At 41.0% G+C, this 288,358-nt stretch overlaps 1 protein-coding gene and 1 pseudogene across 1 annotated transcript; one reads left to right on the plus strand and one right to left on the minus strand.

Moving 5' to 3' along the window:
* The first annotated feature begins 66,095 nt into the window (after nt 1–66,095).
* On the plus strand, nt 66,096–233,569 carry LOC148022854 (Tetratricopeptide repeat (TPR)-like superfamily protein). Its single transcript, XM_087695772.1, has 28 exons — nt 66,096–66,436; nt 66,546–66,640; nt 100,386–100,485; nt 100,968–101,072; nt 101,190–101,352; nt 101,629–101,785; nt 101,887–101,949; nt 120,269–120,349; nt 120,449–120,543; nt 120,837–120,987; nt 167,441–167,527; nt 168,427–168,546; nt 168,623–168,754; nt 176,376–176,473; nt 176,597–176,720; nt 176,800–176,910; nt 177,597–177,738; nt 186,498–186,608; nt 186,799–186,874; nt 225,738–225,822; nt 225,941–226,132; nt 226,237–226,347; nt 226,516–226,683; nt 226,792–226,947; nt 229,621–229,914; nt 230,101–230,256; nt 232,175–232,326; nt 232,456–233,569. Exons 1-28 carry the CDS (start codon nt 66,283–66,285, stop codon nt 233,141–233,143), a joined length of 4,167 nt encoding a protein of 1,388 aa, XP_087551898.1. The 5' UTR covers nt 66,096–66,282; the 3' UTR covers nt 233,144–233,569.
* LOC148022855 (uncharacterized) lies at nt 86,672–87,703 on the minus strand (annotated as a pseudogene).
* Nucleotides 233,570–288,358: the final 54,789 nt, after the last annotated feature.

A 288,358-nucleotide genomic window follows, 5' to 3' on the forward strand; every position in this document is an offset into this window, starting at 1 on the left:
TGGAGCTCGATATCTCAACATAAAGGACTAACAAGATAGATTGATCCATCAACCTAAAGATTGATATTTTTGTGCCCCATTTCTTTGTGATTTTGCATTACTTTTGGATCAACTATTGCTTGTGAATTCCTCCTAAAGAGTGAGATGTCTTCCACATCTAATTGCAAATGAATATTCTTCTTTGTAGGAGTAGACATGAAGACAATTGCATGAACAATGTCTCCCAAATAAAACATTAAAGCATAGTAATATTTCACTTTGCAAAATGATCAGACTTCAAGATAACTAGATTAAAAATTTGTGTACAATATGAATGTTGTCATACATCCTTATCTTCGCTTGAAATTTTCCCTCAATAAAAACTTGGAATAGACATCAAAATACTCATATTCATAGAACACAAGTAACAAAATTGGTAATGTATCTTATCTCAAATATAGCTAATGTAGTGTCCTTATTCACCAAAGTCTTCTTTTCCACCAAAGCATACAAAAATGATAATGAAAATTATAAGAAGCATATATGGAGCATTGGTTTACTATGGGGAAGGATGATTTTTTGATCCTAAATTGATGGCTTTAGACAATCAATATCCTCTTCATCATTAATCATTGTGTTCTTTCATAAACAATAAGGGAGAGGAGATGGAATAAAGGGAGTAGAAGAAAGAGACCAAGAGTTCAAAAATTTCCCCCTCCTCTCCAAGCTTTTAACATTCAAAGTTTCCCTCATCTTCAATACAAGGTAGAATGAGGCACTCACAAAACTATACACATAAAGTTGTTATGCCTTAAGAACACTTTTCCTAAAAGTGATTTCAAAAGCCCAATAGGTTTTGAAACATGGCTATTTTCTTCTTTGACCTTATAATGCTTGCAAGTTCATGATTACTTGGAATTTGTATTAAAAAAAGTGGTTATGAGGTTCTCGAGAGTTGGGGTGAATTTTTAAATCTCAAATGGAGTTATGGATTTAGAGATATTACAATATTGAAGGGATCTACCTAGGGCCACTTAAAAAAAGCATGAAGCTTCAATAAAAAGGAAAAACAAGATTCTAAAAGAGAAGAGTGTATGTGATTTACTATTATTTGTGTACTTATCCTTGATGTAAGGACGAGAGAGAAGGCCCTTATAGGGCCCTTTCATGAGTTCCAAATTTTTTCGAAGGGCCATTTTGAACCGTGGATCACATGTTAGATATGCTCAATGCTGCACCCTCAAAAGGTGCCACCAATGATCCATGGTGCTCAAAGTTACAAGGCGTCTGATTATGAGGAGAAGCCATGGATGGGCCTAGACATTGATCATTTCAACTAGCCTTAAACTCCTCACCTATCATCTGTCTAGATCACCATCTAAGCCTCATAGTGGAAGCATGTGCATAAACAAATAATTTTGCATGAACAATACTAGGATGTATAACTTGCTGGAAAAGGGAGGTTGAGTGCCGCCCACCTTGTCCATAACTTGGTATTAGGGCTCAAGTTGGTAAACTTGGGTCGGCACTAGAATCTCAACCAAGGTGTGGCTTGAGGGGGACTACGGGAAATGAAATCGATACTTGAGAAAGCTAACTGATTGTGCAGTGTTGACACTGGGTTTGTATCCTAGGCCAATAGAGGAATAATTTTGTAATTGGGTATCATCCATCACCTTAAGGTTTCGGGGGCTAGATGGCTAGTCCAATTTATGGGAATCTTCTAGTTAAGCATGCACTAGTGTCAAGAATCGTGTGGTGGGGGGGGGGGGGTGTGGGGGGGGGCGCTTGCTTGAGTTGCTGCATCAAACACACACCATAAACACAAGAGAAAGCTCACTCAAGAATACAAGAAGAGAGATGGAGGCCAAAAAATTTGCTTGCTGGTTTTTCTTCTTCTACATACAATACAATGTACACAAAGTGTAGATAAGATTACCACATAAAGGAAAGTGGCCTACTAAGTCGAACAATGCATAATTGACTATACTAATCGATTGGTGCTATAACAATGCCAGTTGTAGGTAGGTGCAACAAACTAAATATAATAAGTGATATATTAGTGGCCATGTGAGGATCATAATGACCACCGACATGCTAAGTGTAGATGTGCAAATCCATCTAGCCAGATAGTCCATCATCAATGTCTATACGTGTTGAGCTTGCCATCTCAAAAACTAGCATAAATAATAATGGGATGGGTAACCTCCCAGGCAAGGGAGGTGGAGTGTCCCCCACACGATTTCTAACTTCATGATCAAAGTGAGAACCATTGAAAAAAAAGAGAGAATAGTGGTCATGATCTATAACTTAGACTAATGCAAGCACTAAATTCTAACAAGATCGAATCTTATAGTACTAGTGCTAAAAGGTAATACTTGGGTTGAATTGATTTTAGATTTTGAATGAAAGAAAAAATTGCTTAAGTTACAAAATCGTAAGCATGTAGAAATATACAAGTTCACATATGTTCTCATAGTTAAAATTATACAAATGAGAGAGTAATACAAGATAGAGACTCATGGTAAGTCTAATGCAAGGATAATCATGGCCCTAAGTATGCTTATCTATCTAAAGTTCTTGCATCACCATCTCAATCATGGAAATCATGTTATTATGTTAATCATTCTTGAATCATAATGCAATGGTATTGGCACTATTGCTTGCTCTACCACTTCATGTACAAACACCTCTAGCTCAACTTGGCCACAAAGCTCCTACAAGACACCACAACAAACATCTAGACTAAATCAAAACTTAACATTGCCATTACTTGTCTGGGTGGTCAATTGACATAGACTATCAATGTATAAGCATGTGAAATTAAACATGTTTTATTTTCATGTTGTTTTATATTGAAGAAGAGTTACAATCAAACCATGAAAATTGGCCTAACTCACTATTAAGCCATCATGTGCGTCCTTATCCAACAAATCATGTATCCTTCATCTTACTCCAAGTTTTCTTCTTCTAGATCTCTCACCTAAAGAAATCTAGGAATCTTTTGACATGGAAAAAGGCTTGCATTGCTAGGCTTGCATGCCCATTGCCTACACATTTAGTCTATTATCAATACAAAATTTTATTGCATGCACAAGGATACTAGTACATATATAGAACTCAAAATATCAATACACCATTGATCTCATTATGTGTGACTAGCTTGGATACTCTAGTTTATTCATACTAATTTGACCCATGAGGGACATGATGGGGTATTATTCATCCTCTTTTATCCCCCACAGCTTGCCATATCAATTCCACACATTGTACTAGATTCCTAATGATCCTTTCTTCAAGCTATACATAATTCCAATGTTTCATAGCTAAATGATTCTTTGAAGTTATATTTTCTTTCATCCTCCCTCCCTCCCTCCCTCCCTCCTTCCTTCCTTCATTCCTTCCTTCCTTTCATCCTCTTGTTGTTGTTGTTGTTGTCTCTCACCCATATATGCTTTTAAATTATGTGTCATATAAACCCATGAAGAAAACTAGCCATGGATGTGTGTGTGCATGTGCATGGGCATGCAGACGCATGTGTGCATGTATACACATGTGTGTGCATAGGTGTGCACACAAACATGTGCATGCACATGTGCACATGTGTTTGTGCATAAGCTCGAAGTGAGAAAAAGGAAATAGCATTGCAAATTAGCAAAAAATTCAATGTTGTAGAAAGAAAATAGTATAAAAGGGTGTCTATGCAAATTTTATGCCTAAACTAAAAGCCTAGTGTAGAAGTACTAAAGGAAGATGTGATGACTTACCTAACATTACTTTAATGAGATGTGTGTTGATGAGAATTCTTGTTGAATTTGTTGTTTAATCTCTTTTATAGTCACTTCTTCTCTTGACATTGGGTTATAGTATGTATTTTCACGGATCATTGCTTGTATGTCATCTTTTTGGTACCCCGCTCAGGAGTGCCACTTGACTTTGACTAGATATTATGGGTTTATCTTAGACTAGATATCATGGCCTATCCATTTCCCGAGTTTATGGAATCAAGATTGAAGATCCATAAGGATTCATAGAGAAATTAGATCTAGGTTGTATCATGCACAAAGGATAATAGACCCTACTAGATCCTAAACTATCAATTGTTGCATGAAGGCCATAATGGGATATAGGACTATGAAAAGTGCTTGAACCAACAAAGACTCTTGAGAAAAATAGAGTATGAGGCCACAAAATAGGCATACCTAAATATAGTCAAAGGTGTAGAGACCTTGCAAGGCCTATGGAAGAAGATAAAGCTTTGCCAATGAGAGGAAGGATAATTTATAGACATGTTCACCTTTGAGTATGAGAGAGTTTGGGATCGGGTCATGAGAAAAAGCATCAAATATATTGAATGTTAAATATTTCATAGAATATCTCTAGGGAGAGGTGAGAATGAAATTAAAAATAAAAGAACTTGATACTTTTGAGGAGACCATGAGGATCTATATAGAGAAAGAGAGAAAAATCAAAGAATTAAAAGAGTGGGGATCTATTGAGAGACCAAAGGGACTGCAAGCTTAGATAGTAGTGACCAAAATTTACAAATGTTGTTAAGAAATGGAGCACACTTAGCCCCTAGCTGGGCAATTACAAATCACGAGGTTGAATGCTGTGCAAGGTAAGAACGAGGGAAGAGGACCTAAAGGATTAGTTAATCAAGGAGTGCAAGGAGAAACTAGTAGAGGAGTGGCAAGGAGAGTCCAAACATACTTCAATTTTGGGGAGAAGTTGGCCAAATTAATCCTAATTGTATGCATCCAACCAGAGTGGGAGGAGAGAGGTAACCACTCCCTAGAAACACATGAAGTGACAATCGAGGAGACAAAGGAGACCCTAAATTGCATTTTGGCTAAGGATAAAGTCATAGATGTTGTGCTAGCCATTACAAGAAGAACAAACACTGTGAGAGAGGAGATCAAGGTTAGAGATGAGTAAGGTAGGAGAGAAGAGGAAAGGAAAGGCTAAGAGCAATGAGAAGATGAGAGCTAGAGTACCTAGCAAGCACTACTATCATGCAATTGATATTGCTTTAAGATAGGGTAACAATGATTATAATCTTAAGAGGGATTTTATAGGGAGGAAATAAAATATCATAGATTCCTAATTGATAGAATTGTATCCTAGGATGAGAAGCCAATGGAAGAAATTATCAATCCAAAAGAGAAGGATAAGAAGAGACAACTTGTTAGAATGCTGAGTGTAGAGGAGATTTTTGACATTTTCCCTATGGTTAATGCATGCCATAAAAGCTAAAATACTGGTGAGGCATACATAGATAGTGGTGCTCGATTGTATGTCATAACTCAGGCTTGCATAGAACAATTTGGATGAGAGATGATTGAGGGATCAAGTGTTGAAGTTCACTTAGCCAACCATGCTAGAGTGAAACACTTGGGAATTTGTAGAGTTTTGAGGGATCAAGTGTCAATGTTCACTTAGCCAACCATGCTAGAGTGAAACACTTGGGAATTTGTAGAGTTTTGAAGCTTAAACATTTATGGAATTCCAATGAGTATAAAATGACATGTGATTATAGTAGGTCTTAGAGCATGCCCATCGATTTTAGGACGACCCTAGTTGAGAAAGATAGAAGCTATATAAGATTGGGGTAAGGGAATGATAACCATTTATGACAATTGAGGAGTTTCCAAAAAGGCTTAATATGCCTACTAGGAAATAGATAGAAGATGAGAGTAGCACTGATGATGATGAGTAGGATGAGATTGGGAGTTCAGAGGATGAGGACACTAATGTGAGGAGACAATTGAGATTGACACTAGCTTTGAGAACCTTGATGTTTCTTTCCTTAGTGTGACCAAGAGTGATAAATATTTGTTGAGAGAGTTGGATAAGGTTGTTAATTCTAGCATTTAGAGTTATAGGGGAGTGTTAAGGTGGGGGGGTTGCTAATTCTAGCATTAAGAGTTCTAGGGGAGGTGGGGAGTTTCGTGATAGTATGGATTGCTTGGACAATGGAAAATGTCAAGTTAGCCTTGTGTGTTTGAATGATGGGGATAGTTGTAACAACCTTGAGTGTCTTGAGAGTTGGATTAGGTGCCTTGATAGTAGGGACATCATTGGCAAATTGGAGAGTTAGAGTGAGGAGGGAGAGCATTGGAAATTTAGAGAGCTTGAGTGGAGGGGAGAGGATTGTGAAGGGAGAAGCTCAAGTGGAAGCATGAGTAACCAAAAGCAATAGATATGTGAGCTATGGAGGATGGAGCAAGAGAGAGAGAGAAAAAAGATGTGGGAACTCCAATAGTCACAAGGTGTGACTAGCCTTGCCTTATTCAATAGTCACTAAAAGAATAAAGAATAAAGTGCCCGTGATGGGTGCTCGCCACCTATAGTATATAGGTTTGCTGTCATATTGTATGTAGTAAATACATGGTGGCATAGGCACAAATGCACATGTAGTGTACCGATTTGTGTCACAATATGTGTAGTAAATACATGGTGGCATAGGCACAAATGCCTTTACCCCCAACAACCTTCCACTTAAAGGAAAATGTGCCTTGAGTGAGGAGAGAACAAGAAAAGTGACAGTACAAATGTAGATAAAGTACAATAGGATGATGAATAGATGTCCATCTCATTCTATGCACATCATCTTCCTAAGGAGGGTAAAGAACTTGATAAGGTCAACACACTTGTCTTCTACCACGTTCCTGATGAAGTGATAGCGCAACTCAATATGCTTTGTCTTTGCATGGAAGACCAAATTGTTGGTATACTAAATAGCATGCATAGAATCCGAATGCAATGTAGGAGTAATAGTAATACTAAGGTCTATCACTAGACAACCTAACCATAAGGCCTCCTTGCAGGTCTTAGTGGGTACAACATACTCTACCTTAGCGATAGTAGATAATGTCTTGCATTTCTACACCTTGGACATCCAAGAAATAACACCTCTAGCAAAGGTGAAGACATACCTAGAGGTGGACTTCCTACTATTTGCATGTCCTGCATAGTCGGTCTAGTATCCTAGCCACCATAACAGATGCACATATTTGCAGTGCCTTTTAGGCACCTCATGATATCCTTCACGATGTTGGAATGTCATTGGCTAGGTATAACCATATAATGTGCCACAATTCCCACTGCAAATGCTATGTCAAAGTGAGTGGCTATCATAGCATACATCAAATTACCCACTATAGAGACTGGGAACCATTGGCCTAACTAGCCTTCAATTGGGAAGGTAAAGGATAATGAATAGGCTCATCATGAATATGGAATTGTTCAAGCACCTTTTGTATGAATACTTGCTGTGATAGGTAAAGGAGCCCCTTAGAGCAATCGCATGTGACACACATACCAAGAATATGTGTGGTCTAACCCATACCCTTTATCTCAAAGCTCTTCTTGAGACGAGTCTTCAAAGCATCCATCTCATCATGAGCTATTTCAACAATCAATATATCATCAACATAAAGTACCAATATAATAAGACCACCATCATAAGCTTGCCTCACGTATAAACACAGATCCATATCATTGCAAGTATATCCTTGTGAATGCATGAAAGCATCAAACTTATAGTATTATTCTCTAGGTGCTTGCATAAGGCCATAAAGGCTCTTTCTCAACTTGCACCCTAGGTGTTTCTTTCCCTTTTCCATAAAGCCCTTGAGTTACTGCATATATATATTCTCATGCAAGTCCCCATGCAAAAAAGCTATTTTCACATCCATCTACTAAAGGTCCAAATCTAAATGCACAACCAAGGTCAAAACCAAGCGTAGGGTAGTCATCTTGACTATAGGAGAAAAGACTTCATCAAAGTTAACACCATGCTCTTGCTTAAAACCCTTAGCAAAAACTCTCATCAAGCCTGTACTCTTCAACTTATACACCCACTTGCATGGCAATATATGTTTCCCATTAGGCAAAGGTACCAAATCTCATGTATGATTTATTTGATGTGAATCAAACTCTGAGTGCATGACCCTCTTCCAAGAGTGACTATTACCTTTGCACCACATGGCCTCCTCACCATAAGTGAGAGACTCACTAGAATCTGTCAACGTAACATACTCCATGGAGGGTGCAAACCGATTAGGCTGATGTCTATATTTAGTAGACCATATCAAAACAAGCTATGGGGCCTATACATCCTATCCAATATCATGGTAATGGGCCACTAGAGCATCAATTTGCAAGCTGTCTAGCTGGCTGTGTGGCAATAGAAGGCTCCTTCTGAAAGATCACCTTGTGTAACTCAACTACCTACTTAGGCTGCTTATGCATCTTCTTCTCATGGAAGACAGTATCATGGTTGTGGATGACCTTTTGAGCCTGTGGATCCCACAAGCAATAGCCCATCTCACCTACATCCCCATAACCAAGAAAGATGCATTTCACTGACTTAGGATCCACCTTATTGCCCTTGGATGCATGGCAGAAAGCCTCACATCTAAAGACTCTAAGATGTGCCTTTGAGGGAGGCTTTTCAGAAAATACCCCCTCTGTAACTTGACAGTCAGCAAATAGCAGTGCATGGGGATTTGATTATCAAATGTATGGTAGTAGTAAGTGCCTCAGCCAAAAAATACTGAAGTGAGCCTACCTGACTTAGCATATTTTGGGCTCTTTCATGAATGGTTCTATTCATGCGCTCACAAAAATACCATTCTAGGGTGGGGTGTAGAGGGCAACCAACCGACACTTAATATCTGTCTCATTGCAAAATTGCTCAAAAGCCTTAGAGATATGTTCATTCTCATTATTAAACCTTAGACATTTCAACCTACACCTAGATTGGTTCTCAACAAGAGCAAGAAAATGTTGGCAAATAAGACTTCTAATTTTTGCTTAATAGGATATATCCAAACCTTATGTGAGTAATCATCAATGAACACAACAAAGTACCTTGTGCAACCTAATGATTGACAAGGCATGGGACCATGTACATCAGAATGCACAAGAAGTAGGCTCACCCATGTGCATATAATGCTAGACTTTTTATGAGAATTGTGTGTTTGTCTACCATAAAGACAATGGTCAAAAGAGTCAAAACATTTGTAATCAAGACATTGCAAACAAGTAAGTATTTTCATTCCCTTTAAAGACATGTGTCCAAGTCGATGATGTGATAAAGATACATGTGGTATGTTAGTCACAACCAAAACCTAGACAAGGGATCCATATACGAATAAAGGATAGAGGCTGCCAACCTTGGCACCTCAAGAAAAAATAAGATTCCCAGGGGTCATCTTCCATGTGGAATCACCAAAAGATACATAATAGCTTGTATCATCCAACTATCTAGTAGATAGAATACTTTTGGCCAAAGTCAGGATTCATGACGTACATTATGTAAAGTAAAAGAGTTGCTTGAAGGAAAGTGCAGCCGTACATCTCCAATGCCAATAATATCCAATGCCAAGTCATTTGCCAGTCTAACAAAACTCGTCATGTTATGATTGGACTAAAACTGATCCCTATGTAGGGTAACATGAAAAGAAGCCCCCTAGTCAAGCAGCCAACATTGAAAATATGCATGCAAAGTATATCTGCTAATTGAGAAGCATCAAGAGAGGAAGTTGTTAAGATGCACTCATCATCTATCTCATGCTACACTACATTTATCTCTTCAATCTTTATAGTGGACTTACTAGGGACAATGCTACAAACATTAAACTTTTCTTACACTTTGCCCTTGCATTTCTCTTTGCACTTATCATCGTGTATCTTATGGCATTGAGACCAAATATGACCCTACTTCGTGTAGTAATGACATGTAAGAGAGGCATTACTGCCACAAGATTGCGAGATTGCTCATTGGGAGACTGAGATCTCTATGAGTCTATACCATGGTGGTCATTACCACCCTTACCATCATATCTCCCCCTAACAGTCAATGCATGAGAAATACAAGCAGCATCCACATTCATTCTATTTTTCTTATTTGTGAGTAAAGCACCCTCAATACCCTTGAGTTTCAATCCATCCTTAGACAAGTGAGCACACATGGTAGTACAAAAAGTGTCCCATGACTCGGGAAGTGTCATAAGCAAGAACAAGGGAGGTATATTATCCTTAAACTCAATGCCCTACGAAGTCAACTGGCTGAAAATAGAATGAAATTCATTCAAATGTATGGACACATTAGTCCCTTCATGCGAAGGTCTTGAATTATTTCAATCAATACATCTGTGAAGTAGGACTATAAGATTGCATATCTTTTTCCATAACTATAAGCATTATCCTCAAGTTCTACAACATTGACATAAACCTTTTTAGACAATAATAGTATAAGAGTGGATTTATATACCTGATCCCAATGATCCTGAATCAATACCTTTGGGCTTTACACTCTTGGCTTTCAGACCCCTAACCTGCTTCTTTTGAACCAATACTTGCCATACCTGCATCTTCCAACAATAGGTGGAATTAGTGCCATCAAGCTTTTTGATATTGAAAATAGAATTATCATTCAAAGATCCAGCATAATGATAGTATACCAATGCAAAATCCAAGAGAATGGGTATTTGTAAAAATGACTACAAATTAGCCCCAAAACTTAGCCAAAACTTAGCCAAACCAATGGCAAAATAGGGGGGAATACCAAAGTAGAGAGATGTCCACCACACCTGCAAGAAATAGACTACCAAAGTATGATGTATGCTCTCCAAGACAATGCTAAAAAGTGTAATTATAGCAGTGCTATAATAAATGCAACAGTATTCCAAGACCACAATATGTAAATAATCACAAGATACCAAGCTCCCATTGCCAGGAATTTTCAGGTAACAACTAAGATATACAGAAGAAATTAGTAGTGAATAGGCATACAACCAGTACTAAAATCTATCATAAACTCAAGGGAGTCAGTAAACAATACATCTCATAGGTGCAGACATTGTGTATGCAAGAGATCTCAAGATTAAGTGTAGAGATTCATTAAATAACAATTGACTGAGTAGAGAGTAATGAAGCTCAATACATCGCTAAGAAACATGCATACATCAGTGAGTCCTAGACAATGATAAGTGCCAATGTCCAAAGCATGTAAGTCAAATTAGTCCAATAATAGGGATAACCGCATCCAAGAATATCCAAAACATCATGTACATAAGGCAAGAGTCCCACTATCTCAATAAGCCATGCTCAACAATATAGAGAAAACACAAAGCTCTAATGCAAAATATCCAACTAAATGAAAATGTCTCAAAAGCACATCCATTGAAGCATATCTAGAGTATGAAAGAGCAATGCAAGGCTCAATACATCAAGTACATGACATTTTGATGCCCATTGACATCACTCAATACATTTGGGAGCATAAAACCCAAGGAAATCTTCAATCCTATAATATAAATGAATGAAGCAACTTGAAGCATAAAGCCAAAGCTCCAAAGCATCCAATGTAGCTCAAATTGGAACATTTGAAATTGAAACCTCAAATGCCACTATAAACACATCTAAGTTGATACATCAATGCCAAGCATTCACATAAGCATATGATATACTTGGGAAGCACATAAGCCTTTTCTATTTAAATGCTTAGTATCAAAATAGTGTAAAATACTAAATACCCTATTAAAATTGAGCTAAGGCAAGCTCAAATGCATCCCAAAGACACTTCAAAACATCCACAAGTGATCCATTATCAATATATGTGCATACAGGCATCAATAGAAGCATGAATGAACTCTAGATTGTGGAATAGAATTATCCTGGGTCTCTATACAATAGGTCTACTATATATTACAGTAATGACAAAGATTGGGGAGCTCATAAATGTTGCTCGAGAGTAAATGCCAATGGCGGGGAGTTGTCAAAAGGTTGTCCAAGTGTCAGATAGTGTCCAAGAGCTAGATCAAGAGTGTAAAATGCCAAAGGAATAGGGTAGCACAACAAGTGTAATTCATGCTATTTGTGTTGACCCCTTCACTAGTCCTATTGCTCAATATGGAGGCTCAAGCATTGATGAAGAAGGTCTATTGTTCCCTTAGAACAAGCCTCAAGAGGTAGGAATAAGCCGTAAAGAAGATAGAGCTCAATACATATATTGGGGTGAAGAAGCTGTGGATGCCATAAAGGTTTGAATTGAGGCTTTGTCATAGACTGAAGTGAATGATAGAGAAGCTCCTTGAATGAATGGTTTAGTACTTGTTGAAAGGAAAGGCTCTAGTGGAAGCATGAGCAAGTAGAAGCAAGAGAGATGCGAGCTGTAGAGGATGAAGTAAGAGAGCAAGAGAGAGAGAGAGACACAAGATTTGGGAACTCCAATAGTCACAATGTGTGACTGGCCTTTCCTTATTCAATAGTCACCAAAAGAATAAAGAATAAAGTGATACTAATGGGTGCTCACCACTTGCAATGTATAGGTGTACTGCCACGGTGTGTTTAGTAAATATAGGGTGATGTAGGCACATGTGCTTTTACCCCCAAGATATTGAGGAGGATTTTAAAAGATTTTTAGGGGAGCATCTGGGGAAAAGCTTGAGAGTTGAGAGGTTAGAAGATAAGGTTCGAGACTAATTTTTTCCCACTGAGACTAATGTTGTTGAGTTTAGTTATAAGCTTCTAGATATATAAGCTAGTTGCAAGAGTGTCGAGGTTGAGGTTGACTAATTGTATGTGTTGATGTTGATGTTGCTAAAGTTGCCTTGTCCTTTCCCTTTTCATTTGATTACTTCAAACTTTTCCTTGTTTGTCTCACATTGAGCAGTATAGAGTGAGGTATCAAGTGCAATTCTCTAGATGTGGCCTTTGGGATGTCCTTTGTGACTTCTTCAACAACAACTACATAGCAAGAGCAAACATGTTGTTGCTCATCCCAAGTCAGGGGTTTGACTATGAGCTTTGTGTGCTCTAGTGTTGGCCTTCCAATGTCCACATGAACATACGCACGTGTAATGGCTGTCAACTTGTGATCAAGCTTCATCATGCACTTCATCTTTGGTTCATTGGTCAGTTGTGCCACCTCCTTGGCCAAATCGTCAAGAGATTTCTCCTCAATCCTAGGCTTTAGGTGCTTCGGAAGTGCTGGAGGTGTCAAGGATGTTGGTTGTGACATCTCTTCTGCAAGTGAATTGTTAAGGAAACGTTCCGTAAGGGGCATGTCACGGCCAAAGGTTGTGATTGCTGTGATTCCTGATTGGACGTAGTAGCAACTAGTTCAATGGACTGCCGGCTACTATTAGTTGACTGTGATGTCAAGTCCTTAGGCAGATTGGAAGTGGTCATGTCTTTTGTTGCCCTTCAAGCATTCACTTGTGTAGATTGAGTATTAGTTGAGCTAGCCACGGTGGATTGCACAAGCATATCCCTAGGTTGAGAATTAGGGGTGTTGTCATGTCCTGCATATTGGACATTTGGAAGCTCGGATGGAGATAGAGATTGTGATTAAGCAGTTGTACTTGACAACTGTTGTTGTGTTTCCTATGTCCGTTTAGAGAAAGAGGGTGTAGGAGACTTGGGACTCCTAGGTGTACTTGGCACTAGCTGAAAGATTTGCTCATGGCTATTAGACAACTCTACCATTTGCTTTATTGAGCAATTAGCCTTATCATGAGCAACATTGCACCTGTGGTGCTCATTATCCACTTGGGAAGTCAAAAGCTCCTTGGGCACTAGTGACTTTTGTGCACATTTGATGGTTACATCTGATATCCACTTGTTAAGCAAGCTAGGCTGAGGATCTACCCTTCGAATAGTCCCATTTGGTTTCTTGATTTCAATAGTGAGGGGCTCGTTCACTCCAATGTTTTTGACTCAAGACTTATTTTTTTGTTTAGATTTCCTCCTGCGCTTCTTCGCTCTTGATACGTCTTGGCCTTCAGTTGACAGAGGTGTTTAGCAAGGGATTTTGGTATCCAAATCCATCGGTTACTTGCGTAATACCCTTGATCACATAGCAACACTTTGGGTATCCATCGTGCCGTTGTTTTGGCTCTCCATCGATACCTTCATTTATAAGGCTTGGGCTTCTTTTGTGGTCTTTTATGATATTTCTAAGTCCAAAGCCTGCTATCCTTGGCATTGTCTCCTAACCTTCTTGTTTCAAGCATGGCCTCACTCACTAGTTTGCTCTATTCAACATGCGCTTGTATCAACTCTTTCAACAAGTCCTTGCTCTCATTACTAGGCTTGCCTTGTATGTCAGAATGTTCCTTGTCTTTCCCTCAGGGGTTGATGAGGTCACCCTTGCTAAAGGTTGTGATTATCTTCACACCCGCTAGTGTCAAGTGTATACTCTATGCTACATAAGCGGCCTCACACTTTGTCACCCTTTTGAAGGGTTGTCCTAGGAGGGTTTGCTTTCCACAATCAATACTATTTGGAGGAACATGAAATAGAATAGGCAAGCTTTCAGTTTCAATAGTTACAAGGATTTTGCACATCCCTATAAGTGCTTGTGGGTGTCCCCCATAAGGGTTAAGAGTTGCATCAGCTGGTGTGACATCCGGTCGGCCTAATAGGGTCCATGCTTCATAGGTCAAGATATTAAAATTAGCTCCTTCATTGATGAGAGCATCAACACAGTGCTCTCTTTTTGCGGTGAGTTTGACCCTAAGATACACATGCGGTACTATGTCTTCATTTTCTAGGTCTTGGCTTATAAATTCAAGCCTTCTGATACATGCCTTTGAGTCCCCAACTACACAGCTAGATTTGAATTCTCTATTGATATCTTGGGTCATCTATGCAGTATTGTTCAAGGTGCATCTATCGTCAGGACTGTCATGTCTAGTTATCCTCCCAGTAGCTTGGTGTTGTTACATTCTGTTTTGACTAGATGCAATCCGAACGCAACCTATACATATTTTTGTGGTATGGCCTTTTTGCCCTTGTTGGCTAGATTAGCCCATTGAGGTTCTAGGATCTCTGTTTGTCTTTGTTTGGGTATGGGCTTTTGGTTGTTGTTTTGCAAGTGAAAATCTATGCTTGTGTAGAGCCATTACTACACTAGGATCTAATTTGGAGGACCTGTCATGATGCACGTTTTCTCTCCAGTCTACTTGGGGGAGGTGCGGAGGGGAGCAAGCCCCCTTTGTGGGGGTCCTGGGGGGCAATCCCCCCCGACCTGTAGGGCCATTATGCTAAACACCATGCGTGATTTAAAGGACCATTTGTAGCCAAGTTTTGAACTACTTGCTCTAGATTTCAGCTCGGTGATAGATTTATGATATGCTTTCGGCTCTATACGGTCGTTGGGTCAGTTTTAGGGCTTAGATGTGTCAAATCTTTACTCTATTCACCTGTCCAATTTTGACAATTTTCTGTCCAATTCTCAAAGGTCCGATTCTCAAGAGTCTGATTATCAAAATCTAACGTCTGATTCTGGTTTGGTCCGATTGACCGATCAAACCCGGTCCGAGTCTGAGTGGTCCGATTATGGGTTTGGTCCAATTCTAGTTGGTGGTCCAAGTTCGATTCTGGGAGTCTGATTCTAGGAATCGAACGTTCAATTAAGGGGTCTCCGATTCTAGATGGTCCGATTTTCATGTGTCCGATTCTAGAATGTCTGATTTTCAAAATCGGATAGAGGATATGTCCGATCGGATAGGATGGGTATGTCCGAGTTTGAAAATCGAACCATTCGATTCTGGGAATCGGACCGCCATCCATATAGACCCCAATGAAAGATTGTGTATACCTGGGAATAGCAAATAAAGTCCAAAATACAAATCGGCAAGCAAATCAAACCCTCTTGCCTTGTTATGGTAACAGAAACCCCAATGCATGTTTTTCTTATTTTTCTTTGTTTTTTTCTACCCTAATGCATCCAAATCACAAAGAAAACACCTATACTAATCCAACCTACTTTTCCAAATACAAAAATTAAAAAATATACTTGCTTAGGAGATCGAATACCTCTTCAAACTCCCTCACTTTCTACCTATATATCTCAAGCACCGGTTCGGGGAAAACCCTACTTCAATGCTCGATTTGAAGCGCGTAGGTGCTCAAGGCTTGAATCTGTTGGTCCCGACAATGGAACCAAAATGTAGAGGTGAAGCTCAAGCTCAGCCAATGCGCTATCTATCTCTACGAGTGTAGTGAGCTTACCTCCATCCCCGATTGAGTTTCCTCCTCTCCCGAGTACTCCAGTGGCTCCACGAACCAAGTGCAATCTTCAAGCAAGCTCCATCCTCAAGCTCCACACTCCAAGCTCCATTGTCATGAGCAAGAGAAGAGAAGAGAAGAGAAGAGAAGAGAAGAAGAGAGGAGAAGATGGAGAGCTTCTCCACCACGGTCCCTCACCCTCACACTCTCACACTCCCTCTCTCAAGCACAAGCTCAAGCAGGCAAGAATAATAATAATAATAATAATAATAAGAGAGATACTTTTGGCCACACACAAGAATAAGCTTCCCATTCACTATTCAACTTTATATACAAAAATCTGAATCCCTTTTGGGCGGTCATCCCCTTATCCCCTTTTTTACATGACCACCAACCGTGGCTTAGGCCCTTTTTTCCATTGTCCTCCTATCTTCCTAGCTTCCTTCCTACTACCCATCTACCTTTACAAATTGCACATGTGAGAGCTCGACACTCTTAAAATAAATCATAGTGCCCCTTGGGCTCTTTTACAAAAGTATTGACTTGCACTTTTTCTCGTGTGCCTTTCTCCTTGATTTAGGACTTTTCTACACTTCTTGTGTTTTCAGATTCTTTTTAGCGTGCCTTCATCTTCCATTTCACTTTTGCTTTGGCCTTGTCTTCTACTTTAGATTTTATGGATTCTCCACCTTCTTCGTCTAAGGGTTAACATACATAAATAGATAAAATCAACAATTCATTGATTGGGAAGATTTTAAAGTGCACATGCTTCAAGTATGTGTGTCCCCCATGGAAAAGGAGCAATTGGTAAGACAATGGTACCAACTTGACTAATGAAACCTCATAGTAAGGGAAGACACAAATTAGTTCATGAACTTGACCATGTAGGTTAAGAGCATCGATGATGATGCCAATTTACACAAATACATCTGTGGCTTAGAGCCAAGCCTCTCTACTACTGATGTAACGGCTCAAAAATAATCTATTATGTTTGATATAATTGAATTGGCTAAAAGATGAAAATACTATAGAAATAAGGATTTTCAACAAGGTTTTAAGTAGTGAAGAACTCCCATGAGAGGTAGGGCCAATATGATGGTATTTATAGAGGAAATCCCATGCCTACTACCAGCACCAAAATCTACTTACCCATCCTTTAGTGGTGAAAGGAAACAAGTCAGTTTTGGGACAATACTTAGCCCATGTGGAGATGGTAATATGCTAAAAATAGGCCGTGAAATGCATCAGCCTCGAGTGCTCAAAGTGGTAAAAGGTTTATACCATTGGATGTAGTGAAGGATAGAAAAGAAAAGGGTTTATGTTTTTAAGTATGGGGATAAATACATGGTAGATCATGTCTCAAAATGCCCTACAAAACAACCAAGGTCAAGGTTCACAATATGTATGTCATGAAAGATTGGAAAAATGAGGATTCAAAAGCTATAAATGTTACAAATACCATGGAAAATGTAAAAAATGATAACTATGAAGAGGACCTAGAGCAAGAGCAGTTATATGACTCATTGGATGGGTTTCCCTTTCATCCGGGTGGTTGCTTGCCTTGTGACTCCATTTTTATTGTCTCTATTGCACCCCCTTATGCTGCCACTTATATTAACTCCATCTCTATGGATGCATGGAGAGGCTATAGGAGCTCTAGCACACTATGCATTCAAGGAAAAATCAATGAAAATAATGTATTCAAACTAATGGATAGTGGTAGTACACATAGTTTTGTCAATAAATCAACCATTGGTAAGTTGAAATGTTTTCCTATAGAATTATAGCACCCCCTCAAAGTTCAAGTGGAAAATGGTGGTGGTTAAATCAATATACATGTATGCTCTAAGATTCCCCTATGCTTAGTTGAAAATTACATGGCATTTATTGATCTAATTGCACTAGAATTGGGCCCATAGATGTTGTATTCTGGCTAAAACACTTGGGTAAAATTGCTATGGACTTTTCTCAATTGTATATGAAGTTTGTCATTGAGAGATAGCTCATCAGTTTAGAGGACTTTAAGATCATGCATATTTTCAATTTAAGATAGCAAAGCACCTCAAACAAGAGTTAGATATGCTCATCACATATATTTGTTTTGGAATTGAATAAGGAGATCGCATATTAGTCCTCGTCAAAAGTGGCCAGGAATTCAGCATTGAAAACATTATCAGAAAAGCATAAAGATTTGTTTCAAATGTCTAGAGCCCTCCCTCCTAACAGGTGGATCATACCATTGATCTAGAGCCCCATTCTAAGTCAGTGAACAAACCCCCTTATAGACTCTCAAAGTGTGAATGCTAAGACATTGCAAAGTAGATCAAAGATTTGCTTGAGATGGGTTTATTGAGTAGATTTCTTTCCTTTATGCATCCCCAGTCCTATTAGTCAAGAAGGAAGATGGCTCTTTTTGAATGTGCATTGACTGCAGAGACTTGAACAAAATTATGGTCAAGAATTGGTATCCTATCTCAAGGGGACTGATGACTTGCTTGATGAGCTGAAAGGGGCAAGGTACTTTACTAAGATTTGATCCGAGATCTAGATATCATCATATATGCATGAGAGAGGGTGATGAGGTAAAAACGACATTGAGGATTGGTCATGGCCTTTATCATTTCTTAGGGATGCCTTTTGGATTGATGAATACCTTGACCACATTCCAAATCCTCATAAACAAAATCTTGCACACTTTCCTTTTCAAGTTTGTGCTCGTATTTTTTTATGGCATTCTTATTTACAACAAATCACTAGAAGAGAAATTGACACATGTCAAAAGGGCATTTGACATCTTGAGAGAGCATAGGTTATCTGCTAAAGAAAGAAATCATCTGTTTATGTAGTATCAATGGAGTACTTGGAGCATAGTGTGAGCAAAAATGTCACATAGGCTGACCCCAAAAAGGTGCAATGTGTAAAGGACTGTCCCATATCCTCCAATGCCACTTTATTGCATGGTTTCCTTGTTCTATACTCATTCTATAGGAGATTCATCAAGAAATAAACCTCAATTGTAGCACCCTTGATAAATTGGTTGCATGCTATAGTTGATCATCACAGCTTTAATCAACCAAAGGAAATGCTTATCTTAGCTCCTATCCTCATATGCCATGGCTTCACAAAGGAGTTCACCATTCAGTGTGATACAAGTGGTAGGGGTATAGGTGTTATTTTGCTACAAGAACATGGTGTAATTGCTTTTGAGAGCCCTAAGCATGATGAAAAGGAAATATAGATGAATGTTTATGGCCAAGATATGTTAGCCATCATTCATGCTATTAAGAAATGGCACCATTACATCTATGATAGCCAATTTGGAGTGAAGAGTAACCATCCAGTTGTCAAGTACTTTCTAACTCAATCTAGTTTGACTCCTAAGCACAAGAGATGGGTAGAAACCTTGCAAAATTATGATTTTGACATCTCTCACACTAGAGGAAAAGTTAATGTAGTAACCAATTCACTCTCACAAATGTGGACATGCAGAGTGTTATCCATATCAAAGTTGCATAGTGATTAGATTGGGGAGCTCCACAAAGCCTACTTGCTAAATGAAGAATTCAGCCACATATATAAAAAATTATAATGTGGGGTGAAGGAAGAAAGCTCCCAATATCAACTTAAGAATGGTTTATGTGGTCCCATGGCAAGATTGGCACCCCCCACACTTCTCCCTTCACATGGAAGGTCACAAAGGAGATGCATTCTTGTCCCAGTACTGGTAACTTGGGTATCTTCAAGATATATAACAAGATTTCCAAAAGTTTCACTAGAAATGCCTATGGCAGGATGTCAAGGATTTTGTGTTTATCTGTGTTCCATGACAACAAAATAAGGGCAACACTCTTAAACTAGCTGGTTTATTGCAACCCTTGCATATCCCTAAAGGGAAATTCACGTATATCACTATGGACTTTATTACAAACCTACCGATAATCAAGAAAAGATGGAATAGTATATATGTGGTAGTAGACAGGCTCACCAAAGTTGCCCACTTTATCCCTACCAAGACTTAGTAAACATCATCTCAAGTGGCCACTTAGTTTATGAAGCATGTATTTAAATTTCATGGATTTCTACAAGTCATAGTGTATGACAAAGATACTAAGTTTATGAGCAACTTCTAGCAAGTGGTTTTTACATCTATGTACCATCCACACACAATAAACCATCCCCAAATTGATAGCCAATAGACCAAGAGGATTAATAAACAGCTTGACACCTATTTAAGCCAGTTTTGCCATGATGTACAACACAATTACGATTTGTGGATCCATTTGGCTAAGTTTGCATATGGGTATAAGGTTTTCCTCCCTATAGCCCTATTGAATGATCAAATAAACCCTCAAAGCAAAGAGGAGTTAGAGCACATGTATGCCCTAGTTTAGCATGTAAGATGAATCTTCAGAAAGTACAAGATCATGTGAAGCTCTGTACCAACAAGAGGGAGACAATACATGGAATTCCAAGAGAGAGATTTGATCTTTTTGAAAGTGTCAAAGTCTCAGTACTCCACTCTCAAGGATGGCAATAGTAGCAACAAGCTAGTCCACAAGTTTTATGGACCATATCAGATCATAAAGAGAGTTGATGACTTGGCTAATCACTTGGAACTCCCCTCCTCAATCAAGGTTCACAGTTGTTTCATGTCAGCCAACTAAAGCCCTTCATTGGCACCTCAATGGACTATGTGGAGGAGTTAACCCTCATAGACAAGGAAAGCATCATCTAATATACCTTTGAGGTAATCATTGGACAAAGAGATAAGCATTTGAGGTCTCAACCCATCAAAGAATACCTCATCAAATGGTAAGGCCTACCCTTGAAAGAAGCTCTTGGTGGCTAGTTACCATTTTAGAGGAGTTTCTCTACTTAAGAGAGGCTAAATGGGATGAAGACCAGCTGAACATGCCTTTTTTTGACCCCAAACTACATGCAAACAACACTCTATTTTAGAATAGATTTGGACTTGCATTAATTATAACCAAGAGCTTCATACATTGACTAAAAGTACTCACCATAAGCTCCGTTTTGACATTTGGTATGTCCTATCAAAAGTTAAGGTAGATTTATCCCAACACTCCTATGGTGGATAGCATACTATCCTTGGTCTTCAAGACCCCATTTTTGATGAATTGGTGGCCAAGTTTCCTATGTACCAATGTCTATTTCATGTATATCATTTATATATACTCATATACCCCAATTCCTCTTAAATATGAACTTCCTTATCCGCACAGTGGTGATATAGTATTAGATCCTAATGAGAATGTGGCTAACATCTTTATTGAAGATTTAGGCAAATAACCCTTATACAAACATAGGCAAGACTTGGCATAATGGAGCTTCCCTTAAGGGAAGGAATTTGAGGAGTAAGGGGAGGCTCATCATGGAAGGCTTATCATAAAAGGTAACAAAGTATTCCTACCATTACGTAACTCTTTAGATTTCTTTCATCATTTTACACTTTTAGATTGTTTTCAAATATGCTTTTGAACTTTAGGGAAGGTGTTAAAGTATACCATGTCTTCATTAAGATCTGAAGAATGATTTTGGTTTATCAAATGACAAGGATAATGTTACAATGGTAACATGATGTAAGAGTATGTGCTTAAATTCACACAAGATGCGGGTATGGTTAGGGCAAAAGTTTTCTTTAATTAAGGAGAAATTTCTACTTATCAACTTTACAAGAAGTAATTCTAATGAGTTGATATCTCTCAATCCAACCATCAACTTTCAAAGGAATAAAAAGATGCAAGGTTCATCAAAATCTTTTTGAGTACTGTAACTTTATCATATGGATTTTCCAAATCTAATCTCCAAATCATTTCATACAACCATAAACTAGCCTGGCCACCTCATTGTACAAATCTTGGACTATACATACCTACATATTAGAGGTAAAGAAGTTTTTCTCCACTTAATGGAGAATGCACCTACCAAAGGGTTGGTCAAGATTCACCCATAGGAGAAAGTTATATTGACTATTATAAGTAACTAGATTGCAATCCCAACATTGTTTAGCTCTCTCACAAATTGTGAGAGTGATAGTAGACAATAAGCACTATAAAAGTGTACTATTGAGAGAAAGAGTGGTGTTGAGAGTAGCCCACACTCCTAATATTGTGTCTATAATTATATTAGAGTTGATTGAGCTTCTTAAAATTAGTTTTGGGTTTGGGGATTAGCCCATCAATTGTACTTGGTAGCCATAGCTACCCTTCTATTTTGAATAAACAATTTAGCACTATTGGCAAGCTTGTGTTCTCTATCCACTCTAGATTTGATTAAGCTTTTTTACTAGTGTCTTGCTCTCATCTCAACACATTGTACTATTAGTCTTTACTAAATTATGCTCAAAGTTTTTTTTTAATACTACAAGAGTGCTTTTAAGCACTATAAAAGCATTGCCCAAGCATTGTAAAGGCAATATACAACCACTATTAAAGCACTATATAAGAAGTATGAAAAAGTATTGTAATAATTATCATTATTTAGGTTGAATTGAACCTCTTAGCCATCCACACTTTTTTCATAATATAGCCACAATATTGCACATAAACAAAAAACTTGGTATATTATTGTATATAAACATATCTAAATAGAAAGCCCCTTACACCCAAACAAGCCAACCCCTGTAACATCTTGAAGCACTACAATATTTTTGTGTTGAGAAGAGAATGAGCTACAAATGAGGATATTGGTAATAAGGGTACATGTAATGTAGTGAAATTTTAATATTAGCTGTATAGGAGGCATGGAAAGCTAAAAACTTTTATGGTCCATGGTGTTTTGAGAACTTTGTTCAGTCACGCTCTTGACGTAGGGCTTAGGATATCAACTGTGAGGTGCCCGCCCATCGGCTTTCCAGGCACTCTTTTAGAGGTCTATCGAGAAACGAATCTAAGCGTCGCTGCCCGGCACTCCCAGGGAATGTTCCAAGTTTTGTCACCTAGGGTTTCCCGAATCCGCCTTGCAACGGAACGTTCACGACCGAACCCACTAGGATCGACCTGAAATTTAGGTTCCTAGTTGTCAAGGTCTCCCGTTAGCATTCTAGCGTCGGGTTTTGGACATCCTACTTTACGCAGAGATACCCAATCCGAAGCAGACCCATGCTGCACTTGGTTCAAAGAGAATGGGAAATGAGAGGGATGCGCTGCTCAACCTCTCTGCCCATAGGGCATAGTCCCATTCCGGCCCCCTAAAATGGCATGAATCGGGTTCTAACCTAGCAATACCTAAGGGTTGAATGACGATAAAACTTGTGAGAAGCCTTCCAGTTCTCTGGGACCACCCTGCCGTAGGACGGACCCGTCGGGGGTTCCGCCCACCCACTTCCCTTAATAGCTTTAGTTTTCTAATTAGGTCCCACCACATTTATGTGTGACACTTAAAATCAGCTTCATTAATTAAGCCTTTTAGGGAACAGGGTTTGTTCGCATAACTTATAGCACAGACACAAAAACATAGCAAAGCAATCTATTGACAAACAAGATCAAACAAATTCCTTAACTTATCTTCAAGTTAATCTTTGTCTCCCACCCATACAGGAGAAATTACGTATTGCTTCTGTCCAACAGAAGTATCCCTTCTGCCCTGCAGAAGTAACTGGTCCAATTCACATGGCACCAAAAACTCAATCCTTTATCTAGAATAGGATCTCCCAACATGCCCAGATGTTGGGGGCCACGGAGGTCTTCAACTCCATTCTAGACCTAGCAAGGCATGTCCAAAGCTCTGACCCGCAAGCTGTCTAGGAGCGAAACATCATTCCCGTGGTTGGCCTTTTCACCACTCGACCTTCGGCCCATGAATCGAGTAGTGCCCTCTCGGGTTAATACGCGGTGCGACCATGGAGGTGATCCACCCATACAATATATCCTTCCTTAATTAAATCCTTTAAGAATCAAGCACAAACAAGGCATTCATCCTAATATCATTTTCCAAGAAAACATTCCTTTATTCCCATGGCGACTTGTCATCACAGACCCTTGCCATGCATTTGCCATAAATCACAAGCACTTGGAATAATCATCCAAACAATAACTAACAACCAATTGAATGTAAAAACATTTAGGATGTTGTTCGATCAACCAACAAAACCAATTGCATTCTTTCCAACCAATGCAAAAATAGACGATATAACATTTTCATCGTATATTTGCTCTTCCCCTTGGGATCTAAGAGCAATACTATGCAAACATGATCTTAACACTTCCTTCCTTTGGCTAGGGCATATGTTAAGGGTTCAAACACTATTCATGATGTAAGTTCTATAAGTCACTTACCTTGCTTGATAACCCAACCCTGGATTTGGATTGGCAAAGTCATCGTTATCCGACGGATCTCAAGATATCTTAGTTTTAACCCTTATGATTAATTTCTTGTACTAGCTCTTAGTCAAGTCATGAGGCAACTAGAAATTTATCCTCATATATCAAACATGTTATAGGCATAACGTGTGAATACTTAATAAGATAAGTGCGAGATTATCTCAAGTAATTAGACTCCAATAGGCCGTGCATTGAGCTAGAATCTAGTTTTTCTTAATATTTGGGCTCTTAGGCTAAGTACTTTTGAAGTATCTAAACTTTAAACTAGTACTTCTCTATTCATGATTCTTAATGTCATATTATTTTAGCAATTATGCTATTTATAACCCTTGACTATACTTTAATCTAGCACTTGTATGCCCAATCTTTTAATGTCGTTCTTTTGACGACTATGCCATTCATAACGCTTGACTAATTCTTCTTTGTAATTGCTATACTAGCAAATAAGTCATATGTAACTAGGTGCAATTATCTTCCCTTGATATATGCACTTCACAAACTCCATCTTCCGAGTAGGTGAGATGAAATTTATCCTTTCCCGTGACCTATACTCATGCATCGTAGTATGCGGCCTAACGTATCTCATACGAGAATCAAAGCAAGCATCTATCAATTTGAAAATACATTACTTACGACCGGAACCGCAGTTGGATTGACAGTGATGCCTTTGCCCGAAGCCTTGTTGCTGGTTGTGCAGGATTGTCATCTGCACGTGACATTCTTCGCTTGGAGGCCATCGTCCGCAAGTAAACTCAAGAGATTAAGAAGGTGGAATAGATTGAAGATGGGAGAGCGTAAGAGAAGATGGTTAAGTCGAGGATCGAGATAGAGGGAATTGAGCCAATTCTCTTCCTTGCAACCTCTCGAGGTGACTCTTCTCTCTCTCTCTCTCTCTCTCTCTCTCTCTCTCTCTCTCTCTCTCTCTCTCTCTCTCTCTCTCTCTCTCTCTCTCTCTCTCTCTCTCTCTCTCTCAAGCTCTTTCTCACAATCTCTTGGAGGAGTATCCTTCTCTCTACCTCTCTCTTGCAGCCTCTCGGGGTCTCCTCATGCTCTATATGCCTCTCCCATGCCTCATATTTATAGTGAATTAGAGAAGAGGGCCTGTGGTTGAGAAGTGGAGCTCTTTGTGGAGGGGGATCTTGGAAAGATCAGTGATCTGATGCTCAGATCATAAATCTAATGGTTCCATTGGCTCCAAAAGGGGGGTAAAACCCCAAGACACTTGATTAGAAAGCTCTCAGTTCACTCCTTCTTCTTTTCTCTGTTCGAAGTGTTGTCCACTGCCTGTGAGCTACGATCGCGGCACGCGCAATTTCGCAAATCCTCTCTTTATTTTTTTCTTTTTTATAAAATCTCCAAACTAACTAAAATATCACTTGTCTTTCCTTTTAAATGACATCCAGTTCTAAAAATCTCCATATCTTTTTTTAGGATAATATCTAAAGTATCTAAAATATACTAGTTTTGCCCAAAATCTAATATGTTTGTACCTTCCAAACTATACACATGAACTTAGTGATTAATATAACTCATAAGTCTCGTTCACGTTGTAATTTACGTGAAAGGTGACTATGGTCCTTTTCAATCCGAGATAAATATCAGATTTATGACTCTTGGTTTTTCTAAATAAAATATTTTAAATTAAATAAAAATTATTAATAATTAATGTTAGTTAGTTTTTACCTTAGTTAGTCTTTAGTTAGTAATCTTACTAACTTATTAATTGACTAACTAACTTTCGAACTAACCAACTAGCTTTTATTGTGTGGAGATATTACAATGTAGCAGATCAGGTGATGTGGCAGATAGGCATTGATGCAACTAGTTCGCGATCAATTCTACGATAAAACTAGTATTTTGTATTTATTACATAAGGTTCTCTTAAATTATTGTATTAAAAAAATAAACTTACAGAAAGGGATTTATAAATTATGGTAAAAAACACAGAAGGGTCAAACAAACATCACAAAAAAGGTCACATAGGGATATATAAAACATGCCATGAACGCACGTGATATATAGGATTTGTGTAGAGTGACCTCCCCTCCCCGAGAATGTGGCTAAGTGGCTCGTATCACAACATTCACCTATTTACAGACAAGGGTTGCAACAAGCCACACTTCTCAACAATGCTACTATTATCCAACACTTTTATATCATTCGGGATCCTTGCCTCCTTGACCAACTAATGTTCTAGTTACATACCAATGTCTCACGTGTATGATCTTCAAGGACCTATACTTGATGTAATCAAGGACCAAGTTGTGTACTTACACTTGTGGTAGAAACAACCCAAAAGATTGAGGCAATTCTTTATGGGATGCAAGAGGTTTAGAGTCTCTCAACCCTCTATGTCAATTTTATGCTAGGCACATATTATATGAGGCTATAATGTATCCAAGGTTGGCATTTCCAATTATATGTCCAAGATCAAGGTAATTATAGAATTTTCCTTAGCAACCTAACTGATCATGCTTGAGGCATGAGATAAAGAGGTCATGCAATAAAATAGTCGTGCTCTTATTATTAAAACGAATACTTGAGTGCTAAGAAGCTTAAGACTACCCTTACCAATGATATTTCCATACAAAAATGTGTTTAGATAAGCACCAAGAATGAGAGGGGTACCTATATTGTATACCATCAAACACATTTTTCCATTATCTCCTATGGCATACATTTCTTAGGATGGCACTCTTAATGTGCATGCATTTTTGTGGATGGCTTGAAAAAATGTTGAAGGAGAGCCAAGGCTAGGGTAAGAACATCAGTGAATAAAGTCCATCCCTATTGGCAAACTATATCACCGAGAGTAGGATGGAGTTATTCAATGGTGTAAGAATAAAGGTGTAGTTCTTTCTTTGAGAAGGTTGTAGAGGCATCATCAAATGGTCCTTTAACTTCTGTTTTCACAGTTAGTCCCAATTGTGCTGGCCTATACCCTTCAAATATGATGTTGTGTATGCAAAACGTGGCACAAGAAATACTAGCATTACTCAAAGATAGAGCTCCACTGGAAGCACACAAGCAAAAACAAGAGCTACGGCGGATGGAGCAAGAGATCAACAGAGAGAGAGACACACACCATATGTGGGAACTCCAACATTCACAATGTGTGACGGCACAACCTTCCCTTATTCAATAGTCATTGAAAGAATAAAAATAAAGTGATAGTGATGGGCGCCTACCACCTGTAGTATACAATTATGTAATTACAACGTGGGAAGTAAATACAAGGTAGTGTAGGGACATACATCTTTATCCCTAATATCCTCCCACTTAAAGGCAAATGTGTCTCTAGTGAGGAGAAAACAATAAACAAAGTGACAAAGTACAAATGTACATAATGTACAATAGGATGAGGAACAGATGTCATCTCATCCAGTGCCCATCATCTTCCTAAGAAAGAAAAAGCATTCCGCCAAGAGACTTTTACTGAATAGATCTACAAGATTCTTGTCAACCTCAATAGACTTTGCCTCTATCATCTCTTTGATAAAGTGATAGTGCACCTCAATGTGCTTTATCTTTGCATGAAAGACTAGATTCTTGGCCAGTTGAATAGCAATCATAGAATCCAAATGCAATGTAGAAGTAACAATATTACCAAGGTTTTCCACCAAACAACCTAACCATAGGGCCTCCTTGCAAGCCTCAATATCTATAACATACTCTGGCACCGCAGTAGTGGATAAGATTGTGCATTTCTATACCTTGGACATCCAAGAAATAGCATATCCAACAAAAGTGAAGACATACCCAAAGATAGACTTCCTACCATTAGCATGTCTTGCATAGTCAGAGTTAATGTAACCCATGACTATAGTATCCTAATCACCATAGTAAATGCTTATATCTGCAATGTTTTTCAAGTAACTCAGGATACCCTTCATGGCATTCCAATGTCACAAGCTAGATATTGTCATATAGCATGCCACAACTCCCATTGCAAATGCTATGTCAGGGCAAGTGGCTATCATAGCATACCCACTACAAATGCTTAAGGGATCTTGGCCATCTTGGCCTTCTACTCATTTGATTGGGGACAATCTGCTTGACTGAACTTCACATGGGAAGATAAAGAATAACCAATAGGCTTAACATCCTACATATGGAAGCACTCAAAGATCTTCTGTATGTACTCCAAGAATATGTGATGTGCATCCAAAGAATATGTGAGATCCACCCCATGTCCTTCATCTCAAAGCTTTTCTTGAGTTGAGTTTTCAAAGCATCCAGCTCATCATGAGCTCTCCTAGCAAAAACCGATCAATATATCATCCATGTAAAGTATCAAGATAATAAGGTTGCCATTATGAGCCATCTTCATATAGAGACACGGATCCACATCACTACAAGAGTAAAATTGCGAAGAGTAAAATTGCGATTGCATAAATGCATTAAACTTATGATACCATTCCCTATGTGCCTACTTAAGATCATAAAAGCTCTTTCTCAACTTGCACACTAGAAGTTCCCTACCCTTTTCTTAAAGGCCCTTAAGCTTCTACATATAAATCTAATCATGCAAGTCTCCATGTAAGAAAGCTATGATAACATCCTTTTGATAGAGATCTAGATTTAACTAAACAACCAAGGACAACATCAAGCATAGGATAGTCATTTTGACTATAAAAGAAAATACCTCATCAAAGTGAATACCATGCTCCTACTTAAAACCCTTAGCAACCAATCTAGCCTCATATGCTGGCTTGGGACATCCAAGGGTACTCTTCAACTTGTACACTCACTTGCATGGCAATGCATGTTTTCCATTTAGCAAAGGAGCCAAATCTTGTGTATGGTTCTTCTATAATGAGTCATACTCTGACTGTATGGCTCTCTCTTAAGAGTGACTATCATCTTTGTCCATGGCCTCCTCATAAGTAAGAGGCTCATCAAAATCTCTCACCATAATATAGTCTATGGAGGGTGCAAATCAATCAAGTTAACGATTATATCTAGTTGACTGCCTCAAAAGAGGTCATGGGGCTTGTACATCCTATCCAACATCATGATCCTAGGCCACTAGAACATTAGCTATAAGCTTTCTAGCTGGATGTACATTAACAAAAGGATCCTCTTGAAATATCATCATGTGTATCTCAACTACCTGTTTAGGTTGCTTATGCATCTTCTTCTCATGGAAAAAAATATCATTGGCCCATCATTGGCTACGTACAACCTTCTTAGTATGCAAATCCCACAAGTGATAGCCCATCTCACCTAAATCCCCATAACCAAGAAAGAGGCATTTCACTAATTTAAGATCCATCTTATTATGTTTGTCCTTGAGAACATGTCAAAAAGTCTCACATCCAAAGACATACAAATGAGCATATGACGAAGGTTTTTCATACCATACCTCCTCTACAACCTGACAACAAATAGCAATACATGGGGATTTGTTTATCAAGTGTACAACAATAGTAACTACCTCAATCCAAAAATATTGTACTAAGCCTACCTAGCTATAAGCATACTATGGACTCTTTCTTGAATCATCATGTTCATGCACTCTGCAAAACCATTCTAGGGTGGATATCAGGGGCGGTCAACTAACGCTTAATATCCTGCTCGTCGCAAAACTAGTCAAATGCTTTAAAAACATATCCATCCCTATTATCTGGCCTTAGGTATTTCAATCTATACCCAAATTGGTTCTCAATAAGAGCAAGTCAATACTAAAAGGTAGCCAATACATGTGATTTTTGCTTGACAATATATGCCACCTAGAGGGATATACCAATACCTTATGCAAATAAGTATCAATGAAAGTCACAAAATACTTTGCCTCGCCAAGTGATTGACAGGGCATGGGATCACATACATAAGAATGAACAAGAGCTAGAGGCTCATCCATGCGTACAATGCCAGACTTCTTATGAGAATTGTGTGTCTGCTTGCTGTAAAAGACAATTATCACATGAATCAAAATATTTGTAGTTAAGGGATGGAAGATATTACAAATAAGAAAGCATTTTTGTTCTTTTTTTAAGAGCATGTACCCAAGGCAACAATGCCATAAAGATATATGTAGTATGTCAACTATTGCCAAAACATGGTTAATAGACCTAAATAGCCTTGGTACCTCAAGCAAAGACAAGATTCCCACGGGTAATCTTCCATGTTAAATCACCTATAGATACATGATATCCTACATCATCCAACTATCTAGCAGAGAGTAGGCTTTTAGTCAAAGCCAGAACAGAGCACATATCATACAAAAGTGTTGCTTGAAGCAAACTACAATCTAATATCACCAATGCCAATAATATCCAATGCCAAGTCATTTCCTAGTCTCATAGAACATGTCATGCTATGATAGAAATGAAACCAATCCCTATGCAGGGTAACATGGAATGAAGCCCTCAAATCAAGCATCCAACACTGAGAAAAAGTGAACAAGTCATCATCTAACTAACTAACATCAAGAGGAAAAGCTTCCAAAGTGTAATCATCATCAGACTCAAGCTCCAAGGTATTTATCTCCTCAATTTTCACGATGTATTTACTAGGAATAATGTTGTGATGATCAAACTTATCCTACACTTTGCCCTTGCATGTCTCCTTGTGCTTATCATCATGTATCTTATGGTATTAGGGCCTAATATGACCCTACTTCCCATTGTAATGACATGTAAAAGAGGTGTTATGACCATAAAACTTTGTAGAGGCGAGCACAAGCTCAACCGCAAAGACCCACGGATTGCTTATTGTTCAAATGTTTCAAGCAAGCACTAACGGCTACCTCTCACATAGTCAATGCGCTATCCCTCTCTACGAGTGTAGTGAGCTTACCTTGATGCCTGATTGAGTTGCCTCCTCTCTCAAGCACTCCAATAGCTCCACAATTCGTGATGCAACCTCAAGCATCCCTCTTCCCCAAAGCTCCATCTCCATAGCCACAAGTGAGACAAGACCAGATAAGAGAAGAGAAGAGAGGAGAGGAGAAGGTGGAGAGCTTCACCTCCAAGATCCCTCACTCTCACAAGCTCACTCCCTCACACTCCCTCCCTCAAGCACTTACAAGCAAGTAAGATAAGAGAAGGAGAGAAGAAGAAGATTCCACTTTGCCACACACCAAGAATAAGCTCTCATTCACTTTTTGAGCTTTATATACAAAGTCCTAAATCCCTTTTGGGTGGTCATCCCCTTATCCCCTTTTTTACATGGCCGCCTAGGCCCTTTTTCCCATTGTCCTCCTATCTTCTTAACTTCCTTCCTACCACCCATCTAACTTTACAATTTGCACAGGTGAGAGCCCTCGAATGAGAAAGTGGCACTCTTAAAATAAATCATGGTGTGCCTTGTGCTCTTTTACAAAAGTATTGACTTGTGCTTTTTCTTGAGTGCCTCTCCTTGATTTAGGACTTTTTCACACTTCTTGTGTTTTTCAATTTTTCTTGGCGTGCCTTCGTTCTCCATTCCACTTTTGCCTTGGCTCTATCTTCTGCTTTATATTTTTCCAAATTTCCACCTTGTTCACTTGTTCATTTGAGGGTTAACATTACCCCCTCCTAGGTGAGTGCCAATCCCATGGCACTTGTTGGGGAATGAGTCAGACTCTATTGCTAGAGTAGCCAAGTAGCTCTTTGAGTTTGTGTACAAGTCGAGTTGAAAGGTGTGTTGGAGGGATTTATGGAACTGTGAGGCCCTTGAGTTGGAGATGATCCCTTGTCTTGGAGGGATTTATGAACCTGAAAGGCCCTTGAGGTTGGACTGAGCCCTGGTCGTGGAAAGAGGTTGGTGGGCGGATCTGGCAATGAAATTGAATATTGTATTGGATGGATCCATCGCCTGGCCCTCTATGGTGATCTTCTTATGCACTATTCAAAATGAGCTTCTTCATTCACTTTTCCATTGGAGTTGTCGCATCTGCCCCTTGGTTTGTTGGGTCGGCATGGTAGGATGTTTCATAAGATGGAAAGCACATTGCATAGATGATGGGGTCGTTGAAGCTGGTGGGGGGGGCCTTTTGTTGTACCTGGAAAGAAAAGAAAGGTGCATTACCTGTGGGTGTATGTCATTGTCAGGGGGTGCATTGTGCACCTGCTAGTGGGATGGAGCTTAGGGTGACAGGTCTTAACCACAGGCGAGTGTTACCTCCATGGGTTTGTCATGCCCTTGATGTGCCCTAAGCGAGAAGTGGGGGATCAAAATGAGGCTAGGGAATTAGGAATGGAGCTGGTTGACCAGGGCCATTGGGCGCCCCTAACTTGAGAACCCCTAGGTGCAATGACGGTGATGGATGTGCAGCTTGCTTTTTTTTTTTGAATAAATAGTTTCTTGAATTTAGAGTAGTACAAGATGACATATTCATTTTTTGGGTTCGTGGACGTGAGATGGGAAAGTTGGGGGCTTTAATGATTTGTTAACGAAGTGCGTGCTTAACATATACCCTTTTTGGCCTATTCTAACATGGAGAGATGTGGTGGGCAAGAATGGATGGCTATATTTGGTAAATTGGTTGTCATTCATGTCCTCAAGAAGGGCCCTGCAAAAGGATGGGAGTAAAGCAGCACGCAGCATTAGCCAAGTCATGGCGCACCCATCTATTCCCGCATTAATGTCAAAAAAGAGCGACAGAAGATGATACTCTGCTTGAGGAGAGTCCTAAGTAATCTAATATAGTTACATGTTGTTACAAAGGCGGGGTTTGGGCAAGAGGAGAATTCCATTAGGAAATGGGCCATAGAGTCCCATAGATCTTGTTCTGTGAAGGTGAGTGTCTCCTCTGGTTTTGTGGCATTGACATTGTAGATCCTCGGGAAGTCATATCGGCCATGGATGTCCGGGTCAAAATCTACTCCCACCCTTCGAGGATATGGTAGATAGGCTAGATCGTTCCGTTCGAAGGGTAGGGAGCCACAAAACAACATCCACACATCCACATTGCCATTCCAGACTCTTCTCCTCCACTTAGGTCGGGATTCATAGTCTTTCACCGTGTGGGGTACCTCCTCAACCTTGTTTTCCCAATACTATGAAGACTCTATCCCCCCAAACGGTTGGATTTTTCTCTCTTTTAGTGAGCCATCTTTCACCAAGTCTTTTTCCCATGGTGATTACCTCCGTTACTGCTTCAGTGGATAGTACTTTGCTCAAACCCCCTGGATAACGAAAGGTGAAGTTAAAGGGTTGCCAACGATTTTTCCATTACTCCGACACCAACAACTCTGTATTCCAGTTCATGGGTAAGCAATCCCTTTCTAGTGGGATGGGTGGCTATGGAACTGCAAGTGGTTGTGCTTGAGCTCTTTCGCATGCTTGATCTAACATTCTAGCCCTCTTCTTTTTTGCTGCTACCTTCCTTTCCGCTGTGGCATCTTGTTCTTGAGGAGGTTTTGGTTGTGGTAAGGGGGATGGTCGGATCCACTCCTCATCTTGTTGCTTTCCTTCACGACTTTTGACCCTACCCCTACCTCCTAGGGTGATCTTTATTGATCGGGTTGAGGCTTGCATCTTGGACCTGGGAGCACATCCCTTTTTTGATCGCCTTCCAGGATATTTCTAGTTTTCTTTTAAGCACATCAACTGCCTCCTCCTCCTTAGAGAGTGTGACGTCTAAGATTGTGCTGAGGAAGGCATGTTGTTGGATTTTGAGGCTAGCTTGAGCAGTGCCTACACTACCTTCTGCTAATATTCGGCCTCCCTTTGCAAGGGCCAAGTGGCTCGCTAGATCCTTCACTTGCTTCTCGCTCTTGGCTTCCCATTCCCTTGCCTTCTTTCTCATTTATTCCAAGCCCTCACTTTGCCTTTGTGACAGCGCCACTATCACCGCCTCATGCCTTTTCCATTTTTGTACAAGGTCCTCTTTTTCTTATGTTAGGTGCCCGATCTTCTCCTCTAGAGTTGCTCATTCTTCCCTTTGTCGTTGTGTTCCACATTCTACTTCTTCTCTCTCTTTTTTCCATTCTTCTACCCTTGTGCTCTCTCTACTTCTAGCACGACAAGCTCTGTCATGCCCTCTTGAAGTTTTCTCACATGTGCTTCGAGCTTCGCCTGCTATAGAATCAGGAGCTTGTATTCCCTTTGCATTGCAATCAGCTCCTAGCTCTCTTCCTCCAGTCTTTTTTGCCACTGTTCTTCATCGTCTTCCTTGGCCCTTAGCTCTGCTTTCAATACATCGATTTATTTGTGTTGCAAGGCCACTTGGCAAGTCTTTTGTAAGTCTTCTACCGCTTGGGCACTAGTTCCCTGGCTATCCTACCTAGGCGGGCTCATTGCTGGTAGTTTCTTCTACCTGCACTGCTACTCAATGGACATGTGTACAGCTTGTGCCAGGTCCTCCTCTTCTTTTCTTCTCAACTCCTCTTCTTGTTTTGCAACTCTTTTTGACTCAGTCTTGGCTTTAAGTAGGTTCGATTCCTCTTTTTTCTTTATCTCTTCCTCCTGCTTCTTCTTTGTTGCCTTCTTTTTAGGCATCTTTGCCTTCCATTTGCTAGATTGAGCTTCTTGCTCTCCCTCTTCTTCACTAATCATCCTCTCACTTGATGGTTCTTTGTCATGGACGAGGAGATGACTTCTTAGGCATTTCATATGATCCCTCTTCTACGTCTTGTGCCTCTTTTATAGCCTCTCGGATAAGGGCAGTCAAGACTCCTCCATATCCTATGAATGTGGCTTTGGTCAAGGGCTTCTTCCTGTCAGTTCCCTTTGATGCAGGGGGATTTTCCACCCACCAGTCTACTTCTAAGGTCGAGTGTCTTGGTTGGTTGGTCTATGGTTTTCCTAACATAGTCGTTCCAATCCACTTCATACAACAAATGAACCGCCATGCTCTACAGCACGGGCACGCTGATCCTTTGCATGAGCAAATTGTACCTTAGGCTAGAGAAAAGGGTGGGATCACCTTTGCTTGCAATCTAATTTCCGCGTCGGGAATGTCTTGGATACTTATGCCATCGTTTGTTAAGATGCTTTCCTTCTTCATCCCTAGCATAGCATAGATATCTCTTTTGTGCATTTTCTCCACCTTTGGTTCCAATCCCAGTGTCTTTTCCACCAAGGTCTTGTTAAGGGGGATGTGCACCTGCTTGGTTCCTTCCCTGCTTACCAAGGACACTGTCCCACTCTCCTTATCAGGGTCATATGTCCTCAGGAATTCCACACACTTAGTGTTGTCATGGGCTCTTGTTCGAACTTTTGGATATACGTGGTGAGGATGCATTGATCCACAATCTTTCTAATGGCTTCCTCTGGTCACCACCCCTTCGACGTTATGGATGCTCCTAAACTTGAGCTGGTTATATGCTCGATTTTCAAGGGTTAGGCCGTACTTCGCTCTTTCCTCTCGGTCTTGCTGCGACATCTTCAACTCGTGTCATAAGCCATTGTTTGCCATTAGTGCTTTCCACCTAGCTATTCACTGAAAGAAAAGACTTCATGCTTGACAGATAAACTCATTTTTAGTACATAATTAGACTATTTCCTCCAAACAGTCTAATTACATTGCTTCCAACTTTTATTGTCAATTCCTTAGTCACAAGTTGTTTTGTCCTACTATTGAGATTCCTCATGTTCCTCATGTGTTATTTAACTTTAAGGTTCTTGTTATGTGTTTGGTTTGTTTCACCATGCTTCCGCCTCTCCGAATTGGGAAGAATCCTTCCTAGGATTAAAGGGTTAGAGGATGATGGTCGTTTAACACATAATCTCAGAGCTTTACCTTCGCATGAGCCAGGCATAGAAATTTGGATTATACTCAAGATTGGTATAGCTATCCATGTTGAAAGGGCGAATGCCTACGTGCGTAATATAAGTGAATACATCAAGCAAGAAGTCACCGGAGTCTGTTCGACTAGCGACATGCAACTCCTCCTTTGTGACGATGCGATCTAAAAATGGATGTCCCTCAACGTGCTCTTCTAAGGGTCGGTTACAAATAATAGGTTGGGTCATATTCAGATGCATTGATTGCGCATCATTGTTTAGCATTTGTCATTATTTCGTATCCCACTTGCTCCCATTGCAATAGTAGAGCGTACCATTTTCGTAAGAAGGGGAAGTCATGGTCGAAAAGTTGTTCCAACTCCGTGATTTCTTGATTTGTGGTCAAGGTTGTAGTCTTGTTATATGACGTAATGAGACGTTGCTTGATGGCTTGTTCGTGGGATATCTCAGTTGAAATTAATTTTTGAGTTGCTTCGGAAGCCTTGACGAATACAAATTATGACTCTTCCCAAGAGCAAGGGAGTGTTTGTACTTCCGTTGCTATAGGTTTGTTCGTCCAAGCTGCCTAAGTCTAGTCGTTCGTAGCTTTTAGTCAAAGTCATGAAAGTAGTGTCAAAGCATCAAAGGCAAGCAAGCAAGTTGTCCCCTGTATTTTCAGCTAAGTCCACGGCCAAGGTTAAGATTAACCATCGCTCATAAGAGGGTCGAAGACCGGTGGGGGGTTGAGGCTTAACAGGACTAGAGAGTTCAACAGCCAATAGTTATAGATTGGGTTGTCCTTTAGGTTGGAGTTTGGCATCACACTCAATGAGTTTAGTGGGAGTTGCGGTTGTCATGCCACTAGATGCATTTGAGATGTGAGAGGTATCATTAGTACTAGAGCTAGGCATTTTTCTAGTAGCGGGCTGTGATTTTGGGTGATGGATTGGTTCAGGGCCTACTAAGCTAGACTTTGGAGGTTCTACGGACTTAGCAGCCTGATTCTCTTGTGTTGTGAGTGTCTCTGACATGATGTTTCATGTGGTCAAGTTTGAGGGTGGCATTTGAGTAGGGCCTTTGGTTGTTTTGGCTTTAGATAGCCAAATCCAAGTGTTACCCGCATAGTAGCCTTGCGCCGTGCATCGATGTTTATGGCAAAGCCTTGGCTTCCTAGGTTTTGGGTGCAGATGATGAGTCTTGCAAGGCCGTGATTTTCTATTCCTAGGTGGCCCTCCCTGTTTAGGTATCCATTTGAATCGGGGTTCATAGGCTTCAGTGTAGGTTCTAGTGGGTTGCTAGCCTTGAGGCTGGGTGTGTTGTGACGAGTCACGATCCCCCTCCTTAGTCTTGGCAGTGGGTTTCTCCACTGGTGGCTTTGTGGACTTGGAAGGAGTCATACTGCCCTTGTTGAAAGCTGTAACTATGCGAATGTTACCCACGGCTAGGTGGATGCACTGCAACTCGTAGTTGACATTGCAATGAGCTTGCTTCTTGAAAGTTCGTCCTAACAGAGATTCTTTGCATGCATCTTTAGTATTGGGCAACACATAGAAAATTATCAGCATGCTCTCATACTTAATAGAAACTGTAACCTTACACTTTTTGAGAAGTTTGTATGGTTAGCTACCTCCATAAGGGGTGAGACTAGCATTAGTAGGTTGCAACGGCAGTTTGCCAATTTGGGTCCAATGGTCATGGGTTAAGATATTAAAATCAGCTCCCGCGTCAATCAATGCGTTGATGGTGCATGTGTATTTGGCAGTGACTGTCATGTGTAGGTAAGCTGGTGGTACTGCTTCCTCATCCTTACTATCCATCTCAGTGATAGTGGCTACTTGTACGTTGACATGTAGTGTTGGCATTGGGGGCTCATGCAATGGGTGCATGGGGAAAAGTACTTCTTTATGTGACTACCATTGAAGAAGCCTATGCCCTCGCCCTCTAGGGTTTCAAGTTCTACATTGCCAATTCGGCTAATGGTTCGAACCTTGAAATGTCCTAGCCCCCAAAATTTCAATTTTTTCTTATGTCCTTTGACTAAATACAGTAGTACTAAGTCACCATGTTCAAAGTTGCACTACTTGACATGCTTGTCAAACTAGCTTTTGAGTCTTGCCTTCTTGCATATGAGCACGTGGGTGGTTAGAAGCTGGATTTCCGTTAAGCGTTTGAGTTCAATCAAGCATTCTGTCCATTCCACCTTCCCATCCCATCTTTCTTGGAGGGCGATCTTGAGGCTTAGTACGAAGAATTCCAAGGGGAGGATTGCCTCTGTGCCATATGTCAATCTAAAGGGGGTCTGCCCTACAACTATCTTGTAAGCTGTGTGGTAGGCCCATAAGGCCGCCATCAACCTGTACGAAGAATCGTGAGATCACCTGCTCCCATAGAAACTTAGCGGCGGTCTGAGCGTCATTCTTTCTTGTAGCTTGCGCTTCTGCCCATTTGGTTAGATAGTCTGTGGCCACAATGATGTATTTAGCCTGTGAATATTATGCTGCAGGACTAATGGGGCTGATGAAGTCAACCCCCCATTACTCGAAAGGTTGTCATGTGATAATTGGGGTTATCTCCATGCGAGCTTTACGAATAGGTATTTTAGTTCGTTGGCACTCATCACAATGCTTCATGAGTCGCATTGCATCTCGGAAGAGGGTAGGCCACCACAACTGGGACTGCAATACTTTGCAATCTATCGTGTCTCTGTTGAAATGTCCCCCTGCGACCCCGCCGTGTACCTCTGTCAGCACATCATGCATCTCATACTCACACATGCATCTGCGCAATTGTCCCAGCCTATAAAGTTGGCAAGCTATCAACTGATAGGGTTGGATTTTTAGGATAAGCTGCCTAAGTCGGCCCTTTTCTATCGATCGTTCTGCTAGTCTGTATTCAAGCACTTGAACTATGTCATATGCCCAATAAGGTGTCATGTCAGCTCTAAACAAATCTTTTTGCTAGACAAGCGGAATAGATGCACATCTAGCAGTTCGTCCACAATGCCTTGTCCAGTCGGTTCTCCCGTGGGGATGTGAGATATATGGTCAGTCATGTAATGTTGTTTCCCCTTATGCATCGTCATAAAGAAATCAAACTCCAAATGTAGAAGAAGCCATCTAGCAATGCGTCCTGTAGCGTATGGTTTATTAACCAAATACAGCAAGGCTTGATGGTTAACAAAGAAAGTAAAAGGTGTGGCCAAAAGATAGTGCCGAAATTTCTTTACACCAAACACCATGGCCAAGCCCTCTCTCTACGTTGTCGAGTAATTCATTTCAATCTCAATGAGTTGTCTGCTAGCAAAGCTCACTGGATAATCGAGATTGTGCTCACCAGGTTGGCACAACACAGCTCCTATGGTGAATTTCGAAGCACTGATGTGCACATGGAATGTGAGTGTCCAATCTGGGGCTCGTAGTATTGGAGTGGTGGTTAGAGACTTTTTTAGTTCTTTATACGTGCGTTGGCATTCTGTGGTCCATTCGAATACAATCAACAGCTTGTATAGAGGCCTAGCAATCAATGAGTAGTTTAAGACAAACCGTTGATAGTACCCAATATGTCCTAAGAAGCACTAAACACCCTTGTAATCAGTTGGGGATGGAAAATCAACAATGACCTTGATCTTTGAAAAATCTGTGGCAATTCCATTCTTTGACACCATGTATCCTAGGATACATTCATGTTTCACCCAAAACTCGCACTTCAAGGGGTTCAACGAGAGATGGTATAGTCGACACCTTTCAAAAACTACTCAAAGTCTATGCATGTGTTCTCGCCAAGTGGAGTGAACACACAAGTCATCCATGAAGACTTCTAACTCCTTCCTCAGCATGTCTTTGAATATTGTACACAACAATCGTTGGAAAGTGGTTGGTGCATTAATCAATCCAAAAGGCATGACTATGTAGGCAAAGACTCCCCATTTAGTGGCGAATGCAATCTTATGCCTATCATTAGGATGCACTTGTACCTGATTGTATCCAGAGAAACCGTCCAAAAAATTGTAGGCCTCCTTTCCAGCTACTCTCTCGAGCATATGCTCGATGTACGATAGTGGGTAGTTATCTCTCTTGGTAGCTGTGTTTACCTTCTTGTAGTTAACACACACTCTAGTCTTCCCATTCTTCTTTAGTACAATGACTATGGGCTAGACCTAGTTCGTGTGTTCAATTTTGTAGATGAATCCTGCTCTCATCAGTTTGTCAATTTCCTCCTTAACAGGGTGAGTATGCTTTGGATTCATGGGATACAGTCGCTGCTTTTGACAGGCATTGTGTTAGGCGTCATGGGTATGTTGTGAGCCACCACGCTCGAGTCTACTCCTTTGAGCTCTTCTAGGGACCAAGCAAAGACATCTATATACTCTCACAGGAGAGTAACGAGACACTTGCTTCATCTTTCTTAGTCAAGTCATTTGCTATAAAGATAGGTCGTGGGGTCTCCCCTTCCCAAGCTAAATTGACCTCCTTGACATTGGCGGGTTCCTCAATTGGTTCACTTACCTGCCCTTGTCATTTGGCTCCCAATAAGATCACCATCCTATCTCCCTTTTTGAACTTTGTGAATCGTTTCGATAGGTCTTGCGGTTTTCGCTGCTCTTTTGTCTACGTCTCTTTAGGCAGCTTCCATCATCATTCCTCCCTCAACCGTTGGCACCTTAGGTGGACGGATAGGTCCCCCTTAGTGCATCTAGTCTTGGGAGGTTGAGGTATTTCAGGATCACTATCTGAGCTGACTTCTGATTCGAAATCAAACTCTCTGTCTTCTCTAGAAGAGGGGCTCTCCCCTGGCGGCTGTAGCTCAGAAGGTGAGTTTGTGTGCAGTAGTGGGGCATCCTTTGGTGAAGCTAGGCCCACGTGCTCATAGTCAATTGCACCCATGTGCTCCAACTAATTTCTCGATCGCAAAACTTATGTCTGACTCCACCTTTAAGTACACCTTTCTTGCATGGTCTTGGATCTACTTGTATTTGTTCGATTATATACCCCCCAGTATCATACCCTAGGGTATCGATTCCCTTTTCACTCCCATCACTGAAGGAACAACAGTCCTCATATTTGTCGTTGGGGCTGTCTTTCTTCAGTTGCTCTTGATTCTCCTAGTTTTGACTATTCCCTTCTTGTTGGTCGAGAAGCAAGGCCCAATTGTACTTCAAGCTCAAATCATGCACCTTGGACCATTGCCATTCAGGCTCATCCAAGAGATCTTGGAGAGTGGCTTAAGGTTCGTTCACTGGATTACCAGCCAACTAAGTGGTTAAAGATCCTAGGATCTCTTGGAGCTCGCATCTATTGCTTGGGACTCGAAATGCAACATGAGCGGGTCTTCAACGTAGACTCATGGTCATCATGCAGACTAGCACTGAAGGTGTGTCCTTTAACTCACTAGTTGCCTTGACGGTTTGTTCATACTCCTCAGTATCTGAGAACGGTAGGTCGATGGTGGCAAGAACATGCATCCAGTCTTGCTCGTCCTTAGGGCACATAATATACTTGGTAAGAGCTCCATAGGATCTCCTAGTCTGTCCATCGCCCTTCAGCATGGTGGAGATGGTGTCTAGGTCGTCTAGCGTAGGATTCCATGTATCCATCTCTACTCTCACAGCTTCTGTTCTATTGCCTAAGAAGATAAGACAATTGCCCCAGTCTTCTATGATTCTCACGTTACGCATCTAGGGCCAGCCTAACAGGATGTTGTAGTCCACACTCTCTTCATGACTATGAAGTCTACAGAGAACTAGATCCCTAATGATCTTTACTAGCCAATTTTTCAACACTCTAAATGACTTCACCTTCATTCCATTTGCCAATGTGACGTTAAATCTAGCAGTCTCGACCAGTGGATTGCCCCAAGTTTGGAGTACTGCATGACTTAGCACACTCCCTCCTACCCTTGTGTCAAAGATATCCTTTCTGGCAGTGTCCCCTAGTGCTAAGACTGGTAGGACTACATGCATTTTCATACCTTCTTTAAAGGCATTGATGTGTAGGGATTTGGTCATGGAGTGCAACGTCAAACTCGGTATTTGATTTTCTACATCATGCTCAGGAAAATCTGTGGCAACTGACTCATTTGGTTTCTCAACCCACTTCTTAAGCTCCCGTCATAGTGTTGGGTGCTACCTAAGCAGGTCGCCTAAGCTCAGAGTTATCGGAGTAGTCACCAATGTATTGAGGAGGTTGCTAGTCACTCGCTGCTCTTCTAGGTCTGTAGTTCTTAGCCAATGGCCTTGATTAATTTATTGGCTTAGGGGAGTTAGACTTTGTCTAGGCGGCCTAGCTTGTGGTTCCCTCATCTCTCTTGGTTTGGTTGTGGGAGAGAGATTGGGGTGCCTATGCTTGAGAGATTATTGATCTCGTCTTCTAGTATGGGCTTAGCGTCCTTTAAGTGCTCCTGGGCCTCCCTCACCCATTCTTTCACCTTCTTGATGGCTTCAAGTTTGCGCTTCTTCAGGTTGAGGTACTCCCCAACCTTAGCACTTCCCTTTCCAGCCATCTGAGGCGTCGACGTCTCTTCTTCTACATCAATGACTTCCCCTCCAACTAAAAAATTCATGGCACCTTCGGTTTTGAGGGTGACCTTAGCATTTAGTCTCTTCTTCCTTCATCTCCGTCGACTCTTTTTTCCAACTAAGGTTTTGACAAGGTTGCTAGGCCCTGACAATGATATACCAGCCTACTTCATTTGCGCACAGGTCATGACATGCAAGGGGATAGGTGTGGCCTCCCCGTCGATTGAGTGTCTCGACACCAAACAACCCCAATGGAACCAATGGCTCGTTTGCTGAACCAAGGGCAGGCGACAAAGAGATGAGTGATTCCACACTCAGCGCATTTCAAGTTAGCCTTATCTCTGTTTGCTTGCTTCCTCTCGGGGTAGCGCAAAGAAATATGTCTTGGGTGACCGCAAGTCTAGCACATGATTGGCTCTTGGGCTTTCCCTCCTAGGCCCCTGCCTCTCCTTCTTTCTAACACCATCACCAGTAGTCCATGAGGATAGTGTTGCCTTCCTCATCGTATGACATGTATGAGTTTACATAAGGCTCATCGTTACTGGGCTCGTCCACATAGTGGACTGAGGTGTTGCAATAGATGGGTCACATAGGGTCCATGCAATCTACGGATGCCCGTAGGATTTGTTTCAATCCTAGGGATGGTTGGTTTAGCATTATTTAGTGCCAGAAGAGCCAATGGGGCACCCCTTCAAAAGAAGTTTGATGGCTTGCTCACAAGGTAGGGTTGACCATAAGGTTGTGGATATGGGAGTCTCCGAGGTAATCAATAATGCATGGTTTCATGGCCAAACCTACCACAATTAGCACAAGGTCATGACCTAGGGTTCTGACATTCAGCTAGCAAGTGGTTTTCGCCACAATGCACACATTGGACGTGTGGGTGCATTGGTCGTCTCATCATCTCCTGTAGTTTGTCTATGTCCATTCTAATCTCAGGTAGCTCTTGTCCTGAATCCGTGCCCTTCCCTTTATCTTGAGTGCTTGAGTCTTCCCTCTCACTCAATGTTGAGGCTCTCTCAGAGCTCCTAACACTGGACTCTTCTTGATTCAAGCCTCTGGAGCCTCTTTCCTTGAGCTGATCATCCACTCTAATAGCTTCTTCAAAGACCCTTGCCAGTGCACCTCGCTGCAAACTTGAGTTGCTGGCCAAGAATTTGTAGAGCTCTTCGCTTCGTATTCTATTGACGAATATCGTAGATACCGCCCTTTCGATTGGTCTCTCACCCATGGGGATTCTCTTGAAGAGGCTCCCCACATGGATCACATAATCTCAAATATCCTCTCTCTCTTTCTGCTACTTGACATTCATAAGTCGCACCAACAGGTTATCAGAGTATCCACGTTCGAACAATCTCTTAATAAAGAGATTTTTCAAGCCATTGAAATTGACATACTCTGCAACATCTAGACTTATGTACCAGGTTGTGACCCTTGTCACCTAAGCACAGTCCAAAGGCTTAGGAGTGTTGAGTAGGATCAATGAGGCTATTGGCCTCGCAGACTTGCTCAAACTGCTCCACGAAGCTATATAGGTCATCAGTAGCTTTGTGTTTGTCCAGCTGTTTTGCTACCACAGGGATTTTCGATTGGCTCTTAGATACCTAGTTGACTCCTAACCCTGTCAATAGCGATGTTGCAAAGGCTACAACGCTTTGTTCTGCAGCCATGTTACCTAGCAGCCGCTTTGTCAGGAGCTTGCTCAGTGTGAGATCACCTTCTAGCACTCTCTCGCTCTTTGACCAATTCCTACCTACTACGGCTAGCACCCTCTGGATCTCTCACATTTCTAAACTCTAGCATAAGTTCTTAGTTTACTAATCCTGGTTGTACGTAGCTAGGCCTTGCAAAGCTCTATGGGCCAGTTTTCTTTCCTCCTCCAAGTCAGCTAAGATGTCCTCGATTGGTCTACCGCGATGTTCTAGTCGGGTTTGAGCATCGTATTTATACACTAACTATTGGACAACCTCTGGAAAGTCTCCTAGGTTAAGCTCCTCGCCGCTTCTACGACCTGAGCTGCCCTCTTCCATGTCTAGGACTTCTTGTACCGCCAAGTCATTGATCAGGTCAATAAGACCGTGTAGATCCACCTCCACAATAGTACATGTTTGGTTTTCAACTGTATTCCTCGCTTGGTCCTCCCTTCGGGGATTCAATCACTTGCCTATGTCTTTGGGTCTTCTCCTACTACTGGTGGGTTCCTTCAAGTTCTTACGTCTGGTGAGTTTCTTATTAATTACAACCAGTCCTCAACTTACCCTCAATCTATGCATGTGTGCGTGTGTGTGCTCTTTTTTGTGCAATGTGCGAAATCAAGCTTTTAGCTTTTCTCCATCGTACTTTGAGGGTTGGAATTCATAGTGAGTAAGAAGACAAGTGCCTAAATGACTCTATCACTCTTGTGATGGGTTTAGCCTGATAGGCTCGTATGCTCGATTTTTGGCCCGTTTTTGGCTCGTCCCTGTTGATTTGTAGGGTTCTCTGCTACTCTCTCTGCCCTATCATGATTTGATAGTGCTCTAAGACTCCACTTGATGTTGTTGTTGGGGTTGAATCACTAGATGGTTCACTAGCATCGCCTCTATGCTTGCTTCTTGATCCCTTTGTTCCTTGTGCCAGAAAGGCTTCTCTAGCGTTTGTGTGGTCTTCAGATGTTTGGACAGCCGGTGTCTAGGTGGTCTGGTCTAATGTTCAAAAGATTCTAAAAATTCAGACTCTCGGCCCAGTAGGTCCGAATTGCAGGTGCTGAATGTCTGATTCGGCCCATCCGAATGGCCAAGGGCCGAATGCAATTGGTTCGAGTGTCGAATTCGAAAGGTCCGAATGCGATTGTCCGAGGGTCGAGTCAAGTGGGCCGAGGTCCAAATGGTGAATTCAAGCAGGCTTTTTTCGAGTGGGATTGGGTGAGAGCCGAATTTTTGAGTGTCTGAGTAAGATGGGCCGAATGCCTATTTGGTCCGAATGGTTGACTCGGACAGGTCGAGCGGTGGGTGTCCGAGTCAAGTGGGCCAATTATCCAAGTCAACGTGGGTCAAGGGTCGATTTTGGGACTCGGCCCCAAATCATCGTTACTCAGACAGCTCGGGCTGAATGCGACACGTTTTCGCCAAGCTAATACAACATTCACCACGCTAAGCGATCGAAGCCTTGGCACTGCTCGAGCACCTCTAGATCCTAACTACACCTACATGACAAGGTGTGGGAACACCTGTGGTGGGCAATGAACTCGTCACTGATGAGATTGAAGCAAGTCCACTCAATGAAGCTCTCTCTCTCTCTCTCTCTCTCTCTCTCTCTCTCTCTCTCTCTCTCTCTCTCTCTCTCTCTCTCTCTCTCTCTCTCTCTCTCTCTCTCTCTCTCTCTCTCTCTCAGGCAACCAGGGTTTCAAATGAGCTTCCCCTTGGTCTCCTGGCTGTTAAACCCCTCCTTCACAAAGTTCTTGCCACTCTTGCCCCCTTGCTTGTCGGTCTCAACCCCCTTCAGCTCTTCTTCCTCTCATTTTTCACAGATCTGTGACCTGTTTGGCATGTTTTACAACAGTAAACCCTACACTTTTCCAATCGATTTTCTAACCTTAACCTACTCTAAATGCAACAAGAATCGAAAGCAAGGTAATGAACTAATTTCTCCTACTAAACTAACCATCAAAGATCAAAAATACTTACTTGTAGCGCAGATTAAGGACCCAAAACCTCCTATCTACCTCAAGCTCAGGTTCGGGGATGAAACCCTTATTTTGATGCTCTATTTGAAACATACAAGTGCTCAAGCTTGAATCCGTTGGTTTCGGCAACAAAACCAAAATGTAGAGGTGAGCATAAGCTCAACCACCCAGACCCACGGACCGCTTATTGTTCAAGCGTTTCAAGCGAGCACTAATGGCTACCTCTCACATAGCCAATGCGCTATCCCTCTCTACTTTGATGTGCGATTGAGTTGCTTCCTCTCTCAAGCACTCCAATAGCTCCACGATTCGTGATGCAAGCTCAAGCATCCTTAAGCGTCTTCCCCCAAGTTCCATCCTCCATAGCCACGCGCAAGAGAAGAGAAGAGAAGAGAAGAGAGGAGAAGGTGGAGAGCTTCACCTCCAAGATCCCTCACTCTCACAAGCTCACTCCCTCCCTCAAGCATTCACAAGCAAGCAAGAGAAGAGAAGGAGAGAAGAAGAAAATTCTACTTTGCCACACACCAAGGATGAGCTCTCATTCACTTTTTGAACTTTATATACAAAGCCCTAAATCCCTTTTGGGCGGTCATCCCCTTATCCCCTATTTTACATGGACGACCATGGCCTAAAGGCCATTTTTCCCATTGCCTCCTATCTTCTGAACTTCCTTCCTACCACCCATCTACCTTTACAATTTGCACGGGTGAGAGCCTAGCGCTCGTAAAATAAATCATAGTGCACCTTGTGCTCTTTTACAAAAGTATTGACTTGTGCTTTTTCTTGAGTGCCTCTCCTTGATTTAGAATTTTTTCACACTTCTTGTGTTTCTCAATTTTTCTTTGCGTGTCTTCATTCTCCATTCCGCTTTTGCCTTGGCTCTGTCTTCTGCTTTAGATTTTCCTGATTTTCCACCTTGTTCGCTTGTTCAGTTGAGGGTTAACAGACTTATTGTGAGACTGCCCACGAGACTAAGATCTCTGTGATTCTCTAATATGGTGGTCATTTCCACTCTTACCATCATGTGCGTCCCCCTAATAGTCAATTCATGAGAAGTACAGGCTCCATCCATATTCTTCATGTTTATCTTCTTTGTGAGTAAGGCACCCTCAACATCTCGGAGTTTCAAACTATCTTTAGGTAGTAGCACTACCATTGAAGAACTGACCATAGTGGTAGTATATCAATGCAAAATCCAAGAGAATGGGTTACTGTAAATGACTACAAATCACTCCCCAAAACTCAGTCAAAACAAGGGCAAAACATGAGGGAATACCAAAGTATAGAGCTATTCACCGATTGCAAGTAACAAATTGTCAAATCCAAATATTTGCTCTCATAAAGAATACTAAAAATTCTAATTATAGCCATGTTGAAATAAAGATAATAGTATATATCAATCCAACTATGGGCAAATAGCTAAGAAGGAAGGCTACCGCTCTCATCACAGATATCTGAGTAACAATCGGGATACAAAGAATGCAAGTAGCGTAGCAATGACTAAGCATTGACCACTAGTACCAAAGATTGTCACAAACTTAAAGTGTCAATAAATGATACATCCCATAAGCATATACATCATTGACAAACTACTAGCAGATGTAAACACCAGTGTCCAAAGCATGTGAAGTCAAATCAGCCCACAAGCGAATGTAACTGCATCCAATAGCATACAAGAGAGCATATACATCAACCAAGAGTCCCACTATATCTGAAAGAACCCAGCTCTGCCAAGTAAGTACAAGTATCTCCCATTGGAAGTGAATCCAAAACGCAAAGTGAGTAAGCAAAACTCAAGACATATACATCAAAAAATCCAAGAAGCCTAAGCACATCACAAATACATTCGGAAGCATAAGTATCCAATAAAGCTTCAATACCCATAAGTGAGTTAGCATGGAGGCTCAAGGCAACTAACCAAAGCCTAAGTACATCAAATTCATCTCAAATCCAAGTTCTAAAGTATCTCATAACCATATCTAGGCTCATACATCAATACTAGACATCATCATAGACATTTACCATACCTAAAATACCATGTAGATACAATAGGCATCCAAGTGCGAAGCTTACTATTGTATGCTTGCTATCCAAACTATTATGATAGCAAAAATGATGTAAAACTAAGCTAATAAAGCTCTAAACAATCCAAGTAGCACCCAAAGCATAATCATAATATCCAGGGACCAAAATAGCATCACGAAGGCATTAAACATATACAATGAAGCTCATTGTTGTTGCTATCCAAACCGGAACTATTATGTTGTGTGTAAAATAGAGAACTAAAAATTGCACAAAAATCAACTCTGTGAGTACTCATATCTATATCTACCATCACACTCTTCATTTCTACTACAGAACACTTGAATTGGATACCGTAAAGAAAAGTTATGGCCAAAATACGAAAGTGCTATTAAACTATCATAGCTATCCATGACTTCTATGGCATGATTTGTATCCACTCAAAATGTATAGAATGGCTACTCCTTAGCTCAATAAGCCCTCAACAAGGCTCACCTGAGCCCTAGGAAGCTCCTCGATAAGCCAAGAGTAAGGTGAAACAAGTCGGCGAGAGAAGGCAAGACTCAATGCATACCTTGGGAGGAAGAAACAATGGTTGCCATGAAACCTTGAGGAAGCTTTTGAATCTAGGCTAAAGCAAAGAATGAAGAAGCTCCTCAAATGCCCATACTAATACCAATTGAAAGATAGAGGTGAAGAGGAAACACACAAGTAGAAACAAGAGCAAAGCAAGAGCTATGGTGGATAGAGCAAGATAGAGAGACACACAGTATATGGGAACTCCAACAATCACAATGTGTGGTTGGCCTTCCCTTATTCAATACTTATCGAAATAATAAAGAATAAAGTAATAGACAGGCTCTCGGCACTACTGCACTGTACAAGTGTGTGGTCACAGTGCGCGACAGTGTGTGAAGTAAATATGGGGTAGCATAGGCACACGCATCTTTACCCCCAATAATTATAAAAGCCCAACATTAAGGACAAGATGAAGGTGATCCTTGTCATAACATGCCAAAATTTTGGTAAGTGGAAATTTTTGTAGCATTAGTTAGTCCAATTACTTGCAACACTAGTACTATATTCTAGTAGCCTTAAATTATCTTGCTAAGTGGGCTAAGCCAAGAGTATCAAAAGGTTGTCTTAATGACTATTGCTAATTATTTCATCCAAAAAAAAAGTGAGATAATTCTCCCCTTGAGTTGGTAAGTTACCAACACTCACACTTCATTATGAGGTGATTGAGCATGTTTGCAATGTCTTTATCATATTATATAAACAATGTTCACAATACTATCCTCAAGCCGGTGGTGAACCTAAATCAAGGGATAAATTTCTAGTCTCAATCCTCACCAAAAAAATAGAAGCGTCTCACTCACATTGGGAGCATAAACTCATTGTCACCTTGTGTGCCTATTGAAAGCCATACAAGAGTGCTATCATGTGTCAAACAATCGTTGCACTTACCTATGGAATAAGCCATGTGATACCAAAAGAGTTTCTTTTTTCATCTTAATAAAAATAATACAAGAGAGGCAAGAAGGCACGACATGCTCTTGAAAGATGATTCAAGCTCTTAAATTCTCAAAGGTAAACAACCAATGCATCATTCTGACTTGGCTATGAACTTAGGTACAACACCAAAAGAGCCTAAAATAATGTTCAGTCAACTTAAGACATTATTTTAAGATTATAAGTTATACAAGTGGTATGAAAGCAAATTGAAAATCCATGGAAGTTTCAATAGCTCTCTAGGTTTGAGATAGTGAGCCAATACTACCTTGAGTGGGGCATCTGTATAGCAATGTCAAATGATTTGAGTGAGAAGAGTCTTTTACGATACATAATCGATGTAACAAAGTCCTTAGCTCAACATATAAGGCTATGACTAGGAAGTGTAAATCCCATGCATCAAGTAATGGAGACTTTGATGCTATGAGGGAGCTCTAAATCTTGGCTTAATGTAAATACTTTCATATAAGTAAGAATTTGAGTGATTGAGTAATGCACATTTAGATCTAAGGTAGAGGAGGCAGTCCACCTTAAATTTGGATGACAACTAAGGTGTGCAAACTAGAGAGTAGGAAGTTCATGCCACAAAGACTGATCAAGGATCCAAAATGAATCTATTGCAAGTTAAAACACTAAATTTTTGCCTTGAGGTAAAGACTTTAAAGCCAGATTTTAATTGTTGAAAGCCAATAAAGCTTTAGTTATGACAATTTTTTTATTTCTATGAAAATAATATGTTATCTATTTATTTATTTTATGTATTTTCATTTGTCCATTCATTGCACTATAATGAGTTGTTCCACATAACACACATGTGTAAGGTCTCTTTTTTGAATGGTAAATAAATGACAAGGAATAAATGTGTTTTGTACTTTTTGTGACTAAATTATTAGATGGAGTTATGCAAATGCAACTATCTTTATGTTTATCAATTGAACATATTTTGATGTGCAAGATTATTATCATTTTGGGTGCTAACATCACACTAATTTATTTATGCACTTATACAAGCTAATTATTTTTTAAATGTTAAATTTATGGGATAGGTTCTATAAATCATTGGACAAAAGAAAATCATTCATTTAAGGGGGGAAAAAAAGCCCAAAAGGATGTTTTTCATGATTTTTTAGCACAAAAAGCTAATAAATACAAATCCTATAAATCTATACACTAGGGAGGTCCTCACTCATGCATGGGGGAAGATTGTACCCATTCTCTTGCCATGCACTCTTGTCTCAATTTCTATCTAGAGAAATGCATGTTGTGTGGATTTGTATTTCTTAGCTTTTTGTGCTAAAAAATGATGAAAACACCTATTGGGATTTTTTCTTTATTTGTATAAATTACATACTTTTATCTAATAATTTTCTAGAACCTATCTCATAAGTTTGAGTTTACTCATGGAAATCAAACATTCAAAAAATTTAACTAAAATTCTTTAAATATAATTTAAAATTTAATGTATTATAATATTTACTTACTTTAATATTTTGTTATAATAAATTAATGAATAAACCTAATATGTTTTGATAATTTTATACACGTGTGTGTGTGTGTGTGTGTGTGTGTGTGTGTGTGTGTGTGTGTGTGTGTGTGTGTGTGTGTGTGTGTGTGTGTGTGTGTGTGTGTGTGTGTGTGTGTGTGTGTGTGTGTGTGTGTGTGTGTGTGTGTGTGTGTGTGTGTGTGTGTGTGTGTGTGTGTGTGTGTGTGTGTGTGTGTGTGTGTGTGTGTGTGTGTGTGTGTGTGTGTGTGTGTGTGTGTGTGTGTGTGTGTGTGTGTGTGTGTGTGTGTGTGTGTGTAGTTTAAATAGTACATTTAAAGTGTGAAAGAAAAGAAGTAACCAAGGAGATGAAGGACTTTTTAGGGATACAATTCCTATAACCTAGTTCTTAGGAGGAGGAGAAGATGAATGATGGAATGGATGTCCTTTAACTATTGGTTTCAAAAAGACATGCATAGTTTATTTCTTGTAACCAAAGTGAGTGGTATGGTCATCCTTGGAGGTAGCTAGCTTTATGACACATATGTGTCAGTAAGTATCTACCTTACCAAGGATGTGTTGGTAGTAAAATAATTATCTAGCCTTTGAACCATGATCTAAAGGTTACAACAACAATAAGTAAATTTGCACATAAGCACATGAATAAAGTTGCAAAATTGTAGCATCCAAAATATATCAATAATCTCACACATCAAATATAGTCCACTAATAAAAGTAATTGCCACATGACTCCATCTAATAATTTACTTAGCAATTATGTGAAACATGTTAATTCCTTGATGTCTATTAGCATGTGCACCATGCAATGAGTGACTACTATATGTAATGAATAGATGAATGAGGATCCACAAACTAAATATATAAATAAATAACATCTTATTTCCATGGTACTAAAATAAATTATCACTCATGCATGGGGAGAGATTGTAGCCATTCTCCTCCCATGTGATTTTGTCTCTATTTTTCTCCCTCGCTTCTGTGTATTCTATCAATTTTTAACTAATGATTTGGAAAAGTATAATAAAGGAAATAGCAACTCCAAGTCTCAAACTAATGTCTAACTATGTACTGGCTTCACAAATGCAATTTATGCAACAAAAGCCCCAAACTAATTAATGTAAGGGGAGTTTTTTATTTGGCCCAAGGTAAAGTACATTAGGTTTTACCTTGAGGAAACCTACTTCATGCCCTTTTGGCAAGTCAAATATAAGATTTATAGTTTCCTCGCCTTAACTTCCACTGAAAGCCATAAATTACGTAGGTACAACACATCATATTTTTAGAAAATATGTTAGACGTAATTTAAGAAAAGATATGATTGTCATATAAGATTCAAAAAGAAGATAATTAAAAATAGGTTTCAATAGTTGGGGAATCTTTACTTTGTGTTTTGTTGGTAGCATACTATATTGATGGTAATTTATTTGGGTAGAATATGCTTGAGACTTGATAAGCTATGCAAGAACAAAAATGTAATGCATTTGAAGCCAAGCTAACTAGTAGCATTTTGGTGGTAGTTAGTCAAATTATCAAAGCACCACCCAAAAATGATGGTATATATTAATCATTTGCCTTAACTACCAAAGAATGATGTTGCTTCTACATAGCTCACCTTAGTGATATCATTGTGTCTTCTTGTTCTATATGTCTTATCATATGGTTCGTATTTTAGATGTTTGTATTTAGTTTTCATTGCATTGTTGCCAAGCTTTTGTTAGCATATCTTGCTATTCTTAGACATTTGTTCAAGTAGTCTAAGGATATTATAGAGAATATGTTTCTTCACAAGGGAATTGGACATGTGAGGTGTCTTGTTTGAGAGCCCACTATAGTTTCAAGGTTATTGAGAAGAGTTATCAAAGAGGTTAATAAAAGTAGTTGAAATAAGACATATAATATTTGTAAGTGGGTGTTTCCTTAATACTCAATAATAAACTACATCAATCTATGCTAGGCTATAAATAATCCAAAACCAATAATGTTTCAAGAGCTTTGTGCTAAAAAAGCACAATTTTTATAGTTTGCTTTAGGGTTAAAGAAGCCTTGATAGTCTTCCATCACACAAATCTCATAGAGAAAGCTTACAAAAAGGTAAATCCTACTAAAAACATGACAAAATCTTGATGTTTCCTCTACTTGTGGGCGTTTATGTTGATATGAGTTGGTTGCCAACTAGTAGGTATAGTTAGCTCTACTAGGATAGCTTCTCTCACTAGGTCAAGTTGTTATTGGACTCTTCTAAGCTATACAAAGGTGTCTTATGGTTGCTTGAGGCTTATATCTATTTAAAAAAATATATAAAGTGTGCTCTAGTATAGCTATAACAACAATGAATGGTTGTTGGGAGATTTAGTGGGATCTTGCAACATCATGGAGTTGATTATAGTAGCAAGCTAATATCTATTTCTTAGAAGATACTTAGATATTTTAGTGCAAACTCTAAGATCTCAAAATCCCAGCTAGATGCAAGGGGAATGTCCAATGGGACAAAGATTAACCTTTATCATAAACAAGCTTAACCTTGTTCATTATGCCTCTCTCAACTAGCAAAGCACCCATTTTAAAGAAATCCTTAGAGAGTCGAGTAAAGATCGGTGTTTATTAGCTTGCCTGATGACATACTAACATGGCCCTCCAAGCCATGCTTTAGAAAAATAATTATATTTTTATATTAACTCAAAATTTTAGATGCACTAATGAAAACTAGCTAGACTTTTCCATATGAGTTAATTATTGTGGATCCAATGTTTAGCTCTTCATTTTTCCATGGGTTGGTCTCACTGATGCTACATAGTAGCATGTATTAGGTATGATTGTTTTGCACATGAAGGAAGCCTAGTATTCCATTTCAACTCCTTGCGGAATAAGTTGAGATGGCATTCCTTTTGCATACTTGATTTGTTGTCTAGGGGCATTTGTAAACGAGGTGACAAATGACCATACCCCTTACATGAGCCAATGCATTATCTATCCATCCTATATTTGTGGACCCAATATATCAAAACTTGAGGTGTGCCAATCATAACCCATAATAGCCTTCCTCAAAGTTGGCTCTATATCACCCATGTATGCAAGCTATGATGATGTGGTTAGATGATGCTAGAGCCCATATAGTGTTCACAAAAAAATCAAGGTTTGATGTAAAATGAATTATCTTCCAAAATACCTACAATATTTGTAGAAGGAGGTTTAAACCTTGAACTTCATAAAGGATTTAGTGATAAAAGGAGCAAATACATGTACTTTGATTTTAAAAATCCCTTCAAATTTTGTGTTAAAGGTTTCGGTATTTGCTACCAAAAATAAATTTCATGAATAATATTTATATTTATTCTATCTATTATTTAGAGGTTTGCCTTGGGAATCTTGAACCAACCAAAAGGCTCCCAAGCCTATGTGGTACAAGGAGGAGAAGTTTGGTATTCGAGAAATAAAGAGGGTTTTTTCTTAAAGGGTGACTGGGGATTATTTTTTATATATATATATATATATCAATTGAATACATGTACACAACCATACTCTCTCTTTCCTTTTTTTATTAAACATAGAATATGATCATGGAAAGGGGAAAGGTGAATTTCTAAAAATTTGTATGTGGCTCTCTCTTTCTCCCCTTTTCCTAGAGAGAGATTAATTTTTTTTAAAATTAGATCTATGACATGATATTGTTTTTTAATGATTAGGCACATGCATGCAATGTATATATACTTAAAAAACTTTCAAAAATACACATACGCACGTAAATATATTTGAGTGAGAGAAATTATTGAGAGAGAGAGAGAGAGAGAGAGAGAGAGAGAGAGAGAGAGAGAGAGAGTAGAGAATAGAGAATAGAGAATAGATACATACTTATAAAGTGTGAACTTACAAGCATGCACATATGCAAATACACACATTCACAAACAAACATATACACATACATATATGTGCAATGCGTACATATATATAAACATGCATACACATACACACATATGCGTACATACATATACACACATATATATATATAAACATGCGTACATATATATAAACATGCATACACATACACACATATGAGGTGAAGAAATATGAGAGACAAAGAAAAAGAAAGGAGAGAAAATAAAAATGATGAGAGAGAGAGAGAGCGAGAGAGAGAGAGAGAGAGAGAGAGGGAGGGAGGGAGAGGAGATACATGTTTACAAAACCATGCAAATAGACACACATGTATTAAACACACACACATATACATATACACATATACATATGTATACGGATATATATGCATGCATACATATACTCATGGAGCATAGAAAAAAACAAGAGGTAAAAAGGAAAAAATATATGTGTGTGTATCATTCATACCATTCATACATACATACATAAATACATATGAGAGAGAGAGAGAGGAGGAGGAGCAAGGAGGAGGAGAAGAAGAAGAAGAAAAGAGGGGAAAAGATATTGACATGTATGGCACACATGATGCGAGGCTATATCTGCTATCTTATACATGTAAAGGCAGAGTAATGTATATGATAAATAAGCGAGACATGTAGCACTATGCTATCCGCACTATGAGTTGTAGTATGTATATGTGGTGCCCATATAGAAGGCACACTTTCATTTAGAGAGTGAGAACACACCAAAATAATAGAAGAGAGTAGATCCCAAGAAGTTCCCGTCCACCATATCTTGTTTGTTGCATATGAGTGCATGATACCTACATTACATTCTTGACATTGTATCAGAGCTAGCCCATTACGAGTTCAATGGGTATCTGACTTTCTCACTTGTAGAAAATCTATGCTTAAAGTGATCGAGCAAATGTGAAGACAAAGAACCCAATCATTGGAGAGTGAGGAGCAAGCCATAGCCAATAAGAATCTTTAGAGGGCATAAAGTGGCACTTGCATTGATAAAGAAGGAGAAACAAGACATACAACATACTTGGAGCAAAGAAGGGAAGATATTGCAAAACATGCCGTACACCCATATATCCACCATTGGAGCTCAAGAGAGATTAGACAAGCCTTTGGAGTTCATTTTTGGGATTCTTGGATCTATTTTAAGGCTTTCAAAGCATCACACTAGAGTCGTGGTTAAGATTGGGGAAAACTGACAAAGTCGTGGGTATGTTGGATAGTTAGATAGGCTTCTAGTATTTCTACCATAACTTTTGATAGAATTTTTGAAATGAAGAAAGAGAATTTGATCTTGAAATTTGACTTAAAGTTCTACAATTTTCCAAAGAAAGTCATGGTTGAAATATGAGTGCAGGACAGAGAAATTTGTAGATTACAGAGACTATTTTGAAATGACAACATGCTAAAATAGGCAATGTCCAAGGTTTGGGAAAGCAAGAGCAACAAGCTCTTAGCCATACGAACTTTGTTAATGTTGAAAGTCACTTCCAACACAAATATTTATAGATTTAAAGACTTGAACTTGTTTTGTTTGGAAAAATTTTTATGGTGGCATTCATGGACAATGTATGTATCATATTATGCAACTTGTATTAGTTGCAGTTTGAGCATTGTTTGCTCATTGAATCTATACATTTGGATTCTATTGGACACCCACAATGGTTATTATCTATGATAAACTTACAAATATGCAACATTCTTATTTGGGAATGCATACTATGGATGCTTTTGATGCTTAGTAGCAAGTAGTCGTATTTATCATTTTGCAATGGATCCTTATGTTGTTGATGTATTGTTTGACATAAAAGCATACATATAGTGCTTTTACTTAGCTTGTTGGGGTTACTCTATTGAAATTCAGTCTAAAATCATGTATTTGAAAAACTTGAATGTAAGTGTGATTATAGGTGAGAATCTTGGCAATAATAATTAAGTTTTGCATGAGGTATTATGGCAAGGACTTGTGGGATGTAGTAGATGGCATAGAATCCAGGCCAATAGGAGACGATGCAACAATGAAAGCATGAGTGAAAAAGGCATGTCAAGACATTCACTACATGTCCATTACCATTGAGGATAGCATATTGGGCCACATAGCTGACAATGAAAGCATGAGTGAAAAAGGCATGTCAAGCCATTCACTACAGGTCCATTACCATTGAGGATAGCATATTGGGCCACATAGATGACAAAACTACTGTTGCAAAAGATGTATGGGATGTAACAGCCAAACCGTTTGAGATGAGTACTAATGCTCGAAAGCTACAAAGTTATATAGAAATTGCATGATGTTGAGAGAAAAACAAGCAAAATTCAGGATTATGTCTTCAAGATTCGAAGAATTATGGACCAGCTTGGTAGTATGTCTTCAAGATTCGAAGCATTATGGACCAACTTGGTAGTATTGGAGTCACTATTGATGATGATGATGTGGTAGCAGCATGCCTACATGGTCTAGGCAAGGAGTATCAATCATTCATTACCAACATCTTAGTGAAAGAGAATGTACCAAACTTTAATGTTCTCCTTCCCCTATTTATCTATGGGGAAACAAGAGTGATCAAGGAAGGTGTCATTGTAGGCACAAGTGGTACCTCTAATGGCAAGAGAGAAGAGCATTCATTGATTACAAGTGGTTGTGATAGAGGCCAAGGCCATGGTGGCTATCAAGGAGGACAACAAAATTAGTCCCAAAACTATTAGAATAGAGGTCGATATGCAAGAGGACAAGGTAGCAATAATATAGGTCATGGCGGAGGCCAAGCATAAGGAAACCTAGGACTTGCAATTGTTATGGTATTGTAAGGCACTACGCACATGAGTGTAGGAAGAAGCAGGCTAACATATGCTCAGTGAAGATTCCCCACAATACTTCCATTTTAGAAGGTCTATTACATGGTGTTGATCTATTGGCAATGCAACATGTTCTTGGTGCTATGCATAAGGTAGATGAGGAGTGGTATGTGGACTCCGGTGCATCCACATGACTTCACATGTTGAGTGGTTTGATACTATGAAGCTAGTAGCACATGTGTCTTATGTTTACATAGGGGATGGCACAAAGCATGATATGATACATATTGGAAACTTGCCTATTCAAAGCGATAGTGGTGCAAAATAGACTCTTAGTGAGGTTATGTATATACCTAGTATCACAAAGAATCTTGTGTCAATTAGTCATATGATAGAGAGAGATCTAGAAGTGTGATTTAAACAAGCATGGATGTCTAGTCTTGGATATGAAGAACAATATATGTATGGTTGCCCATGGTAAGAAGGTTGGCAAGCTCAGTGCAAGTATGCCCAAAGAGAATAGAAAACTTAGCCATGCCAGAGGAATTTTCAGCAATTGGCTAATCTTCCAAAGCTCATAGTTGCTACAGATGTGCCACTATTCAAGGCTATAAGCCCTTCATGCATTTATAGTGCTTGCCACCAATTTGCCAAGCAAGCACATAAGCCATTTCCCAAAGGAGGTAAAGAGAGCATGAAGAGCGTTAGAGTTGTTGGATGATGATGTATGGACAACATCGTAGGCGAGCGTGTGGGATGAAATATTATGTCTCCTTTGTGGATGACTTTTTTAGAAAGACTTGGGTGTATTTCTTGAGGGAAAAGTTTGAATTGTTTGAGAAGTTCAAGCTCTTTCATAGCATGGTTCAACGTGAGACTAGGAAGTACATTATTACCATTCATGTGGATGGAAGGGGAAAATACATATCCAAGGAGTTTCCACAATAGTTAAACTCTCATGGCATACAAAGACATGTTTCATGTGCCTATACACTATAGAAAAATGGTGTGGTAGAATGGACAAATATGAGTATTACTAAGATTGCTAGAGCATTACTAAATGAGAAACACATGCCTAGACAATTTTGGGCAAAAGAAACACAATGCACAATTTACATTATGAATAGGATACCTACAGCAGCAGTACATAACAAAACTCCAAAGGAAGTGTACATAAGGTATAAGCCATATGTGTCTCATTTTAAAGTTATTAGATGCATTTGCTATGTTCAATTCCTAATGAGAAAAGTAAAAAGCTAGATCCTAAGGCAGAGAGATGCATTTTTATTGGATATATAGGAGAAGCAAAAGGCTATGAGTGTTACAATCCAATCACTGGTGAACTTTGTATTAGTTGTGATGTAGTCTTTGATGAGTTTACTTGGTATACTCCAATCATGACTACTCATGATATATTCAGTGACATGGATGGAAATTAGATGCAAGGACATGCACAATCAGGGGATGCAAGTACTTCATGTATTGGAGTTACTACAATAGAGCAGAGACAATTTGTACATGGTCAAGGTGACTTAGAGCACATGGAAGTGGCTCTAGAATGGTAAGAAATGCACATAGTGCTACTGATATTACAATAGTAAATCAGCCCCATTCTTACGAGTTGATGATGTTAATGGTCAATTGGTGACATCTGGGATAGTAGATTTTGAGCAACAAACGGGTCTACAAAGAGGTGGAGCAGAAGCTAGTTTACCACATCGCTCTACATATATGAGATACCCAATACAAATGTTCACGTATCTATAGGATGCAATGGAGAATCCTCAATGGATACAAGTCATGGATGAGAAGATGGATGCTTTAGAGAAGTGAGGTACGTGGTCTCTTGTTGACTTGCTCGAAAAAAATGTTATTGGATGTAAATAGGAATAATGGTAGTGTGAGGCTAGACTTATGGCCAAAAGCTATGCTCAATAGTATGGCATTGATTATGGAGAGACTTTCAACCCAGTGTGGCTAAGATGGCTACCATTTGCACAATGATTGGGTGGACATCAAATGGATATGAAAAATGCATTTTTGAATGAAGAGTTAATTAAATAACTCTATATATAGCAGCCATAAGGATATGAGGATCAAAGGTGTCTGCATAGGGTATGCAAATTGCATAAGGCAATCTATGGGTTGAAACAACAACCAAGAGCATGGCACGGTCACATTACATGATATTTACAACAGTTGGATTTCATGCATGTCCATCAGACCCTTCCTTGTTTGCATTAGTCTCGAGGACTGAAAAGTTTTTAATCATTCTACATGTTGATGATCTCATTCTTAAAGGTGATAACAAACATCTCATTGCTCAAGTCAAGGGTCAATTATATTAATAATTTGAGTTGAAGGATCTTGGAGTTATTGGATACTTTATCGGTATTGAAGTGGTGAAAGAAGGAGATGATACATGGATGTTACAAAGACAATATGCATTAAATATGCTAGCAAAGTATGCATGACATCATGTAAACCCATGAGCACACTGCTTGATCCAAATACAAAGTTGTCAGCTCATGAGGGTGATGAGATAGAGGATCCAAATATATATAAGTGTATGGTGGGAAGTCTCGTTTACCTTATCATTACACGAAAACTACGCAGTTGGAGTTGTGAGTCAATTTATGTAGTCACCCAAGAAACTACATTTAGATGTAGTATGTAGGATCATGCACTATGTGAAGTATATAGTGGGTTATAAATTATACTATAGGACATTGGCCCACACTTGCCTACATAGATATGAAGCTTGTAGTGGGTTATGGATTATACTATAGGACAGACATTGGCCCACACTTACCTATATAGATGTAGATTGGGCAAGTAGCGTAGATGATCGAAGATCAACATTAGGATATATATTCAATCTATCAGGTGCAATGGCGGTTTCATGGATGTCAAAGAAGCAACCTATTGTTGCTCTGTCTTCCATAGACGATGAGTACAAAAAGGGGCAACAATTATAGCATGTGAGGCCATATGGTTGTGCAACTTGCTAAAGTAGATTGGCTATGACACAATGGACCAGGTACCTCTTTATTGTGATAACATTAGCATCATCATGCTTGCACAAAACACATCAAGGTCATTTATCACTTTATTCATGAGAAGATGCTCAATGGAGAAGTAGACCTATAGCATGTGTCTAGTAAGCAACAGGTCACATATATTTTAACTAAGTCATTGCATGAGAGAAACTAGAGTACTTTTGATAAGCTATGGGATGATACAACTTGAGTGATGCAAGCTCAAGCACTCATCCTCCTCATGACTTGAGCTTGAGGGGGCGTGTTGATATATATGGTGCACATGATACCAAGCTATATCGGTCGACTTGTACATGACAAGGCAGAGTAATGTGTATGACAAATAAGCGGGACATGTAGCACTATGCTACCCACATTATGAGTTGTAGTGTGTATGTATTGTGCCCATATATAAGGCACACTTAGTCATTTTCATTTAGAGAGTAAGAACACACCAAAACAATAGAAGAGAGCAGAGCCTAAGAAGCTCCCTTCCACCGTATCTTGTTTGCTGCATATGAGTGCATGATACTTGTGCTACATCACCAAAAAAATACAAGAGAGGAGAGCCCAAGAAGGTCCCTTCCACCACATCTTATTTGTTGTATATGAGTGCATTATACTTGTGTTACATTCTTGATAAAAGAAAGAGAGATGAGAGAGAGAGAAAAAAAGAGAGAAGACTATGCATACTTATATGAGACCACACAAATGGGCACACATGTATAAAACACGTATACACTCACATACATCTAAACATGTGTATGAGAGAGAAAAAAGAGCATAGGAGAGAGAATGGATATACGTTTATAAAAATACATGCTTACAAACATGCATAAACCCACATGTGCAGACACACACATCCACACACAATTATATACATGTGCATATGTATGCGATGCATACACGCATGTGTATACACATATACATACATGTGTACACAACATGCACATACACACACACATAGAGCATATAAAGAACAAGAAGATGGAGAAAGAAAAAATATGTATATGTGTGTGTATACCATTCATTTCATTTATCCATACACATATATATACACATACATAAATACATACATACGTACATATACACATATGTATACATATATATAGAGTTAGAATGTATTATTATAATATCTACAAAAGATATCATAATAATACATATAATTATAATTATATGTATTACTACATGTAATGTGTATAATATTCAATAGTAGTGATGATATGCATGATATAATTGTACATTAATTCAATAATACACGTATTATTTATTTAGACTATCTCTTATTGTAGGATGTGCAAGACCTATCCCCCAAACCTGACAAGATCCTTGGTGGCTCACTTCGCAAAAATACCATGGCAATAATGAAACCTGTCCCAAACTCGTTAGGATCCTAGGTGGCACGCTTCACAAAGATCCCCTATTGTCTCACTTTGGGTAGGGGAGTGTTAGAATAGTTAAAGATTCATCCTCCCACCTTGGACTTGAAGAGAGAGACGCTAAAAATAGGCAAGAGTTTTGTGAATTGAATCAACGGTGCTTGCAATTTGAGTGCTCTCTCTCTCTCTCTCTCTCTCTCTCTCTCTCTCTCTCTCTCTATAAAAGAGGAAAGCTTTGTGTCTTTGTCCATAGTGGTAGCGATGTAATCAACTCTCTCTCTCTCTCTCTCATCCCAACACAAGGTGGCTACCATTGGCTAGGATCACACACACACACATGCGCGCGCGTGTGTGTAGTAGCAAGTGGCAGTATGAGGCTAGCAGGATGAGTAACAATGATTGCTGGTAGCTATGGTCGTAGCAGGTAGAGTTATCCTCTTTCTAGCGAGCATGCATGTGGTTCTCTCTCTCTCTCTCTCTCTCTCTCCCTCCTCAGTTTGTCTGAGTGGTCCAAATACAAGTAGATAGTAGTGCAGATGGCTATGGGGGAAGATGTGTAGCTACAATGGGGGGATGGGGGACATGTTTTATGTGACCTTGAGAGAGCTTGAAGTCTAAGAGTCTATTTTTGTGTGTGTGTGTGTGTGCACAGAAAGAGAATGCACATAGAGCAATGCAGGTAAGGTATATTGTGGGCATGATGGATCAACGTTGCAGATTAGATCAAATGTAGCATGTGGTAGGAAAGTGGTTGTAAGAGTTCTCTCTCTTTTTTATGAGTGTGTATATATATATATATATATATCTCTCGTCCGTTATGGCTCTCCTACCTATTTGCACACATTCTCCTTATGTGTGCAGAGAGAGAGAGAGAGAGAGAGAGAGAGAGAGAGAGAGAGAGAGAGAGAGAGAGAGAGAGAGAGAGAGGTTAACACCATTACTTTATAAGAACCTTGATAACTTGCACTTGCATGAGTTCTAGCGCAGAACACTATTAGTTATTAATACATTAACATAATTGATTATATATTAATTATGAACTATTAATATGTTAATTAATTGTTAATAAAAGATGAATAATGTGTATGTATATATGTATCATGTATCAGGTATATATGCTAATATACAATTATAATCTATAATATTAAATATTATATTATTATTTAAAAATAAATATTATTATATTTAATACATTTTAATTCATTATTAATGATAAATGTGATATATATAATAATTATTAATACTTTAATGTACGTGATTGTGTATAATAATTAATACATATAATGATACAATAATGTAATTGATTAAGTACTAATCATTAATTACTAATGTATCAATTATATTTCAATTAATATATTATTATCCATATAATTGTGTATATTATGTTATTGATTATTAATTGAGAGAGAGAGAGAGAGAGAGAGAGAGAGAGAGAGAGAGAGAGAGAGAGAGAGAGAGAGAGAGAGAGAGAGAGAGAGAGAGAGAGAGAATAATAATAAGAAAAAGTAATAATTTTCAATATCACTTATGGGTTGTCAAAATTTTGTAATGTTGTAGGGTTAGTGTGCGAGGTTAACATGCATACTATGATAGGCCCAATGTGAATAGAAATCACCAAGAAATCGTCATAAAGGCTATCTGGAGATAGAGTTTTGGTTTGATCGTCTATATCTATACTACTATATTATTTTGGTTGTAGGTTTGGAAAACTTTGAACCTCCATAGGGCTTCATGTTACCTCCCTTTTTTAATTAAAGCCCCCTCTCTCTCATATGTAATCTCTCCCTCTCTCTCTCTCCCCCTCCCCTTTTTAATTAAACCCCCTTTTTTTCACACTGCATGTAGAGCATAGGCTCTCTCACTCACTCACTCTCTCTTCCCTCTCTTTTATTTAGATTAAACTTTTTAATTTAAACTTCTCTCTTTTTTTTTCCTATTTTTCCTCCTCTTTTAAGTAAATATGTTTAAAAGTTTTTAATTATTTTCTTTTAATTAAATATTTTTAATGATTTCTTAAATTAAATTTTTTTTTGACATAGTTTTTTGTATACTTGGAGAGAGAGAGAGAGAGAGAGAGAGAGAGAGAGAATAAAATTTCAAAGAGAGAGAGAAAAAGAGAGGAGAGAGGGGGAAGAAAAAGGCAGAGAGAGAGAAAAGAAGAAGAAAATATAGACATAAAGAGAGAGAATTATAGAGAGAGGCAATATAAAATTTAAGAGAGAGAGAGAGGGGGGAGAGGAGTAAAAAGAGAGAAGAAGAAGAAGAAAGAGGAAAAGAGGATGAGAGAGGGAAAAAAAGAGGAAAGAGAAATGTATATTTTAAATTAAATATTTTTTGACATAGTTTTTAACTTGAGAGAGAAAGAGGAGAGGAAAGAGAAAAATAGAGAGAAGAAAAATATAGAGAGAGAAGAGAGTGAGAAAAAAACGAGAGAGAGAGAGAGAGAGAGAGAGAGAGAGAGAGAGAGAGAGAGAGAGAGAGAGAGAGAGAGAGAGAGAACAAAAAGCTGAAAGAAAGATATAGAGAGAGAAAAATGAAAAAGGAGAGGAGGGAGAACAAAGAGAGTGAGAATTATAGAGAGAAAATATAAAATTTAAGAGAGAGTGAGAAGAAAAAAAGGAAAAAGAGGAGAGAGAGAGAGAGAGAGAGAGAAGGAAAAGAGAGGAGGGAGGGAGGGAAAAGAAAAGGAGAGAGAGAAGAATAAAAAAAGGAAGAGAGAATGTGAGCACACAGAGAGAAAAAAATTTAAAAAAATAATGAAGAGAGAGAAAAAAGAAAAAAGGATAAAAGAGGAGAGAGGAAAAGCGGGGAGAGAAGAAAAGGAGAAAGAGAGAGAAGAGAAAAAAGAGGAAGAGAGAGAGGGGAGAAAAAGAGGAAAGAGAAAAGTTATTTTTAAATTTAAACCTTTTTTTGTGAGAGAGAGAGAGAGAGAGAGAGAGAGAAGAATAGAGAGAAATGATAAAATTTAAAAGAGAAGAAAAATGGAAAAAAGAGGAGAGAGAGTGTGAGAAAAGAGAGGAGAGAGGGGAGAAAAGAAAAGGAGAGAGAGAAAAGAAAGAGAGAATATGAACAGAGAGAATTATAGAGGGGAAAGATAAAATTTACATACTTTGAGAGAGAGGGAGAGAGAGAGAGAGAGGAAAGGGAGAGATTAAAAAAAAGAGAAAGAAAGAAGTATAGAGAGAGAAAATATAAAATTTGAGAGAGAGAGAGAGAGAGAGAGAGAGAGAGAGAGAGAGAGAGAGATGAGAGAAAATAAATTACAATAAAAGTAGAGAGAGAAAGAGAGAAAAATTTGAGACAAGCTATTGAGGGGAGAGGAGAGATAGGCTGGGCACATGAGCAAGGTGCTCGTTGCTGTTGCTAATGTGGTTGCATGCATCTGTACCTTTTAAGTCAGAAGGAAAACATAACTCATAATCCCTGCCTAGCGGAGCATTTTGCTATGTACAGTCAGGGACTCACCGATAGGTAAGGCCGAATATCAAATCATTTTCTTCCAACTTAGTTGTTTCTAACCTAACTAAGATTTAACTTACATATGGCTGTATCTCAGATAGCTTCTTGGAAAGGTCTAGCTGAGTTATGTGTAGCCAAATCAAATTTGCTCAGACAAGTAGCTTTTTTATTGGATGAGAAACTGAGAAGCACATGTGACCAAGATGTGAGAGAGAGAAAAAATTAAAAATAGAGAGGGAAAAGAGGAAAGAGAAAGAGGAGAAATGGATTGTTGACGATGGGGCCATCCCGGGGCATCGACGTCATCAGGCCGCAGTGCCAAAGTAGAAAGTGGTGGCTTGGACGTGTGACGACAGCCGAGGCACCAAACAGAGAGAGAGAGAGAGCGCGAGCAGCTCTCTTTCCCCATCTCTCCATTATTGTATCGGTACCTTCGGATGTGCCTTGATGCTGCACAGATCTGCGATTGCACAAGTAGAAGCGTAACTTCGTGAGAGCATCCATGGAGCAGTCCCTGTTGGCTCAGAGCTTGCGAGAATGCATGACGCCCGTCGTGATGGTGCTAGCCACCCCCGCCGTCGAAGAATCATGCCAGAAGAACAACCTCAGCTTCCTCGACATGCTGCACCCTTTCACGACCGTAGACCAGATAGACGGTCGGTAGCTTTTCCTCTTGTAGATTCGTCTTTTTTTTTGGGGGGGGGGGGTCACATACACGGTTTGCTTCCCCTTCATCATTCACTTTCACGGTTTTTGCGCGTGCAGTGCCTGTACGAACTGCGAGCGATCAGCCATACAGGCTGCAGGAGTTTCGTCTCCGCTTATTCTACGCCACGGACATTCGCCAGCCGACTGTTGAGGTGAGTCATTTCTCCAGCTGCGATTTGCTGTAGACCAGCATTTGTGATAAGAACGATCATCATGGTCCAAAATTCTGCTTGTTCTATGCTGCCAAACATTTACTGTTGAGGTGAGTCAGTGATGCAGTTTCTTTAATATAAACCGGCATTCGTGATAAGAATGATCATCATGGCCAGCAGACATGTAGATTGTCGAATCACCAAGGATGGTGACTAGTCCTTTGTGATTGAAATGCCATTTGTAATAGGCATCTCACAAACCATTGCCAGCCCTAAGTAGAGGACTGAATCAGGGACCCACAGCTTGGTTAAGAGCTTTCGTGGCTGTATAGTGGCTGAGATGCAGGGCCTAGAGGTGCGACACCCAACAAAGAGTGGGCGATATTAACTTGGAATGAAGTAGATTGGCATGCAGCTAGACACTTGAAATTTGAACACTTCTTGATAGCAGAGATTCATCAAAATCTCCACCTCCAACGGTGGAATCTATTGGAATTGACTGAGGAAATCTGAGAAATGACTGGAGGATGAGAGAGAATTGTGAGTAGAGAGAAAATTCTGACTTCTATCATGAGAAATTGAAGGAATCTAGCTGCACTGTCATGTTAATCGTTGAGGTTGTTACTTGTTGCTAGGAAGGCCTAGAAATGGAGTTGCTCCTTGTTTGCTACTGTTGCCTACCTATATAGGGCTATCTTAGATTGCACTGATTTGTTGGAAACCTCCCTTGCTGGGCTAGTGATGGTTGGAAAAACCTCCTCCTGTGTTGGCTGCACTGGCAAGTTTTGCCAAGTGATAGCCTCTCTAATCCACTTTTTAGCATTATTCAAAATTATTAAATATTTTTAAAATGTTAATTCAAAAATTTCAATTAATAATTATTAATGGCTCAAAAAAAAAAGATTGACCAATTATTAAATTGGCTAGGCCAATTTATTAGTTACTCCCCATTTTTATCTCTTTGTACATAGTTTTGTCAAATTTGGGTCTCCTTTTCTTTCTATTGATGGGACAACAATAGACATGGTTCTACTCTAGTGTAGTCCCATTGCAAAGTTATTCTTAGCATTGTTTCATAGGCCACTTACTTATTTTAATGTTATCTTCACCTTACTCATGAGATGACATTAGACATGGATGTACTTTGGATTTTCTCTCATAGGCCACATTGGCCTCATGTAGATGATATATCTTTCTTTTCCTCTTTTGCCTCTCCTCCCCCTTCCCCTCCCCCTCCCTCTCCTCTTTGCCTGACAAAAAAAAAGCTAGTTTCTTCTCACTTGCACGGGCAAGTTTTGGCAAGTGGTAGCCTTCCTAATTCAATTTTTAAGATTATTAATGCAATTTTTGAAATTTTAATTATAATCATGTATGGCCTTAAATTTTTTTTTTTTGATTGTCAACAGTGAAATTGGCTAGGCCAATTTATCACCCAAGTAATCTTGAGCATAGATTAGCCTTGGAATTCCCTAGTATCACCACCATTGACACTTATGGCCAAGTAGGCTAAATTTTGACACTAGGTATCACCTAATACTTGTCAGATATAACTTGTTACATCTTTTGCCTTTGACATTAACTGATATCTCAGGGTCCTAAGTCCCACATTGTGAAATAACTATCCTGCACATCACATGTGCAAGTCACATTTGTGCATTTAATTCTCTTAATCAAATGCTAAGCAAAGCATCAAAATTAAATGGCCTTGTGACACCTCTTTTGATATGAAATTAGAAAGAATACAAGTAAGAGTTTTCTATTAGATGATATGAGAAGATCCTATTTTGTTGATGTGTTACAAGTGTGTCGTGTATAGATTGTAGTGACAGGTGCGAAATGGAGATGCGATGCCCAACGATGGCAATGATGGAGAGAGAGAGAGAGAGAGAGAGAGAGAGAGAGAGAGAGAGAGAGAGAGATCAGAAGTAGAGAGTGAGAGTAAAAGAGATGCATGATGTGTGGGTACAATGAGTTGTAACTCTTTTAGGTTTTTTTGTGATAGCTAAGGGTGTGTTCACATTCGCATAAATGTTAAAAATGACAGGTATGCTCTGGTACCATGCTAAAAATATGTGACGGTGTAGAGAGACAATAGGGTTTGCGGGGAGAAATATAGAGCGCGTACGGAAAACACAGAGAGAGGAGAAACTCAGAAACATAAGAACATGGTGATGATGCATTGAATCATGCTAAGAGAAGAAAAGTTGCTACAGCAGAGCCGAAGCTCAAAAGATAGTTGCATTGTCTTGTTTGAATTAGGGCCTAGGCAGTGGCACTTGTGGGAAATCTACACAAGGGAAAACTTAGACCTTTGGGCAGCGGGCTATTGAAGTAATCAGTGGAAGGTGAAGGACAATTGTCGAGGGAGCGAACTGCAGTCCTCTGATGCTAGGGAGTGACTTGGGCAGAAAAACACAAATCCTAGAGTGTCAGAGCTATCAAACAAGGGGATTGCAGCCCAGATGCTGATGTGAGGTGGTTAATGATGACGCTAGGTAATGGAGGATGAGTTGGGCCACAAAAATGCAAGTCCAAGCAACCTCTATGAGACAAACTAGAGACACTAGGTGATGGAGCAAGAGAGAGGCTGCAAAAACGTAGGTCCCAACAGCCCCTGTGATAGATGAATGATGAAATCATTGACACTAGGTGGTATAGATTGTCGTCAGAGGCCAGGATGTTGACGCCAAGCTGGAGATGATTGCATCAGGCAAAGAGAAGACCTCTATACTGAAAAACGCAGGTGAAGGTGGAGCCTAAAGGAGAAGGGTATTGACGCCTAGCAGATGATGTTGATGCCAGGTGGAAGATGCTCTAAAACGCAAGGCCTGATGCTGCAACATGGTGCTTGAAGTAGAAGAGGAAGGGTGAAGGCAATTACGAGCCACGAACCGCAATGTTCTCTTAAAGGGACATCATGGCATTGGAAGGGACTGGGGAGAGAAGGGAAATGGTGGTGACTGAAGAAGGTGGTGAAGAATGACTGATTTTGAAAATCAATTTTATAAGCTACATAATGCTTGAAAATGGGATTAGAAGGCTGCCACTTGGTAAGACTTGCCCATGCAAGTGGTAAAAACGTTTTTAGGGACTGGTGGAGTCTATTCTAATTTCTAGCCATTGTGAGAGAGAGAAGGAGGCTGTTAGAGAGGAAGGAGAGGCTACTGATGTGATTTGCAGCCACTAGGGATCAGTCCTATAGCAAGTGACAACAATTTGGAGGCCTCCAAGAGCAAGTGACAGTAGTCCAAGGTCCTTTTGGTGCAGGTGACAACATGCAAAAGGGAGCAACGGTCTTTTTGGTGGTCCTAAGCTGTATAGGTGATAGGTTCCATGGCTGTTTAAGTAGGGCAGCAGCAGTTTTTCAGTGTTTCTCTCGATGGAACTCTGAAATTTCTCTCTCTATAGAATTCTCTCTCGTTCCCCAACCATTTCTCAAGTTATCTCAGCATTTTCCAGTAGTTTGAGCCATCAAAGGAAGAGATTTCAGTCAATCTCTGCTGTAAACCCTAATTTACAGTAGGAATTAGGGTTTGACATCCACCTTAGGATGCATGCTCAAAATAGAGGGCCTAGGGCTTGAATTCCAGGACTTGAAATCGAGGAATTTCAAGGAGATTCAAGAGTCTAGCCAGCCAATATCAGATTTGGGGCTGAATTTGTCTTTCAAGGAGTAGGGTGAAGGCCAATCCCTAAGCAAACCGAGGGGCAAATTGGTTTGGAGGCTTGTTAGTCAGTTTTAATAGCAAGAGGCACTTGGATTAGTGGAGGAGGTTAGAGGATCTCATTTGTACTCCATCCATTTGCAATAAAAGATGAAGAAATACCACAAGGGGCGCCAATTTTGGGGGCCAGCAGGGTGTCCAATTCCAAGATTATAGTGATAATATTTACATTTTCAGTTTATATGTATTTTATGCTTGCTGTAATTAATATTAAATTAAGTGATTTACCACCCTATCTGAGGAGGAAGGCTGGTTTCATGGTTCCATTGCCGGGATTCCACTCAATCCCTTGATTTGGTGGATCCGAGATACTTGATTGAAAGCCACAAGCTTTGCTCTAGCGCTGAAATTGTATTCAGTTGAGCATTACAGCAAGAATGCCTTTAGATAGTGAGGTGGGATCAAGCAGGGATGATGTCTCTCAATCTGAAAATCCACAAAGTGTTGGGGAAAATGCAATGTTTGATCTTTGAGAAGGCACGCAGCATGGAGAGCAAGCTTAGAATGAGGGAATTGTACAAGAGGTGGATTCTTCTAGGTCTCTTGAAGTTGATGACCAGCAAGAGCAAGAGGAATTTGATGACCAGTTGATGATAATAGCTAAAATGTTTATGCAATTGGCAAATGTCAGTTTGCAATGGTCCAAAGTATGCAAACAAGAATGTTTCCTAATGCATCTGGTACTCCTAGCATGTCAGGTACACATGAGGGGTTAGTCAATTGGATGTAATGTTGCATATTAGTTAAGTTGGAATTGTAGTAGTGTGAAAGTATAAAGCATCGCAATGCTTAAGGGGAAGAAAAGCCTACAATCTAGTGGAGGTTTCGAGGCAATTAGAGCTAGAGGTAAAGTTTCTATATGCTTCTTGGTGAAGCTTCAGCATTGTTTCACCAATAGATGCAAAGTGGATGGAAGATGATGACTTGGCAGACCATCCTTAGTTGTGGCAACTTTATTGAGATGCCTTTCAATTAGAGCCGACTTTGGTTTGGGCTTAGTCAAGCTTAGTAAAGTAGGGGTTCGAAGCATTGCCTTATGCTCAAGGTGAAGGATAGTACTTCCACTCTAGTTGTGGACAAGTCTCGCATGTAGTGGATCTTAGATGTGTATAGCATACATCCAAGGTACTGTGTTGACAATATGTCTACCATGGGGTCACTATTTAGTGTACTAGTCACTGTGAGATATATGCAGATGAGTATGAGTTTCACCCGGGCACTGAAACTATACTTTTGCATCAGTTTATGATCAGTTTGGCATGAGTTTTTGCTTTAGTTTTGAGACAAAAAATCTGATCAGTTTCAACTTAGTTTTTCATCAATTTGAGAACCGTTTATGGTCACTTTTGAGATCAGTTTTGTATCAATTTTTTGCATTATTTGCTTTAGTTTTGAGACAAAAAATCTGATCAGTTTCAACTTAGTTTTTCATCAATTTGAGAACCGTTTATGGTCACTTTTGAGATCAGTTTTGTATCAATTTTTTGCATTAGTTATTGATAAATTTTTGCAATCAGTTTGGGATCACATTTACAATAAGTTTACGATCAGTTCTCAGATGAGAAAGTGATCAGTTTATGATCAGATTATGCTTAGTTTTCAATGGTTTACAATTGTTTCCATGGACATCAGTATGTTAGTAAATGCCATTGATAGTTTCAGCCATGGTTTATGTTGAGAATATGCTTTATTGTGGTTTTGAAGCCAAAATAGTTGAAAAACATGAGTTATGGATGCATCCAATGGGTTTCTAGCAACAATTCTGGACTAATTTTCAGTTTTATATTATGTATATGCTGGCTGGAAATTTTCAGTAGGTTTGGGACATATGGCATGATTGGACAATAATGGCCAATGATATGATTGTGATGCCTTATTTAAATTCCAGTGAAGTATGCTTTTCCTTTGGCACAATGCAATGCAATTGAAGATGATTGTAGGGATTTCAAGGAGGAGGTTTGTCATGGAGACGTGAAATTTTGAGATGCTCTAATCTTGCAAATAATATTTGATTAAGATATTAACAAATGTGCAAGGTTGTTTAGCGTGTGATACACATGGTGGTTATTTCATGATAACAGACCAAGGATCCCGAGACTGCGTGAGTGTCAAAGGCAAAAGTTGTAATAAGTTATGTTTGATTGGTACTAGGTGGTACTTTGTGTCAGATTTGGGTCTAGACTAATTTATTAGCCACTAATGTCAGTGGTGACATTAGAGATTAGGCATTAATTAATTAATTAATGCAAGTCTAAGGGTTAATAAATACTTAGGAATACTTGGGAGACAAATTGTTCCAGTCAATTTAATTATTGGCTGACCTCTAGGAGCAATTGATAACAACCCAAGGTTCTTTTGGTGCAGGTGATAACATGCAGGAGGGGGCAACAATCTTTCTCCTAAGTTGTAAGTGATAGGTTCCATGGTTGTTTGAGCAGGGCAACAACAGTTTTTCAATGTTTCTTGTGATGAAACTTTGGAATTTCTCTCTCTATAGTATTCTCTCTCATTTTCCAACAATTTCTCAAGTTATCTAAGCATTTTCTAGTAGTTTGAGCCATTAGAGGAAGAGATTTCAATCAATCTCTGTTGTAAACCCTAATTTATTGCAGAAATTATGATTTGACAGCCACCTTGGGATGCAGGCTCAAAATAGAGGGCTTAGGGCTTGAATTCCAACAGCTGAAATTTAGGAATTTTAGGGAGAAGAGTCTGGTTAGCCAATATCAAATTTGCAAGGGGTAGGGTGAAGGCCAATCCCCAAGTAAACCGAGGGGAAAATTGGGTTGGAGGCTTGTTGGCCAGTTTTGATAGCATGAGACACTTGGATTAGTAGAGGAGGTTAGAGGATCTGAGTTGTACTCTATCCATTTGCAATAAAAGATTAAAAAATACTGCAAGAGGCGTCAATTTTGGGGCCAACAGGTTGTCCAATACCCAAGATTAAATTGGTAATATTTGCATTTTTAGTTTATGTGGATTTTATGCTTGCTATAATTAGTGTTAAATTAGGTTATTTACCACGGTCCACCCTATCCGAGGAGAAAGGTTGGTTTCATAAAGCATACAGAATCTTTTCCATTTTGGCCTTTTCATCATTAGATGTAGGGTGTCCTATGCACCGAGTTTCACATAGGGAGGCAATGGTACACTAATTGCATTCCCCTTGTCCATATTGAAACATTGCAAAATCTTGGATACATACTCCTGCTCTGATAGATAAAGAAGATATTTCAAATTGTCCCCGAGTATACGCATGCCAAGAATGTGATTTGTCTCACCAAGATTCTTCAAGTCAAAATTACTACGTAGGTTTTGCTTCAATTTGTCCATCGCATGAACATCCCTACCACCATCAATTAGCATGTCATCCACATACAAAATTAGTATAGTAAGTCTGCCATCTATTGCTTTCTTGGTATATAAGTAGTGATTCATTGGACTTCTTTTAAATATTTGAGATTGCATGAATGTATCAAACTTATGATACCATTCACGTGGTGCTTGTTTCAGCCCATACAAGTTTTGGTGAGTTTATACACCGTGTCCTCATACAGATCACCATGTAAGAAAGCAGTCTTGACATCCATCTTTATAAGTTCCATATCCTCACATGTAACCAAGGCCAATATGGCTTGCAAAGTAGTCATTTTGACTATAGGAGAAAAGATCTCGTCAAAGTCAATCCCATGCTCTTGCTTATACCCTTTTGCAACAAGTCGTGCTTTGTACTTTGGTGAAGAACTAGAAGTGATCTTTATCTTATAAACCTATTGTTATGGGAGTACAAGATTGTGCTCAAGAGACTAGACTAGATGCAAGATTTGTTACAAGAATTCTGATTACAAGATAATCCTATGCAGGGGCACAAGGTATAATGATAACTTAACAAGATACGAAAAATTTCACAACCTGGGACCGTAGGCATAGACAACATGACTCGATAGGTTATGAAGAATTCCATAACTCGGGACCATAGGTATGAATACAAGATATCAGAATTACAAGATCTCCCTTGAAGGGAATGACAAGAACTAGAACTGGAACTCGAAGTTATTTACTTGGACTCTTTGAGCTCCCAAGACTGGCATCGGCAAGACTGAGGAGCTCTATAGCGAGCCCCTCTCTATAGCGAGTCCCTCCTTTTATAGGTGTTGAAGGGCCCTAAAGATCTTCTAGAATATTCCATGATGACATCATAGAACTTTCTAGAAGATATGTCATGTTATCACCTGTACCATCGATGATGACATGGCAAGGATGGGTTTGCATAGTTGGCTCGAGGATGTCTTGTTAAGGGTGCGTTCGCATGGGGTGTGGATTCCTATGTATGAGCAGGAATTAATCTGTATACTTGATTATGGCATGTTCGTGACGTCACCTCCACCTCTAGCGACAAGTTTCATGAGAAGCGACTTGGTGGTTTGGTCCAAGTTTCATTGGATTCCTCTTGTGAAATTCTTTAACTTTAAGAGGTGCTCTTGATCATTGATGTCATATCCTTTCTAGTGAACAAGATATTCCAATGGACCTCGGGGATCCTCGAGTCTAAGATATGCTCAACCTCAAATTCTTTGTGATTTTCAATTTGGACAGGTGATAGGAGATTATATCTCTCTCCCCTCAGTGGGAAGCTATGGTATGTCTCGAGCAAGAAAACATGGAAGATTGGGTGGATCTTCATGGTGCTAGGGGGTTGGAGTTGGTAAGCAATTGGGTTGATTTGGGCAATGATAGTGAAGGGCCCAAATCTATGGTGATCTAGCTTGGTGGAGGGCCTTGTTGTTTAGAGATTGTGCGTGAGTAACCATACTTTATCACCGACTTTGTATGTTGGAGATGATGCTGGTCCGCATAGTGCTTCTACTGATTCTGAGCCTTTTGGATTTGTTACTTGAGTTCTTGGTGTATATCTACTAGGTGTTGAGATTTATCTTGGATGGCATTGGAGAGATGTACATCCATCCTTGGATGCTTGCTATAGTTTGCAAAGAAAGGAGTTTGCTTGGTAGATGCATGGATACTATTATTGTAAGCAAACTTTGCAAAGGGCAAGAGCTCAAACCAATCATTTTGATTTACCGGTTTTGTTTGACAATCAGTCTGTGGATGATTGGTTGTGGATAACTTAACTTGGACTCTTAGGAAGTTGCAAAGGCTCTTACAAAAATTAGATATGAATTGGGAACCCCGATTGCTGATGATGTCGTCTGGGAGTCTTTGTAATCTAAAAATGTATCTGAGGAAGAGTCTAGCGGTAGTTGCGCCTGTGATGGTCTTAGATTGTAGGTAGGATATTCTTGATAAATCATCTGATCGGCATTGTTGGCATCTTGGGCGATAGATGATGACAAAGTCAAACCTAGATAAGAAGTTACTCCAACGGGGTTGTCTTTGATTGAGGATGTGGGTTGTCATAAAGTATTCTAGATTTTTGTGATCTGTATAGACGATAACTTTATGGGTTGCACCCTTTAGATGATGACTCCAAGTATCAAAGGTATCTACAATGGCAAGGAGTTCTTTGTGATGGATCTCAAGAGGAGAGAACTTTCTTGAGTGGAATACCACTAGATGTATATGACCATCATTTCCATGTTGGGACAAGATGGCTCCTAAGGCATAGTATGATGCATCGGTCTCCAAGAAAAATGGCTTGATAGGATTTGGGTAGACTAGAATTGGGGCAGTGGTGAAAGTGGTTTTCAGGGTTTGGAAGGCCTTCTCAGCTTCTGGGAACCATGAGAACTTTGAGTCTCGTGTGAGTCTGGGGAGTGGTGTGACTATCTTTGAGTAATCCTTGATAAACATCTTGTAGAAGTTGGCAAAGCCAAGGAAACATTGGACATTGCGTACCATAGAAACAGGGAATGGCCGTTCCTGCGTGTAGGAATGGCCTAACGCGTTCCAAACCCTCCAAGGAGGTGAAACGACCAGGGAACGTTCCCTGCCGTTCCCAAGCCTTGCCGTTCCCTGTTTATAACGGCCGTTCCAGGCCTGTTGACTGAAAATTGACGTTTTTTCCCTTTTTTTTTTTTGCTTGAGTCACAGTCCTACCACATATTCACCCATCTCCATTGCCTAATGTGCACACACTAATCTCTCTCTCTCTCTCTCTCTCTCTCTCTCGGGTTGAAGATTCAAAGTGTCAAGACAATCCACAAGCTAATTAGGAGTCCGTGCAAAGTTCAAATTTGATGCATTATTAACTCTTGCAAATCAGAATCAAATTTCAGCCGATCCTCAATTCCAAGGTATTCATCCATTTATATTGTCTAATTTCAAGGGAAATTGGGATAATTGGGGCAATTCACGGCAATTTGGAGCTATGGGGGTTATCGAGTCAATTTTGGGACATTTGGGTCAATTTCAAGCATTGACGGGTATTGGGGCAATTAGAGGGACATTCTTTGGGGCAATTTGGGTCATGCAGGGCATATTTGGGGCACTTAAGACATGTGCCATTCCCCCCATTCCCGTTTCCCGACCTTGGACGTTCCCCTCGTTCCAGGGGGTCCCGTTCCTGTTCCCGTTCCTGTTCCCCGTTCCAGGTAACTATGTCGCATACACATGTGGGTATTTGTCAGTCAAGAATAGTCTCAATCTTCTTGGGGTCCATGAAGCTTCATGTCTGGGAGACATTGTACCCCAAGAATTCCACTTCTGTCTGATGGAAAAAACACTTCTCAAGTTCTGCATGTAGTTCTTTTTTTTGAGCTTTTCCATAACTAATTTTACATGGTGCTCATGCTCCTTTGGATCTTTTGAGAATATCAATATATCATCCAAGTATATAACTACAAATCATCTAGATACTCTCGGAAGATATCATTCATCGTATGCTGAAACACTGTAGGAGCATTGATGAGTCCGAATGACATGACAACATACTCGAAGTGACCATACCTTGTGTGGAAGGGTGCCTTCCATTCGTTTCCTTCTCTGATTTGTACAAGATTGTAAGCCACTCTAGATCAATCTCTGTGAAGATCTTGGCTTTTCCTAGGTGTTCCAAGAGCTCTGGTATCAACGGGAAAGGGTATTGATTCTTGATTGTTATCTTGTTGAGTCCTTGATAATCCATACACATTCGAAGTGACCCATCCTTCTTCTTCACGAACAGAATTGGGGCTCCAGCAAGAGACTTGGAGTGCTTAATGAACCCCTTGGCTTTCTCTTTGCGTAGTTCAGCTAGTTCATTAGGGGATAGCCTGTAGATGGGTCCAAAAGGTGGTTGAGCCCCCTCATGGAGTTCTATAGCACAATCATATGGTCTATGTTTGAGCAAGAGATTTGCATTTTTTTTTCAAAAACATCTTGGAAATCTTGATATTGACTTGGTAGCTTGATTGACTCCTCCTTACTAGATTCTTGAGTTGGTATATGATATATAATGTAGGTCGGTTCCTACTTTGATGTGTGTATAAAGGCTTTGGCTTCTAGATATACTGGCTTTGATTTTCACGACATGTAGTCTTTTGCTTAACCTAATCAATTTCTGGGTTGTGTTTCTTTAGCCAAGGCATCCCGAGGATGATTGGATTTGTGGGATTGGATATGATATTAAAGCATACATGAGATTTATGATTGCTAAGAGTTACCATTAGTGGTCGGGTTTCCTTAGTAATATCTCTAGATGCTAGAGGTCTTCCATCCATGACTTCAACTGTTGCATGATTGGTCTTTTGGAGTATTGGAATTTGATATCTATTCACAAAGCCATCATTAATGAAATATGTGGAGGCCCCGAAGTCGACTAGAGCTTTGAGGGAAAGGGTCTTTCTCAGCAAGATCATTTGGACAATGACAAAGAAAGTTTCCATGGGTGGTGTGGCTGGGATCAAGGGACCCTTTCTTATATCAAGGTCCGGTTGTATGGTCTCATTTACAACTAGACATCCTCGTTTTCTTGCTCGAGGATGGTTGCAACAACTCTTGGGGTTCTTGTCCTCTTATTTGGACAATTTAGGGCGATGTGTCTAGGGTTTCCACAATATAGACATAGATGATTCTCTCTTCTCGTCTTTGCTTTTCTTGTGGGATTAAGGTTTGGAATTTGGTATTATCTATTTGCATTGATTCGGGCTTGGTTTCTTCTCTAATTGGCTCTCTAATTAGAGCTGGGTTCCATTGGCGAGGCCTTAATTCTTCTTGCTTTTCTTGCTTCCTCTCGAACAATCTATTATCACATTGGATGGCTTGCATGGTATAATCGTTGAGTGTGTTTGCCTCAAGCATAATGACCATGAGGTCCTTGATGTCATCTCGAAGACCCCATCTGAATTGATCGATAAAATAATGAACTATCGAGACCTGTTGCTTGACTGCTAAGGCGTGTTTCTTGATTGCCCCATAGCTTGCATGAGACCTGCGCTGACTGCAACTGACCGGAAGGACTATCACCTGTCTGCTGGACAACTCCTTGTGACCTGTGATCTACGCTTGCACCGTGTGCATGACTCAATCTGACTACTTGCTGATGGCACATCTTGGACTGGCTTTGGGAAGCATGATTGGGATAACCTTCAGCTCTAATACCAGTTTGTAGTGACGGTGCGTAGTGGAGATGCGATGTTCAGTGATGGCAATGGCACACAGAGAGAGAGAGAGAGAGAGAGAGAGAGAGAGAGAGAGAGAGAGAGAGAGAGAGAGAGAGAGAGAGAGAGAGAGAGAGAGAGAGAGAGAGAGAGAGAGAGAGAGAGAGAGAGAGAGATGGCGACCTGACCCTTCCCTCTGATTCTGTCGGGGCCTGAATGCCTGTGCAATCCTACTCTGAGTTAGCTCGCCGTGCTGAGGCAGTCACACATAGAGAGAGGGAGAGAAACAAAAAAGAAACGAAATGATATATTAACGTCTACAAAAGGCCAAAATGACCTATGAGACGAGGAGTTACAATCATGTGTATGATGGCACAACTGTCTGGGCAAAATATGTAGCACAAAGAAAAATAAGAAAGGAAACTAACTATGGCTATGTGTAAACATAGAGCTCTATCTAGTAACAATGAGCTCCAAATGGTACAATCTTATGTGGGTATGGAGGGCCTAGCTCTAGCCCGAGCAATAATCCCCTGTATCCACCTATGAAGGTGTCGTCGGTGTCTGTGTTGAGGCCTAGGACGTCTGGATCGGCTAAGCTGAATGGCTCGATCAATCAATACTCCTTGTCTGTGTGTGGAGTGTGGTGGTGGGAGAGGCTCTCGTGTGGACTGTGGCGGTAATTGTATTGAAGTCTTCTGAGTCTCCTTTGCAAAGAAGGCTGTGAGCTGCCTCTGCGAAGGGCCTCGGCATCCTGGAGCAACTGTAGTCTTGAGGTGCATGTCATGAGGTCGTTGTATCTTAAGAAGAAAGAGGCCAAGGCATCATTGATCGGTAAAATCCATGACTCCGGATAGTGGTCCAAATCTGTCTCTAAAGAGACAGTGGAAACGACCACGGACCTCATAATACGCTAATATTTGGCATATGCGCTCCTCTGGTGGGATGGATCTATATCTGCCAGTCTCAATCTCTAGCTGATGCGAGGAGGTGTGTGTCAGAGTGCAACGATGCGGAAGCGTAGGACAAAGACTGAGAGAGAGTGAACACAGAGAGAAGAGAGAGAGAGAGAAAAGGAGACTGTGTAAACGCAGAAAATCTGTGGTGTAGTATGTTGTATAAGAGTGCAGAAATACAGAAGGGGACAGAGGAAATATCTACGTATGTCTCCGACTTGATGACCTCGATCTCCGTCAGCTCGAGCACAGTCTGTCTCAGCCAACAGATCTTCAAGATCAGAATCTGAAATCGCTGAAGAGTGAAAAATCAAGTGTGCCATAAGAATCGGCTATAAATAGCCAAGAAATAATAAAAAAAAAGCATCAGGTTGGCTGCATTAAATGCAGTCGACAGAAGAAAACTAGCCGACTGTGCAGTCTGATTGCACTGCTGACGTGGCACCTCCTCTAACGTACTGTGCTGACGTGGCACTAATTGTCTAGGAAATGATTGGCTAACACCCCCTCTCAGATCTTGGATGGGTGAAAAAACTGAGGGATCTGGAATGTTGCCGAAGAAGAGCCTGGGGAAGCGCCTTCGTAAACAAATCTGCAAGATCATCCTCCATCTTGCAATACTCCACATCAATGGTCCCATCCAGAAGTTTCTCTTGAATGAAGTGATACTGGATCTCAATGTGCTTCGTCCGGGCATGGAATGTTGGATTCCGTACCAAGGCAATGCAACTCTCATTGTCACACCACAGAAGAGTAGGACGAGTCTGGGCGCAACTAAGCTCCTCCAACAATCTCCGAAGCCACACAACCTCACATGTGGTGGAAGATGCAGCCCGATACTCCGCCTCAGTAGAAGAAAGGGCTACTGTGGGCTGCTTCTTGCTACTCCAAGAGATAACACCTGTACCCAAGATAAAACAGTAGCCTGTAGTAGACCGTCGATGGTCCACATCTCTAGCCCAATCCGAGTCACTCCAACCTGCAAGAACCAGATCGGAAGCATCTGTACCTGCGGGATAAGAAATCCCTAAGTTAGAGGTCCCCCTCAAATACTGAAGAATCCTTAGGGCTGCCTGCCAATGCACTTGTTTGGGTTCTGTCATGAACCTTGTCAAAATACCCACAGTAAAACAAAGATCAACAGGAGTGTTGAGAAGCCAAATCAAGGATCCAATCAATTGACGGTAGCATGAAGCATCCATCACAGGAGAATTTGAGTGTGAAGTGGCCTTCCAATTCGGATCCATAGGAGTAGTAATGGACCGATAAGTCTCCATCTCAAAAGTCACGAAGAGCTCCTGAATGTACCTCTGCTGAGAGATGAAAATCCCCCTCCGAGATAGATAAATCTCATGACCCAAGAAGAAATGAAGAAGCCCCAAATCCGTCATCTCGAATGCCTGATGTAAAGCTGTCTTGGTCTCTTGGACCTTTTGTGTATGATCCCCTGTCAAAATCAAATCAACATACAACACAAACAACATACCATTAACCTCGAAAGTGTGCACATAAAGCTGCGGATCGGCCTTGGAGAGCCGATATCCCAACTTTGACTGAAGAAACGAGTCAATCTTCTTGTTCCATGCACGCGGAGCCTGCTTGAGGCCATACAAGGCCTTCTTCAACCTGTAAACTTTCCCATCTGAGGATCCAAAGCCAGGAGGCTGCTCAATATAGATCTCCTCTTGCAAGTCACCATTCAGAAAGGCTGACTTCACGTCCAACTGATAAACATGCCATCTCCTATGGCTAGCTGAGGCAAGAACAACTCGAATAGTCGCCATACGAGTAGTGGGGGCAAAAGTATCATGGAAATCAATGCCTGGGCACTGAGTAAAACATTTAGCAACAAGGCGAGCCTTGTGCTTGTCCAAAGAACCATCGCTAAGGTACTTGGTCTTGAAGACCGACTTGACACCAATCACCTTCTTGTGAGAGGGACGAGGCACAAGAGACCAAGTGCTATTCTTCTCAATAGCCTCCAACTCGGTTTCCATGGCCTTCCGCCAATGATCAGAATGCAAAGCCTCCTTCACTGAAGTGGGCTCTCGATCCTGCATAACACGGGTCAGCAAACAATAGTTGGAGCAAACAAGCTCTAAAGAATGTGCCTGGTTCCTCCGTGACCTCCGCGGTCCATCCTGCGGTTCCCACCCCTCAGGGATCCCCTCGATCCCTGAATCTCGGAGGGTGTCATGGGCCCAACAAGGAGGAGGATGACTTTGAATGCGAAGAAGAATCTCCATCAAGAGGCTCTGGCTCCAAAAAAACTGCATCGGGAGCCCAACTCTTCCTTGGATCTCCAAGGACGGGGTGCTCCTTACCCCCCTCTGGGGCCGGTACTTCCACGAACCGCACATCTTGGCTCGTGTAGACGTCCCGCTTAATGGGATTAAACAAACGATAACCTTGGGATTAGGAGCTATAGCCAACAAAAACCTGTCGTCGGGAAGCCGCCTCGAACTTATCATGCTGCGTCTTCAGAATGTGCACATAAGCGTCACATCCAAAGATCCTGAAATAAGAGACATCAGGCTTAGTCCCAAAGTAAGCCTCAAAAGGTGTCATCCTGTCAACGGCCGAAGTTGGAGATTGATTAAGGATGTGAATTGCGGTAGCCACTGCCTCAGCCCATAGAAACTGAGATGTCTGTTGGTGCTCCATCATGGTGCGTGCCATCTTGATCACACTTCGGTTTTTCCGCTCCAAAATGCCATTCTCTTGGGGAGTGTTGGTGTTAGCAAACTCCTAGTGAATGCCCCTATTCAAAGTCAAGAAATAGGCCCAAGTCATCTTGCTGTAGTCATCTACAATCAACATGAAGTACAATCAACATGAAGTACAAGATCCGTAGATACAAGCTCCATGGGTGAAGTAGACCGCCTAGAAGCTTTGTTGGGAATCACATCCCGATGTAGTTTCCCACGAATGCAGGAGACACATGGCTGATGGCTCACCACTATGTCCAGCAAGCCTTGGACAAAGGATCCTCGTGACGCCTTCCGAAGATACTCGTAGTTCAGGTGGCCAAACTGAGCATGCCATAGCTCGGATTGTGTCTGAGAAGTAAGAAGAAGAGAAGTAAGAGCTGAATAAGACTTCAATTTGTAGACTCCATTCTCCTCATACCCTATAGAGAGAACCTTCCTCAATCCACGATCAAGGACTTGAACAGTATCACTGTCAAACTCGACCAAGAGGCCAAGAGCACAAATCTTATGAAGTGAAAGTAAATGATGCCCCAATCCTGGTACATGCAACACCTCAGAGGTGTGGGTACCACCACGTCCATCTGGAATAAGCTGCATCTCACCCCGCGCAGCAATAGACACGGAAGAGTTGTCTCCAATGAGAATCTGTCCACGCGAAGGTCGCAAATGGGCAACACCAACGGAAGGAGTCATGTGCCGTGAGGCACCACTGTCCACAATCCACTCTCGAGCCTAGGGAGCTGTCATCGCAGCATCAGAAGTTGTCGGTGTAGCCACCGCTCCAGAATCCTTCGTGTTCTTCTTCTTGGTATCCTTCTTGTCTTTGTCGGAGCAATCCTTCTTCCAATGACCGGTCTTTCCACAAATATGGCAAGTTGATTCCTTCTTCTTTGTATTTCTTGGATTTGTTGTTCTCATTACTCTTCTTTTGGTTCTTCCCCTTCTTTTAAGAGGCTTGACCAACCAATGCCTTTGATTTGGAAGCATTCTGTCCCTTCAATTGTTCCTCCTAGTCCAGTTCCATAGGAACCAACTCTTCCCACCGAAGAGTCGACTTCGGCCCTGAAGCAATAAGAGTAGAATAAAAAGTACCGAATCGTAGCGGCAACTGGGATAGTAAAGTGATCGCCATGTCTTCGGAGGAAATAGGCTTCCTCGCATTTTGAACCTGCATCTGAAGCTGCCGAAGCTTGTTGATGTGTTCCTGAAGTGAAGAAGACTTATTCACGGACAAAGTCCGCATCTGCGTCTCCAAAGAAACCCTCTTCATCAGGGTCATCCGGTTGTATATTTGGTGGAGCTCCAGCCATATCTCACGAGCCACCGTCAAGTGCTCGATGTGAGCTATCACGGCTGTGGTGCAAGATAGAAACAGAAAAGATCGAATCCTGGCATTCAGTTTGTCCCAATGAGACTGGGCCTTGGTCAACTCTGCACAAGCATTGGAAGATAGTTTGGACTCATCCCTCATCGAGGGCCTGTTAATCTCCTCCATCACTAGTTCCGCCAAATCATAAGACTCTAAAATGGCCAACATCATCACCCGCCAGATGCGGTAATTGTCACCATCAAGCTTTTGATCCGTTGGAAGAGCCGGTAGGACACGCACCTTCATGTCCATGATCGCCTAGAACTCCAAATCAGTCTCTGTAGACATGTTAACTTGCAATACCTGCACAAACGCAAAAGCAGCCCCCTTTGATTGTGAAAATGCAGCCTTCTAGGACTGATTCCTTCGTTGCCCAAACCTTCTTCACCCGCCGGAGGCGATGAAAAGGTAAAACCTGCAATGGAAGGTCTTAAACGCAGCCTTCCTCCCCTTTGAACAGCAATAACCTGCAGCAAATTCACCGATTAGACTCCTTTCCCGCACGCCCACACACACTTCAGCCTTGATCCAATGCGCAGCCCTCTTGCTCGCCTTCAAATCCTGGAAATGCAGCCTTGTGTCGCGCTGAAATCTCCTCTTCAAATAGGTTCAGCCCTCACTCAGTCCATCTTCATTGCTCTGATACCATGTCAGAGTGCAGCGATGCGGAAGCGTAGGACAAAGAGAGAGAGAGAGTGAACACAGAGAGAAGAGAGAGAGAGAGGAGTGTTAATGCAGAAAATTTGCGGTGTAGTATGCTGTATAAGAGTGCAAAAATACACAAGGGGGCAGAGGAAATATCTGTGTATGTCTCCGACTTGATGACCTTGATCTCTGTCAGCCCGAGCACAGTTTGTCTCAGCCAACAGATCTTCAAGATCAGAATCTGAAATCGCTGAAGAGTGAATAATCAAGTGTGCCACAAGAACCAGCTATAAATAGCCAATAAATAATTAAAAAACAGCATCAGGTTGGCTGCATTAAATGCAGCCGACAGCAGAAAACTGGCCGACTGTGCAGTCCGACTGCACTGCTGACGTGGCACCTCCTCTAACGTACTGTGCTGACGTGGCATTGATTGTCCAGGAAATGATTGGCTAACAGTGCACAACTGGCCAATAGTACATCTAATCCCATGTGAAAGGTGGGTGTCCATGTATCTCGGGCGAACAATAAATCCATCATCAATAGTGTGAAGGAAATGCTAGCGGTAGAAAGCCATCTTTGTCCGTAGCTCTTGCCCTGGCATCAACCATGTCCTCCTGATATCCAACTGGGTAAGATCCATCCTGATGATCTTGTGAATCTCTAACCTGCTCAGATCAAGAGGTGGTGCATCAAGGGAGTACTGGAAGGGGGGTAGCTTGTCCATGCTAAAGCCATGCAGCTTAAACTAGGCCAACATCTGTGCATACCAACATGAAGTATCACCCTCTGGCAAGTTGCTTGGAGGACTCAAGGGCCAACTGTGCATATCTGTGTCTGGGTAAGTCCCATAGGCTATGTATGTATGCGACCAATCGGGTGAGGGCCTCTATCACAATCGGTGTAGCTGCTAGCTCGGCTCGGATGATCTCATGTGGCACTGAGGCCTTACATCTGATCATCCTAGATATCATGGACACTAGGGGTCTCTCCATCGACCTCCATCCGTCATAAGTGCGCCCTGATGTGCTACGGTGGTCAAGACTGGGTTCCCATATCTGTACTCCATAAAGTAGTGTGGATATGACCAGTGTATCGAAGAGCCATAGCTTGGTGCGGGGTTCTTGGAATTGCACTTGTGAGCACATCCTCTCCAAACAAACTAGTGCTGTGTATCGGCGAGTCAGTCTAGTGTTTGCTGCCTCTCGCATAGAAAAGGTGGGCCCTGTGAATAAGACTCCCAGGTATGTATAAGAATCCACATACTCCAGTTCCTCAAATCCATATGTGAATTTAGGCGTTGATCTCCTGACCCACTGTGGTGTAGTATTAAATAGCATCACCTTGGTTTTACCAAGGTTCACTGAAAGCCCACTGTCCAAAGTATAGGAGTGTAATGCATCCGAGTGTCTCTATAGACCCTCTGGAGAGTCATCTATCAATACAATGTCTTTTGCATACAATAGGAGAGGTATCCAAGTGCCACCTAGTGGAGCTCCTGTATCTCCTTCCTATGAAATGTAATCGGCAATCCCATCAATGTACATGCCAAATAATGTTGGAGAGAGGGGGTATCCCTGCTTCACCCCAATGGTGGAGTAAATAGGTGTTGAAAGGCCCTCAGGTGTCCGGACTCTGCCCACACTCTCTCATACAGTGCCAAAATACCCCAACTGAGCTCTTTTGGTACTCCCATGGCATGCAGTCTATGTATCAGCTTGTGTCTCGGTACTGTGTCAAAGGCTTTGCGGAAGTCCACAAAGCAGCTTTAGGTCCATAAGCCATGGGCCCTTCCTTGCTCAATGATCGCTTTGAGTGTGAGGAAGTGATCCAATGTGGAGAAGCCTCTCCTAAAGCCAGCCTGTCCCTGTGCTCTAAGACCCCACATCTCTGCCCACCTGCTTAACTCATGCTCAAGGATGGAAGCATATAACTTAGCCAATGTATGCCCAACCATGATAGTCCGATAGTTACTGGGTAGAGTAGGGTCCCCTGACTTGAGGATAGGCACAATAGTGCTCGTGCTCTAGCTTTCTGGTAGGCCTTCACACATACAAAAGAGATGGCTGACCCTCCACAGTATAAAGACTAGCTGCATACTCCTCCCATATAGCGGTGGACGTAATAGGTGTGGTCGGGCAATGCTCTCTGAAAAGCCTCCAAGCATCTCTAGAGTCCTGGCTCAAGAATAACTGATATAGGTCTTGCTCCAGGTGGGCCAAGAATGTTCTCTTCTTCCACCGTGTGAGGCGTCTAAAGAGTATCTGTGCCTGTCTGTGGGTAGTTGACCCCAGTGTTATCTCTCTCTGTAGCCGTGCTTTGGTCTCACGGCACTCATTATCATACCAGCTATTTCGGGGCATCACCCCGGTGGAGGCTCTCTGTGTGGGTCGTGAGTGTGGGAAGGCTACACTTGTAGCGATGTGTAGGGCCTCACTGAACTGCTGAGTCAGCTCTTGTAATGGAACGTCGGGGTTTGCATCACGTAACAATCCAAGGATCTCTGCCTCATAGGTATCCTCTGTCTCTCTGGAAAAGAGGTATCTAGGGTGCTGGTGAGTTGCATGATGGGTTTGCGTGTCAGTGAATTGGAGGTTAATGGTGAATGATAGGTAGGTACGATCCACTGCAACTCTGAGAAGGCGTGGGGATAGTGAGAGGTCCTGGATGTGAGATCAGCATCGGTGGGGCAAGAATATAGTCTATTGTGCTGGCACCGTGGCGGTGAGGATAACATGTGAAGGCGCTGGATAGGGGGTATCTAGCCAGGCCATTGAGAATGGCCAACCTGTGTGCTGTGCCCATCTCCACAAGGTATCTCCCATATTCGTTGACGTCCCCCATATCCTGAGATGTCCTCTCCAGCTGTAGCTCTGACACATCTTGCTCCTGTAGCATCTCCTCAGACGCATCAAAGAAAGACACTTGATGGGAGGTTGTCCTGGCATTAAAGTCTCCTAGTAAGATAACCTCTCCCTCCTTCGAGAACTCCCAAATATCCTCATCCAAAGCCACATATGGTGATTGCCCCTTGGGTGGGGCGTATCGGGACATCATAGGGGGAAAATAACATATGGCAACATACAAAGTGCATTCCTCACCACGCACTCTCACCCACATGTACCTGGCCTGCTTATCTTTGCGGACTACCTAGATCATCTGCTGTAGCTCCTCCCTGAATAACACTGCCACTCCTCCCGACCCGCGATTACTGTGGTGTGTGCGTGTCTCCTTCTTGCAAGCTGACTCCCACCTGTAGCGTGTCACCCGTGGAAGTGTAGTATGTGGTCCCCGATGTGTCTTTGAGTAGAACACTATATCTCTCCCTCTGAATGTCTCCTCAAAAGCTCCCACATCCAATTGGAGGGCTCCATTAGAGTTCTAGATTGCCACTGCAAGGCTGGTCCCATATGTCTCACGCCGTCATTTGTGGCGCCTCTCCATGACTACCACTCTCCCTCCTCTGTAGAAGGCAAGTTTGCCCTCCTCCCTGGCTGCCTTAATTTTTGGCATGCAATCCCTCATGTGGGCTGGTTGGGTTGGTGTGAGTTCGTCACCCAAAAACACACCGGTCCTCTTCAATGTACGGCGTTGAGCTAGGAAGTCTCTCCTAGTCTCCATGGTGGGGAAGCGGAGAATGAGTACGCGCTCTTTTGAGCTCTCCCTTTCTGTCCTTTTCTTGCCCACTCTCCAAGTGGAGACATGCGTGTCTTTCTTACTATTCATTAACGTGTATAGCACCTTGGTGTCCTCATCCACTTTTTCATGCATCTTAAGCCCCGTCACCCGAACATGGAGTTCTCTCATTTTCCTTTTTTGTTCCCCCTCCAATGTGTCATTGATTATGGTTGTTGTAGGTGCGTGTGTTAGGTGTTTCGCCTTCTTTGCAATTTGAATCCATTGCTCCGCCTCCTCTTCTTGCTGTTGGGTTTTCTTGAGCGTCTTTGCCTAAGAAATAGCCTCCGTCATCTGCTGCTCCTTTTTTTGGAGGAGTTGTACTTCCTCTTTGATGCGGGTGAGCTCCTCGGTCATGCTAGGTTGGATTTGTCCTTCCTCTAGCTTAGGGCTGAGCTGAATGTCAGTCAGTAGCTCCCTAAGTGATTGAATCTCCCCATCTTGGGCTTCTATCTTCAATTCCAGCTTTTTAATCTTATTGTTCAGCTGCCTGTTCACTATGCTCAGTCTGTTGTCATACTCCTTGACTTTGTTGATGGCATTGGTAATCATTTGCTCTATTCGGACCTTCTCGATTTTGGGGGCGAACTCTGTCTTGTTGTGTTGGGCCTGATCGTGGGCAATAGGGGCAAAGTGTGGACTACAGGCGCAACCTTGGACATCAGGAGGGAGTCAAGCCAGGGAAGCACGAGTCGAGGCAGGAGTCAGGGGGTGGATGACAGGCCAGTAGGAATTGAGGTGGGAGTCGAGGTGGCAATCGGAGCGGACGAGTCATGACCGGCAGGCGGCAATCGAGGCGGTTGTTGGGGCGGATGAGTCGCGGCAATTGGGGTTGGACTTGACGTGGAGCTGTTGGCAGAGCAAGATTGCGACTTGACGAGAGAGAGAGAGAGAGAGAGAGAGAGAGAGAGAGAGAGAGAGAGAGAGAGAGAGAGAGAGAGAGAGAGAGAGAGAGAGAGAGAGAGAGAGAGAGAGTATATTAATGTCTCTAAAAGGCCAATGTGGCCTATGAGACCAAAGCAGTACATACAATGATGGTGTGTTTCTCATCTGGAACGAGAAAAAGATGAAAAACATGTCTATAAGATTGAAAAAGAATGAAATAGTGTCCTATAAACTGAAACATGTCAGTGATCTGAAAGTGAGAGTAGAGAAAGGAAAACTCTCCATCAATGATATGTCTGTTCTCTAGGGAGGTGTATCTCTGCATGGCTGAGGCGTCTCGGCATCTGTCTCCTGTGGTGCTCAATGATGGCTTTAATTTGTCTGTGGTGTGGATGTCTAGGCCTTTGTCCAGGTGGACGTGGGCGCCTAGACCGGCTAAGTGCCACTGCTCTATCCAAAGGGACACCTACAGAAGAGGAGGTCCAACGATGATGTACTCCTGTAGGCTGTGTGGCAGTAGTAGTGGTATCTGCCATACTCTGTCGTGTATCAGTGAAAAAGTCAGTGATTGCTCTCTGTCTATGTGAGCCGAGCTGTGGGGGACCTCCTACTCCGTAGAATTGTTGCTCTGCGCCTTTGGAGCTCCAAGAAGAAAAATCCCAAGCATCTCTGATCCTCAAACTGCATGATCCGTCTCAGGGGTCCAAAGCCCTCTTGAAACAGGCAATGGTATCTACCTCGTATGTCATAATATACAGTGCATCGGCAGATGTAGTGTTCCTCTGTCTCTGGCTCTCTGTCGCATAGTGGGCATATGCGTTCTTCTGTCTGTATACCCTCCCATCTGCCTGTCTCAATCCTGAGGTGGTGGGATGAGGTGCGGATCTGACCAATAACTGTGCGTAGTCCATGAGGCAGCTGTGTGTCCATGTAATTGGGTCGGGTGATGAAACCATCCTCAGATACCTGAAGGAAGTGGGTCTGGTAGTGTGCCATCCTTGTGCCATGGGGGGAGGGGGGTCGGATCTAGGTATTCTCTGTATCTAACTTCAATATGTCTACTCTGATCACATGGTTTAGCTCTGATCGACTTAGGTCAAGTGTAGGGCAATCCAGGCTATAGTCAAAGGGGGGTAGTCTGTCTGCAGCCCATGTAGACTCATCCATGTACTCATCTGAGCATACCAACAGTGTCTGTCACCGTCTGCTGCTAGTTGTCTAGAAGAGGCCAGGGCTAGCCGTGGGTATCTATCTTGGGGGAGCTCCCATAGTCTATGTATGAAAGTCACTGCCTGGACCAAGGCCTCAGCCACCATGGGTGATGCTCTCAACTCAGCTCTGATAATCTCATGTGGGGTCGAGCTCTTCGCTCGTATCATGCGTGAGATCATCATGACCAGTGGTCTTTCCATATGCTCCCATCCGTCATAGTATTCCTTCTTTGGTCCATCATGTACTCCCAAAGGATGTCTCCTCGTGTGAAAGAGACTCGGACCCCAAATAGCTGCCCCATATAGGAGTGTGGGTGTAACCAGGGTGTCAAAAAGCCACAGTTTGGTGCGCGGCTCATGAAATTGTATGTGAGCACATTGCCTCTCCAATGCACCTAAGGCTGCATATGCTTTTGCCAAACGAGCCTTTTATGTCTCTCTCCAAGAGAACTGTGGTCCCTTCAATGTGACCCCCAAATAGACATACTGCCTAACCATCTCCACTGGCTCTCCATCAAAAGTAAACTGGTGCTCAGCTCTTGTCACCCAAGCAGCTGAAGTGTTAAATACCATAACTTCAGTTTTCCCAAGGTTCACCTTAAGATCTCTATCTCTGCAAAAAGCTGATAATGCATCCAAGTGTCTATTTAGTCCCTCAGGTGAGTCAGATATAAGTACAATATCATCGGGATAAAGCAATAATGGTATCAGCACTCCAGCTAGGCTGGCTCCGGCCCCACGAGTCCTATCCACATATTCTGAAATTTCATCTATATACAGCCCAAAAAGTATCGGTGAAAGTGGACAGCCTTGTTTCACCCCAATGGTGCTATTGACTATATCTGAGATGCCCTCAGGTGTTCGTACTCTGCCTGTCACTGTTTCATACAGGGCATAGATACTCCACTGTATCTCTACGGGCACATCAATGTTTTGCATTCTTCTCATGAGTCTAGCACGTGGCACTGTGTCAAAGGCCTTGCGAAAGTCCACAAAACAGCAATAGATCTTTTTCTTGAATGCCTTGCCTTCTTCAATGATTGCCCTCAACGTAAAGATATGGTCTAGAGTTGTATATCCCCTCCTGAAGCCAGCTTGGCCTTTTGACCTCAGGCCATGCATCTCGGCCCATTCATTCAATGCTTGTTCCACGATAGAGCCATATATCTTGGCCAGCATGTGTCCAATCATGATAGTTCGGTAGTTACTAGGTAGCGCGGGGTCTCCACTCTTAAAGAGCGGCACAATAATATGGTCTGACCAACATGTTGGAAATCCCTCACAAACTGCCCTATTAAAGATGTGAGCCAGTGTTGGTGCCAGAATATCACAGGCATGCGTGAAGTGTTCAGCCACTAAACCCTCATGATCTTGGGCTCTTCCATTTTTCAGTTTCCATATGGCATTCCTCACTTTTTTTTCTGTGAAAAATCTGCAATTTGCTGGTCTTGAGGTTGAGGGGAGTGGCATAGGCTCTTGGCCAGGAATATCATAGAGTGTGCAAGCATACCCACGCCAATTATCCGGTCTAGGAATATCACACAGAGAGAGAGAGAGAGAGAGAGAGAGAGAGAGAGAGAGAGAGGATTCGGCCTTGCGCGCAGAAGGAACGCCTCCGATTCGCCCATTCTGTCCCAGCATGTAGGGTGATGGAAGGCCCTGGTCAAACGGAAGCAAGGGCGGCCGTGCTTGACAAGGAGGAGCCTCAAGCGCTGCAATTGTTTTTTTTTTTTCCTTTTAAAGTTTAGTGTAGTGTCTTGCCTGCCCTGCCTGCACACCCCGTTCTTTCCCCTGCGGCTATAGTATCAGGTGTCGACTTGCACCTCCACCTCATGCCTGTTCCTCCTACCTTTCTAAAGCGTCGGACTGAAAGGTAGCAGCAGACTGTCTTCTATTTTTGCACCTACACAGATAGTTTCCACGCTGTGCCTGAAAGAGGCAGTCCCAGCTCAGTTCTGACTTCGCCAGTCAGAGTTCACAGTGGCATCTGTGATAGGCATCTGGTTTTGCTATGGCAAATTTGGAGGAATCTAATGGTATCGATATGGCATTTCTCGATCAGTAGATTGGGCATGGGAATGATAAAGACTTGGCAGACTCGGATGGTGATTCATTGGCTGTAGAACTCAGGCCGTTTGCTGGACGGCGATGAGATGGGCAAACGTCGTTGGATGTTTGTTGAAGAACCGGTCTTAGGTCCAAATTTGCCCCAGCTAGAGGCTCATGTTTCCTGCTCACAGCGTGATGAGTCTCTTTAGTTCATGTTGGCCATTGCCAATCATCTTATGTCGGATTATGTGCATGTTAATGAGGGTAAAGCTAACTCATTACCGGAAGGGGATCAAGTAGTTGTAGTCATGGGAACCGACCTGGTCTTTCAGCAGGTTGGTGCTTTCCATGAGAGAGCAGCCATCTTTTATTTTACTAGAAGGACTCCTTTGATCACTAGAATTCGTGCTTGGCTGTAGTCCATGCTTATCAGTTTTGAACAGTGCTGAGATGATGCTTCAGGGCGTATGCAGGTCCCACTGGTTGAAGCGATTTATGACGGTCCGAAGGGGTTCTTTGAGGTTCTTTTTTGTTCTGTGGAAGTACGGGCTCTTATTATGCAACACATTCCTTTGTTTATGGATGGGCAGCTAGTTCATGTGGTCCCTTGGAGGCCCATGGTTGAGTTTCGGGAGGTGCTAAAACAGGCATGGCCAATTTGGGTAGAGGTGGTTGATTTCCCTGCACATCTCTCGAGACTCCTCCCTCTAGTTTTGAGAACCCTTGGGGAGGTTTTGGTGGAACCTTGGCTGGCTTTCCGCAATAGGAATAGGGCATGTATGTTGTGGGATACATGGAAATCTCGCCTGACAAAAATTCGTTTTGAAGTTATAGGGTTACAAACATTGGTGTATGAGTTGAAATGGGGTACTTTTGCAGGACACTGTTTCAGATGTGGCCAATTGGGCCATTTCATTTTGGAATGCGACAAAAATACGGAGGCAGTGAAATGCCCTATGGATCAAGACATGGAAATGCAAGACCACCACCCTCACCAGATGATTTTGCAACGAGTAGCTGATCTAGAGCAAATTTCCCAACATGGTCGTGAGGAAGACAAGAGGGATGCTCCCCACGTTGGTGGAGAGCGTGCTTCGATTGCGGTTGGGCGGAATTTGTCTCCTCGGGAGGATTCTTGGGTCACTGTGGTTCGTTGTAATGCCAAACAAGATTCTCGCTCGAATCCTACCCATCCTTTGTTGCCCCCAATCACTCAGACCTTTCAATGCAGAGGTAAGGGGCTTTATATGAAACCTCAATCTTCGGGTGCTCCGGCAGTGGAAGATAAAAGGACTTGTTGATGTTATTTGAAGTGAATGGAGAGATTCCAGGATGACAAGGCTATTGATGTCAAAGGGAAAGGGAAAGCGGTGGTTCAATAGTTATCCTCATTTGTGATTGATCATGAAAATTGCTTTGTGGAATGTGAAAGGTATTTCTTCGGGCAGAAAGCAATATCGGTTGTGGAAAGTTGTGTTAGGTGGAAATTGGGATGTTTTTTGTGCTGTGGAACACAAACAACATGCTTTGGCTGGATCTTCTTATGTATACAAGGATTATGCGAGCTCCGCATAAATCGGGAGTTATGTTGGCTGTCAAATCCTCCCTGCAACCATCGTTGGTTTCTCAAGATGCTCGCGGCTGATTTGTGATCCTGTTTGCTCCTTCTACTGCAAGGGAACGTTGTCATCTTTGGGATAACCTGCACTGCGTTGCCATGGCCCGTCAAGGCCTTGTCATGGGTGATTTTAATGCATGTGTATTTAGGGATCGGGCGACTTCTCTGCATTTGGTTATGGATGGTCTTGAGCGATAGGCTTGGGATGCTCTTGCAACGGTATCTTTAAAACAGGACATGTGGTCCTGGATGTATCCATCACAAGCCGGATATACTTATCGTTCTTTTCAGCATCCAAATGCCAGATTGGATAGGATCTACATTTGCCAGAGTGATTCTTTTCTTCCTGCAGTCATTGAAATGTGGGTGGAAAGACAGCATGTTTTGTTAGATCATTATCCTTTGGTCTTGGAAATGAGCCATAGACTTGTTCACGCATTTAAGGCTCTCCTTGCACGTTTGCCTCTTCATTTTAATCAATCTTTTCTGTAGCAAAACCAGTTTTTGGAAGGTGTTCAGCAATTGATAGCTTCTTTTAGCTTGAGGGTACTATCTATACGGATGGAAGCATGGGCGGTTTTTAGGGATAATGTGCCCGACACTATGGTATTCAGCATGCTTCCTCTTTTCGACCTGAATTGCAGCATGCCCAATCATTATTGGCCCATTCCTTGTCTCTGTGTCAGTCTGGGGATTCCAATGATGACTTGCTCACCTGCATTGAATGGTTGAAAGGCAGGGTTCAATCTCTTCAGGAAGAGGAATATGCAAAATACAAACTGCTGGCCAGAGCCGATGCTTTACACGATAATAACTGTCAAACTCATCAAAATTTTGCTCGTCTGCATCAGAAATATGCTCGAGAAAATATTGTGCGCTTAAAGGATGGGTAAGATGTTATGGTGACTGATCTTGCCTCCATCATTCGGATGAGTGTTGACTTTTATAGGTCCTTGTTGGGTCCGCAAGAGATTCTTTCCGATACTGTTCTCTCTGCTTGAAGATATATTTGTGACTTGGTTAGTAATCAGGTCAAGCCAGAATGGGTGAACTTAATGGAGGCCAATATTTCAAAAGATGAAGTGGAAGAAGTGCTGTCCCACTTGCCTCGAAGGAATAGTCTTGGTTGGGATGGGCTTCCTAATGAGCTGTTTTCAGCCCATGTGGAACTGCTTAAGGACCCATTAACTCGATTGTGTCAGCAAGTATGAAATTCGGGTATGATGCCTTCGGATTGGAAGATTGCTGTTATTAGGTTATTGTGCAAGGTTCCCTCTCTAACCTCTTTGAAACAATGGAGAGCCATTTTTGTTATGGGGTCGCTATATAAAATCTTTTCCAAAATCATTACCAACAGATTGCAAAAAGTATTTCCGCACCTTGTCCATCCACGCCAATACGGTTTCATTAAAGATCGGAATATAATGCACAACATTTTGAATATTCAACTGGGAATTGACTATGCCAAAGCTTCTGGCTAGCAGGTTGTTATGCTTCAACTGGATATTGAGAAGGCATTTGATAATGTTAGCTAGCCATTTTTGCGGCAATTAATGTCTAGAATGGGTTTCGGCTCCCGTATGATTTCTCTGGTTGATACCATTAGTCAAGGTGCTGTGGCTCGAATTGCTCTTAATGGAGGGATTACGGAGGAAATCGCCTTATCTCGGTCTCTTCGGCAAGGCTGTTCTCTTAGCCCTTTGTTATTTGCTTTGGTTACTCACCCCATGCTCTCATTATTGGATAAGTTGCCAGCTCAAGGTGAGATTGTTGGCTTATCTCTTCCTTGTGGTGATCAGCTTGTGGGTCAATCTTTGGCAGATGATTCTTTTATGTTCCTCAAGGCTGATCGCACTAATGTTAATCAGGCAATGGTGGCATGGAATCTGTTTGCTTTGGCATTGGGTCTTGATGTTAATACTCAGAAATCTACCCTTCCCTCCTATATGGAGAATGATCTGCACGCCTTGGGCTGGAATGGAATTGTGATCCCAAGGGGCAATATAACCAGACACTTGGGATATCCTACTGGTGTGGAAGTAGCTCCTCGTGTCTTGCTGGATTGGATGGCCTCCCGGATTCATGACAGGTTCATGTACTGGAAATTGTAGAGTTGGCCTCTACATGTTAGACTAAAAGTTGCTTAATGCATTATGATTAGTATGATTTCATTCTTTTTGCCATTGCTTCCTTGGACTAAGAAGTCCCTTTTGGAATTGGTTCAGCCTATCAGATTCATGCTTTGGAAAAAGGAAGACAATCGTTTGGGTCAGGTATGGATTTCTTGGCAGCATGTGTTTACTCCGAAAAGGATGGGGGGTGCAACTTTGTTGGATGTTAATTTATATATGGCTGCTTTGAGGCTATCCCTTTTGCAGAGTCTATGTATTCAGAGTTATCCTTGGCCAGATATTACTAAATTCTTCATAGAGAAGACATGCATCTCTCATGGTAGTATGGTTATTCACGCTTCTTGGTAGCATGTACTTAATTCCACGAGGTTTATTAAGGTCTTCCAGTCTTTTATCCTTTCTCATTTGATTGCATCTTGGCAGCAGATGCTATGTTTTGCAGTTTGGCGCCCTCTTGATATTTGTAAAGAGGAAAATTTGCTGCAAGGAGAAGTACTGGCTTCCTCAAGGTTGTTGGATTGGCCACTTAAAGATTTGCAACGGGACAAGTTTAATCGAATGACTTGGTTGGGGTTGAAGACAATCCTGGATGGTGCTATTCTCGGGCAGCCTCGTCTTTTTTCTTTCAGTGTATTTGTCAGTACTTTAGGGTGCCTCACGGATACAATGATATTTGGTCGTTCATACAGGATAGTCTTTAGAGGTTCTCTCCTTTGCCTGTGTTACAACCATTGCATCCATGGTGTGACTGAATGTTTGTGCTTCTTGATGATTTTGAGAAAAGGTCAGCTAATCAGATATATTATGAAATGGTGGAAGCCAAGATATGGGTTACTGGGAAAGCTAATAAATTATGGCATCTTCGGGATAGCAAAAAGAAGTAGTGGGAAAGATTTATCCAGCTTTGGAAGTCTAAGGTTTCGTACCAGGGTAAAATGTTCATGTGGAGGTTGCTTATTGGGGGTCTTCCAATGGGAGATGTGCTTCGTGCCTGAAAGATCTCTGCAAGAGTTTTTGTTTTCTACACTACATGTGATGAGACATTGATTCACCTCTTTGTCTCTTACGCTGTTGTTTGACAGATATGGAATTTCATTTTCCGAGTGTGGTCCTTGAGGACTCAGCACCGCCTAGCAGCTCGTTCGTGGATTATGGGAAATATATCCTCTATGTTTTCTTTACATTTAGATTATTCCTGCCCTTTCCATTTTCTTAGATGGATAGCCTTGTGGCATATATGGTGTACTTGGAATGCCTTTATTTTTGATTGAGCATTGGGCATCTGTCATGAGGACATGTATTTTTGAAACCTCACTTAACATGTGGATTAATTTTTAATCACATGATTAAGTAAATGTTGCACATGTGAGGTGTAACTGGAGTTAGAGTAAATTTATGAGCGCGGGACCCAAGAAAATCACAGGATGTCAAAGGTAAAAGTTGCTATAAGTTATGCTGCATAGGTACTTGGTGGTATCTGGTGCCAATTGTTGGCCTAGGTCATTCATTTGGCCATAAGTGTTAGTTGGTGACACTAAAGAAGTGGCGTTTAATGGTACCTAACACCAATCTGATGGCCAAAGATGGTGTAGAGACACTTGAGAATGGAAGTTGCCTAGCCAATTTAATTATTGACTAGTCAGATTATTTTTCAGGGCACTGAAATAATTATTAGATTAATTTTCAGTATTTAAAGACTGAAAATTAATATTTAATTATGGATAATGTTGGAAAGACCATTTGAAAAGGCTGCCACTTGTCAAAAATGCCCATGCAAGACTAAAAAACGTCTTTAGAGGCTGGAGAGAGGCATTTTTAGTATATTCAGCTTGCAAGAGAGAGGGATGAGATGCTGCTGATTTGATTTGCCTCCATTGGAGGACCTTCTGAGGCAGCCAGGGGCAAGAGAAGACCAGTCAACAGCAGATGACAGTATCTATAGGGTATTGAGACAGGGCAGCAGTAGTAAATAATCGATTTTCTTCAGTTCTTTGCATCTACAAGCTGTTGTGGCAGGGCAGGAGCTGCATTTGATTGATTTTCAGCTATTCTTCACGACAAAACTCTGAATTTTTTCTCTCTACAGCTTTCTCTCTCATCTCCCAGCCATTTCACAGCCTTGCTCCAAAGATCTCAGCATTTGGACCCTTCGAGGCTAAGAAATTGCAAATTTCTCTGTTGTAAACCTTAATTTATAGCATAATTTAGGGTTTAGCTGTAGCCTTGGGAAGTGTGCCAAAAATTGGAAGCTCCAAGACTTGGATTCAACAAGGTTGAAGGTGAATTTCAACTAAATTCAGGTGGAGGACTAGCAAGCCATTGAATTTGGGGCATTTCTATAATCCATGAAGTAGGTGAAGGCCAATTAAGTGCCCGAATCAAGGGGCAAATCAGATTGAAGACTTGTTGGTCACTTTGGACAGCAAGGGGAGTTTGCATTGCGAAGGGAATCAGGAGAATCCCATTGTAAATCAACTTTTTCTTCAATAAAGCTAAAGAAATACCAAAAGGGGCGCCAATTTTGGGGCCAATCGGGGGTGCATTGTCCAAGATCAATAGGTAAATTTGTATTTTCAGATTTGCATTAATTGTTTGTTGTTGTAATTAAGTTGTAATCAAGGATTTACCACCCATCCATGGAAGGAAGGTTGGTTTCAGCATCCATGGGCATGTGGCCCGTGTGCGTGGTTTAGTGCTATGAAAAATCTCTTCTATGATGTCTGCTAACCTGGTTCTTCTGGATATTGCTGCTCCATGGCTGGCTATTGTTTGCTCTACTCTAATTGTCCTTTCGGTGTGATTTATTAGTGCTACTCATGTAATAGGTTGTTCTGATAGCCTGTTGGCTTCTTTATAGTTGTTTCTTTCCTGTTTCATTGGCTTGAAGGCTTGATGTAAATGTCTCCAGAGAGAGAGAGAGTTTATGACGGTTATTTCTATGCCGACCTGATGGTCTGATGTAAATATTTACTACTTAATTCAATTATCTTCACGAAAAAGAGAGAGAGAGAGAGAGAGAGAGAGAGAGAGAGAGCAGCAGGAAGCGTGGTCGGGATAACCTTCAGCTCTAATACCAGTTTGTAGTGATGGGTGTGTAGTGGAGATGTGATGTCCAGTGATGGCAATGGCATAGAGAGAGAGAGAGAGAGAGAGAGAGAGAGAGAGAGAGAGAGAGAGTGTGTGTGTGTGTGTGTGTGTGTGAGCGAGCAACAGTAGAGAATGAGAGTCAGAGAGATGCACGATGTGTGGGTGCAATGAGTTGTACCTCTTTTAGGTTTTTTGTGATAGTTTATGTAAAGTAAAAGTGCTAAGGGTGTGTTCACATCCGAGCACGTATAAAAGGCATGGTGGCTCTTTATTCCCAACATAGATATAACATCATATTGGCTTCAAAACTCCCACTTACTTTTCCAAACATCATGGATGTGACACTCAACCACATCAAAGGCCAACTGATTGTCATGGAAAATTGCCTTTAATAGTTTAGACATGGTTAAGACATGCTCAATGTCAGCTCTAGATAATGCAAGTGGATCTACAAATAAATGACTCTGCAACTTTTTCCCAAGCAATCTGGATGATGTGTAGTTTTAGACCATGTCATTGGTACACATAATCAAGTTTGTGCAATGCAAGTGCATCTGCTAACAATTGAGCACACTGCTGATATTCCTTTTTTCTCATGGGAACTTGTTTCAAAAACTGCATCAGCTTCTAGAGGATCCAACACTTAAACATGCTTCTCAAAATCGCCATTAGAGTAGTGTCCCTACACTCATGCTTTCTCAAGTGACATTATACATCTGATTCCAATTAAGAGTCTGAATTTGAGGGTATGCTTGAATCATTTGTAAGGAACAACTTCGTGTGTTGAAAATCAGGTCAAATTATGTAGGCAGACAATGCTACCAATTGTCCACTACCATTTTTATTTCACTTTTCTGCTCCCATAACATTGGTGCCTTGATTGCCTTGATTGGTACAGTGTAGGCATACTTGCTTGGACAAATATAGTATGAGGCTTTCTTTTAGTGTTCAGTTGCCACTATGACTATACAAAGGCTCTTAATAGTCTACTTTCTTATGTGAAATTAAATATTGCTTACTACTGAGGACACTGTAAAATCTTTTTAATGTGCCATAAATTTTCTCCAAATTTCTCTATCATTCTTTGAGCATTTTGTTTTGAATCTCTTTAAAGTCTAATGTTCCAGTTTCATTTTTCAAATCAGAGTACAGAAGAATATTTGTTGAAGGTGGTCAACAATGCAAGTGATGAAGCACTAGCAGAGCTCTCTGGAAATTCTCAGAACCTTGAGACTGTAAAGCAAAGTAACTTTCCAATCCTGCAAATCATTGTAAATATCATAATAGTTATCTGGTTGACTTGGATTGCTTTGCTTGTTTAACTTTTGTGCATTATGCATTTATCTTTCTTCACAAATTCTACAGTGAATGTTTAAGCATAAGTTTAAGAAATTCTGGCCAAATTTTGAGCTGTGTAGCTTTTGTGTTTTGTCATATGTACACCAAACTAATCAAATACCATAAACGATGAAAAGTAAATTTTCATTATGTTGTTTAGAGGACTAAAACATGACCTGTTGACTCTTATAATAGCAGTTTGTACACTGCCCTGGGATACTTTGATTCTTTTTCTCTGAAAAAGGAAGTCTTATAATAATGGATGGTAGTTTAAACATAAGTTTGTCAAGATAAGAATACTGGTGAAGACCAGTCAACTTGTCGTGTATCAAAGACTTTCATGCATAACCCACAGCTTATCTCTAAATTGGTGTATTGTGTTCATGCAGTTGTAATGTCAGAATCTCTTTCTTCATGGTTCCAGAGATATAGTAAAGCATTCATACAATCAGTGGCCTTTTCTGATCATGAGGCTATTGATCACCCTGTAGCTTGTAAGTTCTTCAAGTATTTTGGCCTAAATAATAGTAATATCATGAGGCTCTCCAAGTTTTTTTTGCTTCAACAATTGTAGTATCATGGGGCTCATAGGAATTTCATATGGATGACAGGTCTGCATGCAGTTTCATCTAGAGATGAAAATCCAATAAGCAAATTTGTGGAACTTTTCAGTGCTGATATAATGCCAGCACTTATGAATGATGGAATCATGGATACAAAATTACTTAAAATCTATGTTCTGATTCATGATTATCAAGATGGTCCTGCAGATCGGTATGTTAAAGTCCATTTTAATTTGTAGTTTTGCTAGGATAACACGTTTATACTCCCATTCCGGTGTGATTGGACAAGTCAGTCTTTTCAAAGCACACTGTGTTTGAGCAGTATCTCGAAATCTATTAACCTTTCCAAATATGCACTAACAATCTTGTGTCATTTCGCTGCTGTAGGTTTGGATTGCTTTTCTTTTCTAATGGGTGTCAGACTTAGCTATGTGTTTGTGTTGAATGCAATGAATCGCATAATGGCTTTTCTTTTTGGTGGGGTTAGGGCAAATGAGATCCTGTCAGAGATGCGAGGAACCTTTGATTTCAATGATTGCTGGTTATTGTGCATTAATTCTGGTGCTTCAGAAGAAAGCTCAGTTGGTGATGAATTTTGGAGGAATCATCTAATTCCTAATTTGTTGCCTGCACCAACCAAAGATGTAAGCTCTAGCTGTGTGAATTTACCCATTTCATGAGCTTGTTCTAGAGGCATCCATTGGGAAATAGTAACTCAGTTTCAGTTGCAAAAATTGGCCTGCAGGTTACTGGCTCTACTGCTCAGTTAAAGCTTGGATGTTTGTTGAATGAAACGGATCTTAGTGAGGTAAATTCGTTTTGAGGTGACCCACTGAATGTTTAAGGCATTATTCAGCCAGGAAGATATTATTAGCGACTGCAGAAGCAAATAGCTATACAGTTTGGCTCTGAAAAAGCAAAGTTTAAGGCTTTATTCAGCCAGGAAGATATTATTAGCCACTGCAGAAGCAAATAGCTATACAGTTTGGCTCTGAAAAAGCAATAGCGAGGTTCCCACTTATCATCAAGTCAGGGATTACTTTTTGTTGGAAAACCTCCACCAGATCTGTGTCCTAGTCTAGTGAAAGCAGCATACTGAGTTGAGAAATGATAATCATGCACTGCTCCATGCATTTGGTGGTTATGCATGCCATGCCCCTTTGAACCTAGGGGTGATTATCATTTGTCAGTTGAATAGGAAAAAATGTGAAATATCATGACATTCAAGCTGTGAAAGAAAAACTTGAGAATCTTCCAGAAAGAAATTCCCTACATCAATCATAACTTATAAAAAATGTTAAAAGTTAAAAACCACCAACAGACTCTATTCGTAAAGCTTCTCTTGATGCTTACATCTTTCAAGAGAAAAACTGCGTTAGGTCTGTCTTTATGCAGGATGGAGTTGGTTTCTCATCACTGGCCTAAGGAATGACAAATACTGATGACCCTCTAGGAGTTGTACGACACTCTAGACATTCTTCTGCTCCAACAGTGTTGATACAAAGGACTCAGTGTGCACATCAATCTTCATCCCTTGCAGCCCTTTGCCCATCCTTTGCAACCACAGTTGTCACCATCATCACTACCCACATCAGCTATCACTCTGCTGCTGTTTGGAGGCATCTTCACGGTGCTGCAGCTACCATGGCCTGGCTTACAGCATCCACATCACCATCAAACATCAGGCAACCTGTTCTGATGATATCGTGACCAGTTCCTCAGCAAGGCGGTCTGTTCTACACCACCTGTGACCTGTCTACAACTGGGAAGCATCATCCAGCCGTGCATTTTCACCAGTAGCAGCTGCATTTTAAGTCATTCATGCCATCCTGATCTACATTTTGCCTGTCCAACAAGTTGTTGATCAGATTTCAGTCATTCTACATTCAATTTTACAGTAATTCTGCTTGACTAGGCCTCAGCTGCTGCATGACATAATCCTCAGCTGCAATAAGCTGCATCTACATCAGATTTGGTGGTACTGGCACAATTGGGATCCGTTCACTGAGGACAACACTCTCTGTCACTCTCCCTCAGCCCACGTCCATGAGAGTCAATGGTTGTTGGACATCTCTGCATCTTTAGCATCACATGCGTATCTTCTTTACTCATTTGTTTTCAACATTCATTCATTCATCACATTCCACTTCTTCTCTGTTTTTGAATTTTGTGTTTTTGTTTGAGTTATTATGTTTTAGTTGTGTTTGTACATTTTGGTCTTTTCTCATTGCAAACCCTAGCATATTTCACATGGTGTTAGAGTTGGTGCTCTCTAAATAGTACCTTGTGGCTATTGTGAAGGCTTCATTTATATGGGTGACTTGAGCAATATGCAACCAGTTCACAATGGCCGAGACTGTTACAACTCTATAGAAACAGAATTTGTATCCTTTTTCATTAATTTGTCTATATAATGATTTATTAAATTTGTTTCCTTTGCACTATTTAGATATAAAGAAAAGTGCATTAGAGCTGGCCATTGATGAGTGGTCACAGGTTATGGTGGACCCACGCGGTGGGTTAGAGAAAAGATAGATCACACTTCCACCTATATGGCCCGATTGGGCGCCTGTGACCAGAACTCACGCATATCAGGATTAGACTTGCACACAGAAAGGATTGATGCCTTGAAGTGTGGGCTATATCCGCCAGAACAGACAGTTACAATCAACAAGATGGCATGATCATGAAATGCTTGTACAATGTACATGTGTGGGTTGAAAGCTTAAAATGCACATTTCTTTGCATAGGAAAGTCACATGAAGTTTCTGATACCGTTTTTGCAATGTACACGGAAAAAGCTTTCATATGACACCCATATTGGGGGAGTCCCTAAATTTTAGGAGGTCCCTAAATTTTAGGAGCCTCGAATTTACCTAAAAATGCTAGTCCTAAAAAATAGGGATGTCATTCTAAAAATAATAAATTTTGTACTCTGACTGTGCTTACTAAATTTGGTTGTTTCTATTCTTGACAGTATTCAGCCCAAAAAGGAAGGCCATAGAGAAGAGACAAGTGTCAAGACACTTGTCATTCAAGTTTCCAAGTGTCCCACCACTTGTCACATCTTATGACATGTGGCTGGGTACTTGTCTTGTGCTACTCCACTTTCCCCTTTTGTACTAGCTCTTCCCTCTCCTTTAAATAAGAGCTCGTTTTTTTTCATTCAGCATCATTTTTCTCTGCTGTAAACTCATGTACAACACCCACAGATAGCCAGAAACTGACCCCATCCATCCCCATCATCATCCCCCACTTCTCCATTATCAAATTTCTCCATATTCCCTCTTCAATCACTGCTGTTTTACAGGACAGCAAGCCTGTAAATTCATTACAGCACCTCCTTCTCGAGCTCTTTCTTCCATTTTAACAACAAGAAGCAAGCCCTATCCATGTACTGCTGATCAACGATGGAGAAAGGCTGATTTTCCCTCTTTCTTTTCTCATAATGTAAAGAAATCAGTTCTTATCATTGCATAATAGATAATGCAGGTGTGTTTGTACATCTTTGCATGATCTTGTGAGAGTGAGAATTACTTCTTCTCACTCTCAGGTTGATTGTAACTGAGCTCTTCCCTAAGGGACTTGGGTTGAGCAGAAATACATTCCTTCGGGGAGGGGGTTGTCCATCTTTAACCCTCAATCTTGTCTCCATTACTTTTACATTTTCATGGCTCAATCTACATGGAGCCGGTATTTTGCACGTGTTACTGTAGATGAACTGAAAGCACGGATTACTGAATTATACATACAAGATGTTGACTGGATAGTCTTCAAGAAGACACTAAGGGAAGAATTTTATATTGAAGATACCAGTTTGATTACGCGCAAGACTTTTCAGGAGGGGTTTTACAACCCAGTAAGGGTCTTGTGGCTACAGAATTGTTAAGAGAATTTGAAAGTCGATTTGAGCAGTCGGATCTTACAGAATAACAAGCTCTTACAAGTCAGAAAATTGAATTGTTTCTACAGCCAGTTGATCTTGAGCATTAAGAGAAGCTTGATGATTTGCTAGAGGATCAGACTACAGAGACAGGTCTTAAAACAGAGTGGAGACACGTCAAGGAAGCTGCTACTGCACTTGTGAAGAAGCATAGAAGAAGAGAAAGATTGCGTGTCTCTAGCTTGCCCACTATTACGAGCAAGACAATTGATGTATCTAGTAAGCCACCTACTTCTGTGGCTAACCCTATGGCTGTACCTGCTATTGTTTCCTCTGTTAGGGAAGATGTCTTAGATGAATTGGTCAAAGGGATGCGGGATCTTTAATTGAAGGTTGTAAAATTGGATGAAAAAGGACAAGAGGAAAGGGGACAGGCAGTAGCCCTTTAGCTAGGAAAAAGATGTACGTCATGTGATAGTTTGCAGCATGAGAGAAAGGATTGTGCTGCCTGTCAGGAAGCCTTGGCACGACAGCTTATCTTTTGGAAAGATGGTAAGATCTATACACAAGAAACGGGATTGCCTCTTGCTTTGAATTTCGGAAAGGGAGGTATGCAGAAGTTGTTGGAAGACTTGGCAATTCGAAATGCTTATGCTGCGGTACATGCTTATACTTTTGGTCTACAGTTGGATAGAATGCATGACCAAGTGATGGTTGGTCCAAAGATTGAAATATGGACACATGCTTTACATGCAACTAAAAAGAGAAAGGTCACTGATAGTAAAATGTCTCATGCAGGGCAAGACATTCATGGTATAACTGGTTGGGAATCACCGGTAGATGCATATTGAGTGTATGCATATTTAGCAAAGGTACAAAACATGGATGGACTTGTGGAAGAAAAACGAAAAAGAGATGAAGATAATGCAGGGATATCTAAAAGAATTACAAGAAGAAGTATGGATCAGCCTAAAGCTGCAAATCAACCACTTCCCGAGCATGTTATGGAAGAGATCAGTCAGGAGCAAAAACGGGATAGCAAACAAGAGGGCAAAAAGAAGGGCAAGTAGCCAGGATATAAGTTGCAATCTGACATTGAGACAGCCATAGATCTTAAGAAGGTTCTTGAAGAACGGATCTTAAACAGTCGGGTGGAATTCACCTTGGGAGAGGTACTTGGCATCGCCAAGCGAGAATTTCATGATGGGATCATTGATATAATTAAGAGGAAGCGCCAGTTTCTTGGTGATACCACTAGTGCTGCTGCAATTTGAAGAGGAAACTGGTTTATTGGATATTCGGGCTGAATATGACCATGAAGTAAGTACTGGATTAGCTATGCAGGATGCTACTAATCAGTGTACAACATGTGGAAAAGAGAAGAAAGTGGCTGAAAATGCATTGTCTTGTAGCAATATGCATGGTGGAGTAAGGCAGATGTAACAATATGGGGAAGAGACTCTAGGATTTATTCCTCGAAGTCATTACACAAGGAATCATTGCTCTAGGGCTACCACTGAAACGGTAGTAAAAATAGGGAAATGTGAAACTCCTTGTGTTACTTTACTTGACCATGTGTCTGAGATAAATGTCATTGAGTATGGATTGTATGAAAATGGTGCATGGCCTGTAGACATTAATCATGGTTAGCGTATGAGGGTTGCAAATAATTCTTTGGGAGAGCTCTATGCTGCATGTCCTAATGTAAAAGTGACGATTGGTGATGTACAAGAAGAGCAACATTTCTTTGTGCAAGATAATTTCTCATATGTAGTGATTTTGGGACAGCCCTATATTACAAGAGTGCGTATGGAAACAAAGGTGCTTGATGATGGTTCTGCTTATGCAAGAGTCAAAAGCAAGGATGGAAAAAAATCAGTCCAATTTCTTACTGTTTGTGTTAATCATCCGAGAAATCGGCATACACTTCGAGAGTCTCCTTTGGCTCCAAATGTAAGGGAATTCAAAGACGTGGATTTTCATTAAGCGCTGTTGTAATGCGGGGCTACAGTAGTGCTGTTCAAAGGATATACTCACCTCTTGATGGAATGAAGCATGTATTTACTATTTGTTATTCTCAGTTTACAGCAAATAGTTCATGTTGGTTTAAGCCTATGGAAGCAGTCCAAGGGCTTTGAAGAACCTGGCAGGGAGCACCTAGTGTGCAAGTTGAAGAAAAGTCTTTATGGCTTGAAGCAGGCATCTAGGGAGTGGTATCATAAGTTTGATGCCTTTATGCGGTCACAGGGCTACAACAGGAGTGCTATGGATCTGTGTCTTTACACGAAGAAAGCCCATGATGGCTCATTGCTTATTTTGGTACTTTATGTGGATGATATGTTGATAACAGGGAAAGCTCATGATGAGCTGGATGCTCTTAAATCTCAGGTGAAGAAGAGCTTTGAGATGAAGGATTTGGGACATGCCTCATATTCTTGGTATGTGCATTAAGCGCGACAGGCATTAGGGACTACTCTACCTCTCATAGAGGGAGTACGGTACATTCATAAAATCCTTGAGTGTTTTTGCATGCGGGACGTGAAGTCTATTGGCTGTCCATTACCTTCTTATGTGAAGGTCTCACAAGCCGATTGTCCGCAAACAGATGAGCAGAGGGCCGAGATGGACAAGATTCCTTATGTATCAGCGGTGGGCAATTTGATATATACTATGATAGCCACTCGTTTAGATATTGCCTTTGCAGTTGGTGTTGTGGCACGCTATATGGCTACACCTGGCAAGAAACATTGGGATGTCGTGAAGGGTATCATGAGATACCTGAAAGGCACAACAAATATGTGTATTTGCTATGGCAGCCAGGATACTAGAGTTGTGGGATACACAGACTTTGATTATGCAGGACATGCGGATAGTAGGAAGTCCACTTTTGGCTATGTATTCACCTATGTTGGAGGTGCTGTCTCTTGGATGTCGAGGGTTCAGAAGTGTACCACTCTCTTTACCACTGAGACCGAGTATGTTGCAGCAATGAGGCTTGCAAGGAGGCCATATGATTGGGCCATTTTGTCCATGACCTTGGGATTGATGCTATATAGACCTACGTTGCATTCGGATTCTATGAGTGCTATTCAGCTAGCCAAGAGTCTGGTCTTCCATACGAAAACGAAACACATTGAGGTAAGGTATTACTCCATATGTGGGGTCGTGGCGGACAAGTCTGTTAACCTTGTCAAGATCTCCACTGACGAAAATCCTACAGATTTGCTCACGATAAGCCTCACTACTTAGCGCTTTGCCTTGCTCAGGAGATTGATGGGCGTTGGATGAGATGACGTTTTTCCTCATCCTATTGTATATGTGTATATTGTACAATCTTTTCTTTTTCTTTTCACTTCTCACTGGGGTAGATTTACCTTTAAGTGGGAGGTTGTTGGAGGTAAAGGCGCCTCTGCCTAGCCGCTCGTGTATTACTACATTGACAATACTTGCCATTGTATATTGCAGGTGGCGGGCGCCTGTCACCGTCACTTTATTCTTTATTCTTTTAGTGACAGTTTGAATAAAGGAAGGCTCGGTCACACATTGTGATTGTTGGAGTTCCCATTTGGTCTGTCTCTCTTTCTTGCTCTTGCTCTTCCGCCATAGCTCCCGTATTCTCAGCAAGGTCCTTGGCGACCGTTAGGAATGAACGTTGCTCGTAGGAAGGTCTAAGACCTGCTAGTGGTTGCGGTGAAATTGGGCTAGTCAGTGATGTTTCTAGTGGCAGCGGACTTGACAATGGTGTTTCTAAGGGTAGCTTCATAGTCTGATCTGTGTGTCCAGTGCTGCTTTGGGGTACTGAGGGTGGCTCCAGTGACATAGATGGTGCGTTGCCCTCTTCTTGCGCAGCCACTGGAGTGCCAAGGTCTTTAGACTTAGATGATCATGGGGTATTAAGCTGTTGTTTGGGTCGATAGATTGGTTGGGGTTTTTTGACCGCAACCATTGCGGGTTCTGTAGGCTTTGCAGCTCGGGTTTTTTGGTTGTTTCCTACCTTAGCAGGAGTGTGGCTTTCTAGAGATGGGGTGGCAAGTGATGGTCGTGGTTGGGCTATGCCTCTAGGATTTCCTTTCTTGGGCACCTATATCCAGGTGTTGCCTTCATAGTATCCTTGGGCTCGCAACAGATCTTTGGGGATCCATCGCGGCTTGATGGTGTGCCTACGTTGATAGTGTTGTGTCGGTTTCTTAGGTCTTGAATGATAGTTGTTAGCCTTGCCGTTTGCTGGCTACGAGTAGGTCGCTTTTGGTGCTTTGGTGCCCATTTAAGCGTGGGCTCTGTGGCTTTGGGGATGGCCTTTGTTGGCGGTGGTTTTGTAGTCTTGGTGGGTTGTGATGAGTCACGACCCCCCTCCCTAGGCTTGGTCTTATGTAGCTCTATCGGTGGCATAGCAGGCTTGAGTGGAGCCTCGCTGCCCTTGTTGAAAGCTGTCTCGATTCGAATGTTACCAATGACAAGGTGAATACACTATAAATCGTAATCACGCTGCAATGTACTTGGTTCTTGAAAGTGCATCCTAACAGCGATTCCTGACCTGCATCCTTCGTGTTTGGCAATAAATAGAAGATGATTGATAGGCTCTCAGACTTGATAGAGACTGCGATTTTGCACTTCCCTAGGAGTGCATATGGCTTGCCCCTGAATGGGCTGAGTTTAGCGTTGATGGGCTGTAACTGTGGTTGACCAATGAGGGTCCAATGATCGTGAGTTAAGATATTGAAGTCAGCTCCCTCGTCAATCAGGACTGCAAAAGTGTGTGTGCACCGGGCAGTGGCCGTGATACATAGATATGTTTGTGCTACTACCTCTTCATCCTCGTCCTGTAGTTCGGTGATGGTGGCTACGTGGGCATTGATAGGGGCTTCTAGCATTGGGGGCTCATGCAGTGGGTGTGTGGGAGGGTAGTACTTCTTCATGTGAATGCCATTAAAGAAGCCTATGCCCTTACCTTCAAGGGTTTCAAGTTCTACATTGCCCGTCCTACTAATGGTGCACACTCGGAAAGGTTCCAATCCTTGGAATTTCATCTTCTGCTTATGGCTCTTTACCGTGTAGAGCAAAACAAGGTCTCCCTGCTCAAAGTCGCGTTGTTTGACGTGCTTGTCGAACCAGATCTTCCGTTGTGCTTTCTCACAAATTAGGGCATGGGTGGCTAGGACCGAGTCTGAGTGAGTCGTTCCAATTCCATGAGGTGGTTGGTCCAAGCTTTCTTCTCTTCCCATCTCTCGTGCACTGCTATCCTCAAGCTAGGGACAAAGAATTCTAATGGTGAAATTGCCTTAGTCCCGTAGGTTAGCCTAAAGGGTGTTTGTCCCACAACCGTTTTATAGGTTGTCCGATAAGCCCATAATGCTGCCATAAATTTGTTGTCCCAATCACTTTGGAGGTGGAAATTACCTTCGTAAGGACACTGACTAAGATCTTGTTCGTGGATTTTGCTTGGCCATTAGCTTGAGGGTGGTAGGGTGAGGATTTCCTGTGGATGGCTAAGAAGGTTGAGAGCAGGTGGACAATCACCTCATTGATGAAGTGAGTGCCTTGGTCGCTTACTAATTCAATAGGGCAACCAAATTGTGAGATAACTTGCTCTCATAAGAACTTTGCCGTGGTCCTAGCGTCGTTCTCCCTGGTGGCTCGTGCCTTAGCCCATTTCGTGAGATAGTCAGTTGCTACGATGATGTATCTAGCCTGTGAGTATTGTGCCGTGGGACTGACGGGTCCAATGAAGTTGACTCCCCATTTCTCAAAGGGTTGTCATGCAATGATAGGGGTCAACTCCATCTTATCCTTTGGTGCAGGAACTTTAGTCCTTTGGCACTCGTCGCAATGCTTTATGAACTAAGCAGCGTCACCGAATAGGGTGGACCACCACAACTAAGATTGCAGCAGCTTGCAGACTGTTGTATCCCCGTTGAAGTGCCCTCCAGCAATCCCTCCATGTGCTTTGCTCAACACCTCGTACATTTCGTGCTCGCACACACATCGCCGTAGCAACCCATCTTGTCCTAGCCTATAAAGTTGATTGACTATCAATTGGTAAGGTTGGATTTTCAGAATGAGTCTCCTAAGCTTGGCCTTTTCAATAGGTCTATCGGGCAGACCGTGCTCTAGCACTTGGACTATATCATCTGCCCAATACGACGTTAGATTGGCTTTAAACAAATCTTTCTTGCTAGACAAGCTGAAAAGATGAGTGTCTGGCAAATCGTCAGCTATGCCTTGTCCAACAACTTCTCCTGTAGGTATTCGGGACATGTGATCAGCCATGTAGTGTTGATTGTCCTTACGTACCGCCAAAGAAAAATCAAATTCTAGAAGAAGAAGCAACCATCTAGCAATGCGTCCAGTAGCCCATGGCTTATTCATGAGATACAGCAATGCTTGATGGTCTATGAAAAAGGTGAAAGGCGTGGCCAAGAGGTAGTGCCGAAACTTCTTTACATCGAACACCATGGCCAGCCCCTCCCTTTTTGTGGTGGAGTAGTTCATCTCCGTGTCAGTGAGTTGTCTGCTAGCAAAACTCACGAGGTAATCTAAATTATGTTTACCAGGCTAGCACAAGACAACTCCAATAGCAAATTTAGATGCATCTATATGCACGTGGAAGGTGATGTTCTAGTCTGGGGCTCGTAAGATTGGTGCAGTTGTAAGAGCCTTCTTCAACTCCTCATATGCTCGTTGGCACTCATTAGTCCACTCGAGCACGATCAACAACTTATACAATGGTTTTGCAATCAATGCGTCATTCAACACAAAGCGTCGGTAGTATCCGGTGTGACCTAAGAAACACTGAACTCTCTTATAGTCCTTTGGTGGCGGCAAGTCAACAATGACCCTTACCTTCGAAGAGTCAGTGGCTATGCCGTTCTTGGACACCATGTGCCCTAGGATGCATCCATGCTTGACCTAGAACTAGCATTTCAAGTGACTCAAAACTAGTATTTCAAGGGGTTCAATGACCGGTTGTGAAGCCTGTATCGTTTAAAGACTGCTCACAGATTCTCCAAGTGTTCTGCCCAACTAGAATGCACGCATAGGTTGTCTACAAACACCTCTAGCTCTTGTCTAAGCATATATTTAAAGATGGTGCACATTAGCTGCTGAAATGTTGCAGGTGTGTTCATCAACCCAAAGGGCATTACGATGTAAGCGAAGATACCCCACTTAGTGGCAAATGCGGTCTTGTGCCTATTGTCGAGATGTACTTGCACCTGGTTATATCCTGAGAAGCTGTCTTGAAAGCTGTAGGCCTCTTTGCCTGCTACCCTTTAGAGCATGTGCTCCATGTATGGTAATGGGTAATTATCTCTTTTTGTCGCAACGTTAACCTTCTTATAGTTTACGCTCACTCGCATCTTTCTATTCTTCTTTATGGCTATCACGATCGGTGATACCCAGTCCGTGTGCTCTATTTCGTAGATGAATCTTGCTCTCATTAGCTTATCGATTTTCTCCCTTACGGCTTGGGCATGTTTTGGACTCATAGGGTACGATTGTTGTTTTATAGCCCACTGCATGAGGGGCCATCGGTATATTATGTGTCACCACTCTAGGATCCACTCCTTTGAGCTCATCTAAGGACCAGGCAAACGCGTCTACGTACTCTTGCAGGAGTGCAATGAGACCGGTCTCTTTCCCCTTGGTCAGGTTGTCAGCTATAAACACAGGTCGAGGCTTCTCGGCTTCCCTTGCCAAGTTGATTTCCTTGACCTTGGCGGGTCCCTCGATTGGCTCACTTGATTGTCATTATCGTTTTGCCCCGAGCAGGATCATTACCTTGTCACCTTTCTTAAACTTCATGAAACATTTTGGTAGGTTCTGCAGTTTCTTTTGCTGTTCCACCTCCGACTTCTTCTTCTGTCCTTTCCTGTCTTTCTTCAATTGTTTGCGCCTTAGGTGGACTGGCAGGTCCCCCTTGATGCGTCTTGGTCCCAGGAGGTCATGGTATCTCTGGGTCACTCTTCGTACTGACCTCCGATTCGGAATTTAACTCGCATTCCTTGCTAGAGGAAGGAATTTCCCCTGGTGGTCGTATCTCGGAGGGTGCGTGTGGCCTAAGCAAGGGTGTTGTCGGTGGTTGGGCTACTCTTGCTTGTTCATACTCCATTGCTCCAATGTGCTCCAACCAAGAGTGATCGCACTCCATGTGTACGACTCCTCTCTCAACCCTGCAGGCATTTCCTCTTTGGGGCTTGGAGTTTGCTCTTATCTGCTCTATTACCCTTCCTTCGGTGTCGTATGCTATGGCATCTATTTCTTCCTTGCTTTCCTCACTAACCGAGAGGCAATCCTCGTACTCATAATCGGAATCGCCACCTTCTGGTTGCTCATCATCTCCTAGACTCTCATCTCTAGCTTCTTCCTCATCAGTGACTAAAGCCTAATTGTATAGTAAGTTTAGATCATGTACCTTGGTCCATCTCCACTTTGGTTCGTTTAGGAGGTCTCTAAGTGGCTTGAGATTAGCGGCGAGGTTGCCAATCAATTTGCATGTTAGATACTCGAGGATCTTGTGAAGTTCTAGCCCATTGCGAGGAACATGGAAAGAGATAGGCCTTGGTTGGCTACTTGAGCTCCTGGCCATCATGCAGAGTGGCGCTGGGGGACTCCTTCGACATGCTCGCAGTTTTTGTAGCTTGTTTGTACATTCCCTCTTTGTCGGAGAATGGGAGATCGATGGTCACTAGGACGTGCATCCAATCTCGCTCATCCTCAGGACAAGGGATGTATTTGGTCAAAGTCTCGTAAGACTTCCTTACTGGCTTGTCGCCTCTAAGTATGGCAAAGATGGAACCTAGGTCGACAAGGGTTGTATTCCAAGTGTCCATCTCGACCTTTACTGCTTCCATTCGGTCTCCTAGAAAGATTAAACTGTTGCCCCAGTCTTCAATGACTTGAGCATTCCTCATCCAGGGTCGGCCTAGTAGAATGTCATAGTCTACTCCCTTCATGACAATGAAGTTCACAGAGAACTGGACATCTGCGATCTTCACTGACCAATTTTTCAAGACTCCAAATGGCCTTACTTTCGTTTCGTTAGCTAGAGTGACGTTGAACCTAGCTGTTTCAATAGGCGGATTTCCCTGAGCCTGGAGCACAGCATGGCTCTACACACTTACTCCTGCTCCAGTATCTATGATTCCCTTTCGTGTTATGTCTCCTAGGGCTAGGATAGGCAAGACTGCGTGCGTCTTAGTGCCTTCCCAAAAGGCGTTGACGGTAGTAACCTTGGCACTGAGTGTAGCATCAAGCTGGGTATCTGCGTTACTGCATCATGATCCTGCAAGTAAGCTGCAACATGCTCCATCGGTTCTTCCACCCAATGTTTTAACTTCTACCATAGCGTGGGGTGCTGCCTGAGCAGGTCTCCTATACTTAGAGTCACTTGGGTGGTTACCAACGCCGTGAGAAGGTTGCTGGTTGCTCGTCTCTCTTCTAGGGTTGTGCCTCTTGGCCATTGGTCTTGACTGACTGGTTGACCCCTAGCATCTAAACTTGGCCTCGGAGGGGTTGCTTGTGGCATGGGTGTGTTTCTCGACCTTGGTCGTGCAAGCGAGATTGGCGTGCTCACGCTAGAGAGATCCTCGATCTTGTTCTCTAGGATAGGCTCAACGTCCTTGAGATGGTCTTGGGCTTCCTTTACCCACTTTTTTACTTTGGCTATTACTTCGAGTTGGCGCCTAGGATTAGGATACTCCCTTACCTTGGCACTTCCTTTCTCTGCCATCTTTGGAGCGATAGTCTCTACCTCTACATCCGTGACCTTATTACTGGTCACTAGTTTTGTCGCACCCTCAGTCTTAAGTGTGACCTTTGCGTCAATATTTTTCTTCCTTTTCCTTCGGCTCTTCTTTCCTATTGAGGCTGCATCTAAATTGCTGGGACCTGGCAATGATATGCCTGCGTGCTTCGTCTATGCTCTGGTCATGACACGCAGAGGGATGGGTGTATCCTCGTTGTTGAATGTCTCGACTCCGAACAGCCCCAAGGGTACTGATGGCACGATTGCCGAGCTAGGGGATGGCTTCCATCTAGGGCAATCGGCAAAGAGACGAGTGATGCCGCACTCGACACATCTGAGGTCAGCTTTTTCCTTATTCGCTTGTTCTCTCTCTGGACAACGCGATGAGATATGGCCTGGATGACTACAAGTCCAACAGGAGATTGGATCTTGGGTCGGCCCTGCGAATCCTCTTCCCCTATCTCTATCTAACGCCATCACCGGTATTGGTCGATAGTCCATCAGGATTGGATTGCTCTCTTCGTCATACGAGATGTAAGGGTTCATGCAGGCTTGGCCTTCGTTAGGCTCCTCCACGTAATGGACCGAAGCATCACTCGATGGATGGGTCACGTAATGGACTGGAGCATCACTCGGTGAATGGGTCACATAGGGTCCTGGTGGCCTGGGTATGCCTGTTGGGTTGATCTCCATCCAAGGGAGGGCTGGTTTTGCGTGGTTTGGTGCTGGGAGTGCCAGTTGGGCTCCTCTTCCAAAGAAATTTGGGAGCCTGTTCCTCAGGTACGGCGGATTGTATTGCTGAACATAGGGGAATCTCCTAGGTAACCTACAATGCATGGCATCATGGCCAAACCTATCACAATTCACGCAAGGCCTAGATCTAGGATCCTAGTACTCAGTCGAAAGGTGGTTGCCACCACAATGCACACGTTGGACGTGCGGTCGGGTTGGTTTCTTCACCAATTCCTACAGTCGTGCTAGCTCCATTCTCACCTCGGCTAGCTCCTGGCCTTGATCTACACTCTTCCCCGCGTCTTGCGTGCTAGGGGTTGGCCCCTCGCTAGAGGTTGTGGTCCTCTCTAAGGTCCTCTGACTGGAGTTATCACAGTTCGAACTTCGAGAGCTTCTCTCTCTCAGCTAGTCATCCACCCTAATCGTCAAAGACCCTAGCTAACACATCTCACTGTAAGCTAGAGTTACTTGCCAAAGCCTTGTATAACTCCTCACTGCGGATTCCGTTCATGAACACAGTGGAGATAGCTCTTTCATTGGGTTACTTATTCGTGAGGATTCTCTTGAAGAGGCCGCATCAATTGGACTATGAGGTTATCAAAGTATTCTGCTTCCGAGAATCTCTTAATGAAGATATCTTTTAGTCAGGCAAAGTTTGTCCGCTCTGCCACATCTAAGCTGGTGTACCATGTCCTATCTTTATTGCCTAAGCAAAGCCCAAACGCCTGGGAGCGTTGTGTAAGGTCTATGAGACCGTTGGCCTCGCAAAGTTGCTTGAACTACTCTACGAAATTGTACAGGTCGCTGCTAGGTTGGTACTTGTCTAGCTGCTTAGCTACTGTAGGGAATTTTGGTTGGCTCTTCCCCCCTGAGTAATTCCTAGGCCTGAGAGTAGAGAGGTCACTAGTGTTGTTGCACTCTGTTTAGCAGCTGTGTTGTCCATGAGCGGCTTGGTCACAAGCTCAGGGTGAGGTCTACCTCCAGCGCCCTCTCTCTCCACGTTTGGTCCTGCCTTGCTTTTGCCGGCTACGGCTAGCACACGTCGCGCTTCATGCACATCTATGTCCTACTTTATTTAGCAGCCGTGTTGTCCATGAGCGGCTTGGTCACAAGCTCAGGGTGAGGTCTACCTCCAGCGCCCTCTCTCTCTCCATGTTTGGTCCCGCCTTGCTTTTGCCGGCTACGGCTAGCACACGTCGCGCTTCGTGCACATCTATGTCCTACTGCAGCTTCCTAGCTCTTTGCTCGCGGTTGTAGGCCACTACGCCTTGTAGTGCTTTTCTAACTATTGTCCTCTCTTCCTCTAGGCTTGCCACTACCTACTCTACTGGCCTACCATGGATTACTGTTCTGGTTAGCAGGTCGTATTCATTGACCATGTCTTGGATAGTGATTGGGAACTCATCCAAGTCTTGCTGATCGTCTTCCTGGTCTGTGTTTGCTCCTGACATCATTCCTGCTTCCTGCTGATGGTCTCCCTGGGCTGCGTTTGCTCTTGATATCATTCTTGCTTCCTGCTCCATGAGGTTGTCGATCAATCTGAGCAGCTCTGGCAGCGCTTTGTCCTCAATGTTGATATTTTTTTATCCTGCCGCCGTCTTCAAGGGTCCTATCAAAGGGGCTCTAAGGCACCTGACTGTGTGTTGGGGTCTCCTCCTATTGGTGGGTTCCTTCGAGTTATTATGTTTGAGTGTGTTCCTTGTTATTGAAAACAGTCCTCAACTTGTGTACACTCAGTTGTGCTGGTTGCTCTATTGTGTACGGTGCAAATTCAAGCTTTTCGTCCTTTTGGTGCACTTATGCGCAAACAAAAAAAAACAATCATATAGGTATGGCTATCCCCTTGGCTTGTCCACGACCTAGTATGGCTCTAAGTCAGGTTGGTCTCTTGGCTAGGCTACTAGAGGTCGCTTCTAGACTGCACCATTGCGGTTTTCTCTGGTCTTTGGCTTTGTCAGTGAGCCGAGTCGGGTTTCTAGGGGTGTTTGGGAATGTGTCCCAGTTGGTCCTAACCTGGGGGGTGGTCCTATTTCTAGTTCTTAACTGTCCGATTCTGGTGTTCTGACTCTGGGAGTTGGATGGTCCGATTGGTACATCCGATTGGATGGTCTGATCGGACCGGGCTGGTCGGACTCAGAGTTTGGTCCAATTGGCAATTGGGTGTTCGATTGATTGGTAGTCCGATTGGGAAAGGTCGTCCGATTGGACGGATGGGTCCGATCGGACTGTTGGTTTGATCGGACCAAAGGGGTCGGTTCGACTGTCAAAGAGTGTCTGACTGGACGGGTGGTCCGATCGGACCCGGGTTGGTGGTTCGATTCCTGGAATCGGATGGTCTGATGCTCCCAGTTGGACCATTCGATTGCTCGACTCTGGGAGTTGGACTAGGACACAGTGGTCCGATTGCGAACCCAACGGCGCATTGCAATGCGTCTTGGTCGATTTCTCCACATAGTGGTTGCGGTTGCCTAGAGGACTTTCCAGATTGAGCAAATACATAGCAATGAAAATTTGTATCTACTTGGGGTGGTTGGAAAGCTTAGAATTAGGAGGCGTGATCTCTTCCTTGATTTGCAACCCTCTCTCTCTCTCTCAAGCTTTCTCTTTCACTCTTAGTGTGCAGAAATGAGCTCTTTCCCCCTATCCTTAGGGTTTTATGGTCCTACCTTACTCAGTCCTTACCTCCCAACTCACCCTCCTCAGTCATCAGGCTTGAAGCCTAATCTTTTTCCCGCTCTTTCCAGGTTGTGCCCTGTTTACAGCAGCAAAACCCTACTGTTTTCTCACAATCTTTTAGTCCTATTCTACCTTAGTGCAAACAAAAATCACAAGACAATGCTTGGGCTGAACCATCCTACTCGTCTACACATGAGAAACCCAAAATACTTACTTGTTTCGTAGATTAAAATGCCTAAATCTCCTATCTACCTGAAGCACCGGTTCGGGGATGAAACCCTACTTCCGTACTCAATTTGAAGCACGTGGCACTCAAGGCTTGAATCCTTTGTCTTGGCAACGGAACCAAAATGAAGGAAGCTCTCTAGCTCAACCCTCGAGACCTACGGAGCGCTTATTGATCAAGCGTTTCAAGCCGAGCGGCCATGGCTACCTGTCACATAGGCGACGCACTATCCCTACCCATGGGTTGTAGTGAGCTTACCTTGATGCTCGATCGAGTACCCTCCTCTCTCTTGCACACCGGTAGCTCCACGATCCTTAAGGCAAGCTCAAGCAACCTAAATCCCTCTCCATCAAGCTCTATCCTCCACAGCCGTGTGAGACAAGAGAAGAGGAGAAGAGAAGAAGATGAAGAGAGGAGACGGAGAGCTTCTTCTCCTCGATCCCTCACTCTCACACACTCACTCTCTCACTCTCTCACACTCCCTCACTCAAGCACAAGCAAGAAGACAAGAAGAGAAGAATATGCTTTTTGCCACACGCCAAGAATGAGCTCTCATTCACTTTTTGAACTTTATATAAAAAGCCCTAAATCCCTTTTGGGCAGTCATCCCCTTATCCCCCTTTTCTTACATGGCCGGCCGTAGCCTACTAGGCTCTTCTTCCCATTGTCCTCCTCTCTTCGTGGCTTAGTCCTATCGCCCGTTCATGGTTATAAATTGCACGGGAGGGAGCCTGGCGCTCTTTTACAAAGGTTTTGATTGTGCCTTTTTAAAGGTGCACCTTTTTGCTTTTGGCTTCTTGTGGCTTCCATGGTTGTGTCTTGTACTCTTGGTGGTTGTTCCCATTCTTTTAGGTTTCTTTCGGGCCCGCTTTCTTGTAGGGTGCCTTTTCCTTTTTTCCACCTTGCACTTTTCCTCTTGATGCCTCATTTTTTGCTTCCTTCTCTTTGCACTTTTAGGTTTCTTCCGGGCCCACTCTCTTGTAGGGCACCTTTTTCTTTTTTTCGCCTTGCGCTTTTCCTCTTGATGCCTCGTTTTCCGCTTCCTTAACTTTGTAGTAAACACATGCCTATTCTTACTATATCTTTTCTAGTTTCCACTTCTTTGCAAGATGTAGGGATTGTTATGTAAACACAAGAAGAGGTGCTTATAATAAAAAATCTGTAAACCCTCTTGTAAGTTTTCCCCCTCAAGAAGAGGTGCTTATAATAAAAAATCTGTAAACCCTCTTGTAAGTTTTCCCCCTCCTTCTCTTTCTTCTAATGTTATTTCTGAAGGTCAATTTTAAGTAGGTGAAACATCTCATTCTTCTTTTTGGTGTTCATCCACATTTCAATTTCAAATATTAAATTTGGAAAATCAAATTAAAGAATTCACTTCCACACCATCATCACAGAGAGAAAGAAAGAAAGAAATATTAACATCTTCTGAGGCAATTTATTAATGATGTTTACAATAAATCCATTGTGTGTTTAACATAGGTAAACAATGTAGACAAGAAGGAAGTAGAGTCACATATGTGTACAAGAGCTCGTAGCTCTCCTACCATCTAAAATGTTTAGCATAGGTTATATGGATGGGCCTTCAAAGATATATATGGTGGTATCTCCTATGTTCAGGCTTTTGAAATTGTTTGACATTTATGAGATATGACAGCCCGAATCTTTAGGTGCCCATTTTCTTCCTTCTTGTGTTTCAAGGATGTGTGACGTGCGGGCTCCTTGGGACTTATTTTTCCTAGTATAACAATTGATTACATGTGATACAAAAAGGGGGGGAAAAGGGCAGGGAGGGAGGGGGATATGGAAATCTTGATGCCGGTAATTTATTTCTGACTCTCCGGTCTTATCTATGCGCTTCTCCTTTACAGATTTCAGAATTTATGGCACAGCTCTCTTGCAAATCACTTTTGCCATATATGGAACAAAAAATTCGATCTCTCAATCAGCAGGTGAGGCTGATGGTGCTACACATGTTTGTGTTTCCCATTGTAATTGACATGATTAAATCTTTATTGTTCTGAGCTGTTTAACATTGAATATGTAACCAGGTTGTAGCAACCAGGAAGGGCCTGAGAAACCAAATCAAGAATCTTTGGTGGCGCAAGGGAAAGGATGAAACTACAGATGCCTCACCTAATTCAATGTATTGATTATTAAGTCGATGTATTGATCATGGAAATCTATGTGGTTAATGGAGATAGTCAAGCATAACAATTGTATGAGCGGCTGAATCTGACCCAAATCATGCCCAAATCATATCTGAAAAGGGCTTAGTTTGGTTATCTCTGGCTCTTTTTTCTTCCTTTGTTTTTCTCCAGCCCCCAAGGGGTGTTTTTTGGGGGTTTACTAATCTAGATGCCAGTATTTGTTCAAAGATTGCTTATAGAAGATATGTGGTAATGTTGCTTCACACAGTCGCTGTTGGCTGTATTACAGGTACACAATTAGCTCCATTGAGTCACAGATCAGAGTTCTAGCTGATTATGCCTTCATGCTGCATGATTATGAACTTGCTTTATCCAATTACCGGCTCATTGCAAGTGATTACAAAACCGATAAAGCGTGGAAATACTATGCAGGGGTGCAGGTGTGTGCTAGTCTTTGCCTTAGATGAGTTATGAAGATCTCATTTAGCTACTGAATTTGTGGGATGTTCACTTACGAGGGCCAAAATATTCTGGTGCAATCTATGGCAAGGATTCTTTTTCATATTTGTTGGAATTTCTTGGTCTTTCAAGGTTGGATGTTCATGGTAATTAAACAGAAAAGAACAACTCTGATGCATTTCTTAGAAATATAGAAGCTAAAGGGTTAATGTTTACTCTAATAAGAGGAAATGAAGATAAGAGGAGTTGGAGATTTGTTAATAGAAGTTTCTTTTCTCGGAAACAAAGGTAGTTGAGTATACTGAGAAGAAACTACACTAAAGAACTTCACCAAAAATACCTTACATATAGCTGTTGGATCCTCCATTTAGGAGATTCATCAGTTAATGCTTCAGTTAGGCATACAAGCCATGCTTCTTTCTAAGTGAAGTAAGGTGGTTAAGAAGCCAACAAGAGAAAAGGCAAAAGTAGCAATAAGTTTAAGGAGTGAGGGTATAAGGTGCAGGATTCACAGTAATACCTCTTGAAAGATCTGTAAAGAGTATGCAGAACATGTTATTTGATTATTGACATTGTTCCAGACCTTTTCACATATTTCTGATGTCATGAAAGACAGGCTGCATGCATGAGAGTTCCTTCTGCTCAAGGCCTAGTACCTCAGCACAGTATTAGCATTGCATGAGGAGAACCGGTCCCTCTTTGGTTGGTACTGATACCTCCCCCTAGGATCCAACTTGCGCACAAGACATGACACAAGCAGTATTCACAAATGAAAGGGACTGGACATCAGACTCGCCTTGGAGTGATAGAGCCAAATGGGTTCACCCCCCCAGCCTAGGAGCTAGCAGCACTCCAGGTGACTACCACATCCCAAGGGTTGACGTCCCATACTACCAGTCCCACACCATCTTGGTGTACGGATGTGTTGGCCAACGGGCCAATAGTCCAGGAGTGGTGATTACACAATAATGTGAACAATAGGGTCTTGAGTCCTATAAATAGGACTTAGCTGCCCTAAGCTCGAAGTGTACTTAGTGCATATGCACTAAGTCACTTCATGACCACTATGACCAATGCTACTAGTGCCCATCTAGATGTTGAGGGGTGTAACAGACACAATTTGCATACTCATTAATATGTAGTCCACTCCCACTCTACTAGAAAGTTAACTTGTGTAATTCTAATGCTACCCTTATTGCTTAGGCAAAGATATATACATGTTTGATAGTACCTCTGCCTCCACAAGTGATCAAAGTGGTGTTACGGGTAAAGGCGCTTGTGCCTAGCCACCCACACTGTAGGTGGCGGGCGCCCATTACCATCACTTTATTCTTTTTCTTTCATTGACATTTGAATAAAGGAAGGCCGTTCGCAGATTATGATTGTTGGAGTTCTCACATTTTGTGTCTTTCTCTCTCTTGCTCTTGCTCCTTTCACCATAGGTCTTGATTCCGCTCCGTGCTTCCACTTCAAGGCTTACTCCCTTCAACCAGTATTAGAGCTATCTTCCCCAAGAGCTTGTGCCCGACCCGGCATTGCTTCAACTTGTGGAGAAAAGCTTCAGCTCACATTTTCAATGGCAGCCATGGATTCTTCACTCTAAGGTATGCATTGAGCCTTATCTTCTACCCGGATTCTTCCCCCCCTTTTGAGGTCTAATCTAGGCCCTTGTTAGAGGCCATTGAGCATTGCCACAAGGCCTATTGAGGCCAGCATCTAAGGCAGCCCCTCCATCAGCAGTCCACCTGTTTGTGCCTATTTAGGCAGCCCTCCCCCTTGTCAGATTTGATACCTTTGACACCTCTCACACCTCCCTTGTGGCCTTTGGCATTTGGGCAATCATCTCGGGTACCCTTGGCATTGACATTGCGCATTGGACATGAGATTTGAGCTCATACACTTCAGTTCCTTGCTGTATACAGCAGCAAACTTGCTGCTTGTAGGTTTGTGAAGGCTTTACTTGATTGTTTGAAGCTCGTATATGCCTTCCAGGATGCCTCTATACATATGTATTGATGTTGAATACTTGGGTGATGATGTGGCATTGATGTGAGATAGTATTGGACTGATTTGAGCACTCTTTTGCTCACTTTTAAAGAGGCTTTTTACTATTGTAATTAGTAGGGTTGAGTGCTCTTTTATCAAGGATCTTGTATGCCTATTGCTATTGGGTGTTTTCGGAGCACTTTGGATGCTACATTGGGGTACACTATTGATATTGCATGCTTGATTATGCTCTTTATATGCTCTTGAGCTGAGATTGGAGCTTTGACTCTCGACATTGGTTGTCATTTACTGTTATGGATGGTCCTTTAATGCTCTAGTCAGAGCTCTGCAAGTTACTTGGCTCGGCTGCTTCAGGATATATGCTACTTGGATCTTGGATGTATGGATGCCTTCCACATGATGTTTTGAGCTTTGTTTTCTCGTCTGGCATTCGGCTTTTGTTCCAATGGGAGCCTTATACTTGGATGTTACATTAAGCATTTGTTTATGCAATTGAGCTTGAGGGTCTTACAATGAGACCGTGGGACTTGGTGACATATACATGCTCTTGTCATGCTTTATGTGTGTAGTTGATGCTTAGTGGGCTGATCTGATATTACTTTTGGACCGACACCTATCTTTGTTACGATGTTGTCAATGATGTATGCGTCTTGGTTGGTTATGTATTGAGATTTTGTTACATTGCTCAGTCCGTTGTGCCTTTGGTTGGTCTCTTCTATTACCTGTGAGACCCATTCTATGTATGATGGTTATGCCTATGGGATGTATCTAAGTCTAACATACTGATTTTTTGACAGTTCTCAGTGCTAGTGACATATTCACTCATTGCTAGTTGGAGCTATTTCTTGGTAGTTGTAGTTTGTCTTATATCAGTAATTGCTCCTCTTTGGTATTAATTTCTTACTGTTGTACTTCACTTTCAGCATGCTGTCATTGCAGTTTACTGCACTGTTTATGCGAGCAATCATCTCCATTTGACAGTTCTGTGCATTGATTTGAGGATAGTTCATTACTTGCTGAGTATCCCTTGTTCTCAGGTTGATCTGGCAATGGTTTTGGGGTTGATTTACAGATTATTACAGCAACTTGTTTTGCCCTTCTGTGCATTTACTTCATAGCAGCTAAGAAACGCGTTTCTTTGAATTTGAAACTTACGAAACATTTCTTAAAGTACGAAACGTTTTTGAGAGTAAAAAACATGGTTTTTTTTTTGGGTGAGTTAGAACCCAAAACATGGTTTTTTTTGATAAAAACTATTGAGTAAATATTAAACATGATGATGATGATGTATAATGACTCGTGAGGGCTCAAGATTTTGGACGAGAGACTGATTTTTTTGTGCTATTGTTTAGTTATTGGACTTTGTCAATTTAGTATCTATCCTTGTCTTGAGAGTTGAATATTATACGACTTTAGTCTCATTTATGAGTTATTTATGATATATTATGATTCATTCTCGATTTTGATATTTTATCAGTTTGTTTTGAAATGAGAATCATGATGTTGTAACTTGACTCAGTCCATATTGTAGCTTGTCCAAAGACTAACTTTCACATAAGTGACAAGTCAATAATGAATCATGGATATGTAACATATTATTCTCAATTGACTCTATTATCACTCAAGCTAATTGGCCATTCTTTGTTTAAGAGAGAGTTCCATAGAGGTTTAGAACTTTTTTCCCTAGTCAAAACTATGAAAAATCCCTATATAAAAAAATCAGTGTTTCTTATTTTACCCCCTCTTAAAAGAAACCTACGAAACACGTTTTTGATGTTTCGTTTCTAAACGTTTTTGACGTTTTTGGCTGCTATGATTTACTTAGTCTTAGTATGGCTAGTGATTTCAATGATAGTGCCATTTTAATATTGACAAGTTGGAGGTACTAACTACAGCTATTGAAAGGCTCAAATTTGGTAAGTTTTAGTGTAGAAAATGCATGTTAAGCCTTTGAAACATGAGGGTATCAAGCCCGAATGTATTGATGCAGAGGATTGGGCTGAATAAGATGAGCTATGTAAGTCCACCATCATATTGTCTCTCTCTAAGCATGTGTTCTATAATGTTGTCTCTAATGGGTAGTTTGTATGAGACTTATGGGATAAGATTCACAATGTCTATGACAAGCAGAGCCTTGCTTCTGAGATGTATTGACTGAAGCAACTCATGTACATTTGCATGAAGGAGGGTACTTCCGTGCCAGCCCACTTAAATGAGTTTCATTCTATTCTTAGCCATTTATCTTCGTAGGGGATTGAATTCAAGGGCAATCTCCCCTCTTTGTTCCTTTTGGTTACATTGCCTGAATCATGGGATACATTTTGTACTGCTATGTGTGTCGACTGATGGGTTGAAGTTACAGGATGTAAAGGGTGCACTCTTGAATGAAGAGGTTAACATAAAAAATATCGATGCTTCCACACCTCTCATGCTCTGATAGTTAGAGGCAATAATTGTAGGAGTGGTAATGATCGCCGTGGAAGAGAGACGCAGCAGTCTCATTCTTAGTTATGCGGATAGTCTCGCAATAAGTCTCGTGGCTGTAAGGAAAGCAAGACATATTCGGCCACAGTGCGATAAAATGTGCAAGGACAAGCGCATGAAAAATGGCAAGGGTAAAGTATATGACAAAAATGATGATCACAGCATTGTCCCTAGTAGGTCCAACGTTAGGATTGAAGAGATTAATATCGTATAGATTGATTTTGATGATGATTTCATATTTACAAAATTTTCTTTTGATATATCACAGTTGATTGATGCTTTGTCTGGGTATACTCAGTGTTGGTTGATAGATTCAAGGGATTTCTTTCATGTGACTCCTCATAGAGAGTGGTTTCACTCCTATTGTAGTTTGACTAGATCTGTTCGTTTGGATAATGCCCTGACACTAGAGATAGTTGATATTGGTGATGTCAGGTTGGTTCAGGTAGCACGTTTACTCTTTATGATATATGTCATGTAGCGGCTATTACGAAGAGCCTTATCTCTGTTGGCACTTTGGATGATGAAGGTTATGTAGTTTCTTTTGGTGATTCCTCATGGAAGATTACACGTGGGAATCTTGTCATTGCACGTGTGCTAAGTCCAATACTCTATACCCCTTATCTGTATTTGGGTTAATTGACCATGTTTTGGCAGTGGATACAGTTCCACATGTATCTCTTTGGCATCGTTGCCTTGGGTATATATCCTTGAAAGGAATGAAAATGCTTACCTGTTTGCAGTATATTTTGTCCCTTGACTATAAGTGCTTTGAGTCTTGTGATCATTGTCTATATGGTAGACACACACGTAATACGGATAAAAAGTTTGGTATGACATGCATAGTTGAGTCATCGACTCGTTCATTCGGATATATGTGATCCCATGTCCTGCAAGTCGTTAGGCGGCACAAAGTATTTCGTTATCTTCATTAATGACTATACGCATAAGGTCTAGGCATATCCTATTAAACATAAATTAAAAGTCTTAGCTGCATTTCAACTTTGGCTTGCTTTGGTTGAGAATTAGTCTAGATATAGGTTGAAATACCTAAGGTCAGATAATGGGGGTGAGTGTATCTCTAAAGCCTTTGAGCAGTTTTGTGACGACAGGGGTATTAAGCGTCAGTTGACTGCCCCGTACATCCCACCTTAGAACGGTATGGTTGAGCGCATGAATAAGATAGTTCAGGAGTGAGTTTGCAATATGCTTAGCCAAGCAAGCTTATCACATCACTTTTGGGCTGGGGTAGTTACCTCTACCATGCACTTGATAAATCGGTCCCCATGTACTACTCTTGACTATCAAGTTGTAGAGGAGGTATGGTGTGAAAAACCTCCCTCATATGCTTATTTGCTTGTCTTTGGTTGTGAGACTTTCTGCCATGTATCCAAGGATAAGCGCAATAAGCTGGATCCTAAGTCTAGGAAATGTATCTTTCTTGGTTATGGAGATGCAGGCGAGATTGGCTATTGCCTATGGGATGTGTAGGCTTGGAAGATTATCCGCAGCAGCCATGATATTTTTTATGAGGAGAAAATGCATAAGCAATCTGAGCATGTTGTTGAGGTATGCAGGGTGATATTTCAAGGGGAGCCTCTTGCTATTGTACAACCAAGTAGACAACTTGCGGTAGCGGCTGATGCTTCGGTAGCTTAGGTCCTTGATGATCCACAGGATGTCCAGGCTTGCCAGCCTGTTTTGAGGCGGTCCACTAGAGATAGACAACAGCTCGTACGGGTTGTGTCCTCAATGGATTATGTTATGGTGACAGATGTTGGTGAGCCTCTTATCTATGATGAGGCTATGCGCAAAGATGATAGTCACTCTTTGGAGAAGGCCATGCAGTTAGAGTATGACTCACTGTAGAAAAATCATACGTGGGATTTGGTTCCTTTGCCTAGTGGAAGGCGTGCTTTGCCATGCAAGTGGGTGTACAAGTTGAAAAGTACCCCTAGACGCCCCAAGCTGGTATACAAGACCAGATTGGTGGCAAAGGGCTTCAAGTAGGAGCATGGTGTGGATCTTGATGAAGTCTTTTATCCTATTGTGAAGATGACTATCGTATGTTTGGTACTAGCTTTGGTTACTTAGCTTGACTTGGATCTTTATCAGATGGATGTCAATATGATTTTTCTTCATGGGGACTTGCATGATGAGATTTACATGGAGCAGCCTAAGGGCTTTGCAGAACTCGGCAGGGACCACCTGGTGTGTAGATTGAGAAAGAGCCTTTATGGGCTTAAGCAAGCACCTAGGGAATGATATCACAAGTTTGATACTTTTATGCATTCATAGGGATATTCTTGTAGTGATATGGATCCGTGTTTATACACAAAGAAGACTTGTGATGGCAGTCTTATGATTTTGATCCTCTATGTGGATGATATGTTGATTGTTGGGAGTGCTCATGATGAGCTGGATGCCTTGAAAGGTTAGCTCAAGAAGAGCTTTGAGATGAAAGACATGGGATATGCCTCACATATTCTTGGGATGCACATTACGCGTGATCGCACTATGGGGCTCCTTTACCTAGCACCAGAGTACATCTAGAAGGTCCTTGAGCAGTTTTATTTGCAAGATGCTAAGCCTATTGGCTGTCCTTTACCTTCTCATGTGAAGGTTAGTCAGGCCGATTGTTCGTAGTTTGATGAGTAGAAGGCCGAGATGGCCAAGATCCCTTATGCATCCACAGTGGGTAGTTTGATGTTTGCCATGATCACTACTCGCTCTGATATAGCATTTGTAGTAGGAGTTGTGGCACGCTATATGGCTGCACTTGGCTAATGGCATTGGGATGCCGTCAAAGGTATCATGCGGTACCTGAAGGGCACAACAACTATGGGTATCTATTATGGTGGTCAGGATATAGGAGTCGTGAGATACTTTGAGGTTGATTATATAGGACATGCTGACAATAGGAAGTCCACCTCTGGCTATGTCTTCACCTTTGCTAGAGATGTTGTTTGGATGTCCAGGGTGTACAAATACATGGCCCTATCTACTACAGAGGCAGAGTATGTTGTAGCCATTGAGGCTTGCAAGGAGGTTCTCTGGTTAGAGATGCTGTTTGGATGTCCAGGTGCACAAATACAACATCTCTTTGCTAGAGATGTTGTTTGGATGTCCAGGGTGCATAAATACATGGTCCTATCTACTACAGAGGTAGAGTATGTTGTAGCCACTGAGGCTTGCAAGGAGGCTCTTTGGTTAGGCCGTTTGGTGGCAAACCTTGGTATTACTGATGCAGTTCCTACACTGCATTCGGATTCTATGAGTGCTATTTAGTTGGCCAAGAATTCGGTCTTCCATGGGAAGATGAAGCATATTGAGGTGCGTTATCATTTTATTTGAGAGGTCGTTGAGGACAAGTCCATTGAGCTTGTCAAGATCTCAATTGACAAAATCTTGTAGATTTGCTTACCAACAGTCTCTCAGCAGAGCATTTTTCCTTGCTTAGGAAGTTGATGGGCATTGGATGAGATGAGGCTTTCCTCATCTTATCGTACTTACGCACATTTGTACTTTGTTACATTTTTCTTGTTCTCTTCTCACTAGGGGCACATTTTTTTAAATTGGGAGGTTGTTGGGGAGTAAAGGCGCATGTGCCTAGCCGCCTGTGTATTAGTTACACTGACAGTACTCGCACACCTATACACTGCAGGTGGTGGGCACCCATCACCATCACTTTATTTTTTATTTTTTCAGTGACATTTGAACAAAGGGAAGGCCGGTCACACATTGTGATTGTTGGAGTTTCCATATCTTCTCTCTCTCTCTCTCTCTCTCTCTCTCTCTCTCTCTCTCTCTCTCTCTCGCTCTTGCTCCTTCCACCATAGCTCTTGCTTTTGCTCCGTGCTTTCACTTTAGGGCTCACTCCCTTAAAGTGGTGTGTTTGTGGGACTCCTGTTGAGCAAAAAATACATTAGAACTGATTAGCTCTTTAAAACAGACCCAAAACATGTAAATGACAAAAAACTTATTAAATGATGCATGGTCCTAGCGAGCTTTTGTGTCCCATAAGCACAACCCTAATTTGGGAGAATCCTTTTGCATCTATAAATAGATAAGCTGCCCACCATTCAGCCCATCCTTATTTGTAGGTTTCCATCTTTAGCGCCCCTTGGTTGTTCAGCCTTTGTAGAGCCTGAAAACGCTACAGCCAGTTGGCATTTTCATCAGTGTAGGCCCATTCGAAGCACTTTGCCTCTTACATCTTCTTCGTTGGCATTCATCATCTCCTTCTTCATCTACTATGCACTACGAATAGAAGAAGAGAAGCAACTGAGAAAAAGAAGGAACTATTGAGCTGATGGAAGAAACTACCTAAGTGAGGAGCCACTATGAACAGAGCTAAGGGCAGCCTTATTTGACCTAGCCCTTGCAGAGGTAAGGCTTTACTAAAATTTATGCTTTAATTCATGTATCTACTTGATAGGGGAGTGGATTGCATTTATGAAAGAGACCGTGGGAAAGATAGAATATTCAATTTCTACTTAATAGGGTAAGCCGAGACCTTATATGAGTAATCATCAATTAATGTGACAATGTACTTCGCACCACCTAGCGATTGACAGGGCATGGGACCACATACATCCGAATGAATAAGAGCCACAGGCTCACCCATGCGCTTCATGCTAGACTTCTTATGTTTGCTACATGTTTGCTAGCCATATGAACAATGATCACAAGACTTAAAACACTTATAGTCTAGGGGTAGAAGATACTGTAAATTGGTAAGTATTTGCATCCCTTTCAAAGACATGTGCCTAAGGTAACAATGCCAAAGAGATACATGTGGAATTGTAGCACGGAAAGATGTTGCACTTGGCTATTACTTGGCAAAGATTGTTGGAAGAGCAAGGTAGAAGTCATTGCCATGATAGCATCAAGAGAGATGCTACACGATTTGCCTTGGGAGGGAAAGCCTCTATGTTGATAGAAGAACAAATCTCTTAGGAAGATGAAACCACAAAAGGAACGGTGTGCATCCAATCCTAAGAGCCCTAGACTGGACCATAACCTTCCACATTCACATTGATGCCTCGAAGTATGCCATGGGAGCTATGTTATACCAGTCTTGTGAGCACAATTTAGACTATCCAGTGAGCTTTGTCAGCACACAACTCACAGATAGTGAAATCAACTACTCTATTACAAAGAGGAAAGGGTTAATCATGGTGTTTAAGAAATTTTGGCATTACCTTTTGGCTACACCTTTTGTTTTTCCATTGACTATCAAGCCTTGCTTTATTTTGTTAATAAACCCTTGTGCTACTGGATGCATTGTTGGATGGTTACTTCAGCTTCTCGAGTTTGATTTCTCTATGGTTTTATGGAAAGGGATGCAACGTTACATGGCTGACCGTATGTCTTGCATACCCACAGGAGAAGCTGATGTGGATAGGGTGTTAATCTTAGCACAAGAAGGAAGAAAAAAAAGTGGAAAAGCGCAAGTTGAGTCACCCAGAAGAGGTGGCCCAAAAGGAAATTAGACACAATGGAAGAAGCAAGAAGGGAAATGGCAGAAAGTACAATGACGACCTCAAAAGCTAAGTTGATAGTAGAAGCACATTTTTAAAATGTAAAGGCACTACAAAAATTTTGTAAAAGAGTACCGGGCTCCCTCCTATGTAAATTGTAAAGGGTAGAAGGGCATGAGTAAAGAGAAAGGGAAACTAGAAGGGAATGGAAAAAGAGGACCTTGCCATGATGGCCAGTCATGTAAAAAAGGGGATAGGTATCCAAAGGGATGAGGGATTTGTATATAAATTCAAAAAGTGAATGAAAAGCTCATTCTTTAGTGTGTGGTGAATTGGAATCTTCTTCTTCTCTCCTTCTCTTCTCTTTCTTACTTGTAAGTGCTTGAGGGAGGGAGTATGAGTGAGTAAGGGAGTGTGTGTGTGAGGGTGAGGGATCTTGGAGGTGACACTCTCCACCATCTCCTCTCTTCTTCTTCTCTTCTCTCCTCTAGCACGTGGCTATGGAGCATGGAGCTTGGAGGAAGAGGCTTGAGGATGCTTGAGCTTGCATCACGAATCAGGGAGCTATCAGAGTGCTTGAGATAAGCTCACTACACTCGTAGAGAGGGATAGTGCATTGTCTATGTGAGAGATAGCCATTAGTACTTGCTTGAAAAACTTGGAGAAATAAGCAATCCATGGGTCTTGGCGATTGAGCGAGAGCTCCCGTCCGTTACATTTTGGTTCCATTTTTGGGACTAACATATTCAAGCTTGAGTGCTTGCGCGCTTCAGATCAAGCACCGTCGAAGTAGGATTCACCCCCAAACCAATGTTCTTCGTAGGTAGGAGATTTGGAAATTTAATCTTAAAAACAAGTAAGTATTTCATGTTTCTGATGATTAAGAAACTAAGAGAGATCATTTCAGTGGTTTCTATTTGATTTCTGTTGCATTTAGAGTAGGTAGTATATGTCTCCAGGCTTGGAAGGACTAGTGCAAACCTACATGTTAGCCCTATACTTAAATACAGAACCCAACAAAGAAAAATCAGAATTTGCAAAATAGAGGTTAGTAGTGAGATGCCTCAAAGTAAAACAAAACAAAAAGTAGAGCTAAAAGAAAAATGTACAATGAGGTTACGTGTATGAGTAAATGTAGTGGAAGATTGAAGAAGGAAAGACTAAGGATGTGGCCACTATTGCATACGTCCATTAGTAGGTATCTATGAATGAAACACTTGACAAGTTGGAGGAGTGGTCCTAGATGGAGGTGAATGTTAGAATTTGTCAATTCTCGACAGTCCCCATGTAATTCATGCGGTGTGGACACTTTAATAAATATTAATGTAGTGCATGCATAACTAGTGTCTTTGACATTAAAGTAGTGACACTAGGAACTAGTGTAAGTTAGCTTAACTCTAGTTAGTTGGTGGAAGGTTGGTTAGGTCAACCCTTGATCTAACTTCGTGTGGTACTTTCACTCTATCTTTCAGTTCAATAAGTAGACTCTGTTGTCACAGTTCAACTCACTTACTGTCATTGTCATAGCAACTAGAAACATAAAAAACATTTAGAAAGGAAACTTTAGAAATATGTTTCGTAAGTTTCTTTTAAGAGGGGATGAAATAAGAAACAAAGGTTTTTTATATAGAGATTCTTTATAGTTTTAACTAGGGAAAGAGGTTCTAAGCTTCTATGTTACTCTTTCTTAAAGAAAGAAAGGCCAATTGAGCTTGAGTGATAATAGATGAGAGTCAATTGAGAATAATATGTTACATATCCATGATCCATCATTGACTTGTCACTTATGTAAAAGTTAGTCTTTGGAAAGCTTTACTATGTTTAGAACTCAAACATTATGATTCATATATATCACACAAAGAAAATTGATATACAAATGTAAATAGCGTATGTGCAATTTGGACTGATTCAAGTTGCAACGTCATGGTTGTCATTCCAAAACAAATTGACAAAATGTTAAAATCCAAAATGAATCGTAATATATTATAGATAATTCATAAATGAGACTAAAGTCGTATAATAATCAACTTTCAAGATAAGAATAGATACTAGATTGACAGAGTCCAATAACTAAACAAAATCGCAAAAAGTCAGTCTCTCATCCAAAATCTTTAGCGCTCACGAGTCATTACTCATCATCATCATCATGTTTAAGATTGCCCAACAGTTTTTGAAAAAGACATGTTTGTGGGTTCTAACTCAAAAAAAACCCCCCCACGTTTTTTACTGTTAGAAACATTTCTTACTTCAAGAAATGTTTTGTAAGTTTCAAACTCAAAGAAACATGTTTCTTTGTTGCTATGGCGCTCACTGTCTCTTATTTGTCTCTTCTCCATAGCTGGTACATTTTGTCACATTTGGTATCAGAGTAGCTTCCACATGGGTTTTGTTCAGTCACCACTAGCTGGTATTGCTCCACTTGAGGTCTTGCTCTGCCATCAGCTTCTTCTCGTCCTTTGTGCAAGGAAGAGAAGAATTGCTAAAGATTGAGTTGTTTACATAGCCGCTAGCTCCACTCATCCGTGCTGCCTCGAGCCTGATATTTGCTAGCTTAACCAGCGAACCAGGCCAATTTTACCCAAGCAATGCCAACACCGCTAGAACCACCAGCTGCTCCCGTTGCTTAGTTCGCTCAGCCTACGCCAAACCCTCCAGAGTTCACTCCGCGTGGCCCACCTCCTTTGCTAGATGTAACGCCTGTGCCGCCTTGTTCACTTTGCGCGCACTTGTTAGTGTTCGCACCAACCAGTCATTGCCTCCTTTGGTGCTCTTGCCTACCATTGCGCATGCTGGCACCTTTGCCGTGCTTGCTGCGCCCCATTGGTACTTGCCTTGCCACGCGGTTACATGCTTGTAGCACCAACGTTGTGCGCCCAACACTTTTTGTCTTGAAGCTATCGTCCGCCTGCTTCACATTGCCCACTTGACGCACCATCTCTTGTGGCCACCCACTCTACCCTTGCACTGCCTAGCCATGGCTAGCATTGCCCAGATCTCCACCACCACCATTAGCCCAGAGTGCCTCCTCTAGGTGATCTCAACGAGGCCTACTCTTGCACCTATGGGCAACAACGATCATTGCTGCCATCGAGACATCATGAAGGTTTTGAGAGCATTGTGCTATTGTCTTGAGGTGCCCAAAATTTGGAATTTTTACTCAATCTAATTTCCAACGCGTGTATGGATAGCTGCTGAAACTAGTCCTCCTTGGATAGGGTGGTAATTCCCTGATCAAGCTCTGAATTATGACAATCAACAAATAAACATGAATTGAAATTTGCAATTTATCTTAATAATCTTGGACATTGGACACCCTGTTGGCCCCAAAATTGATGCCCCTTTCGGTATTTCTTTAACTTCAATTCCCAATGGATCAAATACAAGGCGAGATTCCCTGATCTTGTTGACGAATCCAAAAGCCCCTTGTTGGTCAATGCAATAAGGGTGCTTAGCAGCACTAAAAGCACAAAAGACCCAAAATTTGACCGACCAATATGCAAGATTTTAGTCAATTGTAAAGAGTGGCAGCCTTCTAAACCCATTTTTTCACTTTATTCAACCATTAAATTAATTTTCAAAATCAACTAATTTTGAAAATTAATTTCAACCCTTTTAACTTTGCGCAAGATTAAATGTACCCATTGATAATTAAATTGGCTAGGCCATTTGCAACTTGGAGAACTAATTTTGAAAATTAATTTCAATCCTTTTAACTTTGCGCAAGATTAAGTGTACCCATTGATAATTAAATTGGCTAGGCCATTTGCAACTTGGAGTGGTCCCCAACCTCTGTTAACCCTTAGACTAGCATTAATTAATTAATTAATGCTGGTCAATTAATGCCTATCCATAGTGTCCCCACTGACACTTATTGGCCAAATTAACTGTCCTAGGGTGAAAATTGAACAACTTTTGCCTTTGACACCCATTGCATCCTCATGCCATGAAATAACTACCATTTGCATCACATATGTTGACTTTTTGATCCAGAGACTTCGACATGCATTAAAGGTGGATTCTAGCTGCTCTTCACTATTGGCACACATCTCAAGGCGACATTTTTGTAGAAATTTGGATTGTAGGATATAAATTTCTACAATTTCTTTGAAATCTTGTGAAAAAATTCGGGATTTTTTCTTGACATGCATTCCAAAGGCAGATAATAGGTGGTATAACAGCATTAAATTGATGTGATAGTTCGATTTGGTAGCAAATTTTGGGAAAATTCAGTAAAATTTGGTGAGACTCAACATTAAATTGCAATAAAAAGTATTTTTGGGCACACATTTTGAGGCAAGTGCGGTACAACAGTGCATTGTCAAATGCTGATTTGTTTGACATTGGGTACATTTGGCAAGATTTTTGTCAATTCGGTACTTTCACTTTAATCCCGTGGGGATTTTTGGTACTCGGCAAACTACATTCTTTACTTTAGTATTGAAGTATTTGGTTGTTGATTTTTGTGCATCATTGACAGCATGGCATGTTAAGGGCATAATGATTAGAGCAACATCCTTAGTGTCCTCACTTAGGGTGATAAGCTTGATGGTAGAGACTACTTATTGTGGGAGTTTCATGGTGTGCAACATTCTTGTGCTGAGGACAAGTTGTTGATGTAGCTACTGCTGCCCCTCCTCCCCCTCCTACCAAGGATCAGCAGAGGTGGGACTTGAAGGATGCACAAGCAATGTCTTTGATTACCTTGTTAGTGAAAATGACTATTATTTTATACATTTGGTCTTGTAGGACCTCAAAAGTTGCTTGGGATGTACTTGAGCACATGCTTGCTGCACACAATGAGGCCAATATCACATTGAACTCTCTGACGTCTTCTTTGGGGGAGGGGGGCGGGAAGCGGCCAACAACCTCTTACATTTGCGGAATTGGAAAGCCTCTTAGTACAAGAGGAATAGACTGGGAAGAATGTCGCATTGTGTTCGGGTGATGTGGCTATGCTTTCAAAGTACAAAGGCAGATAAAAGTGAGGCAAAATGTTAAAAATTAGCAAAAGATTGATGCTGAACAACCATCAAATAAGGTTGCCCAAGACACAGAAAAGTCCAAGAAAAAGGAGAAATGTCATTATTGCAAGAAGCTTGGTCATTTTATTGATGAATTCTTGAAGCGATTGGCCAAAGAGGACTTTGATTTGGCTGTCTAGGAGACGTCAGCCAACAAATCTACTAATGGTGATACTCCAGCCAACTTTGTGGAGGACTATGAATTTCTTACATGCAATTTTGATTCTTTGATGGTTGATTCAGCATTTAATGTTCTTGAAATGCAGCACACATGGTATTTTGACAATGGGACGTCAAAGCATATCAACTCTAGGAGGTGTTTGTTTACCTCTTTGCATTCAACCTTTGCCAGGAAACGTGTTACATGTGCAAACAACAATAGTTATGATGTATGTGGCATTAGTTCAGTCATAATTATTGCTATATATGGTTCGAATTTCATGCTTTTGGATGTTTTGTTTGTGCTTGGCATTACAAAGGATTTAGCATGGCCTTTAGGTCATCTTTGAAGATGACAAATGCATTGTCAAAGACAGAGAGATGGATTATGCACTCAGGCTATCTGGCACCTTGTATGAGGGTCTCTTTTTGTTGGATACTTATGATAGACAGTCTTATGATGCTTTGGTAGTTACTACTCTTTTCATTCACAATGCAGAATGCAGAACTATGGCATGCTGCTATGGACATATGAGTTTTGGTAGTTTAATTACCCTTTAGAGGTGTTAGATGGTAGATGCATTGCCTCCACTGGAGACCCCACCTTCTCATGCATGTGAGGGATGTATTTTGGGCAAAATGCAGAGATTTCTTTTAAGAAGGATGGTGTAGTGCGTACTGTCTAGAAAATGCAGCTTATTCACTCCGATGTTTGTGGCTCTATGAGGACACGTACACATAGTAACAGGGTATGGCCATTTTTTAGCTTCCCATCTCAGTCTCATCATGTTCCCATTCCCAAAACTTGTCCCATGTTACTATGCATGTGCACTTGGGGTTATCTTTATTTTGTCACCTTTATTGATGACTACTCTCGATATACATTGGTGTGTAGGTTGAAAGCGAAATCTGTTGTGTTTATGCATTTCAAACATCTTGTTATAAAGCTTGAAGTTGAATGGGCTTTAAAGTGCAGACACTTCGCATGGATAGAGGGAAGGTGTACATGTCTTGTACTTTTGAGACATATTTGCTTGAAAATGACACTATGCATCAAGCCACTATAAGAATGACACCTTAGTAAAATGGTGTTGTTGAAAGGAAAAATTGGACACCTATGGAGATGACTCATTGTATGCTGAAAAGCAAGGGACTGACTTGTAACTTTTGTCTAGAAGGCTTTCATTGTGCGAACCATGTGTTAAATCGTGCACCCATTGGGGCAATGAAAATGATCACACCATTTGAACCTCGACATGGCAAGAAACCCAAAGTTGATTACTTTCAAGTGTTTGGATTCCTAGCCTATTGTGGAAAAGCTCAATGACAAGGCTGTACAATGCATATTTATTGGCTACAATTTGAAGAGCAAGGATTGTCGCTTATACGAGCCACGTAGGAAGAAAGTTTTTGTCAATAGGGATGTCACATTTGCTGAAAATGCTGCATTTTCACATGATCAATTTTAGATGCCAGCAACCCATGACATTGGTGATGTCTTTGAGGATCTTTTGCCACTTTCTTTGGAGTCCGTGCTTGCTATAGATGGCCGGGCAGACATAATACAGCAAGTTGTGGCTGTATCACATGTTCCAAATGGCAAGGTTATGTTGCCTCATGCAGTGGGGGATGTAGTACAACATGAAAGGGCTGTTGTAAATGCAGCCAAATAGTCCCTAGATGGCTATTACGTACTCTCCAAGAGAGTAAAATGGATGCTTCCTTACCGTAGTGCACTAGAAGGGCTGCTAGGAATGCAACACATGATGTAAGGGGGGCCATTTGGCTGACTTTATGGAAGTAGATGATTGTGATGAGTATGTGTTCATGAGCTCACTACTAGATGACGATGAGCCTACTTCCTTGGACGAAGCTTAACAAGATGTACATTGGATGCATGTCATGTAGGAAGATTAGACTCTATTGCCACTAACTCTTTATACCAACCCTTTCATGTGTACAACATGAAAGAGCTGTTGTAAATGCAGCCAAAACAATCCCTAGATGGCTATTACGTACTCTTCAAGAGAGTGAAATGGATGCTTCCTTACCTTAGTGCACTAGAAGGGCTACTAGGAATGCATCGCATGATGTAAGGGGGCCCATTCGGCTGACTATATGGAAGTAGATGATTGTGATGAGTATATGTTCATGAGCTCACTACTAGATGATGATGAGCCTACTTCCTTGGACGAAGCTTAACAAGATATACATTGGATGCAGCTCATGTAGGAAGATTAGACTCTATTGCCACTAACTCTTTATAGGATCTTGTGGATTTACCACCTCATAAGAAGGCTATTATCAAGAAATGGGTTTCTGAAACGCAAGGCTGATGGCACTATTGACAGGTAGAAAGCATGGTTGGTAGCAAAAGGCTATGAACAGAAGAGGGGCATAGATTATGAGAAAACTTTGTTTCTACATCCTGTATGAGTATGGTGAGACATGTGATTGCTATGGCTACAAATTATGGCTAGAAATTACATCAATTGGACATTAAGATTGCATTTTTGAATGGGAATCTCCATGAGGATGTTTATGTGTCCCAACCTCCAAGGCTTGTGATTAAGGGAAAGAAGCACATGGTTTACAAGTTGCATAAGGCTCTTTATGGTCTCAAACAGGCTCCTCATGCATGGTACTCTAAAATTGATGCATATTTGGCCAGCAAAGGGTTAAAAAATAGTCAAACTTCTCCCATTCTATACATTAAGAATGAAGGGGACAGGGGGACTTGGTAAGTATCATTCTTTATGTGGATGACATGTTGCTCACGAGACCTAAAGAGGATAAAATCATAGATTTGAAGGTTGAATTGAAACACGCATTTGCTATCTTAGATATGGGCTGCCTACACTACTCTTTGGAGATTTGGTTTACCCAAAATCATGTCACACTCACAGTATGTGGACAAGCTTTTACATAGGTCCAACATGCAAGTTTGCAAACCTACGTGTACTCCCATGGAGCCAGTCAGGCTTAAAGTTGTCCATGCATGATGGTGAAGAGAGGTGTGATGTTGCAATTTACAGCGAGATTCATAGCAGCCAAAAATGTTAGAAACATTTAGAAATGGAACGTAAAAAACGTGTTTCGTAAGTTTCTTTCAAGAGGGGGTAAAATAAGAAATGTGGATTTTTATATTTAGGGATTTTTAATAGTTTTGACTGGGGAAAGAGGTTGTAAACCTCTATGGAACTCTCTCTTAAACAAAGAATGGCCAATTGAGCTTGAGTGATAATAGAGTCCTTCGAGAATAATACGTTACATATCCATGATCCATTATTGACTCGTCACTTATGTTAAAGTTAGTCTTTGGACAACCTATACTATGGTTTAGAACTCAAACATTATGATTCATACATATCATACGAAGAAACTTGAAATTAATATGTAAATAGCCTATCTACAATATGGTCCGAGTCAAGTTGCAACATTATGATTCTCATTTCAAAACAAACTGAAAATGTCAAAATCAAGAATGAATCATTATATATCATAAAAAACTCATAAATGAGACCAAAGTCATGTAATATTCAACTCTCTAGACAAGAATAGATACTAGATTAACAAAGTCCAATAACTAAACAAAATCATAAAAAAATCAGTCTCTCATTCAAAATCTTGAGCCCTCACTAGTCATTTCACATCATTGTCATCATGTTTAACATTGGCCAATAGTTTTTGTCCAAAAAACCATGTTTTGGGTTTCAACTCACAAAAAAAAGCCCACATTTTTTACTCTCAGAAATGTTTCGTACTTTAAGAAACGTTTCGTAAATTGAAAATTCAAACAAACACATTTCTTAGTTGCTATGGCGAGGTTGATGGCTGTCTTATTTATCTTGCAAAACACACCTTGACATTTAGTATACAGTATCTTAGGTGAGCAAGTATATGCATAGCCCATGGACTATACATTGGCAAGCTATTAAGGTGTCTTTAGATATTTGCAAGATACTGAGTCACGTGCATTATTATTTTTCCGAGGGGAGGGGGGGACTTGTATCTACAAGCTTATCGTGATTGAGATTGGAGTAGCGATGCATACACAAGGTAGTCTACTAGTGGACACTTTCATTCTAGGTCACTTATGCATTTCATGGCTAAGTAAGAAACAACCTATAGTGGCTACCTCATCTTGTGAGGCTAAGCATAGAGTAGCCTTGACGGCAATGATGGAATGTGTATGGCTGCTCAGATTGTTGGATTATCTATATTTACTATTGGAGGGTTCTACATCTATTCTTTCTGAAAATTAGAGTGCCATTGTAGGAGCATGAAGTCATGTGTTTCATGTTGACATAAAACACATTGAAGTGCACTACCATTATATCAAAGAGGGATGCTATGTAGGAGTGATCAACTTGATGTATGCATCCACATAGGAAATGTTGCAAACATTTTCACCAAGGCATTACGACGAGAGAAGTTTGAGGCTATTCGAAAGTCCTTAAACTTAATACCCTTTGGTGATCGATTATCCTTGTACTTCTTTACGTTGGCACTATAGGGGGGTATTAGAATTTGCCAATTATAGGCAATGCCCATGTAATTTGTGTGGTATGGAGACTTTAATGAGTGTCAATGTAGTGTATATATGCCTAGTCTCTTTGACATTAAAGTAGTGATGCTAGGGACTAGAGTAAGTTAGTCTAACTTTAGCTAGGTGGTTGAAGGTTGGTTAGATCAACCCTTGGCCTAACTTAGTGTGATACTTTCTTCCGTAGGTGGTGCATTTTCTCACAATGAAGAGGATGATCTAGAAATGGATGGGAATAGTGCAATGGGTGAGGAGCTAGTAGACCGATCAACTAATCCTTTAGGAGTATTGAAAGAGATATGTTACTGAGGTTGTTAGCATGCCACATGTCCAACGGCCATTGGAGCAAAAGGAGCAAAGGATGAAATAGCGGAAGGCATAGCTTGACTGGATTGTTTAGCAATAGTGGAGATAGTCACAACGGTTTGCTGAGGTTTCTTAGAAGAAAGACCTTGGGCCCTGGTACGACACTCCTTATCTACATGGTGCGATCTTTGGCAGTGTGTGTAAAACGTATTTTTCTTAGGGAGTTGTTGCGAGATGGGTTTTAGTTATTTAGTTGTGTCAGAGGAAGGCGTTGTCACCCGTGTTTTGGCTTGCCTTCGCATCTTCTAAGTTTTTGCCATCTCGGGTTTTCCCTTGTGAAGAAGGCAAAAGTAGATCCCTCTTTGAATAAGAGTTTCTAGAGAATCTCTTATGGACTTGATCATATATCGTTGAATAACTCTCAAACTGACACCAACTCATAGAAGGTCGGCAATCGGGGCAATGAGATAATGTGCTGAATGGAATGGAAGTATTTTTTAGGAAGCTTATTCAAAAAGAATGTAACCTGATTGTCATCAAACTTTGGAGAGCCAGTAGTGGCAAACTTAGTGACTAACTGTCAATATTCGACCAACTTGACTTTCAGGTCATCCCCTTCCTCAAGGGAAGACTCCTAAAGCTCAAAATTGAGATTGATATGTCTAGTGCTATCTCGTACCATGTAGTGGTCAATGAGATGATGGGAATGCTTTGTTGAGAAACCCTTCACCCTTCACCCGCAGTTTGCGTTTTTGCATTTTGCGTTTAGGGTTTGCAGTCCCAAAAAGGGACGCTATCTGTAAACGCCCCGAACAACGTAGTATGCTTAACAATTATGATATTCGCTTGTTTTCGAGATTTAATATAAAAGAGAAATGAACACTTAAAGCTGAAAATGAAAATTACTCACAAAATTACAGCCATGAAAATGTAAAAGTAATGGAGACAAGATTGAGGGTTGAAGATGGGCAACCCCCCCTCCCCCCGAAGGAATGTATTTCTGCTCAACCCAAGTCCCTTAGGGAAGAGCTTAGTTACAATCAACTTGAGAGTGAGGAGAAGTAATTCTCACTCTCACAAGATCATGCAAAGATGTACAAACACACATGCATTATCTATTATGCAATGATAAGAACTGATTTCTTTACAGTATGAGAGAAGAAAGAGGGGAAATCAGCCTTTCTCCATCATTGAACAGTAGTACATGGATAGGGCTTGCTTCTTGTTGCTAAAATGGAAGAAAGAGCTTGAGAAAGAGGTGCTGTAATGAATTTACAGGCTTGCTGTCCTGTAAAACAGCAGTGATAGAAGAGGGAATAAGGAGGAATTTGATAATGGAGAAGTGGGGGATGATGATGGGGATGGATGGGGCCAGTTTCTGGCTATCTGTGGGTGCTGTACATGAGTTTACAGCAAAGAAAAATGATGCTGAATGAAGAAAAACGAGCTCTTATTTATAGGAGAGGGAAGAGCTAGTACAAAAGGGAAAAGTGGAGTAGCACAAGACAAGTGTCTAGCCACATGTTATGAGATGAGACAAGTGGTGGGACACTTGGAAACTTGTGTGACAAGTGTCTTGACACTCGTCTCTTCTCTATGGCCTTCCTTTTTGGGCTGAATACTGTCAAGAATAGAAACAACCAAATTTAGTAAGCACAGTCAGAGTACAGAACTTACTATTTTTAGAATGACATCCCTATTTTTTAGGACTAGCATTTTTAGGCTAATTCGAGGCTCCTAAAATTTAGGGACCCCTCCAATATGGGTGTCATATGAAAGCTTTTTCCGTGTACATCGCAAAAACGGTATCAGAATCTTCATGTGACTTTCCTATGCAAAGAAATGTGCATTTCAAGCTTTCATCCCGCACATGCACATTATACAAGCATTTCATAATCATGCCATCTTGTTGATTGTAATTGTCTATTCTGGTGGATCTAGCCCACACTTCAAGGCATCAATCTTTTCTGTGTGCGAGTCTAATCCTGATATGCGTGAGTTCTGGTCACAGGCGCCCAATCGGGCCATATAGGTGGAAGTGTGAACTATCTTTTCTCTAACCCACCGCGTGGGTTCACCATAACCTGTGATCACTCATCAGTGGTCAGCTCCAATGCACTTTTCTTTATATCTAATTAGTGCAAAGGAAATAAATTTAATAAATCATTATATAGGCAAATTAATGAAAAAGGATACAAATTCTGTTTCTATAGAGTTGTGACACCATCCTAGACTGACTATGCCTATTTATAGGCCACTCTCTCATTCATTCCTTACGGCTGATTCATTCAGTCCGTTACCTCTTCTCTCTAGCCTCTCCACCACCCTCACACCCCTTTAGGAGAACATTGCAGTTCGTGGTTAGTGGTTGTTTTCATCATCATCCTTGTGCTATGGCACCCTTGGTCCCTTGTATCACATTCACTCCATGATTCGGAACTTCATCATTCCATTCATCAAAGTTTATTCTCTCTTCTTTTCTCTTCTCCATGTTTGCCGAGTTCACTCCATGTTCCTCCCTGCCAACCCTACTATCTTGCTGGTACGTCATCTTTTGACATGGTATCAGAGCCGGATCTGCTCAAACAGTGGCAAAGATCCTCCACTGCAATGAAGGCAAAGATCGGTGGCGGGTTCGGTATATTTCAGGTGTTTTCAGCTTGCTGCCCACACCCCTTTCGCGGAGGACATCGCAGTCTTAGCTGTCCCTTGCTGTCATCTACAGTGTGGCGCCTGTTTTTAGCCTTCCACCGGTAGTTTGCAACTGTTTACAGCAAAGCGATTGTTGCTGATCACTCTCCATTCAGAAAACAATCTCGTTTTTGCAGATTTTAGGTATTTCAGCTTGCTGCCCACACCCTAGATGCGGAGGACATTGTGGTCCAAGCTGGCCATTGCTGTCTACAACAGTTTGGCGCCTGTTCCTAGCCTATCACACACTGTTCGGATCTGATTTCAGTAAATTGAGTGTTGCTGCTGTTTTTTCTTGCGTTTTTAGTATTTCTCTCTCTTGCAGGCTGTCTTACCTGCGTTTTTAGTCTTTCTCTCTCTTGCAGGTTGTCTTACCTACGTTTTAAGTCTTTCTCTTACCTGTTGCCTGCGTTTTTAGTCTTTCTCTCTCCTGCAGGCTATCCTGCCTGCGTTTATAGTCTTTCTCTCCTGCAGTCTACGTTTTGTCTTTCTCTCTCCTGTAGTCTGTCATGCGTGCGTTTTTAGTCTTTCTCTCTCCTCACCTGCGTTTTTCTACTGGTTGCAATCTCTTACTGTTGGTCACATCCTCCTTCCACTGGCAACTCACTTCCATTTCTTCCACTACTCTCCACCCCTTGAGGCAGACATTCCAGTTCGTGCTTCACATTGCCCTCACACCCCTTGAGGCGGACATTGCGGTTTATGGTTCATAGTGGCTGACCTCTTCCTTCTTTAGCAAGGCACACTGGTATCCATGGCTTCTTTACCAATAGATGACCAGACTACTGGGTGCTCCTACTGTGGCATCACTGACCACACCATCGATGCTTGCCGACTTCGACCTTTGCTCCCCTACCCCCCGGAGTATATGCTTCTTCCACTAGGCACTCCTTCTGCCACCTCTTCTTTCTAGGCCACACATTGTTTTGCATCGGCTATCAGAGTACTATGCTCAAGGCTATAAGACACATTGGATGTGCACTAAGTCCTTTCGAGCACATGGAGGATCGATTGGTGCTACGACCTCCTGGAGATCGTCGCAATGCCAGCGTATTCTTCTCCCACTTATTTTTCGGTACAATGGCTTCCATGACCTATGGATCTTCAGTCCGCTCCATCGAGAGACAGTGATTGTTTTATACCGTCTCCTCGTTAGTCTGCTCCTTCGAGAGACGGTGATTGCTCGATTCCTTTTTCTTCTTCGGCTACCCAATATGCTCCACTGAGAGACAATGACTGTTGCCCACCTCTTGCTCATTCTGAACCCTACCCTTTCCCACCCTCAACTACTCAGGTTCGAGAGGCTGCCTCTCGAAGCTCTTCGACACCCTAGATACCTTCTTCGGCGTGACCGGCGGTACTTGCTTCATCATCAGACATTTTGGAGTCCATGATCCTTGAGTTTTTGGATTCCCTATCTACTTCAGAGGGGGATTCAGCGGGGGATGTTATTTCTTTCCCCTCAGAGGGGGCATCTACTTCTTCTTCGACTTCAACAGGGGGCCCTCCATCTCCCATCTCAGAGGGGAAACCTACTCCACATGAAGTTCTTTGCCCATCCTCTACTTTATTGGGGTGGCTATCTTCGACCAGTCATCTCTTCTACTGATATCCAAGATCTTCAGGTACCAACTGGATCGGGACCTCGGAGGTTCAACCGCGACTTGGTGACGAGGCCTTCGTATTTCTTCCAACATGGATGCACGGAGCTAGTGTCTTCTCTTCCGAGGTTGAGTTTCAAGTTCTCTAGTTCACTACGTCTAGTGTTCTTTACTGCAGGTTAGCTTTCAAGTGGAAATCTTGGATCTTCGGGATCCCCTATATCTTCTTCCTCCTCTTTTCTTCTTGCCTTGGTCACTTGGTCAAAATGGAGCCACCTCTCGAGATTGAGTACATGTATATCCTTATGGTTCTCGGCACCACACAAAGTTCGACATTCCTCCTATGCATTGCATGTTTTCATAATCTTTGTACTAGGGCGCTTGGGCAAGTGAACAATTTTCCCATGAGGGACACTGTCCAAGTGGCACCTGCTACAGAGCATTCTTCAGCATGTAGCATTGTATCTCCACCTCACTCTTCTCTTGTTGCCCTTTTTGGGCTTGAGAGGGGGTGTTGAGAAACCCTTCACCCTTCACTCGTAGTTTGCGTTTTTGCGTTTCTACGTTTTGCGTTTAGGGTTTGCAGCCCTAAAAAGGGCCACCATCCTAGACTGATTGTGCTTATTTAGAGGCCACTCTCTTATTCATTCCTTATGGCTGATTCATTCAGTCCGTCACCTCTTCTCTCCAGCCTCTCCACCACCCTCACATCCCTTCAGGAGGACATTGCAGTTCGTGGTTCGTGGCTGTTTTCATCATCATCCTTGTGCTATGGCACCCTTGGTCCCTTATATCACATTCACTCCATGATTCGGAACTTCATCATTCCATTCATCAGAGTTTCTTCTCTCTTCTCTTCTCTTCTCCATGTTTGCTGAGTTCACTTTGTGTTCCTTCCTGCCAACCCTACCGTCTCGTTGGTATGCCATCTTTTGATACGCTCAAATGCGAGGGGAAAATATTTTAGTTGAAAGTGGACCTCAGGAAGCAAACCTTGCATTGGCTGTGGCATTGGGGGCTCTCCATTGACCATAGTACCCCGAAACGGCGTTTCGAGGCTGCGGAAACAGACCGGCCGTTTCGAACCGAAACGGAAAGGGCAGACCGGCGTTTTGGCATCCTGTGGTCCGTTTCGGGGCACTCCAACTTCCGCCGTCGCCTCGTCCTCCTCCTCTTTTTCTTTTTCTTCTTCTTCTTCTTCTTCTTTATCTTCTTTGTCTTTTTTTTCTTCTTCCTCTTTCTCTTCCACTTTCTCTTCCTCTTCTTCTTCTTCTTCAAGAGTCTAGAGACTAGTACAGAGTGCTCAGTGTCACTGGACTTTTGAGTTTTGATCAAATTATTCACATGACATAGATACATGTATTATTGTATCTTGATTTCACTTATTATGCATGTTGATTCTTGTTCCATTGTTGTTGATGTCAGTCTCCACTGCTCTTGATGTCAGTCTTCACTGCTCTTTACATCATAGATGATTTATAAGTCATAAATTATAATTCATTTTGTTGCCGTAAGTTTTGAAAATTGAGTCTTAATTGTGTTAAGCTATCTTAAGTTTCAACCATTGAGTCTTGACTCTTCAATCTTCACTCGTGAGTCATGATATGTGTAATGATCATGATTGCAATCATATGACATGGACTCAAAAGTTTTGTATGAAATTTGGGTAGATATTATTGTAGGCATTGATATATTTACATACCCACATAATACTGTATTTATTTTAGTGTACAATCTGAAACGCCGTTTTCCCGTTTCCAAAATTTGGCTGAAACTCCGAAACTTCGGTTTTTCCCGTTTCCGTTTCCCCTGTTTCCGAAACTCCCCCGTACTATGCCATTGACGGATGCGATCAAGGTGAGCTAATTGAGCGTCCGACATAGGCTCTAGACTCAGAATGAGGTTCCAAAGTCCTTGAGTTTTAAGCATTTATTGCATGAAGTTCAATCAAGTTGTGAAAGTCGATCTATTAAAACTAGTCTTATCCGTGAAGGCATTCTTGGTTGTTGCAATAGGAGTGGTAGTGCTAGGTGATCGATAGGGTGTGTAACGGGGGTAGGGTGGATAGGGAAGGGAAGTGAAATAGACTTGGGAAGGAACCCTAGAGGGCCCACCATGCATGCAGCAAGCATGTATAGTGGATCCAAATGTGGGCATGGGCTTATTGGCCATGAGAATGGTGACCGCATGAGGAGTCCATGTAGGAGAGATGGGGATATGTGGAGCAGAAGATAGAGATCCTTATATAGGAGTGACCCATGGAGTGGGTGATTGCACACCATAAGCGAGGGATGGAAAGCCTTGCTTGTGAGAGACCGAGATGAGTGTCCAGGGGAAGTGAGGCAGATACACATCACCATCCATCCCGAGGTGAAAAGAAGTGCTCACTTGTGGGAATGTGGAAGGCACAATGTTAAGGGGTGGTATTCTCCTAACGATGTACCATTGTGCAAAGAGGTAGTGAAGTGAGGGTAGGTAGAATATGGTGTGGAGAAAGAGAAAGCAATATGAGCGGAGATGGAGGATTCAACTCCCATTGTGCTGGAAGTGGAAGTGGAGTGCAATCAGAGGTTTTGGAAGAAAGAAGAGAGGAAATGGAGGTGTGAAGTAGAAGAGGGTAGGATGGGAGATATTTAAGAAGATTGGATTACATGCTTAAATGAAACAGAAGATGTAGATATACTTGAGGAAGGGTTTTTTTCTTTGAGAGTCCCCTTTTTTTGCTTTGAGAGCCGCCTCTATTAAAGTTTATATATTGAAAATCATCCAAATCTTGCACACCAAAAGGAGAAACAGGAGAGGATTCATATGACACAAAGAGGTTGTACGAAGTTGACACTAGGCTTGGCTGAGATGAAGAAGATGGGTTGCTAGTGGTTCCAAATGTTGTATGTCCTCCATGATCAGAGAGGTGGCCAGCCTCACCAACTGGTGCGGATGTAGTAGCAAAGTTGGTAGGAGGGGTGTAAGCTCAACTCTACGTGATATGCAAGTACTCTTCAAACTCCTTCTTTGTCAAGTGATTGAAATCTAGAATAGGAGAAGAAAAAGAAAGTGAAGGTGAAGGTGGGGTGCCGTCTTCCTTGCTGGGTCCATAATGCCTCCTTAGGGCCTTCAATGATGGAGAAGCCTGATAAGATATCTTGGGGACTTGAAAAGGAGGAGTTTGAGACATTATGAATCAATTATGTGCCGTTTGTGTACCTTGCACAAAACCAAGTCTTGACAAGATTCGTGTGATACTTTTTATAAGAGCATCAGCTTTGATATCATATGAAGATATGCGAGGGATTGCATTTAGGAACACAGAAAGTATGATTACGACTGAAACACAAAGACTCAAATACTTCAGCCTCTAAACGCAAAACGCAAAATTCAAAACTCAAAATGTAAAAACACAAACATAGACAGAGAAAGAAGAGAACTCTGAACTGAATGAATCAATGCAGTAAATGAATGTAAGAGTGTATAGAATCCTCAAGGGCAAAACAATGAGTGTCAATGTGTGATGTCCACCGAAGACGAATCTTGAGTGCTGAAACCATCCGTCGAAGCTGTTGGAGTGTAGATAAGATTCAAATGCTGGTCATTAGAGGCTGTGGAGCACCAAGCAACAGTAGAGGTGATAGAAGATGATGTAGGCAGCAGTCTAGACTGCAAAATGCAATTGTGGAGGGAGCTGTTGGAGAGAGAAATGTGACGCCAAGTGCTGGGGTAGCAAATGCAAGCAGAGACGAGTGTTGGAGGAGTTTGTAATGGCAGGAGGACATCAAATGCAGGAGAGGGAAGTTGCTAGGCAGCAAGGTTGCAGTTGGAGAGTAGTCATCAGGTGTTGGGAGGGCTGATGGAGAGGTGGCAGCAGTTGTGAAGGCTGGATAACCACAGAGTGGAAGGCTGATGGCTGAAATTTGCATGTGAATGCGAGAAACCTGCACAGAAGGATGAGTTTGAATGGTGGACAGCCAGTCTATCTATATGTTGGGAATAAAGGGTCATCGTGCCTTTTATATGTGCACGCGTGTGAACACACCCTTAGCACATTTGTACTTTCATATATATCTATCTAAAACCTAAAGAGGTACACAACGCAAAGATTGTACCCAAGAACATCGTGCATCTCTCTCTCAGACTCTCACTCTCTACTCTTGCTCACGTTTTGCTCTTTACTTGACATTTTCATCACAGGACATTGCATCGCCACTGCGCATTGCTCACTTCAAACTGGTATCAGAGCGTCAGGTTTCGCATGCTTCTCGAGATCTGATAGGATCAGTTGACATGCTAACGAACACTAGTGTTTGAGTTCTAGACAAATAGCAGCAGACAATTCGGCCCCCTAGTGTCCAGTGTGGTAGATAGTTGACGTGGTGGGTAGGCACAGTGGTTGCGTGCAGGGAGTGACTTGGCATGATGGTCGGGTGCAGTCGACTGCTGCATGAACGACGAGTGGCAGGCGACCACGGATTAGGCGATGGGCAGGCGACGGGCTGCAAGCGTAATTGGCGGACGATGTGAAACAGGTGCGGACAGTTAGATAGGCGCTGCGTGAGACTGCAACACGTGCAACGCCTGACGGGCCAACGGACCCACGTCAAGGCACGCAAAGCCATCAGTTACCCTTGGCGGTCGTTCGTGCGTGTAAGCACAGTTCAGAATTTTGGTCAGATTTGTGCCAAAAATTTGGGGATTTGTCCTAATTTCATGTGAGCAAGACACAACAGTGATATTTGTCTCGGAAATTGCAGAAATTTGAGACATTTTGCCTCCGACATTTGGGGCTTTTCATGTACATGGAAGAATTGGGCTGAAATTTACCCAATTTCTCGACATTGATGCACATTGGACTCTGTGCAATTTGGGGCTTTTGCTGTTTGGGTGAAATTCGTGTGCCATTTGGTCATTTTATGTACATGCGGGTTTAATTCCATGCAATTTGGACACCTAGCACTTGGAAATTTGGGGGATTTGCTGAAATTGCTCTATTTTGGCAAAATTGGCCTATTCTATGCATGTTGGAGACAGTGCAGATGTATGGTTAATGCTTTGAGCACAAAAATTTTGGGGCTTTTGACTGCACGTGTCAAATTTTGTGCCCGTGGGTGCATGTACAACAGAAATTGCAGCTAAAATTTGGGACTTCTCATGTAATGTGATGTATTTGTCCTTGGAACAGCTGTAATCAGTTGTGGAGTGCTGTAGCACAAGGTTTAGTGCTTCTGAAAATTTATTTGCAGATCTGAAATTTCTGCTTTTACGTGGTTATTTATTGCTGGTTGGTACTTGTTTGTACCTTGGTCACTTGTGTGATAGTTTGGGCTTGCATTTGCTGAATTTGTTGGTCACATTTGGGCTGAAAATCATGGTTGGCAGCAGTGATAGCAATCATGCCATGCAAATTAAGAAGCTTGAAGGTGCACATAACTTTGCGGTCTGGCAAAAATAGTGCTATAATATCGTGTTGCAGAAGAAGCACGCAAGGCCGATTAGGACGAAAGGGGCAAAACCCGCAGATATGGAATAGGAAGACTGGGATGAGTTAAATGAGCTTGCACGTTCAACCATCGAGCTATCGATTTATGATGCCTTGTTGTTTAACATTGAAGGTTTGGATTGTGACTATGCTATTTGGACTCCACTGGAAGAATTGTATGCCCAGAAGAGTGCTGCAAGCAAAGTTTACTGGCTGAAAATGCTTATGCATTTGCATATAAAAGAGAGTAGAGCAATGTCTACTTGCTTGAGTGAGTTTAGCTCGATTTTTAGCCAGTTGGTTGCCTTGGAGTTCAAGATTGATGAACAATTTAAGGGTACATTCTTGCTTTGCACTTTGCCAGAGAGTTGGGATAGATTCAGGATTGCTATGAGCAATTCTAATGTGATGCTTTTGTTTGTGGATGCAGAGAGTACTCTACTCATGGAAGAAATGAATCAGTAGAACAATGCATCCAGTAAGTCTTCCAGTGCTTTGCATACTAGGGGCAGATTACAGTAGAACAACAAATCTGATAGCAAGGGATGTAGTAAATCATGTGGTAAGGATGTTGAATGCCATCATTGTGGCAAGAAGAGTCACTTTAAACGTGATTGCTACAAATGAAAGAAAAAGAAAGGAAAGGGCAAGAAGACAGATGATAGGAAGGAAGAGAAGAAAGAGAGTCAACCTAAGAAGAGTAGTGTCAAAATTAAAGAGGTGAATGTAGTCACTCATGACAATGACAATGGGAATGATGTACTCTTTGTCTCTTCACACTTTAGTACACATACTCTACTTGCAGATACGGATGATGACGTGCACACTTGGATTTTAGATTTAGGTGCTTTCTTTCATGTCACCTCTCATCGTGAGTGGTTTTCTGAGTATACAGGGGATTGACATGGTGTTGTCCATCTTGGGGAGAACTATGCATGTGACATTGTAGGTATTGGCAGTGTGCAGTTTGCTATTTCAGCACGGTTGTCTCCTCCTTCTCCTCCTCCTCCTCCTCCTTCTTCCTCCTCCTCCTCCTCCTCCTTTTTTTTGTCCTTATTTTGTTTTCTCTTCTCCTCCTTTAATTCTTTTTCCTTTCCTTTTTCTTTAATCGATTATCTAGGTTCCGACTCCTAAAGGCTAATCATATCATGGCGCCCGACCCATATTGGAGGCACGTCACTCCAATCAAGGGATACAAGGGCTGCGGCCAATCAAAGAAGTGGTGGTGTAACTATTATGGATTAGAGAAATCGGGGAGTGTATCCACGTAAAAGACCACTCGACATGCGTTTTCAACAAAGACATTGAGCCTTGCGCAAATGTGCTGGCAAAAGTAACAATAAGTCTCCATCTTTCGCGTCGAAAGCGTATGGGTATTGAGCTAGAAGAGGATGAATCAACACCACATCGGGCTAATGAAGCATAAGTGGGGCAAAGAGAGGCTAGTGAGCCTAGTGGTGCTAGCCAAATTGGAGGTGCAAGTGGCCCATAAAAAAGAAGTGCATCCATATCCGTATCGGATCCAAGTGTAAAAAGGACCCCGTTGCCATCTTCTAGTGGTGGTGGGCAAAAGGGCTCCTTGCATGGTGCAAGTGTCCATGCAAGACTTCAGAGGTAAGCAATTGTGAAGGCAACTAGGAAACTCACACGCTTATTCATTCGATGCGCTATCTCTTTCAATGTGGTCATTATATATCAATGGAAGAAGACAAGTAGGGCAGTAAGCCGCATAGGGTGTGAGTGGGAAAGCCCATCTGTAGATGCATTACGCATAGGGGAGCTTCGAAAGGAGAAAGCATCCATAGATGCTCAATTGGAACCCTTGAAGGAGACATGGGTGAAATATGGATGCACAATATTATGCAATGAATGGTCAGATATGCGTCGAAGGAATGTTGACAATGTTTTGGTGTCTTCATGTGAGGGCACCATGTTCATTAAGACCATTGATGCCTTTGTCTCGGGTCTTACCATCACATGAGCTTTCATTTGGGAACACATGCGAAAGGTCATCATGGACATAGGAGTTTAAAATGTGGTATAGGTGGTGACAGATAATGAAAGCAATTGTGTGTCTATAGGACGTATGCTTGAGGAGGAGTTTCCTAGCATAGTATGGACTCCATGCGCATCCCATTGCCTTGACTTGCTTATTGAAAATGTTAGGCAAATATCTTAGATGGATGGCATTTTCAAGATGGCAACAAGTATGGTAAGATTTATGAGGAAGAGGCCATATGTCACAAGCATGTTTCGAGCCAATAGCACACTTTTGAAACTCTCCACCACTAGATTTACTTATATGTTTATTGTATTGGAGAGATTGATATGGTTCGTCCAAATTTAATATGGACCATTGCACGCTAGGAATGGCTTACATGGAGTGAGAGAGTCTCCAAAGGCTCTTGCTTTTAGGCACAATATTTTAAATGAGAGTTGGTGGGTTGAGACAGAGACATTGATGAAAAGTCTCACTCCTATTTACACTGCATTGCTCTTCATTGATATGGAGAGAAGTACTTTGGGGCTTCTATATGAGTATATGGATAAAATTGGCAAGGCCTTACCTTAAGACAAGTAACTTTTTGTTTAAGTTTTACAGATGTAATTATTTGATATTAACGACTCCTCAATGATTGATCATTATTCGAACTTCTAAGTTTTTAACTTATTTTATCTATAGCATTGATGAGATTGATTCAGTGTGGAATAGACGATGGGATTGATTCCATAAAGTAATCCATGCTGTCGCACATATCTTGAATGCCCTTTGGCATAGCAAGGAGCAGTGCACTAGCGAGGAGTTAGAGGAGGGCTTCATAGAGTACATGAGGCGCCTCATAGGGGATGATATAGATATGATGGGAAGAATAGAGGATGATTTCGTGGCATTCCGCAATCATTCTCTTTATTTTGGCCGATCCACAGCTAGGCTTCAAGAGGCACAGCTTCAGCTTGTCTCTTGGTGGGAGAAATACGGCAATTGTGCTCCTACTTTGGTATGTGATTGTTGACTTTTATATTTTGAATCTTGATTATCTAAAGCATTATGCAACCTAGGTAATAAGTTTTGTAATCTATTGCCCACTCAAATGTTGTTTTGGCGACGTGCATATTAGCAATTGCCAATTACTTAACCTTAATCTCTTAAATTTGAATAGAAACGCATTGCCATTCGGGTCCTCTCGCAAGATTGTAGTTCAGGGCTTGTTGAGGGGAACTGGAGCACATGGGTCCTCTTTCACACAAAAAAGAGAAACAAGCTCACTACTGCCTAGCTACAGTGTTTAGTGTTTTGCCATTGTAATCTCCAGCTTCTTGAGAGGACCGTTCTATCTCTTGAGCCTTCACAGGTAAATTGGTAATGATTAGTATTATGTATAATTAACTTTTTAACCTTGAGTCCTTGAAAGTTGACACTTGACATTGCTAATTTGCTTGGAAGTTGGATTGTAAATTGTGATATATATGAATATTAAACATATTAAATCTCCTCTTATATGATATATCTTTGTCTTATTCACCTTTACAGGTGAATGTTGATAAGATTGATATAGAGAAGATGCATGACATTCTGCAGATACCACAGGAGGAGCAGGATATCTACTCCATGCTCTATGAGAAGCTATCGGCACCGGTGCATGAGACTTGTGTATAGAGGAGGGTTAGAGCTAGGGCCACACGTGGTCGTGTTTCACAGGCAGAGTCAGAGCTAGAGTGTGAGGATGAGGCTGAGGTTGCTTCATCAACTTCTTGATCAGGGTCCTCAGAGTCGGATGAGGAGATGGTGCATAGATCCTCACAGTCCGGGTGAGTCATGAGTCATGACTCGTGATAAATAGGAGTCAGTTTAGCAGTGCAGAGTCTAGGCTGGAGTTGCTAGTTGTTTATTGATGTTGATACTTATAGTCTCACTGGACTTTGGAGTTTTGACAGATTATTGACATGACATAGTTACTATCATTGTATCTTGATCCCATTTATTATGCATCTTGATTCTTGTTCCATTGTTCTTGATGTTAATTTTCACTGCTCTTTAGATCATAGATTATTCATGAGTCATAAATTCTAATTCATTTTGTTACCTTAAGTTTTGAAAATTAAGTCTTAATTGTGTTAAGCTGTCTTAAGTTTCAACCATTGAGTCCTCAGTCTTAACTCCTCAATCTTCACTCGTGAGTTGTGAGTTGTGACTTGTGAAATGTGTAATGAATCATGATTTCAATCATATGACATAAAGGCTCAAAGTTTTGTATGAAATTTGGATACATGTTATAGGCATTGATATATTTACATACCCACATATTATTGTATTTTTTTTAGTGTACAATCCGAAATGCCATTTTCCTGTTTCCAAAATTTGGCGCAAACTCTGAAACTCCTATCTTCCCGTTTCCGTTTTCCCAGTTTCCAAAACTCCCCCGTACTATGGCACAGACGTCTCATAAGAAGTCTCTTTCGTTAAAATCTTCTGATCTAGAGTTAGTACATTCCAATGTATGTCAGATGCTAGGGTTATGTTTAGGGGGAAAGAAATACTTTGTCATCTTTGTCGATGATGCTACACGGAAGGTATAGGTTTACCCTATTCGTAGCAAGGATGAAGTGCTTGATAAGTTTTAAAAATTCTTGGCATTGGTTGAAAATCAGATTGATAAGACACTTAAGTGTCTTCGCTTTGACAATGGTGGGGAATATGTGTCCAAGGCCTTTCAGGCATTTTGTGATAGCAAAGGGATAAAGAGGGAGCTCACTGTCCCTCATAATCCACCCCAAAATGGAGTTGCAGAGTGTATGAATCGGACCATATAGGATAAAATCCGTACTATGCTGTCTCATGTTGCATTAACCTATGTCTTTTGGGCAAAGGCTGTTATGACATTTGTTCACTTGATTAATTGGTCACCGAATAGGTCTTTGGGGGGGGGATCTCTCTGGAAGCGTATTCGGGCAAGCCACCTTTATATGCTCACCTGAAAGTGTTTGGTTGTGAGGCTTTTGTGCACATTCGTAAAGAAGAACGCAACAAACTTGAGCCAAAGTCTTGTAAATGCATTTTCCTAGGATATGGTAAGGAGGGTGAAATGGGATATTGATTATGGGATCCCAAGAAAAGGAAAATAGTACGTAGCAATGATACTATTTTTAGGGAAGATCACATGCGTAAACAGCCCGAAAAGAGTGAGGAGGTCCATAGGGTTGTATTCCAGGAAGAAATATCTTTTGGATAGTAAAATGTGCCTACTGTACAAGAGCAAATACCTGCTGCAAATGAACTTGTAAATGCAGAAAATAATGGTGGAAATGATTAGCCAGCCATTGCCCATAATGATGAGCCATTGAATGTGCAGGAACAGCTAGAACATCAAGCTGTTAATATTGATTTGCAGGCTGAAATGCCAAGACAACAAGTTGAAAATGGAAATTTGTAGGCTCAACAGCCAGCAAACAATGATCATTGGGTTAGGAGATCGTCTAGGGCTACTAGATAACTTGATAGATTCGTTCCTGATGCAAACAATGTGGCTGATAATGTCATGTTGACAGACTGTGGTGAACCATCTTGCTTCAAAGAAGCAATGGATAGACATGACAACAAGAAATGGTATAAAGCCGTGTTGTTAGATATGGAATCTCTTGAGAAAAATGGCACTTGGGACTCGGTGCAGTTGCGTAAAGGGCAGAAAACCCTTCCATGCAAATGGGTTTACAAGATAAAGGACACTTTTGTGCCTTGCCAAAGTACAAAGCAAGATTGATTGCGAAGGGGTACAAACAAGAACATCGAGTTGACTTTGATGAGATCTTCTCCCCAGTAGTAAAGATGACTACATTGAGAACCATTTTGGGCTTGGTTGTAGGTGAAGATATGGAGCTCATACAGATGGATGTAAAGACTGCATTCTTACATGGTGATCTACATGAAGACATATGTATGCAGCAACTTGAAGGGTTTGTGGCAAAAGGGAAAGAGAAGATGGTATGTAAACTCAAAAGGAGTTTGTATGGGCTGAAACAAGCACCGAGAGAATGGTATCATAAGCTTGATACATTTATGGAGTCTCGCATAAGCTGAAAGCTTTGACATTTATACAGCAGTTTGATGCAACTTACACAAGAGGGAATTTTACTAAGACTTCTAAGGTGCGAAAGGATACAACTTTTTTGAAAGGTAATGCTTTGCAATGGTAGAACATATTGTTGATGCAAGGAGATGCACCTGCCACTTGGGTCCATTTTAAACAGTTGTTTGCAACCTCATGGTTAACTAACACATTTGAAGTAGATGTCATGACAACATGTAATAAATTGAACGCGGCAAATTGTACGAATTTAGAAGAGTACAATAAGAAATTATGGGAAGAACTTCTGCTTATGAGTTCTTCCAGGACAGTGCCCCTGTCAGAACAAATTGAAAAGTAGTGTTGTGGCTTGTCCGAAGCCATCAAGGATTATTGTACCAAGACTAGGGTTACAAATATGATACAGTTAATTGAAAATGCTGGTGTGGCAAATGCATTGTTGAAAGGAAAAGATGACAGCTTTAAAGGCACTGAAAAGAAGGATTCTTAGTTTAAGCACAATCCTGGCAAGAAGAAGAAGCAATTGCCAGAAAAGACCAGCTTTACAAAGAAGTCTTTTTGGAAGAAAAGATTTCAGCAACGACCTCAGACTTCTTTTAAACAGGGTAAAGGATAGAAGAGGCCACTTTTTGGGAAATTGGCTGGTAAATGCTTTATATGTGAACAGAAAGGCTATATTGCTTCCAAGTGCCCACAACAATCTTCTAAAGATGCAAAGGATAAAGATGCACCAAGTAAAAAGATTTCAGCAACGACCTAAGACTTCTTTTAAACAGGGTAAAGGATAGAAGAGGCCACTTTTTGGGAAATTGGCTGGTAAATGCTTTATATGTGAACAGAAAGGCTATATTGCTTCCAAGTGCCCACATCAATCTTCTAAAGATGCAAAGGATAAAGATGCACCAAGTAAAAAGAAGCCCAGCATTGGCTTAGTGATTGATATGGTGGGAGATCAATCTACTGATGATGCTACAGAATTGTGCAAAGCTTGGGGAAGGATCAGAGATTCCACATTGCTTATTTTCTTTGATCCTGGAGCTCGTGCAAACTTTATCTCACCGGCATTGGCAGCTAAGCTCGGTATACGTCTCGAGGAAATGGGACCAGTTGGACAGGCTGATTTGGCACACCCAGGACATACTGAACCTGTCACCCCCATTCTTAGCAAACTTCGTATGCATATTCAAAGCTATGTGGACAGAGGAATTCCATATTGTGTCTTTAGAGGGCTATGATGTTCTGTTAGGTATCCCATGGTGCCACAGGATTCATGCTATCTTGGATACTTACAATAGAACAATTACTCTTGTACATAGGGGCAAGACTCATGTGTTAGATGTGAAGCTTAAAGGAGAGTCTGTCCTAGTTGTTTTTGCTTCTGCAATTACTTCTGTAATGAAAAATCATATTTCTGTGTACTTGGTTTTTGCAAAGCAAGTTAATGAAGTTGATAGTAATGTGTCTGTACTAGATGAAAGTAGAAGGGCTTTCTTGGATAAATTTAGTGACTTTCTCAGATTCGTTACCAGGAGAGTTACCCCTTGAGAGGCCTGAAGATCATACCATAGATCTTATTCCAGGGACTAGTCCGCCCAATAGACCATTGTACAGGGTCAGTGCGACGCAACAGAAAGAGATTATGACACAAATTAATGAGCTTTTAGAGAAGGGACTAATTCAGCCCAGTAGTTCTCAGTTTTGTTCACTTGTGTTGTTAGTTCAGAAAAAGGATGGCTCTTGGCGAATGTGTATTGACTACAGAGCCTTGAATAAGCACACGATCAAGAATAGGATTCTGATTCCAAGGATAGATGACATTCTCAATCGATTACAGGGAGCAGGAATGTTTAGCAGGATAGATTTGAAAAGTGGGTACCATCAAATCAGAATCAAGCCAGAGGATATTCATAAGACTGCTTTTAGAACGACATTTGGTCTCTATGAATTTTTAGTCATGCCATTTGGATTGACCAATGCTCCTGCTACGTTTAACAAGATGATTGATAGAATTTTCCGCTCTTATCGAAGTTTTGTTGGCACATTCTTTGATAATATTATTATCTTTTCAAAGAATGAAGAAGAGCATAGAAAACACCTAGTTGCAGTCTTTAATGAGCTGAAGCGTAATAGATTGCTTATTAATGATAAGAAGAGTGAATTCTTTTTGGAAGAGATTCACTTTCTTGGGCATATAGTTTCTAAAGATGGTGTGAAGATGGATCCTGCAAAGATAGCAGCAATTGTCTCTTGGCTAGACTTGAAAACCGTTCATGATGTCCGCAGTTTTCTTGGCCTATACTCTTACTACAGAAGATTTGTAAGACACTTTGCAGAGATTGCTTCTCCTTTACATGCGCTTGAAAAGAAGGATGTCAAATGGCAATGGACTGACAAAGAGAAATCAGCATTTAGATGTTTGAAGCGGAAAATGACTACAGATCTAGTACTTATTTTGCCAGATCTGTCTAAGCCACTCCTAGTGCAGTGTGATGCATGTGGAAACAGCATTGGCGCTGTTGTAATGCAGAATGGCCGAGTTGTGGCATACAAGAGTAGAGTACTTTCTGTCATTGAAAGGACTTACCAAATTTATGAGAAAGAATTATTGGTTGTGATCCATGCACTCTCTAGTTGGAAGCACTATTTGCTTGGTGCTGATTTTGTAGTGCAAACGGATAATCAAACACTTAGATACTTTCTCACACACGCTAAATTGTTAGAGAGACACATGCATTGGGAAAATTTCCTATCTATGTTTCATTTTCAGATAGTGCATGTGGAAGGCAAGAAGAATGTAGTTGTAGATGCTTTATCTCGCAAACCACAGCTGTCAATTGTTTTAATTCCTTATCACCATGAATTGGATGATATGAAAGAGCAGTATGTTGATGATGAAGATTTCTCTGAAATCTATGAACAGTTGATCAATGGCCAACATCATGATCATTATGTGTTCAAAGAAGGCTTTATAATGATGCATAGAATACTATGCATTACAAAACAGTTAAGGCCAAAAGTTTTATTGAAAAGTCATGCTCCACCGTATGCAAGACATCGTGGTATTGATGCTACAGTCAAAGCGGTAGAGACTTTCTTCTATTGGCCAGCCTTGAGATCTAATGTTGATGCATATGTCAGATCTTGCCTTGTATGCCAAAAGGTCAAATTTGATAGACAGAAGGCACCAGGGTTATTGTAACCACTGCCTATTCCAAAAAGGCCATGGGAAAGTATTGCCATGGATTTCATTTTTGATCTTCCAAGAACTTCTTTACGGAATGATGGAATTTGGACTATCACTTGCAAATTCAGCAAACAGGCACATTTCATTCCTGTAATGAAAAGCATTAAGTCAGAACACATGGTAAAGATATTTATGCAAAATATCTTCAAGTACCATGGAATGCCACGATCAATTGTGAGTAATAGAAACCCAAGAATGACTAGCTTGTTTTGAAAAGCACTCTTTGAAAACATGGGCACTATGCTGAAATTTTCATCTTGGTGACCTTCTTCCAAGAGCATATGAGCTTTATTAAATCTTAGGTTGGATATTCTTGGCATGTAGAATAAGTTGGGCTATGTAATATGCTCAATAAAAAAGCATTGGAATTCTCTAGTACCATTGACAAACATGCACGCACGCACGCACATAGGTACACACGCATGCACACAAACATGCCAGCGTGCATGCGTGCACACACACACACACACACACACACACACACACACACATCTTTCTTCTACATACACTCTATGAAACTAGGGTTTATGTGTATATGGTTTTCCATAAATAAGTACTAGTTTTCTTACTGGAATCTACAGTGACTTAGAATGCTTTTTGAAACAATGTACATTCTCTATTGTACAGTTGAATACTACATCTCATTAAATAATGCACAATGTATGGTTTACATTTAGCATTAACATGTGCATCACTGAATGAAATCTCATTGCTTTGAAGTTGTATTTATTACACTTCAGTTGAATGAATATGTATGTTGTGACATTAATAGTTCACGTATACATGCTATCACCCTGTGTTGCATCCGGAAACATGTATATTAGAAAGGCTCCTAGTAATCATAGTTGGATACAGGATGTAATCCTCCAGCTATGTGAGACTTGAACTTGCAATGACAAATGGTAGTGGGAAAACTGCTACAATCGCCCCGTGTCATTTGTTAGCAAGTGATACATGCGATGGCACTAATAACATGGAGAATCTTGTTATCGCCCTGTGTCACCCATTAGCGTGTGTGGCATGCAATCGATGTCGCTTGCTTCTTTCAAGAGGGGGATATGTCACCAAGTGGTGATACTTTTTACAATTGCTTTTCTTATTTACTTATATAAATATTTTATTTTTCTTTTCTTTTGTTGTTGTTGCTTCTTACTCCCAGAGTTCTCTTAGAATAAGCCAGGATCTTTGCATGGCCAGAAGAGGCAACCATTGGGACAAATTGGATTTATAGTTTGTCTAAGCCTTAGGACCAGTTCCATATTGAATGGGCACTGAAGAATAGAATGCCACTGGTTTGGGACTGTGTACTTAGCCATTGGAGATGGTGCAGGACAATGAGCCTAGCCAAGAAAGAAGATGCATATGTGAGAATGCTCATGGAATAAAAGTCACTATAACTGAGCCACATTACACTTTTTGACATGGTCACAATGATAAAACACTTAAGAAATGCAGGGGTCACCATCCCTAAATTTTAAGGAGTTACTATTTTTGGGCCCTTGAATCTGCTCGCATCATTTTCTTCGTTTTTGCACGAGCATTGAGAATCTAGTTTGTGCGGAGTTCAAATTTTGCAACGATCATGGAGAATTTTGGACCAAAAGATTTAAACAGGAAAATTGTTACAGGTATGCCATGTGGCACAAATTCCCAAAAGAGAGAGAGAGAGAGAGAGAGAGAGAGAGAGAGAGAGAGAGAGAGCATTAAAAAAAGCATAATAGGCATGAGGAGCAGATGAAAGAATGAAGTTTTGAAGAAGATGAGGGAAGATTGCTGCAAGAAAATCACCATGGAGCGTACTTCTACATCTTTGACTCCAGTACGGAGGTAGAGCTTGCTCCCTTTGATCAACTCTCTCTCTATTCTCAAAGGAAATGCTTCACATGATGGGCTGATTCCATCGAAGAAAATGCAGGACATGTTGGACAGTAAGAACAGTGAATTCAGAGATCTACAGACTGTGGCTGTAAAAAGGGAAGTCCCTTATGCGCATTATCAGCATTCATTTCACTTGTCTTAGCTGCCATATATCCACTAGGTTGAAAAAAACCAGCGGCTGCATTTTGTACTCCAGGCATCGAATGAGGACTCTGTAGAGTTTGATAACCACCACTATTAGCATAAAGTGGGTTCACTGTCTCAATAGGCATTATTCCTGGTGACCCTCTATACAAGTATCCCTGATAACCCGTCGGTAATCCAGCCATTGCTTGTAAAACTGATCCACCACCAAAGTAACCAAGATAGGTAGCAAACTGAGGAGGAATAGTCTGCTGTGCCACTTGTGCATTACTGCCTTGACCATTCACTACCTGGTTTTGTGCTTGTGCTTCTTGTTGCATTGGACCTGTCTCCAAGTTTGGTGTCTTTTCCACATGCTCACGCACATTAGAAGTTTGCCTTTTTGAGCACTCCATGGTATGATGTGATGACTCAGCCCTAGAATTCTCATTATGTGAATTCAAAATTTTTTGCATCGGAGGATTCTTTACAAGCTGTCTCCTCATCCTGTGGTTCAATCTCGGTTCTGGAAGGTGCTGACACCTATACACCAATATTCTCTCTTCGGTGTCTACGAGGAGAAGAAGAACTCTCTTCCTCATGAGGGAGTTTTTATTTGCCTTTATCCATGTCTGCCATCTGTCTAGTCCTGTAATCTCTCTAAAACTTGTGTGAATGGCCTTTTTACCCAAAACTGTCTCAGCTTAAATTCTTACAAAAAAGAATTCAAATCTTGGGGATGGAACCATGAAACCGGTCTATGACTCACCTAAAGCTATAGTTCCTTCAATTAATACATGGTCTTTACACACACACACACACATAAGCAGAGACCTCACTCCCTCGGTCAATACCAGATTGGCCCCGAAGACCGGCGCCCCTCTCAGTATTTCTCTATCAATTAAGAGATGGAAAATTACAAAAAATGATAATGTCCAAAATACATAACCTGTGAACAGTTGGTTTTAATCTCTTCTGAGTAAATCCCAGTTGCATAAGAACAGTACAACATGTCCAAATCAACATCGCTTTTAGGAAAGCATTTTCTGTGATCAAAACTCAATGATTCCTGTGCAGAATTGCAGTTTGCAGATCTTTGAATTCATTGTTCTTACTGTCTAGCTTGTCTAGAGTTCACTGTTCTTACTGTCCAGCACACTGTTCTTATTGTTCAGCATGTGACCAAAACTCAATGATTCATGTGCAGAATTACAGCCTGCAAATCTCTGAATTCACTGTTCTTACTGTCCAACATGTCTTGCATTTTCTTCGATGGAATCAACCCATCATGTGAAGCATTTCCTCTGAGAATAGAGAGAGAGTTGTTCAGAGGGAGCAAGCTCTACCTCCCTACTTGAGTCAGAGACGTAGAAGTACTCTTCATGACTGATTTTCTTGCAGCAATTTGCCCTCATCTCCTCCAAAACTTCCTTCTCCCATTTGCCCCTTATGCCTATTACGTTTTTTTAAATGGTCTCTCTCTCTTTTGGGAATTTGTGCCACATGGCATACTTGTAACAATTTTCCTGTTTAAACCTTTTGGTCTGAAATTCTCCATGATCGGTGCAAAATTTGACCTTGGCACAGACCAAAGATTTAATCCTCCTGCAAAAACGAAAGTAATGACATGAACATATTCTGGGGTCCAAAAATAGTAACTCTTTAAATTTTAGGGACGGTGACCCCTGCATTCCTCAAGTTGTTTTGAGCAACTTTTATCATTGTGACCACATTAAAAAGTGTAATGTGGCTCAGTTATGGTGGCTTTTATTCCGTGAGCATTCTCACATGGGCATCTTCTTTCTTGGCCAGGCTCATTGTCCTGCATCAGCTCCAGTGGCTAAGTACACATTCCCAAACCAGTGGCATTCTATTCTTTAGTGTCTATTCAATATGGAACCGGTTCTAAGGTTCAAAGAAACCATTAGTTCAATTTGTCCCAATGGCTGCCTCTTTTGGCCATGCAAAGATCCTGGCTTCTTATTCCAAGAGAACTCTGGGGGTAAGAAGCAACAACAACAAAAGAAAAGAAAAATAAAATATTTATATAAGTAAATAAGAAAAGCAACTGTAAAAAGTATCACCACTTGGTGATAGCATCTGTCGTTGGCTTTACAGATGTAAACTATTCTGGTCATGCGGACTGCAGAAAGTCCACTTCTGGGTATGTGTTTACCTTCACAAGAGGAGCAGTCTCTTGGATCTTCAACAAACAATGATCATTGGGTTAGAAGATCGTCTAGGGCTACTAGACAACCTGATAGATTCGTTCATGATGCAAACAATGTGGCTGATTATGTCATGTTGACAGACTCTAATGAACCGTCTTGCTTCAAGGAAGCAATGGACAAATAGGATAGGAAGAAATGGTATAAATCCATGTTGTCAGGGATGGAATCTCTTGAGAAAAATAACACTTGGGGCTTGGTGCAGTTGTCTTAAGGGTAGAAAATCCTTTCATGCAAATGGGTTTACAAGATGAAGGACACTTGGAACATGGAGTTGACTTTGATGAGATCTTCTCTCTTGTAGTCAAGATCATTACATTGAGAACCATTTTGGGCTTGGTTGCAATTGAAGATATGGAGCTCATACAGATGGATGTAAAGATTGCATTCGTACATGGTGATCTGCATGACGACATATATATGCAACAACGTGAAGGGTTTGTGGCAAAAGGGGAAGAGAAGATGGTATATAAACTGAAAAGGAGTTTGTATGGGCTGAAACAAGCACCAAGAGAATGGTATCATAAGTTTGATACATTTATGGAGTCTCGAGGTTTTCATAGAAGTCAAGTGGATCACTACTTGTACACCAAGAAGGCAGCAGATGACAGCCTGATTATCTTGGTTCTGTATATTGATGACATGCTGATTGTTGGCAGGGATACTCATGCCTTGGACTCATTGAAGGTAAATCTTCATAGCAGCATTGACATGAAGGATCTTGGTGATGCAAATCAGATTCTTGGCATGCGAATACTCAGAGATAGATCAAAAGGATTACTCTATCTATTTTAGCATGAGTATATCTCGAAGGTTTTGTAGCGTTTCAGTATGGAGGGAGGGAAAACAATTGGGGCTCCATTGCTTCCATATGTGAAACTTAGTGCAGAGGACAACCCTACATTTGATGATGAGAAGGCTAAAATGGCCAAGATACTATATGCTTGAGTTGTTGGTAATTTGGTGTATGCTATGGTTGCTATACGTCTTGACATTGCCTTTGCAGTGGGAGTGGTTAGTAGATACATAGTAAACCTTGGTAAAAAGCATTGGGAAGCCGTGAAATGTATTATGAGATACCTCAAAGGCACAAAGGATTTGTGTATCTGCTTTGGAAAGCAAAAGGCATTTGTCATTGGCTTTATGGATGCGAACTATGCTGGTCATGCGGACTGCAGAAAGTCCACTTTTGGGTATGTGTTTGCCTTTACAGGAGGAGTAGTCTCTTGGATCTCTAGGCTAGAAAAGTGTGTTGCATTGTTTACTACAGAGGTAGAGTATGTGGCTGCCACTGAGGCATGCAAGGAGGCTTTATGGCTTTCATGTTTGGTAGGAGAGCTTGGCATTACAGAGTTACTTGTTCTCCATTGTGATAGTCAGAGTGCTATCATGCTAACACGGAATCACGTCTTTCATGCAAAGACGAAGCACATACAGGTGAAGTATCACTTCATTAGAGATGTACTTGACAGCAAGAGCATTGAGCTTGTCAAATTGCATACAGATGATAATCCTCCAGATCTTCTCACGAAGGGTCTTCCAGCAAAGCGGTTTGCTCATTGCCAAGAGATGATGGGAGTTGGATAGATATATGTATTTTAGTTTTGTACATATGTAGAGTTAGTTAATTCTTTTCTCCTCTTAAGGCACATTGCCTTTAGGTGGCAGGTTGTTTGGAATAAAGGGCCATTGTACCTTTTATATTTGCAGGGGTGTGAAGACACCCTTAGCACATTTGTACTTTCATATATATCTATCTGAAACCTAAAGAGGTACATAACACAAAGATTGTACCCAAGAACATCATGCATCTCTCTCTTTGACTCTCACACTCTCTGCTCTTGCTCACGTTTCGCTCTCTACTTGGCATTTTCATTGCTGGACATTGCGTCGCTGCTGTGCGTCGCTGACTTCATTATAGGCCTGGAAGGATTGTCCTAAATTAGGGTTTTGCATGTGGGACACAGAAACTCTCCAAGGGTGTTTCCTATTTAATGAAACTTTTGGTCATTTAGTGTTTTGGGTCTGTTTTAAAGACCTAATCAGTGGGTATTGAATTTCTAGCTCAACACTACTTACCATTTCTTCGTGCTTCCTAACATAAAGGTGGTTTCATTTGATCTTAATGAATTAGTGGTTATGCAATCTTAGTTTTTCGTGGAATGATGGAACACTTTGGCTAATTCTATTGATTGATTTTAGAGCTAAAGTGGGGTCAACTCAACCGTTGTCCATAGTTTTGTTCCTTGTAGGGACCTAGCTTGCCTCATCATCGCTATCTTTTGAGTCATATCCATGTAGTTGACCTTTGCTTGTCTGCCTTTTGGGATAGTGTTGATGGGCTCTCCCAAATCTATGGAAGGGATCACCTTGCTTAACTATGCTTGAATGACATTTGAATTCTTGTTCCAACTATGGAGCAAGATTATTGGAGCCTCAGAGAGACCACCAATTCTTATCTCTCTTATTACGTTCATCTTCTCGTTCTCCATGATTATTGACATAACCTCTGTACAAAAGTGTTCTCAATCAGATGAATGCACTTTTTATATGTTGTTTTTCCAATGTGCTTGCAATGGCTCTCTTATGGGCTTCTTCTTTACTTTTTTTTGTTTCTTCTTCATGCCTTGCAGTTATTCCTGCAATTATTTAATATGTTCTTCCTTGTTGATCATTTCTTACTTCATTGTTGCGAGCTCTCCTTGAACTTTTTTCAACCTTTGCAAAGCAGGTAGGACTCTCATGACAAAGGCTTAGCTGTTGGTAGGGGGATTGAAGGTGTCTGGAAGCTGACTGTTGCAGCAAAGGTCTTCTTTTTTTTCGTTTGGACTGCTGAGACCCACAGGGGAAGTTGTTTACCGAAGGGGTTCCACTCCGTCTTGGAGAGAGGTTGTTCAAGTGTGTAGAAGTGATTGATTGCCCTACCTTTATATATACCAATCCCATATATAGAGAATGAAGAAAAGGGGGTTTTTAAGTGCCTTTAATTTTGTGTATGAAATCATTTATCTTTTGTGTGTGCACGTGTGTGTGGGCACATGTGCTCGTGTGGGGCTTGGGGACAGGTTGATGTGCTTAAAGTGTATATCTGACAGGATTTGGTTTTGTAGGAAATGATTGGCCTTTCTTTATTCATGTTAGATCAATCCCGTAAGGAGGCGGAGCTTTCAATGGAAAGTGCTTTTACCACATATCAGGTGAAGCCCATTTGGAAAATTGATGATGTGGTGCTGCAATCCTAAGTGTTTTTGATAGTGTAAGCTAAGATGAAACATGAATGTTTTGTCAACAACTGTAGTAAGTCAATACTATTTTGCTTTAGATGATTGTGGACTGTATTTTACATGTAAATCTATGGATAGGTAAATTTAGATAGACTGTTCACTCCTTTTTCAAGCACACAGTCCTAAGTAGACAACTCAAATTATTGTGGTGGATCCATAAGTCATTTGGAGAGAGTTGGTCTGCTGGCACAGAAGTAAAATCCAGCAGTCTGAAGCCCTCTATTTATACGAGTCCTGATTTGTTTCTTCATAAAATTGAATTTGAGCTCAAGTATCTTTCATGCATACATTTCAAGTGCTGATTGGACACTTATCCAATGCCTGCCCCTACCCCCCGGCCCCCAGGAAAACCAAACAAAGGAGACACTTTCGAATGCTTATTTGGATTTGTTTGTTTGAGATAAGAATCTAATGCAGTTACAAGTATAATGCCAGTAGGTAACTTGTTCCTTGGCTATTGATACAAGAGTTTCCTACATAAAAGACAAATATTCATGAGACAGTTGCAAGAGATTCCTTCATGCTCCTACTTGGTCCTAAGTCTCTCTTGGCAATATGCTTGAGGATTATATATAAGATTAATGCATAAGTTGTTTGTGTTAGGCTTGTGGATTAGTCTACGAGTATACACAAGTCTTTGCTTATGACTTATGCTTATGGCTTATGCATAAGATAAACACATAAGCTTCACAGGTCATTACTTGTGTAAAGTGTTCAAATGTAATATGCTTTTGACCATTGCATGCGATCATTTCAGATGAAAGATTTTTAAGGTGGTAATGCTCTGCTCTTGAATGTTTCTTGTGACATAGAAACTAGTGGCATCTGGGCAAAGATATTCCACACGTTGTGCTCTTTGGTGGGCAGAAATGCACAAAGCTAGGGGCCAATATAAAGAGGCTGCGAACGTATTTTTCCGTGCATCCACAGAGGTGAGTGCAATATACTTAACTGGAAGTTTACAATCACGAGTTTCTGAAATACTGCTTCTAAGGATATTGCTTTCAGGAGCCACACTTACGAGCTGGGATCTTTCTTGAGCAATCTGCATATTGTTATCTTCGTGCGACCCCACCTTTATTGCGAAAATATGGCTTTCATCTAGTCCTTGCAGGAAATCGTTATAATGTCTGTGGACAGGTATGCCTATGTTAACTTCTTGATTTTTTCTCCAGGTCAAAGCTGATTCTTTTGGTGTGCCGTCCATTTATTTATCATAGAAAAAGAGTGTATGTAGAAGGGGACAGTGCTTGCTTCTGCTCTTGGTAGTTTTTCAAGTAGAAAACAGTGCATCGCTCCTGTTCAGCTAAGTTATTAAACAGATCTGCAGATACGGATCATAAGGGATATATGATCAACATCTAGTATATTGCATGTGCTATCTGATTTATAACAAGAAAAGAAGAAAAGGAAGTTCAGTAAACGAAATGAAAGTACAAGGCACAAGGGAGCGAGGGAAGAAGCTAGGGAGGCAGGAAGTAACGGAAGAAGGAAATAGTTGGGGAAAAAGAAGGAAAGTCTAACAGGGAAGGAAGTAAGGAAGGAAGAGCAAGGAAGTAGAACAAGCAAGGAAAGAAGGAAGAGAAGGGGAGCAAAAGAAGTGAGGAAGAAAGGAAGAGGGCAGGAAAGTATGGAGTTATGGCAAGATATCGCTTGAAATTCAGGGATGAAAAAGTTGAGCATTTTTCCAATTCCTATAAAATGTCTAGGTCCTTTCCTTACCTTATCTCCTATGGTTATCTCTATTTCCCAATAATTGTTTTACTATTGAATTGATTTTAAGTTTGATTTGGAGGATACATAACCTGTTATGCCATCCATGCCAAGTTAACAAATGCCTAAGTGAGCCAGGGGTTCTCTCTCTCTCTCTCTCTCTCTCTCTCTCTCTTTCCATAATGAGTGCTTATGTTATCAAATCATATAGAAGAATTACAAAGGTCAGATGGTAGGAAAGATACAAAAGTCATGGCAAGGAAGCAAAAGGGATTGCTTTATGCCAAGGAAGTAGAACCTCCCTAGGGAGAGGATTAGCATGCTAAAGAAGATCTAACTGTAATGTAGAAGACCCTTGATCCTAGCGATATGTCCCTGGACGCCTGTGGCGAAGTCGAAGATGAAAGCATTCCAGGTAACCTAATTATGCCAACCACCCCAAAATCTGAAGAAATGGAACAAAATCTTCATATGTGGCTGTGACAGGGTGGTGTATTTTGCCCTAGTAGAAACACAATTAGAGGGGCATAGCAACATGCCAACCACATCTCTCCAAATATCTGATAGGAGGGTTCAGATCTTCTTGGCTAAAAGGCAGGAAATAAATCTTTGGCTTGAGGATTCCACATTGGTTGTGCAAAAGAAATAGTTGTCATTCGATATTCTTCACTTTGAAAGAGCTGAGACAAGGGGAAGTTCACCAATGACACCCACAATGCCATAGCCAATATTGAGCTTATGCAAGGACTGCTTCCTAAGTTCCACTCTTAGTTATAGCATTTCCCCCCCTATGTCTGAGCTTTAGAGTCATCTCATTGACTGCTATGCGGCACAAGATCAAATGACACCCACAATGCCATAGCCAATATTGAGCTTATGCAAGGACTGCTTCCTAAGTTCCACTCTTAGTTATAGCATTCCCCCCCCTATATCTGAGCTTTAGAGTCATCTCATTGACTGCTATGCGGCACGAGATCACACTTGGCCTATTAATCTCTGTGAATTTTCCATTATGGAAGGGGATGATCCAATTTCGAGCATGAGAGGGGATGTTGAGTTCAAAATTAATTGCCCACTGATTAGCTATTTAAAACATCCCCAAAACAGTAAATTACCAAAAGTTTCATCAAGTGGGGAGTAGCTCTAGAGAGTTTCGATGTTCCACATGCAAAATCCTATTTAGGAGGATCCTTCTACATCTATAAATAGATAGGCTGCCCACCATTTAGATCCATCCTTGTGCTCAGATTTCTCACTTCCATGTGTAGATTTCAGGCATTAGCTTTCCACTCAGTGGCTGTCCAGCCCATGCCACTGCTGCCACATCATCACCATCCACTTCAGCACTTGACGTCTCCATCCTGCCATTGCCTTGCTGCTTGGAGGCCTCATATTACTGTGCTTTCAGCAGCTTGCCTGCAATTTCCTCATGATTGACACTGGGAATAGCTTGTGTTTACAGCTCCGGACTTGGCGAGAGGCTGATCTCCACCAGGTGACTGCATCTGCCTGCATTTTTGTAGCTAGTGTGGCCGCTTGCATCATCCTCCACTGTCTGCTTGTTTCTTGGGTCTCCTACTGCCCTTGTGATCAGCATTTTGCAGTTGTTAAATACTACGAAACAACCTGAGGTTTGAGAGCCACGACTCCCATCTTAGCAAAAGGATTGCAATTTTGACCTCCTAGAGCAGCCATGACTAGTTTTTAGCCTGTATGTCAGGATCCAGCCCTCTGTGGTTGCAGGTAACACATAATTCAGCCATAACCTTATGTAAAAAAGCCCCAAATATCCTTGAAGTTGTTAGACAGCCATTTAGCACTGCTGAAAAGTGGTACAGCAGGTGCCACATCAGCATTCAAGGCTACAGCAGACTTTGAACAGTGAGGAAAAGTTTTCCCAGCAATTGTTTTGGGCAAATCTGGATGTGTTTACTGGATAAACAGCTGTAAAACAGGGGTGAAACTAAGTCAGCGAAATAGTAGCTCAGGAATGTGGTTCATATCATTGACTTGTGCATATGGGCTATTGATCATAAATTTTAAGGAAGATAAGATGAGATAAAGAAACAAACTTAGGGTGATGTTGAGGGGCATCAGTCTATGAGTGGTTGAGAATTGGAATGAGAGGAGGTTGAATATAATTGGGAAGATGAGGTAGCTATCTACAGGTAACATTACTTGTTAATGGCTTGGTTGGATAGTATGGAAACTTGGAAGTGTCTTATGGAAAGATTGGACCCCTTGAAGACAATTAATTGGAGGCCTAAAATTAGTTGAGAAAGAAAAAGTAGAAAGAATCTAAGACCATAGGCCTTATGCTTAGACTCTAATATGCCTTCCACATTGAAGGATAATGGAATCCTCCTCATTGGCTATTTTTTCAAGCTTTATAATAGGCTTCCCCTTGTTACGTGTTTTTTTAATATGTAAGTTTCTTCCGTGGCTTCTTTGTATCTTGCATTTTACCTCGGGATACTTTGTTCTGAGGAGTGTTAATAGAATTTCCTTTTCTTTGAAAAACAAAGAAACTAATGATACAATTCAAATGACACTAGGGGATTTGCCTTGATGATGATGGGTTCTGTACATGGCATCTTTACAATGTCTTTTGGTAGACTATTTAGAGTTTAAGAAGTGAGGCATACCATAAGAAACTATAATGAGAGGACATAAATTTTACAAGATAACACCTCTTGCCCTATTTGCGAGCTCACCTTCAACGACAAAGATTAAGTCTAACTTGTAGCCCTTGTTCAACCATTTTCCCAATAGAAACCGGATTCTTTGTGAGACTTGGTACATGCAAGACATTTGACAAACACTTAGTTTGTCCATCATGCAAAGACAAGGGAACTTTGCCAATATGAGTAATAGATTGGGATGAATAGTCACCTATCTACATAGATTAGATTAGCCAAAATTTGCACCTCTTTACTGGATTTCATTGTTGAACTACCTTATTTCAAAGGGTATGATTCTATCTTGGTGTTGGTGGTTGATCAATTTACAAAAATGATACACTTTATCCTAACAACCAAGAGTATCAATGGAGAAGGAATAGCAAGGCTCTTCCTAGAACATGTATATTGGTACCATGGGTTCCCATCATGGTTTCATTTGGAAGAAGAGCTCATTATCTCTTGGAAAATTCATAACTCTTAGGTCCGATATTGCTAGGTGTACAAAATCTTGAAATGCCTTGGTATACATGCTTACAAGCTAGCTTTACCTCCTCACTTAAAGATTCATAATGCATTTCATGTAAGCTTGTTGAAATCCTATGTCAACCCCAATCATGTCCTTGATAATTAACAAATTGTAATGGCCATGCAAACCACTGAATTTGTTCGTATATTCCTATAGTCCCTAATGCTTGCTACACCAAGAGCCAACCTCCAAAATGTGTCTATTGCAAAGGTATTTGTCACATCATTGACGAATGCTGCAAAAAGAAGGGCAGATTGCAGGAGAAGCAATGGGCAAATTATGTGGCCATTGATCCTATCTCGAACAATGACAGTGATCTAGATGGGCCACCCACTACATTTGTGGATGACCTTATCATTTCAGTTGAATCATTGTCTAAAGGCAATATCGATAAAAAACTTTTAAATATGCCTTTTGAAAATTACTTCAAAAATAGTAAAAATTTGTTTGGAATTAGACACTAACCATGCCTCTGCATGTGTTAAAATCATTCCAACATGTGTTCTCTGTGTGGGATACTCTATCCCAATTTTTATCAAAATGATTTTGTGTTTTCTTTTTTTAATAATTATATCGAGAATTGCGTTTTAGGGAGTTGTAACTACTTTTTGCGTGGCATCTATGCTGAGCCTAAAAGTCATATTTGAATATTGGGCCCTTAATCACATGCACTTTGCCTTTGAACCATGCGCATGCACCTTTGCATCATGCCCTACTTTGGGTCCTTGAGCTTGTTGGTAGACCACATCATGATCTTGCTCACGTTGCATCTCTTTGACTAATGTATCTCTTCTTCAGAATCCATTGTATAGTATTAGACATTAGTCCTATTTGAGGTAATAACTTTGTATCATTGTTTTCTCCCGTCTATGTTTTGTGTCATGGGTTCAATCACTCATGACTTGAAGTGGGTTTTGTTAGCTATATCTACGACCTCCGGATGTGTGAACACACATTAGTGTGTGTTAGCTTGTGAGCACACCTTACTGTGTGTGAGGGCCTAGGGTTAGGGCATAGTTGCTTAAGTACCATGTTTGATAGGGTTCATACTATATAGGTAGTGTACCGTATGTAGCTATATAATTATCCCCTATGCTTATACTTTCATATCACAAACTATCATATCGATTGATTTACATTGGCCTGCGTGTAAGAGTTGTCTCTCTCTCATGTCTCCCCTCTCCACGATGAAGCTTCACCCACCACCTTAGCTTCTCCTATCACATTGGCCTACACATATTTAATAGGCAATTAGGTCATCTTGTTTGAATCTACTTTGGAGCTCCTACAATCATAATGTATCAAATAAAGAGATTACCTTAGCATGTAAAAGGCAAATGATTTGGTTTTTGTGAGTGCCAACTTGCACATACTTTGCAAAATTTTGATTGCTAAAGAAGATTCTTTTATGGAGTGGGAAGAGTAGGAACAATAGTAAGATGAGAAGGAGGATCATAAGCATGATGCAGGGTCTTAAGATTTTAGTGATGGTTGTATCTTTTCCATGGATGATATATAGTCTCACAAGACCTTATCTTGGATCTCCTCCATGTTTGTGATATGATCCTTCATGGTTGGGAATGTGTAGTAGAAAGTTGGCATAGCTTCATCTTGAGGGTTATCTTGTGGTTGAATGTCTTATCCTGGTAAAGAGAACATAAGAGGTTCTAGATCTTTGAGGCATTACAGATGCATCACACGAGAACAAGAAATGAATCATTGCAGCTCATGAAAAGGAACGAGCTTGAGAATTGAGGTGGTTCCATAATGCTGTTGAATCCACTATACACCCAATGTGTAGATCCACTAGGGGACAGGGAGTAGGGAAGGTGATGATTTCCTAGAGATCGAAGGTGTCTAGCATACACTTGAACTTGCACGACATATGGCCCAATTCAAGTTGTTGAGCTTGTCCTTCTCTAAGAGTTGGGGCTCTTGAATAGGTGGTGCCATGATAACCATTCAGGGAATGTAGGATGCCGATGATGAACAAAGATGGATGGATAGTGGATTGGAGGGAGGATGGTCATGGACTCCATCTCGATCGGGTACTTTGGGGTCTTCACATTGATCCTCCCATTCTTGGTGGTCTTTGCCATGATCTTTACTCTCATTGTGGATGAAATGCCGGTTTGTATGGTCTTGGTCATCCCTTTGGCGGTCCTCATAGTCTCCTTGGGAGGCCCTCTCCATCTGATCTTTCCAAGCAAACTGGTTTGCCATTTGTATCTTTCAGAAAACCTGCAGGAAAGTAAGGAAATTTGCTGCATTTTGATGGGGCTTGCTTCTTGGAGTGAATGACATTCTGTTCACTGCTGTGTTTTGACTCAGATGGGCTCTGCTTTGTTTTAACTTCAGCAGCCTTGGGAAGACAAAAAGGACCTGCTGTATAGACCAGAAGCTGCGCTTTGAGGTCAGCTAAAGCCTTTTCTATGGAGACGACATGCTGTAGGGGATGGGACTGCTACTGTGACTGAAAATGGAGAATACTTGCATTTTGATACTGCCAGCTGTTTGAGGGAGGTCAACATAAGAAAAGGGGTCCAGAACAGGTCACCTAAAGCAGGCTGAAGAAACACGGTTAATCAGGTTGAAAACTCTGTAGGAAAATACTCTCCAGCACTGTATTTTAGCAATGATACCATGTGAGTGTGCACAGATGAAGCAAGAACGTGGAGAGAAGTGAAGAGCAGAGAAAAACACAAAAGTGATAGACAAGGAAAACACTGATCTGAACATTGATACAAGGTTGCACACAATTAGCCCTTTCATGCTGGTAGAGCTGCATTGGTAAGGGTTCTGGACTATTTGTAGTAAGAATTGAATCTGACTAAGGGAGATGAGAGGGAATGACTAGCTGGAATGGTGGATGTGATCAATGAATGTGATGGAGACACAGCGTGGGACTGCCTATATATAGGCATAGGATCAAGAACAGGCTGACCTGATGCGAAATATTGATCGTGGCTGCTGAAATGGCTGCTGAGCTGCCCATGTGGTATACATAACAAATGCACTCCAGTAATGGTCAGTGTACAATGTGAATAAGCTAGATTAACTGGTGGATGAAGTGAAAACGGTAATTTCCACCTTATGTGCTTGAAATGGAGAAGATTGATACACAATAAAAATTGATAGACTACAACAATGACAGAGCTCCCAATGCCCCTGTGTAACTTTGACTAAGGCTCATAAGCATGAGTTGTACACAGAAGAAGACGATGAAAAACATGTTTTCTAACATTCTAAAGCTTGGGACTTGCTAAAGTGGGGCTGGGGGGTAATCTAGTGACAAGTTACTTCTTCATCAATCATCTTTGCTCAACCTTCCCTTTCTTTTTAGGTTTCCATGCCATGAGGGTGCAGATGTTGGCGTCACTCTTCAGATTAGTGATCTATGAAAATTTCATAACAGCAAAGTTGTCTTGCAATAAAAACACAAAATATGTTATGTCCCCTTTCTCTGAAAAAAAGGGGATGTTTTCTTGGTTCTATTTGCTCATCTTATTGAAAATGGGGTATCACTCATGTGCACAAGTCTTCACATGGCACTAAAAGTGTGTACACAAACTTGTGTGATAACTTTTTTTAATCACCTTACAAAGCTCAAGATATGACGTACATTTGGAAAATTCTCTATGCTAAATAAATCTATCTTTATTATGAACACAAAAGCATCACATTTACTCTCTCTCTGTAGTACTTCGGCACTGTGCATGATTTATTTTGCAGGTCCTGTTTGAGTTATTGTAGCAGCAGACACGATTAGTGTTGGTGATCAAGGGAGTGTGTAGAGGGAGGGAAGAAAAGACAGCATTTAACTTCCTATCTTATTGTGCAGAAAAAACATGCATTCCGTGCTTATTTGAGTGTGTTATCAATTTTTGAAGGCCAGGGATGGAACTTCATCAATGATCATGTTCTGTTTCACCTCGGAAGGTATACTCTTTATTGGTTGTAATAGCACATAATCCTCATTTGTCTTATTGAAGAGTTTGAACAGATCATTTCCTTGCAAATAGATCACTTCTTGTGCTTAGTCAGCTACTCTTGTGTACTCAGGCTATCAGCTGTTCTTGGTGATTTCTCAATGGCTGTACAGCATTTTAGAAAATTGATCTATTGTAGCCATCAGTCTCCAAATAACCAAGCAGCATTTTTGAGAGAGTTTATCCATGTGGTTCAGGTAACAGCAGAGTGTAAGGTCACATAAATTTGCTATGGTATATTTATTTGATTAATTTAGTTTGCCAACTACTCTTCAGAGCTCAAATCAGGAAAAACTCAAACTGTTGAAATTGGACTTGCCATCTATCAATATGGAAACCCTGCGCGTGCATTTTGAAGACCGACGAACTTATGCAACGTCTGCAGCAGTGAGTCTTGGTCCTATGCCTGCTTGACCTGTAAGGTTCCAGTTTCAAAGGGTACTATTTAGATCAGTAAGAACTACTGCATTTTAAGTGCAATATGTTAGTGTATATGTAGTGAGTTCATTTACTGCTGTGGTGTATGGAATCTTGGGTCAATGCGAGGGAAACATGAGGGAAGGTTCACAGTAGGTGGATTGGGTGAAGAACGGAAGCTGTACTTCAAAGCTTTCAAGCCCCAAGAGCTCCTCCTAGCCCTCAGTTCTTTACACAGATGGTGTTTTGGGATTCCACTAATGGGAAAGTGCACAGCTCAGGAGGTCATGCATGGTGTTTCTCTGAAATTGCACAGCTCAGGAGATTCTCCCAGTCTCTCTATAAGCTACTTTAAGATGTGGAATGCCATCCATAGATAAAGAAGTAAGTCAAGTACACCAGTTTGAATAAAGAGGTGGATCTGCATTTCAAAGTTGCAACCATTCAGAACAGCTTGAAATTTGAGACCATCTCAGTTTTTGAACATAGCGTTTGATGATCAGATCGTTCTTCTCCATTAGTCTATGGCTTTTGACTCCTTTAAAGCATGTTTTAGGACACACAAACACTAAATCCTATGTTTCGAAGTTTACTTGGCAGCAATGTTGCCTACCATTTTGTGACATGATTATAAGGCTTGAATTTTGTTGGACTAGGTTGCGATGGCGGAAGATACTTGGTTGCCCTTGGAGGCAGGACTCATCCCCTTTACTCCTAGTACCACTTGGCTGGATGTGGCTTCCACAAGACATTCTGCAAGTCGTGAAGCCATTGATTACAATGAGTGTATAGTTGGTGGTGCGTATTTGTAATCAAGATTATCCTAGCTAGATGAAAGTGAGCTCTTTATATTGATTCTATCATTTTGTTTATGTTACCTTGATTGGATTTTAAAGACCAGAATAGTTACAAAGGTTGTTGTTTTCATTTAAAGCCCAGTTTTAACCATGGTGGTACATGGCAGTGTTCTTCAAGAATTTGTCAATGTTAGACTTGCCTGCCCAAACAAGGATAGTGCTTAGTCTGAGCATTGTATAAGCAACATCCTACAAATTCTGTATTTTGAAATAAGTAATGGGATTATGATTTTGTGCAACTCCAATTGCGCAACCTAAAAGAATTGCATGGGCTGTGAATTGCATGCTTATTTAGGACTACCACAAAGTAAAGTCCAAGTCAAATGGGTAAAGCTAGGACCAAAGATCCTACTTTAGAACGGCCAATTTAAAATCATGCCTTGCGGGACTCTGAGTGCATCTATCACGGAGTCCTCAGGGATAGACCATGAATGATGAATACACATTAAAATCTTCCATCAGCACTCTTGATCTGCCAAGTGACAGACAAGCTTTTAGGTGGCCCCATAGATCTCGTTTGGACGATGGATCGTTTAGTGCATAGAGCCCAACTGGCCTTAGAACCTCCCCTTTTAAAAAACAATTCAATAACCAGAAAGAGGCCATGCACATCATTCTTAACAAGAACCAGCTGAAATTTTGCATGCATGACCATGAGCAAACCTGAGTAGTGTCACGTTGAACCCTTGCATAGAACAAACAGAACCCATGGCAATCCATAGATTTGCCTGCTTCACCATGACTCTTATGCTCAAGAGCACATAATACATCGCAGTTATTATCATGCAAGATACACCACATGTCATATTGCTTAAAAACATGATACGACAGGTCGTTTTTCAAGGCCCATTTAATGTCCTAGACCAAGATTGTCAACAAGTATCTACAAGTACATGTCCTATGTAAATTGTAACAAATTTTGCCAATGCCCCCCACTACCCAACTTGCATTTCAAACTGTGAATGTGCCAAAGTTAACTTGCACTTCACATGTGCACAACTTAGGTATGTGTTCTTTTGGCATGCTCAATATTGAAATGAGTCACAAGGTTTTCAACCAAAGGTTTTGGATTTAGAAGTGAATGCACTAGAGACTATATGAATCTAGATGTGCATCTTTAGCTAGCAAATTAATGAAGATGCTTTGGAAAATCCTAGCAAGGAGAGACTCCAAAAGGTTGATATCTTTGCTAAATGAGAGAAGTGAGAAAGTTCTTGAGAAAGCTATCATAGCATTCTTTGTAAGCAAGGTACCTTCTTTGGTTTGTGTTCGTAGCTAGTCAAATAGAAGGCTTGAAACCCTAAAAGAAAGAATAGTGATAGTTTTTCGGCTAGGCCAAGTACCTTTTGCAATTATTGTTGGCTCTTCACATAATGAGACAACTTTATCTTTACTAAGAAAATGTAGTATGTCTAGTGTGCATGTGCAATAGAACTATATCTTGTTTTCTCTCATTTTAGTTAAGCAAGGAAATACTTTTAGTGGGATTGGGAAACCTTGCTCGCCCCTATTTCAAATATGTTAATCTTGGAATTTCTTATTAAGCCCCAATGCTCTAGATAAATTGTTTTCTCGAGCTTTTGTGTGATGCAAAGAATTAAGCAAACAAGAGGTTGAAGATAACTTTGTGAAATTTTTTACCAAGAGGAGCCTATCACCACTTAGCATTGGTATAGATAGGGTATTAGAGCACCGTTCTATTGGAGGTTATTGGATATTAGCTTCAAACCCAAGAGGTTCTTGTTCTTGTGAGGGTTAGAAGCACATAGGAGCTTGGTAGTTGGCACCTAGTGCGGCTATGGTAAGCTTCTTGTAACATGTGCAAGATGTGGAGAGACTAAGGGGTTAAAGGGATTCCCTATGGGATTGTCCCAAGGCCCAAGAGTTGTGGAGGGGTTGTATTATTTTTGAACATTCAGTTGGTTGCTTGTAACATTGGTCACAACCTTGGGTAATGAGCAACTTAGTGCAAATGTGTTAAGGCCACTTGAAGGTTAGGGAAATTGAGTCTCCTGAATAGTCTCAAGGACATTTGCATACAATTATGGGATGATCACTATTCTCAAACGATCGTCATGTCCATACGTTAAGACAATGTGGGTTTGGTGGTATGGGACACTAGCCCTTGGAATGTAATTGTGGCGTGGTACATTGTTGGCGCCAAGCACAGGGGTGAGCCTATTTGGCTCTATGGTTGGAAGGTGAGTTTGATGCCCATCCTTTGTGTGGTTTCTATTTCCTGGGTATGGCTTGTGTCTCGTGTGGAAATTTGATCCTAGGGTATCATTTTATTGGTATCAAAGCACTTGCAACATTGGTCATGGCCTTTGGTCACAAGTGCTTACTACGTATAAACTAAGGATACTCTAGGGTGAGGGCAATTGAATGAGAGAGAGAGGATTGAAGGCTTCTTGTGCACAATAATGTGTGATCACTACTCTTGGATTTTAGGCCCAACGGCTATTGTGTTTGTATATTGGCATTGTGTGGGCTGGTTGTATGAGATGCCAACCCTTGGGATATGATTTTGGCCCTATATGCTATTGGCCCCATGCTTGATGGTGAGTACGTTTGGCTCTGTGACTAGGAAGTAAGTTTGATGTCCATCTCCTTTGGTTTCTATGTCATGGATACACCACTTCTGTTGTGTCTTGTATGTATGTTAGATCCTAGGAGGATGCTTTAGGGGAAGCCCTTGTGATGGTCTTCAGTAGTACAAGTATGACTTGATAGTGACATATGCGGCAATAACTTGGCTCATGAACAAAGGCCCAATATGTGGATATGATGATGACTTTACAAAAGTCGTTTAGAACATTGTTGGCAAACACTTGAGCATGATTCCCATGCCAAACTTCTCATAGATAGAGAGTGGACTAAGGGGCATTGCCATATATGGGAGTCGGTTTTTAGAATCGTTGTCACTTGGTTCATTCAGACCGTGAGGTACAATCACCATTTATCTACAATACATTTATATTATAGAGACTCTCTATGTGCGGAAAGAGATTATCAACATAGTGGGAGATAAAGCAGACTGTAGGCATGACTTTGAGGATATGAGGGGAAGAGTATTTTTATTTTGACATGGGTTCAAGCACCTTTTTCCATGTTGATTCACATATGATTTGGCATTATAGATCCCCCAACCCGTCGTTTGCTAAGCCATTGTTTTTATAATGTACTTAGGAGTCGTTACAAATGAGCCGATGAAACCAGCCTTCCTCGTCGGAGAGGGTGGTAAATAACCTGATTAAGCACTATTTACAACAATTAACAAATTAACAAAACTGAAATGCATACACCCTGTTGGCCCCAAAATTGATGGCTCTTTCGGTATTTCTTTAACTTAATTGAAGAATAAGTTGATGTACAATGGGATTCTCCTGATCCCTTTCGGTATTTCAACTCCCCTTGCTGTCCAAAATGACCAATAAGTCTTCAATTTGATTTTCCCCTTGATTCGGCAATCAATTGGCCTTGACTCGCTTTGATGGAGATGGAAAATGCCCTAAATTCAATGATTTTTTGGTCCCTCCATTTGAATAGGCTAAAAACAGCTTCAGTCCTGTTGAATCCAAGTCTCTTGGAGCTTCTAATTTCTGGCATGCTTCCTGAGGCTACTACTAAACCCTAATTTCTACTTGCAGATTAGGGTTTGCAGCAAAGAAATCTGAAATTTCTCAGCCTATGGTGATCTCAATGCTGTAATCCTTGAAGCAAGGTAGTAGAAAAACTGGGAGATGAGAGAGAATGCTGCTGAGAGGAAATTTAGACTTTCTTTGCGAAGAATTGAAGAAAATCTGTGTGTTGCCTTGTCTCAGGAGCTTTAAGAAGCAAAGAAGTGAAGAAAATCGGTTATTTATTGCTGTTGCCCTGTCTCAACAACCTGTAGATGGTGTCACCTTATGTTGATTGGTCTTCTCCTGCCCTTGGTTGCCTTAGAAGGTCTTCCAATGGCTGCAAATCAGATCGGTAGCATCTCCTCTCTCTATTGTAGGTTGAATCTACTCAAATACCTCTCTCCAGTCTCTGAAGACGTTTTTTAGTCTTGCATGGGCATTTTTGACAAATGACAGACTTCCCAAATGGTTTTTTCAACATTATTCATAATTAAATATTAATTTTTAGTCTTTAAATACTAAAAATTAATCTAATAATTATTTCAATGTCTTGAAATATAATTTGACTGGCCAATGATTAAATTGGCTAGGCAACTTCTATTTTCAAGTGTCTCTGCGCCATCTTTGACTATCAGATTGGCATTAAGTACCATTAAATGCCATTTCTCTAGAGTCACCAATTAACACTTATGGCCAAATGAAGGACCTCGGCCAACAATTGGCACCAGATACGAGCTAGTACTTCTGCGGGATAACTTATAGCAACTTTTGCCTTTGACATATCGTGATTTCTTAGGGTCTCCGGCTTGTAAATTTACTCTAATCCCAGGTACACCTTATATGTTCAACATTCACTTAACCATGTGATTAAAAATTAATCCACATATTAAGGGAGGTTTCAAAAATACACGTCTTCATGACAGCCGATCTTTATGATGCAACTTTATTGATGTTTCATGAGCTGTGTGTGAAATATGCCACTCCTTGTCGAGATTGCTACTGTCCCTTGTGGTCACTAGGCTCGCTAGAGCTCTTGGGCTTTGGGCTCATTGTCACTGCCTCTCCCTCTCACTTCTTCCTGCAGTCATTGCCTCCTGCTTCTGCGAATCTACCTCCCTCCTTCCACATGCTTGTCTACCTCAAGCAGACCGCCGGGCCATCTAGCCACCTCCCACCATCCTATTTCCCCTTTTTTCCACACATGCCCCCAAGAGCCAACCCAAAAAACCAAAAAGAAAAGGGAGACCGGTAGATCTAAATGACCTGTTGTTGCCCCCCTCCTCTCAAGGCAACCTTTTCCTTCTGTAAGCAGTAGCTTTCTTGGAGAGTCCCCTATTAAGACGTGTAATGGAAACACAATTGCACCCTTGGTGTGTCACCCTCATGAAGAAGCAGCTCTTGTCTGTTTGTGCCACAAAAAGGAAAGTAGAGAGATTGCGATCTCACACCAATTAGCGTCCATTGGCACACAGGTGGAGGATGCAGACATGGTGTGAGTAGCATTAAATGGCTTGGGGCCTGAATATAAATCGTTTGATACTTCCATATCGGTGCAGGCCGAAATGCCGGATTTTAATAAGCTTGTAGCATTGCTCATTCATGAGGAAGCTAAACTGGGATTGGCTATAGGTTCTAGCAGCTCTAAGAGCAAGGATGCTGTTTTTTATTCGAATCAACGTGGCCGTGGAGCCATGGTAGAGGTTATGGCTCTGGCAGAGGATCTCAGCAGAATGTGTCTAGTGGCAGTTGGAGACGGTGGCCACTGGTTGAGCTAAGCTGAGGGCCAGCTCTGATACCAAATGTGAGAGGGGAGGGAATGCGCAGAGATTGAAGCTCAACTGAGAGTATAGTTGACAATGAAGAGAGTGTGTGAGAGTAAAGGCACAACACTCAATGCAATAATTTGGAGAGTGTAAGATGCAATTACAAAGTACAACCCTTAAAGCTTAGGGTTGCTAGAGTGTGTTCACACTCAAAAGGTGTAAACATGATAAGTGCCCAAACTATGTAACATAGACACATAAAATAGAAGAGAATAAATCTGGGGGAAAAAACCTCTCATAAGGAAAGTAAAAAGTGCCTAGTGTCTTCCTGAGGATTACTGACATTCCTCTGTGAGCAGAGGCGTGAGTCAAACCAACAAGGGAACCTTTTGATGCTTCTCTTTATCAGCAGGTTGTTGGCTATTTATTGTATTTGTGTAATACGTGGTCCGATATTCAATTTGGGGTCTCTCAATTTGCACACTTTATGCACAACCTCGGTACTACACATTGGAAGCAATTAAAAGTGTCTTTCATTATTTCAAAGGCACTCAAACATTGGGGTTTTCTTTTCCAAAGGCATTAATTTTTGCTTGCATGCATTTACAAACAATGATTGAGCTGGTTGTTTTGATACAAGGGTGTCCACTAGTGGCAATTTTTTCATGTTTGATGATTCTTGCATTCTTGGCTAAGCAAGAAACAATCTATAGTGGCCATATCTAATTGTGAATCTGAATACAATGCAGCATTTACAGCTACATTGGAATGTTTATGGCTCAAACACCTTTTGGTTGATCTTAGTGTGGGATAGCAATGATCCACTTCTATCTAAATTGACAATTAGAGTGCCATGGCAGTTGCGAGGAATCCAATTTTTCATGCTCGCACTAAGCACATTGAGGTACAGTATCATTATGTCAAAGAGAGGCTCCATGCAGGGGAGATTGACTTGGTTTATGTCCATACACAAGACAACTTTTGCAAGGCTTTGGGCTTGTCACCATTTAGGGATTGATGTGCCTATTCCCTTTATGCATTCACCTCATTCACTCGAGGGGGGTTTGTTACACTTCTAGGTGGAGAAGGGTTTTTTCCCCATGTGAAACCTGTCAATAGGTGTGGTACTTAGTACCTTAGGGATTGTACTTTCATTCATTCTCACATAGCGGATGTGACCTTCCAGCACTCTCTTCTCTCTTGCTGTTCACTTGTTCATTGTGAGAGTGTGTGTGCGCGCGCGCACGCGCTAAACCCTAACCTAACAAAACAAGAGTTTGCATGTGTGTAGGAGAGGCTACACAAGCAGTATGGATTTGGGGCATCCTGGGAGATTTTACTATGATCAGGGACTTGGAGGCCACAAAGAGCAGATGCACTGACACCACTAGAGGTGACCATGCAGCATAGGAGAGGACAAAATCATTAGTTCATAGCAAAGTTCAATAGATCCATAGGCTCCTTCTGGGAGGGACAAGGAAGTAGGGGCAAGGTTTCTTCCAAGATAGACAGGTTCCATATAGATGATTGCGCGTTTGAAATAGGAGGCCTAGTTGCACTTGTTTAGACCTGGTTCTCCTTGAGAGGATCAGTGTTGCGAGGATCCCCAAGCACCTTTGCCATGGCTGGTGATGATGATCTCAGGGAGGTCAATGCGTAGTTCTAGGAGGATAGACCATTCTCGGAGCAGCAAGAGATTTTGATGAAAGTCTCCAAATCCCATTAGGGAGCTAGGTCAGAATACAAGTATCATGCTAGAGCTTCCTATTTGACACTATTGAACACGATGATAGGATACACTAATGACTTTTTTGGTAGTACAAGGCCAAGACACTCTATGCAACATACTTTTTCCCAGTTTTTTTATATATGGCAAGCACGTTAGAAGTGCATTTGTCTGCCTGATCATGGTAGATTGAATGTTCACTCCTAAGCAAGTTGTGCCTCAGATCGTATTTACTGAGAACACCCCAAAACTCCACTTCTTCTGCCATTTCATTATTTCAATGGCTCTGTTTTTGTTCTCGCTTCCGTTTTGACCTTAGTCAATCCCTTTAGTCACTGGAAACTCCCCAAAACTCCAAATAGGACTACGAGGCTCCCAAACTTGAATCAGTGTGAACCCATAGTGGATTGGCATCACCCTCCCCTTTACAGTAGAATAATAATGGCTCTATCAAACAATGGACTACATGACACTGCCAAAGATGGGAGCTCACTGGTAGCATCAATGCTAGATACATCTTGACAATGAGATGCAATGAGGCTACAGAGCAGCACACATCCATTCTTTTGAAGGCCTCCACTTGTAGTTGGACAAAGATAATTCACACTTCTAGAGGCAGCTGGGAGATATTGTAAGGAGGTTTAGAGGACATGAGCAGTATTCATAAAGCCGTTTTACATGGCAATATGACACTAGGAATATCTCATGGGGTCTTGCATTATAGATTGGTGAAGCCGTCATTCTATTAGCTCTGTACTAGAAAAGTTCCCTTGAGCAGATACCCAAGGAGTTTATGACTTGTATGCATCCTTTTCCTTTCATATATTGGGATTCTGTATGTACTTAGTTTATTACTTGAGCAGATACCCAAGGAGTTTATGACTTGTATGCATCCTTTCATATATTGGGATTCTGTATGTACTTAGTTTATTACTGAGATGTTGGTATTAGAATTTTATTTTTCCAAGAGAAACAAATGAGAGCCAAACTTACTCACCCTTGAGCCTTGGATTAGCATCAAGACAGGTCCTCAGATTCCAAGTCCTGGTGTATACCAACAGCCCTCACCTATCTAGTGCGTGCATGGGCTCTTTGTGGTTACCCAAAAAAAAAGGAAGCAGATGCTTCCTGATTGGTAGCTTTAACTGGGAGGATCTCCATACATTCAAGAGATGGGGAAGGTGAAAGACACCTTGGTCTATAAATCTAGTGAATCTCTGCCGTAAAGAGGAGATAAAAACCTGGCTTGCAGTTTTGCAGAATGGTATCTGATTTTTTTTCTTCTACTTTAAATTAACTATTATGTATTGTTCAGTTGATCCACTAAGAAGTACAGGCTTTCAGGCTCAACTTATCAAGTTACTGTTCTGTGACTTTATATTAAATTGTCTGAAGGGTTGTGCATTTTTGGATCCCAAAGCCTCAAACCTGTAGCTTTGAATTTTAAATCAATGTAAAGTGCTCTGTCACTCTGTTGGCTCTTCATGAAGCTATAAAGTGCTTGGTCAATCTATTCACTTTTTGGGTGAAGCTAGCTTTCTTTTCACTTACAAGGGTACTTAGTCTCGTAGTTTTCCTTATTCTGCAGAGACTTTGATGGTTTATGTGGAGTTCACAAACCCCCTTCAGATTCCATTAAACTTGTCTAATGTAGCACTGATGTACAAGTTTATCCCTGAAGGCTCAAAAGATGAACAAGGTAACCCTTTCCATCTGCTATTGTGAATTCTGTGCACAGACCCAAACAACAAAAACCTTCAAATTTATGTAACACTGAAAGGGCACCACAAAATTTGATAATCTATGACAAGGGCTGAGCATTTATGGGGAGTTTGTTTTGCTTTAGAAGACTTCAAATCCCTGTTAATGTTACTTAAGCTTTGTTACAGGAACGTATGAGGGCACTAAACGTGTTTTGTCTGGAGAGGAAAGCATTTCAACTGATGAAGATTTTGAAACAAACTGGTAAAACCTACTTTTATGCAATGTTCATATCATGTCCCAAGGCAAAATGCAAAATAAGAAGCAGCTCTGTAAGGGACTTCCATGTAAAAAAATATAACAAGGGGAAGTCTATTACAAAGCTTGATTGAATAGTCAATCAGGAGGTCTGTAATGCCAAACCATCTGGGTCTGGAAGAGAGAAAGTGCCAGAATCCCCAAGTCCCAAGAAAAGCATCTCTCTTTCTCCTCAGAGTCTCCGAGCTGTCCTGTGTTCCCTCCCATCTCCTGCAAAGAGTATGCACAATCTCTGTCAAAATCCTGGAGAGACTTTCTGCAGTAGATATGTCCAAAAGATCAATAGCCTGACTACATCTGGCTGTCCATATGTACCGAGCTATAATGGAGCCATGAGCTCCCACCTATGACAATGCCCCTGAGTCCACACTGTCTGTGAGAAATCTGGCATGATAATCCTGCTCACAAGCTGCCCTGAAACAAGATAGGCAATGACTCCCTTGCAGATCCTCTCATCCAAAAGTTGCGGCCTTGTTTGTGACCCAATCAACCGTCCCCCACGTAGCAATCACAGAGTCGTGAACAATGGCAACACTCATTGTGGTCTAATTGTGTGTGTGTGTGTGTGTGTGTGTGTGTGAGAGAGAGAGAGAGAGAGAGAGAGAGAGAGAGAGAGAGAGAGAGAGAGAGAGAGGTTTTACGGAAAATAAAAGAGAGAGAGAGAGAGAGAGAGAGAGGTAATTGTATTGATTAATGAAAAAGAACAAAGGGACAAATAAACCAAATGAGCAGCAGAGGAACCAAAGAAACTGCCATGTGCTAAGAGAGCAAATCATTCCTGGGGAGACCACCTATTGCATGATATCAAATTGCGAGTGAAGAAGACCTCTTTGTCCAACCATGTGGACTTTGCAGTCTGGTATGGGAATCAAAGATAAGCTCATTTTGGGTAGTCCAGTTATGCCAACAACCCCAGAAATGCAAGAAGTGGAACACAATCTTCATATCCAGCTGCACAGGGTCTGCCAACTTAGGCTTTCAAATACCCAATTGCGGAGACACATGGTAGTTCCAACCACACAATGCCAAATGTCAAATAAATGGACCAGATCTTCCTTGCACAAGATAAGCCGATGACATGTCTCCATGCTTATAGTGTTTTTCTAAAAAAACATGAACCATTGCAGATGTTGCATCTAGAAGGCACAGATACAAGAGGAAGGTCAACCACCAAAATTCACCAAACAAATACTTCGTATTTATAGGTGGTTTTGTTGAGCCAACCCACCATTATCATGGATTTCTACCATGTCATTCTTTTATGAAGACCCAAATGGAATTGCGCTTGTGAGTCAGCCAATCATGATCCTTAATAAATAGATGATATATCTTATTAACTGCAGGCCATATCATCATTGTGTAGTTCCTATGCTCTATGACTTCATCCTAAGAGGGGAAGTTGGTAGAGATGAGTTGGCGTTGAATGCCATGCTAGTTTAAGAACTCAAAAAAATCATGGGAGAGGAATTTACCACCAGTATTTCTCCTTAGTGTCCCAATATGAACACCTGTCTGATTCTACACTATTTGCACCCATGTAGAGAAAAATCAATTGGCATCAAATTTAGCCTTTAGGAAATACATCCACATGTATCTCAAATAGTCATCAGTAGAGCTGTGCAATACTTTTATGTCCTCATTGGCTTCTCTTGTAAAATGAGTGAGAAGCCCCATGGTGGCACCCTACATATGAGTCATGCGAAGAACCTTGTAGAAGGGGGTAATCGCAATGACCAACAATTGCACATCACTCCAAAGACTCTCTCAAGAAAAGCCATTGAATGGCTTTGCCATCAAGCAGTAGTGGAAGTAGAGCCAAGTGCTTATGCTAGGCGAAAGGCCATGCAGCCAGCAGGATAGGCAGGATTTAGACAGGGCTTCTCCACGGCAAATTTCTACAATGTCATTCTTTTATGAAGACCCAAATGGAATTGCCCTTGTGAGTCAGCCAACCATGATCCTTAATAAATAGATTATATATCTGATTAACTGCGGGCCATATTCATTATTGTCCAGTTCCTATGCTCTACAACTTTGTTCTAAGAGGGGGAGTTGGTACAGGTGGGTTGGCATTGAATGCCATGCTAGTGTAAGAACTCAAAAAACTCGTGGGAGGAACTTACCATCGGTATGACTCCTTAGTGTCCCAATATGAACACTAACCTAATTCTACACTATTTGCACCCATGTAGAGAAAAATCATTTGGTATTTAGCCTTTGATATACCCACATATATCTCAAATAGTCATCACTAGCATTGTGCAATACTTTATGTCTTCAATGGTTTCTCTTATAAAATGAGTGAGGAACCTCATGGTGGCACCCTCCATATGCATCATGCAAAGAACCATGTAGCAAGGGGTGATCGCAATGACCAACCATTACACATCAGTCCAAAGACTCTCTTGAGCAAAGCCATTGAATGGCTTTGCCATGGAGCAGTAATGGAAGCAGAGCTAACTGCTTATGCTAGGCGAAAGGCCATGCGGGCAATGGGATAGGCAAGATTTGGACAAGGCCTCTCCACCATGGTTCACATTTTCACTATGCAATGCATGATTGAGCAGGCAAGGACTAGAAGAGATAGAGAGTGTACTATTACTTCATGGACTTTGCAAAGCCTTTGATACGGTGTTAAGGGATAGACTACTACAATGCCTCTTGACCTTGGGAGTGCCATCAGATATGATATGGAGCATACATACACTTGTGTGAGTGAGTAGTGGGATGAGTCAAAGATCGTGGAGGACTTTCTGGAGAGATTGCTAGCTCCATTGTTATTAAGCAATGCTAGCCAATATCACCTATACTAGTTGTACATTGATGAGATCATTTAGTATAACATCAGAGGAGGAAGGGTTGGACTTGACCAAGCACATTCTTCATCATGAAGGACCATGGAGAAGTTGTTGCCATCCAATCTATCCTCTTTTAATACACAATTGAAGACATCACTCTGTCCTTGATTTGCTATGATAAATGTCACTCTTCCAAATGCACAAGAGCAATAACAAAAGCTGGCCTTATCTAGAAATCTGCAAAATTTCAGAAATTACAGCAAATGCCAAGTTGTAATCAAGTAAATCGTATCACATTTGACCACTTCTGTCTCAATGTGCTGAAATTTTTCAGATTTCATCAAGCAACATGCTGCCCACACTGAAACTTCAATACATATGCCAATGTTTGCCAAAAATATGAAAGCATCAAATTTGGTGACCTGATGCTTGCGAATTTCAGCAATTTGTGCGCTAAAGCACTTACTGAAGTAGAAATTAATCTTCCCCTCCAAAAGCCCTTTGCTTTCGCTTTGATGTTCTGATTAAAATATGCTTGTGGCAGCTGAGGACGAGCCGGAAGAACATTGACATGGCAGTCGAAGCTGTGGCAGGACTGACGGAGCTGCCCACAGGCACGTAGAGTTGCTTCTAATGGAGGATGGCCATTGTAGGCAGGCGGAGCTGCTAGAGGCAAACAAATTGCAAGCGGCGCCACAGACGGGACTACTAAACTGGTGGCGCAGTTTGGCTGCAGGCAGTGACAGGGTAGACGTGAGGCAGTTGTTTAGTAGCTGAGGTGAATGTGGCTCTAATACTACTTATTGGTGGAGATAGCAATAGAGCAACTCATCTTGAGAGAGTGTGTAGACGGTAGAGAGAGAGTGTGTGTGGTCATTGCTCAACACTTAATTGATTGGAAAGTATGGAATACAAAGTACAAAGTACAACCCTTAGACTTTAGGGTTGTGTAAGTGGCTTAAGGTGTGTTCACACACAGAAGTGTGTAATATGCGATAAGTGACCAAACTGTGTAACATAGATACACAAATGAAGAATAATGTGACCGGGGGAAAAAACCTCTCTTACGAAGAGTAAAAATTGCCCTAGTGTCCTATATGCGGATCACCAACACTCTTGTGTGAGTGTAGGCATGAGTAAAACCAAACAGAATGATATTCACAAGTCTTAAGGAACTCATCCATCCTCTAGAACCAAGATGGTCGTGCTTGCTTCAGCCTGTAAAGAGCTTTCCTCAAGCGAATTACCTTATCTTTCTGGTCAGCAGAAGAAAATCCAAGCGGCTTGCTCCACAGACGTCCTTCTCTAGATAATCGTTCAGAAAGGCATTTTTGATGTCCATTTGATAGATCAGCCAATCATGGTGAGCGGCGAGTGCAACCATTAGACAAAAGGATGTCAGCCACACAGCCAAAGCAAAGATCTCTTCATAGTCATGAGAGCCAAAGAATGCCTTATATCAAATCCTTTAGGAGACCACCACAGTTGGGACACCGGTTGAGGATATATGTACTGAAGTGTTAACAGCCTTGACCCAAAGGCGCTCAGGGAGCTTTGTTATGAATGGCATAGAGCATGTCATGTTCATGATGGTTTGGTTCCTATGCTCTACAACTCCATTCTATAAATGAGAATTGGTAGAGATGAGTGGGCATAAAATACCATACTTTTGATGCAAGGAGAAATGCCTACCTTTTACCTTGAACTGAGTTGTTCAGAGTGATCAGCCATTGTCTGTCTCGTTTTCCTCAACCAAGTTCTGGCACTGTTGTTTGTGTGACACTGAAATATCTTGCAAGTTTGGTCAGCATTCTCCCTGTAGCCGAAAGTCATGCAAACAGAGAATCCAGAGAAGTTTGAAAGCAAACATCAAATTGCCTCCCTTGCTGAAACAGTATAACTGAGCTGCTTGCAGCTTGATTAAAAAACAGTGCTGGAAGAGAAAGAAAGCCTTCTCCATTCAGATTACCACTTCACTCCATTACCCAGCTATGATTCCAGAATCCACCAAGAATGTCACTTTGTCCACGCAAGTAGATTGTGTACACAAGTCTAATAGCATCCACCCAACAATCCATTTCTTCCCATGTATCTGCAATCAAATAAATTTTCCCAAAAGTTGTATAGATACTAAACCCAACACTCTGAAGGATTGAGTGGCATTTATTTTTATTCCATCCCTACTCAAGGCTGCTTCAGTTTTCTTTGTTGGACTTGATCCAAAATGCCCTTGTCCAGCCTTATTAACCTCATAAAAAGCTTCATGATCAAGTACAAACCACACTCGTTTCCAGTTGCTGTGTGAGGAGTGAGTGTATTACAATTAGGAGGAACCAACAAATAGCCTGTTTTAAGATAAGCCAAGGGAAGCTGATAACCAAGATTGTTGCAGTAAGGGTTGCCATATTTAGTCAGGTTCTAAGTTCCTTTGAACGAACTAAACACAAGGCACTTTCGTAGACCGGATATTCTGGTTTCAAAGCATGTGCAGTAGCCACATAGATTGTAGATTGACTGTATAATTCTGTGGCTGTTAACTCTTTGGTAGCACTCAGTTGACCCCCAATTCGGATTGTATCTTCTGCTAATCCATACAGAACTATTCGAAGATTGTAAATAGCACAATGGAAATCAAACTAAAGTGAGATTGCAGTGGTAATCAGCTAGAAAATCCACATCCTCAGAGGAAGACCAGTCTCTCTCCTCACATCTCAATAGAGACTAAGAGAGGCCATTGTTCAAGGTATGTGTAATCCTGATAAGCTTTACCAAATCTGAATATATCTTTTTACAATGTTCTCTACAAAACATAGTACTCTATATGGCAAGTTGTTTACTTTGCAAGCAAGATACATGATACCAATGCTCACATTGAGCACACAACATGCTATTTGTAGAGCTTGTTTTATCCTGGCTGCTACTGTAGAAAGAACATTGAAACTTTGGACAAAACGAGTCTCCTTTCAGGATATCTTGTATCTGTAAGCAGGATGTGTAATAGGTAGAGGGACAGTGGTCACAGCACATCAAGTTTCCACCATCTCCACAAAGAATGCAAGTGTCGGATGTAGCAATAGGCAATAAACTCCACTTAAATGTCCATGATATGAATGGATAACCTTGTTGTATTCAAGGTCCCAGCATTTGACTTGCTTATCCTCACCAGCAGAGAAAATGTAAGGAAATCTTGGACTAACTACAAGCCCTTGTACTTGCTCAATATGCCCTTTTAGCTTTTGTAGGCTGCTAAATGTGATATACCTCTTGCCTTTGGTCAACACTCGTCCTCAAAGTGGTCAACCTTCTGACAATGTTGACAAGTATATTCTGCCACTCGGGTTTTAGAGACGACTAGGAGGTTCCTTAGGTCTCACTAGTTTGATTTTAATTTTGATTTTGAATTTTTTATTTTATTTTGATCTATCTCGAGCCGCATAGCGATTAGACAAGTATGGCCAATGCTCAAATGGTAATTCAAAATGTTGAAGCTATGAATGAAACTCAGGTAATAGATCTTGTATCATCTAGACGGTAGTAGAGGTATTCCTACCCTTCCATGAGCAGACAACCTCGTATGGAACAAGTGCAGGATCAGGTTGGGGTTTCAACCCTTGCACAAGGTCCCATAGGTTCTAGGAATCAAGGACATGTCTCATTAGGTTTGACCAAGTAGTGGAATTCGACCCGTTAAAACAAGTCTTGTCATTAAAGGCATGTTTCACTGATGAGGATAAAGAACCAGGTATGTATGAACAACTAGCAATCACTAAACATAAGATTGGTATCAAGAATTGTCAAACTCAATGTGTTAGAGTGGGATACATCCAATAGGCATAATTGTCATGCATATAGTAGGTGTCAAGATAATGGAAGAGAATTGCCAGATACACGACAAAGCAAGTGAAACGGCAGCTCAATACATAGCCAAATGAGGTGTATGCATCACTAACAACAACTTGATAGAGGCAGGTGTACGACTCAATGCAAAGATGAAATCAACCCACCAGGCAATAGTTCCTATCAAAGAGCGTATACGTAACTCAACCAAGTCCCACAATGTGACTGCCAAATGAGCAAAAGATACGTGGCTATTGCAAATTGGATTCTATCAGTTGATTGCTCACACCTAGCTTTAGTTTTACTACTGTAATAAGTTTCAGCATGCTGTAATTGCAGTTTTATGCGTCATTTATGAGGGTAGAGGCTTTGGGTTGACCATCACTCATTGGTAGTTAGTGGACAGGCCTACTCTTTGTAGTTTTTCCTCTATCAGTATTGGTTGTGATTTTGGACTACTTTGCTATCATTTACAACAGCTTGTTTGTTTTGGAATGTGCTTTCATTTATTGCATTATGGCTGGTGGATCACATGACAGTACTTTCTTTAACATTGACAAATTGAATGGCACTAATTACAGCTATTGGAAGGCACAAATATGGCAAGTTTTGGTGCAGAAATTGTAGATTAAGCCATTGAGACATAAGGGTGTCAAGCCCGAACACTGATACAAGGATTGGGTTGAATTGGATGAGTTATGTAAATCTACAATCATTTTATCATTCTCTAAACAAGATCTCTATAAGATTGACTCTAAAGGATAGACCACCTGGCACTATGGGATAAGATTCGTAATGTTTATGACAAGTAAAGCCTTGCCTCTCAAATGTATTGACTAAAGCAACTCATGGACTTTTGTATGAAGGGGGAGACATATATGTTCGCCCACTTAAATGAGTTTTTTTAAATTTTCAGCAGTCACTTATCTTCGTTGGAGATTGACTTTAAAAATAATCTTCCTTCCTTATTCATATTGGTATAAATAATTATCCCGAGGTCAAAACTGACACCAACTCACCCCCAAAGCCCAACTGGCATCACTTATTGCAACTTCTGCATTTGACACCCATTGCATCCTCAAGGTTCTTGGCTTGTTACTATGAAATAACAGCCATGTGCATCACATGTGCTAAAGAACGTTGCATATTTGATTAATAACTTAATCAAATGTTATCAGCAAGATTAAAGTTGATGAAGCCTGACGGAGCTGAGAGTGAACGCGACGAATAACACACACAGAGAGTAGAGAGTAGTAGAGAGGAGAGTGAGCACAACACCTTTGATGTTCAGTTCAAAGACTAGTGTATCTCTTTATATTTTAGATAGATATATATGAAAGTACAAATGTGCTAAGAGTGTGTTCACACTCGTAGACATATAAAAGGCACGATGGCCCTTTATTCCCAACAACCTCCCACCTAAAGGCAATGTGCCTTAAGAGGAGAAAAAAATCAGCTAAGTCTAGGTATGTACAAAGTTGAAATACATATATCTCTCCAAAGTTATTTTATGGTAGCAGGCTAAGGACCTTGAGGATGCAATGGATATTAAAGGCAAAAGTTGTGATAAGTTATGCCAACTAGGCTTTCAAGATTAGTCGGTGTCAATTTTGACCCTAGGACAGTTATTTGGCCAATAAGTGCTAGTGATGACATGTGGGACTAGTATTAATTAACTAATTAATGCCAATCTAAGGATCAACAGAGGTTGGGGACCACTCCAAATTGCAAATGGCCTAGTCAATTTAATTATAGATGGGCACATTTAATTTGGCTAGAGTCAAAAGGAATGAAATTAATTTTCAAGATTATTTAATTCTAAAAATTAATTAAATGGTTGAATAATGTTGAAAAATGGGCTTAGAAGGCTATCATTTTGCAAAAATACTTATGCAAATTGAGAAAACGTTTCTGGGGACTGGGACTCAACCATTTAGTCAGTTTACAACTTGGCAAAGAGAGAGAGGGATCTATGGTCCATTTTTTGATCAGAGAACAATAATTTGCAACAAAAGATAGCCATGTGAGGGACTCAGCAAGCATCGTATAGCAACGAGACACCTTCCAGGGGCTGGCAACAACATTGCTAATCAAGTGAGCATTTTGGAGGTGCCTGGCAGTAGATAACTATATTAAACGTAGATAGCAGGCAGATTTTAGGATTTTCTTATCAAGGAAATCAAATTTCTCTCTCATGTTGACTTTCTCTCACCTTCTCCAACCCATTCTTAGGTAGTCTCAACATTTCTCAGCCATTTTGAACAAATCTCAACCAAATTTGGTGGATAGTAGAGGAATCTCTGCTGTAAACCCTAAATTTCTATAGAAATTAGGGTTTAGCAGCCACATTGGGACCCGTGCCAATAGGATGAGGCATTGTACACTGAAATTAGCACTTGCAATTTGTTGTACTGTCATGGATTTCAGATGCCCAGCCATCCATTGTAAATTTGGGGCAATGTTTGGCTACTTGGGCTCTAGTTAGAGCAAGTCCTGGGTGAAAATCAAGGGGCAAATTGTCCAATTTATTTACTGATTGTTGGATCAACAAGGGGCTTTTGGATCAGCCAAGGAGATCATGGAATCTCGGCTTATAATACATCCATTGGAATCTTGGCTTGTAATACATCCATTGGCAATTGAAGTTAAAGAAATACCAAAAGGGAGGCTAGTTTTGGAGCCAATAGGGTGTCTACTATCCACGCTTATTAAGGTAGACTGTGCACTTTTGGTTTTGTGAATTTTATGCTTGTTGTAATTAGTGCTTCATCAAGCTATTTAATACCCTATCTGAGGAGGATGGCTGGTTTCATGATTCCCTCGTTGGGATACCATCAATTCCCTTGAATTGGTGGGCCTGAGATACCTAATTCAAGGTCAAAAACTTTACCCTAGTGCTGAAATTGTATTAAGTTGAATATTACAGTAAGAATGTCTTCAGATAGTGAGATGGGATCAAGCAAGGATGATACCTCTCAATCTAGAAATTTACAAAGTATTGGGGAAATGCAATGTTTGATCTTGGACAAGGCACGGAGCCTGGGCAGCAAGCTAAGAATAAGGGAATTGGACAAGAGGTGGGTCCTTCTAGGTCTCTTGAAGCTGATGACCAGCAAGAGGAAAAGGAATTTGATGACCAGTGTAAAGATCAATTGAGGATAGCAGCTGAAATGTTAATGCAATTGGCAAATGATCCTCAGTTCATATCCTTTTTGAACCCCTCAAAGCAGGGCAGCAAAGGCAAGAAAAGAAAATGGTCTTCAAGAGCTTTAGGACAGCAAGATGCACAGGAGGAAGAGCCAATACAATAGCATGATGTTCCAAACGTGGGTCGTGAGCATAAGCAAACGATGCCAGTGGGGAAGTTTATGCACATGCAAGGCCAACTTAGAAGTGCCAATTCAATGCTTTTTGGACAATAGAGCATTCATGCAGTTATGGGGCAGCTAGGTTACTATGATGGTGGCACTAGTTTCCATGCTATGGTGGGTCAAGGACTGCATACGAGGATGTTTGGCACTAATCCTTATGGTATGCAGCAACCAATGCATAGTGTGCAAGGCCCAATGTATCCAAATATGGTTGGTAATATGCATACCCTATGTATAACAATGTTGGCATGATGCTCAAGTATAAAGTGGCAAGTTTAGCAATGTATATATGCAGGCCGCTGTGTTTGGGACTCATGGTATTAATGTTGGTTGTGCAAATGCTTCATATAGTGCTGGTCATAAGGAAGAATGTAGCTAGTAATTCATGCAATGTATGGGAAAATGTATCTTCGTATGGTTGGTAGTATGCAAATTCCCATACACAGTCACATTGCAATGGTACAAAGTATGCAAACAAGAATCCTATCATTTGAGATACACATGAGGAGTTGGTCAACTAGATGCAATGTTGCATATTAGTCAAGTTGGAATTGCAACAATATGAAAATATAAAGCATCACAATGCTTAAGGAGAAGAAAAGCCTACAACCTAGTGGAGGTATCAAGTCAAGTTAGAGGTAAAGTTTCTGTATACATCTTGGTGAAGCTTCAATTTGTATCACCAATAGATTCAAAGTGGATGGAAGAGGATGATGTGGCAACAATCCTCAGTTGTTGCAACTTCACTTAGATGCCTTTCAATTAGAGCTGACTTCAGTATAGGCTCAATCAGGTTCAACAAAGCAAGGGTTCAAAGCACTACCTAATGCTCAAGGGGAAGGTAGCACTTCTACTCCTCCAATTGGGAACAGCTCTTGTATATAGTGGATCTTGGATGTATTTAGTATGCATCCAAGGTTTTGTGCTAATAGTATGTCTGTGATGCGGTCACTACTCAGTGTACTAGTCACTCTGAGATGTATGCCTATCAATATGGTTGTTACCATGGCTCTGAGACTATACTTTTGCATCAGTTTGAAATCGATTCATGATCAATTTGACACAAGTTTTTACCTCAGTTTTTAGACAAATTCTTTTTTGGTCAGTTTGAGATCCTTTTATGGTCACTTTTGAGATCAAATTTTGCATTAGTTATTGATTAGTTTTTGCAATTAGTTCTTAGATAAAAAAGTGATTAGTTTATGATCAATTGGTACTCAATTTTCAATGGTTTATAGTTGATTCCATGGACAGCAGCATGTTAGTAAGTGCGATTGACATTTTTAGCCATGGTTTATGCTGAAAATATGCTATATTATGGTTGTGAAGTCAGATTAGTTGAGAAACATGAGTTATGGATGCATCTAATGGGTTCCTAGCAACAATTCTGGGCTATTCTTAGTATTGTCTGATGATTATGCTGGCTGGAAATTTTCAGCAAGGTTTGGGGCATGTAGCATGGTTGGACAACTATGGAAGCTTTCGCTCAACCGCCAAGACCCACGGACCGCTTATTGCTTCAAGCGTTCCAAGCGAGCTCTCACGGCTATCTCTCACCTAGCCGACGCGCCGTCGATCCGCTCAGGGTGTAGTGAGCTTACCTTGATGTCGAAATGAGTTGCCTCCTCCCTCACACAAGTCCGTAGCTCCACGATCCTAGATGCTAGCTCAAGCATCCTCAAGCCTCCTCCATCTCCAAGCTTCATCCACCATAGCTACGTGCGAGACAAGAGAAGAGAAGAGAAGATAAAAGAAGAGCTAGGAGATTGATGCTCTGGGGTTCGTAGAAGGGGTATAACAACAAGAGCGCCCACGGAGTGAGACAAAACTGCACATCAACCTAGACGGTTTTAAAGAAGAAGTGGTTCCACAAACCCCTTCACCCCATCTTGAAGGGTAAGGGCAGCCAACTGACGCATTTGCGGAGTGGAAACCCACCTTGAGGGAAAAGAGGAGGAAGCTGGTGGAAGAAGCCAGACAAAGATTAAGGACTAACCCTATGGCCCAACCGTATGTACCCCTACCGCCATGGCCAAATGGCATGCCTCCCAGTTTTCATGTGGAGCTCATAATCTGGGAGAGGCAAGAAAAGGAGAAGCAGCCCTTTACCTTCAGCTTCCTCATCCCTCATGCCCTGCGCAGAGTTCTTCCCACTAAAATAGTGGACGAGGTGATCAATGTCGGAAGCCAGCTAAGCCAACAGTGGGCTGAAGGAAAGAGAGAATAATCCCACCCTTTGGGGCACCGAGGATATGGAATACTGGCAGAATAAAGTTTTTGAAGTGCCTCGGTCCGTGCTCGGATATGAGTGCCAACCACTGTGGTGAAGGCGCATCTGCGACGACAACGTATTCACATGGATAGCCTTCTGTAACACTCTCCCTTCGGAGAGGAACAACCCTACCCACATAGCATACCCTTGATGAATAGGAGTAGACTTCCATGCAAACGCCCATGGCTGTTATGACTTCCCTGTCATATACAACCCCTGTACCACCACTTTAGCCCAGGCCCTCACCTTCACCTCCGATAGCTTAGACGCCACCATGATACGCTTTATCGCTGATTTCTTCTCCAGCCCGGATCCCGCCTTCATCACCACTTGCAACTATCTTAGGCTCCTAAATATCCTACTTAGGCAAGACCCCACCACGGCCGAACGTGGCCTTTCCCTACTATTTTTTTATCCTAACACAATTGATAGCTGCCCGATGACCCGCTTGATGATGCGAGCCAACTTCCTCCCTTCTTTTTGTCTCGCTATTCTTGAAGATATGAGCGACAACCAGTTCACTCGCTGCAGCCATCCATTCCTCTCCACCACTCCCCTCCAGGTTTGCTTGAACCTTAAGAATTTCGTGCAAAGCTAGTGATTTTTGAGCCATTCCATTAAATCTCCTTCACCACCCCCTCCTCAGGACGAGGACATAACACACAGTCCCTACTAGGACATAACACACAGTCCCTACACCTAGGGGTCCTTAAGTTAGGCGCGTTCGGTGACCTTGGTCGGCCGGCGGCCCCGCTCCTAACCCCCTAGCCCTTTGTTACCCCTACCTCACGCTTAGGGCACCCCAAGGATAGGACACACCTAGAGAGGTAACACTCGCCTATGGTTAGACCTGTCACCCTACGATACACTCACCGCACCTCCCTACCATCCGAACGGGATCCTCAAGTGTGGGACATCGCCCAAGCCTACCTGTGGTTAGACCCAGCTCCCCGTTCCAGCAGCACAAGCACAATGCACCACACAGTAAGACAGACACTCCCTTTAGGTAGAGCATCGCACTTTCTCCTTTCAGATACTACAAAATGCGACAAACCACCAACTTCGGAGGCCCCATCATCCACTTAACAACTGATTGGCTCTCCGTCAATCATCATTGCCAAAGCTTCCAAAGCATCCCAGTCCACATGTGGCTCTACCATCACCTGACCAACAACTTGCCAACCGCCTACCCTTTCCCAACATTTCCAACAAACAGCTCGAAGTGCCATGGGACTGGCACCCCTCTCGGAGGGAGATAATGTTAACCTCAATTCGAGATGGCGAAAAAATGAAGGAGAAAGCGGAAAAAGAATGGAAAAAGAGCAAAGGCGTAGAGACGGCCTCTAAAGCTAAACTGAGGCAAGAAGCACAATTTTAAAGGAAAGGCGTCTCAAAAACTCCAAAAACTCTTGTAAAAGAGCGCCAGGCTCCCTCCTGTGCCATTTGTAAAAGAATAGATGAGTATAGGCTTAGGGCATGAAGCAAGAAGAAGGAATTAGAAAAAGGGACCTTGCCACAATGGCCGGTCATGTAAAAAGGGATGGGTGCCCATGGGGTTTTAGGGTTTGTATATATAAAGTTCAAAAAGTGAATGGAAGCTCATTCTTTGGTGAGTGGCTAACAAGAGTCCTCTCTTCTTCTCTTCTCCTCTTCATCTTGCTTGTGTGTGTGCTCTTGAGGGAGGGAGTGTGAGAGTGTGAGAGAGTGAGTGAGTGTGTGGGAGTGAGGGATCAAGAGGGTGAAGCTCTTCATCATCTTCTTTTCGGTTTAGGCCGGCCGATAGCAGATACCTATGTTGTTCCCCCCAGCTTAGCCCCACTGTAATGGGTTGGGAAGGCATGTGTAGCCATGCTCGCAGGGCTCTGCGCGCTATGCTTAGTTTCTTTTTTACTGCCTCCAAGGACTCCCCTTCCTCCTCATGAGTAGTATCCATCAAGGTATTCAGGAAGATTCATTTTTGAGTATGGAAGGCCACTTGGGCTGCCTCTACTCTGCCTTCTGCTAGGATTTTTTCTTTCTCCATTAGAGCCAGCAGGCAATGCGCCAAGGTCTTCACTCTTTGCTCATTCTGGCCTGTCCACTCTTCAGCTCTCTTTTTCATTTCTTTTATGCCTTCTCTCTATCTTTGCACCAAGGCCGTAAGCCTCCGCTATTGATCTTTCAATTCCCTGCTCATTCTTTCCTGCTCTCCTTTTTTGAGACTCAACCTTTCGGTCATAGTTTCCATTTCTCGGTTGTGTTGCTCCTCTTCTTGTTTCCTTCCTTCCTCCCCTGCGGTAAACTCCTTCATGCCCTGTTCGATCCGACCTATTTTTGTTGCTAGATCCTCGTGTTGCATGATCAGAAGCTTATATTCCTTTTGCATCTTCTCGAGCTCTTGAGTTCCCTTTTCAGGTCGAGAATTTCCTTTTGTTGCGTAGCCATTTGCTTTGTCTTTTCGAGCTGGAAGGCGGCTACCGCTTCCCTTTCCGCCTTCAACTCGGCCACTGCGATCCTCCTTTTTTCCCTTGCCCTCTCTAACTGCGAGAGCAATTCATCAATATACTCGTCATGATTTGCGAGTGGCGTCATAGTGGTGGGGATTGGGTAGTTGAGGCTTCCATTTTTCGGCATTTCGGCTCTTGCCTAGACTCGGCATCTGTAGTTGGCCTTTTCTGCCCGATGGCTGTGGCCTCCCCGCTCCTTCCTTGTGCTAGTTCCTTATTGATAAAGTATTGCATCTATGCCACAAAATTGTTCACATCGCTGCTGGCCGAGATGCTTGGGGTGACAGTGGTGGCTTCGTTGGCGGGCACCAAGGGGGGCAGAATGGGATGGATGGGGACCTTACCCTTGCCTTTGATGACCATGGGCGGCATGGCTTCGGGTACTTGAGCGCTTGAGCCGGGTCTATCTTCCCTAGGCGGACTTAAAGTCCCTAGGCCATCGAGTCGGCTCTATTGTTCTATGGATCGGCGAATTGGCTATGTCTTTCTCCTCCTGTCTCCTCAACTGTGCCTCCTCTTCCATAACTCTTCTTTCTCTCTCTTCTTCTATTTTTCTTGCTTCCTCGGTCAACTTTTCAGCTTCTTCCGTCTTCTTTTTCCACTCTGTCGCCTCTCTTAGGGATTCCTTTTTTTCTCTTTCCAGATCTTCTTCTTCCTTTTTCCTGCCCGCCTTCTATTTCTTCTTCTGAGTTGCCTTCCCAGTGAACTCCTTTGTTTTTCTTCGTCCGAATTGAGCCTCTCGCTCCTCCTTCTCTGTCTTGGTTTCTGTCCCGTCGCTTGATTGCTCATCCTTTTGATGGGTCAGCGACCTGTGTGGGGTCTCATCTGCTCCTTTGTTTCCTTGTTGGGCCTCTTTCACAACCTCCTAGATGATGGCTGTCAGTATGCTTCCATACTCGATGAAGGAGGCTTTCGAGAAAGGTTTCTTCCTCTCCATATTCTTAGATGCAGGGGATTCTCCGCCTACTTGTTTGTTGCCCAGGGCTAGTGCTTTGGCCACTTGGTCTATTGTTTTGCGCACGCAGCCATTCCAATCCACCTCATCCAAGGTGCAAGTTGCCACATTCTTCAGCAGAGGTACACTGATCCGATGCATCAGGGAATTGTAGTGTTGGCTAGAGAAAAGGGCGTGCACTAACTTTGCCTGCATGCGAATCTCAGCATCAAGGATGTCTTGTATGCTGATGCCGTCATTTGTCAAAACTTCTTCCCTCTTCATCTTCAGCAAAGCATACACATCCCTCTTACGTTTTTTCTCCACCTTAGGTTCCAACCCCAGTGCTTTCTCCACCAAGGCCTGGTTTAGTGGTACCTGCACTTGTCAGGCATTGTCCCCCCTTTCCACCGTCACCATTCCACATTCTCGGTCGGGGTTGTACGTTCTCAAGAACTCTACACACTTCGTGTGGTCAGGTTGCTATGTAATCTTCTCTAGGTACTTGTGGAGGTTACACTGTTTCATTGTTCTCCTTGTGGCCTGCTCCTTGGCCACCATCTTCTCAAGGTTGTGAATGCTGCGGAATTTTAGTTGACTATAAGCCATATTTTCCAGGACTGGTGCCGTACTATGCCTGCTTATTTTTCTTTCTTTCTTTCTTTCTTTCTTTCTTTTGTTTTAATAATTAATATATATACAATAATTTACTGAGAAGAAAGACTTTATGTTGTTGAATGAAAGCATTAAGATCCAATACAAATTCTTCCCTTCAGACTTTCTATGTTTTATTTCAAAGTTTTTGTGACATTCCTCCTACATCACCAATTTCTTATGTGTTTATGCGTTTGCTTGATCTTGATTGGTTTTAATTTTATTCACCTTTACCTTATCCTCTCCCCTTCCAGATTGAGAAGAATCCTTCTTAGGATTGAAGGCTAGGAGGTCAAGGGCATTCAGCATTCAAATATAAGGGTTACTTGCACATGAGCCAAGTATTAAATTCTGGGTTATATTCCAACTGAGCCTTGCGGTCCAGATCGAAGGATCGGGTACTGACGTGTGTGATATAAGTGAGGACATCCGTTAGGAAATCGCCAGAACCGACACGGCTAGCGATGTGGATCTCTTCTTCTGTCATCAGGAGACGATCAAGATATGGGTATCCTTTGACGTGCTCTTCCATGGGTCGGTCACAAAGAGTGGTTAATACTCTATATGAGGTGGGTGCGACATAGGTTGGGTTATACTCCGATGTCTTGATTGCGTGGTGCTACTCAGCGTTGGTCATGATTTGACATCCTTCAAGTTCCCACTGCAATTGCAGAGTGTACCAGTTTCATAAAAATGGGGAGTCGGTGTCAACTAATGCTTTCAACTCCTCAACTTTTTTGTCAGTGATGAAAGAAGTCACACACTTATCGCAAGACGTAATGATGCATTGTTTGATCGCTTGTTCTCTTGATATTTCAATGCGTAGCAACTTGGCAGCTGAGTGGAGTGTTTTAACAAATGCGAATTCAAATGTTTCCCAGGAACAAGGCATCGTGCGAACTTCCGTCGCTAAAGGCTCTTGCAACAGGCCTAAGTCCAAGCGGTCATAACTTAGAGCCAATGACATGAAGGTGGCATCTAAGCGTCTAAGACAAGCAATAACATCATCCCTTATGTCTTCGGCTAGGTCTACGGCCAGAGTTAAGAATGATTTCCACTCGTAAGAGGGTTTAAGGCTCGCAGGTGGCTGAGGTTTGATGGGGCTAGAAGGCTTAGCGGCAGATGGTGGCAGTTGCCTATGGAGCAGTGGTTGAGCCTCGTGGATAAGTGTCGGAGTAGTAGCTACTACGGATGGGTTGCTACACTCGGATTGGATTCGGCAAGTCTTATCGACACTAGGAGGGGTTGAAGGGGGGTAACGGCGTTTGGAGTTTGGGCCGATAGGCTTGCTTAACTCTTCTGGACTTATGCGTGGGTGAGCTAGTAGGAAGCGGGTTCGAGAAGCGTTGCGGCTTCTGGTTTTGAGGTTCTATGGGGCTCGGGGTGATCAAGCTTGAGGGCAGTGTGTGAGTGGTACCTTGGGCCGTTTGGGCCTTAGGGATCCATAGCCAGGCATTTCCCTCATAGTAGCCTTGCGCGTGCAAAGAGGGCTTTAGGAACCCATCTTGGCTTGATCATGCTTTGATTTCCCTAACTGCCTCTCGGCCTCCTGGGTTTAGAGTTTCTTGCGTTACGAGGACATGGACATCTACTCCTAGGCGGCGGTTGCGGTTGTTTAGGCCTCCATTAAAACTCAGGCTGTTGGGCCTTAACTTTTGCTGCTATGAGCGGCGGCTCGTGAGACTCAATGGATTGTGGTTGAGCACTAACCCCCTTCATAGACTTGGGTGCGAGTATTTCTACCGGTGGCCTTGGGACTTCAATGAGGTCGCACGGTCCTTGCTGAAGGCTGTAACAATGCAGACATTGCCTATGGCGAGGTGGACGCGATGCGACCCATAATCAACATTGCAATGAGTTTGATTTTTGAAGATTCGCCCTAGTAGCGACTCCGTGCATGCGTCTTTAATGTTTGGCAACACGTAAAAGATCATTGGTATAGTCTCAGACTCGATAGCAATAGCAGCCCTACACTTGCCGAGAAGTGCGTATGAGTGGCCTCCATATGGGTTTAATTGGGCATTAGTGGGCTATTGTGGTAGTTTACCAAGTTGGGTTCAATGGTCGTTAGTTAAGACATTTAAGTCTGCTCCCTCGTCGATCAAGGCATTGAAAGCGCATGTTCACTTGGAAGTGACCGTGATGTGGAGGTTTGCGGGTTCTATGGCTTCCTCATCCTCATCATCAATTTCCGTGATTGTAGCGACTCGTATTCTGACAGGGGTTTCTAACATTGGTGGCTCATGAAGCGAATGCGTGGGAGGATAGTACTTTTTAATGCAACTGCCATTGAAGAAGCCTATGCCCTCGCTGTCTAGAGTCTTGAGCTTGACGTTGCCAGTTCGGCTGATTGCTCGAACTTTGAAAGGCCTAAGACCTCTAAACTTCATTTTTTGCTTGTGTCCTTTAACTAAGTATACGAGCACTAAGTCGCCTTGTTCAAAATCGCGCTGCTTGATATGCTTGTCAAACCAGTTTTTACATCGTGCCTTCTCGCATATGAGCGTATGAGTGGCTAGAAGGCGAGTCTTCGAGAGGCATTCCAGTTCAACCAGGCGTTGCGTCCATGCCTCCTTCCCTTCCCATCATTCTTGAAGCGCTATTCTCAAGCTAGGAACGAAGAACTCTACTGGTAGAATTGTCTCAGTCCCATAGGTCAACCTAAAGAGAGTCTAGCCAACGGCCGTCTTATAAGCTGTACGGTAAGCCCACAATGCTGCCAACAGCTTGTTATCCCAGTCACTGCGTAAAGCAGAGATTACTTTGGTTAGGACGTTTACAAGGATCTTATTTGTGGATTCTGCCTGCCCGTTTGCCTGAGGGTAGTATGGAGAGGATTTTCGATGGATAATTAAAAAGGTGGATAGAAGATGCACTATCACTTCATTGATGAAGTGCGTGCCCTGGTTACTGACTAGTTCAATGGGGCAGCCGAATCGTGAGATCACCTGCTCCCATAAGAACTTAGCAATCATTCTAGCGTTTTCGTGTCGCTCTCGCTTCTACCCATTTCGTTAGGTAGTCTATGACCACAATGATATATTTGGCCTGCGAGTACTGTGCCGCAGGACTAATGGGTCCTTTGAAATCGATCCCCCATTTTTCAAAGGGCTGTCGTATAATGATTGGGGTCAACTATATTTGATCCTTGCAAATCAGGACCTTTGTTCGCCGCTGACACTTGTCACAATGCTTGACGAATTGTGCTGCCTCTCGAAAAAGCGTGGGCCACCACAGTTGAGACTTCAGCACCTTGCGGGCTGTCGTATCTCCACTAAAGTGTCCCCCAGTAATTCCGTTGTGCGCCTCTGTGAGCACATCGTGCATCTCATGCTCGCATACGTATCTACGCAATAATCCATCTTGCCCTAACCTATATAGTTGGTCTGCTATCAATTGATAGGGTTGGATTTTGAGGATAAGTTGCCTAAGTCGGGCCTTTTCTATCGGTCGCTCAGGCAGTCCGTGCTCCAGCACTTGGACGATGTCATCTACCCAGTATGGCGTTAGATCAGCCTTGAATAAATCTCTCTCATTGGAAAGGTTAAACAGATGGGCGTTTGGCAGTTCATCGGCAATGCCTTGTTCAATGGCCTCTCCCGCGGGGATGCGTGACATGTGGTCAGCCATGTAGTGTTGTTTTCCCTTCCGTACAACCACGGAGAAGTTGAATTCTAAAAGCAAAAGGAGCCATCGAGCTATGCGTCCTATAGCGTAGGGTTTGTTCACTAGATACAACGAGGCTTGATGGTCCACAAAGAAAGTAAAAGGCGTAGCCAAAAGATAACGCTGAAACTTCTTTTCAGCAAATACCATGGCTATAATGGTCCAATCTGGGGCTCATAGGATCAGTGCAGTAGTCAGAGCCTTTTTCAATTCCTTGTACGCTCGTTGATATGCTTCAGTCCATTCGAAGACAATCAACAGCTTGTACAAAGGTCTGGCAATCAATGCATAGTTCAGCACAAACGGTCAATAGTATCCCATATGGCCTAAGAAGCATTGAACTCCTTTATAGTTGATTGGGGGCGAAAGATCAACAATAACCCTGACTTTCGAGAAGTCAGTGGCAATGCCGTTCTTTGACACCACGTGCCCTAGGATGCATCCATGTTTCACCCAGAAGTGGCACTTTAAGGGGTTCAGGGAGAGACGATATAGGTGGCACCACTCAAAAACTACTTGAAGTTTGTCCAAGTATTCTCTCCAGTTCGAGTGAACATACAAGTCATCCACGAAGACCTCCAATTTCTTACGAAGCATGTCTTTAAATATGGTGCACATGAGGCATTGGAAGGTGGCTGGGGCATTAATCAACCCGAAGAGCACGACTTTGTAAGCAAAGACGCCTCAGTGGCGAAGGCAGTCTTATGCCTGTCGGCACGATGCACTTGCACCTGATTGTATCCAGAGAAGCCATCCAGAAAGTTGTAGGCCTCTTTGCTTGCCACTCTTTCGAGCATGTGTTGAGGCGTTGAAAGGTGGCTGGGGCATTAGTCAACCCGAAGAGCATGACTTTGTAAGCAAAGACGCCTCACTCAGTGGCGAAGGCAGTCTTATGCATGTCGGCAAGATGCACTCGCACTTGATTGTATCCAGAGAAGCCGTCCAGAAAGCTATAGACCTCTTTGCCTGCCACTCTTTCGAGCATATGTTCGGTGTACGGCAATGGGCAGTTGTCTCTCTTAGTGCCAGCGTTCACCTTCTTGTAATTGATGCACATTCTAATCTTTCCTTTTTTCTTCATCACTATGACTATAGGTGACACCCAGTCTATGTGCTCGATTTCTAAATGAATCCTGCTCCCATCAGCTTGTTAATCTCCTCTTTGACTGCATGAGCGTGTTTTGGATTCATTGGGTACGGTCGCTGCTTGACTGGCGTTGCGTCTAGCGTCATGGGTATGTTATGAGTCACTACACTCGGATCTATCCCCTTAAGCTCTTCTAAGGACCAAGCGAACACGTCTATATACTCTCGCAAGAGAGCAACAAGACTCGTCTCCTCTTCCTCAGTCAAGTCATGGGCAATTAAGACCGGTCGGGGTGTCTCCCCCTCCTATGCTAGGTTCATCTCCTTGACCTTGGCTGGTCCCTCGATGGTTTCACTCGTTTGCACTTGGCGTTTGGCACCCAACACAATTACCACCTTGTCACCCTTCTTGAATTTCGTAAATCTCTTTGGGAGATCCTGCGGCTTTCTTTGCTCTTCCGGTTGTGTGCCCCTAAGCTGCTTTGCCTCTTCTTCCTTCAACCGTCTGCGCCTCAAGTTGACGGGTAGATCTTCCTTGGTGCGTCTGGTCTTGGATGGTCTAGGTATTTCTTGTTGGGGGTAAAGGCGCCTCCGCCGTGCCGCCCCGTGTATTACTACACTGACAGTACCCGCCACTGCACACTGCAGGTGGCGGGCGCCCGTCACGTCACTTTATTCTTTATTCTTTTAGTGACAGTTTGAATAAAGGAAGGCCCGGTCACACATTGTGACTGTTGGAGTTCCCATTTCTTGTCTCTCTCTTTCTTGCTCTTGCTCTCCCGCCATAGCTCGCGTGCAAGCTTCGATCCTTCTCACCTTTCAACTGGTATCAGAGCTTGGCATTCTCTTGCTCGAGCTCGACTCGGTGCTTCCCGACCTTCGCATCGACTCGCTTCACGCATTGGGTCTCCATCCCGGCAGCCATAGCCGACCTCTTGAGCTCCCGACTCTCCCCGGCTTCCCGAGCTCCATCCTGGCCTTCTTGAGCTTCATCAGGGCCTTGCCCTTGAGGTATTGCTTCAGCATTTGCAGGCATTTGAGTGTATTCTCAGATTGAAACAGGGCAGGAACAAAGGGCAGCCACTCTTCTTGAGCTCCATAGCTCATATCTTCCCTCCCCTTTGCATTGGGCCTTCATGGCTTGGTATGTGCCTACCTTGGGCCATCATTGAGCCCCCCATTACCCCCTTTTCAGCCCATGTGGAGCAGCAGCAAGTTCAGCACCAACAGGGCAGATTGCATCATTTTTTTCCAGGCTGTGAGCACTCATCTACTTCAGCTCCACACTTGGCCATTGCTTCTTGCTCTCTACCTTGATCAAGAGGGCTATAGACTTCATGTTTGATGTCATTCAAGCTTTGGGCATTGGTCTTGATCTTTCGGGGCTGATTTCTTCAGATTTGGGACTGTCATAAACTGTCATAACAGGCTGAAAACAGGGCAGCACCATTGGCATTAGCATTTGTTGCTTATACTCCATTCCGGTTGTGCTATTTGATGCCCGTATGCGGTCTACATGATGCCTAGTGCCTTGGGAATGTATGCACATGATTATGCCATGATTTTGGCTTGAAATATTGGCTGATTTGGGACTGTTATTTACTGTTATACAGTGCTGGAAACAGGGCAGCCACACTTGGCATTGGCATTTAATGCTTATACTCTACTCCGGTTACCTTGTTTGATGCCCGTATGCGGTCTACTTCCTACCCGGATGTATTGGGGATGTATGCATTTGGTTTGACCATGATTTTGGCTTGAATTTGGGGCTGAAATCTACTGTTTAGAACAGTAAATACATGCTGGAATAACAGTGGGCTGAAGGTACTTTACATGCTTTGGCACTTACCTACCGATACCGGATGTATGCTTTGAGCTTTGGCATGATATCTCTGACATTTGGGGACGACTTGGAGCATATGTATGAGATTATGGGATGCTTTTGAGCTTCGCATTAGCTCCGTCTTCACTGGCATTTGGACCGACTCGGCATGCTCGTGGACCGCCTATGCCTCATGTCTCTGCTTGACAGTTAGGCTTTTGCATTACATGCTTTGGTTCGTGACATATGCTATTTGGTTCGTGTATGCCATACCGACATTTGGAGCTTGGATTTGGATGTATTTGAGCATTCCCGGCTTACTTGATCACTGATCTTGGTTGCTATTTGGATGTCATTGAGTTGACTGAGAGCTTATTTGGGCTTATGTATTGCTTCATGGTTAATACGACCGGTGCTTCATGTATGTCATGCTCTCTCGGATGCGCTTGATGCATTGACAGGGTCACTTATCACTGGTGCTTTCTCTTGGGTTGTTTGAGCTTCTGAGCTCGCTTTGTACGCCTTTTGTGCCAGTGGGAGCATTTTACATGCTTTCTTGACCTTTGACAGTTGCATGCTATTGGAGCACTTACATGTATTTGGAGCAGTTTATGTCTTGAGCAGCTACATACACATTGAGACTTTGGGATCATACTCCGATCTTTATGGATATGCATTGATGTACTCTTGGTTCACAGGATGCTTATGAGCTGAGTCTCATATTTGGATCTTTCTCTTTGAGCAGATACCTATTTGTGTCAGGTTTTGGCAGTTACAGGAACACTTTGCCTAGAGTGTCTGGGGGTGTGCCTTTCACTGGCAGATGTTATTTTGACATGCTTGGTGTTGAGCTCATGTTCTTTTCACTGTCATTGGCCTTGCTTATGTCCATTTCATGCCGGCTTTGGACCTAGCATTGTTTGCTTAACATTGGATCCTATTTTGGGACAGTTTGCTCTCTAGACTGCATACCTGCAATTTATTACAGCAAGCAGTTATTGGTGGACTGAGGTGTACTTTTCATGCTGAAATATCCTGATTTGGTGTGCCGCACCTAGTACTAAGTGGGCAGCCACTTTTGGCACACTTTGCTCGCCCTTTGGACCCCGTTTTGGTCATTTTTGGGCAGTTTCTGCAGTAAAACAGCAAGCAGTTTTGGACTGTTTAGGCATTTCCAGCTTGCATAATGGCGTCATCTTCGCATGATAGTGCCATCTTTAACATTACAAAGTTGGATGGTACCAACTACTCTTACTGGAAGAGTCAAATATGGCAGGTTTTGGTGCAGAAATCTCAGATTAAGCCACTTCGGTTGAGTGGGGAGCAGCCTGAAACTATGGACAATGACGACTGGCTTGAACTTGATGAGCTATGCAAGTCCACGATTGTATTGTCTCTCACTGAACAGGTACATTATAATGTATTTGAGAAAGCACAGAGTGCATGGGATCTATGGAATAAGATCAAGAATCTTTATGATAAGAAAAGTCCGGCGAGTCAGATGTACTGGTTGAAGCAGCTTATGGATCTGCGCATGAAGGATAATGCGACTATGTCTGCTCACTTGAGCCAGTTCCATGCTATACTGAAGAACCTGACTTCGCAGGATATCACCTTTGGAGAGGAAGTAACTCCTCTTTTCTTACTTGGAACTCTGAATGAGTCATGGGATGTATTCCGCACTGCTCTTTGTGCCTCTAGTGCTACTCTAAAATTGGCAGATGTTGAGAGTGCTCTTCTTCAGGAAGAGGTGAATCGCAAAAACTTGGATGCCTCTCGTGGTAGTCATGCTTTGACAGTTAGAGGCAGGAATGACAGGTATAACCGTGGTAATGGCCGAGGCCGTGACTCGCAGAAGGGTCGGTCTAAATCTCGTGGTGGCAAGTCGCGTAGTAAGTCGCGTGGACGCAATGCAAATGTCACTTGTCATCATTGTGGGAAAAAGGGCCATATTAGACCACAGTGTCATGAGTTGCGCAATGAGAAGCGCAAGGATAAGGGGAAAGATAAAGTGCAGGAGAAGTCCTCTGATCGCAGCATAGTACCTGCGAAGTCCAACGTCAAGATTGAGGAAATTAATGTCACGCAGACTGAAGAGTCCGATGGTGGTGATGAGTTTATACTTGCAGCTAGTTCTTCTGATGCTTCACACTTGACTGAGACACCTAGTATGTATGCACAGTGCTGGTTATTGGATTCAGGTGCGTCCTTCCATGTGACGCCTTACCGTGAGTGGTTTCACTCTTACCGTACTGTATCTGGATCAGTCAGACTTGGAGATGACAGGTCTCTTGATATTGTGGGCTGTGGAGATATTCAGTTGCAGTTTTCCACTGGCAGTTCCTTTTTGCTCAGGGATGTACGTCATGTACCTGCGCTTACGCGTAGTCTTATGTCTGCAGGATAGTTGGATGATGCAGGATTTCATGTCTGTTTTGGGGATTCTGCCTGGAAGATTACCAAAGGCAGACTTGTGCTTGCTAGAGGCGCCAAGGTTGGCAGCCTCTATCCTCTTGTTGTATCTGGGTCTTCTGTAGACCATGTTTTGGCAGTGGGCTCTATCCCACATGTATCACTTTGGCATGCCCGTTTGGGGCATATATCTTTGAAAGGAATGAAAATGTTATCTGGTTTGCAGTATCTTCCGCCTTTGGATTATGCATGTTTTGACTCGTGTGATCATTGTCTTTATGGTAAGCAGAATAGGTCTACGCATAAGAAATCGGGTAGACCACGCATGAGTGAGCCCTTGGCATTGGTGCATTCCGATGTTCATGGGCCTATGCCTTGCATGTCTATGGGTGGCGCGAAGTACTTCGTTACCTTCATTGATGATTTTTCTAGGAAAGTCTGGGCTTATCCCATAAAGCAGAAGTCCGATGTCTTGGCAGTTTTTCAGAGATGGCTTGCTCTTGTTGAGAACCAGACTGGGTATAGGCTGAAATGTCTTAGGACAGATAATGGGGGAGAATATGTCTCGCATGCTTTTGAGCAGTTTTGTGATGACAGGGGTATTAAGCGTCAGTTGACCGCCCCTTACACCCCACCCCAGAATGGTTTGGCTGAGCGCATGAATAGGACTATTCAGGAGCGTGTGCGCTCTATGCTTAGCCATGCAGGCCTACCTCCGAGTTTTTGGGCTGAGGCAGTTAGTACGTCAGTGCATGTCATAAACCGATCGCCTTCCAGTGGATTGGATTTCCAGGTTGCAGAGGAAGTTTGGGCTGGTAAGCCACCCTCTTATGCGCATCTCCGTGTCTTTGGATGTGAGGCGTTCTGCCATGTGCCTAAGGACAAGAGGAGTAAATTGGATCCAAAGAGCATTAAATGCATATTCCTTGGCTATGGTGAGTCAGGAGAGATGGGCTATCGCCTATGGGATCCGCAGGCGCGGAAAATAGTACGCAGCCATGATGTCGTCTTCCATGAAGACAAGATGCACAGGCAGCCTGAGAAGGTGGTTGAGATCCGCAGAGTGATCTTTCAGGAGGAGCCTAAAGCTCCAGCACAGCCAGTAGTACAGCCTGCAGCAGTTCCTCCACAGGGCCAGGATGTTGGACAGGTAGTTAGACAGGCAGCAGAGCCTGCGGTGAGACGGTCTGCTAGAGATAGACGTCCACCTGACAGATTTCAGCCCTCTATGCATTATGTTTTGGTTACAGATGCAGGAGAGCCTTTCACTTATGATGAGGCTATGCGCAGGGGTGACAGTCACTCCTGGGAGAGGGCTATGCAGTCTGAGATAGACTCCCTGCATAAGAATGAGACTTGGGATTTGGTTGCCTTGCCTAAGGGCAAGAAGGCTTTGCCATGCAAGTGGGTGTACAAGCTGAAAAGTACCCATGGACACCCCAAGCCGGCATACAAGGCTAGATTGGTAGCAAAGGGTTTTAAGCAGGAACATGGTGTGGACTTTGATGAGGTCTTCTCTCCTGTGGTTAAGATGACCACCCTGCGCTTAGTCTTGGCTTTGGTTGCACAGCTTGACTTAGATCTATATCAGATGGATGTCAAGACGGCTTTTCTACATGGGGACTTGCATGATGAGATCTATATGGATCAGCCTAAGGGCTTTGCAGAACCTAGCAGGGAGCACCTAGTGTGCAAGTTGAAGAAGAGCTTGTATGGCTTGAAGCAGGCACCTAGGGAATGGTATCATAAGTTTGATGCCTTTATGCAGTCACAGGGCTACAGCAGGAGTGCTATGGATCCGTGTCTTTACACGAAGAAAGCCCGTGATGGCAGTTTGCTTATCTTGGTACTCTATGTTGATGATATGCTGATAGTAGGGAAAGCTCATGATGAGCTAGATGCTCTTAAATCTCAGCTGAAGAAGAGCTTTGAGATGAAGGATTTGGGACAGGCCTCACATATACTTGGGATGCGCATTAAGCGCGATAGGCATCAGGGACTTTTGTATCTCTCACAGCGGGAGTACATTCATAAAGTCCTTGAGCGCTTCCGCATGCAGGACGTAAAGCCTATTGGCTGTCCATTACCTTCTTATGTGAAGGTATCACAGGCCGATTGTCCGCAGACAGATGAGCAGAGGGCCGAGATGGCCAAGATCCCTTATGCATCATCCGTGGGCAGTTTGATGTATGCCATGATAGCCACTCGTCCAGATATTGCACATGCAGTTGGTGTTATGGCACGCTATATGGCTACACCTGGCAGCAGACATTGGGATGCCGTGAAGGGTATCATGAGGTACCTGAAGGGCACAGCAGATATGTGTATTTGCTATGGCAGCCAGGATACAGGGGTCGTGGGGTACACTGACTCCGATTATGCAGGACATGCAGATAGTAGGAAGTCCACTTCTGGCTATGTATTCACCTATGCTGGAGGGGCTATCTCTTGGATGTCCAGGGTTCAGAAGTGTACGGCTTTGTCTACCACTGAGGCCGAGTATGTTGCAGCCACTGAGGCTTGCAAGGAGGCCATATGGTTAGGCCGTCTAGTTGCTGACCTTGGGATTGATGCTACACCTACACTGCATTCGGATTCTATGAGTGCCATTCAGTTGGCTAAGAATCCGGTCTTCCATGCGAAGACGAAACACATTGAGGTGAGGTATCACTTCATACGTGGTGTCGTGGAGGACAGGTCTGTTGACCTTGTCAAGATCTCCACTGACGAGAATCCTGCAGATTTGCTCACGAAGAGCCTCACTACTGAGCGCTTTGCCTTCCTCAGGAGGTTGATGGGCGTTGGATGAGATGTCACCTTTCCTCATCCCTTGTACCTATGTACATTTGTACTGTCTTTTCTTTTTCTTTTCTCTCTCACTAGGGCAGATTCGCCTTTAAGTGGGAGGTTGTTGGGGGTAAAGGCGCCTCCGCCGTGCCGCCCCGTGTATTACTACACTGACAGTACCCGCCACTGCACACTGCAGGTGGCGGGCGCCCGTCACGTCACTTTATTCTTTATTCTTTTAGTGACAGTTTGAATAAAGGAAGGCCTGGTCACACATTGTGACTGTTGGAGTTCCCATTTCTTGTCTCTCTCTTTCTTGCTCTTGCTCTCCCGCCATAGCTCGCGTGCAAGCTTCGATCCTTCTCACCTTTCATTTCTGGGTCGCTATCTGAGCTTACTTCCGACTCTAAATTAAACTTGCCGTTTTCGCTAGAAGAGGTGGTTTCTCCTAGCGGTTGCAGCTCAGAGGGTGACTGTGTTCTAAGCACTGGTGTCGTACCTGGTTGGGTTAGGCCTACTTGTTCGAAATCTATGGCTCCTATGTGTTCCAACCAAGTGCGGTCACAATCCATGCGCATGACCCCTCGTTCTATCTTAAAGACACTCTTTTTCTGTGGCTTGGAGTCCGCTCGTATCTGTTCTATTTCTCGTCCCTCAGTGTTGTATTCCACTGTGTCTATCTCACCCTCACTTTCGTCACTGAAATAATGACAGTCTTCGTACTCATCATTGAAGTCTTCTTCATCCGTCTGCTCATCGTCCCCTAGGTTTTGGTATATCTCTTATTTTTTCGGGGACTAGAGTCCAATTGTACATGAGGCATCCTGGTCCATTGCCACCTTGGCTCGTCTAACAAATCTTGGAGTGGCTTGAAGTTTGCTGCTGAATTGCCAACTAGCTTGTCAGTCAGATACTCCAGAATCTCTTGGAGGTCCCTCTTATTATTTGGTACTTGGAATGTGACAAGTTTAGGTTGCCCACGAGGGGTTCCTGCCATCATGCAGACTGGTACGGAGGGTGTGTCTTTTGACTTACCGTCTTAATGGCTTACTCGTATGCCTCATGATTCGAGAATGGCAAGTCAATCGTAGCCAAGACATACATCCAGTCCCACTCATCCTCCGGGCATGGGATATACTTGGTCAAGGGCCCATAGGACTCTTTGATTGGAACATTACCTTTAAGCATCGCGGAGATGGCATCCAAGTCAACTGGCAAGGTCTTCTAAGTGTCCATCTCTACCCTCACAGCTTTCGTTCTATTGCCAAGGAAGATTAAGCCGTTACCCCAGTCTTCGATGACTATGGCAATGCGCATCCAAGGTCGGCCTAATAGGATATCGTAGTCCACTCCCTTCATGACTATAAAGTCAACCAAAAATTGGACGCCTGTGACTTTCACCGGCCAGTTTTTAAGTACCCCGAATGGTTTCACTCTCATACCGTTTGCTAGTGTGGCATTGAACCTAGCGGTCTCAACAGACGGGTTTCCCCAAGTCTGAAGCACCGCGTAGCTTAGCACACTAACCCTCACTCGTGTGTCTACGATCCCCTTCCTCGTTGTGTCGCCTAGGGCTAAGACAGGTAAGATCGTATGCATCTCGGTACCTTCCCAGAAAGCATTAACGTGCAAGGACTTAGACACAGTGCAGCGTCAGACTCGGTATTTGTGTCTCTGCATCATGGTCGTGCAAGTCTGCAGCAGCTTGCTCTCATGATCCTTCAACCCACTACTTCAAGTCTAGCCATAGGGTGGAATGCTGCCTAAGCAGGTCTCCCAGGCTCAGTGTCACAAGGATGGTCACTAGTGTGGTAAGGAGGTCATTGGCTGCTCGTCTCTCTCCTATTCTGGATTGTCCTGGCAAGTGGCCGTGACTGATTTGCTAGCTTGTAGCGTCAAGCCTTTGCCTAAGTGATACCGCTTGCAGTGCAGTCGCATCTCTCGCTTTTGGTCGAGGGGGTGAGATTGCCATACTTATGTTGGAGAGATCTTCGATCTCGTCCTCTAGGATAGACTCAGCATCTTTTAGGTGCTCTTGGGCCTCTTTTACCCATTTCTTCACTTTCTCGATTGCCTCTAGTTGGCGCTTCAGATGCGGGTACTCCCCTATCTTAGCACTCCCCTTCCGAAGAATTGTTGGGGTCTGCTCGCTAGGTATAGTTAGCCATATGGTTGTGCGTACGGAAGTCTTCTCGGTTATTTGCAATGCGCGACGTCGTGACCGAATCTACCGCAATTAGTACAAGGTCATGACCTAGGGTCTTGACATTCGGCCGACAAGTGGTTTCCGCCACAATACACGCATTGGACATGTAGGTGCGTTGGTCGTCTCAACATATCCTGCAGTTTGGCTATCTCCATTTTCACCTTAGTCAAGTCTTGGGTTGTCTCAATGGCTTTCCCTTTGTCCTAAGCCGTTGGACCTGATCGTTCACTAGAGACTAACACTCTCTTTGAACTCCGCGAGTTGGTCTCTTTTGAATTTGCGCTCCTGGAGCTCCGCTCCTTCAGTTAGTCTACTCGAATGGCCTCTTCAAACACCCTAGCTAGCGAGTCTCGCTGTAAGCTCAAGTTGCCTGCCAAGGCCTTATAAAGCTCCTCACTCCATATTCCATTGATAAACACGGTGGACACCGCTCTTTCGGTAGGTCGTTCGCCCATAGGGATTCTCTTGAAGAGACTCCTCACGTGGGTAATATAGTCCCGGATGTCCTCTTTCTCTTTCTACTTGATATTCATCAATCTTACTAGTAGATTGTCAGAGTATCCGAGCTCGGAGAATCTCTTGATGAAGAGGTTGAGGCCGTTAAAGTCCACTCGTTCTTCGGCATCTAGACTCATGTACGAAGTCCTATCCTTGTCGCCTAAGCAAAGCCCGAATGCTTGAGAGCATTGAGTCAAGTCGATGAGGCCGTTGGCCTCGCAGACTTGCTCGAATTGCTCTACAAAGCTGTATGGATCGTCGTAGGGTTGGTACTTGTCGAGTTGCTTTGCAACAATTGGAATTTTAGACTGGCCCTTAAGAGCCTTAATTTGCTCCTAATCCTGTTAGTAATGATGTGGCTAGTACTGCAGCACTCTGCTTCACTACTGTGTTGTCGAGCAGTCGCTTCATAAGAAGCTCACTCAATGTCAAGTCTCCTTCCAAGGCTCTCTCATGATCGGTCCGATTCCCACCTGCCAGGTTCAGCACCCGTTGTACCTCGTGCAATTTTGCGTTCTGCCTTGAGCTCCTAGCACGCTGGTCTTGGTTGTATTTCATTATGCCTTGCAACGCTTTGTGGGCTAGCTTCCGTTTCTCTTCCAAGTTTGTTATGATGGCCTCTGCTACTCTACCGCGGTATTCATACCAAGCGTGCACATCGTAGCTGCTTACCAGCTATTGAATTGCCTCTGAAAAAACTCTTTAAGTCGAGTTTCTCGTTCGGCGTGCGATCTGAGCTTTCCTCTAACATGATCGTATTCTCGTTCTCCACCAAGCTGTCAATCAGATTGTGCAAGTTAGTCAGATTCACTTCTCTAGTGTCGCTTGCTTGGTCCTACACTGTGCTTTGGTTGTCCGTCTATGTCTTGGAATCTTCTCCTATTGGTGGGTTCCTTGAGGTGTTTATCTGAGTGAGTTCCTTGACTTATTGCATCCAATCCTCAATTTGTCTCTACTCAGTATGTGTGTGTTCTTTCCCGTGCACTTGTACTCAATTGGGCTTTCAGTTGTCCTGAAGTGTACTTCAAGTGCGGAAATTCAAGGTGAGTGCGGAAAACAAGTATCTAAGCGGCTTACGCAGTCTCTCGCTTCATTTTAGGCCTAATAGGCTTGTTGAACCACGTCTGGCCATCTTGTCAGTTTTTAGGGTTTCTCACCGCGTTGTCTTGCCCGTTTTAGGGTTGTTCAGGGTCTTTGGCTCAGCTGGTGTCACTAGGACTCTGAGTCTAGCAATAGTCTACTCGAGCTGCTAAGTGACAGTGTCCTCCGAATTTGCCTATTCCCTACGCCAAAATCGAGTTCCACGCGTCGGAAGGACTCACGAAGGTTTACATGGCTGGAAAATTTGGAAAAATCTTGACTCGGCCCAACTCATACAAATTGTAGGGGCCGAGTGTGTCACTCGGACGGGCCGAGGACGCGGAATGGAATTGTGATCTGAGGAGAATCACTTGGACAATAGTAACTAGTCCGAGTGGGGTTGGGCCGAGTGGGCCGAGAGCTGAATAGTAACTAGTCCTAGTGGAGGTGGGCCAAGGGCCGAGTGTCTAGTGGTCCGAGTGCTTCACTCGGATGGGCCAAATGAAAGGCGTCCGAGTGTAGTTGGCCAAGTGGGCTGAATTGCAAGTTGTGGGCCAAGGGCCGATTTTGGGACTCCGCCCAAAATCGCCATCATTCGGACGAGCTGAGCCATGCGCGACGACGGCCGCGTCGAGGATGATTTCGTTGAATCTAACGATCTGCACAACCACCAAGCAGGCCGCCTTCAAGATCACAACAAATACATAGCAGGGAGGTTCTGATATACCTGAATCACGCGAAGAACTCCCCAATGGCAAGGTCAAATCGAATCAATGTTGGAAACACACTCTCGCTCTCTCTCAATGTCAGGGTATGAAATGAGCTTTTCCTTGACCTCTCGGCTCTTAAATCCCTTCCCGAGTAAGGTTTTGATATCCCCAATCACTCACTTGCTGACATTAACATCTCAAGCATTCTTTTTTCTCATTTTTGCATGACTTCTGGCCTGTCTTGCCCTGTTTTACAGTAGCAAACCCTACGCTTTTCCTATCCGGTTTCCTAATCCTAACCTACTCTAAATGCAACAAAGGTCAAAGGCAAAAAACTAAAATGATTTCTCCATCTTTTCCAATCATCAAACCAGCAAAATAACCCAAAATACTTGTTTCGAAGATCAGAAAACCCAAACTTCCTACCTACCTCAAGCTCCGGTTCGAGGATGAATCCCTTACTTCGATGCTCGATATGGGACGCGCAAGTGCTCAAGCTTGAATCCGTTGGTCCTGGCAACAGAACCAAAATGTGGGAGTTTTCGCTCAACCGCCAAGACCAACGAACCGCTTATTGCTTCAAGCATTCCAAGCGAGCTCTCATGGCTATCTCTCACCTAGCCGACGCGCCGTCGATCCGCTCGGGGTGTAGTGAGCTTATCTTGATGCCGAAATGAGTTGCCTCCTCCCTCATACAAGTCAGTAGCTCCACGATCCTAGATGCTAGCTCAAGCATCCTCAAGTCTCTTCCATCTCCAAGCTTCATCCACCATAGCCGCGTGCGAGACAAGAGAAGAGAAGAGAAGAGAGAAGAAGAGAGAAGAGGAGACGGTGAAGAGCTTGACCCTCTTGATCCCTCACTCCCACACACTCACTCACTCTCTCACACTCTCACACTCCCTCCCTCAAGAGCACACACACAAGCAAGATGAAGAGAAGAGAAGAAGAGAGAACTCTTGTTAGCCACTCACCAAAGAATGAGCTTCCATTCACTTTTTGAACTTTATATATATAAACCCTAAAACCCCATGGGCACCCATCCCTGTTTACATGTCCAGCCGTTGTGGCAAGGTCCCTTTTTCTAGTTCCTTCTTCTTGCTTCATGCCCTAAGCCTATACCTGTCTATTCTTTTACAAATGGCACAGGAGGGAGCCTGGCACTCTTTTACAAGAGTTTTTAGAGTTTTTGAGGTGCCTTTCCTTTAAAATTGCGCTTCTTGCCTCAGTTTAGCTTTAGAGGTTGTCTCTACGCCTTTGCTCTTTTTTCATTCTTTTTCCGCTTTTTCCTTCATTTTTTCGCCGTTTCGAGTTGAGGTTAATAACAACAATGGTCAATGTTGTGACTATGATACCTTATGCAAATTCCAGTGCAATATGCTTTTCCTTTGGCATAATGTAGTGCAATTGAGGATAATTGTAGGGATTTTGAGGAAAAGTCTATTAGAGGGACATGAAATTATGATATGCTCTTATCTTACTAATAACATTTGATTAAGATATTAATCAAATGTGCAAGGTTATTTAGCATATGTGATGCACATCGTAGTTATTTCATGGTAACAAGCCAAGGACCACGAGGATACAGTAGGTGTCAAAGACAAAAGCTGTCATAAGTTATGCCAATTGGGCTTTGGGGATTAGTTGGTGTCAGTTTTGACCTTAGGACAATTGTTTGGCCAATAAGTGTCAGTGGTGACACTAGGGACTGGCATTAATTAATTAATTAATGCAAGTATAAGAATCAACCAAGGTTCGGGAACACTCCAAGTTGCAAATGGTCTAGCTAATTTAATTATGGATGAGCACATTTAATTTTGGGCAGGGTTAGAAGGGTTGAAATTAATTTTTAGGATTATTTAATTTTAAAAATTAATTAAATGGCTGGATAATGTTTAAAAATGGGTTTAGAAGACTGCCACTTGACAAAAATACCCATGCAAACTGAGAAAACGTTTTTGGGGGTTGAGGCTCAACCATTCAGTTAGTTTACAGCTTGGGAGAGAGAGAGAAATGAAATGAAATGAAATGAAATGATATATTAACGTCTACAAAAGGCCAAAAATGACCTATGAGACCATGAGTTACAATCATGTGTATGATGGTACAACTGTCTGGGCAAAATATGTATGTAGAACAAAGCAAAATAAGGAAGGAAACTAACTATAGCTATGTGTAAAACATAGAGCTCTATCTAGTAACAATGAGCTCCAAATGGTACAGTCTCATGTGGGTATGGAGGATATAGCTCTAGTCCAAGCGATAATCCCCTGTATCCCCTATGAAGGTGTCGTCGGTGTCTGTGCCAAGGCCTAGGACGTCTGGATCGGCTAAGCTGAACGGCTCGATCAATCAGTACTCCTTGTCTGTGTGTGGACTGTGGCGGTGAGAGAGGCTCTCGTGTGGACTGTGGTTGTAACTATATTGAAGTCTTCTGAGTCTCCTTTGCAAAGAAGTATGTGAGCTGCCTCTGTGAAGGGCCTCGATATCCTGGGGCAAATGTACTCCTGAGGCGCATGTCATGAAGCCATCGTATCTCAAGAAGAAAGAGGCCAAGGCATCGCTGATCGGTAAAATCCATGACTCTGGATAGTGGTCCAAATCCGTCTCTAAAGAGATAGTGGACACGACCATGGACCTCATAATACGTTGGGCAGCGGCAAATATAATGCTCCTCTGTCTCTGGCTCTAATTGGCATATCTAGCATATGCACTCCTCTGGTGGGATGGATCTATGTCTATCTCCTTCATGTGAAATATAGTTAGCAATCCTATCAATGTATAGGCCAAATAATGTCGGAGAGAGGGGGCATCCCTGCTTCACCCCCATGGTGGAGTAAATAGGTGCCGAAATGCCCTCAGGTGTCCGGACTCTACCCACAACTCTCTCATACAGTGCCAAAATACCCCAACTGAGCTCTTTCAGTACTCCCATGGTATGCAATCTATTTATCAGCCTATCTCTCGATACTGTGTCAAAGGCTTTGCGGAAGTCCACAAAGTAGCAGTAGATCCGTCGGCCATGGGCCCTTCCCTCCTCAATGATCGCTCTGAGTGTGAGGATGTGATCCAATGTGGAGAAGCCTCTCCTAAAGCCAGCCTGTCCCTGGGCTCTAAGACCCCACATCTTTGCCCACCTGCTTAACTCATGCTCAAGGATGGAAGCATATAACTCAGCCAATGTATGCCCAACCATGATAGTCCGATAGTTACTGGGTAGAGCAGGGTCCCCTAACTTGAGGATAGACACAATAGTGTTCGTGCTCCAATTTTCTGGTAGGCCTTCACACATGGCTCTGTTAAACATGTAAGCTAGGAATCGTGCCACCAAATCTCTAGCATGGATCAAGTGCTCGGCTACTAATCCATCGTGATCTTGTGCCTTTCCTCTGCTAAGTTTGTTAATGGCCTCTCGGACCCTATTTTCTGTAAACAAAGTGGTGGTCTCTGGACAAGGCTCAAGTGGATCAAGAAGAGATGGCTGACCCTCCACAGTATAAAGACTAGCTGCATACTCCTCCCATACAGCGGTGGACGTAATAGGTGTGGTTGGACAATGCTCTCTGAAAAGCCTCCAAGCCTCTTTAGAGTCCTGGCTCAAGAATAACTGATATAGGTCTCGCTCCAGCTATGGACCAAGAATGTTCTCTTCTTCCATCGTGTGAGGCATCTAAAGAGTATCTGTGCTTGTCTATGGGTAGTGGACCCCAGTGCTATCTCTCTCTGTAGCCGCGCTCTGGTCTCACGGCACTCATCATCATACCAGTTGTTCCGAGGTGTCACCTCGGTGGAGGCTCTCTGTGTGGGTCGTGAGTGTGGGAAGGCTACATCTACAGCGATATGTAGGGCCTCACTGAACTGCTGAGTCAACTCCTGTAATGGAACGTCAAAGTTTGCATCATGTAACAATCTAAGGATCTCCGCCTCATAGGTATCCTCTGCCTCTCTGGAGAGGAGGTATCTCGGGTGCCGGTGAGCTGCATGATGGGTCTGCGTGTCAGTGAATTGGAGGTCGATGGTGAATGATAGGTAGGCATGATCCACTGTAACTCTAAGAAGACGTGGGGATACTAAGAGGTCTTGGATGTGAGATATCAGCATCGGTGGGGCAAGAACATAGTCTACTATGCTAGCACCATGTCGGTGAGGATAACATGTGAAGGCGCCGGATAGGGGGTATCTAGCTAGGCCATTAAGAATGACCAACCTGTGTGCTGTGCCCATCTTCATAAGGTATCTCCCATATTCGGTGACTTCCCCCATATCCTGAGATGTCCTCTCCAGCTGTAGCTCTGACACATCCTGCTCCTGTAGCGTCTCCTCAGATGCATCAAAGAAAGATACATGATGGGAGGCTGTCCTGGCATTAAAGTCTCCTAGTAAGATAACCCTCCCTCCTTCGAGAATTGCCAAATATCCTCATCCAAAGCCACATATGGTGATTGCCCTTGGGTGGGGCGTATCGGGACGTCATAGGGGGAAAATAGCATATGGCAACATACAAAGTGTGTTCCTCACCACGCACTCTCACCCACATGTATCTGGCTTGCTCATCTCTACGGACTACCTGGATCATCTGCAGTAGCTCCTCCCTGAATAACACTGCCACTCCTGACCCGCGATTACTGTGGTCTGTGCGTGTCTCCTTCCTACAAGCTGACTCCCATCTATAACATGTCACCCGTGGAAGTGTAGTATGTGGTCCCTAATGTGTTTTTGAGTAGAACACTATATCTCTCCCTCTGAATGTCTCCTTAAAAGCTCCCGCATCCAATCGGAGGGCTCCGTCACAGTTCCTGACTGCCACTGCTAAGGCTGGTCCATAGGTCCCTTAGGTCTCATGCCGTCATTTGTGGCGCCTCTCCATGACTACCACTCTACCTCCTCTGTAGAATTCGAGTTTGCCCTCCTCCCTGGCTGCTTTGAGAGAGAAGCAATTTGCTGCAAAAGACAGCCATCTAAGGCCCTCAACAGGCATGGGACAGCAGGGAGACACCTTCGACGAGCTAGCAACAGCAATCCTGATCAAGTGACAACATTTTGGAGATGGTTGGTAGTAGGTGACTGCATTAAATGCAGACTAGAGTATGTAGTAGGCAAATTTTGGGGTTTTCTCGCGAAGAAAATCAGATTTCTCTCTCATCTTGGCTTTCTCTTACCTTCTTCAACCCATCCTAAAGAGATCTGAGTATGTCTTGGCCATTTTGAGCAGAACTCAGCTAAATTTGGTGGATAGCAGAGGGATCTCTACTATAAACCTAAGTTTCTACAGAAATTAGGGTTTAGCAGCCACCTCAAGAATCGTGCCAACGGGATAAGGCATTGTACACTGAAATTAGCACTTGCAATTTGTTGTATTGTCAGGGATTTCAGATGCCTATCCATCCATTGTAAATCTGTGTTAGGAAAGCAGCATTCAAGTTGTCCAGTTGACCTTAGTAGTGACCAATAAGAACAGCTCCTAAGGAAATGATCGGATACATATCGCTTCACATCTCTTACACCTAGCATTTGCAAGTTTTCTTTTTTGCAACGCCTTACCTGCTATGAAACAGTTCCATAAAAATAACATCTGTCATGAAGGAAGTTTCCTTTCCACCTGGTTGTAGGGTTAGTCAAATGCCAAATCTCATGGCCATGATCATAAATCCAAGATGGTGCATGTAAGCCGGTATATGGAGTTATTACGTGACTATGGAGCAATTGTCTAATCCATTGCAAATTAAGCAGAGGTATTGGCTCTGCAAAGGCATAATTATTTTCTTGAAAGTCCCCCCAAATAGACCTATTATGCATCCTAAGCCCATAAATAATACTTGCCTATGGTAAAGTGAGAGCACATCCATTAATGTCAAGCAAATCATTGAAAGGTATTACTCAATGGTCCCTCATAGTCTACCAGGAAGTTGTTCTGAATTTCTTATAGGAAATTGACTAAACACACTGAGTGTGAACTGCAGTTCGAGTATACATGCACTAACATAATAGTCCCAGTTCATACATGTACACATGCACACATGGGCCAACATTTTTTATTGCCATACATGTTTTCTGTAAGTTGTAACAATTTTCATGACAAGCTTTCTGGTCAAGGGTATAATGTATTCATACCTGGGAGAGAATATGATCTTTAGATTTGCCACTGTGCCAGTTGGACTCAAGCAAATAAATCTAGAATTTTAATTTATTCCAGGAATGCAAATTCTGTTCAGGACCAGAAACTTTCAGTGCGTGTGACTGACGAATCTTTCACAATGAAGGCAGGAGATAAGCATTTGGTATATTTTCGGTCTCCGAATGGTGCTTGCCATTTATCTATGAGTCAAATGCTTTCTCCTTTTGAAATACCTTCTAAGAATATGCTAATGTGCAACTGGAACATTCACAAACATGCAGGCAAAGCTAAGGATTGTGCCATATGAACAAGGCACTCTCAGCATTGTGGGAGTCAAATGGACTTTATCTGGTGCAGTTACAGGGTATCGAAACTTTACATCAGACAATTTAAAGAGAAATAAAGCAAGAGGAAAAAAGAAAAGTGTTCATGTTAATGCACCTCATCAGCGTCTCAAGTTTTGTGTCCAAGAGGTATGAAGCTCTAGGCAATAAGATTCTTTAATGAATTATAATCAAACGTTCTTCAGTAAAAAGCTAAATTTAATTGAATCACATCAGTCCCACATTCTGTTCAGCACATGCCTAGGTTGGAAGTTTCTCTACATGGGATGCCAGACAAAGTCAATGTTGGCGAATTACATCGAATTGTATTGGAGCTGTCAAACACATCTGATGTTGGCATCAAGGTATTTATTGATCATCTGTTCCCAGGTCATGTTAAATGACGAATAGCTGTAGTCTCCATTCATATCCAGATGTTGTTGTAAGGTGCATCATGTCATAATGCACAAATATTAATAGTTCTCCCACAATTTAGCAAGAATACTGACTCCTATGCGCTACATTACTACTAGAATTTCAAATTTCACTCGAATCAACCTGGACATCTTCTAGTGGGAGATCCAAAAGACCTTGATGCAGAAATTCCTAGCTGTCTTGAAGCTCAGAGTCCAAAGAAGCAAGGATCCAGAGTCATCACAAAAGGGGATGCTGTGAATGCTCCTATTTATGCTTTTCCAAAGGTATATTTTTTTGGTAAAGAGTTTATGGTTCTTTATATTTATCTTGCTGTAACTGCTGGAATCAAATTTTTTTAACCATAATTTACTTTCTTCTTAATTTTTTGTCAGGATGTTCTTTTGGATGGCAAATCTACTCTTCTTTGGCCTCTTTGGCTACGTGCAAGAGAACCAGGTGTTTTGATGCTTAACATGGTTCTGTACTATGAAGTAGATAAGGCCTCTGGTTTGCAGTATCGCACGGTCTGCATGAGCCATAGTCTCCAGGTGAGGACTATTCTTCCATCTGAAATTTGCTGCTAGTTACATGCTAACAGCTTGGCAATTACTTGTGTGTTCAATTAACCACCAGAACCTTTCACTGATTAAAAAGCCTCCGAAACCCAGTATGCTACTCAATTACCTTCTTCCAATTTAAAAAATCACAGGCTCCCATTATGCTAAACAGTTGCCTCCTTTGACAAACGCTTACTACTTCCAGTATGCAGTCCTTTCCTTTGAGGATTCTACTGCTCAGTACTCTCATACAGCATTCACAGGCTTCTATGTTTTCTTTTTTTCTTTTCTTGGGTGGTTACTGGTGACAGTTCTAGAACGTTGTGCTGCACTTCCCATCCTGCAGAAACTGCAACTGAGATGTTGTAGAAAGCCTCAATCTCTTGGCAATGTCGTCTGTAGGCTGAGTCCATCTTTCATCCCTTCAAAGTAGTTTTTTAAAAACCGCTCATAAATTCAGTGGGCACATGCATGTCAGTTGTCCGAGCAACCGTACCTTAAGTGACTGTTATCTTTCAATTTTCTTATTGTAAAACCATCTTAAATGCCCTCTCCCACATGTCGTATAGAAGGGAACAGTCTGAAATGCAGTGTATCTGAGTCTCTTATGGTTATGGCCATATGTTGAGCAGTCAAATAGGAAGTGTCTAAATTGAAGCAAAATGTCAACTGCAAGGTCTCTTTGGGTGATTCACTGAATAAAGAACACACCTTCTTGGGCCTGAAGCCTATCCATCTCTAGTATTCTGTAGCTAGTGGTGTGCTAGTGAAGAAAGGCCTATCTGGATCTTTCGGGTGAACGGGGTAACTGGAAGATGTGATTGCTCTTCAACAGGAATTTCATGACTTGGACATCTAACTGTACTGTCACATAGGTTGACTTGGACATCTAGCTGTACTGTCACATAATTTGAATTTGAGGAGCCTCTCACTGTATCATTGAGACTCTCTATCTGGAGCATCCAATGATTATTATCCAGGTTTGGAGGCTGCCTTTTATAGCTTTTCATTGTCCAGGACACAAGAAGTCACCTAGTGCCATCATATCTGCATGTAAACTATCTTGGGCAGTCAAGCTGCCAACAAATTTTCACACAACTGAAGATACCGAGCAACTCTTGTATAGAGAAAAACTGATCTTTGGAGGCCTTACACAAGTAAGCATCACTCATTGAAAATGTGATGTTGGAATTATCATGCCCCTTTCTATGTATAAGTAGGATAAGGAAGTGTTCAGTTGGACTCATGATTATTGAAAATCTCATTTTGAAACAGTTTTATGGACTTGTAATGCTGCCTGTTAGGAGGCACTTGAATGGAACAACATGTGGAGCTCCTTTGTCCAAAGCCTGTCTTGCTCACTGTCTTTAACCCTTTTGCCCTCAAATGTACATGGCTTTTTTAGCTCCAAGTTCCAGCTTGAAAGATTAGTCAATGCAATCCAGAAGATTGAGTTGAATCGGCAACAATAGATTCGAGTGGCGCATTTTGTCAGAATTTTATCACCCTATCTGTGCATTTTCAAAAAGCTTTTATTTGCTAGGGTACTCCATGTGAGTCCTAAAATCAACTGTGCATGAGGCTTTTCAAGCTTACCCCTTGTGTGGATGATTCAAATCCAAATCGAAGGTTTGCCTTTTTGGTGTTATACTTGCAATTTGGCATCATCTCTTGTGCCTTGGGATGGTAACATATCGCACCAACTTCCATAGTGGACCAAGCCTAAAGCCTCTTGGATATCATATCTTGGGTACCTAAATATTATTGTGTTTTCTTTCCACCACTTGAGCCTTGTCTTGGCTTGAGCTTTTAGTTGGGTGGCTTAGCTTGTGCTTGTGAGGCCCCTATACACGAGGAAAGTTACCTCAAGGTAGCTTACCTCTAGCTCCGGCCTACATATCACATGTGTTCAAGGGTTATTTTAAAAACCCCTCTACTCATATAGTGTGAGGTAATAAAATAACCTCTTTTTCTTAAAAATATTACAAATTTGCTTTGAAATTGTAACAAAAGACGAGAGTGGTCTTGCAAAATTACCAAAATTTTGTCAAATATCTGGCTACTGTGGTAATTTGAGCCATACTCCTTCCTAGCTGAAGGCTTGTAAATGGTGGGGAGTCATGACAGGAATCCTCTCTTAAGCTCCAGTAAACAGAGTCCACAAGTGATTTCCTTAGAATAACTGTATAAGGTGACAGCCATAGCAAGAGGTGAAGCCTTCGTAGTCTAAGAATCCTTTGGTTGCTCCCTATGCAAAACTGAAGCTATACATATATATTCAATTTGTGCTAAATCTTCTACTCCATAATCCTAGTATGTGATACCATGCTAGCAATAGGAAGTCGTAAAACTGAAAGGTGGGTATGGGCAGCCAAACCAATCTTTTAGAGCCCCTGATTCCAGGAGTTAAGGATCTCAACACTTACAGATCATCTGGTTTAGCTGCCAGACCATCCTGCTGAATTAAATGTCTTTAGGTAGTTTAAGATTGGAAGATATAGCAATAGTTATTCCAATCTCGCTAATTTGATCCAACTTTGAGTATTTATGCAAATAAAATAGACGGACTATATTCCTTGGTGCCACGTGCATAAAAATTTTGTTAAGTATCCTATGTAATTCTTTACATAGATTTGACAATTCTGCATTTGGAAAATAATACAGGTGTTTCCATCTTTGCAAGTGTCAGCACACGTAACTCCTTGTTTACAACAACTTGATCAATACCTTCTGAGATTGGATATTACAAATCAGCACAATACTGAAAGTCTTTGGCTACGACAAGTCTCATGCATTGGAAAGAGCTGGCAGATTGCCCCCTTGTTGCCACCAGTCGCGGACTGTGGAGATAAGATTGTTGATTCTGGTCATACTGATGCTGCGTTCCTCTCTGCATCTGTATATCCGTGGCAGCTGCTTCCAACTAGTCAAACTCTTTCACTTTTTTTCCAGCTGCTGGTACATATGGATCTATGCTTACCATTGTAAAACAGGATGTACTATTCAGGACAGAGGTGTTTTTTGATCTCTCAATAGTAGCTTGTTCTTTGGTATTTTCAAAAAGGTATTAGTATTGGTTCTCCCTCAGTTCAGGCTGGGTGTTGATCATTTATAACGTGGGTTTGTGTTTAATCCTGACTCCAGGATGTTGATGCTAAAGACCAACCTACAGACAATGAAATGTCAGATATTGTTAGTAATGTTCGGTTAGGGCCTCCAAGCAGCAACGAACCCTTGATTGATATAACCACTGGACCTCTTTATCGTTATTACACACAGGAAAGGAGTTTAGAGCTGAAGGTAAACCAGTGAAGTGATTTAGGTTCTTAATGTTTGCAGACACTCCAAGTTGATCGGTTAGACTTCTAAAATGATGTAATTTCTTGCAATTTAATTCTGGAGTTGCAGGATATGGAATAGTTTTTTCTTATGCATACTACTAAAATGACAAGCATGCAGATTGATTTAGGTCCTATAACACACTTACCTTATTAGAAACGGTCAGGTAACAGACACATGTTTCACTTCAAGGGGGTTTGTTATCGTATTGAGCTGGAAGAACTTTATCTAAAGATCAGATCATCAGTGCTTGAAGCTTCCTACCATAACCTGCCCTTCCTGAGGGATGGGGCTTTCTACTTGGATGTGGATAGTCACTCCAATGAGCAGCTCAGAACTTCATAAACAGATTAAAGCTTTCTGTTCTCTTACTTTCTTTGACATCATTATGCTATAACACCAACTCTCCCTCATCTGCCAGCTAGTTAAGACATCATCTATTATCCAGGGGCTCTGTTTTGCAGCTTACAACACACTGTCTGCATGTCCACTCTGCTTCGCATGTGGTGGGTATGCCAGTTACTAGATCCCAGCAGGCGGTTCCTCTGGTGGCACAAGACAATATGCTGAAGGTAACCCACAGGAACAGAAAAGGGGAAATGACCAAATCTTTTTTGGCATTCAAAATAGTGGCTAACTATCACTCAAAAGAAACTGGCGATGTGTCACGTCCTTGTGTTCGACCTTGTCCTGGCTAACAAGTGAAGTGCCTAACTAACATCATTGGCTGAAGAGGGGACGACAGCCCAGCACGCTAATAATGCATTGGACTACATCATTCAGCCAATATTGAGAGGAATCTGCATTGTGGATCCTCACTGCAATAGCAAAACCTTATTAGTGAAGCTTATTGTTTGAGGTCTCCTGCCAGCAGAGAATTTTTTCTTTATTAGTACAAAGCTATAGGGATCAGCAGGGCCTCTGCAGATAGATTCGTGGTGGCCATCAGGAGAGCAGTCTCTTCTGTGTTTTTTAAAACCTACCCATAGCTTGTCAAACAGGTCATGGAAGAAGAGATTGCATCTTTTCTTCAACAGTTTAAGTGTTATACCATAGGGTAGAGTAGAGATCTACTTTTATTGGGACAGATTTTCTTTGCTGATATCAAATATGGTAGGAGAGTAGCAGACCTTCCCAAAGTTTTGACAGATTTTCAGAGCGAGAAGCTTAAATGTCTCTAAACGGGAATGCATCATAGCAGCAGTGATTCCCACTGTCAGGCTCATTCACAATCAGGCCAATAGACAGTGGATGTGGTTGTTTACCAATGAAACTGCACTGCTTGCCATACTGGCTTCCCAAGAGAATAGGCTCTTTACCCTTACCTTTAAGATGATGGCCAACTTGTTTGACATGCAGGTGTTTGCTAGGTGTTCTTGACAAAGCATTCAGGCAGTAGTGACTCAGTGTGATAAGAATTGGCATAGAGACCCTGATCTCCACGTCATAAGTTAGCCAAATGGATTTTGCACCTACCATTGGAGATCTCTTCAGAGATTAGAGTGAGACCCATGAGGATAGGTGTGGAGAGATTTTTTAGCACAAAGTATGGAGTACAAGTCAAACTGGTACAGTTGTCATCATTAATCATGTTGTTTAACATGTGCCCAGCTTGTGTTAAGTTAGATGGCTTTTATTTGAGCTGTGAAATTTCTTAGGCAAGCATATGGCACACTAAAGCATGAGAATATACCAGGTCATTTTGATTTTCTTCTTACTGGCATGAGGCAAGAAAATTTAGTTCTATGTTGTTTGGAGACATAGGCAGCTCTTGACTTTGTGTGGCATTTTTACAGTTCATATTTTTCTTTTCTAATACAATACCCCTTCTTGTCATTGGTGTCATACCAATCTGTTTGCAAATTTTACAAATATTCAGGAAGCAAATGATCTTGCTGTAAACAACACGATGCTGGAGAGTGAGATAGATATAATACTCATCTCGGAGCAGCAAGATGAATCATCAGCAGGAAAGCCTGCATCACTGCATGATAGTCAACGGCTTGCAACACACCATATTTGTCATAGGAGGTAGCCTGTTTATTGCAATCCATTTTTCATATTAAGGATTCATGTGTGTGGATCTTGCACTATCCTCTTTTATATTGACTGGTCTTCTTGAAGCTTAATTTGCCTGAACTTTTTGTTTTTATTGTGCAGGGTAAAGCAACTCTCTCCACTTGCATGGACAATGGAAGGACCCAAGTCCGTTGTTCATGACTTCTCTCAAAACCCTTCTTGTGATGTCAACTTCTTTTTGACCATTAAGAATTATTCCAAAAAATCAGCTTCAGTCAAGGTTGAGATGTCTCCAGGCAATTCTTCTGTCACAGGCTTAATTTCTTCTAAAGGTCCACAAAGAAATCAGTCAGGGTGGTATGACATATCTTTGGAAACTCCTGGAACTGCTATTACTGGACCATCCGCAGACACAAAACTTTTGGAGAGAGTTGATTCTCATAAATTGGCACAGAACCTAGAACCAATTACACAATCGGCTAATCCTTACATATGGTCTTCCTTAAATACTTTCAAAGTTGATGAACTTAGAAGTGGACATTTGGTGAAATATCCTCTTTGTGTTTCTCTTTTTGCGCCCGGAATTTATGACCTGTCAAATTATAATGTGAGTTGGGAATTACTGCCTGATCCCTCTGATGTGGTTGGGGAACTCCCAAAAGAGAGAAGGATATCTGCTGCTGCCCCAACTACTTGGGCAAGCAATGCTATTGCCTCTGAGGGGGAACAGTTAAAGGCAGGGACAGACAAATCCTTTGTGAGTGCAAAGGAATCTATCACAGGGTCTGGATGTGGTCATCCTTTAATTTTGACGGTAGAGGACAGGTAAATGGTTTTGGGGATATTTTTTATATGCTATTCTAAGAGAATCATTATTCTCAAAGTGGGATACGCCCTATTCAGATAGCCAGTGTACATGCAAAGTGCTTTAGATTCAGCAACCTAGATATGGGTACATCAAGCAGGGTTCCCCATGCAGAAACCAAATTCACGTGGGGAGTTCAGGAGCAAACAAGTATTCTTCCTGGATGTCCTAGAAAGGTGGGGGCGGTGGGGGGCAGAGAGAGAGAGTTATACACTCTCACCTGTCTGATCCAAAGTAATGTATACTAGTGGGAGTGAGGGATAAATCCACCCAAGTTTCTTGTAAAACACCGGGAGTAATTGTTTAAATGAGTTAACATTCACACATTTTGGTCAATTTATTTCTCAATGAAGGCAAACAAGATTTTTGTGGCTGTTCCGTGTCAAGGCTAACATGTTCTGATCTTAAGCATATAACATGCATTAGTAGAGTCCAGAATGACAAAAATGGCTCTTCAATTACCAATCACTGGTCAAAGAGTTACAGTTTTTCTTTCTTTCTTTCGTATGAGATATTGACTAGTTCTGATGTTGTGTTTGCGCTTCAATCTGGACACGATTTTGTTAGATTTCATGCGGATTTTCTTGTAGCTAGACCCCATAGAGATGCCTTGAATCATGAAAATTCTGAGAAAAGATAAAGCTCCTTTTTCTGTCTTCTTTGATTGATATTCGTTGGTTCAATCCAATGAACCTGCCAAACTCTTGTCAAAGCAAAGCCAAGAAAACAGGAAGTTCTTGATAAAGAATCTTGGTCAGTTCCTAAGAGCTTAAATCACTTGCAGGGGAAATTAAGGAAACGGCTGCAAACTTTGCAAGATTTTTGCATGGTTTGAAAGAGAACCACTCCTAGTGCTCTTTTTTAAGAAAGATAATTGGGCTTACATGAGCACTTTCAAGGTTTGGCTCATTTGAAACTCAACTTTTAATTTGAACTCTGTTTTTTGGTGGATGCAAGAATGTAATACATAAGTTCATTTGGTTATAGGGAAGGTTTTAAAGTGTATAGTGTATTGGATTTATCCTTAGTAGAATTATTCGGTATACCCTCAAAAGGCATGCCTTTATGTATATGCAATTTGTCACATGCAAGGATGTCATGACCAAGTTATGGAGTCAAGGACAAGCTTCTGGCCTTCTCAACATTCTTAGCTTCCGAGATGCTTAAGATTATGCTTTTGGATTTGTGGCCAAATGATTGGATAGAGAATCTGGCCATTTATTTAGCTTGGAGTTGTGAAAATTTCCTTGCCTTATTTCTAACAATGTCATTGATTTATGGTTTGTGCTCTAAATGTGGTAGTGACAATCAACGTACAAATCCTTGAGCTTATGGTTAGATCATATGTAGTTTCCTTCATGTCATTGTGGTTCCATGCCCCTAGTCAAGTAGTGATGGGTTTGTCCTTCAACATCATGATGTATATTTCTCTACTTATCCTCTAGCCATGTAGCAATGGATTTATGATGTACATTTACAATTGGGATTCTATCTCTAGTTATCTAATTTGTCATGACTTTGTTGTCATAGATAATGTGGAGGTGTTTTGTGTGCACCCTTATCTTCCACATGTTTGAAAATGCACATGGATATGTTTGTGCTTAGGATGTGGTGGTGGGAATAGAGTGAAAGAGTATATACCTTGAAGATTATGGCTAGATTTATCCTTTCGAATTGAGTGGACTGTACCTTTTAAGATTTGCTTTCCAACTCATGGACATAAGGTGGTGCTTCTATTTTCATCCTATCAATTTTATTGTGGCATGTCCCTAGACATGTTTATGAATTTTGCATATTTATGAAAAGCACATGTGATCATGGTTACGACTAAATGATTACTTTCCTACTTTTATCATTTTATTTTGTAGGAGAGGATAGGAATCAATATCATGTTACTATCAATTTATGTTCTCACATGACTTACCATTAATGCTACTAAATATGAAACAATGTGGAACTAAAGCATGTGCTATATACTTGTTGACATTATTTAATTTATATGTATTTGTTCCATGGAGTACGTACATTCATGATTCTCTCTATATAGATTATTCATTGACTTATTTCCTTGGTAAGTCATTGCTAGTAAGGTCCCATTTGAGAATTGGGATTCCCAAAGATAATAATAATAATGTGTGCACGCGCACGTGTGCACACTTTCATGTCCATTGCTTTTAATATTGGTTTGATTTTGATAAAAGAAGTTAGATAAGGTTCATGCACTAGTAAAGGAATCTTAATAGCATGAGATTATTTTCAAGACGATCTAGCATGCCCTTTTTTTAACTATCGATGCTTGATATAACACATTCATTGAGCCTTTAGTGAGTGTGAAACTCGTTCTTCTCTTGACCAAATGTCATAAGAGTATTATAGAATAAAGGACATTTACAATACAATTTAGTTCCTTTTCAGAGAAATCTAATCTTATGTTGAAGGGTGTTGTCTTTTCACATGCTTATGTTGTGGAGGCTTTCCACATGCATTTGGTGTGAGATATTGAGTCTAACTCCAAATATGTATGACCATTATAGTCTTGTATTGGTACATTGACATACTTGGAGTTGTGTTTGTCATTTAAGTGTATAAATATGTCACCCATGCATGCACTTGTGGTTAAAAGTGGTCTCACTTAAGTTGTTGATTTCAAGCCTTCTTCATTAGCTAGAGGTGATGTGCATCATTGAGTTGGTGTGCATTGTGTAATGGTAGGTTGCATTTTCAGCAATCAAAGGTAATACATGTTGCATTATATTGTTAGGTGAGGCAACCATTGCTACAGTTTTTGTAACCAAGGATTGCAATTTATGGAAGAAGAGATTGATTAGATTAGCACTTGCCTATCTTGGATTAATGATACAGCCAAAGAGGAGATTGCATTATCACTCATTGAGAGCTTTGGCCAAGCATGTTCCATCTTACTAGCAATATGAATGTTCTCCTAGTGGTTCCTTTGATTGTTCAATGTTGAGATTAGAGTTTGAAAGAAAGGATGTTATATGAACTCTTCCAAGTGGAGAATTGATTAATTTGCTTAAAGCTACATGGTAGCCCTAAGGTGATGGATCAAGTGCAAATTGCAAATCTCAACTCTAAGCCAAAGATAAGACTCTTGAAAAGACAACTTTGGTTCAACTTAGTACATTTTCAACCTTTTACACTAATGTTTTTGTTAATATGTATTCACAAATCTATTCCCAACATTGCTTGATGATTATTTTGTACGGGAAATTGCACTTTTCAAATTTTATGTCTATAGTTCAAATTGAATATTGCGTGTACACCATCTTCCAAGGGGGATCTTGTTCAAAAAAGTGGGCATGGTTGTGGAAAGGATGCACAAGAGCAAAAACAAAGAGTAACAATAATATGATCAACCAATATGTCTTCCTAGAAACATTGATCTATGATTCCTAGCATGAGTAATGAAATTGAGCTCCCCTACCAAGCATTAGATGGAATGTAGTCAAAAAAGCAAGGATTGCCACTAATGATTATTGGATATTGTTACCCTTTAAATTTTTCTTTTTGGTCATACATTGACACTAAATTAATAAAGAGTAAGGTGTTGGAACAACCCAGGATCTTTGTAACAGTTGGGTGCCTTTTGATGGTGGAGGAAATGCAGTGATGTCAACCTCATGAGGTTGTGTTTTGGGATCTTGTTTCTTGGAAGCCCTTGTAGTCTCAACATCAAATCCCATGAATCTCAATCACGGCGCTTCTACAGTTGGAATCCAATGCTAGGGAAGCATATCCATAGCTACCATTATAACCCTTGTCATCACCTTGACCTTTGTATTGGCTCTTACATTGGCATGGTTTTTATTTGGCTCAACCTTTGCTTTTCAACTCCTTTTGACATTCGTTGGTCCGATGATCTTGCAAACCACATTAGAACAATGAGATGAATATGAAATGTTTGAAGAAATACCTCTAGCTCTCAACCCCTCACAAGACGTGATTAATGAAAGTGGAACTTTGGAGTTAACTTTTGTTAAGATGGTACCTTAGAGATGTACAACAATCTAATACTAGCCAAGGGTGATGTTCAACAAGTTAGGGATTCATTATGGACAAACTTTTGTTCCCTTAACATGGATGGTAGTAAGCCAAACCATGTTTACTCTTACAACCCATCATCATTGGCCAATACAGCAAATGGATGTGAAGAGCACTTTCCTAAATGGTGAGAATCATAAAGAGGTATATGGAGTAGCTAAAGGGTTTTCCCTTAACAAATTACGAGAATAGATTGCGACTTGTGGAAGGTCATGTATGGTGTAAAATAAGCACTCTGACCATGGGATCTTCAAATTGTCTTATTTGTTTTCCAAATGGTTTCTTCAATAAATTGGATGTCAATCTATATTGTGATGTCTTGATCCATTTCTATGTTGCATTATTTGTGCATCGATAATCTCAAATCATTAGTGCTCATTCTACAAATCTCTAGTATCATGCACCAATAATAGGTTAGTCTCTAAATCGCCATGTATTCTCTCCCATGTCCCACAATGGGTATGCACAATCTCTATCTAGATCTTGGAGAGAATCTCCCATCTCCCACAAAGAGTATGCACAATGTCTATCCAAATCTCAGAGAGAGCCTTTGCATTAGATATGTCAAAAAAATCAATAGGCAATGGATATCCATATGTACCAAGCACTAATGCTAGTTATGGTCTCCCATTTGTGACAATGCCCCTAAGACCATATTTTCTGTGAGAAATATGGCATGAAAGTTGTGCTCACAAGTTGCCTTGAAATGAGATGAGCCTGATACCCCTATGCATCCTCTTACCCACAAGCTAGGCCTTTGTTAGTGACCCATGCAATTGTCCCCCACATAGCAATCATAGAATCTAGAGTGCCATGAAACACTATCCTAAGGGCTCTCCTCCAAACCTCCTAAGTCCATGGTCAATCCCATATACAATGCCTCTAAGTCTCCTCATACTCCCCACATCTAGCGCAAGGAATAGGGTCTCTACCACAACAACTAAGTCATGTACCAACTACTAAACTCATGTGTGCTAGTAACCAAAGAAAGTTGAAATCTTTCTTGGTCTAAAGATGTCCTCCAATCTCCTCCAAAAGTCTGCAAGGACAATTTGTGATATACCTTGGATAGTCCAATGCTCAACTACATCTAGCACCACTTTGATCCTGCTCATCTAATTTCTCCTCCTAAACCTAATGGTATAGCCAAAGAAGGGCACATCCTAAGGCATCTCTGCGAATGGATCTCTGCATACCCACTCCCTAGGTAGGATCCCACCAAAGTCTCTGTAGTGGCCTCCTCCTATATGCCCAATGTCTCTGTCCATCTTCCATACAAGTCTAAGGGTCTAGGTCTAAGTACCAAGTCCTATCACAATGAGCCACAACTCTAATCCTTTATCAAGAGCATCTTATGAACTCTAACTAATCTAGATCCTCTCGCCTAAGTATGTCATCCATCTCTATTGAAAAAGTAAACATAATCTCTATTGTTGGCTCCAGTGCAAGAAGGATCTCTCCTTTGGTAAAGAGCCCTATCCATGTCTGATTAGTAACTATGTCATTCATGCATTCAACTGGTACAACCTCCCTAATGCTCTCCATTATGACTCTAGCCCCCTTTATAGCTTAAAGCCTCTATCTTTGTATATGGGCCAATAGCTCCACAAAGACAAACCACTCCCCCACTGTAGAAGTTACATGTGTAGAGAACCTCCCCCAAGATTAGGAGGGTCCCCTCTTCAATGGTGGCACCTCTCTCTGTCTTGAGTAGCTGATTAAAAAGAAATAATTGCCTCAACTTCTCTTCAACACCCACTAGGTCAACCTAATGAATTCTTATAGATGTAGCAAGTCTTGCCTCAAAACTATTTCCAAGCCCTACAGTCGAGATGTGTTGAAATAGTGAGTGTGTGCTAGGTTCCCATGGTCCTCTATGAGAAGGAGCAATGGTCTCTAACCTCCATAATAGTAGCTTCTTCCATGGCACCTTGCCTAGAAGAAGGCTCCCCACAAAATGAGCTTTACCATTAGTGTTCTCTCACTATCTAGGCCAGTAACCCCCAAACCACTCTTGAATAATCTAGGCTGGATGACAATATCCTGAGCTACCTTACCCCTCAAAGGACTACCATCTCCAGGTAACCAAATGAAATTCTTGATAACGTCCCGAGCTACCTTGCCCCTCACAAGACTACCATCTCTAGGTAACCAAATTAAATTATTGATGAGTCGCTTCACTTGAACAATGTATGACCTAGAGAAGCCCCAACAAGAAGTTATGTACCACGGTGTCTAACATAACCTTGTTTGCAACTACCACCTTGCATGCTAATAAGTGATAGTCTTTATGTACTCCAATATAGTAGTTTGTGTGTTATGCCAAGTAAAAAGGGTACTAGCTTGCTGCTACTCTAAAGAAATATTAATGTCAACATGGCAACCTAGGTATCTTTTATAAGTGCCATCGGGGACCCAAGTGAAATTCTCATGTGGTTCCCAACCTACTTGGTGAATATCACAAAGCCTAAATCCATGGGATTTTTCTAATTAATAAGAGCTCTTGAAGCTTTGCAAAATACCTCCATCACAACTACCAAGGCCCTAAGATTCTTCTCATCCCCATCCAAGTAACAAATGTGTCATCTACAAACTCTACATCCAACAACTCCTCAGACTCTAGAATGGAAAATCTAATGTCTCGTATATATGTATTCACATCCCTCAAGAAGAAGCTCATAGCCTCCACAACAAATAAGATAAGAAGAGGTGCAAGGGGGCATCCTTGTCTCATAACATCTAAATATTGAATTTGGCACCCATGCAAGAGCTCATAGCCTCTACAACAAATAAGAAAAGAAGAGGTGTAGGGGGGCATCCTTGTCTCACTAACCTCCATGCAAGAGCTATGGATTCCCAAAAGGTGAAAATATTGTCAAGGATGTTGCACTCCCGAACAAAACTAGTTTGGGTAGGGTGAATGAGGTCTGGCATCAAGGGAGATAATCTAAGGCTAATCATTTTGGCTAGCATTTTGTATGTTTTTCCAAGCAAAGTGATTGGTCTCCACCGTGTGATCTCCATTTTGTCTCTGTTACCTTGTAGGATGAGGTGAATCAATCCCTCTAACATCCTTTTCGACATATCTCAAAATGCCATGATCTCTTGAAATGTTGCTAAATGTCGTATACTAATCAAATCCCAATAGCTCAGGAAGAAAGCCATAACTTATCATAGCCCTTGTTGTGGAATAAATACCCAAAGGCCACTTGTATGCCAATCTCATGTAGTACTAGGTTTAATTGTGGTCATATTAGCCGTAGGCCACTGATAATTTCGACCATGATGTCATGTTGTTGTAGTATTTTTTATTAGGGGATCATTTCAAAGAAAATGAACTATTGAGGAATAGTCTAGGGTTATTTAAAAGAGACACAAATGTAAGATTGGAGAAATAGAAATGGATGAGAAGTGCATAGGATGTCCATTACTCATCAAATACATTATTAGTGAAACCAAAAGGAATGTTGAAATTTTATTTATTTCAAAAATTACATTATTTATAAAATTCAGCCACCTCCTCTTAAAGAAATTTTTACAACCCTAGAACAAAAACTATGGCTTGCCTAAGACAAACCAAGAAAAACACTTTTTAGTATCAAAACTTGCTATGCTGGTATGAGCTTGAGATTGTGTCCTTTGGGGGAGAATATCCACCTTGGCCTCAAGAGCTATCATATACTCCCCAACTTGCTTGTTGTGTCCATTAAATGGGATGCATTTCTTCCTTACTACCAAATCACAAAACCACAATAAAGAATTTAATCTAAGGATGTTTCCTTAAAGGATCCATATTTTATCTTTTCCTAAGCAATAAGATTGAGACCGATATATTAATAATAATATCAATCCATACTAGACATTGTCCAAAACATAAAGCCCATACAACAATTACATATGGAGACAAATGTAGTGATACTAGTAACAAAAGTTCTAATTGATTTAGATCATTCTACATAAAAACACACTCATATTATATAGATCTAACAAAATGAACCTTATAGTTCATAAGATTGACACTCAATTGTGCCATTGGAAAATATGTATTTGCCCATGTATCCTTCAAGTTGATAAATAAGGAATCCAATATTTGCCTTTGCATCCACCATCTCTTGCTTATCTTTCTTAAATAGGGACAAGTCATATTTTGAACTCCTTCTTGCTTACAATTAATTCATTCGTTACCTCGATACAACAATATGGAACCTAAACTATTGGTTCCATTCGTGTATCCTGTGCTACACATATGCAACTTGAGAATCAACACTTAGAGTGATTAGCTATTCATTTTGGTGAAATAAGAGGAAAGGAGAAAGAAGAATGACTAAATCAAGAGTCATTTTAATTAAAAACTTGTTAATTCATATAATATTATATAGGTCATATGTGCATACATGAATAACTTATTTTAGCTTGTATAAATTGAAAGTGCTTCATGAGTATCATGTTTTGAGAGCTCATTTGTATGCTTGCTACCTTGCCCTCAAGATAAAACAAAATTTCAAATTTCTAAAGCTTATTTGATCAATGACATAATGTAAATGGATTATAGACATGCAATATAAGTTGATGATGCATGAAATATGCAAAAATTTCAATTGTAATAGCTTGCCTTGGTCAAACCACTTTTGCATCATCAAAAAGGCCTAAAGAATCAAATTCCTCAAGATTTTTACGTTAAGGTATCATTCTTGACTCATTTGGGCATAAGTCCTTCCTTTAGGGTACTTATGGATTGTTGAAATTAGGATTAGAGGAATGCAAGTACAAAGCTTGGAGAAGAAACTCGAGAGAGCACAACTCAAAGTGTATTGAGAGGTATCAATAAAGAATATTTACAAGATTAAGTATGCCCTAAAGTGAATAGGCATATATACAAGGTTGAGGAGAAAAAGCCTCCTAAAGAGGAAAAAAAGTGCCCCAATGGTCCTAAGTGTGTTCATACACATCACTACCAAAATATAGTAATAAATCCCCCCTAGGAGTGATGCAATGAACAAGAGCTAGCACTCATGTATAGGGAAGTGTCATACCCAATGGACTAGATCAATCCACAAAGGGGAGTAAACCTAAAGCTTTGCATAAATCTTTAAACTTTTCACGAGGCAAAGCCTTTGTAAAAAGATCTACAAGGTTGTCATGTATTGGCACATAGTCCAAGCTTATCTCTCTTGCAAACTCTCTCCGTATCATAATGATGGTGCACCTCATTATGCTTAATACATGTATAGAACACTGGATTCCATGCAACTACCAATGAGCTCTGACTATCCATAAAGATGGTGGTGGTAGATGATTGTCAAACACCCAAATCAACCAAGAGGAATTTGAGCCAAACACACTCAATCATAATTGTGAAAGTTGCCCTGTAGTCAACTTCATAACTAAAAGTGGCCATAGTGGGCTACTTTTTGCTCAACCATGATATGCATGAGCTATATTTCATTGAATCCGACCAATTGATCATGAACCTTCAAATCCCTAGTTCCACCATCGAAGATGATATAAGCATTCAAATCCTGGCTCATCTGCATTATGCTACTTAGAGAACATTCCAAGCTAGGGTTTGTGCATATCATCTTTGCATTACTTTTTGGATGGCATTGTAACCTATTTAGACTAAGTACAATCTAATCAAGATCTACAAATGTTTGTGCATGGCCTATTTACCCTTGATGGCTAATGTGGCTTGTTAGAATTCTATGGCCTCTTTGTTTAGTCATTGGGTGTGGGTTTCCCTTGTTTATGAATGCCTTTTTAGTCCCTATTCATGCACATAATGCCCTAACCATTCCAATTGCTAAGATTGCCTAGGTTGTAAGGTCCAAATCTAGGGTTTTTGTGTCTAAGATGATATGCCTTCCCTAAACATTTCCTTTTTTTTGGTTCCCTCTGCTTCAAAAATCATTCTTATTAGTGGATGTCTGTTCTATGTGGCTATACATACTTGATATGGTTTCAATATTTTGTCATTCTTGATTCACAATCACTAGTCTTGTTGTCTTGTTATTCTAGCACTAGGCAGAATTGTCCTAAAATTACATTGTGGTTAATCTGAATTAGTGTTTGTATGGGGTTGGGTTAATAGCCCACCTTGATGTCAAGAACAATGCCTAAATGCAAGATTCTTATTGTGTCTTGATCGAGGGAGCAAGTGTCACTTACTTGCATTTGACTCAAGAAGTAAGGTTGGATAGGTTCATTTGGTTCAATTTTGAATTTCAATATGTGCTTAGGGTTTGAGATAATATTGAATTTTTTTAACTTCAACATGCTCCTAAATGTGGCTTTACAATTTTCTTATTCCTCCTCTTGATGCATGCATATTCTAAACAACCCAAGGAACACAATGTCTTATTGCTTGTGATATTTCAAGGACTCTTAGGCTTTTGACTACTCACTATGAATGCAATTAGAAGCCAATTGACTAGATGGACTAATGCAGCAACCTTAAGAACCACAAAATTTTTAGACGTTCAGAGACCTAGATTGAGGGTAATCCCTAGCTCTCAATTGAGGTCTTTTCCCTGCTAAGAAATGTATTTTTCAATTTTCTCCTCCTATCAATTGATGGATTGTTCCTACTACATTTCTTCTAGAGTCCAAATTAGCCTTATCAGTCTAGACGTGGTTTGTTTTTGGGGTGCAAATCTCTCATGGAGTTCCCCTAGTCTTGATTGTTCTATCTATGTGTTTAATTTCTTAGGCTCGAGATGAGATTGAGGTGCTCAAGATGCATCTCCTAGGTGGGTGGTGAGTCCTACACTATGCAAGAATGAACCAGTATGCCCTTGGATATGTAGTCTAGAGATCTGGCAGGTAGGCCTTTGTATATCCCTTATATTGAGTATTATTTTCTATCCTAATCCTAGTAGGTCAAGGTGTCAATCTTTATGTGAAATTTCCCTAGAGATTGGCTCATAAGCTCATCTCCAAGAAGGTTTCCTTGGGCTATGTGGCATGAAACTAGTTCTATCATTTACATTTGAGTGTCCACTTGGAGGTAATGTCTCTATCTCTTGGTATGTTTAGGTTGAGTCATGTGGCTCCTTCTTGGCTACTAAATTGGTTGCTCACTCACTTGTAATGGCATGTATTCTCTCTCTTGTGGTGTCTAGAGGAACTTCTCAATTGAAGATGATGACCGCTTAGTGGTTAATGTCATGCTTAGGCTTGAATCTCAAGGGCTCTTAGCCTCGAAAAGTGTTTATCTAAGTCGAGTGTTTGGATATGTCATGGTTTAGCATATTTCCTTCTCCAAGGACTTCTTCAACTTTGGGTCATTTTTTCTTTAATCACCCTTGGTGGTTTGATAAATCCTCACATGGCTACAAGCAACTTGATGTTCCTCCCATGTTTACTTGACCCTCATTCACAATTGTTGGTTCGTGTCCTTTATCCAAGTTTCATTTATCAAAGTCTCATGATTGCAACATGTTCCTGTCAGAGTGCAGCGGTGCGGAAGCGTAGGACTGAGAGAGAGTCAGAGTGCAGCGGTGCAGAAGCGTAGGACTGAGAGAGTCAGAGAGAGAGAACGCAGAGAGAGAAGAGAGAGAAAGAGACAGTGGAAGATGAAGATCTGCTGTATAAAGTGTGCTGAATACAAAGATATGCAGATATATACACGGGCGCAGTGCGCTGGACTGCGTGTCTCCACCTCAACGATGCAACCTGCTGTTCACCTCGAAGTCCGCTGCAGTCTGCACTGTCTCTTGTCTGAAATCTGCGAACAGAGACAGAATCTGCGCGTGTAACGGGGTCATCCCTTCCACGACTGAAGTAGGGGATCGATTAAGGATGTGGAGTAGCCACAGCCTCGGCCCACAGAACCTGAGGGGTCTGTCGGTGCTCCATCATGGTGCACGCCATCTCGATCACACTGCGGTTCTTCCGTTCAAGAATGCCATTTTCTTGAGGAGTGTTGGTATTGGCAAACTCCTGGTGAATTCCTTTATTTGCACAAAACCGAGCAAACTCATTAGAAACAAATTCACCGCCCTTGTCGGATCGCAAGGTCTTCAACTTCCGGCCCGATCGGTTCTCCTCAAAGAGAAGCCAATCCTTGAAGTGTGAGAAAGCTTCTGACTTTAATGCCAAAAAATAGGCCCATGTCATCCTGTTGTAGTCATCCACGATCAGCATGAAGTACGAGCTCCCACGGAAGGACTCGTTCCTCATAGGGCCACATAGATCCATAGATACAAGCTCCATCGGTGAAGTAGACCGCCGCGAAGCTGTGTGGGGAATGGCATCCCTATGATGTTTCCCCCGAATGCAGGAGACACATGGCTGTTGGCTCACCACTATATCTGGCAACCCTCGAACAAGCTGTCCACGTGACGCCCTCCGAAGATAATCATAGTTCAGGTGACCAAACCGAGCATGCCATAACTCTGACTGTGACTGAGAGGTAAGAAGAAGAGTAGAGAGGGCGGTGGAAGACTTCAGTTTGTAAATGCCGTTCTCCTCATATCCGAATGATAGAACCTTTCTCGATCCACGATCAAGGACTCACACCGTAGTACTGTCAAACTCCACCAAAAGGCCAAGAGAGCAAATCTTATGAACTGAAAGGAGATGGTACCCTAAGCCTGGTACATGCAAAACCTCTGAGGTATGGGTACCACCTCGTCCATCGGGAATAAGCTGCATCTTACCCCGACCTGCAATAGATACTGAAGAGCTGTCTCCAATGACAATCTGCCCACGTGAGGGTCGCAATTGGGCAACACCATCTGATGAAGGAGTCATGTGCCGTGAGGCACCACTATCAACGATCCATTCTCGAGCCTGGGGAGCCGTCATTGCAGCATCAGAAGCATTCGGGGAAGCATCCTCAATGACAGCTAGATGAAGAAATGCAGCTGATGAGGGTGCAGCCACCGCTCCAGAATCCTTATTGTCCTTCTTGTTGGTGTCCTTCTTGTCTTTGTCAGGGAAATCCTTCTTCCAATGGCCAGTCTTTCCACAAATATGGCATGTGGAGTCTTTGTCCTTGTCCTTCTCCTTGTCCTTCTTGTACTTGTTATCCCCCTTCTTCTTCTTTTGGTCCTTCCCCTTCTTCTGAGAGGCTTGACCTATCAGCGCCTCCGACTTGGAAGCATTCTGTCCCTTTAACTGTTCCTCTTGGTCCAAGACCATAGGAACCAACTCTTCCCACCGAAGAGTAGACTCTCGCCCCGAAGCAATAAGGGCAGAGTAAAATGTACCAAATCGTGGCGGCAACTGGGACAAAAGTGTGATCGCCATGTCTTCGGAGGAAATCGGCTTCCCCGCATTCTGAACCTGCATCTGAAGCTGCCTTAGCTTGTTAATGTGCTCCCGCATCGAAGAAGACTTATTTATGGACAAGGTCCGCATCTGTACGCCAGGAAATAGGGCGCCAGAAATGCCCAGTCGGCTGCATTAAATGCAGCCAACTACCTGCAGTGGGTCGGACTGCCATGTGGCAGTCCGACTGTGCAGTCCGATTGCACACTGTCCGACTGCACCAGGCTGTGATCTCTAGCAGTTCCTTCTTTGTTTCATGACCCTTCAAGTGCAGTGATTTTCCCTTTCAAATAGGCAATTTTGATATGTGAGTTCATGATCCAACAATTTTTCTCTTTTTCAATTAGTGTTTTTCATATGATCATGCATTATGGTGGTGTGTTCATGCTCAAGTAGGCTACCTTGCATCCAAGATAAAGTGTACAATAATTACATGACTAACAAGTGCACATGATTCCCTTAAGTACACACACTTATCCTTGCTCACAACTACCCAAGGATGCTCTGTCGTATCTTAGAGTCACTAACCATCTTGGCTCTGGTGAGTTTGTCATCACTGGTGATTGATTTAAAATCTTGAGGATGCTTTCTTTGGTACATTAGGGTTGTAAACATGTGGCTCAGAATTAACCAAGTCTTTTTTTATATAATGCATGGCAAGCTTCTTGTCTTTGAGGAGCCCAAGTAAGATGAACGTAAAGGTGGCACCATCTTACAAAAGTGAACAAGATCATTGTATTGCCAATTCATGGTGGTGCCAAAATGTCCACTCGGGGGATCATTGACCATTTGTGGTAAGCTGATAGATAGTGTAACCTCCCCACTATGGGTGTAGGCTAGAGGGGAGTTTTGTGGTTGCTAGTTTGGCAAGTGGCAAAACATCACTAGCTCAAAAAGTGGACTACACAAGGCTTAAGGAAAATGCTTGATATCCAACTAAGATGGAAAAAGTTGAAGTATCAAAGCCTAGGTTTTAAGTTATCTATCATTCAAATATGCTTCCTGACCAACTCATGGGTTCACTTAGGTCCCTTCAGGGGGCCCCTAGAAGTTAAACATGATGCAATCAAGGCATACATCCACAACAAGTTGTTGAGCAAGTAGATCACCTAGAGAGTTGGAACTAGTTGAATGCTTGAGTATTACAATTGTGAACTCTTGCAAGCCCTAGTATGTTAGATCCCACAACTCGTAGGTCAAGGTTTGAATACCACTAGATGTAATTCGAATCACAAATTTTTGTGAGTTGTGTCTTGGTCATATCAAGATGAGCACTAGCCTTGTGCTAGTGTTGAGGGATACAATGATTCTTAGCTCAATGGGCAAACCAAAAAGGGTTGCATATAATATGGTTTTATCAGTTAGAAATGCCTCAAAGGCCTCACTATGACCTAAATCGACTTATTTTAGTCCAAAAGGCCATTTATTTCTTGTTTTAGGCATAGTGCCTTAGCGATAGTCGAATGGCCTTTTATTCTTTTTTTGGTTTTTGATTTAGGCCTAATGCCATAGCAATGGCCAAAGCGTAAGTTTGGAAGGCCCTTGGGTCTTACTAATAATCAAAATGCATATTCAAAATTTTTTAATGACTCATTAATGGCCAATTAAAATTACTTTCAAAGCCTTTAATTCTTCATAATGGCCATTTTCGACCGATTATGCCTTTGGGCTAAGGCTGTTATCAAAGGTGTTTTAATCGAAAGATAGTATCCACCAAGGATCGGAGAGAGAAGGAAGTAGTGAATAGGAGATAGAAGAGCAAAAATAATAGACAAGAGGTACACAAGATAAAGACAAAGGTCAATGAATCAAAGCATTATGTCTTGATAGAACCTAAGAAGATAAACAAAATCCTTATCTTGGACTACTCAGAATCAATCTCCAAGCATTAGATCTCTTGGAGCTCCCTAGTAGACCAAAAATGTGCACCAAACATTAACTTCTTCTCCACTGGTCAGAATCCAAAGCTGATGGTTCCATTGGCTCCGAAAGGGGGGTAAGACTCCAGGACACCTACTCAGAATTCTCCCAAATCGTTCGTTCTTCTCCCAGTTCTTTCGGAGTGCTATTTGGGCTGCCTATAAATTGTGATGCATGCCGCGCGATTTCAAAATCCCTTCTTTTTGCATGAGATCTTCAAAACTTGTTGAAAAAGCAACTTGCTTTTGCATGTCACCCTATTCTAGGAGTTTACTACACCTTTTTAGGATATTTATAAGAAATAATATCCAAAATATCAAAAAATAGGCTAAACTTGTCCAAAAATCTCATATTTTGGAACCATCCATACTATGGACATTGGCACTAATGACTAATATGGCACTGACTCTCTAGATCAATAAGAAAATCAAATGATGATGCACTCCAAGTTTTTCCATACTATATCCATGTAGTGACATGACATCCACCCCCTCTAAACCTGCACATCCTCCATTATGTGCCAATGATGCATCCACTTGGGTCAAACACCCATAGCATCAACTGGCCACTCATCATGCATATAAGAAAGCATCCCCCTGGATCATAGTTCAAAATGACTAGCATTTGCACAACTCTAACACCATACCAAGCATCCACTCCAGGGTCATCGGCCCTTGAGTGTCCATCATATACTAGAGGCTGTTGAATCTTCATATGCAAGCTATCAATGTACCATCAACAAACACATAGCAACATGTCTGCTCTTTCAAAGTCTAACGCATGGAAATCTACTTATATTGATAATTGTGTACCATATCAAACATAAACTAGGCCTCACTTTCATCCAACACATTCTCACCATCACCGAAAATAGTGAAGTAGTCCTCCATATCTTGAAGCATCTTAGAATTTCCTATCAAGGCCTCTAATAAAGCATTTGTAACATTTTCCTACTGTGGAGCATTACATCTAACATCCTCTAAAGGCACATCCTCGAGCTCATGAACTATCTCATAAATTATAAATGTAACCTACAAATCATGCGCATCCAACACTTCACCAATCTCCCTCTGAGTCCCTACATCAAGTAAAACATAAGTTTCATGAACCTCTTTAGATACATTAAGAAAATCTACAGATGCAATGGCTAACTCTTCCACTATAGGATCTTCCAAGGCATCCACGGTTGTCTCAACATCACGCTCCAGCCTATATCCTGGCTGCTTGCCCTTCTTTTTTCTCTCTTTTGCTATCTTGTTTTTGCTCTTGTCTAACCTCTTCTATAACATGCTCGGGAGGTGGTTGTTCTATAGCTTTAGGCCGATCCACACTTCTTCTTGTCACTCTCTTAGATGTCCCTACATTATCTTCATCTCTCTTCTGTTTCTCTTCCATAAGTGCATACGTGTTTTACCTTTTCGCTAAATACGTATATCCTGAATATGTATCTACTAATGATTCTTAGCTAGTTATGTCATGAATGTCTTGCCCCCTGCGTGAGACATTTCACTATCAATAACTTCCCTCTTTTCAGTTGCATGCAAAGCATGTGTCCATATTGCAGCCTTTGGACCAACCATCACTTGGCCATGCATTCTATCCAACTATAGACCAAAGGTAGCAACATGTATAGCCACATAAGTGTTTTGGACAGCTAAGTCTTCCAATAACTTTTGCGCACCTCCCTTTTCAAAATTCAAAGCAAGAGGCAAAATCCCATTTCTTGTGCATGGATCTTGCCATCTTTCCAAAAGATGAGCTGTCATGCCAAGGACTCCTGATAAGCAGCACAATCCTTCCTTTCATGCTACAAACTATCACACCACAAACATCTTTTCCTTGGTTTAGGAGCTACTACCCATCCCCTTTTCTCTTGTCTTTTCTTATCCAATTTTGTGACCTTCAATTGAAGATTCCACATGCGTTTAACCAATTCATCTAATACATCTTCCCTATCAGTGGGAATAGCAGGTGCAGCCATAGGGTTAGCCACAGAAGTGGGTGTGGCTTACTCAATACATCAACTATTTTTCTCGTAATAGTGGACAAGCTAGACACATGCAATCTTTCTCTTCTTCTATGATTTTTTACCGATGTAGTAACAGCTTCCTTAACATACCTCCACTTTGTTTTAAGCCATGTCTCTGTAGTCTAATCCTCTAACAAATCATCAAGCTTTTCTTGAAGCTGAGGATCTGCTGCTTGTAGAAACAATTCAATTTTTTGACTTGCAAGAGCTTGTTGTTCTACAAGATTTAACTGCTCAAAACGACTTTCAAATTCTCTTAATAACTTTATAGCCACAAGACCCTTATTGGATTGTAGGACCCACTCCTAGAAAGTCTTGCGGGTAATCAAACTAGTGTCTTCCATGTAAAATTCTTCCCCGAGTGTCTTCTTGAAAGCTACCCAATCAGCATCCTTCAGTAACTCAGGCTTTCAATTCATGTATAGTGACCGATACAAAATACTGGCTCCATGCAACTTGAGCCACCCCAAAGAACTCCATCTTTTGAGCATAGGTATGCAAATATGCAGATACATTCCTACCATTAAACAACTTTATCCCACACTCTATTGCCAACAAAGCATTTATCACAAGAGTTTATGTTTGAGAAAATGCCTACATCACATATTGTTGTTGTTGTACTTGCATAAGCATATTCATATTCTGCACTAACTATTGCAACATCACTAGAAATTGTGCTTGAAGGTTCTCCCATCCTATCTTTCCTTTCAATGACCTTTCACATCGAGTTCACCAATGTCGAAGGGGTTTTAGTCAAAAGGTCGTATCCACTAGGGATCAGAGAGAGAAGGAAGTAGAGAATATGAAATAGAAGAGAAGAAAAAGACTAGACAAGAGGTACACAAGATAAAGGCAAATCTCAATGAATCAAAGCACTATGTATTGATAGAACATGAGAAGATAAACAAAATCCTTGTTTGGGACTACTTGGAAGCAATCTCTAAGCATTAGATCTCTTGGAGCTCCCTGGTAGACCAAAAACGTGCACCAAACATTAACTTCTTCTCTAATGTGCTCGGACTACAAATCTGATAGTTATGTTAGCTCCGAAAGGGGAGTAAAACTATAGGACACTTGATCAGAATCCTCCCAAATCGCTCTTTCTTCTCTGAAAGGAGGGTAACACCCTAGGACGCCTAGTCTAAATTTTCCTAGAATGCTCCTTCTTCTTCTCCCACTTCGGGGTGATGTTTGCTACCTGTAAATTGTGATTGCGCGTTGCGCAATTTTGAAAGCCCTTCATTTTGCATGAGATCTTCAAAAGTGGTTGAAAAAGTAACTTGCTTTTTGCATGTCACGCTATTCTAGAAGTTTACTACACCTTTTTAGGATATTTATAAGAAATAATATCCAAAATATCAAAAAATAGGCTAAACTTGTCCAAAAATCCCGTAGTTTGGAACCATCCATACTATGGACATTGGTACTAATGACTAATATGGCATTGACTCTCTAGATTAATAAGAAAATCAGATGATGATGTACTCTAAGTTTTTTCACATTGTACCCATGTAGCGGCACAACACCCTATAGCCTTTGTAATGGTTGTTTTAATTTTGGAAGGCCCTTGGGCCTTACTAACAGTCAAAATGCCTATTCAAAATGTTTTAATAACTCATTAGTGGCCAATAAAAATTACTTTTAAGACCTTAAAGCCTTCGTAATAGCTAGTTTCTATCAATTATGCTTTTGGGCCAAGGCCATATAGCCTTTGTAATGGCTTTTTTAGGCCCTTGTATGGCTTTGTTCTAAAGCCTAATAGCCTTTATGAATGGTCGACTACAAGTCATAAATAGCTCTATGGCCTTTGCATTGTATACATGATTGATTCTTTTTGTTTATTTTTTAAAAATAAAATTCCTAACAATCGTCATCATGTGATTAATGGCCTCTAAGGCCAAGGCAAAACCCTCATTCCATCAAGTCGAATGGTAAAGTTTACAGCATCTTGGCCAAGGCAAAGGTTCTTGGCTGTCTTCTTGAAGAAAAGGTGTAAGAGGTCTTTTGTCTTTTCTTCTGCCAATCAATTTGTCAATGCTTAGGCACGAAAAGTATTTAACTCACTCTTTCAGTCATTGCTTCAATGAATAGGCCTGGAAGGCCTTTTACTTTCCCCTTTGCCTACAATTCTGCAAGTCTCCAATTTTTTCCCCTGTGAGCTCTTTTATTTTAGGTATGGAGTAGAATTGATATGTTTGCATTTGACTCCACATGATCCAAGCACCCTTTGCCAAAAGAGCAAAAGCAAAAACCAAAATCCAAAGCAAAAGATATGCAACATGAAAAGCTATAGATTATAATAAACCCCTGGCTTCTCAAGCCCCTTGTGCTTCGAACTCACAAAAAGAAAGCCCCTCACCAATCCCATAACATGCAAGAAAAGAGACTAATGTTTATTTTGTTTTGTGCTTCTAAGATTATTTTTGCTTCCCAAGTTCAATTTTAACCCCCCTACTCTACCCTAAGTCAAATTCTTTAAAACAAATTTCATATAACGTCTCTTGCTCCTCACACTCATTTTAAACTCCACTCTTATTCTTTTTTTGGAATACGTTGTCGTGCCGCTATGATGTACACACCGTGTAAAAAAATCTAGATCGGGGCTTCCTTTTGGATTTAGAGAGCCAGTGCCACTTTAGACATTAGTGTTAGTGTCCATGGTTCAAAATATTAGATTTTTTTGGACAAGTTTTTAGCCAATTTTTTATATTCTAGATATTATCTCTTGTAAAAATCCATAAAACTATAGATAACTTCTAGATTAGGATGACATGTAAAAGAAAGCATGTAGCTTTTAGCCAATTTGAGAGGATTTTATGTAAAAAGAGAGATTGACAAAATCGTGCGACGTGTAATCGTTGTTTTTAGGCAGTGAACAGCACTCCGAAGGGGGAGATGAAGGAGTGATCTCACAGAATTCTGGCCAGGTGTGCTGGTATTTTACCCCCCTTTCAGAGCCAATGGAAGCATCAGATTGGCAATCTGAGCAGCATAGAGGAAGGTATTATTTTATACATGTTTTTGTCTATTAGAGTTATATCTTCTCATAATGCTGAAAGAAACTGACAGGCTTCATCTCTGTTAGTATTCTTCTTCATTTTCTATTTCTTTTTGGGAGTGTTCTTCTACGCCTTCAATTTCTTCGAACCCCTTCTCTTCTGTCTACTCCTCTCCCTGAATCTACCTTCACCCTGTTGTCTCTTATCTTCAAGAACTTGGCTTGAAACCTTCAACCCTTCTCTTATCTCTACCATCTCCGGAGTCTAAGCTCTCGAATCCCCATACATTCTTCTCTTGCCAAACCCTTGTGGTGACCTTCAACCCTACGCGCTGTGACAACGTGCTCCTATTCTATTTCGGAGCAACATTTCTATTTCAATGCATGATCAAGAGAATGTATGCTATCACAAGTGATTATATCATGTCTTAACAACAATGGAACCAAATTGTTATTGCTTTTGCAAGCTCTCGGTTGTCAAATTTGACAAAATGCTTAATATTCACTTCATCTGATTTAGCAATGACTACCTCTCACATAGTTGTTATATCTCTTATACTTTATTGATCTATCCATTCTTCTCCCAAACCACACAAAAGCAAGAAAGGATGTAGTGAACTCACTTCCTTACTCTTCTCCTTGACGATGTGAAGCAAAAGCTTGATGGTGGCTCCACAATCTGTGTGGTGGTAATTGATCCATTTCATCTACTCCATAGCTCCTAATTTGATCCACAAGCACTTGATCTATAAGAAGAAGAAGAAGAAAAGCAATCCAACCTCTCCTCCAATCTGCCACTCACCCAAGGGGAAGAAGAGAAAAGCACGTGTAAGGAAGAAGCTTCACCTCTCAAGTCCCTCACTTTCACACTCTCCCTCACTCTCACTCTGTCCCTTATTATCGTACTCTCTCTTCCTTACTCTCAAGGTGGAGCACAAGTAGATGTAGTAGAAGCAAGAAGGAGAAGGATGCTCTCAAGTTTGCACACCTTAAGAAATAACCTATCCATTTACTATCTGGCTTTTATACATGGGGCTTTGAGTTTGGGCTTCCACTCAAGTTGGGCTCATATCCCTCCAATTTGGCTCTAGGTCAGTCTTTATTGTTTCATGCATACATATTTAGATTACATTGTCCATCACAGAAGTGAATGAAAGCTAGTGCCTACACCCTCGGTGAGCTACAAGTCTTTCTTCACTAAAATGATTATAACTTGCATGGACGTTATGCCCACCTCTCAAAATAATATTACAAATAACTAGTGCACTCATCCAAAATAATTAATTTGCAAAATAATTGTGACACATTACACCTTTTACCTTTATTTACCTTTGCTTTTGTTGGTTCATTGATGCTAGTTGCCTATTCCATTTGTTATTACATCCATTTTGCAAAATAGCAAATAAGGCCTTAAGAATACCCATTGTAGCTTGTACCATTCACTTTTCCAATGTTTATCAAGGATAATTATAGAATGCATTTTAATCCTAATCAAGAAAGCTTTAAATCATGGATTAAAAAAGGATTGCACATAGTATAGTGGCCAATTGTCATACACAACCCATCATGAGCATAAGAATTACCAAAATACTGCAATTTAAATATGGACCAAGTCATGATTTCTAACAACACCTATAGCCATCAATATTAGAGTCCTAATTTATGAAGATCTCAAAAGAAATTAAAATGAATTATAGTAAACCAAGGGTTTTCATGTTTACCCAAAGGTGCACGTGAAGGTAATCACTATTGAAACCATATAACCTAATTAGTGAGGAATAGTCATAATTGTAATATGAATCGTAGTTCTACAAATAAATTATAGCCTTGTCACCAATTATTATGTTACCCCATATAAAATTCACCAATGACATGTACTACAACTAGTTTTTATCATAAAAGAATCACAACGCTTAGTAAACAAAATCAGCCTAAGTTAAGTAGATACAAAACCAAATTACAAAATAGTACATTAATTGATAAGAAAAAATGAATAAAGGGAAGAATTAGTAAATAATAATAATTTTTTTGAATTTTTGAGGTTTCTTAGCTTGTAGCATTAACAAATGCTATTTACAAGCATAACATGCAGCATCCATCCCTAATGAATAAATCCGTAAAGCCCATGGTGAAAGAGAATTATATTTAACATTACCACAACTAGGGAGGAAAACAATTTTCATTAGTGTCTATCATCAATGTTAGAAAATCTTACTATAGCATCTAAAATTAACAACAGAGTTATATAAGAATGCATTGCCATTTCTCATATAAACTGAGCTACAACAACAGTAAAATCACATCCAACCACAACATGCTAAAATTCATGGGGCTAAGAACAAAAAACCAAATAGCATTAACAAATGCTATTTACAAGCATAATATGCAGCACCCATCCCTAATGAATAAATCCGTGAAGCCCATGGTGAAAGAGAATTATATTTAACATTACCACAACTAGGGAGAAAAGCAATTTTCGTTAGTGTCTATCATCAATGTTAGAAAATCTTACTATAGCATCTAAAATTAACAATAGAGTTATATAAGAATGCATTGCCATTTCTCATATAAACTGAGCTACAACTATAGTAAAATCACATCCAACCACAACATGCTAAAATTCATGGGGCTAAGAAAAAAAAACCAAATGCCAAACATACCATACCAGTGCACCATAAAACAAATCATAGAAAATTTAACAATCCATATAATCAACTCTTATTTGACTCATTTGTCTAACATGCAAAAACATTTTTTAGATTTAGGAGTGGAAAGATTGTCTACAACATTAACAAATGCTAAAACAAGCATGTAGAAGGGGCTATCAAAAAACACAAAAGAATATCTTTCAAGAGATGGTCTACAAGCACCATCATGTGAAAATTTAAAAATGGGCTAAAAAACCTTAGTAGATAATGTATGGCCAAGATTTTGAGCTCTAGGAATAAGGCAGTCCATTATCATATATGGTGCAATTTTCATAGCTATTAATAATAGATATGATTTAGTCAGAATCTAGTTTCTTATGGTAGTATAGTTGGAGATTGGTTTCAAAGAATACATGTGTTCAACAACAATGAACCATTACAAAAAGCTTAACAGTATACCATTGTAGTTCATGAACCAAATTATGCCTATTGCAATAATCCAGTGTTTGGTTACCATAGCTTCCATATAGAGTAAGTGGATCCTATATCCTTATCAATCCATTACAGACCTACCACATGTGCAAGTATTCTTAGAAGGGGGGAAAGGGTTTTTCGGGCCTATTTACATAGGCCTTAAGGAAGGATATCCAGGGTTAACATTGAATTTGGGGGCTTTGACCTAGTCTAGTCAAGTTGTTATAGCAGGCTAACAGATCCAATGCCCTAGCCCACCTTAATATTATAAGGACTAACCATTACCTTACTACATATAGATAAGGGAAGCTAATGGCCAATATAGCCATATATTAGTTGGGTGTGTTAAGAATTAATCAATGCTAAGAGTTCCAAATAAGATTGAGAAAAATATTGATACAATAATAAGGAGTGGAGGAATTTACAAGCATGGCCTTGGTAACATATCATTATGCAACATTAGGGTATGTTATTGAGAAGAATGAACACTTAGATAGATGTAGCATAGGTCAAATACTTAATGTCATAAATAGTTTGGAAACTTATGGTCATAAAACTAGCACCCTAGCTAGACATTGTGGATATATATAGTCAATAACTATGTGGAGAGTTCAAAAGGAGTCAATTAAAAGTGAATAGTTTCTATGATTAGATATAAGGGAAACCATGTAAGCTTAACAATACTCAATCAATGCAAGGGGAAAAAATAAAGTAACATTACAAATAAACAATAGGTTCCATCAAGTGCCTTCAAGGTAAAACAAGATAGCCATTGTAGTCACTAGGTCACATGATATTTAAAGGTTGTAAGATAGCCCTAGACTGCACTACAAAACACGTGCTCTTACCCCAACAAGATGGGTTTATAGTAGGCAAGTGGTGGTACACGAAGGGACCAACACCCACCATAATAGCGGTCCCAAATTATCCACAAGCCCAAGATTTATAAAAGTAACCTCAATTGCATCACATCTAACTTAAGGGCTCATATGTATTGATACAAATGGAAATTAATCACCAAAGTTGAGTTTTCTCAAATTTGTTTTGGGTAAATCTTTACAAATTTTATATATATATATATATATATATATATATATATATAAAGAAAGTGTGCATTGGAAGCACTATTATTAGAATATGTGTCCTACTTGTGAGATGATAATCTTATGTGCCCAGTTTCCAAGACGATTACCACTTTGGTGCATGTACCTAATACAATTAAAGGGAAGTTTATCCTGTTTGTCAAAGTTCTTAATGCTGAGAGCATCTAATAAGCATTAAATCTCATATTATGAAAATCCCTCGAGGTTGAAACAAAGTGCCTTCTATAGAAGAATTTGAAAGTGTTCCTAGAAGTGTCAAATTATAGTGGGGCACTTCCATAAATTGAAAAGCTAGAAGAATCGCATTGGAAAAAGAAAATAGTAGGGTTTGGAGCATTAACTAGGAGTAGAATTATTAGAAAACCAAAAGGTGTGCAAGAAATGTTTAAGAATGTCATATCTCTTGAATATAGCTAGCTTTTACACAATTGGTACTCATAAAAAGCAAGATATAAATTGCACCACAATGGGGAGTAACTAAAACCCATAGGAATGCCTCTACATTGCATTCTAGTAGTCTACAAGACAGCACAATGAAGGTGTAATCTATGATCCAATTATTAAGATTGAGGCATTCTTCAATTAAAAAGGAAATATTGTTATCTGTCTTAGAATTGGACCAATTTGTTTTAAAATTGTAAGGATTTATGGAAATGAAGGTGGCTTTGTAATACATGGAAGCCTTGCTGATAATATTTCTCATGATAGAACCAATCCCATACTCTCCATGATATGGGATATTTTCATAGGATGTAGTAATGCCTACCAAACTATAACTAAAAATGGTGTGTGGTAGATTAATGAATATTTCTTGGGTAGAGTTTACCAATCAAGAGTATTGGATGTGAAAACTTGCTATACAACCCACGGCATTGTGAACCAAATGAAATAATCATATCACCACCAGAGAGATCATTTACTAATGACCTATCATCAACAAACTTCATAATCAGGCCAATCCTAGCAAGTGCAAAAATTGGCAACAAATTCTTTATTATCTCTAGTAGCATATACAAAGCATCCATAAGTGTGACGGTACTACTATTAACAATATTAGCACTATTTTTCCAACTACTTTGATAGGATAAGAGAGTTATTGGCACATCTCATAGTACCACCCTTAGGGGCAAGCTCAAGAGAAGTAAACAGATTATGTAGAGAAGAAATATACTTTGTGGCACCACTACCAAAGTACCATACATCTAAATCCACAATAGACATAAAAGAATCATGTAAAGAACGGTCATAACTGCATTGCACACTAATTTCCCATTCTATATCATACATAACATTTGCATATTCTAACTTAGAAGGAGAGGCATTAGCACAACAGCCATACTCATTCTTCATAGCCTCTTTCACGGCCAATTTAGGATAGTCCTTCGTGATATGATCTTTTGCCTTGTAATATCTACAACATCTCTAACTCTCTTTTTTCTTTGCATCCTTATTAGCTTCTTTGTCTAAGCAACATTTGCAGATTTTTACTTACTAGCAAAAGAGGAAACTTTACCTTTACCTAGCTTGATTTGTAACAATCATAACATATCTATTTTTTCTAGATTGTTCTTCTTATAGCAAAATAGAAACTAAGTCATCAAATGACAAAGTATTTGAATTTCATTTCATCATCAAATAAAGAATAGATACAAAACCTAATAAGATACAAAAAGACCATTGAGAACAATATACACAAGTGAATTATTTGGTAAAATCTCATCTATAGCAACCAACAAATTCTTAAGATCTTTGATCTTTTTCAAAAAACTATCCATGGAGTTACTTTCATCTATATCTTCGGTTTCTAAACCATTTGCATAGGTTATTCAACATGGACCTCATTTCTTTCTTGATAGAAACATGCAAGAATATCCCAAGCATCCTTACCTACCTTAACTTAGTGAATATGTGGGGTCACATTACATTTAATGGACAATACAATCAAAGCATGATCCTTTATATCTCTACCATCCCAATGAATCTTCTCACGAGTAGGTGGTGGTGCTCTAGTATCAATTGGACTAAAATCAAAATGTGCAACGTCCTCAATAATACGTGCTTTTATTGCTTTTACTGCACTTGCAGCTTCTAAAACACCACCAATATATCTTTCAATTCCATTAAAATGTTCGAATGCCCCTTTGCAACCAATACATGATGTATCATATAAGCCTACATAGTGTAGTTAGTTTTGTACAACTTGCCCCTCAACAACCAAGATACAAAATACATCATTGTTTCTAGCCATGGACATTAACTGTACTTGATACAAAATTTACTTGTACAAAGGAAAATGTATGCAAAACCAAGTAGTGCTATGTAGCATAGCATAAAGGAGATTGGAAGGTCTCTTACCTATAGAAATAACCACTATAGAAGATTCCACACAAAAGGACAAAATAGCATGCACAGTATTGGTAGGATGCAATTAGAGCCCAAAATGAACCCGAATCAAAAATCTAAGCTGACCCCTTAGGAGTCACCTACAATATTTGTAGACTTATGAATGCTCATTAAATACCCAACCTAAGAAAATCAAGTGGAGGTTATTGCTTGACAACTCTACCTAAGAGCGAAAAGCCCACTCTGATATCAATTCTTTGATTTAGGATTGCAAGAATTTAACTATACAACTTGGAAAAGGAGAAGCCTGAGAGAGAAAATCGCAATGTATATTGAAAGGTATCAATAGAGAATAGATGTTGCAAGACTAAGTATGCCCCAAAAGTGGATATGCATATATATAAGGTTGTAAGAAAACAACCTCCTTAAAAGGGAAAAAACTATCCCAACAATCCTAAGTGTGTTCACTCAACCTCATGGTTTTTTTTAAGGGGCAAAGAAAATACAATGTGTAGATTGAAAAAACTCTCATATCGTCTAAAACAAGAACCTTGGGCTTGGTATGAAAGACACATTCACCTTGTGACTCATCTTTGTGTCAAATATGAGGATGATGTGGTTTACATCAATGACATGTCAATATGGTCCTAATAAGACATATATTACTTATTTTAAGGCTTATTTGAATTCAACCTTTGGCATATCAGATTCTGCATATTACATCATTATTTGGTCATTCAAATCCAAGCAATGTGATGAGATATTGATTTGTGTCCAAAAAAGTATGTTAAGATGGTACTACAAGGATTTAGTCTTGAGGATTGCAAGCCTATTACTACTCCTATGGAGATGGTTTTAAAGTTGAGCCTTTGTGATTTTGAAGACTACGTATCTTTCTCTATTAGGAAGTTGTTGGAAGCTTAATGTATGTATGCATTATGAGGCCTAACATTTAATTTGCAATCTCACATAGGAAAAGATATATGCATAGCACAAACACCAAGCATTGGTAGATAGTGAAGCATAGATTTTCACTACTTGAGTGGTACTTAGCACCTTCTACTATCTTGTCCCAAGGGGAGATCATTATCATCAAATTTACATGCTTTTCTGGATTCTAATTGGGCTAGTTGTTGTGACACTATCCACAAGTGGGTTTTTCTTTATGCTTGGCAACTCATGCATATTATGGTTGGCCAAGAAGTAGCCCACTATAGCTACTTTTAGTTGTGAAGCTAAGTACATAGCAAATTTCATTCCTAAAATTGAGTATGTTTGGCTTAGATGCCTTTTGGTTATTTTGGGTGTTGGATAGTCATCTACCATCACCCATCTTCATTGAGAATCAAAGTGCACTAGAAGGTGCACAAAACCTAGTGCTCCATGCACATGTTGAGCATCTTAACATGCACTTTCACTATGTTAGGGAGAGACTCTATGCAAGCGAGACTAACTTGGCCTATGTGCCAACACAAGTCAACCTTGTAGATCTTTTCATAGAGGCTTGGCCTTGATCATAGTCCCCATCACGCTTGGCTCTTCTCTATACATGAGTGTCAACTCTTGTTTACCACATCACTCTTTGGAAAATTTATTACCATATATTATAATGGTGTCTGAACACACTCGAGACCATTGGGGCACCTTTTTTCCCTCTTTGGGAAGTCCCTCCCCCCATCTTGTATATGCTTATTCATTTTAGGGTAATAAGACTTATAAATATTTTCTATTGATATCTGTCTCAATACACTTTGTATTGTGCTCTCTCAAGCTTCTTCTTCTCAAAGTTTCTTGTGCAATACACTCTATGTTGTGCTCTCCCAAGATTCTTCTTCTCACAATTGTGTGTGTGCATTCCTACAACCCTAAATCCAACGTGCAATCAGGGTTTGGTTCTTATAATTTGTTAGTCACCAAAGCTAGTGGGACCTTCAAGAGGTGAAGGAAATATACAATCTAACCAATGTTGAGGCTAAGTATTTAACATGGATATTTAACAAGGAAAAAGAGAATTCACATTCATAAATTTTCAAAGGCACTACACACAACTGAATGTGTTTTCAAGCCAAGGTACTTCTCTTAGCAAATGGTCCATAAGCAAGAATAATGACTATGGGCAAAACAAGAAGTTGGTGAGGAAATATTGCAAGGGGACAAAGGTTGGCAAGCTAAATAGCTTTGCCTAGATATTTTCAATGGCTAAAATGCCAATAAAAAATAGCAAATTGATGCAAATGCTATTCTAATGCCCCTTTTTCACTATAAAGAAGAGGATCTTTGTTGCTTTTTTTGGGAATGCAAGGCAATACCTCAACTTTGGAAAAACTGCAAATATGGTTGTCAAAAAAGTTGATTTGCATGATAAGCTCATAAGGCATCAAAATCTACTCAGATGTAAAGAACATATATGTGACTTGCTCTCATGCAATGTTGGAGTATCATTAGAGTATATATAGGACCTAAGAAATAAATTGGTGTTCAAGATAATCCCTATGGCCATAACAAGTTCAAGAAATTCTTTCTAGATTCATGCAAAGAAAGTGAGATAAAGATATGTAAGTCTCTCAAAAGAAGTCTCTAGTGATTTAATGAAGAAGACAAAGAGCTCAATCTGAGTCTAGATATCTTTTTATAGATGTGCATATTTATCTTCTAATATAGCATAGCACATTACAAAAAAATTCTCATACCAGGAGTCAAGTCGTCTTCATCATCGCCCTTATCCTAACTATACACGTCACTATCCAGGAGTCAAGTCATCTTCATTGTTGTTGAGTTGGATTACTAGAAATGAAACCTACATAGCTCTTTTTACAACAAGCACAACTTGCAAAATTTGTGAAAATGAGGAAAAAGGACATTGAGATAAGCTTTCTTAGGTTTCTAGCTCTATGTTATCATGCACTACCTATACTAATTGACATTGACTTTGCTAAATACCTAAGCATTATTATTTTTAAGGAAAATGCATTAAGTTGTATTAAAAGTAAGTATGGAAATTTACAAAAAAAGTCATAGAGAGTATGAGGGGGCTATCTTAACCATATAGGAAAGACTAAATATTTCTTGGGTTGTCACAAAAACTAGCTTAGTGGGCAACATGAACTTATTTACAATAGGCAGGTACATAGCTACACAAGATAGGGTTCATTCACTGCACCACTAAAAATGCCTTGTGCCTTCCCATTTGTATCCTTCTTTCATCATGGACTTGAATTCCTTCAAGGTGATGGACTCCTCTTCCTCATGATCTTGAGTCAACCAAAGCATGATGTCCTGGGAAATCTCCTCCTGGGGTGCCATGGCATAAATGGAATTATCCATTATGTACAAGATTTGGGCCACTTCTTTAATTTTATGCTCTAGTATTGCTTCATTCTCAGTCTTGCTTAACTTGAGTTCATGCCCCATCATGGATTTCAATTTTTGTAGCCTTACATGCAATCTTCACAGCAATGCATAGAGCTTGTGAACAAAAATCAAGAGTTACATTTCTAGCATTATTTACATTCTTATCTATAAAGAGCTTTTCATTTCTTGCAATCTAGATTTTCCACATATAGAGACCACATTTGCATGTCCAGATTAGGCGAGGCAAACTATTGGCTTCCCTTAATATCATTTCTTTCCAATTGAAGGAATAGGTATGAAAGTGCTACGTGGTCGTGTGTAGCCAATCCAAATAGATTTTTTATCTAGATATCCAATAAATAAGCGTGGGATAGTTTCTGCTTCCCTCCCGCAACAAGGCTATGAGCCTATTGCTAGCCACCTTCCCTTGGATCCAAAGGCTTTTGTGTAGTAGAAGCCAAATGAGGTAGGAGAACTTGGGTTGAAGACAAGGGAACCAAACTTGTTGGACCCCGTACTCCCACTACATATGGCCCCACCAGAGCTACCATCTATTATTAAGTTTTTTTTAAAAAAATTAGAAGGAATAGAGGGAGGGGGAAGATTTTAGCCTGCACAGAGACCAAAAAAAATTGTTAGTATAAATCTCCAAGTTACACTAAATGATTCTAATATTGGACTCTACCCAGCACTCTTTTCTCAACTTAATCACTTGAATGACATTATCATTGAGTTTATACTTGGCCTTAATTATATCATCTTGTAGCCAATATTTGTTTACCAAATCCCACAAGTCCCTACAAATCCATATACTTTTTTTGTTCAATTGGGCTACTATCTTAAGGGATTCCTCTTCTACTAGGGCAACTACTATGCTACATCAAACTGAATATTTAGCTGCCCATGCCACATCTTTTAGTTTGTCAAGGTATTTGACTTGGGACATTCTAGGGCTCTGAAGCTGGAGAAGTTAAAGAAGAATATGAGGGCCCAATTCTCTTACAATTGTTCCCAACACCTCAATATCCATTTTGTCATTGTGATCTTGTCAGTCATTTTCTAAAGGTCCATAATGCCCAGGCCATCCTCCCTCTTCAGTAGAGTGTAGGTATGCCATGGAACTTTTTAAATTGTGAACTAGGTAGAGTCCTCACTGCAAATATAATTTATTCCCAAAGATTCTAGCTATTTATGGCCTTGTTGAGGGGGCTACCAGCATACAAGAGAATAGATAGATGTTGGGATTATTATATGGTTAAGTATGACTAACTTGCATGCTAAATTCATCTTAAGGTCATTCCACTTATTAATTTTTCCCTACCTATGACCCAATCCCATCTCTGCTTCATCGTGACTCCAAACCCCATTGGGATACCTAACAGCCTAAAAAATTTACCCTCCTCAATGACTTGACACCCTTCTTATATGAGCCAATCTAGTGGGTTACCTAGTAGGGTATACCTAAGCATTATACTATGACATGCCTTAATTATTGTTAACCCTATTCAATAGTTGAAGTAAAAGGGCATGATGGATTAAGTGGAGAGATTCAAAGTAGGGATAAAGCAAGCAAAGACTAAAATCTTCCAAAAATAGAAGCTATCAAAATAGAAAGTGTTTAGAATCAAAGTTGTCAAAAATAAAAACTAAAGTTTGGAAGCTCGAAATAGCAAGAAGACACAAAATTTAGAGCAAAGAAATAGCAGAACAATTTTTGAAGGTATCTAGACCTCAAGTGTCACTATACATAGTATGTCTTTTATCTTTAAAGCCATGACTATCCCTTAATGTATTGTAGTCAAATTTAGAGTACCCATAGCATTAGAGAATGCTTAAAATAAATATCAAGTATCATGACCACTCTTGTGCAATTTGAAAAATCGCCTAGATAAAATTGAATTCCATCACTCATGCAAATTGAAAAATCATGTGGATAAAATTGAATTCCTTGCAAATTTGTGATCACTAAAATATCCAATGGACAATTTAGAAAAATCATGTGGCTAAAGATCAACCACCATAAGTGGACAAGAGGGCTAAGTGTGCCCATCCAAGAAAAATTCATGTACATTAAAAGTCAATAGAGAGCTTATTTTTGTTTGTGAAAACTTGTGAGATTTTGATTCTCTCTTCTTCTCTTCCTTCCAACTCCAACCACACACACACACGCACACTGTGTGTGTGTGCGTGTGTGTGTGTGTGCGCGCGCGTGCGCGAGCGTGCACACATGTATGTAGGCGAGAGAGACTCCCTTCTCTTCTCCTCTATTCCCTTTCTTCTTCCTCTTGGCCTTTACTGTCATCAATGGTCAATGTAGCAATTGAAGAAAGGTGGAAATGGAAAGGAGCACAAGAGAAGCATAGATGAGAATTATGGAGCCGTCAAGAGCTTCTTCCCACATCTATACTACATTTAATCAAGGTAAGACTTGTCTACTCACTACAAAGAAGCATCTTAAGCTTCTTGCTTCTTTCTATTCTTTGATGGTGGATAAGAGCTTGAGTGGAAGAGCTAGAGTGGAAGAGAGGAGTGATGGTAGTTCGTAGCTTTGAAAGGCAAGCTAACTAGGTGAGAGATAGATTGGACATACATACATGAGAGTACTTGAAGGAATAAGCACCATGCTATAGTCTCAAGATTGAAATGTAAATATTAACATTTTGGTTCAATTTCTAGGACCAAGGTGGTATTCCTCACTTGCAATGCTTATTTTCCCACATTTATAGTAGAATAGGAGGCTATGATTGCTTGAAAGGAATTGAGCATGTTCCTTTCCCTTAGAAGAAGCATAGGTACATTGAAACACACATATGACTAGAATAGTATTACTATAGGAACGAGATAGAAGGATTGAGAAAAGTTTAAACTACAAAAGAATTGGAGTAGATTAGATTCCACTAATGTTTTTTTTCTATCAAAATTACATAAAAATCCATTAAAAAACCACTCTCAATCATGCATAAACAATGGTAGGCACTCAAGTCTACTAAAATTACAATGAGAAGCAAGGCCATAAGGTGTACCATATCTATAAAGATTGTCTAAGTATAGATTAATATTTGCAACTCAAGGACATGAAATTGGAATCGGTAGTAGTCACAAATCAGCATGCTATGGTGAATATGTACCCTTTGAATAGATTGAATGTGCTTACTGCCTATCAAGTCTTGAGAGATTCATTGTGTGCATCTTCCATTTCCATCAAGGAAAAGGATTCAAATTTTTGGCTTATTGATTTATGGTTTGATGGAGATGCATTGCTTGATTTGAAAACTCATTATCGATGCTCGCTAGAAATATAGTTTTGAAGTAGCTTGCACGTCATAGCTTTGGGATACTTGGGACTTGTTTATATGTCATCACTCTCTTCTCACTCTAGGCATCCAACAAGCAATCAAGAGCATACTAGCATCATGAATCAAAGAGACCCTTCGGGTGTTTGTAGTTGGAATATCTCAATGGATGATTGGGTTGCATGCATACAACTTTTGGAGCCAACACTTGAGCATGTTATGTTTGTGGCATACATTGGAATCAACATTCCTCTACTCATTATACATCTTTCTTGAAAATTTTATCTTTTTGGAGAAAAGGATATTACATCATACATCCAAAACACCCTCCTTTCCCCTAGCACTTTTGGATTCCTTATACTTCCTTGCTTGATAGTATTAGTTCATCTAGTGGTTCATCCCTTCCCTATTGACTCCTTGATTAGCTTAAACACTCTTCAAGAGAGTCTTCCCATGGATCCACATGTGCTTGAGGTGTAAAGGTCATGCTTAGGGGGGGAAGTGCCTTACTTGCTTACCATTAAGAGCTTTAAATGCATTACGACCTTCCTTAAGCATTGTTAGGGTAGAAATCACACATTCACACCTTGCATGACATTATAGGGAGACAAAAGCATCATTCTTGGCACTTTGGCATTATACCGTACCCCTTGAGGTATTAGCAATACCCCACAATAACCATGCATGTAGCTACATTGGACATCTCCACACATCACATAAAGTTTGTATGGTACCTTGTCTTATCATCATGCTTATAGTTCACTTGTCATTGCATGTTGCTTAAGCTTCATATGCATTTTGCTTATGCATGAACTTATTTTAGGGTCGTTTTACATTGTAGAATGGTTGGTGATTGGTGATCCCTTTCGACACATTTTGGTGTTTGTTCAACCGACAAGTCATCCCATCTTCAATTATGGCTTGAGCAATTTAAAAAGTTGGATAATCAAACCCTTTGGACCAATATATACCTAAAAGTCGAGATTTCGGATTGTTAAGAATAATATCTTACACCTCAATGTGCTAATGCCTTGCGAGTTGATTTCTACCATTTATATTCATTTTACATTTAATTAGCTAAATTTCATTGTGACACATGGATGGGGTAACCTCCTTTTACTTTTTATTAAAGAAAATACAAGATGTTGCTTTTTATGGTCCAAGTTGTGTTTTTAAAAGCTTTAAATACACCATGTTGGAGATTTGTAAGTCTTGCTCTTAATCATGTTATTTACAATTTTGTTTCTCTCTCTCTCTCTCTCTCTCTCTCTCTCTCTCTCTCTCTCTCTCTCTCTCTCTCTCTCTCTCTCTCTCTCTCTCTCTCTCTCTCTCTCTCTCTCTCTCTCTGTGTGTGTGTGTGTGTGTGTGTGTGTGTGCGCGTGCATGTGCGCGCACATGTGAGTGTGCATGTGCATGTGTGCGCATGCGCACGCATGTGCGTGCGTGCGTGCGTGCGTGCGTGCGTGCGTGTGTGTGTGTGTGTGTGTGTGTGTGTGCCTGCATGCTTGCACGTGCATGTGTGTGCAATATCTATAGTAGGACTACTTATCATTAGAAGGCTACATGATGGTAGTGTACCCCATCCTAGTCCTACAACTATTATTGCTCATGATTGTCAATTGCATATAGTTGCAACATGTTCGATGTTATGGTTTAGTTCATTAAGATAGAGCCATCATGTAGGCTCCTCCTATGAATGATACCATCAACTATGGCTTTTCTTTTCAATGTACTCTAGTTGTAATCTTTATAGTTGCCATTACTTTTTTCCTTTTGTTTTATTTTTCAACTACACCCTAGTTGCAACCCTAGTAGTTTGCCATTTTTGTAATGTAAACTAGTGGTCCTACAATTATTGGTCTTATCATTCCCACACACGCACACAGGGCATGTTCTCTAGCTCCACTCTTACTTAGGAGGATGACCACATGTAGCAACCATGATCTTATACATTGAAATCAACCAACATTCACCATGAATCGTAGATTGTTGTTATGTTCTTATGTACTAGCACTAATGTGGCATCGTGAGGAAAACACTAATATGAACACACCAATTATGTCATACTAGTGCCTGTATATAAGATCATGGCAATAGTAGCAAATGCACCTGATGGCAACATATATAGTGTCAAAGAGAGAACCATTGATTTGGAGACACTAACACCTATATCATACTAATGCTAATACATAAGATCATAACAACAATCTATAGCTCTTAGCAAACGTTAAATCTACATATATACATGCATACATACGTACATGTGTGTGTGTGTGTGTGTGTGTGTGTGTGTGTGTGTGTGTGTGTGTGTGTGTGTGTGTGTGTGTGTGTGTGTGTGTGTGTGTGTGTGTGTGTGTGTGTGTGTGTGTGTGTGTGTGTGTGTGTGTGTGTGTGTGTGTGTGTGTGTGTGTGTGTGTGTGTGTGTGTGTGTGTGTGTGTGTGTGTGTGTGTGTGTGTGTGTGTGTGTGTGTGTGTGTGTGTGTGTGTGTGTGTGTGTGTGTGTGTGTGTGTGTGTGTGTGTGTGGAAATCATACACACACATGCACATGTATATGTGTAAGTAAAATTTTTAAAGAGAGAGAGAGAGAGAGAGAGAGAGAGATTTGGGCAACTAGCTACATCATACTAGTTTTGCAATGCAAAGAAAAGCCATGGATGGCATCATTCTTGGCACATTGAAGGCACTATGTCAATGAGTTGAGCGATGACGTCAAAGAGGCTACTACTAAATGTGATAGTCATGACACTCACGACCACAAGCAACAATAGCATGACCATTAAGCCTTCTAACCATAAGCAGCCCTACTATATATGTTGGAGACAGAGAGAGAGAGAGAGAGAGAGAGAGTGTGTGTGTGTGTGTGTGTGTGTGTGTGTGTGTAGTTCCACTCTTAGTGAGAGGAGGATGACCACAAGGAGCAACCATGACCTTATATACTCACACTAGTACAACATGGTTGGTTCTCTCTCTCTCTCTCTCTCTCTCTCTCTCTCTCTCTCTCTCTCTCTCTCTCTCTCTCTCTCTCTCTCTCTCTCTCTCTCTCTCTCTCTCTTTGTACACACACACATACATGTGTGTGTGGATACACACACACACACACACACACATGCATACATACATACACACTTACACACACATCTGTGTGCATGGATAGACACACATATATTTACATATACACACATACATATATACATATACACATGCACACACACAATATGCACATACGTATGTATACATGTGTATACATCTATCTATTCATATACATCCATCTATACACACACACATATACACATATTTATATATATGTATATATATAGACACATATACATATAAACATACACACAAACATACATACATGCATATATGTACTATGTATAGTATGTGTGTATATGTATATGGGTGTATGCGTATCTTAGGAGATTCATTATATGTAGATCTTGTATATCATGTACATTCAAGGCTTATTTATAAATACCATTATTTGTGATTTTTTCTTAAATAAAACACAATATTTTTTAATTCGATCTATAACTTGCCCCTTTATATGATTTTCTATGTGTAAAAATAGTATTTAAAAATCCATTTATACTGAAGCCATGTAGTACATACATATGTTTATGAGTGATCCGCTCAAGGTGTGTGTGTGTGTGTGTGTGTGTGTGTGTGTGTGTGTGTGTGTGTGGGTGCGTGCGTGCGTGCGTGCGTGTGCGCGCGTGCGCGCGTGCGAGCGTGTGCGGGAGCGCGTGCACGTGCGCATGTGTGAGGGTGCGCGTGCACATGCGTGCGTGCGTGCGTGCGTGCGTGCATGTGTGTGTGTGTGTGTGTGTGTGTGTGTGTGTGTGTGTGTGTGTGTGTGTGTGTGTGTGTGTGTGTGTGTGTGTGTGTGTGTGTGTGTGTGTGTGTGTGTGTGTGTGTGTGTGTGTGTGTGTGTGTGTGTGTGTGTGTGTGTGTGTGTGTGTGTGTGTGTGTGTGTGTGTGTGTGTGTGTGTGTGTGTGTGTGTGTGTGTGTGTGTGTGTGTGTGAGACAATAAAGCTATAAGCATACAAGCTAGAATCAAAAGTAAACCCAAACCTTGCAAGATACAATAAGTGTTTTTAGGGTGTAACAATTTTGAATATCTCATTACATGACATTGAGCAATACAAAGTATATATCAACAAAGCAAAGTGAGAGGACACATGAAGTACAACATCTAATTAGCAACAATTGTTACAAAACACGGTATGTAAAATGATATGGAGAGGTTGCGCTTGGTACTTGCAAAATTGGCCAAGTAAATGACTAGTAAGAACTAAAGCATACAAACATATGTTGCAGGTGTTTGGGGCACAATCTGGTTGCCATCCCTTTCATTCTATCCCATTAAATACCTTGTTTTGGTCACGTAAAAGATGCATTTGGCCAACTCAACCTTTGTACCTTAACTGCATCATATGTGGAATCATAAAAATTTCCCACCATATAATAGGGTAGTACTGCTGGCACTTATCATATCAAAGTGGGAGTTCCCCCCAACAAGTTGTTGAGGTCATGGAAACATCTTCTAAAGCCTAGAAACACAAGTGCAATGAAGGAACCATTCTTAAGAAAGGACCATAAGTATGCTATCCCCTCAATATAAACCCACTAGTGATTAGTGAACATTATAGCCACATGTTTTGAACAATAGAGTTTAGTTGGGTTGCATATACCAAAATCAACCAAGATAGGGAATTGGTACTCCATGATAAATACTTGTGAATCCAGCTTATCCTCATGGCATCAATTGCTATAAATAAATCCATCAACAAGGGTCCATCATGGAAGAGGGAAGACAAAAAGTCTACCCTTGAAATATTTCCATTCATGGGATGGAAGGAAATAGCACATGTCCAACAGGCGATAGTACATATGGAGGCTCTAAGGATGGAGAAACTCTACACCACACAACTGTGTGAAAATAGGATATGTCAACTCCACTGATAAAGCAATTCATAGTTGTGGAGCATAGCATCAATCTAGCTTTGTGGGCAATACCCAAGAATCCACTAGGTTGCAAAGTGTATGGGACTAATTGGAGAAAAGACTAAATATGGCAAGTTACTACAAAATTGTTCACGTGGTGTTGTGGCTCTTAGCTTCTTCTTTGAAAGACAACATATAGGAAAGGGTGGCCCAAAGGCATAAATGATGTATTTTTGTCCAAATAATGCTAGACATACTCATTATGTGGATAAAAATGTAGCATGCACAATAGGAATCCCTCTTGTTTAAAAGGTAGACACATGTACAAATATCACACATGAAGAGATATGTAACTTGATGGATGCACATCTTAGGATAGAAAGAATCACAAGGAGAGTAGCCCATGTGGCCACTTAAACAAGTGCCACCATGCCCAAAGTAGCAGCTAGCTTGCAACGGCCAATCCACCAATTTCTCCAAGCCTGATGTTATCAAGGCCTACAAAGTGACACAAGAGGTAGCCAAAAGAGTGGCAAGTGCACAAAGTATGATTGTAAGCCTTATGAATGAAGTTACCATTGAGGATCTCAAACATGTTGCTTTCCATGAAGCCATGGATAATGCTAAGCTATATGAGGTGCCTACATCCCAAGGGGTAAGGAATGATATGAGGTTCTCATCATAAGGACTATGGTGCAAGTAGTTCACCATTCTTTAGACTTCTTGCATACATCATGCCCCTGTTGATGAGTTATTGACTTGCATGTGTGCATTTTGGTCTCCATAAACTTTGTTTTTCCTTTGTTTACTACTTGTCAAATTGAATAATTAGTCCTATGATTCAATCTATCATAAGCATTTAGACATATTCAATTGTCTTGTTGTCAGAAATTTCAATCATTCAATTGTTTTTATAAAACGATCTAAGATGCAAGAAGTATGTGCAGTTTTCCTATAAATGTGTCTAAATATATCGCAATCAAGCCATAGATAAAGCATCATAATCTCTCCAACAAACGATGAGTCATACCAAACTTAATACAAGAAAAAATAAGACGTTGAAAGGGCATTGGTCATACACAACTTTTATATGTGAAAAAATAAGACGTTGAAAGGGCATTGGTCATACATAGTTTTTGTATATGGGAAAACAATGTTTGCATTGCTATATATTTCCTTCTTCTCATCGACAAGTATATTTCTAATTTGTGCATTTAAAGTGGCATTGTCTCTTTGTGTTATGTATCATAGGGGAGGTTAGCTTGTGAAGCCTTGATACATTATAATATATATGGACATGTGTGTGCGAGTGTATACAAGTACCCTTGCTATAGTAGTCCATGTTCTTCACATAGTTGAGACCACATATCTTTCATAACTTACACCCTAGAAGTATTATACATACAATTAATTGGTGAAAGACTACTAAAGGTTACATACTAAAGGGGGAACCTTTTACCCTGTACCATTGTGTGTTTAGGAAACATTTCCCTTCAACAAAACTTAAAGCATAGAGATTATTTAAAAATTAATTAATTATCAATTTAATAATATTAAATTAAATCAATCAATCAAAAAATAAAATAAATCAATCAATGCATCTAAAATGCTATGAGATAATATCACAATAATTAAAATTATAAGCTATATAAAATTCATAATGAATAGTAAATATTTTGGACACAATAAAATAAGCATGTAGACTTTTTAAAAAACATAAAAATTTAAAATAAAACTAAATAACTACATCAAGCACATCAAATGCTCTATGAACTAAAAGTAAAACAATAAAAGTAAAAATAGATGTTTAGAATTTTTTCAAAATTAACATCTCAAAAAAACCTTTTGGGTATGGTATGATTTAGATAAAGAATAAATTGTTATATAGGTATACAAAAATATTGCATTCTATCGATACAAAGACATCAAAAAGATAAAAACCCTTGGACTTGTATAAGTTTTGAAAGTATCAAGTATTACATTACACAATTTAATGCAACCAAAAAAATGGTTTACTTATATTTATTCATAATACTCATCGCCAAACCTTTGTACCAAGTCCCCTTACTCTTCGTTGTCTCGTGAAAAAATATTCCCATTAACAGTTCCCTCTATATTACAAATCAAGGAGAAACTAAAATATTGATACAAGAACTTATATAACTTAAGGGCCTTTTAGATCAACCAATGGCAACTAGACATTTAAGAAGGCATATGTAGTAGTCTACATTTTGGAAGTAGAAATGAAAGAAAACACTACAAATCTTTTCTTTTAAAGCACTAGAAATGTGTATGCATCCACCTCAATAACTTAAGACAATTTGCTACCAAAAGGTACTCAAAGTTCTAATGACCAATTAAATAGCAACTTACTAAGGCCTACAAGTAAACAAGGTGCATTCATTATTATGGTGAATATTGAAAACTAGACCTAATGAGTTAAGCACTATGGTAGATACTAGATGAGTAAAAGAAAAGGGATTTTCAAAAATATTATTATGGATCTAATGTGATCTTATTCAATATAAAATAAAAATATTTCATATATGCAACATAAGTTAAATATTTTCTTGTGACATGTGCTTAATCCACAATGGCTCGTCTAGAGATACAATATATTTTCTAATAAACACACCTTACCTTAAGGTACCATTTCTTCATAGTTTAAGACATCTTCTTTATGAAATATAACAATCAAGTATTTCCTTTATGCAATGTAAGTTAAAATATTTTCCTGTGATGTGCTTGATCTACGAAAGGTCACCTTGCCCTAAGGTACCATGTATTCTTCTGTTTAAGATATCTTCTTTATGAAATATAATAATCAAGTGGCTAAAAAGGATCCATAGTGCATTGAGGACACAAAGTCATCACTTATTACTTTATTCAATTAATACTTCTCTTAACAAATCCCATAAACATTAGATTTTTAGAAAGATCTTTACCACATTATCCTTTAATAATTGGCAACATTAGGAATGAATACTCAAGCCTACCCTAAAATCTCAACCCCTTATTTTTTCGAGGTTTTATGAAGCAAAACATAATCTATCTATCTTTGAGATAACATCCCATATCCCATGCTCAATTCATACACCCTCAAAGACTCCCAGATTGTAGTTGTATGTCATGAATTTGCTCCATTATTCTAGTAGCAATTCTTGGTAGGGAGATATTTATTGTGGCATACATCTACATCAAAGAGCGCCTCATTATGTATACTAGCCACCAAGCCATTAATTACTAGGAAATCATTGTGTGGGACTTGGCCATATATCACATACATTTGTACATAGTATATGTAGTGATATATACAAATTAGATTGCAACACTACCTATTGAGTTGTTGTACAATGAAATAAAGAGAATAAAAAGCTATTTATGCACTTACTTCTTCATAGTAGCATGAAGGATGATTAGGTCACCTCAGCTCTATAACTACACCTTCACCACAAGAGTTATTAAATACATTATGAGCTACTTATAAGTGAACTGATGGTGCAATTGAAATTCTTTATGAGAATGTCATCATGTATATGTATCCATAAGAGAAACACCACAAGTTGTTGACTACCCTATGCATTATGACACTTATGCTAGTTTTGAAAGTCTGTGTATTAGTGATCTATGCATTATCATGTTTAAGCTAGGCACAAAAAAGATGTGGAAATGGCATAAACATTACAATATGATACAAAATCCATTAGCTTGAAATTTGTAAGGACTAGTAGGGCCTTAGAACTCAATGTTGATATGACTCTTCTTTGTGTGTGTAAGTAGGTAGACAATAGATTCCAAGCAAGAGGTATCTGAGACTTCTGAAGGGATTATTGTGGTGCATGTATATGTGTAGATCTCAATGCAGATGGAGCCACTTAATGCATTGATTAATCACTTGCATGTGAGTTGCTATACATGAAGAGAAGGCAAGCAAAAGAAGCCCTCTTGAAAATTTGCAATCAAAAAGTTTCATAAGATGTGTTTTTAAGTGTCTATGTTGATGCCTACGAGCCATGAATGAGCACCAATACTTTTCTTGATGAAGGCCATGACTACATCCTTGATTTGTGGTAATATTGACCTTATCCAAGGCAAATACAATCAATAATAGTTATAGACCATAGTGGTGAAAACTACTCTATTTGTGAGGGTTCTAACCATTCATGTGTTTTCAAGAGGGAGAAATTAGAGGTATAACATAGTCATAGTTTATAAATTTATGAGTGCTTATCTAACATAAAGCCTTACTAATAAAGTAAATATGTCACTCTATGTGCATACGCACGTGTGTGTGTGTGTGTGTGTGTGTGTGTGTGTGTGTGTGTGTGTGTGTGTGTGTGTGTGTGTGTGTGTGTGTGTGTGTGTGTGTGTGTGTGTGTGTGTGTGTGTGTGTGTGTGTGTGTGTGTGTGTGTGTGTGTGTGTGTGTGTGTGTGTGTGTGTGTGTGTGTGTGTGTGTGTGTGTGTGTGTGTGTGTGTGTGTGTGTGTGCATAGAGTATGTTTGTAAGATTTATACAATGTAGAGAGAGAGAGAGAGAGAGAGAGAGAGAGAGAGAGAGAGAGAGAGAGAGAGAGAGAGAGAGAGAGAGTGTGTGTGTGTGTGTGTGTGTGTGTGTGTGTGTGTGTGTTATAACAAAACATTAGGGAAAAAAACAAATGCTATTAAACCAAAGTTTGAAACATTGAGTAGACAGCCAACAATATCAATAATAGTAGACTCATTACATAGAGCCATTAGGTCACCATATACAAGAGTAAGGTCTTAATTTGTAGCCACACCACAAACAAGAATATCAAGTACAAGAGGGAGGGGTATTACATGTTATATGCAAAATCAAACATGTAGATTGTTAGTAAGGACTAGTGAATCTAATATGCATTGCAGGTGTCAATGGAAATACCCAACTGCCATCCTATCACCTTCAAAGAACAAATTTACATTGTTCATATCCATGAAGCTACAAAGTTCAAAGATGAGTAAGAAATGTCCTTTAAGGTTAAAGTATGAAAAAGAGTAAACAATTGAGGAAGAAGGGTACTAGAGGCCTAGAAGAGCAAGTATTTATAGGCCAATAGCATAAGGGAATAGGGTTACCAAGAGAGTAACCCAATTTAAGGTTACATGCTAGTTGGGGTCAAGTGAATAAGACCAATCATATAACAAAAATTGCAATCAGCCTTAGCTAAAATAGCATTGTGGGGGGCAGGAGATATTTTCACAAGGCAATACATCAAGGTAGCTTGAAGGTAGTTTCAAGAGGGCCTCAAGTAAGTTAATATAACTGAATAATGATTATCCTATGAGATGGACTCTTATTCTAAAGAGTTGGGGAAAAAAGGGAAATGTTTATCTTGGTGAAATGAGGTAAGGGTAGGAATTTAAGAATATGATTTAGATCAATGTAGGGCTATGGTTTCAAGTAGGGTCATGTTCATGACCTTACCATCAAGAACCATCCTTAACAGCGGAATCACTAATACTAGGATTATTCCATAACATTACTTGAAAAGGACTTAGGGGCTAGAACATGGCCAGGTAGGCCACATACATTTCTCCTTCATTAGAGAGTTGTACCAAGTTTAAAAGCTTAAACATATATATTGGTATAAACTTAAATTGGCTACCATTCCAATAGTATCACATGCAAAACTAATTAATAAGTGACACCATGATAAGGCCAAGAAGTAACAACTATCATTATGCAATTTTCATTATAGGAAACCATACCAAATAGCTAAGACGTGTTATTCCAAACATTGTATAATTTTTTCAAGTCATTATGGACAGCAAAACCAAAATAGCCAACATGTAATTCTAAACATTATGGACTACAAAAAAGAATTGCAATATTTGTATATATATTATCAATTGCAAAATTGATTTATAACCCCTAATCTGATGAGGCAAAGAGGCCTTTAGTACAAATATGTAGTTTATATAAGTCAGTATAGACAATTTAAAGGAAATAAAACCATAAGGACAAGACTCTATTAGACCTATAGCTTAGATAAGGGTACATCACATGCATTTCAATAGAATTACACTACAAGATACAGGCCTCATACTAAAGTTCAAAGCGATGAAAATGTTCATCAAAAACTGCCCCCATCGTCTCACTATATGCATCAATATTAGCATCTCCATAAAACCGTCGGTATTTACATCACTGTTAGCATTGCAATTTTTGTTGGTTTTGTGACACTAATAGCAACGCAAATAGTGATAGTTTGTGATGCGTATTGCAGTGCCAATAGTGACGTGTGTAGTAAATTTGTGACGCTAATAGCAACGATTATAGAGAAAAAAATTTGTGGTAGGGCCCTACCACATATAGTACTATGTGTTGTATTTATAGTCTACAAATGTATTACATGTTAAGTGTGCAATGGTTGTCGAGATGAGTGCAAATGTACTTGAATCCACAAGAATGATACATAGAATAAGTACAAGATCGCTGATGAAAACTCATGGAATTATGGCAAGATATAAAGGATGATAACAACATAGTACATAGAAGATGCCTGCATAAATCATAGGACCAAAAAGGAAGAGGATGTGCACTCCATGAATCTAAGTGCAAGCTATAGATCCTCGCCATCCGAAAGCTCATCTCGACACAAAGGAGCATCAAATGGACTCAGCAAAATGAATAACTACACATTAATCCACCATACATAATGCATTTTAATAAAAATAGTAACTACGGATAAGAAAGAAGAGTGACTTACAAGGCTTCCGCATACATCTCTCTGCATATCAAGTCTCTAGGCCGATGGGATCGTGGTTTGTAATGAAGTGCTATAAAGAAAACATAATACAACTCTTAGAGACATGATTGTCAGTACAAGTGATATTGCAAATAAGAAAGCGAGAAGAACAAAAGAAAAACTTACAAAGTCCTCCAGATAAGTCCTATGGCCACCACACCCAAGATGATGGACCACCCCTGCCTCTAGTCATGCCCTCGCTGCCTACCAATATTGTCGCCACTAACATCCTAGAGAATCTGTAGCCTCCTCCCTGAGTTTCTGCCATTCATCTATATCTAGCCACTCAGGCTTTGAGGTTCCACTCTTGAGTGCCTTGTGTGTGATCATTTGAGTGACATGTACACACGCATGTAGTCCATCATCCACCTAGTGGGAAACTTCTCTACCACCGTAGTGGGTACCGGAAACTCTTCGTGCAAGGATGCTACTATGTAGTCCTTGCTCCCCTCAGATATATTCTTTCAATGGTCCAAGACGTTGGCACAACTCTCTCATACGACACATCACCCTTCTCTCCTCATCATTCATGATCACCGCTCCTATCCTGTCATCTACAAGGTATCCATACCCCTCTGGGGTATGTCTAAGATGTGTCCTCTCCCACCTACGAGCGTACTCATGGGCATAACTAGGAGACCCTTGTACATCTCGTGTACCCACAAGGGTGGTATCTCTCGAAGTAGCACCCATAGGGGTGCCACCTTTGTAGATGGCTGAGAAAAAGCTAGAGTCACTGGAATAGATGTCCCCACATGTGTGACAAATCCTACCGGTGACGTGCCTCCACCAGAATGATGAGATGAAGATATTACATCAGTGCCTCCACAATAACCACTTGAGCCACCCTCTCTCAAACTTGCACGAGAGCAAGGAGTAGCACCTATATCTCGAGCCGACCATGGACTCATAGCATCCACATCTCCGTAGCACCCCCCAAAACCACTCCCTTCATTCGGGTCCAGTTTGGAGCATTGATCTCAACTACTAGAAACCGAGGCATCAAAGCATTCTAAAGTAGATCTAACGGAACGACCTTATGGTGTTCGAGATAGCTCTTGGTCTACAATATCTCTGAATCGAGCCATCTGATCTAGAGACATACGTGTGAATATCTCGTGTAACTCCTCGTCGCTCATCCCTCGACTCATCCTACTCTCCAAATATTGTCAAGATGTCACCTGCGCAAATAGAAAATGATGTTAGTATAATCAATATAAAGATTCAACCAAAGCATGGTAATATAACTCTGAAAAAAATAATGTTACTTAAAATGCATATGCTAGAGTACCCTTATAAGCGATTCATCAACAAATTAAGTAGGCAAATGTTGCAAGTATGACGTAGCCTATGGTTCCATGTCAATCTCCTAGCACAACTCCACATACACTAGAAGGTCGATAAATAGGTCACCACAAAAGGATGAGTCCACCTCATTCTCAAATAATTCCTAGCCTTCTATCTTTCCGTCATTGTTAATCAATTCTCCCTCCTCTACACATGCTCCAAGCCATCTTTGACCTCTGCCCCTTCCAATATTGACCCCTCCACCTACATACTCTCCTCATCTACACTAGGAACATTGCTTTCATCATACACTCTCGCACTCCCCGGGGAGCTGAAGGCACAACATACCACTATCAAGGTTGTCAAGGGTTTGGATAGAAAATTACATGTTCAAAATCACATATAAGAGAGATTAAACATTTGTGACATATCTGTGTCGTGAAAAAAAATTTAAAAACAATTCATACACATGTTCACAATGGGCCAGCAAGACAAACATGTCGCGTAGATCCTTCCATCTTTTCTCAGAATCTATTTCAAGAAATCCAGATGGACCTCGCCGAATGGTTGCCCCGATTCCTTCCAATACCACTTTGAACCACCGCGCATCGAATATGATCATGGAGAAGCTATAGTAATCCACTGAGATAACACTTTGCAAGTTCCCAAAATACTCCATCTCATCTATAACGGTGTTTGGATCCATGGCTCGTTGTTGGCTCTCTTGCTCAAACTTTGCCACATGACACCGCAATCTATTTTGTGGAGCGCATTTTGTCGATGCACTCAACGTGGAAATATCACCTGCGCGACCACACCGCACTGTATATTTTGTATTGTATATTGAAACGGTTAGATTAGTTATCACATATAAAATCTAGATGTGACAAATTATAAAACATGTGAGCACCTTTGGACTACATCCTCTCGAGAATTTCCACTCCTCAATAGAGACCTCCACCCCTTCGCGAGAAGATACGATCAAAGCTCCATGTAACCATCGCATAGACATAAACTGTGGCATCTCCTCCATGCCCTCAGGATATCAAATTGGTCGATGGCGTGTACTGCGTCAAAATTCTAATGGAATGAGATGTCACCTCCCAATCTAAATTTTACGACCACGTCTAATGTTTTTGTATATGATATTCAATTAGTTTTTGAATGTAAGGCATGATTGATACACACTTTTCTTACCATTTGTTCAAAGTTTGAGATCACCTTATCAACGATCTCCGCCGAAGCATTATATGTGTTCTATAAACAAGCGACGCTTTCGTCTGATTGCCAGCTTGCATTGAGAGCAAGAACATGGGACATGCTGATTAAGATACAGCTCGTGATTTTGAACATCACGACCATCATCATTTTCCATTTTGTCTACGTTACGACAAACAACTGGTTTTTATTCTCATTCTCTTTTTCTTTTTTAATTTGTTTGAGAAGAGATTTCTTTTATTATAACTCAATAGAATTAACATTCAACTGAAACGTCTTGGTTTACAACACATAACGAACTAGTTTAATATACATTATAAAGATTCTATATAAAGCTTCTTACATTTTAACATAAATTTTTAGGAGCTATTGAGCTTACACAAGTAGAAGGCAAAGAGTCATCTTTTATTTAAGTTTTCCCAATAGCTAAGAGACATTACATCCTGATAAGAATCTTATTATAAAGGTTTACCCATGGAAATTAGATACACTAATAGTATGGTTAACCCCATTTTCCTTCAAAATAAACATTAAACAACTTTTAGATTTTCCATCCACTATATCTACTTAAGGTTGGTTCTAATATAGGGAAGATGATCGGCATTGATAAAGCAATACATGCCATTCCATATCCAACACCTTTCATAATGGAGAAAGATCATAAAGTCAATCTAAGGTGCGCACAAATTGATCCCTTTTCATCTGAATTCTAGAGAATGCATGGCCTTGCAAATCTAGAGACTATAGTCATATCTAGGTGCATATGTATATTTGGAACACATCTATCCACCAAATCTTAATGGCACAAATTTATCAAGAGGTAATCAATGTAACTTCCGAAAACTCTCTTGTAATAATCAAACTGCATTAACTATTTAATTCTACCTCATAGGGAAAGTTTCACCTCAACCCCATAAGGATCAACATAAAGCAAGCCTAAATCGTGACTATAGTCTCCTACCATGGTTATCTAATATTAGCTTAAGATAACTACTTTGCTATCATCTCTCAAACTTAAGTAGAAAATTGCATTGGTTTAAAGAGAGTGAGAAATAAGGGGGAGTAATATGCATCAACCACTTTATTAATAAGGTGTAGTCTCAAATCATGCCCCCTAAAATAACTTGACCTAATCTAGGATAGTTGACATTTGATCATTCCTAACTTGACCTAATCTAGCATTTTAGATTTTTAATGAAATTCTCTTGGCTAACCAAGACCACTTTGCTGTATTAAAAATCCATGGGTAATTTAAACACCCCCTTCCCTCGAAGAGTATCTTTAGTTTTATAACTAACCTAACATAATTTATCCACCTTCTCTACACTCTTTGTTTCATGTTCTCTCCCCCTTCTCTCTCTTTCTCTTTCTTTGTTGCCCCTCTCTTTGTTTCTCTCCACCCCCTCATGTTTTCTCACTCATTCTCCTCTCTCCCTCCCTTTCTCTCTCTCACTTCCTCTCTTTCTTTGTTATCTTTCATGTTTATTCTCTCTCTCTCTCATTCTCTCTTCCTTTTCCTTTCTTCTTCTCCCTCTCTCATTTCCTCTCTTTCTCCCTCAATGCACCTCATTCTCAAGAAAAAAAAACAAAAGAAAAGAAGAAAGAACAAGAACAAGCCAAGAGGAGACAATGTACTTACTGCAAAGGCCCGAGGATGGATTCTTCATCTCCTCTTCGCAACAGCCCCTCTTCTTCTTTTATGCACTTCTTCCTCTTCTTCGCAAACTACAGCAGCAGTGGCGGCAATGAGAAGCTCTCATTCTCTCTCTTTCTCTTCCTCTCCCTCTCCCTCCCAAGCCACGATATCTTTCACTCTCTTTTTTGCTCTCTCTCAAACTCTTTGCAGCAAAATGTCGCACTCGGGTTTTGCCTACTTTTTTTTCTCAAAGTGGCATCGCTATTTGCGTCGCTATCTACATCACGAATAGCGATGCTGCTAATTTGCATCGAAAATGCCCGTCGATGTACCCCTATTCCCTTGTAGTGTTGCAATACATATCCAAATATTATGGATAGCAATAATTATATCTTTTTTATATAAAAACTTAAAGAGACTGAAAGTGGAGACACAATTCCAAAATAAAATCTTATTCGGCATGTAGGGCCAAAGCCAACCCTTAGCATATACACAAAACCATAAATAAATAGCATCATGAAAGTGGAGACACAATTCCAAAATAAAAGCTTATCCAGCATGTAGGGCCAAAGCCAACCCTTAGCATATACACAAAATCATAAATTAATAGCATCATGAAAGTGGACACAATTCCAAAATAAAAGCTTATTTAGCATGTAGGGCCAAAGCCAACCCTTAGCATATACACAAAATCATAAATTAATAGCATCATGAATATTTGAGTACCATGGGCATCACATACATTTGTGCCAAAATAAGTATAAAGAGTTATTACTATGATTACTTTTCAAACAACTCTTATGCAGAAAAACTAAAGGGTTAGGCCACTCCATAATTAACTAGTGATATGACAACGCTTATGTTAAAAATCATATTATTGGGAGAAACATTGTGTGTGATTATAGATTTGTAATAGCAATAAGGTGCCAATACATAGTTGAGACAAAGAAATTACAACATCATAACATTAAAAATTCATTATAGGTTTTATAGATAGCTTTTACTAATTCAACCATGGAGTGGGTACCATATCCCATACGGTTACCTAATGTCAACATGGCTATGCATGGGCTCAATCGATTTCAAAGGCTTAAGAAGGGATTTCAACCAATACATTGATGCATGTAGTGCATCTTTTAGGAGTTATTCAAATTATTAAGAAGGGATTTCAACAAATACACTGATGAATGTAGTGCATCTTCAAGATGGATTTTGGGAGCTAGCATTGTGGGATCATTTGAGATGGAAACTAAATAGGCAAACCTCTTTATGTCAAAGACAAAGTGGCACAAAGAAACTAAAGCCATGTTGTAGGTGCTAGCTAGAATCAATTGACATGCCTATGAAAAAGGCATCGAGACTTATGGTTGGGTGAAGGAAAAGGGGCCAAGAAGAGGGATGAGAATAGAATTACTATGCTATACTTTACAAGTATAGGGGCAATGGGGCCCCATAGAAACAATAGTCATAGTGAACAGGGTTCCAAAGCATACGCCCTAAATGCAATAGCAATGCCATACAAGTGGGAAGGAATTGACGAGATGCAGGAGAGGTTAACCCCAAAAGGGGCTTAAGTAGAGTAGGGTAGTTGGTTTATAAGGTAGGTTAGGCAAGGGTTAGGGTTTGGAACCAATCAAGGTTAAAGTCTAGGCTAGGGTTAGGGTTTGAGACCCATCAAGGTTAAAGGCTAGATTAGGGTTAGTGGGACCAATCAAGGTTAAAGGTTAAGGGTCAAAGAAATACTACCATTTACTAATGGCTAAACCAAAAAAGAGTATTGGAGGAGCACAACTGTGAAATGGGTTTTTTTGTATGACTCTGAGGTAACTATGAATAAAACCATTAGTATTTTCTTTTTTAACTTTTTATTTAAAATTTTCTAAAAAGGGAATAACTATAAGTACCCAAAACCAAGAGGATTCAAGGCAAATGATACATAGAGTAATTAAAGCCATTAGGTTTCCCAAAGGTAGGGGTTGATTTATGAGGCCAACCACGTGGTACTAGTACTGTGGGGAGAGCACATTGTGAGACATGGGAAGTAAATTATTCCAAGCTATAGAATGATTTTTTTGAAATGTCAAATTGTAGTGGCACACCCAACATAAATAGAAAAGATGAAATGTTGTTGGTTAAGAAAGATGGTGGGATTTGGGATGTTAATCAAAAGAAGGTCATCATAGAATCTAAAGGCATATAAAAATTTCCTCAAAATATCAAACCTATTTCAAGTGGCAAGTTTCTTGCAAAATTTGTATTCAAAAAAGCAAAGATAGATATTGTGCTACATTAGTGAGCAACTAAAGCCCATGGGTATTCCATGCAATTGTTACTTGTGATAAGAACTAAAAGTTGAATAAAGGTATTATGATAATCCAATTATTCAGATTGAGAGCTTCCTCTAAGGTAAAACTAAGGTGGTTGTTTTTTGCTTTGTTGGCCCAATAAGTTTTTTTTTTGGTTGGGTCAATTAGCCAAATAGTTGGCTTTTCTATGTTTAAAATCTAAACATATTATTTTTCCGATGATTTCAAAGAGACCATATTTTTCCCATTATGTGGGATATTCTCATAGCATTCCATAATATCTAATGTATAGTAACTGAATATTGAATGCTTGATAAAGGTTTCTAGTGCTGAGTTAACCAACCAAAACGATTGAATATGGTATCCAAGACTAGGTGTACCTGTTTATTGAGTAAGCCAACGAGTTCCATCATGATATCTTTGCAAGATTCCAAGATAATGGTCAAATAAGTAGAGCAATCACAATAGATGGAGTTAGCAGGATTCATAAGCCATCAAAATTTGTTCCTATGGGCTTTGAATGTGCCCATAAGGAAAGGGAGGTCAAATGAGGCATTTTTGGTAGCTTCAATTTTGGCAACCAATTCCATTTCATACAGAAAGGTGCTTATATCCATTTCTAAATGAACAAAGTCATCCCCATTAAACCTTTTTTTAGCAAGTAGTAACACACATTTTTTGTAGAAAAATGATGGATTATTTGATGCCTTGTCAATGCTAGCAATATAAAAATCACAGCGGAGTTTATTTAAGTCATGCTCATGATCGTGAATGTCATAGATACCTTGTTCCATTATAGGTAGGTTATCAAGATTCTTTTTAACAATGAAGCTATCAAACTTAGTTAAATAAATGTGTTCATACAATCCTAGGAGCTTGAGAAATTCAAGAAAACCATGAATTAGCAAGCATTTAGCCTCAGCATGATTAAATGGTTTAGAAGTGATATGGTTCGTCAAGGCATTTTGCAAGTTTCTTCCTTGAGTATGCATTGGAAATAATATCAAGGCAAGTGGTACCAACATGCTTATAATCCATAAAATAAAAATAATGTGGGTAGAGATGACAATTATGGGAATCAATGTGAAGTAGTAAAGGTAGTAAGTGGCTTATAAAATAAATTTGAGTGAAGGGAGAAATCTCTAGCCAAAATGGATTTCTTGGAAACTATGTAAAGGTAAATGTTCTCTAGTAAGAAAAAACAATTCCTTGAGGCATTTCCTAAGAGAAATCTTGTCGAGCAAGCCATTACAAAAGGTGAAGTGAAGGATGGGAGAAGTTTGCTTTTGCCTAATTAGCTTGACTCTACCATGTAGTTGTTGGACAAGAACTTGCATACATCAATCAAAAAGTAGCTATTTAAATGTAGAGCTACATTCATCAAGGTTGACACCTTTCCTTTTGAGGCTCAAAGAGGTGAATTTATCAAATGCTTGAGTAGAGAGGTCGGTTGCCTAAAGACCAAATTTCTTTAACCTGTAATGTGCTTGAGAACGCTTGCTACCCTATAAGGCAATATTAGAACTCTTGGCAGCAAGAGTGCTATTAGCACTAGGCTAGAATTGAAGTGGGTTGAAGCACCTTTCAATAAGCCTTACACCATCACCTTTCTTGCTAGGGAGTAGATTGGAACCATTATTTGAAACTATAAGATTCTTTGCTACCAACAAGACCATTTCTCTACTAGAAATATAGTATCAGCACTATGCATAATGAATGAAAGGACATGGTCAAACCATCATATGGTATTATATTTACATTCAGCCCTATGGCTAGCAATATTGCCACTATATTTGATAAAGGGCCTTAAGAAGTTGAATACACCATAGAGGAATTTAGCATCATTTTTGGTGTCATTAGGTTTTGTAGATTTTTGACCATTAAGAATAATAGACTTTGAAAGACAGGAAGTCCCATCCATAGTAAGAAATGCTAATTCCTTTCCAAGTGCTTCAATATTTCTTCACCCAAAAGAAGGAGCCACATTTCAATGGAGATAGGGTCCATAAGAGTGAAGTTTGCATAGGACTATGATTGATGATTACATGCTTGAAGATATATTTCTAGAAGTTGTGGTGGAATAAAAGCCTCCATGTAAGAGCCATGCTCTTGACCCATTTTGGGGTTTCCCTTGCCTTGTTCAAGATTTTATCTTCTTCTTTTGAGAAATCTCAAGGGAGGACATCCAAACTGGCCTGTCTAGGGGGTAGGAGTATCAAAATTCAAGTTTTTCGTAGGTCTTGGAATTTTCATCTTGGAATGGGATGTCCATGCTAAAATAGAAGAATCTATCCAATTGCTCAAGTTCCTTTCATCCTCTTTAGCAAAATTATCCATGTTTTCCATTAGGGTCCTTAGTTTTGCAATGGCACACATAGGATTAGAGAGTGGAATGTGATAGAATTTCAACCATTTGGCTTAATCAAGTGGCAAAAGAAGCAAATTTTCAAGTTCAAATTTACTTTTGAAACTTGCATGGTCAAGATCAATCAAGGCTTGATAAAAGTCCTTGGAATTGATACAGGCCGGTAGTCCTTGCACAAAGATGGATGGAGAGGGGAGTGGGTCTTCAAATCCCAAAGAAAGTAATTCTAGATGCCAGCCATTATGTTGCAAAACCAAACATGTAGATTGTTGACTAGAAAATCTAACCTACATTGCAGCAGGTGTCAATGGCAATACCTAGTTGCCATCCTTATCACCCTTACCTGGTTCATGTCCATGAAGCTACAAAGTTTAGAGATGAGTAAGGAATGTCCTTTGAGGTTGAAGTATGCAAGGGAGTAAATAAATAGTTGAGAAAGAAGGTTGTGTGTGTGTATACACGTAGTGATGCCAGGAGAGACATATTCCATGAAGGATTTCGTGAGGTTTTTCGATGGATTCCATAAAACTACAGGCATATTCCACGGTGGATCCCGTGAGGTTTTTCGATGGATTCCATAAAACTATATGTATTTGTTGGGGCTCGTACACAAGGTGGATTCCTTGTGTGAGAAGTTGATGAGGATGCCTGTCCTTTTCGGGCGTCAAGTTAGTTTAATGTGCACGTGGGTGATTTTACAGTAGATGATTCCGTAAAATACATATCAAATTAATAGACATTTATGAGTTTAGAGTGCACTCAAATTAAATTAAGGTTAGGACAGTGTTCCAACCTATTTTAATTATTTGTAGCTGAAAATTGCTAGGTATTCACTATTATTTATTTATTTTATTTATAAACAATTGTGAATGCTTCAGTTGATGTGTAAAGCAGGTAGCGGTGGCTTTGGGTAGCACTAGGTATTAGCGTAAGTCCAAGCATAAATTTCATAATTATGATTAGTTATCTTAAGTATTATATATAATATTATGTATGTATATGATATTTTATTATTAAAATTATTGCTCTATTTATAAGTTATAAGTTTAAACTTCTTTAGTAATTATTAGATCATTATTCTTAGTACTATTTATTTATTTATTTTTAATATAGATTATTTTAAAATATGAGATTTAATATATGATTTTATTGAAATAAGCTTT

Source organism: Lygodium microphyllum, chromosome 16 (genome assembly GCF_053477565.2).
Source record: "Lygodium microphyllum isolate KBCC chromosome 16, Lygodium_microphyllum_v1.1.10, whole genome shotgun sequence".
NCBI classification, from domain to species: domain Eukaryota; kingdom Viridiplantae; phylum Streptophyta; class Polypodiopsida; order Schizaeales; family Lygodiaceae; genus Lygodium; species Lygodium microphyllum.

Bases quoted from the DNA above. Each gene is read 5' to 3' on its own strand.
- LOC148022854 (XM_087695772.1), top strand. From the start codon at position 66,283: ATGGAGCAGTCCCTGTTGGCTCAGAGCTTGCGAGAATGCATGACGCCC. The intron at 66,641-100,385 runs GTGAGTCATTTC...TTTTCAAATCAG, and splicing joins TTCGCCAGCCGACTGTTGAG to AGTACAGAAGAATATTTGTT. The intron at 226,133-226,236 runs GTATGAAGCTCT...CATTCTGTTCAG, and splicing joins TCAAGTTTTGTGTCCAAGAG to CACATGCCTAGGTTGGAAGT.